This window comes from Triturus cristatus, chromosome 2_1 (genome assembly GCF_964204655.1).
Source record: "Triturus cristatus chromosome 2_1, aTriCri1.1, whole genome shotgun sequence".
Lineage (NCBI taxonomy): Eukaryota > Metazoa > Chordata > Amphibia > Caudata > Salamandridae > Triturus > Triturus cristatus.
In genome coordinates, this window is record NC_140581.1 from 340,090,984 (window position 1) to 340,379,341 (window position 288,358).

A 288,358-nucleotide genomic window follows, 5' to 3' on the forward strand; every position below is an offset into this window, starting at 1 on the left:
CAATGACAATTCACCATCCTCTCCTGCGCCCACAGAGAGGGGTGAGTCCTCAGACCCCACTGCCCCTGCAACAGGGCCCCCCCTGCCAAACGACGAAGGGACCGTCCCAAGAAGACCCTGGGAGTATCTGGAGGCAAAGCACCTGCCAGACACCAGTCACGGAGACAGCCATGATGGCAACCCTCTCCACCACTGCATTGACTCTTTGGACTGTCCTTCCTCACACTGCCTTGTGAATGGCATCTGTCTGTCGGACTGGGTCACCACAGCAATGTGGTGACTACTCGACTATCTCATCTACCACAACTGTCAACTCACTGCTCCACCCCACCTCCAAATGGAAATGTACACCCCCCTCGCATCTCACCATATAAATAAAATATCCTCACACACATGTTGTGTCTGCTTCGTCTTTATTGCAGGATGTACAGTCTTCATCATGATCACAATGTACCAGGAGCATGGACTGTCTGTAGGCAAGGAGAAGTCGAAGGCACCTAGGGAAACACAACAGAACAACTAGCACTGGTCTGGGGGAGGCATCACAGACATCACACAAGCCCTAACATCAGGATAACCAAACATGCACATGTCACAATGTCCACCAAGTGTCAACATACACGTTCTGTTGGTGTTCCCAAATGACATGTCCTAGAAACATTTCCAACCACCACTGAGTCTACAACTGGTGATGCTACAATTCTCACATACCCCTTCACGACAACAGCAATATCATCAGACAATGGGTATGTTGCACATTGACACCCGCCGTCAAGTGAAGTAGCGGGTGATGAGCTGTTCACGCAGGTCAACACCTTCCTCCTCTAAAATGTCCTCATCACTGGACATGGCTTGGTTTGCAGGCTGGGGCCTCACCATCATCCAGGAGCAGGGGAATCTCCTTGCGAATGGCTAGGTTGTGGAGCATGCAGCATGATACAACAATCTGACACACCTTCCCGGGCGAGTATGCCAGTGCACTTCCGGTCTTGTACAGGCACCAGAAACGTGACTTGAGCAGGCAAAAAGTACGCTCCACCACACGAAGTATCCTCCCATGGGCCTCATTGTAGCGGACTTCAGCTGGGGACCTGGGATTCCGCAGTGGGCTCAGTAACCAGGGACGGTTGGGATATACAGAGTCACCTAGGTATGAGAAACACAAATAGACATTGCAATTGCGCAGAGGCTCAGGGCAGCAGGTCACACACACAGCACACCACACGACTAGGCATACTCACCCACAATCCATGCAGGCTCGGGAAGAAGATTAGCCCTCAGCTGGGGCACAATGCTGTTCCACAGGATGTAGGAGTTGTGGGCCGAGCCTGGGAATTTGGCACACACCTGCGAGATGGACATATCTGGCAGGCACACCACCTGCACACTGATGGAGTGGTAATGCTTGCGATTGCGGTATATGTGCTCACTTGCTTGTGGTGGCACAAGACCGACATGGGTGCAATCAATGGCCCCAACAACATCAGGGATGTGTCCAAGGGGATAGAAGTCTCCCCTTCACAGCTGGCAATTCAGCACCCCTGAGGAAATGGATGTATCTGTCCTTGTATAGCATCATGGCGGACAGTACATCACGCAGCACCATGCTGAACATCGGCTGGCCACAGTCTCCTGGAACGATCCAGTGGAAAAAAAATGCCGGGCTGCCATCACCTTACAAGTAGGGGTGAAAGCTGTTGGATATATCCTGCGTGGCTGCAGGTGGGGCTCCAACAGATCACAAAGGGTTTTCAGGGTGGCTTTGTCTAGGCGGCATTTCCGTATGAACGCAACATCCTCCATGTCCTCCAGCACCCTCAAGTGACGAGTCAAATTTGGCCTCCTCCTATTGGAGATGATAGTGGACACATGTCAATGCAATACATCATGAGATGTGCACAGCATATCACGTTCTGGATGACACAAGGACAACAGTGACTGACATCTATAGTGACTAACAGACCAGCTTACATGGAGGGACACCTTCTAATACACAAAGGGCACACTTGTCAACTTACACAAGACAAGTACCTCAAGCACCACCTTGGGCAATGTGAATGCACATAGGGATATGGCCACAGTACACATGTGCACGCCTGGGAGTCCAGCATCCAGCATATGTGTAACTAATGAAAACCACTGTCTCATACCTAGATGCTATACCTGTCACACCTTAATGCGTCATTACAACCTGGCACACATCCACCACACAATGACCACAGTTGGCGCTGGAATGACGAATGTGTTAATGAGCAGACATGAGAGGCAATGCTAAATAGATCATCATTCATCGAGACGAGCATTGCTGTGATTGTCACTGGACCTCAACACATTGACATATGTACACATTGTACAGTCCAGGACTACACTGTCCTTCCTACACCAACATCAAATCCTTAAGTGACATGTGTGTGGGTAGGGGCAAATCTACATTACACACAAACATGGCATGTGTAGCCATCAGTGGAGTAAATTGAACATTGGCATTGTGTGCACAATGATGCACCATTGAACATGTTGGCACTGTGCACTCTTGATGTGTGACAGAATGCCATCGCCATTGTATGACACTCATATTGCGGTATCCACCGCCTGGCCCCGGCGGTGTGTCACCAGCACCCCTATTCACACAAGTGTGGTAGTCATAGGCATGGAGACATGTGGAAATGGCGGTTGTCATGCTCCGCCACTAAAATCGCGGTAGCGCACACTGGGCCCCTGCGGTGTTTCACCACCATGAAGCTTGCCCTAGAGCCAATGCGAAGGTCGATAGCGGTGGCACGATGCAATTTTGAAGATGGCGGTAGGCGTGCTCTGCCACCGTGGAGGCGGACATTGGCTGGATTTGAAAGATGCACCATCGCTGTAGCGCACCCCGGGCCCCCGTGTTGTATCACGGCCAATGAGCATGCCCTTACAGCCAATGGGAGCCATGATTGTGGTGACATGATGCCATTTTTTAAGATGGTGGTAGGCGTGCTCCGTCATCGCGGAGGCAGACATTGGCAGGATTTGAAAGATGCACAATTGCGATAGCGCACCCCGGGCCCCAACGTTGGATCACCGCCATGGAGCATGCCCTTACAGCCAATGGGAGCCATGATTGTGGTGACATGATGCAATTTTGAGGATCGTGTTAGGCATGCTCCGCCACCGTGGAGGCGGTCATTTGATGCATTTAAAAGAGGCTGACCTGGACCACCAATTGCTGCAGCTTGGCACCTTTGAAATGACCCCAGGGGGCTATATATGTGGGAGTGAGCCTCACATTGCCACTGCTTACAGAGCCTGCTGCCTGAGACCCCTCACCTGCTGCTGCCTCCAGGCACTGCTACCTGAGACCCCTCAACTGCTGCTGCCTCCAGGGTCTGCTGCCTGAGACCCCTCACCTGCTGCTGCCTCCAGGGACTGCTGCCTGAGATCTCTCACCTGCTGCTGCCTCCAGGGACTGCTGCCTGAGACTCCTCACCTGCTGCTGCCTCCAGGAACTGCTGCCTGAGACCCTTCACCTGCTGCTGCCTCCAGGGTCTGCTGCTGAAACCCCTCACCACCAAAATCCCCTGATGTTGTCTCACGTCCACAGTGATGGCAAGGACAGAGAAGATCCGTGCCAGTCCCTTCACAAGCGTGGAGTTGGAGGTCCTGGTGGACGTGGTGCTCACACAGTACCCAAGGCTATATGGTGCCCCAAATGTCATGGTAATTTTTCAACAGTGATGGGGTAGGGCAGGGGGGCCACACATGTAGTTGGACTGATGCAGTATGTGCCTGGGAGTGTGGGGTAGTGTCATGCACTGCCTGACATGCTGTCTTCAGTGGGAGGGTGAGTGTACCCAATGCCACAGATTTCCCTCCCTCCACATGTATGTATGATTGACCTGTGTTGTGTTGTCAGCCATACAGTGACACAGAAGGTTGTTCATGCTGTAGTCAGGACAGTGATTTCTTGGCTAGATGGTTGTGTGTGCCCCTGTAGTCCATCTCAGTGTGAGGCCAGCTGGCCTGCATAGTCCCCGCCTACAAAGACAAGGACAACTCACTGAACTTACAGAGTATGACATTAGTCTTTTCACATAGCACTCCAGCTGTGGGCCATCTCAGCACTGTGGTTTGCACACAACTGCCCTTGTGATTGGCATTTTGTATTTGTGATATCATGTCCATCCATGTGACCACCATGACACATTCAAATATTCACAGGACAGGGACATTGATGGCTGCGTAGTCTTGGACACAGTGAGTCCACCCCGAAACACAGATTGACATGTGATGTATGTGTTGCTCTAGCCAACAATGGACTGAAGATGTGGGCAGGCTATATGAGTGTTTCAGTGCTGGCATCCTGCATGTGTTGAGATGTGCAGGCACTGTGTTCCCTTTCACACCTGCATGTTTTAACATCAGCTTTTCCAATGCAGGGGTCCCTTGTGGGCTGTTCTATAGTCTCTGATTGACCTATCGTTGGCTATGTGATGATTTTGTATATTGCTGCTATACTGATTGATGTTGGTACATGAAACTGTGTCCCTGATCATTTATCCCTCTTGTCTCCCATGCCTGCAGCTCAAGGTACACCAGCGTAAGGCCGTGTGGAGGGCCATTGCAGCGAAGGTGCAAGCCCTGGGGGTCTCAAACTGATGGCGCACCCACTGCCACAAGAGATGGGACGACATCAGCCGGCTGGCAAAGAATGTGGCGGAGATGACCCTGGGGCTGCTTCCTCGCACTGGGCATCTGGGACGGTGCAGTATGACACCACTAATGGGGCACATCTTGGTGGTGACACAACCTGAGCTGGATGCACGTTTGAAGGAGCATCAGCAGCAAGCCAGGGGTGAGCATTTGGGGAGTCTGACTTTGGCTGTGAGTGGCTGCATGTGTACAGAACCTGTGCCAGCGCTGGCCTCTGTGGTGTTGGTAGTGTGATGCTGTGGCATGTAAGTGGCTGCTGGGCTGGATGCCTGTGACATGCATTTGCCCTACCTGTACTTACAAAGCTGATTCGGATGCTGTGCCTTCACATTACATTCTGAGTTGTGCTCTTCAAGTTTCTTCTGCATTGGTGTAGTCTTGGGAATCCCATGGGGGGGGAATGACAGTGTGTCCAATCTGACTGTGTGTACATCAATGCGTCCGTTGCATGCACCCATATTGGGTAGGGCTAGACATCTTACAGCAATGTGCAGCATTCTATTGTCCCCAAGGTACGACATGGTGGGTGGCATGGGCTAATGTCCATTGTGGACTGTCATGTTGTAGTCTGGGTCTGTGTTGTCCCCTCCTGTTCCATCCAGTTCTGTCATTGGCAACAAGTAGTGTGCCCCCATCATGTCCATAGGTGTGCTCAGAACTAGTTGTGTGTCTGTTTGAACAGAGCCACAAGCAGGGTGTTGTGCTGTGTGGTCAGCACATGGCTCACTCATGCCTGAGTTTCCAGTTTCCACGCACTGCTTGAGTCTATGTAGTGAGTTGGCATGATGTGATTGCACAGGGTGGTGTGCAACATGTAGATTTGCTCGACTTTTGTCATGCATTGCTTGCATATGTTTGTTCTGTTTTTGCCACTGATCTGACCCTATATCTCTGTCTCCCATGCAGAATCACCTGTGGTTCTGGAGGGACAGGAGACGGACACCAGACGGGGTGAAACTAGCACCACAGCTGCCCAGGAGCCCAGTGACACAGATGTCACCAGCGCCTCAGAGGGGGACAGAAGTCTGGTGGAAGAATCCCAGCCTGAGACGCAAAGCACCACATCATCCAATGCCAGCGACATGTGTGGGCTGCACCTGGACAGTCCAGGCTTTGGCATCAACAGTGACGTCTGCCCTGTAACAGGCACATTCTCACAGTCCAGCTCCAGTTCCTTTGTCCGCCCCTTGGGCAGTGGCCACGTCTGACGATAGTGACCACCGTCCACATACATCAAAGTCATGATACAGCACATGGAGCACACAGAAGCAGCAAACCAAGCAGTCCCGGGCCCAGACATCATCCCCACAGAAGACCAAAGGCCCCCCAGAGCGCAGGGAGAAAAGCCCGTCAGGCGACACCAGTGGACAAATAGCAAATCAGCAGACCTCAGGCACACATGCCTCAGTGGCATCCCCATCCAAGGACTCTCTTGCCCCTAAAGCATTGCGCAAAGATAATCGTACAGTGTCTGTGACCACCAAGGAGGTGGTGCATGCCAAGGGTACACCTAGGAAGGGCTCCAAGGCAGAGTCACCAACCATCTCGACTCCCATTCCAAGCCCAATGAAGCAGAGGCCGGAGGGCACTGTAGGGGTAACACCTAGTAAACAGGGGAAGGGGGGGCAGAGGTGAAGCAAGGCAAAGCGTTCCGCTGGGTCCAGCTCATCACCAGAGGGGCTACCAGTGCCTGCACCTGCTGCAGCAGTGGTGGTGAGGGTGCCTGTTGTGCCCACACCACTTCCCATTGATCCACAGTCAGTCAATCCATTTAGGATTTCCAAGAAGTGGAAGGGCACCCCTCCACAATCTCCCAGCCACACCGTGACTCCCGTCTGCATGACTCCACCTCCACATGCCACTACACCACCTGGTCCAAGCAGCCCTCCAGCTTGCCAAGCCACTGATAGCTCAGCCTCAGCTGTTCCGCTCTCTTCCCTCGTCAAGTGCCCCGACATTCCCCGAGACATAGCCAGCTCCCAGTCCGCCTGACAAGCAAGTCAGAGTGGTAGTCACCCTCACACAACTGTGCCTCACACAGGTGGGCCTGTACTACATATTGTTGCCCCCTGACTGTGTTGCTGACCATGGAAAGGTACAGTCACACACATTCACTGTGCACCTTCTTATGGACTGAGTCTGCACTTTGTCATGCCCACTGGCCTTGTTGTTCGCTGCTGTTTTGCCCTTGCCTGTGAAGCTTCTCGTGGACATGCTCTGCACTCTGCCCTGGCCACTGGCCTTGTTGTTCACTGCTGTTTTGACCTTGCCTGTGCAGCTTCTCATGGACATGCTCTGCATTTTGTGCCTTACTCTTCTCTTATCATTGTGTCTATCTGTGCAATGTGTGAATAAAGACAGTTGCTCCAGTTGTCTATTTTGTCAGTGTCCTTACTGAATAAAGTTATTTTGCTCTATGTAAATGCTTTACTGTGCCACATGGTCTGTGTGGGCACTTCAACATGGTCAATGTTTGGGCTCTTTAGCTCTCTTTTTTTTCAGGGGTGACAGGGTCTTCAGTTCTTCTTGGCCCAGATACTTGTGGTGGCAATGGTGTCAATTTCAAATGGTTAGCAGTAGTCATTTACTTGATTAGTTCATGTTAGCTCTATTGTACACATGTCAGGTTGGGGGCACTGCCAGCACAGAGTGGGTTTCTGCACACAGTATTGCAGGCAGGCTGTCCAGAGTCATCATATGTGTGCCCAGTGGTGTATGTGTGTGGTCATCTTGTGATGGCCAGTCATCCTAGTCCCATGGCTTACTTTCTATTTGTGCTCTTGGATGGCCAGATAGTGTGAAGTGTGAAGGGGGTTAGTTTGTGGGGAGTGTTGATGTGTGCATTCCTATGCAATGTCAACTACACACATGTGTCACCCAGGAGTTGTGTGCCTGTTGTTTTGATTGTTCATCCCTGTGGATGTGGTTGTATGCCCATGTGTGAGTTGTATGTTGTGCACTGTGCAGTGTGTTGGTGTGTCCTTGCAGTTCTGTCTCCTACTTGTTTTTGTCACTTGTGAGTATGCAGAGGGTGTTACTGGCAAGTCAGAGTTGTGTTTTGTTGCACATCCATGTGTCTGGTGGCTGTTTGTGGGGTCTGTGCAGACCTGCTGCTCCCCACTGCCATTGTGGTTGTGTTCCTTGCTGTCCCGTGGTGCCTTCTTGCCTCAAGTGTGGCATGTTGTGTGTGTTGTCATGCCCTCACCTATATGTGCATTCAGCTGCATACCCATTGTGGGTCTGCAATCCCTCTCTTTGTGTATGGTTCACTCCTTCCATGTCCCCTACTCACATGCAGTACACTTCACTTTGGTGTGAGCTGTCCCCTTGGTTTGTATGTGTGTGTGCCTACCCATGACTTCATTTGTGCCACTGTGCTTTGGGGTGCAGTTCTTTGTCCAGGGTCAATGTGTCACTCAGTGCATTTCCCCAATGGGTCATGTGTGATGTTCTGGTGCTGTTTGTCAGTCATGGTTGCTCCTATGCAGTTCAGCTGTGTGTGCTGCCCAGTCCTGTGGTCAAGTTGTTTTCAGCTATGTGTCTCAGACTTGTGCATCTATTGGGTGTTGTGTTGGATGTATAGGTGTTGTATGTGTTATTGCTTCACTTCCTGGGTGTGCTGTTGTCTTTGTGCTGTGCTGTATGGTGTTGTGTGGGTTGTTGTTTTGTCACTGATCTCTGTGTGTGTCTGGTATGCTTGGTGTGCACACACAGCTTGCTGTGCATGCAGTGCTGTGTGTGTATGTTGCCTTGTGATTGCCTGGTGTGCATCCCCTGATGTTGTGCTGTGTTTGCTATGTGATTGTTCTGCCTGTGCATCTGTTGTTTGTTTGCTGTGGCTGTGATGTTCTGTGATGGTGCACTTCTTGTGTGTCTTGTGGTATGTGGTCTGTGTATTGGTCCTGAGTGATGAGTTTGTGCACTCCTGTTGTGTCTGTGCTCCCATTGCCTTTCCCCAGTTTAGCTGCACAGGGTATGTCTGTTGTTGTTGTTGTGGCTCTGTGTGTGTTTCTGTTGGGTTATGTGTTTGTCTGTTGTATTTGTTTCCACATTTGTAGTGGCATCCCTGTGTGTGTGTGTGTGTGTGTGTGTGTGTGTGATGTTTGTGGCTGTGCACAGGGTGTGTGGTTGTTTGTGTGTGTATTGCCTGTCAAGTATTGCCAGCATTCAGTGTATTTGGCACTGGTGTTGTGTGCTGCTGGTGGTAGAGGGGTATGTGTGTAGATTCTTACTGGTGTTTGTCAGTCTTGAGGTGTGTAGATAGTCCCTGTGTGTAGTGCTGCTGGTGTACTCCTGTGAAGTAGTTGTATGGATCTGTGGCTGTTCCCAGTTTGACTTCGGGGCCTACCTTTCATCCTTTCATCCTTGTGCCTATACATGGTTTGCATTGCTGTCTCCCTTTGTTGTTGCACTGAGCTCTCTGTGGTTTGATTTCACTGAATGTGCCAGCCATGTGTGCTTTGATGGTGTGTGGGTGTTATGGTCTGTTCCTTGTGTTGATGTGATATATACATGCTTTTTGTGTGTCTCCATGGCCCTCCATTTGTGTACAGCCAACTTTTGTTTCCCTATTTGTTGTGCTCCATTGCTGTTGGCATGTGGGGTGTGTATGTGTGTGTGTGTGTCAGTCTGTGATATGTATGTGTGACTGTGCAAGCTATGTGGTGTCCATTTGGATGTTGATTCCTTGTGTGTGTTCATTTGTTGCTTGTCCTCATTGCTTTTTCCCTGAGTGGGGTGTTGTGTGTGTTTCCCTGGCCCTGTGCTATTGTGCTGTGTGTTGTGTGTTCCTGTGCAGCCACTCCTGCATTGTGTGTCTCCATGATTGTCTGTTGTGTGGTGCAGGGTATGTATTGCCCTAGCTTGTTGTTGTGCATGGGGTGCACACGGGGGGCACATGGCATGTGCATTCATGGGGTGTGCTAGTGTGTGGTGGGAGAGGGTGTGGCCCTGTTGTCTTTGTGCCCTGTCCATGCCTGGCACTGGCCCTGCCTTCTGGATTGTGCGCATGTATTTGCTTGTGTTCGCCGCTACGGCGACATGACCGGGACATTGCTGCATGGTGGCGGTAGCTGTGTGTCCAGGATGCAGCGGGGTGACTTTGTGGCAGGTGGGTGATGTGTGCGTACCCTTGTGGATGTGTCCCTGTGCCCCCTAGGGTGTCTGATGTGGATTTGGACCCTGTGTAAGGCCGTGGGTTTTGTGTTGTGTGTTGTGTTATTGTGTACCTACCGCGGCGAACGCGGCGGTCCATGAGTTCCTGGTGATGTAACAGGTACAGCACCGAAAAGACGTGTAGAGCTGGGTCCATGGCGGTCGTGACCGAGACTCTGGTTTCACGCTCCGCTGTCAAGCTTCCGCCGTCTCTGGTTGGGTGGTGTCTCCTCTGCGGTGCGTCTGCTTGCTTGTGTCATCCTAATTTGTGGAGTGGGCGGACTCCATTGGCTCCCACCGCCGCGGTGGTGGTCGCACTTTGATGGCAGTGCGCGTTGCACCGTGGCGGTCAGAAATTGGCCTATGTTTGACCATATTAAAATGACGGGTGTGAGGTCCGCTGCTGGCGGGCGGAAAAAGGCATTTTTCCACCCCACAGCGCCGCGATGGTCTCACCGCCCTACATCCTAAAGGACCCCTTAGTTCCTCGTAACTTTGTTCTTTTTGTAGGGCTTGGAGTACTTTATGTAAGGTAGATATCCCTCTTCCTGTTGTTGATTGGAAGGCATTATCCCATCCTTCAAAGGCATTGTTAGTTATGGCTTGTTTGTTTAGTTTGTTCAAGTACACATTTCACCATGGAATGTGGAATTTGGGCAGTCTTCTGTGGCCTGATCTGTGGAGTCTTCCCACCCAGGTACCCTCGAAGTAATCTAATAGTGGACTTCGTTTTTCTTAATTTCTTTTGTAGTAGGGGCTTCGATTAGAAGGTTATAGTGCTCTGCTACCTCAGTTACTGGAACATAGCCCAGTGCAATACATTTTTTAACTTGGTATGCAAAAGTACTGTCTGTTGCATACTCAACACTTAGGGGTCCATTAGGATGTAGGGTGGATCACCACCGCCCGCATGTTGGTGGCGATCCGCCCTACATCCTTCACCGCCCGCCACCCATTTCCCCCGCCATATTAGTATGGCAGGGGGACCGCGGCAGACGGGAAGACCGTCTGCCGCTATTCCACCCGGTCGACTTGCCGTCGACCGGGCGGAAAAGGGTTTAATATGGTGGCGGTGTCTGCTAGACACCGCCATCCATATCAGGATGTAGGCGGGGGCAGCCTTTCGGCATGCGGATCTTGAAGTTGGGGGCCCGTTGCGGGGGGCCCGTTGGGGGGGCACATGGGGGGTACCTATGGTACCCCACTGCATGTGCCTGCACAACATTGCAGGCACCGCACGGTGCCTGCCACGTTGTGCATGCATAGGCACGACATGCATTTTTGGCATTACGGCAGGTGATGCTGACAGCACCGCCCGCCGCAATGTTAAAAATGCAGGATGCGCTGCCAGTGCATCCTAATCACCCCCCCAGGACCGCCGCACTTATGGCGGGCGGTCCTTTTTTACGTCAGGATGGCGGGCGGACAAAGTCTTCCCGCCATCCTAATGATGCCCTTAGGGTTGTCTTTTGCAAATGTCTCCATAGACATTGGTTAAACTGGAAATAACAACCCTAGATTGCTGCATGTGGGTAGCATTTTAGTATAGTATTGATCATGGCATGCTCAAAATCAATAATTATTTTCTGAGGAAAATAATTATTGGTTTTATCTTTTTATTTGGTTTAAAATTTCAAGGTAGGTAGCTTGTTGTTTATTGGGGAGTAGATTATAGATAAATGGAATATTAGTATTTTGGAAAAAGCCATGTATTGTGTACAATTGATAAAATGGTTTGGGACAAATTTTGAAGGTCCCATCCATCATCCAAGTGTTACATTGTTGTAATTTAAGTAAATTGTTTGCAGTAGCAAACATAATAATTAGTTTGTCTTTGCATTTATTGTCAAATAATATAAATGGTTCATTGCTGTGTGCTACACTTAGCTCAGGGGGAATCTCTACTTCTTGAAAGGTTTTAGGGGCAGGTGTACTAGTTGCAGTGGCTTTCTTTTGTCTAGTTATTGTCCTTTTTAAAGAATCAATAAATGGTAATTGACTAAATGCTTGTTGGGGTACTGTTAGTGACTGCTTCTTTAGTATTTGTGTGGTAGGTCTATCTGTGCTAGTGCTAGCTTCCATTATTGTTTCAAGAGCACCTCCTATTTCATTCTCTGTTACATTTGGTGGGTGATTATGTTATTTAACAGATATAACAGTGGTTTCCTGTGTAATAGCTCTTCCGTAGCATTTATTAGAATATTTGCTGCATTTCCAAAACACTTTTAAAATACTTTGTTTTTCTTGTGTGTATACATAACCCATATAACACAACAACTTTTACCCTTTTTGTGACGTAATAAATTGTGCTCCTTCAGTCATGGTGGTCTTTTTAGTTCTAAAGAAAATATTTATAAATATTAATTGATATAATACAGTACAGATTTTAGGGCAAAATATACACATTTTGTTGAGTATACTTACAATGTTGTTGATGATTTTAGCGAAGATGGTGGTGGTTATTTAGCAAATTTCTGTTTTCGTGTTCTTGAATTTGATTCTGTTGGTAAGAAGAAATATAGTGGTCCATTAGGATGTAGGGCGGTGGGACCACCGCAGCGCTGGCGGTGTGGAAAAATGCAATTTTCTGCCCTCCAGCAGCGGACATCACGCCCGCCATATTAGTATGGTCAAACATAGGCCAATTTCCGACCGCTGCGGTGCGACGCGCACCGCCATCAAAGTGCGCCCAACACCGTGGGTGTGGGAGCCAATGTAGACCCTCCGCCACACGGAATAACATCCGCCCAGCTCCACAAATTAGGATGAAACAAACAAGCAGATGCACTGCAGCGGAGACACCGCCCAACCAAAGATGGCGGTAGCTCGACATCGTAGCGCGAAACCAGAGTCCCGGTCATGACCGCCGTGGACCCAGCTCTGCACGTCTTTCCAGTGCTGTACCTGCTACATCACCAGGAACTCATGGACCGTGGCGGACGCCGCCGCAGGTACGCAATAACACAACACACAACCCACGGCCTGACACAGGGTCCAAATCCACATCAGACACCCTAGGGGGAACAGGGACATATCCAAAAGGGCACCCACACATCACCCACCTGCCACAAAGTCACCCCGCTGCATCCTGGACACACAGCTACCGCCACCATGGAGCAATGTCCTGGTCACGTCACCGCAGCGGCGAACACAAGCAAATACATGTGCACAATGCAGAAGGCAGGGCCAATGCCAGTGCCAGGCATGGGCAGGGTACAAAGACCATAGGGCCACACACACTCCCCCCATGCACTAGCACACCCCATGAAGGCACATGCCACGTGCCCCCCCTGTGCACCCCATGCACAACAACAAGCCAGAGCAATTTATACCCTGTACCACACAACAGACAATCATGGAGACACACAATGCAGAAGTGGCTGCACAGGAACACACAACACACAGCACAATAGCACAGGGCCAGGGAAACACACACAGCACCACACTCAGGGAAAAAGCAATGAGGACAAGCAACAAATGAACTCACACAAGGAATCAACATCCAAATGGACACACAGCTTGCACAGTCACACATACATATCACAGACTGACACACACACACATACACACCCCACATGCCAATAGCAATGGAGCACAACAAATAGGGAAACAAAAGTGGGCTGCACACAAATGGAAGGCCATGGAGACACACAACAAACATGTGTACATCACATCAACACAAGGATCAGAGCACAACACCCTCACACCATCAATGCACACATGGCTGGCACAGTCAGTGAAATCAAACCACAGACAGCTCAGTGCAACAACACAGGGAGACAGGAAGGCAAACCATGTATAGGCACAAGAATGAAAGGATGAAAGGAAGGCCCTGAAGTCAAACTGGGAACAACCACACATCCATACAACTACTTCACAGGAGTACACCAGCAGCACTACACACAGGGACCATCTACACACCTCAAGACTGACAAACACCAATAAGAATCTACACACATACCCCCCCTCACACCAGCAGCACACAACACCAGTGCCAAACACACTGAAGGCTGGCAATACTTGACAGGCAATAAACACACAAACAACCACACACCCTGGGCACAGCCACAGCAGACATCACACACACACACACACACACACACACACACAGGGATGCCACCACAAATGTGGAAACAAATACAACAGACAAACAAATAACCCAACGGAAACACACACAGAGCCACAACAACAACAGACATGCCCTGTGCAGCTAAACTGGGGAAAGGCAATGGGAGCACAGACACAACAGGAGTGCACAACCTCATCACTCAGGAACAATGCACAGACAACAAACCACAACACACACAAGAAGTGCACCATCACAGAACAACACAGCCACAGCAAACAAACAACAGATGCACAGGCAGAACAATCACATAGAAAACACAGCACAGCATCAGGGGATGCACACCAGACAATCACAAGGCAACATAGACACACAGCACTGCATGCACAGCAAGCTGTGTGTGCGCACACCAAGCATACCAGACACACACAGAGATCAGTGACAGAACAGCAACCCACACAACACCATACAGCGCAGCACAAACACAACAGCACACCCAGGAAGTGAAGCAATAACACAAACAACACACATACATCCAACACAACACCCAATAGATGCACAAGTCTGGGACACATAGCTGGAAACAACTTGACCACAGGACTGGGCAGTACACACAGCTGAACTGCATAGGAGTAACCATGACTGACAAACAGCACCAGAACATCACACATGACCCATTGGGGAAATGCACTGAGTGACGCATTGACCATGGACTAAGAACTGCATCCCAAAGCACAGTGGCACAAATGAAGGGGACAGCTCACACCAAAGTGAAGTGTACTGCATGTCAGTAGGGGACATGGCAGAAGTGTACCATACACAGAGAGGGAGTGCAGACCCACAATGGGTATGCAGCTGAATGCACATATAGGGGAGGGCATGAAAACACACACAACATGCCACACTGGAGGCAAGAAGGCACCATGGGACAGCAAGGCATGAGAAAACACAACCACAATGGCAGTGGGGAACAGCAGGTCTGCACAGACCCCACAAACAGCCACCAGACACATGGATGTGCAACAAAACACAACACTGACTTGCCAGTAACACCCTCTGCATACTCAAAAGTGACAAAAACAACACGTAGGAGACAGAACTACAAGGACGCACCAACACACTGCACAGTGCACAACATACAACTCACACATGGGCATACAACCACATCCACAGGGATGAACAATCAAAATAACAGGCACACAACTCCTGGGTGACACATGTGTGTAGTTGACATTGCATAGGCATGCACACATCAACACTCCCCACAAACTCATCCCCTTCACACTGCACACTACCTGGCCATCAAAGAGCACAAATGGAAAGTAAGACATGGGACTAGGATGACTGGCCATCACAAGATGACAACACACATACACCACTGGGCACACATATAGCAAGAACACACACATGATGACCCTGGACAGCCTGCCTGCAATACTGTGTGTAGGAAGCCACTCTGTGCTGGCAGTGCCCCCCAACCTGACATGTGTACAATAGAGCTAACATGAACTAATCAAGTAAATGACTACTGCTAACCATTCAAAATTGGCACGATTGCCACCATAAGTATCTGGGCCAAGAAGAACTGAAGACCCTGTCACCCATAAAAATAAGAGAGCAAAAGAGCCCAAACATTGACCATGTTGAAGTGCCCACACAGACCATGTGGCACATTAAACCATTTACACACAGCAAAATAACTTTATTCAGTAAGGACAATGACAAAATTGACAACTGGAGCAACTGTCTTTATTCACACATTGCACAGATAGGCACCATGATAAGAGAAGAGTAAGGCACAAAATGCAGAGCATGTCCATGAGAAGCTGCACAGGCAAGGGCAAAACAGCAGTGACCAACAAGACCAGTGGCAAGTGCAGAGTGCAGAGCATGTCCATGAGAAGCAGCACAGGCAAGGGCAAAAGAGCAGTGAACAACAAGTCCAGTGGCCAGGGCAGAGCATGTCCATGAGAAGCTGCACAGGCAAGGGCAAAACAGCAGTGAACAACAAGTCCAGTGGCCAGGGCAGGGTGCAGAGCATGTCCATGAGAATCTGTACAGGCAAGGGCAAAACAGCAGTGAACAACAAGGCCAGTGGGCATGACAAAGTGCAGACTGAGTCCATGAGAAACTGCAAAGGCAAGGGCAAAACAGCAGTTAACAACAAGGCCAGTGGACAGGGCAGAGTGCAGAGCATGTCCATGAGAAGCTGCATAGGCAAGGGCAAAACAGCAGTGAACAACAAGTCCAGTGCCCAGGGCAGAGTGCAGAGCATGTCCATGAGAAGCTGCACAGGCAAGGGCAAAACAGCAGTGAACAACAAGGCCAGTGGATATGACAAAGTGCAGACTGAGTCCATGAGAAGCTGCAAAGGCAAGGGTAAAACAGCAGTGAACAACAAGGCCAGTGGCCATGGCAGAGTGCAGAGCATGTCCATGAGAAGCTGCACAGGCAAGGGCAAAACAGCAGTGAACAACAAGGCCCGTGGCCAGGGCAGAGTGCAGAGCTAGTCCATGAGAAGCTGCACAGGCAAGGGTAAAACAGCAGTGAACAACAAGGCCAGTGGCCAGGGCAGAGTGCAGAGCATGTCCATGAGAAGTAGAGGTGGGTGGAATTTGCGAAATTCACTTTCGCAAATTATCGCGAAAATGTTAAAAATCTCCGCAAACACGCGGAAATATCGCGAAGATGCGGAAGTTTTTTTCCCGCCCGTTCGCGGTATTTTCTGCGTGGTCGCGGCTCGCCAAATTACCCATGCGGTTGCTCACGGGCACGGCCATCTTGTTTTCACTTGTCTCACGGTGCATGATCACGAGAAGAAAGACGTGATCGCGCGATGAATGAAGTTACTGCGGGCGCGAACTGTCGTGAGACAGCGCAAATGCTACCAACAATCCAACATCTCGTGGAGAACGCGACCGGATCGGGAAAACTTGACGGCGAACGCGGGGATTCAGGTAAGGCGATTGCGCGCATGCGAGAATGTATTATTTTACAGCACGAGCAAGCAAAAAATTTCTGGTAAAATGCGGATTGTGGAAATTTTTACATTTTCGCGCTCTCTGCGGAACGCGAAAATGTCAAATTATCGCAATTTCCGCGAGCGGAACGGAATTTTGCCCAGGCCTAATGAGAAGCTGCACAGGCAAGGGCAAAACAGCAGTGAACAACAAGGCCAGTGGGCATGACAAAGTGCAGACTGAGTCCATGAGAAGCTGCACAGGGAATGTGTGTGACTGTACCTTTCTATGGTCAGCAACACAGTCAGGGGGCAACAATGTGCAGTACAGGCCTGCCTGTGTGAGACACAGATGTGTGAGGGTGACTACCACTCAGACTTGGCTGTGAGGCGGACTGGGACTGGCTGTGTCTCGGGGACTGTCGGTGCACTGGAGGAGGGAGAGAGCGGAACAGCTGAGGTAGAGCTATCAGTGGCTTGGCAACCTGGAAGGTTGCTTGGACCAGGTGGTGAAGAGTGGCACGTGGAGGTGGAGTCATGCAGACGGGAGTCACGGTGTGGCTGGGAGATTGTGGAGGGGTGCCCTCCCACTTCTTGGGGATCCTAAATGGCTTGACTGACTGTGGATCAATGGGAAGTGGTGTGGGCACAACAGACACACTCACTGTAGGAATGTAGGATCTGCTTCACATCAGTACCCCCACTTTTTGCTGGTAATTCACTGTTTTTCGACCTTAGTCTGACTGTGGCCCTGCTAATCAGGAACCCAGCCTAGCTGCTTCCTCTCTAAAATGGTTTCCATGTACATTAGGTACATATCTAATTGGATTCTGGAGTGCCTTATAAGCCCCTAGTATATGGTATACTATGTACCTAGGGCATAGGTACCTCAGAGGCCTACCAGGGGCTGCAGCATATATTATGCCGCCCCTGGGAAGCACTCCAAAATGGCACCACAGGTCTGCTACTGCAGCCTGGGTAAGGGTGTGCTTGCACGCCTTACTGTGGTATAGGCTACCTATATCCACATATATACAGACACATATAAACCTATAAGCCACTCCTATGGCAGGCGTTGACGATCCTGAAGGCAGAGTGCTTCATTTTATGTGAGAGGGTGCCCAAGCATGAGCTGAGCCCCTCTGCAGCTTTCGGAAATACTTCCTTGTAGCTGTTCTGTGATACAGCCATACCATATACTCTTAAGTGTATTATAACCTTGCGGTACTAACTTTGGAATGGCTGCATCCAAACATGTTGTGTTTGGTGTCAAACGCTTTGGAATACTACCCCCCCACCAGTTCAGGCGGTGGGGGTAGCATTCCACCCTTCTAGAGGGAGAGACATGTTCACACTGGCTAAACCCGGTAGGACTTTTCTGAGCCCTGGCATCACAAAATGGATGCCTCTGCCACAGACACGGGTCTGGCCTCCTGCTGCTGACTGAAACTCCGGCAGGGGAGGCCTGGACAATAGGTTTCCTGTCGAAGGGAGGTGTCACCACCTCCCCAGACAGTCAGATGTGTATTGGGGCTGGGCAGGAGCACTCTCTGGTGCCTTGAAGTCCTGCACTGGGGATACATTTGCTCTCCCTGTGCATAGCCCAGTTCGAACCGGTTGCAGGGGCTACCTGCCCCTGCTCTGGCATGAAACTGGACAAAGGAAATGGGTGTAACCACTCCTCTTTCCAGGCCCAGCCATAGGTGGGGCCTTAGAGTTAGTCCTTCCCCTAAACCTACTATAAGTATAGGAATCCAGTCCCTAGGACTTTAGATTACCCTGGACGAAACTCTGCTACATATATCTTGGACCTTTGACGTTCTACTTTAACTACAAGACTGAAGAAAGCTCCCTTGGGGTCAAGGAGTGACTCCCCTGCTTGGCAGGCACCAAAGAAGCAACTGACCAGTCTGCATCGCTGAAGCTCCCGGCGGACGCCGAAGTCTTTGCATCACCATAGGTGGATTTCCAGTCTTCCCCGAGGCTACCCTGAGTCCACAGCAAAGCTGTGAGGCCCGTGGCTATTGTGAGTGATGTGGAACCGTGACCCTGGACACCATGAACTTTTGCAGCAACACTATCTTCCTGGTCCTCCTTGAAGTTGTGCTTTGGGCTCTGAGTAGTTCCAGCCTTGAGCACATCCTGCACCGAAGATTGTTGACCTCCACTCCATGAGTGACCCGTGGGCCAGCTTCAAGTGCGACCACTCAAGGCTCCTTTGCGATCACTAGCCCGTTGGCTAGCAGGTCCCCATGAAGGCAACTCCTTTTCTGCTTGGGCTTTCCTAGTTGCTCCAGACATGCCCTGACTTACCCTTGCTGGGTGACTCCCTCAGACCTTGCTGGTCTGCACCGCAGTCCTTTCTCTAAATTCCAAGCCATGGCTTGTTGGGTCCATTCTGGTCGCCGACACCGCAGCACTTGACAGACTTTGTGGGACAGTTCGAATCCGGCTCGTGGACTTCGTCGACACCTCCTGGACCTCGTGACTGAAGAGTCAAGACACCCATCGACTCACCTGAAGCACCCGGCATCTGTGGGCATTGGTCCATCCTGACCTCGGTCACTGGCAAGTGACCCAGACTCTGTACCCTCTGCTTTCAGGTTCCTTCCATCCTAGATCCAGGCTTGGATCTCTTCAGACACTTCTCCACTCCTCTTCACGGCAGCAGCAGTTCTTTGCAACGACGCGACCCGACACCAAAAGACACCTATGCACCCGGCTTCCCTGGGTGTGGTAACTCGAGTACTCTGGTGCTCTCATGGGTACTAACTCTAGAACTTCTTAAGCCCAAAACGGTTTGGTCCTGACTCGACTAGAAGTGTCCTCTTTAAATTTCCAACCGCGACATTGCCCATAGAAGATAACGGGAACCCGTGGTTGGGTTTACACACTGCATACAGTCCCCCTGGGTCCCCTGTGTCACTATTTTGGGTGGTTCCTTGGGGTCCCAGCGATTCTACAGGCTATAGGCCTAGTGTCTATTCCAGTCGTGGTTCTTATACCACTTTTTTGGTATATGGTTTGGTACGCACCTAGGGCCCAAATGTGTATTTTTGCTATTACTGATGATTGCTATCTTGTAAACTAAGTACTTCGAACTCCAGTTTCATAAAGAGACTAGAGGGGTGTGTTTTATCTTAAATACATATATTTTGAATATATACCTAGTGTGGTTGTCTTTTCATTTGATCATTCAAGAGATTATAGACTGGTAAAACAAGCTGCTTTACATTCCTTCAAGACTTAGCCTGAAGGCTGCTCTCCATAGCTACCACTAGGATAGCTTTCAATAAAGGTTGTCGTTCACCTATCACCTTAAGGGGTTGTTTGGACTGATACAGGATGCCCACTAGAACTAGTGGACAGCATATATCAGGTCACCTTCTCTCATTGGTGTGCAGCATGTGGGATTCTAGCTTGCTATTGTTTTACCAGATAATCTCAATTGAATTGATCAACTGAAAACCACTAGAAGGTACCTGAGGTACATATAATATCAAGTTTGGCTACTGTAAGTTCTACTGAACTTAGAGTCGTGTGTTAAGGGATTGCACACCCTTTCTACAACTCAAGAGAGTTTAGTAGGCCACACTAGTGTAGGTAGTGCAATACACCACACCACATTAGTAATGTCTAACCAGCCAGGAACCAGTGGGTCCCTACCAGGAACCAGTGAGCTCCTTCCCTATAAATGTGAGGATCTCTCCTTTGCTCAGCGTAGGGCCTTATGTTCCATTAGGAAGCTGAAGACAGGCAAAAGTCCATCCACCCAGCATCTCATAAAGATACTGAAAATGGATGATATCACAGGGCTTAGTGATGGAGACAGTGTGGGTGGGACAGCAGGTGAGGGTGGGCCTAGGGGCAATAATTCCCCTGACCTTACCTCTAATGCTGACCAGACTGTTGACAATGACCAGACTCTGGTGAACCCAGACCTCCTGGATGAGTATGAGGAGGATGACAATAATGCCACTTCCTTTATTCCTCCAGGTAGGCCTGACAACAGGGCTAGAAGGGATAGATCTCTGTCAAGGGGATCTATCCAGTCTAACTCCTCTATAGGAACCTCTGTTTCTTCTCACAGAGGGAGGACAACCTCCCAGGAGAGGAGAGAGAGACTGCTGAAGTATGAGCAAGACAAGTTCAACCTCAGAAAGCAGCAGATGGCCTTAGATAGGGAAGCACTGGAGCTCTACAGAGGTAGTAGAGTCCCTTGGTGGCAGCAATTTCCCTAGAGATAGGGAGAGGTCTTATGACCATAGAAACCTAAGTAAGATTGTCCCTCCCTACCAGAGTGGGGATGACACCCACAAATGGATAACCGCCTTGGAGAGGGCCTGTAAAGTACAGAAGGTCCCTCAAGGTCAGTGGGAAGAAATCTTATGGCTCTCCTTTGCAGACAAAGGTAGAGGCAAGCTCCTAACTGTAAGAGAAGAGGATGGTGATGACTACAAGGTCTTGAAAAGTGCTCTGATAGATGGGTTTGGCCTAACCACTGAACAATACAGGTTAAAGTTCAGAGACACCCAAAAAGCACAAACTCAGGACTGGGTTGACTTTGTTGTCTGTGCTGCTAAGGCTCTGGAAGATTGGTTATTGGGCAGTAAAGTGTGTGACTTCAAAGGATTGTACAATCTGATAATGAGGGAGCAGATTCTTAATAACTGTCAATATTAGCTGTTGCACCAGTACCTGGTAGACTCTGATCTGACCTCTCCCCAAGAATTGGGAAAGAAGGCAGACAAATGGGTCAGAACCAGGGTGAGGCAGAAGGTACAGAACCAAGGTGGTGACCCTAAGAAGCAAGATTCCAAAACCTCTGATAAGGGTGGGACAAGGGTAAAGACCAGAAGTCTTCACAAGGGCCCCAAAAATCTTTTTCAGGTGGGGATTCACAGGCTAACAAAGGGAAAGGCCAAAAGAAACCTTGGTGCAAAATCTGTAAACAGAAAACTCACTGGACTAGTGACTGCACCAAGGCCAAAGAATATACTCCAACCAACACCAATGCCCCTAAGGTACCTGCTCCCCCTAGTGCAGTTACTATTGGTGGTGGGAATACACAGAATAAGGGTGTAATAGGGTTGACCCTGGGTTCTGAAATGGACTCTGGCCTAGTAGGAGTACCAACTCAGGCTGTGCTTGTCAGTGATGGGGGCATGGGTATGTCCCCCATTGTGAGTCCCAGTAACTTGGGCAAATACAGACATCAGCCTTTAATTAATGGAGTAGAAGCTTGGGCATTCAGGGACAGAGGAGCAAGTGTCACAATGGTGACAAAAGATCTTGTGGATCCTGGGCATATTATACTTGGTGAAATGTACCAAGTGATCAATGCTAGCAATGTCAGAACAGACCATTCTCTGGCAGTTGTTAACTTCTCCTGGGGAGGGGTAACTGGCCTTAAGAAGGTTGTGGTAAGTGCAGACCTACCAGTATAGTGCTTGCTTGGCAATGATCTAGAGACTTCAGCTTGGGCTGAAGTGGAGCTCAGGACACATGCAGAAGTGTTAGGGATCCCTGCACATGCCTTTGCTGTGACCAGGGCACAGGCTAAAATGTCTAAAACTGGACAGGCCCTGGATTCTGGAATAATGGACCAGGTGCCTCACAAGAGGAGGAGCAGTAGGGTTAAGGCAGAGCCTTCCCACCTGACTCAGAATGCTGATCAGTCTCCTTAGGGAGAGGATCTTGAGCCTGAAGAAGGAACTGTCCCAGAGGAGTTTGAACCTGACCAGGTTGAGTTCTTGGGGACAGGGGGCCCTTCCAGTTCTGATCTGAGCCAGGAACAGAAAACCTGCCCCTCTCTTGAACCCCTCAGAAAGCAAGCTGCTGATGAGGCTGCTGGGAATGCTAATGGCATCCATAAAGTTTATTGGGATGATGGACTCCTATATTCAGAGAGTAGAGACCCCAAGCCGGGTGCATCCAGGAGGTTGGTTATACCTCTGAAGTTTAGGGGTTTCCTATTGACCCTAGCACGTGATATTCTCCTAGCAGGACACCTAGGCCAGAACAAGACTTGGGACAGAATTGTTCCTCACTTTCACTGGCCTCACATGTCTGAAGACACAAAGGATTTTTGTCGCTCCTGTGTAACCTGCCAAGCCAGTGGCAAAGCAGGTGGCACTACAAAGGCCCTCCTGATACCACTACCTGTGGGGGGGGGTGCCCTTTAGTAAGGGTAGGGATTTACATTGTCCGTCCCATGGATCCCCAAACAGCATCTGGGCATAGATTTATACTGGTGGTGGTGGATCATGCCACCAGGTACCCAGAGGCAATTCCCCTAAGGACCACTACAGCACCTTTAGTGGCAAGAGCTCCCTTGAGTGTGTTCTCAAGAGTAGGTAGTCTTCTAAGGAGGTAGTATCTGACAGGGGTGCAAACTTCATGTCTAGTTACTTGACTGCTATGTGGAAGGAGCGTGGAATGAACTACAAGTTCACCACCCCCTATCACCCACAATGCAATGGTTTAGTTGAGAGATTCAACAAAACCTTAAAGGGCATGATCAAAGGACTCCCAGAGAAGCTTAGGCGAACATGGGACCTGCTCTTGCCCTGCCTTTTATTTGCATACATGGAGGTGCCTAGGAAGTGGGTTGGCTACAGCCCATTTGAACTTCTGTTTGGTCACCCTGTCTGTGGTCCTTTGTGTTTGGTGAAGGAAGGATGGGAGTTACCTCTCAAGCCCCCAAAGCAAGACATAGTGGACTATGTACTTGATCTGAGCTCCAGGATGGCTACATACATGAAAAAAGCAAACAAAAGCCTTGAGGCAAGCCAGGAACTGCAAAAAGCCTGGCATGACCAAAAGGCTGTACTGGCTGTTTACCAGCCAGGACAGTAAGTGTGGGAGTTGGAGACTGTTGCCCCAGCAGCTCTCCAGGACAAGTGGAGTGGACCCCACACTATTGTTGAACAGAAGGGAGAGGTTACTTATTTGGTAGACCTAGGAACTCCCAGGAGTCCCCACAGGGTTCTCCATGTCAACAGACTAAAGCCATATGTGGACAGGGCTGACATGGGCTTGCTCATGGCTACTGATGAGGGACAGGAGGAAGAGAGTGACCCACGCCCTGACCTCCTCTCACAGAACCCTGATGATGGGTCAGTTGATGGTGTAGCCTTGGCAGGCAGCCTCACTGCCCAGCACCAAGCTGATTGCAGACAGGTGCTCAATCAGTTCAGACACATGTTCTCACTGACTCCAAGTCAGACTACCTGGTGCACTCATGAAGTGGACACTGGGTATTAAAACTTCCTATTAAAATAAGATTTATAGGCAACCTGACCATGTGAGGTACTGTATCAGGACAGAAGTCCAGAAAATGTTGGACCTGGGTGTAATTGAACCCTCAGATAGCCCTTGGGCTAGTCCAGTGGTCCTTGTGCCAAAACCTCACACCAGTGGTGGAAAAAGAGAGATGAGGTTTTGTGTGGACTACAGGGGTCTCAATGCAGTCACTAGGACTGATGCCCATCCAATACCAAGGGCAGATGAGCTTATAGATACGTTGGCCTCAGTCAAGTACCTTAGCACATTTGACTTGACAGCTGGCTACTGGCACATCAGACTAGCTGATTATGCAAAGCCAAAGACAGCATTTTCAACCCCTAGTGGGCACTATCAATTTGTGGTAATGCCCTTTGGTCTGAAAAATGCACATGCCACTTTCTGAAGGTTGGTGAATACAGTTCTCACAGGTCTGGAAGCCGTTAGTGCAGCATATCTAGATGATATTGCTGTCTTTAGCTCCACCTGGGAGGATCACCTGGTCCACCTAAGGAATGTTTAGGAGGCCCTGCAAAAAGCAGGCCTAACTATCAAGGCTACTAAGTGCCAGATAGGGCAGAGTCAGGTTGTGTACCTGGGCCACCTTGTAGGTGGAGGCCAAGTTCAACCATTGCAGAGCAAAATCCAGACCATAATGGACTGGGTTGCTCCAACTACCCAGACTCAGGTGAGAGCCTTCTTAGGCCTGACTGGGTACTATAGGAGATTTGCCAAAGGGTATGGATCAATAGTGACACCCTTGAATGACTTAACTTCTAAAAAGATGCCCAAAAAGGTTCAGTGGACAGCTAGGTGTCAAAAGGCATTTGATGACCTGAAGCAGGCCATGTGCACTGCTCCCATTCTGCAGAGTCCTGACTACTCCAAGAAGTTCATTGTTCAAACTGATGCATCTGAATTGGGGGTAGGGGCTGTATTGTCACAATTGAATGAAGAAGGTCAGGATCAGCCAGTAGCTTTCATAAGCAGAAGGCTGACCCCTAGAGAGAAACGTTGGTCAGGCATTGAGAGGGAGGCCTTTGCTGTGGTTTGGGCTCTGAAGAAGTTGAAGCCATACTTGTTTGGTACTCACTTCCTTGTTCAGACAGACCATAGCCCCTCTTATGGTTAAAACAAATGAAGGGTGAAAACCCCAAACTGCTTAGGTGGTCCATTTCCCTACAGGGGATGGACTTTACAGTGGAACATAGACCTGGGAGTAACCATGCCAATGCAGATGGACTCTCTAGGTATTTTCACTTAGAACATGAAGACTCAACTGGTCAAGGTTAGTTTAATGTCCCTGCGTTTGGGAGGGGGTTGTGTAGGAGAGTAGGATCTGCTTCACATGGGTACCCCCACTTTTTGCTGGTGTTACACTGTTTTTCGACCTTAGTCTGGCTGTGACCCTGCTAATCAGGACCACAGCCTAGCTGCTTCCTCTCTAAAATAGTTTCCGTGTACATTAGGTACATATCTAATTGTATTCTGGAGTGCCTTATAAGCCCCTAGTGTATGGTATACTATGTACCTAGGGCATAGGTACCTCAGAGGCCTAACAGGGGCTGCAGCATATATTATTCCACCCCTGGGAAGCACTCCAAAATGGCACCACAGGTCTGCTACTGCAGCCTGGGTAAGGGTGTGCTTGCACCCCTTACTGTGGTATAGGCTACCTTTATCCACACATATATACAGACACATATAAACCTAAAAGCCACTCCTATGGCAGGCCTTGATGATCCTGAAGGCAGAGTGCTTGGTTTTATGTAAGAGGGTGCCCAAGCATGAGCTGAGCCCCTCTGCAGCTTTCGGAAATACTTCCTTATGGCTGTTCTGTGATACAGCCATATCATATACTCTTAAGTGCATTATAACCTCGCGGTAAATGCTAACTTTGGAATGGATGCATCTAAACATGTTGTGTTTGGTGTCAAATGCTTTGGAATACTACCCCCCGCCAGTTCTGGTGGCGGGGGTAGCATTCCACCCTTCTATAGGGAGAGACATGTTCACACTGGCTAAACCCGGTAGGACTTTCCTGAGCCCTGGCATCACAAAATGGATGCCTCTGCTACAGACACGGGTCAGGCCTCCTGCTGCTGACCGAAACTCCGGCAGGGGAGGCCTGGACAATAGGTTTCCTGTCGAAGGGAGGTGTGACCACCTCCCCAGACAGGCAGATGTGTATTGGGGCTGGGCGGGAGCACTCTCTGGCGCTTTGAAGTCCTGCACTTGGGGCACGTTTGCTGTCCCTGTGCATAGCCCAGTTCAAACCGGTTGCAGGGGCTACCTGCCCCTGCTCTGCTGTGAAACTGGACAAAGGAAATGGGTGTAACCACCCCTCTTTCCAGGCCCACCCATAGGTGGGGCTATGAGTTAGTCCATCCCCTAAACTTACTATAAGTATAGGAATCCATTCCCTAGGACTTTAGATTACCCTGGACAAAACTCTGCTACATATATCCTGGACCTTCGACGTTCTACTTTAACTAGAAGACTGAATAAATCTCCCTTGGCGTCAAGGAGTGACTCCCCTGCTTGGCAGGCACAAAAGAAGCAACTGACTGGTCTGCATCGCTGAAGCTCCTGCCGGACGCCAAAGTCTTTGCATCACCAGAGGTGGATTTCCAGACTTCCCCGTGGCTACCCTGAGTCCACAGCAAAGCTGAGGCCCGTGGCTGTCGTGGGTGATGTTGAACCATGACCCCTGGATACCGTGAACTTTTGCAGCAACACTATCTTCCTGGTCGTCCTCGAAGTTGTGCTTTGGTCTCCCAGGAGCCCCAGCCTTTAGCACCTCCTGCACTGAAGACTGTTCACCTCCACTCCACGAGTGACCCGTGGGCCAGCTTCAAGTGCGACCGCTCGAGGGTCCTTTGCGATCAATAGCCTGTTGGCTAGCAGGTCCCCACGAAGGCAACTCCTTTTTTGCTTGGTATTTCTTGGTTGTTCCAGACGTGCCCTGACTTACCCTTGCTGGGTGAGTCTCTCAGACCTTGCTGGTCTGCATCGCAGTCCTTTCTCTAAATTCCAGTGACTTGCCGTTACCAAGGCTTGTTGGGTCCATTCTGGTCTCCGACACTGCAGCACTCGGCAGACTTTGTGGGTCAGCTCGAATCCGGCTCATGGACTTCGTCGACGCCTCCTGGACCTCGTGGCTGAAGAGTCAAGACACCCATCAACTCACCTGAAGCACCCAACATCTGTGGGCATTGGTCCATTCTGCCCTCGGTCACTGGCAAGTGACCCAAACTCTGTCCCTTCTGCTTTCAGGTTCCCTTCCATCCTAGATCCAGGCTTGGATCTCTTCAGACACTTCACAGCAGCAGCAGTTCTTTGAAGGCTTCCATTGAAATCGACGAAGCGACCTTACACCAAAAGACACCTATGCACCCGGCTTCCCTGGGTGAGGTAACTCGAGTACTCTGGTGCTCTCGTGGGTGCTATCTCTAGAACTTCTTGAGTCCAAAAGCGTTTGGTCCTGATTCGATTAGAAGTGTCCCTAATCTTTAAATTTCCAACCACGACATTGCCCATGGAATATTACTGGAACCCGCAGTTGTGTTTACACACTGCATACAGTCCCCGTGGGTCCCCTGTGGTGTCATACTGCGCCGTGCCAGACGACCAGTGCGAGGAAGCAACCCCAGGGTCATCTCCGCCCCATTCTTTGCCAGCCAGCAGATGTCATCCCATCTCTTGTGGCAGTGGGTGCGCTGTCGGTTTGAGACCCCCAGGGCTTGCACCTTCGCTGCAATAGCCCTCCACACGGACTTACGCTGGTGTACTTTGAGCTGTAGTCATGGGAGACAAGAGGGAGAGATGATCAGGTACACAGTGTCATGCACCAACATTTATCAGTAAGATACAAAATCATCACATATCCAACCATAGGTCAATCAGAAACTATAGTACAGCCCATATGGGATCCCTGCATTGGAAAAGATGATGTTAAAGCATGCAGGTGTGAGGGGGAACACAGTCCCTGCACATCTCACGTCATGCAGGATGCCAGCACTGAAACACCCATATAGCCTGCCCACATCTCCAGTCCATTGTTGCCTTGAGCAACACATACATCACATGTCAACCTGTGTTTGGGGGTGGACCCACAGTGTCCAAGACTGCGCAGCCATCAATGTCCCTGTCCTGTGAATATTTGAATGTGTCATGGATGTCACATGGATGGATATGATATCACAAATACAAAATGCCAATCACAAGGGCAGTTGTGTGTAAACCACAGTGCTGAGATGGCCCATAGCAGGAGTGCTATGTGAAAAGACTGATGTCATACTCTGTAAGTTCAGTGTGTTGTCCATGTCTTTGTAGGCGGGGACTGTGCTGGCCTACTGGGTTCACATTGAGATGTACTACAGGGGCACATACAGCCACCCAGCCAAGCAATCACTGTCCTGACTACAGCATGAAGAGCCTTCCAGGTCACTGTATGGCTGACAACACAACACAGGTCACTCATACATACATGAGCAGGGAGTGAAGGCTGTGGAATTGGGTACACACATCCTCCCACTGGAGACAGCATGTCAGGCAGTGCATGACACTACCCCACACTCCCAGGCACATACTGCATCAGTCCAACTACATGTGTGGCCCCCCTGCCCTACCCCACCACTGTTGCAGACTTACCACGACATTTGGGGCATCATATAGCCTTGGGTACTGTGTGAGCACCTCGTCCACCAGGACCTCCATTTCCTCGCTCGTGAAGGGACTGGCATGGATCTTCTCTGTCCTTGTCATCCCTGTGGACGTGAGACAACAGCAGGGGATTTTGGTGGTGAGGAGTCTCAGGCAGCAGTCCCTGGAGGCAGCAGCAGGTGTGGGGTCTCAGGCAGCAGTCCTTGGAGGCAGCAGCAGGTGAGGGGTCTCAGGCAGCAGTCCCTGGAGGCAGCAGCAGGTGAGGGGTCTCAGGCAGCAGTCTCTGTGAGCAGTGAGGCTCACTCCCACATATATAGCCCCCTGGGGTTTTTTCAAAGGTGCCAATCTGCAGCAATTAGTGGTCCAGGTCTGCCTCTGTCAAATGCATTAAATGACCGCCTCCGCGGTGGCGGAGCACACCTAACACAATCTTGAAAATTGCATCATGTCACCACAATCATGGCTCCCATTGGCTGTAAGTGTATGCTCCATGGCGGTGATACAATGCTGGGGCCCGGGGTGTGCTAGCGAGATGGTGCATCTTTTAAATCCAGCCAATGTCCTCCTCCGCGGTGGCAGAGCACGCCTACCGCCATCTTCAAAATTGCATCATGCCACCGCTATCGAACTTCTCATTGGTTCTAGGGCGAGCTCCATGGCAGTGAAACAACGCAGGGGCACGGTGTACGCGACCGCGATTTTAGTGGCGGAGCATGCCAACCGTCATTTCCACATGTCTCCATGCCTATGACTACCGCACTTCTGTGAATGGGGGTGCTGGTGACACACCGCCGGGGCAGGCGGTAGCTACCGTGATATGGGTGCCATGCATTTACACTAGGCACCGCCATTCAGGCAGGGGAGCATGCCAACCGCCATTTCCACATGTCTCCATGCCTATGGCTACCGCACTTGGGTGAATGGGGGTGCTGGTGACACACCGCCGGGGCCAGGTGGTAGCTGCCACAATATGGGTGCCATGCATTGACACGAGGCACCGCGATTTGGGTGGTGGAGCATGCCAACTGCCATATGGGCATGTCTCCATGCCTATGACTACCGCACTTGTGTGAATGGGAGTGCTGGTGACACACGACAGGGGCCAGGCAGTAGATACCGCGATATGGGTGCCATAAAATGGCGAAGGCCAGCTGTCACACATCAACAGTGCACAGTGCCAACATGTTCAATGTCACATCATTGTGCACACGATGCCAATGTTCAATTTAATCCACTGATGGCTACACATGCCATGTTTGTGTGTGTGTAACGTAGATTTACTCCTACCCACTCACTTGTCACTTAAGGATTTGATGTTGGTGTAGGCAGGACAGTGTAGTCCTGGACTGTACAATGTGTACACATGTCAATGTGTTGAGGTCCAGTGACAATCACAGCAATGCTCGTCTCGATGAATGATGATCTATTTAGCATTGCCTCTCTTGTCTGCTCATGAACAGATTCGTCATTCCAGCGCCGACTGTGGTCATTGTGTGGTGGATGTGTGCCAGCTTGTAATGACGCATTAAGTTGTGACCGGTACAGCATCTAGGTATGAGACTGTGGTTTTGATTAGTTACACATATGCTGGATGCTAGACTCCCAGGCATGCACATGTGTACTGTGGCCATATCCCTATGTGCATTCACATTGCCCAAGGTGGTGTTTGAGGTACTTGTCTTGTGTAAGTTGACACGTGTGCCCTTTGTCTAGCTGAAGGTGTCCCTCCATGTAAGCTGGTCTGTTAGTCACTATAGATGACAGTCATTGTTGCTGTTGTGTCATTCAGAATGTGATATGCTGTGCACATCTCATGATGTATTGCATTGACATGTGTCCACTATCATCTCTAATAGGAGGAAGACAAATTTTACTCGTCACTTGACGGTGCTGGAGGACATGGAGGATGTTGTGATCATACGGAAATGCCGCCTGGACAGAGCCACCCTGAAAACCCTTTGTGATCTGTTGGAGCCCCACCTGCAGCCACACAGGACATATCCAACAGCTTTCACCCCTACTTATAAGGTGATGGCAACCCTGCATTTGTATGCCACTGGATCGTTCCAGGAGACTGTGGCCAGCGCTGGTGGGATGGCACAACCGATGTTCAGCATGGTGCTGCGTGATGTACTGTCTGCCATGATGCTATACAAGGACAGATACATCCATTTCCCCAGGGTTGCTGAATTGCCAGCTGTGAAGGGAGACTTCTATCCCCTTGGACACATCCCCAATGTTGTTGGGGCCATTGATTACACCCATGTCGGCCTTGTGCCACCACAGGCAAGTGAGCACATATACCGCAATCGCAAGCATTACCACTCCATCAATGTGCAGGTGGTGTGCCTGGCAGATATGACCATCTCGCAGGTGTGTGCCAAATTCCCAGGCTCGGCCCACGACTCCTACATTCTGCAGAACAGCATAGTGGCCCAGCTGATGGCTAATCTTCTTCCCAAGCGTGCATGGATTGTGGGTGAGTATGCCTAGTCGTGTGGGTAACCTGCTGCCCTGAGACTCTGCGATGTTGCAATTTCTATTTGTGTTTGTCATACCTAGGTGACTCTGCATATCCCAACCATCCCTCGTTGCTGAGCCCACTGCGGAATCCCAGGTCCCCGGCTGAAGTCCACTACAATGAGGCCCATGGGAGGTCACGTCGTGTGGTGGAGCGTACTTTTGGCCTGCTCAAGTCACGTTTCCAGTGCCTGGACAAGACCGGAGGTGCACTGGGATACTCGCCCGGGAAGGTGTGTCAGATTATTGTAGCATGCTGCATGCTCCACAAACTAGCCACTCGCAAGGAGATTCCCATGCTCCTGGATGATGGTGAGGACTCAAGTCCCCAGCCTGCAAATCAAGCCGTGTCCAGTGATGAGGACAGTGGAGAGGAGGAAGGTCTTGACCTGCGTGAACAGCTCATCACCCGCTACTTCACTTGATGGTGGGTGTCAATGTGCAACATACCCTTTGTCTGATGATATTGCTGTTGTCGTGAAGGGGCATGTGAGAATTGTAGCATCAGCCAGTTGTAGACTCAGTGGTGGTTGGAAATGTTTCTAGGACATGTCATTTGGGAACATCAACAATACGTGTATGTTGACACTTGGTGGCCATTGTGACATGTGCATGTTTGGCTATCCTGATGTTAGGGCTTGTGTGATGCCTGTGATGCCACACCCAGACCAGTGACAGTTGTTCTGTTGTGTTTCCCTAGGTGCCTTTGACTTCTCCTTGCCTGCAGACAGCCCATGCTCCGGGTACATTACGATCATGTTGAAGACTTTACACCCTGCAATAAAGACGGAGCAGACACAACGACATGTGTGTGAGGACATTTTATTTACTATGGTGTACATTTCCATTGGGGGGTGGGGTGGAGCAGTGAGTAGACAGTTGAGGTAGTCGAGTAGTCACCACATTGCTGTGGTGACCCAGTCCAACAGACAGATGCCATTCACAAGGCAGTGTGCGGAAGAACAGTCCAAAGAGTGAATGCAGTGGTGGAGAGGGTTGCCATCATGTCTGGCTCCGTGACTGGCATCTGGCAGGTGCTTGGTCTCCAGATACTCCCAGGGTCTTCTTGGGATGGCCCCTTCGTCGCTTGGCGGGGGGGCCCTGCTGCAGGGCCAGTGGGGTCTGAGGACTCACCCCTCTCTGTGGGCGCAGGGGAGGATGGTGAACTGTCATTGTGCAGCCCACCAGAGGGAGGTGGAGGTGTTGTCTGTGGTGCATGCCTGTCCCTCAGTACCGCCACTTGCTGGCCCAAGAGGTCCACAATTTGTCCCATGCAGGTGTCGATGGACCTCATCAGCAGGATGAGCTCGTGCAACAGATAGTCCGACCGGCCTGTTCGTCCCTTTATCTGTTCGTATGCACCCAGGACTCTAGTGATGTGTTCCAGGGAGTGGGTCCCAGTCTCCTGGTGTCTGTGGGTGACCCTGCCCCTCCCACCTACCCTGCTGCCACAGACCTGTTGCCTCACCACTGTGGGCTCCCGCATCCTCTCCCTACCCTCCTCCGTCGGTGGTGTGTGATGGGCATCCTCTGGGACAGGGAGGGTGTTGCAGGCAGCACTGGTGGTAGTGGTGGTGGTGGAGGTGGCTGCACAGGCCATGACAGCAGGGGTCTGCTGTGGAGTTGGTGTTGCTGCAGATGTGGTGGGGGGGACAATGGGGTCCTGGGACCTGTTGCTCCCTAGCACACCAGATGGACAGGCCGCAAGCTCATCGCCCATGGAATCCTGGGAGTCAACATCTGAGAGTCCTTGTATCGGGGGTGGAGACTGGCTCTGCAGGTTGCTGGTGTTGTCCTCTGCAGTGAGTTCTTGGTCACCTGTGGGTCAGATGAGAAATGGTCATTGCAGTGCACCCGGCAAGCTTTGTGTTAGCTGTGTGTCATTCACTTTTTGTACACTGCACAATTGACATATCATCACATTGTTGACTATGTGCAGTACTGTGCTTCCTGACATGATGCAGTGGTACAAGAATTACTTGTCCATGGTGTGAGGTGTCAAGGCATACCATGCGGCGAACCGTGCACAATTGAGGTTTACAGGGACCTGTAAACATGTGTTTAATTTAGGACTCATAGTTTATTTGTCTGACCTAGCAGACGTCACATCTGGCCATGGACTGGCCATTGTCATCTCCTGCATCACTTTGTCCTGTCATGTGCATATCTTGACTTGTGCCACCACACATGCTTTCATATTTTTCGAATGGTCCTTGTTGCACTTGTCCCATGGTGATGCACATGTAACTAGTTGCTGTGCATGATTGTGCCCTGACTTTCTTCTACTTGTGCATTGTTGTGTCACACTTTGGTGGTTATGACAGTTTCCTTAGCTTACCTGTGTGCACACAATGCTTGGCAATGGAGTAGGTAGGCCTCTTTGTGCAATGAGAGACCTGGTGTTGTTATATGGTACCATTTAATTTGTGAAAAATGGGTGGGTGCACGTACTGGCTACCTACATGTAAGTTTGTTTGGTGTACTGCAATGGCTTCCAACTGCTTCTGGGTGGGGTGGGGGACGGATCCATCTTGCCAGTCTGTGGGACAGGTGGCATGGTGGGAGTAGAGGTGCAGGACCCCCATCCCCAGACACCCTCCCAGGGGAGATGGCTACCTACCTGTAAGTTTGTTTGGTGTACTGCAATGGCTCACAACTTCTCCTGGGTGGGGTGTGGGAGGGATCCATCTTGCTAGGCTGTGGGACAGGGGGCATGGTGGGAGTAGTGGTGCAGGCCTCCCTGCCACAAACACCCTCCCAGGGAATATAGCTACCTACCTGTAAGTTTGATGAGGGTTGTGTAATGGCTGACACATGCTACTGGGTGGGGTGGTGGGAGTGATCCATCTTGCTAGGCTGTGGGACAGGGGGCATGGTGGGAGTAGTGATGCAGGCCCCCTGTCCCCAAACACCCTCCCAGGGAAGATGGCTACCTACCTGTAAGTTTGTTTGGTGTACTGCAATGGCTTCCAACTTCTTCGGGGTGGGGTGGGGGAGGGATCCATCTTGCTAGGCTGTGGGACAGGGGCATGGTGGAGTAGTGGTGCAAGCCCCCCACCCACAGACACCCTCCCAGGGAAGATGGCTACCTACCCGTAAGTTTGATGAGGGTTGTGTAATGGCTGACACGTGCTTCTGGGTGGGGTTGTGGCAGTGATCCATCTTGCTAGGCTGTGGGACAGGGGGCATGGTGGGAGTATTGGTGCAGGTCCCCCACCCCCAAACACCCTCCCAGGGAAGATGGCTACCTGCCTGTAAGTTTGTTTGTTGTACTGCAATGGCTTCCAATTGCTTCTGGGTGGGTGGGGGAGGGATCCATCTTGCCAGGCTGTGGTTCAGGGGGCATGGTGGGAGTAGTTGGGCAGGACCCCTACCCCCAGACTCCCTCCCAGGGAAGATGGCTACCTACCTGTAAGTTTGTTTGGTGTACTGCAATGGCTTCCAACTGCTTCTGGGTGGGGTGGGGGAGGGGTCCATATTGCTAGGCTGTGGGACAGGGGTCATGGTGTGAGTAGTGGTGCAGGCCCCCCACCCCCAAACACCATCCCAGGTAAGATGGCTACCTACCTGTAAGTTTGATGAGGGTTGTGTAATGGCTGACACATGCTTCTGGGTGGGTTGGTGGGAGTGATCCATCTTTCTAGACTGTGGGATAGGAGGCATGGTGGGGGTAGTGGTACAGGACCCCCACCCCCAAACACCCTCCCAGGGAAGATGGCTACCTACCTGTAAGTTTGTTTGGTGTACTGCAATGGCTTCCAACTGCTCCTGGGTGGGTGGGGGAGGGCTCCATTCTGCTCAGGTGTGTGCCATGGGGCCTGGTGTGAGTTGTAGTGCTGTCTGCCTGTACACATTCCCTCATGGTTATGTTGTTAGATATGTTTGGGTGGATGGGAGTGGGTGAATGTTGGATCTGTGAGCCATGCTTTTGTGAATGTTAGGTGCAGATGGATGGTATGTGTTCTAGGTGGTGTAGCTTTGTAGTTGTGCAAGGCAGTACATTGCAGAGTGGCGGTAGTCATTTGTTTGTACTTACCAGCTTCCACTCCCCCGGCTACTCCTGTGAGACTCTCTGGATGCAGTATTGCAAGCACCTTCTCCTCCCATTGTGTGAATGGGTTTTTGTGGAATGGGAGGGCCACCGCCAGTCCTCTGAGCCAACTCACAGTTCTTGCTCCTCCTCTCCTTGACCACCCTCTTCAGATCATGCCACCGGTTCATGATCTCCTTTTTTGTTCTTGGGGTGGTGCCTACTGCATTGACCCTTTGGACTATCCTAGCCCACATTTGTGTCCTTGTGGCTAATGGTGTCTGTTGGACCCGGCTACCAAAATGACTATCTCATCTACCATGACCTTCAACTCACTCTAAGTGAATTTGGGCATTTTCTGTGTGGCCATGATGTGTGGTGTGCAAAGTGATTGTGGGTGCAGGAGTGTGAGCGGTGGTTGTGGTTGTGCTGTGTATGGTGTGTGTTGTGCAGGGGGGTTAGTTGTGCTCATTTGGAGGTGGTGGTGGTGTTGTGTGTGGTGTGGCTAGTGATGTTGTGTCCTTTGCCTCTCCTGTCAGCTGTGGTACGTGTCCCTTCTCTCCTGGTGTTTTTCAAGGGATTGTGGTCAGGGAAGGGGCTGGTTTTATACTCAGCTATGTGGGTGTGTCCAATTGGGGTGTTGCTGACAGGTGTGTTGTCCTGGGATTTGTATTTTTCTTTTTGCCATGTGGTTGTGTCATTGGGGTGTGTTTTGTGTATTTTGGAGACATGGCTAGTTTTCTGTTTGCACTTTTTGGCCTTCTTGTGGGGTTTTGACTCGTCTGCCATAATTTTGACGGTTCGTCGGCTGCGGTGGCTGTGCTTCAGCTCTTCCGCTGGCTCTCCCATTCATCCCATTGTGTGACTGCGGGGGTCGGAGACAGCGGTACGTACCGCGGGACCGTCGGGGATATACTAATTTCCGTTGCGGTGTTGCTGCTATACTTGCGGCAGGTTGTTGTTTTTCCGCTGCTATTCCAACCACCGCAGAAGGATTTTGACCATCTCCGCCCGCTACGGGCGATTTTTCTTGGCCTCGTACTGCCGCTGTTGGATTTTTTGGGGCGGTTAATCCTAATTTGCCGCCGGTTTTCCCACGGTGCCGGCGGGTGGTTGTTTTCTGCTTCCATGGCGGTCGAGGTGCTTTTCTGCCCGCCATCCTAATGGACCTCATAATGTTAACATTTTTGTTCTATTAATTTGTAAGTGATTAGGAGATTGTGGAAAAGGGGGTTTTTGGGTGGGTTTTTAGGGAATTTTTGAATAAAAATAGGAAGATACTTACTTATTTAGTAACTTTTTTGTTGATGCAGCAGAAGTAGTATTTTTTTGCTTTTTAGAAGGTATCTGTAGAGCAGATATAAGTTTAAGAGACACATATTAGTACGTTATATTTTCATATTTTTTTTGTGAAGACTACAAGTAGTGTTCTATTCCAACTGGCATTTTAGTTAGTGGTGTTGTGAAGATTCTTTCTGAAATGTAAATCTGCGTTCTGGAAGCAATCCGGCAGAGTCTCCTTTTCTTTTTTCTGGCGAGTTGTGGTTTGTATTATATGTAAAATGTTGTTGTTTATATAGTGTTTAGATAATTGATGGGTTTATTTCATTGGTGTATTTGATTAGTGTGAGGTTTTCATTTGTTGTTGTTTATGTTTTTCAAGTTTCTGGCAGTTACTTTCCATATATCGGAAACGCTAATTAAGAACTTGTTAGTGCTAATAATTTTTTTTTACACATATTTATTTGCTTATGTATGTTTGCTATAGTTTATAATGTTTTAATTTGTATGTGTTATGTGTAAAATATTTAGGGGCCGATTCAGATCCGGGTCGGAAGGGCACCAAACGCGACCCGGCCAGGAAAACTACAAGCCGTATGCGTGTTTTCCGTCCGAGTCGTATAGCTGTACGAGCGAGCTAGTACGATGCGAGCAATGTGAAAATCACTGACCGAGTCGTTTCCGGGTCCGAACCGCTCCGTACGTCTCGGCCGTAAGCTAACCATGGCGTGCAATGGATGCGATGTATGACGAGCCAGTACGATGCGCGCGTTGGACAGCCGGTGCGAGCCGAAGTGTCCAGCTCGCAAAATGTCCGTGAAGTTGTCTTTGGGGGTCCGCGTCGGACCCCCGGTAACCCGCAGCCCTATGACTCGGATACAGGGGGAGACACAAGGGTCTCCCCAACACAGGCATGTATGGTGCGGAGGGCACCAACGCGTACCCACTGTAGGGGCCGCCCTTGCGCAAGACGTACCCATTCAGTCAATGGGAGCCCATGTACGCGTCGTACGACCGGCTCCCATTGACTTCTATGGGAGTCTGACCGAACCAAGTCCAGCAGCATATGGCCACATCGTACTCGCTCGGTCGGGCTGCTGGACTCTGGCTCGGTCGGAAAACACTCCGGATCCTGCTCGGTCGGAGAGCTTTGTGACCCAGATCGGAATCGGCCCCTTAATGTCAACTATAATAGTATTTTTTAAATTTAGATGAATATATATATTTAGATGTTATAATAAGGTTATATAATAGTTATAATGTGTGTAGTTATTTTATATATAGTGAAAATACGTTTTGGGCTCAAGATATGTTCATTTTAGTTTTTTTTCAAATGTTGAAATTTATATCAAATCAATAAAATTGCTATCTATATTTCCGTTTTCGATATTTAGGACATTATAATGTTTAATAAAGAAAGTTCTATAATTTATTTAACGATATTTGTATTTTCGATAATGTTGTATACGGTATTTTTTATGCTCGATAATATTGTTTTGATATTTGTTTAATTTGTTAAATAAGTATTGTCAGTCGATATTGATGTAATCGATAATTTGGTGCCAATATTTTTGGCAGTCGATATTGTTCTCGTCGATATTATGTCAGTGATTCGAGTCAATGTAACCATGTTATAGGAGAATGAGCACAAACATTTTAGCTCTGGTTAGAAGTGGTAAAGTGCACAACGTCCTAAGGCTATCAAAAATAAGTGCAGCAAAAATGTAGAAGGTGAGGCAAAACGATTGGGGGAAGACCACTCTAAGGCTGACAGATCTACACATATGCTGCTGCTGAAATGCATATGCTGCTGCATAGGTCAAGAAGGACATACAGGGGCACATTTATCTGGACATCCTGACCCACTTGTTACTCTGACTTCAAGTTGTCCAAAACTCGACAGCTCAACTTGTTCTCAAAATCCCGGCCCACCCATCTATCGCTGAATACCTCAGAAATCTCCTCTGGCTCCCCATAGACAAACGGGCAGGCTCAAAACTTTTATTTCTTTGCCCGCAGCACCCAGCATAAGACTGGACCCACCTCTGCGATCAAGAAGGTAGCTTTCCATGAACCTAATAGTTTTTTGCACCTCACTAACCTCAGGCTGGAATTCTTTTCCCAGACTGCTGGTGCCTGGCATGAAGGCCATTCCTTTTTGTATCTGCCCACTAAGAACTGGAACAAGCTCCCACTATCCGTCCTCCACCTGTTTAGTATTCTGCTCTTTATGAAGGAACTTAAATCTTAGCGGCTCAGGGTTGATTAGACTGCTTTCTGTTCAGTGAGAAGGTTTTAGTGCCTGCAGGTCCCTAGTGGGTTAAAGCTGTCGTATACAAATTGAAAATAACCTAACTGAACATAACATTACATAACACAACACCGTTCCTTTTCATGCTATGTGGTGGTGTTTCTTGACCTCACGTCTGTTTCTACATTTACATCATTGCCGGGACATCATTTTTTGTTGTTACAAGACTCCAACTTCTTTATGTAATCTTGCCCAAGTACATTTATTTTTGTTATTTATTTCTCTTGCCTTAGATTGCTTCTGGCATTCACATTGTCATTATCATATGCTAATATTGGTATCCCGTTTTTAGTCTGTGATTGTTATTCCAATAATATATGTCAGTTTGTAACCACTTAGGCGTCGATTCCGATTTCGGACGTAAAATGTATCGACCGACACGGACCGGGAACGGAGACCGACCGACACGGACTGGCGAATTACAACCCACTCGCACGGGAAACGAGCCACATGACTGAACCGCACGCAAATCAGTGAGTCGCACGTAAAATGACCGGGAAACGTACCGACCGACACCCATCAGAAATTGACGCGACCAAAACGTACCCGCGATGCACGAGCCGCACAGTACGATGCAATACGTGTTAATTGAGACCGACTCGCACGGAGCACAATCAGGAAAACCGAGCCGCACAGCACATAGTGACTAGCAAACAACAGACCCCTCTGCATTCGACGCGTACACCAACGTCAAAGAACAGCAGAATGTCAGTGTGACAGACTCGGGTTAGCCCGCGCGAGCCACTGGCAGCGTCCGACATGGTCAAACAAACGTCTCCATCATGCACAACAAAAGCAAAGGAAATGTGACAAAAAAAGCACACAAAAAACAAATTACAAAGTCAATAAATAAAAAAGAAAGGAACAAAGGCACACCCACAACTCCACCTATGTAAAGGCAAGAAATCCCTACCATGATCCTTTGCAAATTACAGGCATAGGACAGCAGACATCACCACCACACTGCAGAGACACAGCACAACTCACACAACAGCTACACCATTTGCACCACTCAAAAACTAAATCACATATTCACTGACAAACTCACACCCACCACACTCACATATAACCCCCCACACATCAATCCCCACAACCACCCAGTGCCATGCCCCCCAAGAAGAATCCAAAGTTCACAGATAGTGAGTTGGAAGTCATGATTGACAAAATACTCAGGGTAAAGCCACAGTTGTTTGGCACATTGGTCCAACAGACCCCCATGTCGCAGAAAACCAAGATGTGGGAGAGGATTGTCAACAAGGTCAATGCACAAGCAACTTGTTTGCGCACAAAGGACGATATACAGAACAGGTATTATGATGTGCACAGGAGGGTCAAGAAGCTCATGGACAGGGAACACACCCTGAGCAGGCAGACTGGCAGTGGCCCTCCTGCAAAACCAACGCACTTCAGGTCCTGGGAGGAGAAGGTGCGGGACATCCTACCACCGGAGAGCATCCATGGATTAACAGGAATACCAGAGCCTGCTGAGTACACAACTAATTTACCCAAAATTGTCTGGCAACACACATATAGCAGTGGCAAGGGCACTGTGAAACCAATTACCACCAGCAAAGCCATTGCAATGGAAAGGCAAGTATCCTGTGACGTGTATATCAGTTACACAAACACAATACCTGCCATCCCACAGTAATATGGAACTACGTCCTAACATGTACAAACCTAGAGACTAATACTGCAAGGCATGAACATAAATAACCAACAAACACTGTCATCCATTTTGCCACCACTGTCACACCACCTCATAGGAAAGCTGAGTCAAAATGAAGGAAGGTTGGGATGCTGGGAATGTGCATGTAGCAGGAAGTATGATGGGATTTCCATTCACAGCCACCAGTCCCCCACCCTCATGTCGCTGCAAGCTCACACTGAACCATGCTCACCTCACAGGGAGTGCAAAAGTACTGCCAAGATGGCTGACACTAGGCCCTGCTGTGGGGAGCACAAGGTCCAGCTGGGCCTTGGGCTCCAACTGACAACAGGATACTAATGCCAGACAGCCTGAAAGGTGACAACTACTCCCTGCAATGGAAGCATGCTGCATTGTGGGATGTCGGGACTAGGGGAGGAGGTCTGCCAGCTCTGAATACAACTGCCAGCAGGCACTTACACACATACCCCCCCCCTCAACACAAACCACACCCAACCCACCGGGACTAATGCATCCCCTCTGAATCCAAATAAATATCCCACAAAGATTTACCACACTGGCTTCTGCTGTGTGAAGGACATGGGCTTGTCGGGACTTGAGTGCAAGCAAACACCAGGACACCACTGCCTGCCAACCTATCAGCACAGACACACCACCACATAGGGAAAAAGATTCACAGGAAGGATGCTCAGGTATTGTGGGAAGGTGGGTGGAGCCAAAAGCATGATGGGAGTTGCAGTAGCATCCCCCGTCCACCTGTCCCTGCAAGCTCACACTGAACCATGCTCACCTCACAGGGAGGGCAAAAGTACTGCTAAGATGGCTGACACTAGGCCCTGCTGTGGGGAGCATGAGGCCCAGCTGGGCCTTGGGCTCCAACTGACAACAGGACACCAATGCCTGACAGCCGGAACGTAAATTGTGACTACCTGCAATGGAAGCATGGCACATGGGGTATTATCTGGCCTCTGCGGGTGAAGGAGGTCCTGCAATTACTCCAAATGCCATCAATGCAGCCTCAAAGCACACCTTCTCAGCCACAACAAAGTGCACCCTTGGGACCAATCACTCCAAAAGTAAATGCCTTGGCAAGATGGCTGACACATGGCCATGATGTATGAATTGGCTGCAAGTCACACCCATGCACTGGCCAACTCAAACACATCTACACTCACAGCCATTGGAACTGTAGGTATCCTCCCACTCTCTGGAGATGCAGTGTCCCTGTGGTGTCCCCTGACCTGGCTGTGAAGGTGTGTCTCGTAGATGACAATTGGGGAGACGTAAACATAGTACATAGCAAAAAACGCACACAATGTCACCTATACATCATTGACAGTGGACACCTGACAGTGAATAGAATGGACACTCACATATAGCTGACACTGTAGCATGGTGTCATTCACAAAATGTGCAGTTGTGAGCTGCATTTCAATCCCACATCGGTCTTCATTGTATGCATCATTCCCACAACACATCATTCACTGTCATGGGCACCCCAAACACAATGACTAACCTGGACTGCACCTGAGGAGGCATGCATCTCACAGCAGCTGAACTGTAACACACACCTCTGCCCATCACTGTCATGAGCATGGAAAAGCAAGAGAGCTACTATGCCCAATCCCTCTCACTATGGAGGAATTTGACAAGATAGAAGGCGTTACTACCTACAAAACTCAGCAACAACTTCATTAGCTACGCCAACACCATGACTTGTATGAAAAGAGATGTGAACTAGTAACACAGACAACAAAATTGTATCTCACATTGGATCTCAGGCATACCGTACTGCAACCATGCTGCACAGACACACCAATGTGAGGCACAGAGGAAAAAAAGAATCACACAACACATGCCCCAAGCTTGCTACATACCCCAAGTGTAAATTTTACGTGTGGCATTGTGAAAGCACAAATGTAGACAGGGATAAAACAGCTGTGTCAGGCATGTGATGGAACCTGAGTGGCAATGGCCAACTACAGACAATTGTTCAATACGTGAGCTGGTCATGCACACAGTTTGATGTACACATCGCAATGCTCCAGGTTGCCATTACAAAGTGCTTCAACAATATCAGCCCCTGTCTGTCACAACTTAGGACAATGCAATGTACAGATTCTCATAATGATGTCCAGTGGCAAATGTCATGTGTGTGAAACGTTGAGGTTGGTAGAAACATAACATACATTGTGTGTCTCCTCCAACCACAGGAGATGCTGGGTACACAGCAGGACCTGAAGAAGAGTCCCAGTCCCAGACTCTGGCAGACCCTGAGCTCCCCGGCGTGGATCACTCTCCTTCCTCTTTGGACGACGACCTTGACCGACCTGGCACCTCCAGCATGAGTCATCGTGCAGCCTCAGCAGCAGTAATATCAGTACCCCCGGCAACTACTCTTGCCACATCTGACACCAGACAGAGTACCCATGCTGACACGGACAGGCCCAGGCCACAGAACAACAATGGAACAGGCACACTGGCCACCCCGGAAGCAAGAGACAACACCACCAGCGCAAACACTCAAGGGGGCCCAGTGTTGCCTGTGCCGGCCACGGCAGGTTCTGCCCATGTAGGTCGGGTGGTGGGAGGGTGGGCAGGCAGAGGACACAGCCTGCAGAGGGGGCTGGACTGCATGATGAGCCACACCGGGAATGCATTATAGATGCGTACCAGGAAAGCACCGTAGGGTTTGGAAAGGTCGTGGGGATCCTCAAGGAACTCAAAAAACAGCAGGCTGCCCATCATGCCTGCTTGGACTCCCACATGGCCCAGGTGGAGTCCAAGTGGGACAAATTGGATGAACTAACAGCGGTGCATAGGGACATACTGACATGCCTCAGCCAGATCAGCACCAACATGACCACACCTCCCTGTGCGCCCACAACATCTGTTGCCACAACATCCGCAACAGCCGCAGGGAGGGAGGCGGACTCTGGCGGAGAGTCCACGGCACCGCAGCAGCCTGCACATGAGGGTCCCCTGAGAAAGAAGAGGGGTCGTCTGAAGGAGGGCAATTGAGACGCTGATTGCCATACATATCCCCCAGGCACCCAACACCTGGTCCTGATATCGTCCTTTGTGTGCAAACCAGTTAACCTTGTCGACCTACATCCAAATGACCCACTTGACATGGAGGGTCAAAGTTGTGACAATGCACCAAATGACTATGGATTCTACTCTGGACATTTCAACATTCAAGACTACCAACTCACCTGTGAACTTTAGATTACCATCACATTGTACAACACTTCAAATTCCGTTCACCATCCTTACACATGTTTGGAAAAAAAATTACAATCACACAATAGTTGCCTCTGTTGTGATTCCTACTTGGGTTGTGCCATGGCGATGATGAGCTGCTAAGGAACACTGTGCATGAAAACTAATACAGCAATGCGAACACCGTCATGTGAGTCATGTCAATGTGACACATATGAGGGAGACACACCACTAGGGCAACACAACACATACTCACCAGGGCCCTCTAACTCATTGTCAACACTGATGTCAACAGGAAATACAGTGGAATGCACACACGCACAACACCCATCCTGGGTCAGTGGCAAGCAGCCCACAGGTACAGGATGTGAATTACTGTCGGATGTGTGGACACACACGGAGCACATCCCGAAGTGAAGGGCAGGTTTATTAAATATTCACAATGTGAGAATACCACAAATTATACACGTTAACCTCACGTGACAGTGAGCAAACAATTAAACATGTGGTGAACGATGAAAGTCCAGGGGTGTGTGGCACGTCATTTGTTGGGACAACGAGTACTTGCACTCTGGAAAAAGGATCTGGGTCTTGGGGTTCAGACCAAACCATACAGCATCCAAAGTACCCTGTGAAGGACAGACAGAAAACACAATCAAAAACACAGATATACAGCAGACAACAACAATATACATGCCCAAAACAAAACACTAACTACCCAGACACAACCTAACAATTGGGTACACACTGTTTGGGAGTACAGACTACCAGAAAGGACACATCACAGCAAGCATCCTGACAAGTAGCATACTGCCGCACTCAATCAGCACCAGTGCACCACCAACATAGGTCAGGCTGACACAATACTTTGGCAACACATACCTGTATACTGACATTCATGTGAAGAAGTTCTGGGTCAGCTGGCTCCGGACATCACCATCACCCTCATCATCACTGGCATCATGCCCCAGGCCAGGATCCTCCACGGCTGGTGGAGGTTGGTCATTGTCATCCTGGATGAGAGGCAACCTTTTCCGCACTGCCAGGTTGTGTAGCATGCAGCACACTATGATGATCCTGCAGAGCTTCGCAGATGCATTTCGGAGGGCCCCTCCTTTCGTGTCCAGGCAGCGGAATCTGCTTTTCAGGAGGCCAAATGTCCGCTCGATCACCCTCCTGGTCCTGACATGTGCCTCATTGTAGCGCATCTCTGCTGGTGTCACAGGGTTTCTGAGGGGTGTCAGCAACCACGGCATGTTGGGGTATCCAGAGTCACCTACAGAGAGACAATTGCACATTAGTTGAGTGTGAAAATAGGGTTCTAATCATCGTTAGCAAATACACACAATGTTAAACAATCAGTACACACCGACAAGCCAGGAATGCTGGTACTCCATCTGTGCCATCATCGTTGGGATGCGACTACTCCTCATTATGTAGGCGTCATGTGCTGAGCCCGGGAACCATGCACACACATGGGAAATGGTCATGTCCGCCAAACAAACCACCAGAGCATTGATGGAGTGGAAATGCTTCCTGTTCTGGTACGTCTGCTCATGTGCCTGTGGTGGTACCAGAGCCACATGTGTCCCATCAATGGAGCCAATGACATGTAGCATCCTGCCCAGTGCATAGAAGCCCCCCTTGCTGTTAGCGAGTTGTTGTGCTTTGGGGAGATGGATGTACTGGTTGAGGAAATGCAACATTGCCTCCAACACATCCCGAAGCACATGGCTGAACATAGTCTGTGACATCCCACCAGCAGTAGCAACAGTGTCCTGGAAAGTACCGGTGGCAAAAAAGTGTAGGGCTGCCATCACCTTCACCTTGGGGGTCAGCGCTGTGGGGTATGTCCAGCCAGGTTGCAGATGTGGGGCCAACTGCTCTTCCAATTCTTCGATCAGTGGCCGGTTGAAGCCGTTCCATTGCATGCAATCACGTTCAACCATGGTTTCAAAGTCAGGGAACGGTCTGTGGACAGCTGGTCTCCTGCAGTACATAAATGAGCAAAGACAGTTTGTCATTCCCCCATCTATGTGCCAGTGTACATGAGAAATAGCACATGAAACCACATTACAGGACACAAGCACATGATGTGTGTGCTGTTGGGTATGGGCACATGTGGGAGCCGGCCTCGTGGCGTGGTCCTGTTCCCCCTCGCTAAGCCGCACGAGGTCCCATGCACCTCGGGGCTCCTCCATTTTGGATTATACGTCACTCCACGTGACCACCTGCGTGACCCCGCTTCACCCGGCCTCTGTCCCAGCGAGGCCCGACATCAAGGCGCCAACCCCTGGCCCGGGGGATACCACGTGAACCCTTCCCACTCCCGGCGGAGGGCAGTATCGATGGGACCCCGAACCGTCCTTCCACACCTAGGTGCGATCGCCCCACAGCTCTCTGGGGCCTGGCGCCTCTCCTGCTGGGCGTCTGGCCGCTCCCTACCTGGCCTCTCCGCCCCCTCCGGGCGCAAGGGTCCGGACATCAAAGGGCTCCAGTCCTATATCTGGGGCGACCCGACAACAGGACAACAGTTGTATCCTGGAGTCCAGAGCCCTACTGATTGGATCGCGGCTGACCCTACGGAAGAAGACTCATCCTGAACCCACACTCTGAGCCCTGCTGACGACGTCGCGGCTCCACCGTGCTTAAAGACCTTCACGAACCTTTGGGGCCCTGCTGACGCTGTCGCGGCCCGACCTTGTTGAACCTTACCATCAGAGCCCAGCTGACCTCGTCGCGGCTCGACCGAAGCGGACCTACCACCGGAGCCCTGCTGACTGTGTCGCGGCTCGACCCAAGCGGAACTACCACCCGAGCCCTGCAGACGCTGTCGCGGCTCCCCACGTCCGAGCCGCTCTGAGACCAGCACTCAAGGTCTGGCGCAGAGCCCTCCCGTACCTGGTTGGTACTAAGACTGTCCCGCTACCCTATCCCTCTAACAGACATTGAGACTCTTACTGGATCCCTCGATCCCACTATAAATATTGAACGTACTACTGCTGATAAAGAACCACGTCAAGCACCTGATATTGAGTCCTGTGTGGTGGTGTTACTGGGCCTAGTGCGATCATAGGAAAAAGACCTCCCCGAAGGGGGCTTCTCAGCGGCGCTCGGCTATACCTTTGCGGTAGGAAGGTGCCCCGGAATAGTCTCCCCGACTCCCCGGTGGCCCTCCCTCCAACAGCACACATGTCAGATACATGCCCATCATCTGACATCTCAGCTCTACAGGTCCCCACAGCAAGGTCCATGTTGTGCTGTGAGCAATCAATGGGCTCTGTCACAGTACATCAGTAAGTGCCCCATGATTTCTTGCCAGCTCACAGATGGATGTCTTTGACACACAGACGCAACATCACCTCAAAATTGACAATATACATGAATGTTGTAACCGTTTGACATTGAGCACATTAAATCTGAGTCATCTCTGCATGGAAATGCAAACATACTGTGGATGAACATCACATATGTGGCACTGTGACACCCTGTGAGACACAGACCATTCCACTGAAGAGTCAGGGTGTATGTCATATGACATACACAATGTGCACTGGGAACTGTGTTCTTGCCTCATGCACTGAAATGTACTCTTGACAACCACAGTGGTTATGTGTCCAGGCCACTATTGTATCTGTCCCTATGACACCTTGCCCTGCCTGGGAGTGGGTGCCACTAAGTGAAACATCCAAAATCACATGTTCACACACAGGTAATGCAGCCAGACATGCACTTTTAGATACTGTGTCACAGACTGTATTGTTGTTGGTGTGTCCATGGGTCAATGGCAAGCTATGGTGTGTGGCTCACCTTGCACATGGACTTCTATGGGGACTGACTCAGGTGACCGATTCGAAAGACGTGTCGGACACCTAGGGAAGGAGCCGCATGCACACCTTGCACACACACCTTGCACATGGACTTCTATGGGGACTGACGTGGGTGACCGATTCGAAAGACGTGTCGGACACCTAGGGAAGGAGTCGCACACACGCCTTGCACGCACGCCTTGCACGCACGCATTGCACATGGACTTCTATGGGGACTGACACGGGTGACTGATTCGAAAGATGCGTCGGACACCTAGAGAAGGAGTCGCACACACGCCTTGCACGCACGCCTTGCACGCACGCCTTGCACATGGACTTCTATGGGGACTGACATGGGTGACTGATTCGAAAGACGCGTCGGACACCTAGGAAAGGAGCTGCACGCACGCCTTGCACATGGACTTCTATGGGGACTGACGTGGGTGACCGATTCGAAAGACGCGTCGGACACCTAGGGAGGGAGCCGCATGCACGCCTTGCACGCATGCCTTACACATGGACTTCTATGGGGACTGACGCGGGTGACCGATTTGAAAGACACATCTGACACCTAGGGAAGGAGCCGTATGCACGCCTTGCACGCACGCCTTGCACATTGACTTCTATGGGGACTGACGCGGATTCGAGCCTGGTACAAATCGGTTACTAGAAAATCCATTGGTTGCCTGCAACAATGTATCAGACTCGTCAGTGCAATGCCTTTTTAATATTTCAAACGATGCGGAAGGCGTGTATGAGTCATGCAATGTGATGGATTGGCCAGATTCATAGGATGCAAACGTGTCGGACCTATTGCTTTTGACGCAGGGACTGAATCTGCCTCTGCAGCACAGATATAAGGCTGTCTGTTCCCCTGGGATCTCACTTACCTGCACTACATGCTCCAGAGTGACATCTCTGCTACCATTGCTACAGTCTCTGCATCCTCTGGCTCCAAGAATGGCACGTACTGTGGAGAGGGCCCCAGCCTACACAGAGGAGGAGAACAAGGCCCTGCTGGACAGCCTCCTTCCACAGTACAGCAAGCTGTATGGGAAACCAGGGGAGCAGGTGAGTGTGCACTCCACATCCCTTTTTCATTGTGTATGTTGTCTAACTGGCACCAATTACATTGTGTTCACCAGTGTCTAGCATGCTCACTGAGTAGTTGTTACCCCCAAGGTGTGTAGGTACCTGTACTGAACAGGTACTGAGCATGAAAAGGGCATTTTCACATGGTTGTAATACTAAGGCAATGTTTCCATATTGAAAAATGCAGGACAACTGTCAATCACCATATTTGCACTACTGTGTCCATCATATGCCCTTGCAAGAAAGACATATATATCTAACTGTGTGATGCACAAACATGTGTGGTAATGGACTTTTTTATCCTTGTCATCCTCACAGGTGGATGCCCATCAGAAGCAGGAGATCTGGCTGACCATTGCCCGGGCTGTTCATTCTGTGTGGGTCTACAGACGCCGCATCCGCAACTGCCAGAAGAGGTGGCAGGACCTTTGTGGCTTGACCCAGAGGATTGCCAGAGTCCAGCTGAAGCTGTCGCCTCCTCACATGCTCCGGATTCTGGCGGTGGTCTTCCCAGACCTGGATGGGCGGTTAAAGGCCAGACAGCAGCAAGGAGGGGGTAAGTGCATGCATTCTCTGTGTACTATGTCTCACATGATCTTTGCACTCCTTCATCCTGGTTACACTTCCACAGATCTCCTGTCTGCTTGTATAGAAGTCATGTGCCCAAATTAGGTCATTGCCCATCCTCATCTGATACACAGGTGTGCCCCTTTCAGTCTGTGACTTGTGCAACTTGGGTTGTGTGTCCCTGCTGTTGTCCAAACTCAGGGTTGTGAACAGCATCTGCTACCGGTGCATTGTTTTGTCTTCATGAGTGAGGCTAAGGATTCCCATGTGGCTGCACATTGGCAGCAATCAGACATCTACTCTGTGTGGGCAATTAATATGTGTTCCAATTGATGTTTTGGCACACCATATGTGCCAGGGGTATTTGCCACACAGCAATGCAGCAGGCACAACATTTAAGGGGCATCAGAAGAATGTACACATACATGAACACATGCCTGGTGTCTAGGGTAATCCCATGTTGCACATGTTCCTGGTCAGGTATGCCTACTTCAGGCATGAAGTACACTCTGTTCTTCTACTCCTGTGTGTCAGCCTACATTTTGTGCATTGTGAAATGTGCAATATGGTGTCTTCCTCTGTGTCATTGTGGAGTGGCCTACCCTCTTCGACTCTGGTGGTGTTGCTCATTTTGGTCTGTGCAGCTAGCTGAGGTGTGGATAATGGATCATCACAATGGGTCAATGCATAGGTGTGTAATCATTTGACGGTGCATAATGTTGAATTATACATCAAAGTGCAGGCAGCTTCAATTCGTTCTCATCATGCTGTGATGTCATCATGCTTACATATTGGTGCTTACAGTCACTAAACTTGCATTTGTATTACGTGTGATCATCAGATGCCTGAAGATGTGGGTAGCAGTGGGGGTACCTTTGCGCTTGACAGCTGCAGGGCTTACATTCTCATAAATGTTAATGATTGTGACACAGTGCAGACTGTTTAATTTTGGATGCACGGCCCCTGAGACAGAAGCCAGTGATGGCTGCTTAGCCATACTGGGCTGTAGCATGGTATCCCACTTGCTGATGTGTATCCCGCAGAAATGTCAGTTGTACAGCATGCACTCTATTGTGGCATTGGCCATAAAGACATGGGCACCTTATGGTGTCTTGTGAATGAAGCATATCCATTTCACTGACAATGATTTAGGCCATCCCTAACCCTTACACATGTACTGAGTCATCGGCAGGAGATGGGATGTGTGTGTACTGGCAGATTTCAATCACGATTTATGCAGTTCTGAGACATGTCTATGTGGTGCATGTGCCCACATATGAGAAGTGGCATACTACATGCACCAAACAGATGGGAACATGGAGGGGCAGGATATGAGGGGCATGGTTGACTGGTAGACTGACAGGTGTCATTTACAAGAAATGTCTGCCCTTTTTGCAATATCTGCCACTTGATGCAAAGGCGTCCTCTGTGATGTGCTGTACTGACTGTGATGTGTCAGGTGAAACAGGTAACTGATGTGGATCTGTTTATCCCGATTGATTGCAGATACATCTACATCTACGGCTACTGGAGGAGACAGCTCCACGGACCAAGAGGAGCCACAGAGCCAGACTGGGTCCGCTTCAGAGGAGTTGGAGGGACCCAGTGGCACAGAGGGTGAGGGGAGTCACACGGAGGATACCTCAGCTACGACCACTTCCGCTGAGGAACATCAGCATCTCCAGTGAAGACTCCCTTGTGGAGGTGGGTGTCAGCAGACCACAGACAACTCCTAGCGAGTCTGTACCCGCCACCACCAATATCTCCTCCCTCCCATATGCTCCCATCCCAGATGTCCGGTGAGGCCCCCGTGTGAGGGGACATGTCTCCTTTGGTCCAGGCACCTCACCCCGTGCCCCTGTCTCCCATGCTGCCCTGAGTGTGGAGTCTGTGTACTTACTGAAGCAGATCCATGTAGGGCAGACAGCGATGCTGAGTGTCCTCTATTCCCACAGCACTCTGTTGAATCAACTGGTGTCCTTCATGGAGGGCATCTCATCCAGCATGTCTGCCCTACATCGGACTATTCAGTCCATGGCCTCCAAACAGACGGCAGCAGTATCCCTCCTCCAGCAGTCCCTCACCCCTCCTACCTCTGCCACATCCACAGTCCCCACTACTCTACCTGTCCAACGCACACACACACCGGCACCGGCACGCACCTCAACAGACCCAAGCAGCACACAGCCACGCACGTCAAATTCAAAAACCACAGGCACGCACTCTCCGGGGACTGATGGCACACACACAGGGGATGGGTCACAGATGCACAAACAGGCATCCACAAGCACTCCACAGACCTCAGATGCCTCTCCCTCCAAAAGCACTTCCCCTACCTCACCTGCAACCCCCCTTCCAAGCAGCTCTTCCTCTGTGACCTTGGCCTCTTCCCCACCAATCCATCTGCTCCAATGCACAAGCGGAAGAGGACGTCACCACACACAGGGGGGAGTTCCACTGCCACACAGACACCCTCCCCCAGGCGCACGGACACTGAGGCCCCCATCCGCAAGTCCCCCGGAGCAGGAAGAGCAAGACCCCCCAATCCCGCTGCTCAAAGTCACAGTCTCCGTCCTGCAGCCCCAAGCCCACCACTCCACAGGTCCCCCGCCACACCCTGTCCCTGGTTCCCCCACACACCAATACCGCATCCCCAAAATGCTTAGGCCCTCCCCCCACCACATGCACTTCCACCCCCAACTCACACGCTCAGCCTGTTCATGCCACTGATGTGGGGACCGTGCCCTCCCATCTGTCCTGCCCACCTCACCTGAGCCCCATGACAGTCCTTTGGAGTTTGGCACTGCAGTGGAGACCCGGTCCCAAACATCTGACCTGCCCACTGCGATCGTGCCGGTAACAAGTCTGTCTGACTTGAGCCCTGCAGTGGTGACAGCACCCAGACCATTGGAATTGGGCCCTTCCGTGGTGACGGCACCCACTGCATCAGACACCTCCACTGCAGATGCCAGTGACACTCCTGCACCCACCAGCCCTCCCCTACCCCATTCTGCTGTCCCCTGGTCCTGTCCCTGCGGTGCCTGGCCTACCACTGTCTATGCCCCTCCAAGGGAAGATGTCCCCTGCCTATAAATCCTAATTTTAAGACTTTCGGTATTCACAGAAGGCATTTAGGAGTCCTAAAGTTAGGACTCCTAACTTCTGTGAATACCGAAGTGAGTAAGTGTCTTCTGTGAATACCAAAATGAGTAAGTGCCTTCTGTGAATACGAAAATGGTAGTAAGTTTAGGATTTTGTCTTAAGTTAGTTCTGTGAATCGGGCCCTTAGTCATTATGGTGTCATCCCTGGCTGTTTCAGTTGTAAATTCCAGGGATGTTGTCCAACGCACGTGGGACACACTCTGGATTACCATTGGCACTTATGTGTTCCCAACATCATGTTTTTTTCCCTATGTGGTATCTGTCAGTGAGAGACTCACTTGTATGTGTGTGTGACTACTCCCTATCATCAGGGTCATTGCTGTTATGTTGGAAGGTGTCGACATTTGTTCGTTGTGGCTCTCCTTTGGTTCAACTATGAGTGGGGAGGGTAGTGGTGCAGGGCATACAGCCCCCTATGAGGTGGGGGTAGTGGTGCAGGGCATACAGCTCTCAATGAGTGGGAGGGTAGTGGTGCAGGGCATACAACCCCCTATGAGTGGGGAGGGTAGTGGAGGGTAGTGGTGCAGGGCATACAGCCCCCTAGGAGATAGGAGTAGTGGTGCAGGGCATACAGCCACCTATGGAGATGGGGGTAGTGGTGCAGGGCATACAGCCCCCTATGAGTGGGGAGGGCAGTGGTGCAGGGCATACAGCCCCCTTTGAGTGGGGAGGGTAGTGGAGGGTAGTGGTGCAGGGCATAGAGACCCCTATGAGTGGGGAGGGTAGCGGAGGGTAGTGGTGCAGGGCATACAGCCACCTATGAGATGGGGGTAGTGGTGCAGGGCATACAGCCCCCTATGAGATGGGGGTAGTGGTGCAGAGCATACAGCCCCCTATGAGGGAGGAAGGTAGTGTTGCATGGCATACTGCCCCCTATGTGTGGGGAGGGTAGTGGAGGGTAGTGGTGCAGGGCTTACAGCCCTCTATGAGTGGGGAGGGTAGTGTTGCAGGGCATACAGCCCCCTATGAGTGGGGAGGATAGTGGAGGGTAGTGGTGCAGGGCATACAGCCCCCTAGGAGATAGGGGTAGTGGTGCAGGGCATACAGCCACCTATGAGATGGGGGTAGTAGTGCAGGGCATACAGCCCCCTATGAGTGGGGAGGGCAGTGGTGCAGGGCATACAGCTCCCTTTGAGTGGGGAGGGTAGTGGAGGGTAGTGGTGCAGGGCATACAGCCCCCTATGAGATGGGGTTTGTGGGGCAGGGCATACAGTCCCCTACGAGATGGGGTAGTGGTGCAGGGCATACAGCCCCCTATGAGTGGGGAGGGTAGTGGTGCAGGGCATACAGCCCCCTATGAGGTGGGGGTAGTGGTGCAGGGCATACAGCCCTCTATGAGTGGGAGGGAAGTGGTGCAGGGCATACAGCCCCCTATGAGTGGGGAGGGTAGTGGAGGGAAGTGGTGCAGGACATACAGCCCCCTATGAGATGGGGGTAGTGGTGCAGGGCATACAGCCCCCTATGAGATGAGGGTAGTGGTGCAGGGCATAAAGCCCCCTATGGGATGGGGGTAGTGGTGCAGAGCATACAGCCCCCTATGAGTGAGGAGGGTACTGTTGCATTGCATACTGCCCCCTATGAGTGGGGAGGGTCGTGGAGGGTAGTGGTGCAGGGTTTACAGCCCCCTATGAGTGGGGAGGGTAGTGTTGTAGGGCATACAGCCCCATATGAGTGGGGAGGATAGTGGAGGGTAGTGGTGCAGGGCATACAGCCCCCTAGGAGATAGGGGTAGTGGTGCAGGACATACAGCCACCTATGAGATGGGGTAGTGGTGCAGGGCATACAGCCCCCTATGAGTGGGGAGGGCAGTGGTGCAGGGCATACAGCCCCCTTTGAGTGGGGAGGGTAGTGGAGGGTAGTGGTGCATGGCATACAGCCCCCTATGAGATGGGGGTAGTGGTGCAGGGCATACAGTCCCCTATGAGTTTGGGTAGTGGTGCAGGGCATACAGCCCCCTATGAGTGGGGAGGGTAGTGGTGCAGGGCATACAGCCCCCTATGAGGTGGGGGTAGTGGTGCAGGGCATACAGCCCTCTATGAGTGGGAGGATAGTGGTGCAGGGCATACAGCCCCCTATGAGTGGGGAGGGTAGTAGAGGGTAGTGGTGCAGGGCATACAGCCACCGATGAGATGGGGTAGTGGTGCAGGGCATACAGCCCCCTATGAGTGGGGAGGGTAGTGTTGCAGGGCATACAGCCCCCTATGAGATGGCGGTAGTGGTGCAGGGCATACAGTCCCCTATGAGTGGGGAGGGTAGTGTTGCAGGGCTTACAGCCCCCTATGAGTGGTGAGGGTAGTGGTGCAGGGCATACAACGCCCTCTGAGATGGGGTTAGTGGTGCAGGGCATACAGCCCCCTATGAGTGGGGAGGGTAGTAGTGGGTAGTGGTGCAGGGCATACAGCCACCAATGAGATGGGGTAGCTGTGCAGGGCATACAGCCCCCTATGAGTGGGGAGGGTAGTGTTGCAGGGCATACAGCCCCCTATGAGATGGCGGTAGTGGTGCAGGGCATACAGTCCCCTATGAGTGGGGAGGGTAGTGTTGCAGGGCTTACAGCCCCCTATGAGTGGTGAGGGTAGTGGTGCAGGGCATACAACGCCCTATGAGATGGGGTTAGTGGTGCAGGGCATACACCCCCTATGAGTGGGTAGGGTAATGGTGCAGGGCATACAGACCCCTATGAGTGGGGAGGGAAGTGGAGGGTAGTGGTGCAGGGCATACAGCCCCCTATGTGATGGGGGTTGTGGTGCAGGGCATACAGCTCCCTATTAGTGGGGAGGTTAGGGGTGTAGGGCATACAGCCCCCTTTAATTGGGGAGGGTGGTGGAGGGTAGTGGTGCAGGGCATACAGCCCCCTATGAGTGGGGGTTGTGGTGCAGGGCATACAGCTCCCTATTAGTGGGGAGGTTAGGGGTGTAGGGCATACAGCCCTCTTTAATTGGGGAGGGTGGTGGAGGGTAGTGGTGCAGGGCATACAGCCCCCTATGAGTGGGGAGGGTAGTGTTGCATGGCATACTGCCTCCTATGAGTGGGGAGGGTAGTGGAGGGTAGTGGTGCAGGGCATACAGCCCCCTGTGAGATGGGGTAGTGGTGCAGAGCATAAAGCCCCCTATGAGTGAGGAGGGTAGTGTTGCATGGCATACTGCCCCCTATGAGTGGGGAGGGTAGTGGAGGGTAGTGGTGCAGGGCTTACAGCCCCCTATGAGTGGGGAGGGTAGTGTTGCAGGGCATACAGCCTGCTATGAGTGGGGAGGATAGTGGAGGGTAGTGGTGCAGGGCATACAGCCCCCTTTGAGTGGGGAGGGTAGTGGAGGGTAGTGGTGCAGGGCATACAGCCCCCTAAGAGATGGGGGTAGTGGTGCAGGGCATACAGTCCCCTATGAGTGGGGAGGGTAGTGGTGCAGGGCATACAGCCCCCTATGAGTGGGGATGGTAGTAGAGGGTAGTGGTGCAGGGCATACAGCCACCGATGAGATGGGGTAGCGGTGCAGGGCATACAGCCCCCTATGAGATGGGGGTAGCGGTGCCGGGCATACAGCCCTTTATGAGTGGGGAGGGTAGTGGTGCAGGGCATACAGCCCCCTATGAGGTGGGGGTAGTGGTGCCGGGCATACAGCCCCCTATGAGTGGGGAGGGTAGTGGTGCAGGGCATACAGCCCCCTATGAGGTGGGGGTAGTGGTGCAGGGCATACAGCCCTCTATGAGTGGGAAGGTAGTGGTGCAGGGCATACAGCCCCCTATGAGTGGGAAGGGTAGTAGAGGGTAGTGGTGCAGGGCATACAGCCACCAATGAGATGGGGTAGCGGTGCAGGGCATACAGCCCCCTATGAGTGGGGAGGGTAGTGTTGCAGGGCATACAGCCCCCTATGAGATGGCGGTAGTGGTGCAGGGCATACAGCCCCCTATGAGTGGTGAGGGTAGTGGTGCAGGGCATACAACGCCCTATGAGATGGAGTTAGTGGTGCAGGGCATACAGCCCCCTATGAGTGGGTAGGGTAATGGTGCAGGGCATACAGACCCCTATTAGTGGGGAGGTTAGGGGTGTAGGGCATACAGCCCCCTTTAATTTGGGAGGATGGTGGAGGGTAGTGGTGCAGGGCATACAGCCCCCTATGAGTGGGGAGGGTAGTGGAGGGTAGTGGAGCAGGGCATACAGCCCCCTATGAGATGGGGGTAGTGGTGCAGGGCATACAGCCCCCTGTGAGATTGGGGTAGTGGTGCAGAGCATACAGCCCCCTATGAGTGAGGAGGGTAGTGTTGCATGGCATACTGCCCCCTATGAGTGGGGAGGGTAGTGGAGGGTAGTGGTGCAGGGCTTACAGCCCCTATGAGTGGGGAGGGTAGTGTTGCAGGGCATACAGCCCCCTATGAGTGGGGAGGATAGTGGAGGGTAGTGGTGCAGGGCATACAGCCCCCTAGGAGATAGGGGTAGTGGTGCAGGGCATACAGCCACCTATGAGATGGGGGTAGTGGTGCAGGGCACACAGCCCCCTTTGAGTGGGGAGGGTAGTGGAGGGTAGTGGTGCAGGGCATACAGCCCCCTATGAGATGGGGGTAGTGGTGCAGGGCATACAGCCACCTATGAGATGGGGGTAGTGGTGCAGGGCACACAGCCCCTATGAGTGGGGAGGGTAGTGTTGCAGGGCATACAGCCCCCTATGAGTGGGGAGGATAGTGGAGGGTAGTGGTGCAGGGCATACAGCCCCCTAGGAGATAGGGGTAGTGGTGCAGGGCATACAGCCACCTATGAGATGGGGGTAGTGGTGCAGGGCACACAGCCCCCTTTGAGTGGGGAGGGTAGTGGAGGGTAGTGGTGCAGGGCATACAGCCCCCTATGAGATGGGGGTAGTGGTGCAGGGCATACAGTCCCCTATGAGATGGGGGTAGTGGTGCAGGGCATACAGCCCCCTATGAGTGGGGAGGGTAGTGGTGCGGGGCATACAGCCCTCTATAAGTGGGAGGGTAGTGGTGCAGGGCATACAGCCCCCTATGAGTGGGGAGGGAAGTAGAGGGTAGTGGTGCAGGGCATAGAGCCATCAATGAGATGGGGTAGCGGTGCAGGACATACAGCCCCCAATGAGATGGGGTAGTGGTGCAGGGCATACAGCCCCCTATGAGTGTAGAGGGTAGTGTTGCAGGGCATACAGACCCCTATGAGTGGGGAGGGTAGTGGAGGGTAGTGGTGCAGGGCATACATCCCCCTACGTGATGGGGGTTGTGGTGCAGGGCATACAGCCCCCTATGAGCTGGGGATAGTGGTCATGGGCACCCCCCAGGTGTGGGGACTGCTGGTAGTGAGGACCATGCTACCCCTGTGGTATTGCTGTTGGAAGGGATGTCACCCCCCCTATGTGTGTATGTCATTTCGCGTGTGCGTGATGTTGGTTTGTGGGGGTGTTGGACTTACCATCTGCGATGTGCGCATCTGTTCCAGATCTTGTCTTAGATATACAGTGCTGGGATGACCTGCGCAATGTGATTCCTCTTTGGTTTGTCTCGTACTTGCTGGTCGTTGCTCCGTCTCGTACATGTTGAGAGTTGGTCTCGTAGCCGTGGATCGTGTTGTGGCTTGAATCGGATCTGATGTGCAGCTCTACCGGATGCTGTGATGTGCTGCTAGTGGCAACTCGTCCGGCGCGTAGGATTTGCGCATAGTACTTGTCTGGCCGGAAACTGCTGTGGGAACTGCTTCCGGGCGACTCGAATCGACGTTCGGAGGTACGGCTCGTGCGGGAAATGCAGCTGGAATCACAGCCTACGTGTAAGACGGATTTGTGGCAGTTTTGCGCATCACACTTCATCGTCCGGACTGACCGGCTCCCGGTACAAGTCGGTCGTGAGGTAAGGCTAGGGACAGCTCTCGGAGGGCTGCCGACCCGGATCGAAATCAACCCCTCATAATTGTAGCATCTTTATGTCATTGTACCACGAAGATAGCAAAGCATTACAAAACATTATGGATAATTATTAGTCCTTAATCTAAGGATGAAATCACTTTGGGTCATTCTCTGTTCTGCTAAGGAATCGCTGGGTCAAATTCAAGAACATGTTCAAAGTGTGTGCCAAAATTGAAACCTAATCACCTTTTGAATTTGGGCAACTGTATAAAGCTTTTGTTTGTAGGGATTTGCGAGTTTTAGCCAGGTAGTTGATAGCCACAGACTCACGTTGCAAACTTTACTCACAAATGCGTGTACCTCCCTCTGCTCACTGGTCACTCGCCCTCTGTGCCAACAAAAACATGGGCATGATTGCATTATGGAAAGACACTGGACTACACAGTACTTCACTAGAAGCTAGTTCTATTTCTGTGTTCGGTACTGTAGTTGTAACTATGCATATACACATTAGATACCAGCAAACTACTCATCGTAAATGTTTGTGTGCACTTTTATGAATCTGTTCATCCACCATCTGTGCTCACTTGTCTAACACTCATACGTACAGGACGCAGTCAATCTCATACGTACAGGACGCAGTCAATCGATAGTCAGCATGATACACAACCACAAAACAGCAATATGAGACGCTGGTTTAGCGTGCTTTGGGGGTGATAGTTCTTGTTATCGGTGGATGTCTTTGTATTTTGTTTTATTGAACGTGTTTTCACCCGAGGGCACCGAGGCACCAATCCCTCCCGAAACCAAAGCTCTACTTAACTTGCTACTCATACTTGCTTACTTAACTTTCTTGTCCCGCACCCAGGGGCGCTGGTTCCATGTGATGGCAGAGGACACTGTTAATGCCCTGTCACCATACCTGAGATGTTTCACTATGATCTACGGATCTTGATAACTAAGGAGGGTGGTACGAACTATAGTGGGATGAAATATTTTAATGTCTCTTCCTTTTCTTCCTTTTCTTGTTTACCAACCAGTTGACGGCTTTGAATTTTTATTAGTTTTTTCCATAGCTTGCTTTTCCATACTTTTCTTGAGCATGCTACTGAGTGTGTCGGGCATGTTCTTTGTCTTGGTAATCCTTGAGTGTGACAGGAGGGCATTTGTGAAAGAAAAAGAGACATGTTTGATGGAAATGGTTCCTTGCTGTGGAAATATATAAAGCAAGGGCTAACCTAATATGGTCTGGTGAACCAAGAGGAACTGAGAGGTAATGAATGCTCTAGTTTAATACAAATGAAAGGATGAGGCTGAGGGTGAAGTAATGAAGTCTGCTCCGATGAGAACCCACCGAAAGGCATAATCACTGCCTCTCTCTTCCACCACCCATTTTGAATCAGTGTGTGTCGGAATTCCTTTGTGCACTCCATGTGAAATAGACATCTCACATCTTTTAAAAAGTGTGAAGTTTTCTAAAGAGATCCTAATTGCAACCAATATCCTTGTGAGAAGCCACTTGATCATGCATGAGTAAGCATCTGTTGACAACAGCGACACGACTTCTCGGGATTACTTTATGTCCTCAATTTACACTTGAAAGGGTGCAAGCATGTAGGGTCCTTGACTATTACAGTGCAAGGGCACAGCCCCAAGTCCCCCCATCTTCTCAGGTGATTGACTCTTCATGGGTACTGTCATGTTTCATTGACTGTGCATTGCAAGGGCACAGCCTCACAGACCCAAGCCCAACACCATCTGCTAGGGTGATGTACTCTTCTAGCATGGGCACTGTCATCTTTCATTGACTGTGCATAGCCTCACAACCCCAAGCCCCCCCCATCTTCTCAGGTGATGGACTCGTCTAGCATGGGTACTGTCATGTTTCATTGACTGTACATTGCCTCACAAGATGAGGCTAAGGATGTCTGAGATGGCCCAGCATTTTGTGTTGCCTTTTGTTGGGATATAGTAAAGCATGTGAGATTGACCCGAAACGTGTCCATTAACTTCAATAGGCACACACTACACCTGCATACCCCTTGATGCAGACACATGAAACACTGCTCAGTACTCCAATGGATTTTTCATGGTGCATTGAGTATAAATGGTTAGGCTGTTGTAGTTAATCTCCTCTGTTCCCAGAGAGCACGATTTTGGCAGGGGGTCACCACCAATGTCTTGACCTAGAAGCTGAGAAACCGGGTTAGAGTCCTGGATGAGGCGCTCAACATTCTGTGATTCTGGGAAAATCTCTTAATTTCCCCGTGCCTAACAAAATTAATGTGTCCGTCAGTAACACTACTGGTGCTCATGTAAAGTGCACTGATACCTTAGGGTCGAGTTTGTGCTATATAAAACTAAAATGATAATAATAATAATAATGCTATCCGCTGTCACCTGGAGAAAGTGTGGTTTCATAATTATCAGTGAGTGCGAGGAGGCACGTTATATTGTGTCCGAGTAGACAATTGTTGTGTGACTCTCTACTGGAACACAATTCCTGGATATGAGTGTTCACATTCATCTCGTCACTGGACTGATAATCAGAATGGCAGCAATATGGCAACATCTGTGGAAGAGTGAAACCTAGAATGGGTCACATAGTGCCAGTATGCTCTGGATTCCTTTAGTTCACTTCTACCCTAATAAGTATAACAATACCCATCATGAACATCTACTCATCATTGTTTCATGCAAGACAAATGTCACCAATGTGTATAAATCGAGGGGAAATCTGTACATTACCCACTCCGCTGATTTATTTTCTAAATGTTTTGCTATTTAAAATGCTATTTTTTAATTCTATTAACTTGTGCAACCTTATTTAACTGAATCTGATGATTATAAATCTGAACCTGTATCACTGCTCATATTGCCTATAATCACTAAAACAACACAACAATTAAACTATTTTTAGAGAAGACCAGGGGGTTTATTCACAAGAACGTGTGATAACTATCGTAAGAGTAGCTTAACGCAACTCTCAACATCGCAACCTATCGCGGGAAGAATCCGCGGTGCCAACCAAGTATTGACAATGTGGCGGTAGCATGCGATAGTCACCAGATAACACGTCAAATGTGAGCGTGAGAATCAACATCATGCTGCAAAAATGCAAACGCAAAAAATCATGCGATGCGGCCAATCGCGGTACAAAAATTAGCGCAAACCAGCCACAGGCCTGCAAATCCCACGCGTCTGGTGGGAAAATGCACTATAAAAGAAAGGAAAATAATTACACCAAAACCAATTCAAACTGCGTAGCACCATGGATGCACCCGGACCAAGTGCAGAGGACAAGCCGAACTCCACAAGCCCCACGGGAGACCAGCCAAGAACCATGTGTTCGGGGACGGGCAAGGAGAAGAGGAAGAGGAAGACGGGGTTCAGTCCGCAGGAAGACCGGATCATCATCACGGAGGTTATAGAACACCATCAGCAACTGTTCGGCACCTCCGCTGCGGCACTGGCAACCCAAACGGAAATATGGCAGGCCATCGTCACTAACGTCAATGCAGTTGGAGTGTCGAGGAGGTCAATGGAGGAGGTCAAGATGCGCTGGCACGATGTGAAAAGGCAGACCAAACAGAAACTTGCCGCCAACAGGAAGGCAGCAACGGCGACTGGAGGTGGGAGTCCTGCGACACAGGAGGAGCTAGATGAGCTGGAGGAAATGGTGGCCACAGTCAGTAGTGTTGAGATGGTGGCAGGATTTGGGGGCCTGGACACAGCTCAATACAACCTGACCCAACAGCAACAGAGGGGGGATGGGCACAATGGCACACATGCACAATTATGTGTAGCACACTACACACCCATAATGATCATGGAACATGTCCCTGATAGCCTTAGCACATTGCAGCACATATAGAAACACCAAGTAGGCCCCCGCCCACAATGTGCACAAAGGGGCCCCCCTCCCTATCACCAACATACCAACTGACCCATGCACATGTGCTGAATCCAGCAAAGCAGTGGCTCTGTGAGTCACACTGACTATGCAAGTGACACTGCATGCCCGATAGCATGGCAGCAGCCCAAAAACATGACATGGCCTACGAATCGACATAGAGGTGGCCCAGTGCGGATCACATCCGTAAAGGAGCAGGTCACACTCTGACATACCCACATGAACCCACAACCCATGCCGTACAATGCACACAGCAGACGAACAATTCACCAGGCCACAAAATCTGTCCGAGAGCACATATGACCCAAGTCAAAAAACAATTTAGCCCCCGAAAAGCACACAATTCAAAGGCACCCCGCCTCACAGGGAAAAGGGTACATGAAATCAGAGCTGCAGGGGCAACTCTCCCACAATGCAACACACACACATAGCAATCACAGAACATCAGCAATGAGGGCAATGTGGTACAAAGTGCAACACCAACACCACAGGACAGGGCTCACAACAGGTTCTGCTTGTGCGTAGTAACTGCCCACTCACATCTGGCATTACTTGACACTGTGTGATGATAATGTACGGGTAACACCACACATTTGTCATGTAGTCGAAAAACTGACACAGACTGCCATCAAATAGCCAGCTCCACCAAAACAGTCACAATGTACATCGGCATGCAGTCTGAATGTAAACATTTGCAAATCCTCAACATACATGTGTAACTCGGTTAACCTGCGTCTCCCTTTTACATTGCAGAGGGACAAACAACACCTCCTACAGAGCACACCACACTTCCCATCATTGATGATGAAGAGGACAACCTGCACATATGTCAAGACACCCTCCAACGGATAATGGACAGCCTCCACACCCCTTCCCCAGGAGCAGGGCAGGCCAGCTTCCTCAAGGTGACCCCACCATCTGCACAGACCACACAGCAGGAAACACACACCACCATGGCTGTCTCCCAGGACCCCCCGACCAATACATGGAATTCCAACAGCGTGTGCGGGGTTGCCAGGTGGAGTTGGCTGAACAGCTGCGGGTGGGTTTTGAGCTCGTGGCAGCCAAACTTGATGCCATACGTGTGTGTCTGAGTCCCATCAGGGACCACATACAGTCCCTATTGGCCACCCCCTGTATGCACCATGCTCCACCACAGTCCTTGGCTGACCTCGCTGGGGCCATTAATTGGATACAAGAACTGTCTGGTCAGAGAGGCACCAGCAATGACAGCACAGTCGGCACAGATGCGAGGTCAATGGAGAACATGTAACAGATGCAAGCTGTAAGTATGGCTGCCACAGCTGGACACCTACGAGTAGTAGCTGGGAACTTCAATGTCCTGCAGTTCATCATCTTGCCATTGCTGCCACTGAGCCTGTCCCAGATGACTGCAGTGGGAACATCGACACACACAGCTCCGACCGCTGATGTGTCAATGGCACACAGTGATGCAGCTATTACCCCGCCACACACACCGGACACAGAACCCGCATCAGGGGAGTAAGATGGGGATGGTAATTACTTTGTGAGGAAGGAGGCAGTTGCATCCATCACCACCATATGGCCTGTCCCTGCCCTATGCATCATGCCCTGGAACAATTCCTCCCACTGACCCCCGGAACACACTCTGACTTTCACCCGGACCCTGACACGGACTGCCATATCTTCACTGCTGGACAATTACACAGCAATCCTGCTGCGGACTGCACTCCCCCTCTTCCTAATCACTTTTCAATCCCCAAAGGACTCTGGTTGGCCCACCACTGGGCTTCCATGTAATGTGGGCATGGATGGCCATGTACAGCTCCAGCTCTGTCAATCACCTGAATGTGAATAAAACATTCTAAATCACACAGATGTGTCATGACTATGTTCACTCATGTATGGAAGTATGGCTGGATGTAGGCACAATGATTGCACATGAACGTACACCCTGGTAACTGACATCTATGTGCATGTTTATCCCTGAGACACATGGCCAATTGGATGACTGTGAAGGTGAGTACTAGCTGTGTCCCCATTGCATATCAACAATAATCCCACAACCCCCCAACGTAGGCACACATCCATGTATTGAATAGGGCTGTGTGTAGGAATGACCAAATCGGTAGCAGGTCAGGAGTGGTGTCCTACATCACATGTGATTACAGAACTTCACGTTGCATACCTAATCACACACATCTATGTGGACACATTCTGTTATGATATATGACATTGCTTCACATGGTCAGAGGTTGGACACCATACTCACATTGCTGAAGTCATGTAAGTGCACAGGTCTGCCAGCAACTATCCCAAAACAATGTCTGGCTCACAGAGGTGGAGCTTGCAAAAGGGAGCCACCCCCATTGCACATGCGTCAGGTCAGTCAGTTCCTCCCTGTGTAGGGAAGATGCACATTGTGGCACATGAGTGGACAATCTAATCAACACACATCACAGTTAGACACCAGTGGAGTGGCATAGACTTTATTGGCATGTGCGTCTCAGTACGGACGAGGCAACGGCCACAACAGGCAGGGACATGCTTAAGACACTTACACACAGCATGGGAACATGTTGAGGTTCAGAAAATGGTGAGGCAAAAATGGACAACAATCATCACGGATGGCAACGGTCTCAGCCCAACTTGCCTTGCTGGATGAGTTATGTGTTGTTTTTTTGCGTCTGCCCATTGCCCCGTGTGAGGGGTATGACTCACTGCCCATGGGATCTGCATAGTGCTTTGCCACCAGAGTGCGCCAATTGTCTGCTCTGCTGACAGTGATCAGGTGAAAGGGTCTGACAGGTTCACGTCGTGCTACATTGCCATGTGTGTACTCTTCCCTCAGCAGTGTTTCCGAATTGGTAACGTTGCCAAACGATGCTGTGTTGCTCCGACCATGGGCCTGCATCACCTTGCACAGGGGTGTGTACACATTAATGGTGGGCGGAATTTGTGAAATCCAGTTTCGCAAATTATCGCGAAAATGTTAAAAATTATCGCAAACACGCGGAAATATCGCGAAGATGCGTACGTTTTTTTCCCGCATGTTCGCGAGATTTTCTGCATGGTTGCGGCTCGCCAACTTACCCATGTGGTTGCTCGCGGGTGCAGCCATCTTGTTTTCAGTTGTCTCACGGTGCATGATCGCGAGAAGAAAGACGTGATCGCGCAACACATGACGTCACTGCGGGCGCGAACTGTCACGAGACAGTGCAAATGGCTAAAAACAATACAACATCTCATGGAGAACGCGACCGGATCAAGAAAACTTGTCGGCGAACGCAGAGATTCAGGTAAGGCGATCGCGCGCACGAGAGAATGTATTATTTTACAGCGCGAGCAAGAAACAAATTATCGCCAAGCTGCGGAATGCGGAAATTTTGACATTTTCGCGCTTTCCGCGGAACGCGAAAATATCAAATTATCGCAATTTCCGCGAACGGAACGAAATTTTAGCCCAGGCCTAGTACACATGCGTAGTTCCACGCACATGCATCCACAGTCCTGACTAAGGCAGACATGTCCTCTGTTGTGGTGGGATATGTGAGCATTCCCCACGATGCAACAAGTTGTTGTGACCTGTGCTGTGGGTGACAACCCGTTGTGGCTGCAGGAACGTAGTTACTCGTCCATAATGCCCGTGCAGCTTCATGTGCAGGGTGTTCCAATAGTACGTTGTTGTGGTGTTCAAGGAACACCGGGGTGAGCCAATCCATTAACTGCTCCGGGCAGGTGTGCTCAGCCCATGCTGTTTCACTGATCCGCAACACAGCCCAATGGGGGAGCACCTCGATGTGGTCACTGAACACGAGGAATTGTGCAATCTCCCATGCGCAACTGCCAATACATACGCAGTATGTCAAGGTATCCCATGCATGGCTGTCTCTGTTACACTCCTGTTCATGATCCAACAGAAGGCGCAGACACAAGTCATAATCCAATTCATCTATGGTTGTGTTGAATAGGCACACATCCATGGGACACTCAAAATTGCATGCAAGGCAGTGGAACCAGGTCTGGACACAGGTGACGTGGGCTAGGCAGAAGCTCAGCCGGTAACTGATCTGCAGCACTGCCAGTGGCAGTGTGCCCAGTAAATGCAGCATACGTGCACGGTACTGTTCCATGTGACGGGGTTTGTGGATGTGCCCAGGATGGCCTGCCATTGCGTTGGTGCATCTCGTAGAACCGGCACTCTTCTGTACTGCGGCATTTGTGTGGAGGATACGCCACAGCTCTGAGCAATGATTTGAATGTGTGTGCAACGTTAGGGAGAATGAGTTGCTGTTTCGGTGAGTGTCAAGGGCATCCCATGCGGGGGTACCTCAGGCAGGGGCTTCTGTGTGTGGGGTGTGGTAAGTCGGATAGTTCATTGGCGCAATGCGTGGTGTGGGAGTCGTCCCCATCTGCCATGGCATATCTCTCAGGGTGTTCCAGCCGCGTACTGGACCAAGGTCGGAGGTGCAGGTGTCCTCTCGCCTACTGCATTGGTACAATGGAGCTTTCATCCCTGATGTTTGTCTGACTGCTACTTGCATTTTCGGAATGTGATGTGGCTTTGGTGCTGGGATTGGGACAAGGCCTTGGGTTCATGGTGTACGGATGGCGATACACACACACATGTTGGCATGTGAAGCCAGGTGCCCGAGAGGCCTTGCGCTGCTTGTGCAATCTCATTCCGTCTCTCTCCCTCCCTCTCTTCCTCTCTTTCCTTTGTTGGATGCATGGCAAACCTTCTTCTCTTGGATTTTGTCTTCCAGGCTGTGTCCTACAGATTGTCCAGTGAGGACCCGCTAGGACTCATCCGAATATTTGTTTTGGCTTTTGTGTGAATGTTGTTTTGTGTTGGTGATTGCATTGCTGTATGACTGATTCTCCATTTTCTGGCCACGCATGTATGTTGATTTTCCTGCTTGTGAGACATCAGGCAAGATATTTGTTTTGGGATTCGTGGTGTGGGTGTGCAGTTTCTTTGTCTGGGGTTGGGGATGGGCCTGGGGGTGGGGTTGTGGTGTTGTGGTCCTTTTGAGTGTCCGTGCTGCATGTTCAGTTGCTCGGGGCATCTGTTTTTCTTCATGTGTGGCTATGGGCTGCGCTCTCTTGTCAGGTGCAGGTTGTGGTCTGACTTTGCACCAAGTCTGAGCAGGTGTTAATTTCCTGCTGCTAACGCGCCTTATCGCCTGTTTTTTTGTTCTTATCGCAGATCTGGCTGGTCGTTGAGAATGTTGCGGAGTGATGTTGTCGCTGCTTTTTGCTCGGGAACGCCTACTCTGCATCTCATTAGCGATAGTTGCCGGGGTCATCCGTGGCGATGTTTGTTGCGTGTGCAAATGTCTGAAAAGTGGTGCTGTAGGCTGTTTGCACGGGCTTGTGAATGGGGCAGTACATTTATCACGACTTTGGCTGCGCTAAAGTGCCGTTAAATCGGAGATAGCTCCTTGAGAATATGGCCCCAGGTTTTTATTTCTTTTTAAATAGAATGCAAATAGTCTTTCTCAGGTGAGTTAAAATATATCTTCTGCGTCTTGGTGTATCAAATAATTTTAATATATCTTCAAGAACATTTAAGGGATGAAGACTAAAATTTCGTGTTAGTCCCTGGACTTACTTTCCCCAAATGCTTTTCAACGTATAGATTTTCCCACGGTTCAAAATTGGGTCCTAAAGGTTTATCCTGTGAACATGCGAGCATAGATCTCCAATGCAAAGGTAATAGCATAGAACTAAGGAATATGCTGGAGTACTTCTTGTTTTTTGTTGTTGAGGGAGCACGTGTTTTCAAGAACAGATGTTTTTATTTTCGGTGGATGGCCACTTCCTGATAGTTTTCAAGAAATCTATTGCAGATTGTGAGGCTTTTTTTGTATGGAGCGGTCGACCTATTTCGAAGTGCACTGGAATTTGTATCTAAGTGGCTTGAGGCATAGTGAGAGACGCTTCTACAGAATCACGAACGAGCATGTAAGCATAATATGAGTGTGATTCAGGGAAAGCACGATTAAATATGATACCATCTTCGGGGAAGATTTATGTTTCCTGGCGCATCCCTGCAAATCAGCAGGGATGCGCTAGGTAAGATGCGTCATGAAAGTTTACCCTTGCGCCACAATAGATGCGCCGCATTTACAATGCAGCGCATCGTGGCGCAAGGATAAACAGATGCGTGACGCATCTGATGGCGGAAGGTTGTCGCATTGCTGGAGTTGCGTTGCAAGCGCGACGCAGCTCCAGCAAGGCTCGGGGGAGCCTTATCGTTACAATGCTGCGTCAATCCTTACGCCTGCTTCAAGCAGGTGCAGGGTTTTGACGCAGCATGGCCGGAAAAGTGACTGAGTGAAATCTTGTAGATTTCACTCAGCCACTTTTCGGAGGCGTTCCTGCGCCGGAACGCCCCCCCCCCTGTGCAGGCACGCCCACATGTGGCGTAAGCTTTACAACGTGAGGCACCTCCCTAGATGTGTCACGTTGTAAATGGGGCGCAACATGGCGCAGGGTTTACGCCGCCGCTGCGTCACAAAAGTGACGCAACGGCGGCGTAAAAGTGGCGCAAGTCCGATATAAATCTGCCCCTTCATTTCGTGGTGGCAGGATGATCTGATCATCGCATCTTAATTCTGTATTACATGGAACTATATTTCAGAATTGTTGATCAAAAGTTGGAAGCCAGATTCTAAAATAATTACACTTAAATCGCGTCAATATCGGCTCGTGTAATTCTTTCCAATCCATCCCATGATACCCGCAAATAACCTTTTCACAGCTGCGGACCACATCAATGCATTTACAAATAAGCAGACCGTGACATTTTGAGCACAGCGCTTGTGCACAAGGTCCAATGATTGCACATACACTCGAGCAGGGAATGTGCGAGCCCCGAGGAGCAAACATGACAACCCCACGTTCTGGTTCTGCAAACAAAGAAACGCTCCTAAGAGCCAAATACTTGAAGCGTAATACACCTCGGTATTGTATTTCAATACCTGTCCCGATTTCTGCTGACGTGTATGAGCGCCTCTGTGCATCTCTCTGGAACATGATGAATGTTCCTTTCTGGCAGGTTGAAGACAAAACACAAACACATGCATGAGCTGAAAAGTAGCGTTTCAGTTTACAGAGCACACGAAAAGAAAGATCCGCTGCTTAGCCCGCGTGCACAGCTCGTTCTGCCCCATTTGTCACCTTTCTGCACTTCAAGTGGGCATGGAAAAATGTAAAGATTTGTGGCAAAGATGCAGAAACTGACACTGGGCTACTCAACAAAGGGAGGATGTCTGGTTAGATTGGAAATTAAGTTGTATTCTCATTTGTAGACCTCCCAGACATGTCTTTTCAAGAATAGAAATGTACATTTTGTTTTTTAAAGTAGAAATCCGAGACTGCTCTACTCTTTCTGTATAACAATAGTGTGCTGGCTGAGTGCAAACATTTTGCAAAAAAAAAGTTACATATTGTAAATATGGGCGATTTCAAAGATAAGAAATAGCTGAAAACATTTTTAAACTCCTCTTTCCACTTGATTTCTCAACGTTTTATACTTGAACCCAAAGAAAAGATTTACTTTTCAAATGCAACATACACACTACACAATGCATACATATTAAATATAGTATACCTTTCTTATCCACATAGTTTGTTCAATTCTAAAATGAGAACACTTTAATTAGCACATATCGATTTTGGTAAACGAGACCGTGTTAACACGAATAACCTACATTTATTTTCCTTTTATCATGCTAGTGAAAAAAAAATATTTACTGAAGAAATAGTCCTCGTAGATGTTTACAGAAATTCCAAAAAGAATGTTGACAGCTATAACTCTCACACTCGAAGCTCTACTTCCATTATTTAAGATACATTATCCCTTCAATACTGCCCATGATATTTATTGAAAAAATATGAGTTCATAATATAAGAAAAAATAAATAAGTATTTATTCAAAGCTGTAGCTACAAATGCAAAGGAAGAAAAATAAAAGAGAATAGTTAAAGGCTTTGATAATTATTTGAAGGACCTCGATATTTTTTGTTGAAATATTGATACAATCAGATGCGGCATTTATCAAGTGCATTATTATCTCCCTATTTTGAGTTCCCCATCTCAAATTGGACTGCACCGTGTTTTCTATCGTCTTAGTAGCAAAATCCAGAATGTGTTGTATGTTCCCTGCACAAATTATATAACTTTAATATACAGTGAGATACATGGAACCAGGCACAGCCAATGACATTCATACTTTTTATTATCAAAGATATACAATTGAGTCCTATTATATGTGTGAGATAAGACATCACGGGGCATATCATCAAGAAACGGCGTTAAAATTATCGGCAGAAAACTGCCGCTAAAGCGGCGATAATGGGCTTGATAATATGCCCTTGAGAATTGCCATAGAAGCCCATGTTCTGGTGTCAACATGGGCTTCTATTGGAATTCTCAAGGGCATATTATCAAGCCCATTATCGCCGCTTTAGCGGCACTTTTCTGCCGCTAAAGCGGCGATAACTTTAATGCTGTGCTTGATACTATGCCCCCACAATTCTTCATTTAGGTATGATAGAATCTATATATAAACAGACTACAACAAATATACATGTATAATTCATTCAGAAAATCGAACAACAAAGTATTCCAACCATGTGTAGGTATAAAACGTGGCTAATTTTTGGTGGGATCACATTTGTAATCTGTTTAAATATAAATCCTGTCATACCTAAATGAAGACATTTGATGTCTTAGCTTACACATAGAATATGACTCAATTATTGGAGTCATCAGTATTTGGTCTTGATTTTAAAATGTATCTCTTTGATAACAAAAAGTATGAATGTGATTGGCTATGCCTGGTTCCATCTATCTCACTGTATCTTAAAATAAAATAATGAGCTGCCTAAGGTCTTTACACACAATATATTTTCCCTGCCTTGGGAGCTTTAAGCATTAGCAGAGGGTCATTTTCTTTTCAATCATCCTCTCCTGCAAAAATGATGTGATGTTTCAATTGGCAAAGTTGTGGTGTAGAAAAAGTGCAGTATAATTGCTCAAGTTGTAGTTCCGATTCAGGCGCAAACTCTGGTTTGCTTCAAATGAGGATTACTGACTCATTTGTTTTTCAGACCTAATCATTTTGGAGCCAGATATACAATGTCAATTTGTTATCACAAACCCTGCAATTCACTAAATCATAGGGATTGTAATCCGAACATAGCATTAAGCCTTGACGGAGTTCGCGGATTTCCGCTATGCGGAACTCCGTGAAGTGCAAAGTAAAGTTAGATAAATGCCGTTCTCAGTGATTTTCAGTGCCGGGTGCATAGTATATTATATTATACATAAATGTAGACACAAAACAACCTGAATCATAAATACTGTGCATAGTACGGAGTACGTAAGAGGCATTCATGTATATTGCAGTAACTTTGTAAACAATAACATGAATTATATGACGAGCATAGGTACTGGCAGATTAGAGATAATCTTATACATTGTACAACAATCGCAGTGATTATATTAGGGAGCAATCATAGAACATAGGAGCACCTGTAAACACAGGCCTCATTGCTGAGGTCACGTTAGAAAGCTTCTGGTTACACAGTGCTAATGAAAGTAGAGCCCAGGGAAGTGCCCTCACCTGCACGTGGATTAGGGAAGTCGCCAAGGTAGTGCCAGAATCAGGACCCCTATTGGTGATCACCACAGATAGGTTTGGTAAAAGAGGAGGAAGGCACAGAAAACGCCAGGGAGCGTGAGATGGCTCCACTTAGACCTTAGAGGTCCAACTTCTGGTTTACCGTACCGGGCGGGCCGTCCTTGGCTGTCCACAGTGGGTTGAGGGCAGCCATGTTGGTCTGCAGGCAGGCACTAGCCTCTTCTTCCAACACCAGGGATGCTGATACAGTGGTGGTGATCCCTCTCCTGTCTGGCTTTTCCTCAGGATGATCACCTTCCATGGCATGGTGGCGTGAGAGGCCGGCTCTCCACATCTCTCGCGGCAGAGGGGCCTCACAACTGGGATTCCAACTGCCTGCAATAATGTTGTGAGTGGGAAGATGGGGTCTCGGAATGACACCTCTCCCTGAAGGCCTGCATATCGCACTTCCCTCACTGGGGGGACACACTCACCGGACTAACCTTGGTGTTGCAGCAACACATGTTGCTTATGGCTCAAAAGCACTCAACATACACTGGGGAGAAAACAAAGAAGTCCTACAGCATATGCTACAGCATATGCAAACTTTTTCTAGGGCCAAGTGCTTCCCCAAGCACTACTCCACTGACAGAGTTGGATGGCCGGACTCATGAGTCCCATGGCTGCTGTCGAGGAGGTTTAAAAGCTGCCGTCCCCAGCATAGCTTCCACCATCAGGGATCTCATTAACATCTCCTTGCGCCAAGGCACAGTGCCGCCCAATTGGAAAAATGCGGTTGTCAAAGCCCTGCTAAAGAAACCCCATCTGAATCCTGACGATATGTCTAACTATAGACCCATATCACTCCTTCCCTGCATCAGCAAGATGGCGGAGAAACTAGTTAATTCCCAACTCTCCCAATTCCTTGAGGCCAACAAAATCCTGCGCCCATCTCAAACTGGCTTTAGGCCCGGCCAGGGCACGGACACAGCCCTCCTCTCCGTCATTGAGGAATCAAGGCGCATTCTGGATTCAGGAGGATCAGTGGCAGTGATCCTCCTGGACCTCAGTGCCGCCTTTGACACGGTGGATCACCGTGTCCTTCTACATCGCCTGGCCAGGGCAGGAATTGTGGGCTCAGCACACGCCTGGATTAACTCCTTCCTATCAGGCCGTTCATTTCAGGTGTGGGACGGCAACTCTCGCTCAGACCCCCTTCCACTCACATGTGGAGTCCCGCAGGGGTCCTCGCTTAGTCCCACCCTGTTTAATGTCTACATGGCCCCTCTGGAAGACGTCGTGACCCCCTATGGGATCAAAATTGTCAACTACGCTGACGACACCCAACTTGTCGTCTCCCTCTCCCAGCTGGACAAACACCCAGACAGCCTGCGGAACTGCCTCCAAGACATCTACTCCTGGATGTGCGAATCTTCCCTAAAATTGAACGGTTCTAAAACCGAAATTATGCTCCTGGGCAACAAATGGTCATCAATCCCCGCCTCGGTGTGGCCGGACACCTTTGGTGAGATACCCACTCCAAAGTCAGAAGTCAAAACGCTAGGCGTTTGGCTGGAACCAAGCCTCACCATGAAGACCCAGGCAACCAAGACCGCTGGATCATGCTTTGGTCTTCTGCGGTCAACCCGAAAAATTCTCCCTCTCCTTCCTCCTATATCCAGGAAACTGCTGGTTCAAGGGCTCATCCTAGCCAGACTCGACTACAGCAACGCCGTCTACCTCGGTGCACCGGAGTTTACCTTAGCCAAACTCCAACGGGCACAAAACGCTGCGGCACGGGTTATAATGGACCTCCCCCCCAGAGCCTCTGCCAAATCAGCCCTCAAGGCCCTGCACTGGCTCCCTGTCCGCCAACGAGTTGAGTTTAAGGCAATGTGCACCAGTCACAAACTCATTAATGGTGCCGGCCCTGCCGCCCTGAAAGACCTTGTCGCCCCCTACAAAGCCCCTAGGGCACTGCGCTCGGACGACGAGCATTTGGCCATCGTCCCTAAATTTAAGAAGGCTCGGACCGGTGGCCGTCGCTTTTCGGTCAAAGCCTCCTCAGGCTGGAACGCACTGCCTCGCCACTTGCGTCTGGAACCCTGCCACGCTCTCTTCCGGAAAAAACTAAAAACTTTCCTATTCCCCAAATAATCATCCGGTCCCCCCTCCTCTTGGGTTATTATAGCTATTTAGCGCGGGGATGCCTCCGGGTCACCAGGCGCTTTATAAATTTATAAATAAATAAATAAATAAATAAATTAATGAAATCCTTCTGAATCCTTAAAATGTTCCACAAGAGCAGGGAGGGGCAAGCCCACCTGTCCCTAGAGAGCACTAGCAAGGCACCAGAACAGAGGGCAGGCAGCAGGCATGCATAAAGGCAGTTTGAAAAGTGGCAGTCTCTACAGCAACCTAACAGGCAGGCAGGCAGGCCAGCACAACAAAGCAAGTTGTCCCAATGGTGGTTCTTCCTGACAGCACAGCAGTCCTCTGGCAAGGTGCAGTATGTAGAGTCAGCAGCATCTGGTTACCTGTCCATGCAGTGTCTAAAAACATTGTGTTAGAGCCCCTGTACTTATATTAAAAATTGTCTTTGAAGTTGGAGGGTGACTTCACAAGAAACCTTAGAAGTGCACAACAATCCCTTTCAGCCTTGGCCTGGCTCCAGACATCAATAGGGGGTAAATAAGCCCTTTGAACGAAGGCAGGACACAATCTATGCAAATGTAAAGTGTGAACACCCTCTGCCAGCACAGGAAGACAATCAGTATGCAGATGAATGCAGATGTAATCCCTTCCTGTGTTGTGGCTGTCTAGAAACAATGCACCAAGTGTAGCTGGTCAGACGTGGATTGGAGTCGGGCTGCAAACCACAGAGTCATAAGCACATATAAATGCTCACTTTCTAAAAGAAAGCGATACCAAAGGGGATGATGGACGGAGCATTAGAGCAAATCAAACACTCACCCCCAGTCAACTGATCTGGGTTTAATCCATCATCATTCTTTAGCTCACTCCACCACCCCAGTTCAGACATGGCTATATGCAAATCAGTCTGACCAAGTGCCTCATGGGAACAGTCCAGCCCGAACTGCCAAGCCATGTCTTCCCTGGAACGGAAACAAGCATCCGGGGACTTTCTAAAAGAGGCATTTCAAAAATAGTGATGTAAAATCCAACTAGAGTAGTAAGCAGGCTTCATCTCTACCATTCAAAGCATACCAAACATGTCAAAACTACTTGTTTCTGGTCTAAAATTACCACTTAGAAATATATCAGGGAATTCCCAATGCTAGCCTATGAGAGCAGTAGGCCTCACAGCAATGAGGAACAAAATACGCTATTAGTCACTAGCAGGACATGCCACACAATAAAGACATATCCCCTCTATTACTTACACAGCGCCATGCCCATAGGACTATGTAGGGCCTACCTTAGGGGTGACCTGTGTGTAATAAAAGGAGAGTTTAAGGCTTGGCCAGTAGTTTTAAATGCCAGGTTAGAGTGGCAGTACACTGCACATGCAGGCTCTACGGTGATAGGCTTGAGACAGTTTTGAAAGGCCACGTCTGTGAGTGGCACAATCAGTGCTGTAGTAACACTAGTAGCATTTAATTTACAGGCCCTGGGTATATGGGATACCACTTTACAAGGTACATACAAGTAAATCAAGTATGCCAAACAGGTGTAAACTAATCATATCATGTTTTAGGGGAGAAGCACATGGATTTCAGCACTGATTAGCAGTGGCAAAGTGCCCAGATTCCTAAAGCCAACAAAAAGAGGAGGAAGGGTAAAGCTTTGGGACACCCCTGAAAAAGGGCCAGGTCCAACAGTATTAAACCCATATTGCGAACCTTTTCTGACTCACAAAATTGGCTACCCAATCCATACCAAACCTAATTACAATCGGTGTGCTTTGTATCAATGATTTGCAACTGTAACTGCAGTTGCAAAACTATGGTCAGTTACCAACACCTCAAAGGAGGTAGTAACTGATTCAGAAAGAGGATGGGCTTCCCTTGGGATACTTCCTCTTTGTGAGTGGTGTAGGCATCCTCAGGAAAAGTAGACAGTGATCTTGAGAACCACTGACAACTCCACCTGATGTGTTCCAAAATGGCAATCTTTTTTTATCCTACCACAGGACTGGTTCCTTCAAGGTACTTTGGCTGTGTTAATAAGCAAGTTTCTGCTTTTGGGAATGCTAATGCAGGGATTGAAAAGTGCTACTTGAAGGCCACAATCCCTGTGTTTTTAACCAGTCACAGAATGTTGCAAATAGTGAAATGGGTATTTTGCAATATTAACTAATAGTTTATAGGTCTCATTGGAGAATTAAAGGCTGATCACGAAAAGTTAATGCTTAATTTGTGACCAGTTTTTGCGAGCATTCTTTTGTTACATCTGGGCCTTAATGAGTAGAGGCATAGCTCGGGGGAACAATGATCATACATTGGTCAAAAAATATTTTTATCACTGATTGGAGGTGCCATTTACTGCAAGCATTGAATAATAGCCACTTCTTTGGACAGGTCTTAACATAAAGTTTGCATGTGGTACCCATGTATGCTTTTCTGTTAGAAAAGCATGTTTTCCTGGAAAATGGCATAATAAAATTAGATGAATGTACACATATAAACTGAGTTTTTCTACATGAGTCGAGTGAGAGAACACAGGTCAGCCACAACACACAGAAGGCCTGTTAGACCCTCATGTAATTAATAAAGATATGCAGAAATCCAACTTCTGGGCACTTTGACATTAGTGTTAAGTCTGAGGGGCATATGTACAAGCCCCAATCGCAACGGGTACATCACTTTTTGGAACGTTTCTGTGGCGATAGGTGTAGGAAAGTAGGATCTGCTTCTTATGGTTACCCCCACTTTTTGCTGATGTAACACTGTTTTTAGGCTTTAGTCTGGCTGGGGCCTTGCTATTCAGGACCCCAGCCTAGCTGCTTCCTCTCTAAATGGATTCCTAGTACCTTAGGTACACAACAGATTGGATTCTATGGTGACCTTATAAGTCCCTAGTATTTGGTATACTATGTACCCAGGGCATAGGTACCCCAGAGGCCTACTTGGGGCTGCATCATGTATTATGCCACCCCTGGGAAGCCTTCCAAAATGACACCACAGGTCTGCTAGTGCAGCCTAGGTAAGGTGGTGCATGCACCCCTTACTGAGATATAGGCTCACTATATCTCACCTATCACTGCACATCTAAACCTATAAGTCACCCCTATGGCAGGCCTTATCAATCCTGAAGGCAGGGTGCTTGGTTTTGTGTGAGAGGGTGCCCCTGCATGAGCAGAGCCCTTCTGCAGCCTTTGGAATCTATTCTCAGGGGTTGTCTGTGATGCAGCCTGACCATATACTCTTAAGTGCATTATAACCAAACGGTAAATGCTAACTTTGGACTTGCTGCACGGAAACATGTTGTGTTTGGTGTCAAACACCTTGTAATCATACCCCCACACCAGTAACTGGTGTGGGAGTATAATCCCACCCTTCTTGAGGGAAAGACATGACAGCACCTGCATACCCAGTACCAGCTTAAAAGAGCCCTGGCATCACAAAATGGATGCTGCAGCCACAGACACGAGTCTGGCCTCCTGCTGACCGAAACACCTTCCAGACAGGCTTTAGTGTATTGGGGCTGGGTGGATGCACTCTGAGAGCGCTTTGAAGTCCTGCACTGGGGGCACATTTGGTGTCCCTGTGCATAGTCCAACTCAAACCGGTGGCAGGGGCTACCAGCCCCTGCTCTGGCGCGAAACTGGACAAAGGAAATTGGTGTAGCCGCCCTTCTTTCCAAACCCTCCCATGGGTGGGTCCCCTGAGTTAGTCCAGCCCCTTCCTTGGGTATAAAGAAGGAACGTCTGAAGCCAGAACTTTAGATATTCCTAGGCAAAACTCTGAAACTGAATCCTGGACCTTCGACAATCTGTTCAACTCCAGATGACTGAAGAATCTCCCTTGGGGTAAAGGAGTTACTCCCCTGCTTGACAAGCACCAAAAACACATCTGTCCAGTCTGCATCTCCGAAGCTCCCGCCGGACGCCGAAGACTTTGCAACACAGGAGGTGGGTTTCCAGACTTCCCAGAGGCTGACCCGAGTCCCCAGCAAAGCTGAGACCCATGGCCCTCATGGGTACCATGGAACCGGAATCCCTGGACAACGTGCACATTTGCTAGTGCAATACATTCCTGACATCCCTTGAGGCTGTGCATTGGGTTACTTATAGCCCAGACCCCGAGCAGTAAATCCACTGAAGATTGCTGGCCGACACGTGGGTCACCATTTTGTGATTCCTCTTGAGGTCCCTTTGCGATCCCTTGTCTGTCGACTTGTGGATCCCTGAGAAGGGTAACTTTACTTTAATTGGGCTTCCCTGGTTGCTCCAGATGTGCCCTGACTCTCCATTGCTTGGGCAGTCCCCAGGACCTTGCTGGTCTGCACCGAAGCATCTTTCTCCTTTCTGCGTGGGTTGCTGTTGCCAAGGCTTGTTGTGTCCAATCCAGGCACCGACACTGCAGCACTCGACATCCTTTGTGGGATAGTGTGAACCAAGCTCCTGGTTGTCCTTGACGCCTCCTGGTCCTCGTGGCTGAAGAGTCAACATTCACCTCTTTCACCTGAAACACCCGACATCGGTGGGCATTCGTCTATTGTGCCCTTGGTCACTGGCAAGTGACCCAGACTCTGTCCCATCTGCTTTCAGGTTCTTCACAGCTCCGATCCAGGCTTGGATCTCTTCAGATACTTTGCATCTTCCCGGCAGCAGCACTTCTTCGCCAGCTGCCATTGAAAACGACAACGCGCCTGACACCATTTGACACCTATGCACCCTGGCTTCCCTGGGTGAAGTAACTCGGGTACTCTGGTGCTCCCATGAGTGTTGACCCTAGAACTGTCTAAGTCCAAGAGGGTTTGGTCCTAGTCCATTTCTGAGTGTCCTTTAACTTTAAAAATCTAACCGCGACTTTCCCCATAGAAGCTAACGGGAGCTCGCGGCTGTGTTCTCACACTGCACACGGCTCCCGTGGGTCCCCTGTGTCACTACCTTGGGTGGTTCCTTGGGGTCCCAGCGATTCTACAGGCTCTAGGCCTTGTGTCTAGTTAAGTCGTGGTTCTTATACCACTTTCTTAGTATATGATTTGGTCCGCCCCAGCGCCTAACGTGTATTACTAATTTACTGTAATATTTGAAGTGTAACTTATGTGCTTTTGCCTCTAGCCTCATAAAGAGACTAGAGGGGTGTGTTTAGTAATAAATACATATATTTTATATATATACCTGGTGTGGTCTCCTTTCATTTAGCCACTCAAGAGATAATAGACTGGTAAAACTAGCTGCTTTACATTCCTTCAAGACTTAGCCTGAAGGCTGCTCTCCATAGCTACCACTAGGATAGCTTTCAATAAAGGTTGTCTTTAACCTATCATCAATAACGGGTTGTTTGGACTGGTGCAAGGTGCAAACTATAACTAGTGGACATCATATACCAGGCCAACTTCTCACAATAGCGGCCTTGCCTTATGTACAAGGCAGCATTAAGCCACTTAATGTGACTTAACGCTGCCTTGTACCCAAGGCACCCTTTCACTCTGTGTTTAGCGTGAAAGGGGCATGCAGTGGGTGTTGTGGTGGGCGATCCACCGCAACACCCATTGTATTTGACGCTGGCCCCATTGAACAATGGTTGCGTACATAGGAGGCAGCGCCAAAATTATTATTTTTATCAACGTACCTTTAAAAATCATTGCTAAGTATTTTAAAGAAATTGACTTAATGTTTAGAGAATTTGTGTGGACTAAAAAGGCCTCTAGGGTTAAATTGCCCATATTACAACTGGAGATAAACCATGGGGGTTTAGCCTTACCAAATATTTGACTCTATTACGAGGCAGCATTATTAGACCTTACAGCACGTCTTCTGTAACCTAATGTTCGAATAGATACATATTTTTTTGAGAAAATGATTCGTGAGTCCGGCACACAAACTTCAACTTTTTAAAAAACATCTAAACTACCTAAAAAGTCCCGTTATAAGACAATTTGTGACTACTCCGATCGACTACAGTCCTTTTTTAAACAAATGGACTCTTCAGGGTTTATTTTTCTGAAATTAGAGGAATGTTGGGCGCTTGGTCTGCAAATCCATTCCAGCCACCTTAAGAGATGGAAGGATAGTGGCTTTGAGGACCTGGGTAATTTATTAGTTGCTAAGACAGTGATTTCTTGGGATGAGGTTCTAAGCAGATTTGGCAATTGAATTAAGCCTGGGTTCCTGAAATATTTGCAGATCGTAAACTTTATTAAAAAATATAATCTTCTGCCAAGTGGTGTCCCAATTGTCCAGGTCAATGCCCTATATAAAACTAAATTGAAGGGGGTAGGAAATTGGTACTCTCTGCTGACAAAATGTAAAGCACTCCCCCTGGTTGAAGAATTTCTGGGAAAAATAATTCGGGAGACTAACTGTTCTTTCTCCCACCAGGAATGGCAGTCCATAGCCCAGGTAGGAAGTAAGGCTCTGAGAGCAGCTAATTTTAAAAGAATGGCCTTTCTATCACGGTGGTTAGTTTATTATACCCCGAAAACGTTAAATAAGCGCCATCCGGAAGTGGATAATAAATGCTTTCGATGCCAGTCCCCCGGTGAGGGAGACTGGCTTCATACATTTTTTACATGCTCGAAGCTCGAAGCCTTTTGGAATGATATCTTCTCGGCAATAAGCCAGGCTATCAAAAAGAAGATTGACCCCGAAACAGAAGTGTCTCTTTTCGGGTTTTCTAAAGTAAGGTTAGACCTGTCTAAAGCTGAGGAGGTGTCATTCTCAATTTGCTCCATAGTAGCCCGCTCTCTAATTCTTTCAAAATTGGAGGTTCCATCTTATCCTAAATGGATAAATAAAATGCAAGAGATTAAGAGATTTGAAGAAGCATATGCTAAACGGGTTGGGGCTACTAAGAAGTTTACAGCGGTTTGGAAGTTTTTTTGACAATTGGGATATATCGATAGAAGTTTAGCACTTTAGCACAAAGCACTTTACAGTTGAAAGGTTGGATTGTCTTTGTCATTGGGATATATCGACTAAAATTTAGCACTTTAACACTTTGCACTTTACGCCCCTATATATTAGGGGAAGTATTATTGCACTGCAATAATGCCAATTTTTGCACAGTTTGAAGGTTTTTAGACACCTTTTTATTGATTCCGGTTTTTATTGTCCAATAATGGCATTTGTATGATCATGCGAAGAAGTTTTTTTTTTTTTGTTCCTGTAAATGTGAAGATGCATTTTTATTATAATTGATGGTATCTAGGCACTATTCACTTTAGGGTTCTCTTGTAATGGAAAGGTGCAATAGTTTTCTGATGTTATGATTATTTGGCTTAGCCGGACTTTGTCTCCCCTGTTTATTTGATTAATTAGGGTATGTTTATCCATGTTTTATGGGTTGCAGTTGACAAATGTATAGAATGTGTATCTGTGTAAAGTCTGGATTTGCTTTTGTTTTTTCCTTTCCTGATGACCAAGCTTATTGTAATGTTGCTTTGTCCTTTGCTCTGCTCTGCAACAAAAAAAATATTTAAAAAATAAAATAAATTAAGACCAGGAAAACCTTGGTCTTAAGTTGGCGCAACGAGGAGAAATGCATTATTTCTCCTCATTTTTTGCTTTTTCCATATGTGCTGCCTTGTGCAGCACACATGGAAAAGCAAAAAAAAAGCCATGGAAGGTGTCCCTTCCTTTACTTAAACAAACCTTTTTAAAAAATGCCATTTTGTAACTTTCATGTGTGCTTCATGAAGCATTACACATGAAAGTTACAAAATAGCCTTCCTACACATAACCAATTCTCCCCTGCACACAAACACCCTTGCAGTCTGGGGCAACGGGGACCTGCGTTGGCGCTAAGGGGCATATTATCAAGAAACAGAGTTAAAATTATGTGATTGATAATATGCCCTTGAGAATTCCCATAGAAGCCCATGTTTTGGTGACAATATGGGCTTCTATTGGAATTCTCAAGTGCACATTATCAAGTCCATTATCGCCGCTTTAGCGGCAGTTTTCTGCCGCTAAAGCGGCGATAATTTTAACTCCATGCTTGATAATATGCCCCCAAGTTGTTAAACTTAGCGCCATCGCAGGGGGAAATGCAAGGCTGCACCACATTCTTGTAAATATGGTGCAGCCTTGCGTTTCCGAAGTGGCAGAGCGTGTCGTTAAGCCCAGGAGGCTAACGACACGCTCCACCACTTCTATTGTACATATCCCCCTGAGTTTGTTGCTGAAATAACTTGCTTGCTGTTATGTCAGTGCAACACTGATGTAGTAAAATAACATCATAAAAAGAAAAACTACACATTCTAACCAACAAAATTCTGCTGGCAATTGCATGGTAATAAAGCATACAGGGGAGCAGTAACTGTGTTACTAAGCTTTATGTTTCATTTTACCTTCAAAATGATTTATTAGTTGGTGAATCTGAGAATACAGAAAGTCTTGTGGCAGGTCTTTTATCTCTTGATATAGTAATGGACTGAAAGTGATGGAAACTCAACTTCATGGGAACCTATGGGCTCATGACACTGCCCATCCTTCACTACTTGAAGCACACATCCATTGAGGACATGATTGATGACACAATGCCACAACTCTGAAATCAGGGTCTAATGGAGGATCTGTAATAAGGCACACATCTGGAAACAATGTACCATCGAGAGGGGCTTTATTACACTCAAATATAAACTCCTGCATGTGACACCACTAGAAGCACCAGTGAAATTAAAACGATGTTCAAATATCCTAATTGAACCTGCAGATGCAGTCTCCAATGACGACAAAAGGGGCTTTATTCAATACCTAATGTACTTTATACTGACCGCTGTAAAGGTTTTATAAACCTTGCAGCCAAATGTCATATAAAAACTACTGCTTCCACTAGCATTTTGTACGGTGTGTGAACGTTTTGTCTTTCAAATGTTCGAATGGACTTAGCGCTATATATATGCCGAGGATATTTGTTTACAGGTGGTCATTCGGGCCTGGGAGCAAAGATAGGATGCAATTTAAAGGACAAGTCAAACGGAGACTTTGACATGAGCATGGCCTCTGAAGTTGCTGCTGCCATCACTTGCTGTTGCCACTTCCTGAAATACATCATTGATTTGATTGACAATATTTCATGTGAGAGGTGGACATGTGCAAAAAGATGGCTCCTCGGCGCTAGGAACATATCTCCGGAGGAAGAGTGGAGAACTAATGGAGAGAAAACCCAGCACAGGAACTTTATTTCGATGCTCCTTAGTCAGGGACAGATGACTGTCAGTGATTCTGATCATATGCACCTTGCACGGTCTTAGAAGCGTGAACCACCCTCCTCCTGCTTGCTGTTTATTTATGGTAGGTTCTTTCAAATTCAACGATTTAGTGTTAATTAGGGGATCACCAGACCTGTGTGTCAAGATAGTGTATTTATTACTATTCTTTATTTCACAATGAAAACTACAGCAAAGTCATGAAAACAATGACAGATGATGCACCTATGACCATAACTTTTACTTCCCATTCAGCTGTTGTTTTCAGTGATTGAGACTCTTACGTGACTACTTTGGAAAAGGAGTGGCACACGACATTGGAAGATAAACAAGCAGTGGCGGCACCGCCGCTAAGGCAGAGGAGCGTAGCCCATTGCTATTTCAGCAGTGACATTTTTAAAAATAAATGATCATTATCTGGATGCTATTATCATTTTATTTTTCTATGCAGGACTTGGAGCCAGGTCTGGGTGGGGCTCCGTGACGGCAGAGCAGAGTGAAGAGTAGTTTGCACTTCTCTAAGTGCGCATGACGATTTGGCTGGCCCTCTTGGGCCGGCCATACCGTCATGCGCACTAAGCATGTTCTCCACCAGGCTGTGTTACACAGCCCTGCGGTGAACATGCCCAATCTCCCAGGCACTGCCTGAGGGGCCAACGAGACTGCTCAGACCAATTATAATGCTGCTCATGCAGCGCCGTGATTGTCTGGAAGAGTACGGAAGCCTGGGAGCTTCCGGTGCTACCAGCAGATGAAAAGGACAGAGGAGAGGTGTGTGGCGGCACGGTGGCGAACGTAGGATTTTCTTATCCATTCCTCCTTCCCTCCCCCACCGCACCACCCATGTGTCGAGGCAGCCGCCACTGAAAACAAGTGATTTGAAAAGCTTTGTTTATTACGTGTATAACTGATAAATGTGTTATAATATGACGTCGATATTATGGGACTCAAAGGTATAAACAAAATCATGTTGTACATTTCAGGGTGGTTATTTTGACTAGCTAACCTTGCCTAGCTAAAAAGGGAGGAATAACAGAGAACAAATCACATATGTTTGGGGAGTAACTACTGTGCTTACATCATTGGAGGTTGAATTGTATACAATTCAAAGACAGAACCAGAATATCAAACTAAAACAATTTACAACCTGCAGCACAGAAAACGAAACCATTAAGATAAGGGGTCCATGTAGATTAATCTATATTGGCAAAACATGTAAATAGAGCAAAAAGTAGTGCACTATATTGTTTATAAAAGAAGCACAATTTGAATCACATCATATTCTAGATTCTTGAAGAGGTAATGATACTTGAGAGTGGAGGAGGCAGCAGCTGTCTTCACAGCACTGAACGTTTAAAGCACCTACTCCGTAAACTATTTCCTTCAGAGAAAACAAACTCCCATTGCAGGAGTTTGCTTTCTCTGAATAGAAAATAAGTGACCCCAAACGGCAGGGAGATTTCACCCTGTGCAAGAGGGCCATTCTGTATTTTTCTTACCCTGCAAAGCATGGCGTACATCGGTAGGGAAAATGAGTTTGGGTAGTCTCGCCCCCATTAGAGTAGAATTATAGTCAGTGTGGCCTGTTGGCCCCTGGGCCGCTGGCTTCCAGGTCAAATATTTATACGGGCAGGGTCAGCAGAGACTCCACTTGTGTAAAGCTAGCCGTCATCTGGCTCGGAATAGAAAGTGACACCCACAAGTATGACAGGTCTAGAGAACTGCTATTTTATGACAGGCCCCCTTGTAAGATTGTTATTGGTCAATTGGATGCTGATTTCAAATCTATGGTTCTGACACAGTACTTTATTCAGATTTTTCACTTGTTTATAAAATCCTCCTTTCAAGGTATATTGCTTTGTTTTTCTGTTGCTCCCCAAGTCTTTCTCTTGGATATATTGCAAATTGTTGAACCTCCCTCTCAGAGTGTAGCTTGATCAGTCTGTTCCTGGATCAGTTGGACTAAGTTGCTCTCTTCACTCTTCGAACAGGCACGGTCCTGGTAAGTTCAAGGGCTTTGTTGTTGAAGTTGTAAATATTTAAGTAAATTTACCTCCTACTATAGAGATGTGCTTTAACGTTAACATAGAAAATGAATGTCAAAAAATGAAAATGTTGCTTATTTCACAAGAAAGCTCCCATTTCTATTGTTTTTTCACTGCTTGACCTCAATATTTTCTTCATTCTTTCCTATCCCTTTAATAAAATAAACGCCTTTTTGTAAATGCTGATTTAACTTTATAACTGAACGTTAGAACTTGACATCTTCGTCAAATGTGTTGTTCGCTGAAAAACGGATTTCTTTCCTTTTTACCACCATATGATTTCATTGTGCTTTAGATAATTTTCTCTGCCACATGCTTAAAATATATAAGTATATCAATGAAAGAAAATGCTTTCTGTAGGTTTAAATTCTATGATCTAACCAGGACATGCTAGATATTAATATTTCATTTCATAGAGAAGCCAATTGATACACAATGGGACACTGAATAGCTAAGAGAACGCCCAGCTGTGCCCATTGCACCGGCAGGCCCCAATGCGCTACAGCCAACCGATAATACCCTGCTGCACACGTTGCGCCGGCAGGCCCCAACGCACTACAGCAACAGATAAACGTCCAGCTGGTCGTCACATTGCGCCGGCAGGCCCCAACGTGCCCCAGCAAACAGATACATAACTTGAAAATCAACTTGAAATCCAGGGCACCGCATAGCGCCGGCCCTCCAGGGTACCTGAACACAGGCAATCTCCCCAAGAATCACCTCAGTCCATAGATGGAAGATTATATTATGGCAGTGGAGCCGAGGGCCACCGGCGGGCCAGTCCGTCCACCCCGCTAAAGCTATTGCCCGCAATCCTACCCCCTCCTGGGGTCCCTCTAGTCACTGAAGCTCCATTGCTGTGCCATCTCTTTTACTGTTAACGGTCAGTTCTCCGCCACAGGGTGAGAAGCTCACCGGCGCACTCGCCCTCCCCCCCGACGCTGACTGAGATCTTGAATGACCCCTAGTATAGCGTGCAGAAAAATCTCTATTCCTTCCGCCGACAGCTGTACCCCATCATGATGAAACAACTCTGGCCTCCCTAAACGCAGCAACTTGTGTTGAATTGTAACCATTGTGGAGTCCCGCAATATCCTATGAATTGAGCCATTCAGCTTCCGTACGGATTCATTCATGCCCTTCACTGAAGCCCCTCCCATCCATACTGACCGTGGTAACAACTCGGACCATAAAATAGATGTAGACGGTAGGTATTTCCGAATTTTAGACATGACCTCAAACAATGCCTCTTTCACACCTCTCCTGCCTAACTGTGGCATGTCGTTGCCCCCTGCGTGAATAACTAACATGACTGGGCGAGGCACTGATTCGGAATCTATTGCTTGCTGAAGCCTACCAAACAGCTCCGGCAATGTTAGCCCTTGCACTCCAATCCAATGGTGCACAAAACCAGCTGCCCCTTGCGCTGCCTCCAAACTTGACCCACGGAATTGCTGCTCCACGGCGCAAATCAAGGAATGCCCACACCAACATACATGCACAGGTTCGCCGTGGATTGCTGAAATAGAGAAAGAATGGCTATTAACACCAGGGCTGAGCCCCTCACCCTCCGGCCAAACAACTGCCCCCTAAACGAGGTATGGCCGCACATACCGTTCAAAACATGCCGACTGCCAACGCCCCACCCGTTTTATAGCTTCTGCTGGCAGCCCCATTGCCGACGCTGTGGTGGCTGCCCCTATACGAAAAGAATGGGAGCTAAACTGCATACAATCCTCCCTCAGGTAGGCCAGTGCCCTCCTACACACCTGCGTGAACTGATATTTTGTCATTGGTATCCCATCCTCATGTACTAGAAGCCTAGATGAGGCCACCGTAGGGTGTCCAGAAAGGAACACTCTCGCTAGTTCTACCGGACAACATGCGGCATCTTGCGCCGCATGCAATTTCACCCATGTGCCCTTCCCCAGCGGGTCTGTTTTTGACCGCCGGATTTTAAGATGAATTGACCTCCCTTCCAATAGGACATCCGCCAGGCCTAACCCCCCTTCACCTTTTTTTGATGAGGGCACCAGCTCTGAAATACGCAAAGCCCCAAAGAACGCAAGCACGTATGCAAAGCTAAATAGCGTTACCTCATAATGAGACCGGCACACCTGATGTAGGGCCCCTAGAAGACTATGCAACCTCTGCACATTAATGGGTCACCTACAGTCTTGCACCCCCGGTACTAAGCGTTCCCAAACTCTGATGGCCTTACGCACCCTAAAGTCTTTAGTGGGGTCACTCACTCCGCGTAACCCAGCGAAGAAGGCAATGGCCGACAATTGCCTGCGCACCAAAGACAGTGACTTTCCCTGGGCTCTCTGTTCCACCACGAAACCCAATACACCCTCCGGTGTGAATCTGTGTTGTTCCGTGCCAGAGCTGAACGTTGCGCTGTACACCTCCCAAGCCCTCTCGTACATACGTTTTGTGTGTGGTGACAGCGCTGCTGCAATTAGGTCTGCGGCAATGGGGCACCAAGCCTCCACAGCTCCTCTGGGAATTCCGCCTTCATTTCGTCTGCTTGCGGCCACCGCGCCCTGAACTCTGTCAACTTAGATCGAGACAAAGCGTCAGCCACTGCATTATCCACCCCGGGTACATGTTTGGCAGAAAAATGCACGTTATGCAAGATACACAAATGGACAAGGGTCTTGAGTAATCTTAGCACCATACCACATTTTGCCCTTTGATTATTGATGGCCATAACTCTGGAATTTGCTAGTGCCGCCCCCCAAATGTGCATGGCGACTATGATGGGAAACAATTCCAGAAATGTAACATTGCGTGTCAGCCCAGACGCCACCCACTCCCCAGGCCAACACTTCATGCACCACCTAGAACCCAACACTGCTCCAAAACCAATACTGCCTGCTGCGTCAGTATAAAGGGCTAGCTCTCTGTTGCTACGCGCTGGTTGTTGCCATAAAAGAGTCCCATTGAAATTGTTTAAGAACCATCTCCATGTATCCAAGTCCTCCCTGACCTCTGCTGACAACCTCGTGTGGTGGTGTTTGGCCCGGAGGCCAGACATTGATCTCGCTATGTTTCGTGAAAAAACTCTTCCCATGGGAATTACTCTCAATGCGAAGTTCTATTGCCCCACCAAGACCTGCCGTTGATGGAGAGTAACCTTTTTGGCCGCTAAGCAGGCGTTAACCGCCCCCCTAAATGCCCTCACCTTCTCCTGTGGCAGCCTACACTCTCCAGCCACCGGATCAATCTCAATCCCCAAGAAACACAAACAGGTCGTAGGTCCTTCAGTTTTTTCCTCCGCTAACGGGACACCCAACGCCTGCGCAAGCTGTCGGAACCCTTGCAGTGCTCGGCCGCACGCCTGGTCGCCTAGGGGACCCATGAAAAGAAAGTCATCAAGGTAATGCGCCACATCATCTGATGACACTAAATCCTTCACTGCCCATTCCAGGATTCTGCTGAATGTCTCAAAAACTGAGCAGGCGATGGAACATCCCATGGGCATACACAAGTCAAGGAAATATTGACCCTCAAAAGTGAAACCCAACAAGCGCGTATCCTCCGGGTGAACGGGAAGAAGGCGGAAAGCGGACTCTATGTCCGACTTGGCCATTAGGGCCCCCCTACCCAAACTCTGCAATTTCTTAACCGCTTCGTCAAAGGTGGTGTACCGCACTGTGCACAACGCTTGGTCCAACCCTTCATTTACTGAAGATCCCGCGGGGTAAGATAGCTTGTGAATCAAACAAAATTTACACGGTTCTTTCTTTGGTACCAACCCTAATGGGGAACACACCAAGGACTCGCATGGTGGAAAACTAAAAGGACCTGCCACCCTCCCCGCGTGTACTTCTCGGAAGATTTTTTCCCTAACCAGCTCCCGTTGTTGCAAAACTGACTGTTGATTCTGTGGTGGTACCGCTGAAGGTGTTGTGTGAGAAGGAATGCGGAACCCCTCCTTGAAACCGTGATACAGCATGTAAGCCTCCTTGTCATTATTGTATTTACTGAGCAGGTGCGTGAGGACATGCATGCGAATTGGGGACGGGCGCTTGCCATTATTGCTTGGGCCATACGCTCTTAACGGGTGCCTGCTCCCGCTGCTTGCCTTGTTTTTTGAAACACTTGAACTCTGGGTGTCCCGGAACTCCGCAAAACGCGCAATTGTGTCTAAACCTACAGGCTGCTCCTTTGGTACACTCCTTCTTGTTGTACTGCCAGCAGGCCAGTTTTCTGTCTCCCAACGTTTTACTGAATCGAAAGGACTGAACCGCCCTCCCCGGTGCAGAGGACATGTTGAACTCCGCATGCCAAATATTGATCTCCCTCTGGTCCCATGCTATCTCCGGTCTGACTGCTTTCATTTGCCTAAATTTGGTGTCATACTGCATCCATGCCGACCCTTGAAACTCGGATGCCGCTCCGTGAATAAGAGACATGTACCCAAACAACTGTGGTGCCAACGATGGTGTGTTCTCCGTGAGAATAGCCGCATAAATTGCAAACCCTGTTACCCAATTCTTCAATGACCATTCAACCCACACTGTTTTGGATTTGGCCTCCCCCTCTTTAGTTGTTCTAGGCCTACTTGGGACCACCCCCGCATTTATCAAATCAAAAACATTCACAAATTCCCCCCTGTGAATTTTTTCCCTAGTCTCTAATGGAACGTGCCATGAAATAGCGGACGAGGGAGCTAGTACCAGGGATGTAGACCCAAAAATCAGTGGGGTCACCGCTGGAGGCGATTGGACCACCTTCGCCCCCCCCCGCTGCTAGTGCCATAGGAGGCTGTGCTCCTCCCAACCCTACTGTCGCCTGTGACCCGCTAGACTGTGCCCACACTTGAGCTGCGACCGGGGCCTGTAATGCCCCCGAAGTCCCAGTCGTTTGCAATCCCCCTAGGGTTCCTGCCGGGGCTCCCATTCCCTGTATCGGCTGAAGTATCCCCCCTGTCATGCTCCCTGGGGGCTGCAGCACAACGGCGCCACCTGCTGCTTGCGTCACTACTGGCGCTCCCCCCAACTGTGGTACCCCAACAGATGCAGTAGTTGTGGCAATCGTCATTACGCTCTGCCCCACTGCTCCCACCGTTACGTTAAGCACCGGCCCCTGCACCGACTGGTCCGCGCAGTGAGCGGCCTTGCCTTGATCCATTGACTCACCCCCCACAGTGGCCGCTGTTCCAGGCTGAGTACTCCGCTTGTCACTCTGCCCCTCCCTAAAGCGGACTGGGACTGTCCTCTGTCGTTTTGGCGTCCTGCCGTCTGGCTGTCGTTCTGGCTCTCCAGCCAGCTTCTGCAACACTGCCTCCAGGCCATGCCGGCTTGCCGCCTTCCAAAGCTCGTTGAGGGCATGGAAATCCTCTGGGGTCGCGGACTTCCCGGAATTTGGGCGTGCACGCTTAGGCGCCATGCTCCACCTGCTACCAGAAAACAAAAGCAAACAAGTTATACACCAGCCTCCCCAAACAATGACCGCCCCACCCCCCCCCCGCCCACTAGCTGGATATCATCCTCAGTACCCCCACCTCTACAACGCCGGTACTCCAGGGCTACCTAGTCCACATGCCATAATAACACCGCTCCCGGATCATTGTTCAATATGCCATCATCATTATTGACCTATATATATGTATAACACACCCATATATATTCCCATACATTTTTTTGGGGGGGGGGGGAAGGGGGGGAGTCAATAATGCCCCATGTGCTATGAATCTAAAATGGCCAAATAGTCCATCCCCTAGCAGGCCTAGTTACCAAGATAACTCGAAACCGTGATTAGTAAACATATCCGTACCTGCCTCTGTGCCTACATATGCTACAAGAACAATTAGGCTTGCTACTGGTCATTGCACTGCCATTAACTTTTCTTGCACGCATCAACACTGACAGACGTGCCCAAGGCTTCCACTGATAAAGGCAATTAGTTGGCCGTCCATCCGCTGTTTGCGACGGAGACTGTCTGCCTTATGAGCCGTGCAGCCTCGTGCACAGAGCGCTGTAGTCACGTGAAAAGCTGAGGCTCGCGCGAGACACCTCACACTTTTCGCAGAGATGACTGCCCTAGCAAATTATTTAACAGAATTATTTGAGTCAGGTTTGTCATACAAGATGGAGAATGTAAATAAATACTCCATTGTAGCAGATGATGAGTTGTTGATGGAGTTTCAGTTGGTCAAAATGTAATGATTAGAAGAATTATGCATAGAACAAGAGGCTTAAAACCTCCAGTAGCGAAATAGTCTTCAGTGCGGGATGTTGTTGAGCAGGTGTTGAGCATCTTCAAGAGCTGGGGTGACAATGAGAATTTGAGGCTGGAATACATTTCGTGGAAGTTAGTTATCCTTCTTTCTTTAGTGCCATCTAATTGAACGTCAGAAGTAAGGGCTATGGAGGTGACAAACAGAGACTTTTAACCAGAGGATGTATACGTTTCTGTTAAAAGAAGAACCAAAAACCTTAGCTAGAACAATTTCTTACCCACACTATCAGAGCAATGAAAGGTTGTGTGTGGTGAGATGTCTAAAGGGGTATGAAAATAGGACTGTGTTCCTTTGAGATCAAGACGTTGATCTTTTTTTAAACTGCACATAAACTTTGTGTTCATGAATTTTATAACCTGCTAGAATTTTAAGAAATTCGAAATTCCTTCTATTGTTACTGTTGCGAATCGGCCAATAAATGGATGTTGCATGATCTTAGCCCCTGTGTCTTTAACCCCTTCAGCGCTGCGCAGATTCCCCCGCGGTGCTGAAGGGTTCGAGCGCGGGCGGGGCCATGATGGAACGGTTCCGTCATGAGCACAGCTCAACCGATGCTCATGACGGAACCGTTCCGTCATGAGCATGGAAGGGGTTAATAAAATCCAGATTTTCTGCTCAGCGGTCTGTGATAAATCTACATTTTCCACTTAAAATATCCAAATGTCTCATTTCACCATTAAATTAGGTTAACAAAATTAAGTTGGTGCCTGCCACGCAGTACAGGGAAATGCTGGGGTGTACCATAGTGCAGCAACGATCCCCCAAGGGGGGCCCGCAATGGGCCCCCAAACCCAATCCCCGGCAGCCTTTCCATGGCGGCGATAAAAGGCCTTTTCCCACCCACATCCTAATTTGGTGGACGGTGCCTGCTAGGCTCCGCCACCATTTTAGTGGCCCTGCACCATTTGCCAAGCAATCGGTACGATTGCCTTTGGTGGTGAAGCGGCGGACAGACTTTGAATCCGCTGCTGTACCCACCACCATCTTAATTGGGCGGTGGGTAACACCCTTAGTGATGGCGGAAGGACTGCCACTGCCAGCCCGGTGGTGGTGGTCCTTCCGCTATCCTAATGACCCCCTAAGTTTCTCCTACAAAGAAATGGCATGTTTACTTAACAATGCAGTACATTTATACTGCAGTCCAGTCATGGCACGGCAGTGTTCCTGGCAGCCATATAGTTTTGTCATATTTGTGTGTGGTGTAAATGGATACTCTAGACCACATATAACATTTTAAACATCCATGCCATGGGTACTATTTAGGCACTAATTAAAAAGGACTTGTAGATAACTTTAATATGCCAAACATGCTCAAACAATTGAACCACTACTATTTTAGGGCCAGATCACTTGCACTGTGACACTGATTAGAAGGGTCGTAGTGTACTCCTACTAACAGTAATGCAAGCTCCCAGAAGGTGGTAAATCTGGTTTGACCATGGGTAAAAAGAAAAATATGCTGCAACCTTTAATCCACCTCTCTCATTATCTGTGTTTGTGTTTTAGGTCTTAGTTTGGAAACTATGGAATTAACCTTAAATCCTTTGATATCTTTATTTTCCTTTGAAGTATTCACAGAACCTGATTGGGAATTAATCCTTTCTATCTGGCAGGCTGTCTCTTAATGCTATCAAATTTTAAGCAGGCCCTATCTGTTCTTTTTTACCCTTGGGGGACACCTGATTTGTAAGCTGAGTTAAACGTTTTTTCCATCTTTTTAACTTTTAAAAGCAAGATTAACCCTCTCAACATGACTGCTATAAGCCCTGGTGAGCCTCAGGGTCAAATGTTCTGTTAATTTAATTTAGCTTGTCTCTCTCAGCTTGTAAAAGAGATGCCTAAGTAAGTTACTGATTGCTTAATAAAGTAGTCTGATAAGGCTCAACATCAACATTGTTGTTGTTTATTATCTAGGTCACCAATATTAGATTATTATCTAGGTCATTACTCAACCATGCACCCTACAATCTATCATTTTTACTATTAGTTTGAATCAAAAGGCCATTCTCAAGCCCTTTTCTCAATGCAATAAGCTTTTTCCAAAGGATTGCCCTGAATAGACACTTATGGAAATGGAGGGTGTGATGATAGAATTGGAGAAGAAGATATGCAACCTATTTGCAGAAGGACTACATTAGGATCGATTTCCAGATTAGTTTTCTTAACTTGGTTATTTAAAACATTTATCCCTTCAAATGATTTACATGATTACAAAATATAAGACATTTGGTTATTAGTTGAATAGGGTAAGTACCCACTTCAAGTAATAATCACAATTGGTGTTAGGATGAATCACCAAAGTCACTATATTAACCTGAGCTCTACACCAGAGTAGCAGTGGCAGAGAGCAGACAAACTTAACTTTCAAGCAATGTGAAGCATGTTTATATAGTATAAAACAGTAGCAAAGTCGCATACAAAACAATAAAAAATCTCAAAAGGAGTTAGAAACATGGAGCACAAATCCATAAAAAATATTACACCAAGTGACAAAAATTCAATAAGCGGACCTGGAGATGTGATATTTTTACATTTTAAGTAGAAATAGCAGCAAGAATCACAATGTGGCAATGATTGTCAATGGTCGTGGTAGAACAGGACCTAGGAGCATTTTGACATTGACTGCAAAAGCGCTGGGTCGGATACACTAACCAAGTTCATCCTGGTCAAGGATTTTACCTTGTGACTTTAGTGCTTTAAGTCCCAATTCAACACAATTTATTTTTAAAACACCCGGACATCAGGCGAAGCACTTAGAGGCTCATAAGGTGCCAGGTAGAGGTCAACAGGACGGTCAGGCTCATATCCAGTTGCTGCTGGGCAGTTGCAGGAAAAGGTCTCTTGTTGCTTGTTGTGCCCTCGTAGCTTTAATAGGAGGTCACCTTATGATTCTTAGAGTTCACTTCTTTCTCCTGGGTGCAAGAGGGAGAGCAAATCTAGCCTTCTGAGCTCTTCTCTGGTCTCAGACAGCAGATTCAATCCTCTTTGATCTTCCGCACATCCAGGAACCTTTCCTGAAGTAGCTGCCTCAAGATGCCAAATGTATGCCTTTTATGTGATAGTGGTGGGAATGACCCTGGGGACACCCTAACCAATGGGGTACAGGTTCTCAGGGCTAACCCTATATACTTTAAGCATGTGCCAGATATTGAAAGTCTTCTGCCACTCTAACCTAGGCTCTGCGGTCTGTGTGTGTGTTTGCAGGGGTGTACAAAGGTAATCCTAGTCTCCTCCCACTTCTAACATTAAAGTTCACTTTTAGACAGGTCCTGTTCCCACAACAACCTCACATACAGATGTCTGATAGAAAATAACCTGAATTTTCAGCAACCAGTCACTCGATACACAACTAGATAAACACAAATGTTGTTGGTATCTTGCTATCACCCTTTAAAGTGTGCCCCAAGTGTGAGATGTAAAACCCTAGCAATCTTGTCAGGCAGGTTTTGGCACTCCAGCAAGAGGTTCACTATGAATGAGACCAGTCTGCTTGTCACTAGGGTGGGCGGAACTCTCAGAATTTTACTCCGGGCAATTCCATAGAGCTACATAAAAACTCTGCAAGATTCGCGGAGTTCCACCAGTCGACATAGATCCCTTTCACTGCACCTATCTGCACGTCTACAAGCGACAAATAAGAGCTGCAATTAAAGATCCTGGCACCAAAGTGAGTGAGGCAGGGGCGAACAGGGCTTGAATTATTGAATTTGTCTTCTCCTTTTATCTCCTTCCTCATAAGTGGCAAGGTTAGAGTCAGGGCACAAAATAGAAAATAAGTTTTAGTTTCAGGACACGTTTCTGATAGCCACAGCAGCCCAAAGAAGAAAACATTAATGCTTGTAATATGTTAGAAAGGCGGAAGTTTTACTGACCCAGGGTATCATGTCTGCACATACATCATATCTTAGTTTTAGCAAAAGTCACAGACAAGCAAAATTAAAACACATTTCTGAAAATCCCAGCCAGAAGGAACGCTTCCGATTTCCTTGAATCTGACATCAACCATTACCCGCAAACATTTGAGAGATATGCTAACAGCTAATATTCAAGCATCTGACTTTCCTTGCTAGTGTCACCTCACTCTACTCTACTCACATCCCACTGTTTATTGTGAGCAAACTATAACAAAAGTAATGTGCGAACAACTCTAGTACCCTTTGTGATCTGCCATAAAGCGGTGCTTCACCTAAGGAGCCCAGTCTCTGTGCCATATCATAAAATATCATAAAAATAAAATGATAACCCATATTAATAGAATTACTCAAGTGGAGAGATTAAATCTTGATAGTTCGATTTTCCTCAACCACGCTCCACAAAGTAGCGATAGCATGCTACCACGTAAGATAATATGCTTTGGAGCCTACTCACACCCAAGGCCTTTTGTCCCTGTCCTGGGAGCACGTTCACACCTTATTCACTCCTTTTTAGATGCTAATTAATAGCTCGTAGATGTGGCAGAGCAAAATGCAGATTAGCTTCCAAGTACTTATGCAGGGAAAAGGTAACTTTCTAAAAGTACCTTTTCCTTAATAGTTATATATTTTTTTTAATCACTAAATTGGATTTTGAAAGAGTCCTTAAATTATTTTTCTAACTGCTTCCGAACTAGAAGTAGCATTATTAGATATAATAATGTAACCTGGTGTTTTCCTATGAAGCAGCGAGTCTTGTTAAAGTGAAAATAACTGTTGGGACTTTTTCACTATAAGGAAATGTGGATCAGTAAACCTTGAAATGTGCTATATGTAACTAGTATGCACCCTGCCTTTTGGGTAATACGATCTGCTTAGAAGTGTTTTTAAAGTGTAAAAGGAAGGCATTGACCTGTTGAAAAGGGTTTTTGGATGGGTCAGAATATCAGTTTAATCTGCATAGCCAGGCTACAATGGTAAGCTTTCAGATAGGTTTGCTGGCTCACTGCATTGGGTGGCAGAATGGGTGTTGCAGCCCACTAGTGACAGTTAACTTTCAGGTCCTGGCTATGTACTGTACAATAAACTAGAGACATTTAGGTGACTTAAATATGCCAATCAGGTATATATCAATTTCACCATGCTAAAAGGCGGGAGCCCAAGCAATTTACTCCTGCATGGCAGGAGTAAAGTGCATAGGGTTTTATGGCCAACGAAGATAAGGTTCAACAAAAAGGCATAAAATCCAGGGTGACTCGTCCGAAAATGCAAATTTCCAACAATACATTAATGTGATTGATTTGTAACTTAAAAAAAGGTTAATCTACAAGATTTTACATTGATGTTGTTAGGGATATTAGGCACAAATGACATGGCAAATTTTCTCTGGTAAGCTTCACCAACCTGAGCTGTTTGACTTTAATATTGTTGACCTGATGTTCAAAAGTATAATTAGCTTAGATAAAAAGGGGATATTTCCTGGCTCTTTGCGTTTGCCCTTTACTTTGTTTGCCTGTTAGAATCATTGACTTTTTTGTATTTTTGTATTTTTTATTTCCTCATATCACCAAAGAGCGTTTGCAATAAACCATAAACCGCACCGCCAAACTATCCACCCAGAGGTCACTGCATTCGCCCAGGTCCTAATACTGTGCTGGACCGTCACCTTACCAGTGACTCGGTGTAATCATTGGAACGGGTAACCAAAACCCAGGGAGCTACACAAGATTGAGAAATCAGTCCATATACCAAGGGCAATACTCTTCACCATACCCTGATCCAACGACAAACCCTGACAGCCGCTTTAACCCAATCTTCCACTCTCTGTGGCAGAGGGTCCCTCCATTTCATACAGATTTCTCTTCTGGCGATTAGGATCAGTAGAAAAGCAACCTTCTATGAGACCACCTCAACGACGTGCTTATTTGTCTATCCCCTCCAAGGAGGACAAGCATTACGTTCAATTTGATCTCCTGACCAAAGATACCTTTAAAAGCAAGTTCCATCCCACCCTAAAAGTAACTAAAACTCGGGCATTCAACAAAGATATAAACATCGTTAGCTCCTATGTAGCCACACCTTAAACACTTTGGGGGGTTGAGGGATAAACCTGGATATTTTATATGGAGTCGAATAGAGAAGATTGATGGTAAAAAAAGTGATTCCTCTTCAGGTTTGCTGGTTTTACTGTTGAGTACAAAGCTTTCAATGAGTTATCCCACACTGTTTTAATATCTCGCTCAAGAAAAGTTCCACTCCATACTGATTAATGGTTGTGCTAACATCTTTTCCTCTGCTGTCAAGAACCTCACATACCACATTGCAACCTCCTTATTCTTAGATCTAATGTCCTGAAGAGAAAACTCAAACTCACAATCGCTCCCAATTTCCTTTTTTGATGCCAGAAACCAGGAGGATCATGGGATAAACTTGAATCTGGACAGGTCATTACCAGTCTTAGCTTTTAAAACTGTCCATGGATATACTCCCGCTGATGACAGCAGGTCTGACCATGTTGTAACCACCACCTTCCTAAGTGGAAGACTTAAGCCATCTTTCAAGCATTGTGGGGTTCCGGGAGAGTCCCTACCTCCTCCTGACATTATACCATAAATTTAGAGCAGATCTTAATACTTTTAATCAGACTTTCTTGAAAAACCTGGGGGCACCAAACTTATAAAGAGAGCCCTCCATGCTCCATTGACTCATCATCTCCCCCAGACATTATCCCCAATTAGAATCATCCACCTTTGCCAAAAGCATCCGAATATTTTTAAACTGGAAGGCTACACAGTACCAGTAAAATTCAGGTAGGGCCAATCCCCTTTGTTGAGCCTACGTCTACATTTTTTCAAGACAATCTAGCACCTTTCTATGCGGACATTCCAATGTTACACCTGAGCAGTCTGCTCAGTCTCTGTCTTGAAGCAACGTCCTGGCAGTCTTTCCTTGCAATGCAAAGCGAAGATCCCTGGTTTTTTGGTATCGAAGCTGGCAAAAGGATTTGGCAGTGTATAACCCAAACACCACCAAGTATCCAACCCAGTAGAGACTAGTAGACAAGGTGTTGGCACGGTTCTCTATCAGAAGGTGATCTATTCATTTGCTACTACCACTATTGGGAGAAGTACCTATTTGTATAGTAACCCTCACACACTGTAATAGTGTCAAGCTTCATCATCGGGTTCACCCTGGCTCCTAAAGGCCAGGCTTGGCTCAACCGTATTTCAGGGAGCGCTTATGAGAAAAGGCCAGGGGGGTTAAAGGTTAAAAAACCACCACAAACTCCAGGTATCCCTTTAATATGGAGTAATGGTAGCTACTAAAAAACATCAGAATTGTGTTCCAAGGAAACAAAGGTCCTATGGCCCTAAAGTGCTTGCTAACATGTTGCAGCCAATGGACAGCCTAATGGGTCCACAGCTTTCTTCAGGGCAAACCAAAAGCTCAAATTCCCTGCCTGGAAATGGAAGCACAATGGAAACAATTCAATAAAATCCAATAATCCAAAATTACGCCATATGGATATACTTATCCTTAGTCTGGCGTTCACTCAAGCCTATGTCCAACCTGTAAGGAGACAAAACATAGTATAATCGTATATTCAATCACCAAAATGAAGGCGTCACTGTGCCTTGCACTTCTAGCACATTACCCTTATTTGACTTTTTAAGGGCTTAGTGCAGCACTATTATGGTGAGGTGTGTGAAATTCAACACTCCCCGTCTTTACTGACAATCCTCTGTTGAGGACACCGGGCCCCGCATCCCTTCCTGTGCATATCATTTGATTTAGTGACCAACATGCAAAAGTGGCCGCCATAACACAGGGGTATTGTTTAGCATACTATATGAAATAAAAGTTAAGTATGTCATCCACCCAAGTTCAAAAGAAGGATCTTACTATCGCATCACACCAGGTGGCGTGTTTATGGATAGATAGTAAAAGATCTGTAATGGTAATTCCACACGAACTTGAAATTCTTACCAAATTATGGCATTATGACGTTCCCCCGCTGAGTCACTGCGGACATGACGCACGTAGTATGCGCTGCACACTCCACGTTGGATCCACCTGTGGACACGGCTTCCTTCTTTTGAAATAGACTGCGATCTCACAAGACCTGCACTCACACCGGGAATCTCAGGATCAAGTAGGTAATACCTCGGGGCCAGGATCCTTGATAATGTAAGTCCTGGGCTCTATACAGGTTGTGGGAGGAGGGTCCAAACTGTGTGGGTTTCAGTATGTTCCACGGGCATACGGCCCTAGACATGATGATTATTTATGGTCACATGATATTTTCGGACTTTACCTCCTCTAGTGTTTGACTACAGGACTGCCCCTTTCCTGCACTTGTGGGAAGCGCGTGGTCCACCATAATTTGGTAGGAATTTCAAGTCCGTGTGGCATTACCAGTACAGATCTTTGACTATCTATCCATAGACTCGCCACCTGGGGCTATGCAATATTAAGATCCTTGTTTTAAACTCGGGTGGATGACATAATCAACTTTTATTTCACATGGTATGCTCAACAATACCCCCGTGTTTCAGGGGCCACTTTTGCAAGTTGGGCACTACATAAAATGATATGCATGGGACGGGATGCGGGGCCCAGTGTCCCCAATAGAGGATTTTCAGGAAAGACGGGGAGTGTTGACTTTCACACACCTCACCAGAATAGCATTGCGCCAAGCCCTTATAAAGTCAAATAAGAGTAATGTGTTGGAAGTGGGAGGCAAGGTGACGCTGTCATTTTGGTGATCAAATACACGATTATACTGTGTTTTCTCTCCTTACAGGTTGGACATATGCTTGAGTGAACGCCAGACTAAGGATAATTTTTGGTTTATTGGATTTTATTGTTTTATTGTGTTAACATTTCCAGGGAGGGAATTTGCACTTTTGGTTTGCCCTGAAGAAAGCCGTGGACCCATAGAGATGTTCATTGGCTGAAACATGTTGGCAAGTACTTTAGGGTCATAGGACCATTGTAACCTGGGAACACCCTTCTGTTGTTTTTAATAGCCACCATTACGCCATATCAAAGGGAGTTTCTGGTGTTTTTTAACCTTCAACCCCCCCCTGGCATTTTCTCAAAAGCGCTCCCTGAAATACAATTGAGCCCCCCCTGGCCTTTAGGAGCCACGGTGAACCCGATGATGAAGCATGACACTGTTAAAGTGTGTGAGCATTACTATACAAAGAGGTACTGCTCCCAATAGTGGTAGTAGCAAATGATTAGATCACGTTCTGATAGAGAACTGTGCCTACACCTTGTCTACTAGTCTCTACTGGGTTGGATACGTTTTGGTTATTGTATATTGTTTGGGAGGACGTATCCTTCCCCGGAGGTTCCCCACAAAATCCTCGCTTCTTGTGCGGAAATACCTCTCCACCCTTCAGGCCTCCTGGCCGTGTCTGTATACAGTGTATAACCCAACCCTGGAGCACAGAGTTTCTCTTCACCACTGATTTGAAGATTCTGGAATCTGGGAGATAAATCTTGACATACTGGTTGTAACTTTCTGACCCATATTTATACTAAAGGTGCAGACATAGTCTCTGAGACTGGCTCTGAGCATTTCTGTCCCATGTGCAATTCCACTCACACTGGCCAAACTAAGGTCTTTGTGATATGGTGAGAGTAGGAAGGGTGGATGACATGGGGATCATCAGCTAGAAGAACCCAAAATAAGGGCACAAAAGCAAGTAAAGCTCCCTCACTTAACTGCCTATTATTCTGTTGGTGTGTTGCCACTGGCACTTTCTGGTTAGCTGAGGTAGTGCCCTTGTCAGGCAGAACATACCACTCCCATCAGGGGTGGATGATTACACTTCCTGTATAACCTGCACCCACGGGCACCAAACGCAACCTCTCCCTTCAATTACCAATCACTTTTACTATTAAAAAAGGCAGACCTATTGGCTTTGCCAATGCATGATATTGGTGGAATTTTAAGAAATGCTGAGAATCCTGTCTGTATTATAGTATTACAACTGTAAAATACATTTTAAAAATTCAAAAGAAGTACTCTATGCAGTGTTACCACAAACAGTGTTAAATATTGCTATTTTAATAAATCAGACATGTGCCACCTGAGGTGACTGTTTTTAGGAATACGTGCCTCCAGATCAGAAAGGCCTTTGTGCCTGAGCAGGGCATCTTTAGGCGAGGGAAACGTTCCATTCCGTAACACATATTTTCTTTTGTTGGTTCACGTTTTTTCTCTTCATCCACCTTTTTTGAGCGGTTCAAGCAATAGAATGCAAATCCTGGTCTACTGTGAGCTATGGGACTCTTCTCTCAAGGAGCTACTTTTTTATGCCACCCAAGGACAATGCAGTTTTGCACTTGAGTCATGCACTTTGACCCACCCTCTCTTTTCATCAATTTTTTTTGTACATTGAAAATATTAGCACAATTGCATGAAACACTGTCTTCCATTGTTTATGATTGTTACAACTTTTTAAAATTCTGTTCACTTTATTTACTGTTTTTGTGAGGCACTTAAAAGATGCAGAACCTTTACTGGGCCTTAGTTTTGACGCTCATAAATGTATTTTCGCACGTAAAACCAGACAACTGATTCTTGCCAAATTAGACTATTGTAATGCTTTCTATCTTGGTGTGCCTGAGAAACAACTCAATAAGTATCAAATGACAGAATGCGGCCGCCAGGCTGTTGCTGGGCATTCCTAAGTATCTTTCAGTCCAGAAACATTTGCAAAAGCTGCACTGGCTCCCAGTCAAGAGCCGTATTATCTTTAAGGTCCCTTGCAATACCTACAAGGCACTTCCACGATTCTGGTCCTAAGTTCCTGAGACGCCTATTATACTGGTATGCCGCTAGAAGACATCTGCGCTCAGAAGGAGCTAAATTGTTAGCAATTCCGAGATTTTTTAAAGCCAGCTGGGGTGGCAGAAGCTTTAGGGTGGCAGCCCCCAAACTCTGGCATGAACTTCCCCTGTCCATTAGAACACTTCCAGCCTTGTTTGCTTTCAGGAAGGCCCTGAAAACTTGGCTGTTTAATAAATAGAGACCAGTGCCTTTCATGAACTTGTTCACTAGGCCTCAGCGCCAAGACACCTCTGGGTATTTGTGCGCTTAATTAATATATTAACATAACAACATAACATAACATATTCTATGCAATTATTTCATTAATTCATCTGCACTACACAGCTGTGTGCTCGTGCCATATATGTACAAAGAACGACCTTTAATAAAGGTAGCATCACATATGCACTGAATGTGATTGAGCAATCTGAACTCTTATGTTATATATGACTTAAAACTGTCTTTGTAAATAGGCCCAGTTTTGTAAGTTTTAGTGCTGGAGATTCCTTAGTATGTTGTACTCCCAGAGCTGATGTTGACAATTTTGAAGGTATTTAGAGCATTTGTTATGTGAGAGGCAACTGTGAAAAACTGGAAAAAAAATACATTGGACACTTTTTTCATGCCACTGTTGCTTTACAACTGTTTTTCGATAAATATTTTCTTCCATGACTGACAGCTATTTAACTCACAATTCCAAAGTTCTGTAAACAAAAAAACCACACACACAATATTGGAAAGTAGGCACCATTTCTTACAAGTTCGAAAGCATCACACGTTTACCTCAGACAGGCCTCGCGCATCCCCAGGTGGAAGCACTTCCGTTTTCAGCGAGATAAAGTAGCTTTCTGCCATGTGGCTCATGTCATCATCTTAGCTTGAGAACCTCCATGTGCCGTGTTTCGAAAGAGGAATGAGGGTTCTGTCAGCAAGGTATAAACACCGCGCAACAAAGATTCAGAGCTTGAGGAAGTCTTGTCTGGCACTCAAGAGTTAAGGTGGAAAAATAAGTATAATCATTCAGGATTAGCAGAAGAGGAGTCGTTGATTTTCTGGTAAACGAAGCAATTCTTCAGGTGTGATTAGTAGAAAATGACTTTATATCAAGCAATAAGACCCTGTTGCTGGCTTGAATAGCTCACGGCGGAAAGGCTTTCACTTCCCATTCTTAGCCTACTGAATTGTACGCTTATTTTGCAAGTAATAATTGGAGGTGCGCATTTCTGTCTCCCTGGATGGATGTAGTAATAAATGCTTATAATAATAGGCGCATGCAGTACACGCAGTTCGACTTCATAACGTGGTCCACCAGTCACAAACAGAGAATAATTCGCATGACTACCTTTGCTTGCAGAATCTACAGGAGCTCCATACTTTATTTGGTAGCATTCCCAAGGAGATCAGGCCACTTACTGGTACTCTGAAACATAGACTTACCCACTTTGCTAGGGTCCGAAAACCGCCCCAGTTCTCACATCATTCCAAATAATATGTTCTATCTCCGAAATAGGGTAATCTACAGGCTTGACCATCTCTGCTGGAGCTCTGGTCTACTTTTGGGATTGTCCTCTCTCCACTGGTCACGGAGGATGATCTGGAAAAGTAATGTGGAATAGGATCTCAGACAATCCCCGCAAACCTATGCTAAGGCACAGGTAATCATAATAAAAATAATAATAATAATAATATCCACATTTGTAAAGCGCGAACACTCACGCGTAAGGGTCTCTAGGCGCTGGGGGCTGTCGGGAAGTTTAAGCAAGCTATTGCCACATGGTGCTGGGCTAATCTGCCACCGGAGATCGAACCGTGATCCCCATATTCCGGAGTCAGTCGCCCTGGCCGTGGCGCCACACCTCTTCTAGGTTTTTCTCGGATATGAATTTACCTTAAATGAAAGAAAAGACAAGAGGTGTTTGGTAAAACGGCAACAAGTTAGTTTAATTAAATGCTGCTGCCAGGAGAGCCTGGACAGAATGTGTTTGCTCAATGTACAAAGATTTGGCCGGCAATTTATACAGTTCATGAGGTACAATAAAATGTTATCTACATTCCAAAAGAACATCTTATTCATAAAAAAATCACATGTGCGTGTCTGATAAGGACACCTGGGAGAGCTAATGTGGGCTTGTGTGTATGCGTCCAGATGTTCGGTGTGAGGAGCATGTGATCACTCCGTGTGAGGTGCATGTTGTGTCCTGATTGGATGAGTGTACTTATCTACGCGTGAAATTTAGCTTTGTGGTATTTCTGGGGAACACGAGCCTCTGGCCAAATGGGTTTTATTCAGGCCAATTACCTCAGACTTGTTTGTGGTCCCACTATCTCTCGGTGGAATTGTTGGACTTGCCTTTTTTTGCAGGCTTATCCCCAAACGTTTTGCTTCTTCCTCCCATGTTTCCTGACCATTTTATGTTGGCTATAGGATAATGCATCTTTTAGTAAAGATGTTTTTTAAATTGTGTGTTTGAAAATGCCACTTTTAGAAAGTAGACATTTTTTGTCCAACCATTCTGTGTGCCTCTGCCTGTTTGTGGATTGACTGTTTGGTTTTGTAGTGACAGGGTCTGGGGAAGTGTATTCACTGTAGACTGACATAGACCTTGGCTGCATTTAGAGTAGTGGGAGGAGTTTTCCTTCCACCTGAATAGGGCCTGTCTCCCTTGCACAATACTGCCACCACCCACAGTGGTCATACTGCACCATTGAGGACAGAACTGCTTTGGACTGGGCTCAGAGACCCTTGCACAAAGAAGAACAAAGACAAAATGGGGTATATGCAGTGGACCTTAAACCCCAGAACTTTAGATCACTGCTGGAATCAAGAGGAACCTTTCCCAAGGAGAAGTGCTGGAGAGCTGTGAGGAGTAGTACAACCCCTTTGCTGTGTGCTGTGTGCTGTGTGGGGTTGGCCATGCAGTTGCTGCTTCTGCCAAGGAATGGATAAAGGCTGAAACTTTGTTGTGAACCTGCTTGAAGAAGAAATTTTTAGAACCTGGGTGTACTGGCTTCCTGTTCTGAAGTCTCAGGGACACAAGACATCACCCCCAGCTGCCCTGACCTCTATTTCTGAGAGTTCTGACCGTCCTGGTGGTGCCTATTCAAGTTTTGGGCCTCTGGAGGTTGTTCCTGCTGTTGGGAGCTGGAAGAAACCTAAGAGAAGCAAGAAATCCAATCTCCGATGCCATCAGTGACACCTCTGTGATGCCGCGACCTGCACCTAGGCCTAGGGCACTGATCGTGAGGTTCACAACGCACAGCCTGTCTGGCACCACAGCTCTGATGCCCTTCAACACCTGCTGATGCCTGCAGTTATAGACCATCCCAACTGCAGCACTCACAACTACTCTGTCACCACCAGCGCCTGCATCCTGTTATCGCAGTGCTGATAACAACTGAAGGTGACTCCACATTTTGCTGACTACCCGCCACCTCACTGGAACCAACACCTCACCACTGATGCAACCGACTTCCCCTGTCCTGAACTCAACACTTCGCCGCCTACCGGACACAATGCCCTGCCTCCCCTGTGGCAGCCAGGGAGCCAGCCTTGACCTCGTCACTGATGCCTCACCTCCACTATGCCAGGCATCATCATAGACTTTGTTTCCAAGGTACTGTTTGTTTGGAGGTCCATGTGACTCCGTGCCTGACGCCACGCTCCTCGTGGTCAGCGCCATACTTTGGATTTATTATTGTAACAACATCGTAAAAGACCCAAGTGGAGCTACTTGTTTTCTACCAGCTTCATTTTTGCAATAACTATTCTAAAGTCATGTCTTATTACCTGCATGTTGGATTTTTGTCATTTTGGTCTTGTTGTGTTTAGATAAAGACACTTTAATTTTCTAAACTGGTGAGGTGTCCATTTGTGGTGTTATCACTGTATTACTGTGTGTTTTGAGTACAAATACTTTGCACATTGCCTTTGGAATAAGCCTATCTGCATGTGGCAAGCTACCAAGGGTGTGATCAGGGTTTATCTAGAGGGTGTAACCCCCTTACCCTGACTAGAAGCCAGGGTCCCTTCTTGGACAAAGGTACCTATCTCTACCAATTAAACCCCCCATTTCTAACAGGAATCCATCAGGTTTTCCCTATGTGTGTGTTTGCCTGTAATTTATGGGGAATCCCACCTGTGACGTGTTACTCAATAAGCATGGGCATGGGTAGCAGGACCTGCGTGACCATGTACTGTGACTCGGTGTTGATGGGGAGGTCACCTTGGGTGAATCCAACAGCAATGACGTGAGTTCATTGGTGCTCTTAAGAATAATATGGCAGCCAGTGGTTTCATTTTTATCTACATTATCAACATGGCGCATACAGTTGCCATCTCAAACATTGACATTGTTCTTACTGGTACTGTCAAAGATATGCCTGCATTGATCTGAATGTACATTGATGTTGTTCTTATTGACAACAACAATATTATCATTCGAGCATGAATCGTGACACATATTGGTATCATTAATGCTGATGTCGGTGCTGCTGTGTGGGCACAAGTTGCGGTATACATAGAAAACGCATTGATGGTTATTGTCAAGGTTATGTAGGCACAGGATGTGACATACATTCACATTGCATTTAATGATATTGCTGTTGTTGGGCCTTCACATATCATGACATTCATTGACATCCTATTCACCCAGATCAACATAGGCATCACAGAGGACAGGAAGGCTGATCATCCAGCACTTGGGATATATCGGGGATTCACCCCAAAAGGAATGCTGGTGGGTTTGGGAAACCCTAGGCTTAGGGGATTTTGGTGTGTCAGGATGACCAATGCTCCAAAATGAGCGAGCTAAGGGGCCTGCATTTGTTTTGATTGTGTGATAGTTGTTTGGCACGTTGCAAGTTGCAGCAATTATGGAGTGCTAAACATTCAGATTGATGCACAGGGGCGACATTAGCAGAGTAAATTCATAGTGCACTTCTATACGAGGGTTCTCTGACCTTTTTGTGATAGGGGCTACTTTCGTTACAAAATCATACCATATCAGACATGATTACATTGCTCACCAAAATATGCAACATCCAAATAGTTATAACCTCAGTTCATCAGGTATGGTTGGCAACAGTAAAGTAAACAAGCATTTGCAATGCAATAGGTCTCGTATTCACGCGAGTTTGAGCTATTGGCATTGAAATGACAATGCCTTTAATTTATGTTTTGTGTTTTAAAACATAAATTAAAGGCTTTGTCATTTACAATACTAATAGCTTAAACTCTCTCAAACGCGAGACCTATTGCATTGCAATAAAGGACCTTCTCGACCACTTGTTAGATTGTAAATATCAGAGGAAGAAACCGGCCTGCGACGTCTTCAAAGTAGTGATAAATAGTGCAGTGAAGAAGCAGTGTTGTAAAGAGTTGCATATGATCTGAGCTATAAACACTAACATAGCGCTCCAACACCTTTTGCTCTGTGATTACACTGTCGCTGCATAGGCGGAAGAGCAGGGGGAGCTAGTTCCTGCCCTCTCTGTGATTTGAGTGTGCAGTGCGGCATTACTTAATGGCATTGCTATTTTTGGCCTAATAAAAAACACTCCAGCTGTAGTAGGGACCTGGCTTAACCTCCTAGTGCAAGGCGGGCTGTGCTTTATGTCAGGCGTTGAGGGAGGGATGGTCTCGGCTGCAGTGCCAGCCTTGTACAGTGCCCCTGCTATTACTAGTGGGCTAGAGGCACGGTGGTGGTGATATTGGTTGTGGTGGTGGTGGTATTGGTGGTGATGGTATTGGTGGTGCTGGTATTGGTGGTGGTGGTGGTGGTATTGGCAAGGTGGTGGTATTGGTGGTGGCGGTATTGGTGTTAGTGGTGGTGGTATTGGTGGTGGTGGTATTGGTGGTGGTGGTATCGTTATTGGTGGTGATATTGGTGGTGGTGGTACTGGTATTAGCGGAGGTGATACTGGTATTGGTGGTGGTGGTATTGGTATTGGTGGTGGTGGTACTGGTATTGGTGGTGGTGGTGGTATTGGTGGTGGGGTATTGGTTGAGGTGTTGGTGGTGGGGTGTTTGTTGAGGTATTGGTGGTGGTATTGGTATTGGTGGTGGTATTGGTATTGGTACTGGTAGTGGTGGTATTGGTGGTGGTGGTGGTATTGGTAGTGGTATTGGTGGTGGTGGTGGTATTGGTGGAGGTGGTATTGGTGGTGGTGGTGTTGATGGTGGTAGTGGTGGTATTGGTTGAGGTGGTGGTGATGGCATTAGTGGTGGTGGTGGTATTGGTGTTGGTATTAGTGGTGGTGATATGGAGGTGGTGATATTGGTTGTATTGGTGGTGGTGGTATTGGTGGTGTTGTTGGTATTGTTGGTGGTGGTATTGGTGATGCTATTGGTGGTGGTGGTATTGGTGGTGGTGGTATTGGAGGTGGAGGTATTAGTGGTGGTAATAATGGTGGTGGTGGTATTGGTGGTGGTGGTATTAATGTTGGTGGTGGTATTGGGATTGGTGGTGGTGGTATTTGGATTGGTGGTATTGGTGGTAGTGGTGATATTGATGACATTGGTGCTGGTGGTATTGGTGGTGGTATTGGTATTGCTGGTGGTGGTATTGGTATTGGTGGTATTAGAGGTGTTGGTGGTAATGGTATTGGTCATGGTGGTATTGGTGGTGTTATTGCTAGTGGTGGTATTAGTATTGGTGATGGTGGTATTGGTGGTGGTGTTGGTGGTGGTATTGGTGGTAGTATTGGTAGTGGTGGTATTAGTATTGGTGGTGGTGTTGGTGGTGGTATTAGTGGTGGTATTGATGGTGGTTGTATTGGTGGTGGTGGTATTTGTGGTATTGGTGGTGGTATTGGTATTGGTGGTGGTGGTATTGGTGGTGGTATTGGTGGTGGAGGTGGCGGTATTGGTATTAGTAGTGGTACTTGTGGTGGTATTGGTGGTAGTACTGGTGGTGGTGGTATTGGTGGTGGTGTTGGTTTTGGTATTGGTGGTGGTGGAGGTGGTGGTATTGGTGGTGGTGGTATTGGTGGTATTATTTTGTGGTGGTGGTATCGGTGGCGGTGGCATTGGTGGTGGTGGTGTTATTGGTGGTGGTGGTATTGGTGCTGGTGATGGTGGTATAGGTGGTATTGACTGTGGTGATAGTGGTATTGGTGGTGGTATTGGCATTGTTGGTATTGGTGGTGGTATTGGTGTTGGTATTGGTGGTGGTGGTATCGTGGTTGTGGTGGTATTGGTGGTGGTATTGGTGGTGCCATTGGTGGTGGTGGTATCATAATGGTAGTGGGGTGGTGTTGGTGGTGGTGTTGGTGTGAGTGTTGATGTTGGTTTTGGTATTGGTGGTGGAGGAGGTGGTGGTATTGGTGGTGATGGTATTGGTGGTGGTGGTAGTGGAATTGGTGGTGGTAGTGGAATTGGTGGTGGTATTGGTATTGGTGATGGTATTGGTGGTGGTGGTATTGGTGGTGCTATTGGTGGTGGTGGTGGTATCATAATGGTAGTGGATTGGTATTGGTGGTGATGTTGGTGTGGGTGTTGGTGTTGGTTTTGGCATTGGTGGTGGTGGAGGTGGTGGTATTGGTGGTGGTGGTATTGGTGGTATTATTGGTGGTGGTGGTATTGGTGGTGGTGGTGGTATTGGTGGTGGTGGTGGTAGTGGAATTGGTGGTGGTATTGGTAGTGTTGACTGTGGGGTTGTGGTATTGGAGGTGGTAGTGGTAATGGTATTGGTGGTGGTGTTGTGTAGTTCCTATATTACCTATACAGGTTCTGTGTGTTTGGATAACATAAACTGTGGGACTGGTGGCAGTCTGATTCTGTGCATCCTCACCGGATACGTAAGCCTGTCTGTATCAGCTAGCTCACAGTGCCACTAGAATCTCCTCTTATCGGGGAGAGAATAGTTCTTGGCAACCTCAGAACATGACAACCCTGATCCCTCAGAATCAGGGACACAATGCAGTCACTTTTCACTCAGTCACATGTGCTCACTTCATTTATCTCAGAGCGATACACAGAATAAACAGGCTGGGTGTTTTCAATAAGGATTTATTGAACAGTTGTTATTCTAGTGTATAATAAATGAGCTGCAACAACCATTAGACAGTAGCAGAGATATATGATTAGAAGCACTAAGAAAGTAAATGTATGGTATAGCTCTACCATCTTGCAATAATCATGAATACATACAAGTATCTAAAACACATGATAAAAGGTGCGTACTCCTACGGTGCCTCCCTTAGTATATGTACATAAATGTACCTAGTATCTGTTTAGGCGTTATGCCAAGAATCCCTCTAGGATCTAGTCAACCCCATTTACCTGAAATAAGAGAATGTGGGACCCCTTCCTGGTCTCAAGTTGGACACCCCGCAAGGGATGTTAGACCACTGCTAGCTGGAGTGTCTGCATGCAGGAACCTCAGCGTCTCTGGTCAGTGTGTCAGCCAGGAAGTCTCAGTCTCCCCTGTCTTTCTAAGCAAGACATGAAGTATATATACCCATAGGTATCCCCAGGGGTCCTACCTTGCTGTGTTACTATGTTGGCTTAAAGGATGACATCAGGCCTGAACTTTATACAGCGATATTATACAGGAGATGTTAGTTCTCCTGTGCTTCAAAGAAGCCTCATGCATAATGTATGAGATTCGAACTAAGGAAAAACCTGCGTTCTGACTGCAGTGTCGTATCTAGGTAAAAGGTCAGTCCCTATGAACCGTTAGGTATGTAATGTTGGGAAGAATATAGATGAAAGGTTGCAATGTTACCTGTGCCTATTTTGGGTACCTATATTGGCAGTCGTGGTGGTATTGGTGGTATTGGCAGTGGTGGTATTGGTGGTGGTGGTATTAGTGGTGGTGATATTGGTGTTATTGGTGGTGGTATTGGTGGATGTGGTTGTATTGGTGGTATTGGTGGTGGTGGTATTGGTGGTAGTAGTATTAGTGTTGGTGGTGGTATTGTATTGGTGGTGGTTGTATTGGTATTGGTGGTGGTGGTGGTATTAGTAGTGGTATTGGTGGTGGTGGTGATATTGGTATTGGTGGTGGTATTCATAGTATTGATATTGGTGGTGGTATTAGTAGTGGTGGTAGTGGTATTGGTGGTTGTTGTGGTATTGGTGGTGCTGTTGGTAGTGGTATTGGACGGTTGTATTGCTTGTGGTGGTATTGGTAGTATTATTAGTGAGGGTGGTAGTGGGGCTGGTATTGGTGGTGGTGGTGGTATTAGTGGTGGTGTTCTTGGTGGAGGTGGTGGTGGTGGTGGTATTGGTAGTGGTGGTGGTAGTGGTATTGGTGCTGTTGATGGTGGTGGTGATATTGGTGTTATTGGTGGTGGTATTGGTGGATGTGGTTGTATTGGTGGTATTGGTGGTGGTGGTATTGGTGGTAGTAGTATTAGTGTTGGTGGTGGTATTGTATTGGTGGTGGTTGTATTGGTATTGGTGGTGGTGGTGGTATTAGTGGTGGTATTGGTGGTGGTGGTGATATTGGTATTGGTGGTGGTATTCATAGTATTGATATTGGTGGTGGTATTAGTAGTGGTGGTAGTGGTATTGGTGGTGCTGTTGGTAGTGGTATTGGACGGTTGTATTGCTTGTGGTGGTATTGGTAGTATTATTAGTGAGGGTGGTAGTGGGGCTAGTATTGATGGTGGTGGTGGTATTGGTGGTGGTGGTCTTGGTGGAGGTGGTAGTGGTGGTGGTAGTGGTATTGGTGCTGTTGATGGTGGTGGTGGTATTGGTGGTGGTATTCGTGTTGGTGGTGATATTGGTGGTGATATTAGCAGTGTTGGTCTTTGTGGTGGTGGTATTGGTGGGGGTATTTGTATACGTGGTGGTGGTATTAGTGGTGGTGGATGTGGTGGTATTGGTGGTGGTATTGGTGGTGGTAATGGTGGTAGTGGGATGTGTGGTGGTGGTGTCGGTAATTTTGGTATTGGTGGTGGTGGTATTGGTGGTGGTATTGGTGGTGGTGGTGGTATGGTGGTAGTATTGGTTGTATTGGCGGTGATATTGGTAGTGGTGGTATTGGTGGTGGTGGTGTTGGTGGTATTGTTGGTGGTATTGGTGATGGTGGTGGTTTTGGTTGTGGTGGTGGTAGTGGTATTGGTGGTTTTGATGGTGATGGTAGTGGTGGTGGTGGTATTGGCGGTGGTGGTGGTATTGGTGTTGCTGGTATTGATGGTGGTGGCGGTAGTGGTATAGGTAGTGGTGTTGGTGGTTTTTTTGTTGCATATTTATATAGCGCGAACTCGACCCGAAGGTATTGGAGCACTTTACGTAGCACCGTATTTACATTACACATTCAGGCACGGGGAGATTTAGTGATTTGCTCAGAATCACCGGATGTGGACGCGACCTCGAGGCTCGAACTCTGGTTTCCAGCACCAAAGTCGGCAGCGTAGCCGATGGACCACATCCATGGTGTTGTTATTGGTGATGGTGTTGGTGGTGATAGTGGTGGTGATGGTATTGGTGGCAGTGGTATTGGTGGCAGTGGTGGTGGTATTGGCAGCGGTATTGGCGGTGGTATTGGCAGTGGTGGTGGTATTGGTGGTGGTGTTGATGGTGGTAGTGGTGGTGGTGGTGGTATTGGTGGTAGTGGTGGTAGTGGCATTGGTGGTGGTGGTAGTAATGGTGATGGTATTGGTATTGGTATTGGTGATGGTGGTGGTGGTGGTATGGGTGGTGGTATTGGTGGTGGTATTGGTATTGGTATTGGCAGTGGTATTGGTGGTGATGGTGTTGGTGGTGCTGGTGGAGGTGGTATTGGTGGAGGTTGTGGTATTGGTGTTATATTGGTGGTGGTGGTATTGGTGGTGGTGTTGATGTTAATAATACAGGCTTTTGAAATTAACCAGTCAGGTGGCTTTAGTACGGGTATTTTTAACACAGATGTGCAGTTGTCAGCTTCAGCCCATTAGCACAGGATTATTTCCGCCCCGGTATTCACATGACTTTTGCTAATCATTTCTAAATCCATTCAACTTATGGGGGGCGCTGAAACAGACATGAGATAATGCTGGGTTAAAGTGATTGAAAGTGGGTGCCCGTGTTATGGGGCGGTCGTGCTGCTTAAAAAAACAAAAGCTGTTTCCACTGAAGCAGCGCATGTCCGGCCTGCAGTAAGTTAAACTCATTAAAGTAAATAGTGCTTACAAACTAAATAACAGGTCCCGTAAACAACCAAAGTAAAAGGGAAAACCGCCATAGGAGGGTATAAATTAACACAAGGCTGTACTAAGGGGGAACTAACAAGCCTATTAACGAATCCCAAGTCAGCATTTACGAAAGACAATGACACAAGCCAATGAAAATTATGGGAGGAGAGTGATGGGGGGCTTCTCTCCCATACTCTACTACAGCAGTCTCGCAGAGCGAGCAGCGCATGAGTACTGCCACTAGGCTCGAACTAAACAGGCTTTTTTAATGTGGAGTATCTCTACATGGATAATACATAAAATTCATAGCTGTGATGCCCGTGGCTACAAGGTCAGATTATTAATAATAAATATCACCAACGCCACATGCTTTTTTACCCAAATATCAGCTTTAAACATATTTTAGAAGTTCAAACATTTTCTCTAAACATCAGCTTATAAGTTCTTAGAATGCATGTATTTTCATCTTGAGCATAGACTTTGGAGTTTTGAGATACATGCATAAATTGAACCAAACAAGAGCTTCTGCACCTCCATACAGGAGAGCCACTGATTAGTAGCTGGAGAGCTGCCAGTAGTTCATGAGCTACTCATTAGAGAAGCCTCTTCTATACGCTGCCACAATAAAACAGTGTGTAGATGTGCAGTATCTTTGCAGCCAAGTTTGATGAATGTATGGGCCAGATTTACACATTTTTCACATCAAATTCACTGTGCTGCATTGTGCAAGTTGTAAAACAAGCAGAATCATATCTACTAAGATTGGACTGCTGCTCCTGTTGACCCTTGCACTAGCGCACAAATAAGTTGCATTGAATTCCTCAGAGCCTTTCAGAATTGTGTGTCTGCTGTCTAGCATAGGATGTGTACTAGGAGCATACCATTACAGTACACATTCCTATGCCTAGACAAACTCTAAAGCAATCCACATTTGATGTGTGCTGTGTGTTGCAGTGCACATTTAATCTATTGATTTTTATAGAAATGAAAATATTTGCCCCTGTTTATGCCTTCGTTTTTCGTTTTTGATGCCAGTCTCTCTATCTTAGCAAATCGACTTTTGTGCCAATACATATGGATTTTGGTATTGATCCAACCTAAGTAACCCCCCAGTAGTGCTCCCATGTTGCAAAGATACATAAGAGGATTCAAAGTTCTCATCGCACTGAAAAAAGGGTACCTTTCCAGTCCAAAGTGCCATTTGCACTGGAAAGAAAACATCAAGACTATACTTTAGTGGCTATAAGTGGTTTTGCTTGGCTTTACATGGCCTTGCCTGGTTTTGAACCAAAGCAAAGCCTTAGTAAATGTATCGCTTTATGTTTTGTCTTTGCTGCTAGAGCTTCCAAATGTAAGCAGAGGGAGAACCTGGAATGTGTTTTGAAGGCACAACAGCTGCGGTCCATGCAGGTAACAGTGGTGGGGCCGTGGGGCTGTGTAAGGGGGGATATCGAGGGAAGATGCTGAGGGAAAATGAATTGTTTATTTAATTTTCCTTTGGCATCGTCCCTCGGAATCCCCCTACACAGCTCCACCGCCCCACCGCTTTGACGTGCACGGACCCTGGCTGAGGCACAAGGATTGCCTCACCAATTGACTGGCATCAAGCAGAAAGGGAGTCAATTTTGTAAGAAGGGAAGGAGATGTACTAAGTTGTCACAACAATAAAGAGTCACTGAGTGCAGAGCGAGAGGGGAGTTTTGAAGGCCTAGGTGGCAGTAACTGAGATTGAATGATGGACGTGGCCCATGATCCCATGACTGATGGGAAAATAAGATGATCTCAACTTCATTTAGCATATGCAAGTCCTCATCCTGTTTGGGTGCCAGCAAGTAGACTCCAGTTTGGGTGCCAACAATCAGACTGAGTGGTGACATCTGAGAGAGTCAGTTGTAGGTGGGGGTTAAATCATTTGTCCTGGCCAGAAAATCATTTTAGGACCTTGTAGCTGGCGAACAAGTGCTTATAAATGGAAATGGGCAGAACTCTCATGTTATATTTAGCTAATGATTGGATTTTCCCAATTTACAACATTGCTGAACAGGGTCAGACTGGCCTCAGACTCACCGGAAGAGCAATATGGCAGTGGCAGAAGGTCTGGTCCGACAGATCAGTGTGTGGGCTTTTTTTTTGCTGTGTATGGGCCTATGTTATGGTCAGGTGGGCCAGTTTTTACTGTCGATTCCCCTGATATTGCGGCAAGCACTTTCTGCAGAAAGCACAAATGCATACAATCTCCCATACATTGCACCTATCCATCTTGGGCCTCATTTGTGAGGCCCCTGTTGCACTTTTGCGCCACCAAAAAGGCTTTTTTTAACTTTCCTATGGCGCAATATGCCACAGCATATTTACAATGCCACGTTCAGCCACTTTACATGGCTTTTCATGGCCTTGTAAATATATGCCCCTTTCACGCAGAACACTGCGTTCCATGGGTGTTGCTGTGGGTGTTCACATACAACAACCATGTAATCTGAAGTATTCCCAGATTTACGAAAAATCGTAACCCTGGGACTGCGTCAGAATCTAATGCAAATCAAGGGTGGGGTTAGGGAGGCGCAACGAGGTGAAATGCCATCATTTCTCCTCGTTTTTATTCCTTTTTCTCTGTGTGCTAGAGAAAATTGCCTGATTGTATTGATTTTGTTCTGGAAGGTGGCTTGTGATGCGCAGTCCTGCATCAAAGATGTGCCACACACCGGTAGGTTTCAAAGAAGCTGAGGGGCTTGCGATGTGGATTCCTGCGTTGATGTTGAGTCAATGAGAAGCTTGTGATGTGAGGACCTGTTTTGGGGATGTGTTGCACAGCGGGAGTTCCAATGGGGCTGTGGGCTGGGAAAACCCACATAGCAGAGGCGATGCATCGGTGCTCCTCGGGGTTGCACTGCGCAGCAGATTTGTTGGTTCTGCTGGATCCACAGAGGGGCTGGCAGAGCACGCTTCCAAGGGTATGGGACTGGGGTGGCACACCTGGCAGGGTAAGACTCACAGGTGGCAGAGTCCAGGTGCTGGGTTCAAGGTTATTGGAGACTTGTGTCCATGAGGCTGTAGTGAGGCTGTAGTTAGGAGGCCAGCCAAGTAGTCCTTGGAGTCACTTTGGAGTCCTGGGTTCAACAAATGTGTGTCCAATCCTCATCCAGGCAGTAGGGCAGCAGGTCAGCAAAGCACAGCAACAGTCCTTCAGAGAAGCAGTCCAGCAGAGTGGCAGTGCTTTCAGCAACACCGCAGTCCTTCTTCCTGGCACAGTCCAGAGGTCCAGAAGTGTCCCGAAGAGTTGGGGTCTGCTCAACATTCATAACTGGTGCCCACTTTGAAGCGGACGAAGCTTCTAGATGTTTCCACCCCACTGATGTATAGGTCATTCCCTTCTTCCCTGTCCTGGCTCCAGCTTGTCTGAGATAACACTAGACTAGTGACAAACCCTTTGACAGAGTGCTCAGGGAGAGCCTTTGTAACATGCAAGTGTGGTAGGTGACAGCTCCTCCCTCTCACTAACTCAGAGTGGCCCATCCTGCCAACATCTATCTTTCCTTTGTCTCACTGTCTGGGAGCAATACACAAGGACCAACTGCCAGATACTCGTACTCATGGGGCCCAAGATCAGGCTGCAGACACCAAATGGTTAGGACACTACAATAAAAGCTTTCTAATAGTGGCATTTTCAGAATTGTAATTAAAAATCCAAATTTACCATTAAAGAGGACCTCTAATTTCAATTCCTCTAACGTCAATCTGTTTACCTGCCAATTGAAAAATACAGTTTAATAAATGTAATAAGGTTACTTCAATGTTATCCTATAGGAGAAGTAGGCCTTCTAGTAGTGAAAAAACGACTTTTTATCTACCAGGACATATAAAACTTAAAAGTACATGTCCTACTTTTTAAATATACTGCATCCTGCCCTCTTGGCTGTTCAGGATTTACCCTAGTGGTGACATATGTTTTGAAAGGGAAGGTTTAGGCCTGACAAAAGGTCTATTTTGCCAGGCCAAAATGACAGCTCAAAACTGCACACACAGGCTGCAAAGGCAAGTTTGAGACATGTTTAAAGGAATACTGAAATGGGTGGCACAATTAGTGCTGCAGGCCCACTTGTAGCATTTAATTTACACGGTCTGGGTAAAGGCAATACCACTTTACAAGAGGCTCACAGGTAAATTAAAAGTGCCAAATGGGTGTAAGTCAGTTCTACCATGTTTTAAGGAGCGTATAAGCACTTTAGCACTGATTATCAGGGTTAAAGTGTGCAGAGTCCTAAAGCAAGCAAAAACAGGTTAATGGGGTTGACCCTGCAGAAAAGGCGCCATGCTCAACAGTCCTACCATATAGGAACAGTCCATCCCTCACTTTCAGTCCAGGTTCCCTCTAGACTGGAAGACAAGCAACCTGAGAATGGTTTCAGCCTTGGGCTTGCCCATACTTAGCCTCATAGGGGCAGATTTATGACGACTGGCGCATCCCTGCATATCAGCAGGGATGCGCCAGTTATTATGCGCCACAGCTGCGCCACCATGGATGCGCCGCATTTATAATGCGGCGCACCATGGGGCAAAAACAGCACAGATGCGTGACGCATCTGTGCCGAAAAGTGGCGCATTGCTGGAGTTGCGTCGCAAGCGCGACGCAGCTCCAGCAATGATCTGGGGGGCCCTATCTGTACAATGCTGCGTCAATCCTTACGCCTGCTTCAAGCAGGCGCAGGGTTTTGACGCAGCATGGGCCTAAAAGTGACTGAGTGAAATCTTGTAGATTTCACTCAGCCACTTTTAGGAGGCGTTCCTGCGCCGGAACGCCCCCACCTGCCCTGGAACGCCTACATGTGGCGCAGGGCTTTACAACGTGACGCATCTGGGAGATGCGTCACGTTTGTAAATGCCCCGCACCATGGCGCAGGATTTGCGCCGCTGCTGCGTCACAAAAGTGACGCAACGGCGGCGCAAAAGTGCCGCAAGTGCAACATAAATCTGCCCCATAGTTTCTATAGAAAACTTAAAGGGGAAGTCTTCCACTAGTCCACCCAGAGTGTCGTCAGAAGCTAGTACCTCCTCTCCCCTTTTGCCACGTCCTGGCTTGCAGAAGCATCTCATATTCCTGGGGTGCATTAGCTCCACCCAGAGGAAATGTTTATAGGTCCATCCAAGTAAATTGAGACAATAAACCTTAGGTACATGCGTCCTTTCATGTGTATTTTTGAATGAATAGGAATGTCTTAAAACATTTTCTAGCTTACATTTCAGTGATGGTTGTAAAAATTGCCACACGCATATAAAAGCATGAACACTAAATATGCAGTTGCTACCCACATAGAAACAAAAGGTACAGTGTATCCCCCAATTCTTCTTCCCCCTCAGCTTCTTTGCCATTAGGATCTGTCTGGATGCATTTCTCTAGTTTTCCTACCAGAACATACCACTACATTATATATGTTTTTCTCCTTACCCAAGCACTAGACCCATATTTATATTACCCAACTACCAAGGCTTGGACACATACGGTGGAGCTTCACATTATCAAGTGTACGATCGTCATGAATTTAGAAATATCAGGATCCTGCTGCTGTGTTTTCTTAATGCTGAGCTGTGTACAGCTCATTTCCCAAAGTATATGGCTAACTCTGGTACCCTGCTAAAGACTTTTTTTTGCTGTTGCTGACCCTGCCCACATGAAATCCATTAACCATTGCAAGAGACCCTTTTTAGGTTTCATAGAGACCAGAAAAAGGCTATGCAAAAACTATCTATCTAGAAGTGAAAGTGCGCTCAGAGTGAATCTATTCTGCTTGCTTTTTTTCCACCTTCTCTAGCAACTATGAACTATGAACTATGCAATATGAACACTGACTGATCACAAAGCTTCCAAAACTCACCTGAGCCACGCCACGCCATTTCTGCCGCCGCCGCCACCGCCAAGAGTCCAGGGCAGTCCGCACCAGTGAGCACTATCTCCCGCGTCGCCGCCCCGGGACCGCAACTCCCGGCAGCACCAGCGGTGGCGCGCGGCTCTGACGCGGCGCAAGCGCCAGGAGGCGCCTACAAAGCTTCCAGAGGCCGGCGGAGCGGGGGGGAAGCAGCCAAAACTCACCTGAGCCACGCCACGCCATTTCTGCCGCCGCCGCCACCGCCAAGAGTCCAGGGCAGTCCGCACCAGTGAGCACTATCTCCCGCGTCGCCGCCCCGGGACCGCAACTCCCGGCAGCACCAGCGGCGGCGCGCGGCTCTGACGCGGCGCAAGCGCCAGGAGGCGCCTACAAAGCTCCCAGAGGCCGGCGGAGCGGGGGGGAAGCAGCCAAAACTCACCTGAGCCACGCCACGCCACGCCATTTCTGCCGCCGCCGCCACCGCCAAGAGTCCAGGGCAGTCCGCACCAGTGAGCACTATCTCCCGCGTTGCCGCCCCGGGACCGCAACTCCCGGCAGCACCAGCGGCGGCGCGCGGCTCTGACGCGGCGCAAGCGCCAGGAGGCGCCTACAAAGCTCCCAGAGGTCGGCGGAGCGGGGGGGAAGCAGCCAAAACTCACCTGAGCCACGCCACGCCACGCCATTTCTGCCGCCGCCGCCACAGCCAACAGTCCAGGGCAGTCCGCACCAGTGAGCACTATCTCCCGCGTCGCCGCCCCGGGACCGCAACTCCCGGCAGCACCAGCGGCGGCGCGCGGCTGTGACGCGGCGCAAGCGCCAGGAGGCACCTACAAAGCTCCCAGAGGCCGGCGGAGCGGGGGGGAAGCAGCCAAAACTCACCTGAGCCACGCCACGCCACGCCATTTCTGCCGCCGCCGCCACTGCCAAGAGTCCAGGGCAGTCCGCACCAGTGAGCACTATCTCCCGCGTCGCCGCCCCTGGACCGCAACTCCCGGCAGCACCAGCGGCGGCGCGCGGCTCTGACGCGGCGCAAGCGCCAGGAGGCGCCTACAAAGCTCCCAGAGGCCGGCGGAGCGGGGGGAAGCAGCCAAAACTCACCTGAGCCACGCCACGCCACGCCATTTCTGCCGCCGCCGCCACCGCCAAGAGTCCAGGGCAGTCCGCACCAGTGAGCACTATCTCCCGCGTCGCCGCCCCGGGACCGCAACTCCCGGCAGCACCAGCGGCGGCGCGCTGCTCTGACGCGGCGCAAGCGCCAAGAGGCGCCTACAAAGCTCCCAGAGGCCGGCGGAGCGGAGGGGAAGCAGCCAAAACTCACCTGAGCCACGCCACGCCACGCCATTTCTGCCGCCGCCGTCACCGCCAAGAGTCCAGGGCAGTCCGCACCAGTGAGCACTATCTCCTGCGTCGCCGCCCCGGGACCGCAACTCCCGGCAGCACTAGCGGCGGCGCGCAGCTCTGACGCGGCGCAAGCGCCAGGAGGCGCCTACAAAGCTTCCAGAGGCCCGCTTCGCGGGACGCGTGCGGGACGCGCCGGGTTAAGCCCGGGACAAGGGCGGGACCGTCTGTGGCCGTCCGGGGCCGGACGAGGCTGGGGCTGGGCCAAAGATCTTAGTTCGTCGTCTCAGAGCTCCATTCAAGTGAGTGATCGCATGTTGAGGATTTCGTCAGATTCGGGGACATATTATATTATAATATTTTCTACATCCCCGTGTGGTCCCGCTGAGTTCCAGTTCTCTTAAAGGTGAATTGCTGCTCCCTTATTGGTTATTGCCGGTGTACTGACATCAAACATCTCTTGTACCATGCCTAGTGCTAAACAGGACAAAGTTGTAGCTGGACCTGGCCTTATGGACAACTACTTAGTTAAAGTGGTCAACAAAATTAATAACGACCGCAGAGCTTCCCTTGGCAAGGGGGGCCTTCCTGCCCCTCCTGATACCACCTCCAATCCAGTGACTGACGATATAATTGAGGCCTTTAACAAAACGAGCCCATGTCCAGGCCCATCAACTAAAGTACAGCTCAACACGGAAGGACTGGTGGCCCCGCAGGATGTGACTACTATAGCCTTGGAGGAAGAGCCTCCTAGCCCTAGGCCTGTGAGAGCTTGTAGGAAACAACTCAACAAAAGCTGGGGGAGGCATGTTAAAAAACGGGTGGAAGTCCTACATTTAGCTCATAATAGTATTGTTACTGAAGCACCCCAAGAAGGTAATTGCTCAGCCTGTATTACCTTAGCACCTGACCAATTTGCATTACTAGTAACTACACTTGAGGCTAAATTTGAATCTAAGTTAGCAGAGCATACTCAATCTTCAATGCTCCAATTAAATAGTGCCAACCTAGAAGTGAAGAGGCTTGGTGATCTTGTAGCAAGTCTTTTGGCTGGTAGTGGGAATTCTAAACCCACTGATGTCTGCACCGACAGTGCATCCGATGGTACCATAGGTAACCCCTTGTTGCGACTTCCCCAGTCCCCTGTTTTACCGCAAATTGTCCCCTCTAACCTGTTTCCACCGAGTGAACCAGCCAAACCATCCTCTGCAGGACAAGGTGGCTTATCTTCCTTTAGTTATGGAACAAACACCAGATATACTAATCTTCCTCCAGACTGTGCTCCATATGTGGTCGTTTTGACAAATGTGCCCACCCTTCAAAGCCAGCAAGCACAGTTCGGAGAGGAATCACATGAGTCACTAAAAAACAAAACTTTGTCCTGGCTCAATAGAAAATGTGGCTTTCCTATAGCTTATGCAGATCACATTTTATCTACAAGAAGGACGCAATGGGTCGGCCCATCCCGGAAGGGCTGTAGTGGGGATTGTATTATAATTAATTTTAGATATCCCCAACATGTCAACACAGTCCTATCACGAGCAGCTTCGCTGGTTTGTGATATTAATAGTGTGACGGTACGCCCGTTGGGTTACTTCTATACACACCAAGGTAGATCCCTGAACCATGTGAGACCCCGAACATTTATATCCTGGGAATCTCGGACATCTGTGGCCCCTCATGGTCATAATGCGGATAATTTTGGGGGGTATGCATCTAATGTTACAACCCACAATAGATTCGGGGCACTCTCGGGTCTGGAGGCCTGCGATTGACGTAAGGTCTCAGAAACTCAAGGGAGTGCTACTCCAGTTACTTTGGCTCCCGAAGTTATTACTGAAGCCACAACGAATCCTGGTAGTGTAAAATTGATTTGTGATAACGTTAAAACTGATAGCGGGGAAATAGTAAAAATGTTGAGCTGGAACATTGCGGGTTTACGGTCCAAAAAGTGTGATAGTGGTTGGCTTAATATTCTAAAACAATATGATATTATAGCCTTACAAGAAACCTGGGATAAGAACTGTGATTTTTGGATGGATGGTTTTACTTCTTATTTTGTCCCAGCTCAGAGCTCTTCAGCTGGAAGAGATAGGGGAGGTCTTATGTACCTCATCTCAGTAAATATCTTGGGTAACGTTAAGAAGGTTATATGCTCCTCCCATAATTGCCTTATATTGGAGCTTAGCTTGCCAAATAATATTAAGTTTGTACTGATTAATTGCTATAATTCTCAGCAAGAGGAGTCCCCTAATGAACATATTAACTGGCTGACAAAGTTTTTACTATCTTATAAGGACAATCAAACCACTTTTTCCCATTATATTTTGATGGGTGATTTTAATGTTCATCTATGTAATCTTAATTGCCAATATAGTGATCATGATGGTCCTCAATTCACAACCCCCCAACATTTTGAACACAGCTCCAAAGGGGAAGCCTTGGAGTCCCTACTGTCAAACATTGATTTGTATGAAGTAGAGTTCCAGGACGAGAATAATCGTGTCCCCACCTATGCTGCAAGGGATTGTGAATCTATAATTGATTACATATTTTTATCTGCAGGGCTTTTAAAATATGTGTTTTTCTATAATGCCCTACGGTCTAGTTTTAGCGATCATAACCCGGTGGTCTTGTTTTTAGCTAATGTCTTCCCTTTAATGAACAAACGTGCCCTGGCATCTGGGGTGCTCTCTGTGAAAGCCAAAGATCAAGGGAGGAGACTAAAATGGAGTAAGGTCATCCCCGAAGACTTTTTTAACCTAATCTCCACAACGGTCGGCCCTCACTTAAATAAATGTACCGACTCGTCCTCCAATGATAGGGATATAATATTGGCCTTTGAAGCCATCTGCTCTCAAGTGGCTAAAGAACTCACCATGAAAGGCAAAACTGTTAAAAATAAGTCTGCTTGTGGTTGGTTCAATCGTAGTTGTACCTCAGCTTTAAATCAACTCAGAAAAGCCCTTAATGCTAAACCGAGAGACAAAGGTCTAGTGACACAATTAAGGAGAGAGTATTCACAAGTAATACTAGCACGGAAGAGAGAAATTAAACAAGATGCGTGGGTAGCTTTATCGGATAATGCTAGCCTGAAAGATAGTTCCAAATTTTGGGAGATTATTAATTCTCCGTTGCTATCCGGTTCCCAGAACTCAGTACTGGAAGTGAATATCTCTGAGGAAGATTGGTTAGGTCATTTTGAAAAAATATATGGAAGTAATCTCGAGATAGAAGTCTTTGTGACTCCAAATATTAGTTCTCCTTTCCCCCTTATTATTTTTACTATCGAAGAGGTTGAGAAAGCTATCAAGGGGACGGCTGGGCGTAAGGCTCCTGGCCCTGATGGGGTGCCCTCGGATATGTACAAGGCTAATCCCAAATACTGGGCTAAAGTCTTGTTAAATGTTTTTAATTCAGCGGTCACCGCAGCCCCACTGAAGACTTGGTCTCAATCAATCATAATCCCTGTGTTTAAGACGGGCCAAAGGGGTGACCCTAGTTGTTATAGGCCTATATCCCTGCTAGACTCCTCGTTTAAAATCTTAGATAAGGTCATTCTGGCTAGGATAAGCAACTGGACTTCCCAGAAAGGCATAATTTCTAATGCACAGTATGGTTTTAGATCGGGGAGGGGTACAGAGGACCAATGCCTTAATTTACATTTAATTATTGCTACGTATACCAAAGCCTCAGGGGGTTCGATTTTTTTAGGTTTTATGGACCTGTCTACGGCTTTTGACCTGGTAAACAGGTCTAAGCTTTGGTCAAAACTCCTGGAACTTGGCATGGATAGGCCTCTTGTGTATTTTTTGGCTGAACTACATAAAGACCTGAAAGCCTCAATAAGGATGTCGCAGGAGGGGAAATGTACTGCCAGTTTTAAATCAGGCAGAGGGGTACGTCAGGGCTGTATTCTTGCCCCTATGTTATTTACGTTGTATATAAATTCCCTAGAAGATAGCCTGCTAGTTGCATCTCCAGACATTCCCCGGATAGATGGTATTCCCATACCCGTACTTCTTTATGCGGATGATACCGTTTTGTTGGCCCGGACGTCATTGGGGCTCCAAAGATTATTGAATGCCTTTGGGATTTTTATGAAATCCTTGGACCTTGTGGTCAACAACAGTAAATCGCATGTTATGGCATAGGGGAAGGGAAAAAACCATTTAAAATCTTGTTATTGCAACGGAGCTGTTATCTCCAGAGTGAATGTTTTTACCTATTAGGGAGTCGTTTTTGACGATAAGGGCACCTGGGTACCCCAGGTATCCTCTAAGGCAAAAGCGGTACGTAGCTCCTCGGCTGCCATATTGGGTTTTGCAAAAAGATTGGGAGGGAAACCCTGTGAGGCTATTTTAAAAATATTTCAAGCCAAAACTGTATCAATAGCTAGGTATGGGGCTGCTATATGGGGGTATATTAACTCAGATCCCATTCAAATAGAAGAGAATACATTTTTTCGTGCCCTTCTTGGCCTTCCTCAATCTACAGCGACATATTCGGTCCACCTTGAACTGGGATCTGGATTTATTACAGATATTATAAGAATAGCACCACTTTTATTATGGATTAGAACCTGGTTAAACCCGGATCTTACATTGAACCATAATATCTTGAAAGATTGTTGTAAGCTAGATAACTGGAAGGGTATCCAGTGGCTGTCATACATTAAATTAATCTCTAAGGAGTTAGGACGCCCTGAGTTTTTCACAAACCCTGAAGGATTATGTAAAGCAGATATAATATGGGTCAAGACAAATTTCATTAAGCACTGCGAGGTTGAGCGTGAATCATATGAGTATGGTAAATCTACTGTAAGGGCTCACCTCTTGCTTAATTTATCTGTGGCTATGCATCCATATTTATCAACTGTTTCAAACTTTTATCATAAATGGCTTCTGACAAAATTTCATTTTAATCAGATCCACCATATATTAAGCGTCCCAGAGGGCTGGTGTAGGCCGGAAGATGGGGTCCCCTGCAGATGCGATGATTTTTCTGTCCAAGATACGATGCACTTTATGTTTTTTTGTCCATTGTATCTTGATGCTAGGAAAAGTTTATCGTGCTATTATGAAAAAGAATGCTTTCGTCCAAGTTAAACCTGCTTTAATGTTTTTACAACTAATGGAACTACCTTTAACCATGTTTTGTGTAGCTAGCTTTTTAGTAGCCTCGATTAGGCTAAGGAGGGATAGATTGGCTGATTTGGAGTGATTTGATTGGTTTTATAAACTGTACCACCGGGATAATTTAATTATTTTACATCTTTTACTATGTATAAAATGAAATGTTTTTAAATTGTTGTGGAATGTATTGTACACTTTTATGATTTTAATTAATCGAATAAAGTGGTTTTTGATTGATTGATTGACAAAGCTTGGATGCTAAAAGAAGTTAAACCTTTCCACACTTGGGCATTCCCGATCCTGCCTTTCTCTGAACAGGTCCATCACCTGGCTGGCTTGCACAATAGCCAGAATCAGATGTTTGATGATGTCCTGTGAGGCCCATGTGTCCTTGTGACATCCTGTTTTCCTCTGCACAATTTATATGCCCCAGGACATGGAGCTCATGATCAAGATTCCTAGGACATTTGCGTCATGAGATATCATCATTTCAAGGGATAAACAAACCCTAAACATTAAAACAAGACACAGCAAGGTTCTAGGGCCCCATAATTTTTAACTGAAGCATCCAGTTTTAGATACAAGAACCATACACTATTCCCCCACAAGCTGTAATATTTATTCTAAGCGTTTGTTGTAATTGTATTCGTGAACATGTAAAGCTTGCAATTGCCAATATAGTTTGGAACAAAGTCGCCAGTGGTATTCTCATTTTAATTGTTAACAACACATTGGCTGTGATCAGTTAGCGATTGAGAATAATATACATGGATTCCAAAAGTTATGACTAGCTATATTGTGCTAATTTGCATGCTTTAAATAGTTGTGACTTACATTGATTTGCTTCTTATATTAATGTTACGTTGTAACAAAATAAACTGTCCCATTATCTTTTTCAAATATACTATATCTAGTCTCTGCAATCCTACCAGTTCATTTGATTTAGGCATAGGCTGCTCAAGTAAGCTACCACTGAGAGTACAGATTGCTAGGGAGGTCAGATTTCTGTTACAGACAGAGCATGCTGTGCTCTTAAATTTGTAAGATTTTAGTGTGAGAATAAAGATTGAGGAAACTGTCAGACTCATATTTTCCTTAGTTTACTAACTTAGGGGCATATTATCAAGCCAAGCAATAAAATTATCGCCGCTTTAGCGGCAGAAAACTGCCGCTAAAATGGCGATAATGGGCTTGATAATATGCTCTATGGAATTCCAATTGAAGCCCATGTTAAATGTGAAAGATGTCTAACATGGGATTCAATTGGAATTCCATAGAGCATATTATCAAGCCCATTATCGCTGTTTTAGCGGCAGTTTTCTGCCGCTAAAACGGCGATAATTTTATCGCCTGGCTTGATAATATGCCCCATGGTTTTCTAAACTAGCTTGTGAAATTGGCATTAGGGAGCTGGCAAGTAATATTTGGGCATATTTAGCAAAGCCATTTTCACATCTGGGTGTCATGGAGATAGTGGAACAGATAGAGAAGAGAAAGAGATGACCTGCTGTTCATTACTAGTAAAATGTATTATAACAGATTTGACAGGATTCTGTTTGGAAATTGAGTAGGAACACTTCTGCCATAATTCATGTACATGACTGGCATATAGTTGAAGTTTCAATGGAATGGCTAAAACCTTTGTCTGTGATAGACTACTTATGTTTCTGACCAAGATGAGTACGCAATAAGCGGTAAAGTAAACTTTATAGGAATATATGGAATTTTATCTGAACCATATTTCGAAATTGTTTTTGGTCCTCAACAAGCATCCATAACTGATTGGAGTTTGCTAGATTGAGAGTATATGTTTGTGCTTCACTTCTTTGATATTTTCTCCAAGCAAGAGATTCATATTGGCATGCACATCATAAGTATTCTTGTTAAATGGTAGCGGCAGTTTCAGTCGATAACCTTTCAAGTATTTGCCCGGCGGTAATCGCCTCTTATACCACTCGATAATTTACCAATGAAAGAGGCAGGCGCCGGAGACTGGAAGGCAGGAAACAAAGTTTTATTCCGTCGGAGCAGAACACATCAGATCAGACAGCAAGGTATCGTCACGAGGTGCTCTAACTGCATCTCTGAGACCTGGTCTCTTATACACTGGTTTATTGCTTTATTACACATAGTACATTCTTGAGATTCCCTTGATGCATGGGGGAATATCCCCTGAAGCCCCGGTTCAGATCCGATTCCCACACATAGATACAGTAGAAGTTCCCACCCTACCCGCAGTGGGAGATGGCTATCGCGCAGCAGGGAATTCCGCTAATTCCCGGGGGTGTGTGCAACCGGCCGGGTCTCAGGGGGTAGGGGCTTTGATCTACTGTAATCCCTTTGATGCGGGGTGTTTCCCTTACAGTAGGGGCAATAAACTGCATCCGCAGGGCTAGGTGATGGCCTGGGACCAGTTCGGACAATGGGGCGCAGAGGAAGGGGGTTATCAAAGGAGAGGCATGACCATGTATGGGATGTCGGTCGGATGTGGTTCCGTAGCAGGGTCGCGCAGAAGGAGAGGGTTTATGGCCTGTATGAGAGAGCGGGGGTGGCCGGCGCGCGGGGGATGCTCGCAGCGCCAGGGGAAAGCGCTGGTGATCGAAAATGAGCGGGGAGAGAGTGGGGTGCCTAAAATGGCGGCCGTGCATTCGCGGTGCGTGGTGCTGGGGAGAGGCAAGATGGCGCAGATAATGTTCAGTTTGCACACTAAATTTCCACAGTCCTCCCTTTTAACATATCTCGCCGGCTTGCCTGGCCGTCATTTATTCTTCGTTAACCTTCAGCTATAAAATCGTTAATGTCTTTCGTACATTCCTTAAAGATACAGAGTTTTTAGGGCATGCAGGAGTAATCTGACACATTTGCTTATAGTTACTTACAGGTGATAAAGTAGGCGAGGAGGTAGTACATACAGAGTTACAGTGTAGTCGTGTACATGGCTGGTGTTGTATGGATGTTACTATACAAAGTTACATTTCCTTAACTTCTCAGTGCACAGTCAGAAGTGAGTGATGCAACACCATAAAAACTTGATAAGAAGATAGTTAGTATAAAAAGGTGGTTGGGAGAGGGTTTTCGACTTTGACATGGGTTCTTCTTTCCAGTGTCCTTTTTATAAAGAGCTATCACTGGTAAGCTCTCATTGTTGTTCTTCTTTCGTTGGCACTGTTGAGCACCGGCGGTGGAGCTAAGGTCCAGCTCAAATCCAATTTCTCACGTTGCAGGGTGTGATCATTCATTGTTCTCCGATCACAGCCCTGTTCCTTAACACAGTTCACCATAGGTACTTTGAGACAGGGTACCTGCCTTTTGTTCTTCTGTGGGTAGGTCAGATTCATAATCCATATAAAAGATGGTGAGAGAGAGAAGGGTGTGACGTGCTTCGGGACGCCGAGGGAAGAGGGGTTGGAGTGGGATCAGATCAAAAATGTGGACCAAGGGGAGCAGAATCTTCCAGCACTGGGCCCATCAATCGGGCCCGACGGGTTGGGACTTCAGGCACGCTGGTCGGTGAGCAGGGGGTCTCGATGTTGCCCCTCGCGCTTATCATCCTGAAAAATGGTGTCTCGTCCCACGCCCTTTTTGCTTCGTAGCCTCCCCCTTGGTCGATGTCATAGATGTTCCAAGGTCTGCAGCCAGGCTGTGCGTCACGTCCGACCCCTCCCTTCCGATGGCAGCACGTTATCTTTAAATGGGTACAAGAAACAAAAGTCTTAGAGAGTTGGCAGGGAAGACATTTACATACTTCATCCTCTCTCCCAACCACCGAGTAGTTGCGGACATGTTTTTATCGGTTGCTGCATGATTGGTGTCTTTTAACTCTGATGTTAGTGTGTGCGTTACTAATCTATTAATCATTGCTGTGGTGCAAGTTTCTGTGGGTGTCCCTGTCCATCGTCTGGCCCCCTAGGTGCCAATTCCTGCGCCCGATACTGGTTGCAGGAAGCCTGACATCTGTCAACCTTCTAGTCTATTAAAAATTCGAACCGGCTTCTCCGGCAGAGGCTCGTTCGTCTCAACACAAGTTTTGTTAATATATATTTCCTTCCGAGGACTGCTAAGTTTATGAAAAGAAAGTGCGAGGTGCTACTGTCACGGGTTCACGAGTATCCATTTCGGGGAGGAACATAAGCTAAGCATTATTTTTACTGGCGACAATAGGTAACCCTTTAACAGTTTAGGTGATGTATTATTAGTGAGGCGGCTAGTATAGGGCTGGGGTTATCTTGGGAGGACGGGGTGCCTTTAGACGTTCTATTTCGGGGTAATTGGGCGGGGGTAATTCTGGGCGGTGGAGATGGGGTTGTTAAAGCTCTGAAAAACGGAAACCACTGACATATAGTCCCCGGTGATGAGGGCCAAATTGGGAGACATCAGTCGTCTTACCTGTCCTTTCTTTTCTCAGCCAATTAAGCTCAATATTTGTAGAAAGGAGAGGTAGTAACGTGGCAGAGTACGGTCGTTTTGTTTCAGTCAATTTGTTCGAACACCACCGTGCTCCAGGCCAATTATACACTTACCGAGGAGGTATGTGTCGTTAAATTTATTCAAACAGAAAAGAGGGTAAGAAGGCTTTTTAGTGAGGGAGGGAGTGGGAGAGAGAGAGAGAGAGAGAGAGAGAGAGAGAGAGAGAGAGAGGGAGAGAGGGAGAGAGAGAGAGAGAGAGAGAGAGAGAGAGAGAGAGGTGTGCATCAAGTAGGCTATTTGGCATACATACGACACAAAACGAGAGAGAGACATGGGTAAGAAAATAGGCCACTTGGTGCACACACAACATGGAGTAGCATGGGTCTGTTCCATGTAAGAAAACACAAGCGGGGAAAAGACATAAATTCGGTGATCACGTACACACAAATGCCGGATAGGGTGTGACAGTACATGCATCAAGTGCAGAAACTTAAGATGGAGACTCAGGGCTAAGTTGAGCATCGGGACCTCTCCTTTCCTGTCCCCTTTTTCTATGCTGCGTACTTTCAGTATTTTGTAGTTTATCCTAGGGGGTGTCTGACCCTTTATTCTCCTCCCTTTGATCGGTGGACAAGCGCTTCAATCATACAGGGACGCTCTCTTCAAGTGACCCAAATATAAAACGCATACACATTCATGCCGTATAATCGTAGTACACACGCACAATCATATCATACACTTTTTCATGTTCCTAATGGTGGTCTGTAATTTTACGCACTATCTCACAACGTTTGTCTCTGTTTTTCCCTGATATTGAACTCGGTGCGGTCCATGTCCATTCCACTCTTCAGTCGGAACTTCGTTGTGACCTATAGAGGGGAAAAAAGAGGGGAAGGGATGTGCAGTATTCAAAGTACCCCAGCGCGCGCAGACATGAAAAAGTTCTACTTACCACGTACCAAGCTAGTCGCAGGAATGGGTGATACCACAGACCTATTATTCTCTTTGTCTGAGACAAAGATGCTCTAATTTATTTCATTTCCTAAATTCGGGTTCCCTTGTCATATATGCATTTCTCAATCGGTCGTGTATTAGGGTGCAAGATACCATACCTTGCGTTCGGCATATACCCTGAGCTATGGTTGACCATGGTTTAACAACTCTTGGAAAAGATAGGTGTGATGGGTACAAATTCCGTTAATCAAAAAGATTCAGGCAAATGGGGACTGCATTATCTGTTTTCTATTGCTTGGGGGTAACAATCATTTATTCAAACGAAGTAATCTCTATCAACCTATGTGATTAGTCATGGCACTGATTCCGTAATTCTTTCAAGAGACCCTTTATTTAAAACAATGTCAGCATACAAGATACGGGCCTACAACCGTTCAGGCCGGCCACGTGGTGGGGAGGCGTCGAGTGTCATGAGCAACGCTACTACGGCATAAAATCGGTTCCCTTGCCGCCCCTCCCCGACCATCATGTGTGGAAGCATTGCATATATATATATATATATATCTGTTTAATACAAATGTCACGTGACTGGGACGCCACAAGGGTGTGTAGGCCTCTCCTACATCGGCGCCATCTTGGGGCGAAGTCGGGCCAGAGTACAGTCTAAGTCTTTCCATGAATTTGCTGTTGGACCAGAATCCCTTTCAGTAGTTTGAGAACTTTCGTTAGCGTCAAATTTGCGTCAGCATGGCGTCACTGCGACCCCGTAGAAATGCCATGGTTCGTTCTTGGGGCGGGGCAGGAGGCGGGTTCTTCCGCCAATGCTTCGAACCAGTCTTTCTCACTGCACTAAGCGGAGGCAAGGTGGCTGCCGTCCGGGGCAAAGAGCAATGGCGGCGGTTTGTCCTTACCGGAAGTCCGCGGGAGTCGAGTGTCAAATGACTCCAGCCGATTCTGCAAGGCTGAGGGGAGCATCTTGTCAAGGGTGGGGCCCATGCCCAAGCAGACAAGCTTTCGAGTCCAGAATTGTCTCACGGTGGGCTTTAGGCCTGGATCCGGAGGAGTCGACCGCCGGAGTTCAAGGGCAGCAGCAGCGGCAGCTCTTCGGTACAGTCACCGGAGAGGAGTCAGCAGCAGTAACAGCGGCAGTTCGGATGGTACTGCCACCGGGGTGATTCCAGTAGCAGTGACGACAGCAGTTTGGATGGTATCACCACCGGGGTGGGTCCCCGATTACCTTGCTGCGGGGGCCCACTCCTCACGTCGGGTGCTAGCGGCAGTCCTGGTGAACCCGGTGCTTGGGTGGTTGCCTGGCGGCCGCGTGCAGGGGCGCCGGCTCAGCCGAACGGCGAATGAAGTGGCAGGGCGCAACTCAGCTGGCTGACGTGTGAAAGATGCGGTTGGGGTGCCCTCGTCTGCTGGCGAGCCTCCACCTGGGGAGGCGGGGGAAGCCCGTCCGCGTCGCTTCCCCCGGCCAGGGCACCCCTCCGTTATTGAAGGAAGAAGAAAAGAATGGGAGGATCCACTCGACGTGGCAGGGTGCGATCCAGCAGACCGATGAAAAAGATGGTTGGGTGCAGCTTAGCTGGCCGGTGAGTCAAAGACGGTTGGGTGCAGCTTAGCTGGTCGGTGAGTCAAAGACGGTTGGGTGCAGCTTAGCTGGCCGGTGAGTCAAAGACGGTTGGGTGCAGCTTAGCTGGCCGGTGAGTCAAAGACGGTTGGGGTGCCCTTATCTGCTGGCGAGCCTCCACCTGGGGAGGTGGGGGAGGTCCGTCCGCGTCGCTTCCCCCCGCCAGGGCACCCCTCCGTTATTGGAGGAAGAAGAGAATGGGAAGATCCGCACAGCGTGCCAGGGTGAAATTCAGCAGGCCGATGAAAAAGATGGTTGGGGTGCCTGGCGAGCCTCCACCTGGGGAGGTGGGGGAGGCCCGTCTGCGTCGCCTCCCCCCGCCAGGGTATCAGCCCTCATTGAAGAAAGAAGAGAAAGCGGAAAGGCCCGCACAGCGTGGCGGGTTCCGCCTTGGGGTTGCCAGAACTTCGGCGCTTCGTATAGCCTCCGGCCTATTCGCACAGTCGTCCGCCACTGAGGTCAATGGATTTTTGCATGGCTTTTATAGCCCAAAGCCGACTAAAAGAACCGCCCAAAACAGGCCAATGTTGCAATTTCGAGGAAGGAGAGGCGAGGACGGTGTCACGTGGACGTTAAGGCTTTGGGATGGAGGTTGCAGCAGACTGTCATGTAAATAGTTGTTTTAAAACGTGTTTTAACCTGTTTACCCTGTTGGTGTGTTTGTTATATCCTATAAGTTATTAAAATGTTATAACTATACTACTTCGTTGGAGTGTTTGTACATATTTGCAGTCTGATGACGAGCACAAGGAGGTTACTGTGCAATCGGAAAAATAACATAGCCCAATTGTGCGCGATCTAGCCCTAGTTTGGTGACGTCGATGGTGGGTGTCAGCAGGCTTCCGTTTGTGCGGGATTTTGTCATGCTTATTGGGCGGGGTGGGCAGTAGGGCAGACATGTTTAGGTAGCGAGAGTAATGGAGTCGGGCTACCTCGTGGTCGTCTCGACCGTGAGCTTGACTCCTTTCCTTGGTTTCATATGTCCCACAAAGGGCTAACTCCTAGCGTTATTTTAGTTTTTGTAAGGTCAAAAAGGATCCTACCAGTGCCTTTACTATCTTGTCGATTCCTGTTCGTTCATCCTTCGCTAGCCGATTCATTCTGGTGGACTCTTTCTTTCTCATCTCTGGGTCGTCTAACGTTATAGCCGACGTTGTGTCCAGCACAGGAGGCTCGGCCGGCGCGGAGGCCGTGAGGACCGAGGCCTCTGTACTGCTTTCACTCATGTTCGGGGGTTGTAGATGTTGCACTACTGACTGGGAGGGTGCATATGGAGGGGCATGTAAATGATCGGGGGACCTAACAGTAATTCATCATTCGTTCGCTGCTTGGAGGACAACTCAGGGTAGAGCAAAGAAGGGGTCCTAACAGCGTACTGGCCTGAGGTTTCGGGCTCCTGTCTTAGTTTAGTTTCCCTTCTCTCCTTTATGTGTTCTTCTAAATTTCTAGCGGCAAGGTGAGCTGCCTTTCGTAATTCCTTTTCTGCTTTTACTTCTTCCCTCTTTTTCCGTTGCGTTGCTTCTTTGCGCCACATGCCGATACTGTCAAGCATAGTAGGCGTCGTCTTATTGCTACGCAGAGCTATTTCTAGCGCTTCTATCTTATGGTCGTCGAAGGATCCCATCAGTGGCCACTGACTCTCGGGGTCCTTCTTTGTATATTTATGCCATAGCTTGGTATAAGCTACGGCGACTAGTCCATATTTAGTGAACATGTCCTTATTAGGGGTACAGATCATCAATGGGGGGGAGGGAAAAGAAGCGGTGATCTATTCAGCTTCCAATGGTTAGTACAAAAATCAACAATGAGGGGGGGAATAGACCACTTGTCCTGTGTACCAGGGTCTCATTTAACGTGGATGGCTGTCGTTAAAAAACCCTCATATACGTACACAAGTCTCGGGCGGTATATGTTGGTTCTCCGCCTTCGTGTGTCGTAATAGCATTATCATTGGGCTTTTTTTTGTCCAAATGCTTGCCTCCCCATGGAGGAAGACCAACTGGTTCTACAGTAGTGGTCAGAGAGATAAAAAGAGGGTGTGCTCGTGCTCAGTGAAAAAGTGATTCTGAAGATAAAACCAGGCTGTCAAAACTCTTTTCCTTTATTCTTGAGATATTTGACTTGGGAAATTAAAATCGTGAACGTGCATGTGGAGACCTAGTTATTGGTCTGATGCACTGGTTATTGTCTTTAGGAGGTCTGGTCTACATGTTTCAGCCTCGTGCAGAGTCTAGAGGCTTTCGTCAGGACCAAGGTGGGTTACGGGGAGCTACACTGGGCTCACCTTGTGAATTCTGGGGGCGGTTATCGTGTACTCACCACCCTTGAAGTAAGGAGTCAGATCTTTAAGTACCTGTTCCTGTGAAAAAGAAATAATGTGTATTATCACATCCTAACAAAATATTAATTGCTAGTATTCTCTCTTGTGGGTAATGCTAAAACGGATATTTTTAACAAACAGTCTTAGTGTACTGTGTTCATTGCGCTTCACTGGCGTTTTATCACATACAGATTTGGTGAAAGAAAGATTTGCGGTCGAGTTAAAAACAGAGGTTAAGTAAACATCACATCGCTTTTCCTTGCTTATTTTAGTTGTATTGACTGTTAGCAGTATGTGTTTTCTGTGTTCATTACTAATCTAAAGCTAGTGAGAAAGTAAAGAAATCGGCTATTGCTGTCTGAACAAGCGCGAAGTCTCTATCTAGACTAATGGGAGTAGTTCTCGGTAAAAGGAGATTACCTTGTTTTGGATTCGAACATCTTGCTTCAGGATGTCAGTCAGGTAGTAGAAACCTGTTGCTGTTGGAGATGGAGAAAGAATTAGTTGTCTTACTCACTGTTTGGCGCTACTTTTGGGAGACGGCTTCCGCGTCGCTTACCGGTTCCTCCGGCAGACCCACTTGTTCTGACTCTGACGTTATCCTGGGATAACGTGCATTCCGGTGGACTCGCGTTAAAAAGGCCGTCGTTACAAAAATCAAAGAAAGACTTCTCGGTTTGGTTGGCATTAGGTTGTTTGAAACTGGTTGGCAATTTAGTATATGGTTATCACCAATAACATGCACCACGTTTAGGAATGGTTTTTAAAGAAAGGGAGAAGTCAAATTTGATTCCAAATGTGTGGTATTGTATTTAAATTGGTACTTCTGGTTGGCGATGTTACGTACAGCAAAACGAGGGTTGTGCCCATATTATGTTGATGTTTATCACTTTTAGAATCATAATGATTGTAGGAATGGTCTTCCTTATGTTACGTGTTTCCCTTCTATGAATCTAACGGGTCTTCATGTAAAAAGAGGAGACATTTGTCATCATTTGCAGAGAGTGGACCAGGGTATGGAATCGTTAAGTCCCTCTTTATCTGTCTTAAGGCGATGGACCCAGCGTTGTTCTTTTTCGAAAAGTGTTTGTTCAACATTATGGTTTTTAAACGCTAGGGTCTCCAAGATTACCCAATTCAGATCTTCAGGGGTGTGGTTAGTGTCAATAAAGTGCTTGCTCATTTTTGTTGTTGCCCTTTTGCATGCGATGTTGCTGCGATGTTCAATTATCCGTTGTTTGGCTTTTCGGCAAGTCATTCCTATGTATCTCAGGTTACAAGGACAGACTATCATGTACACCACATGTGTGGTGTTGCAGTTTGTGTGATTACGTAATTCCCATTTGAGGTTGGGAAGAAGTTGCAGGGATTTTGTCATTTTAGTCAACTTGCAAACTGAGCAGGAGCCACATGGGTAGTGACCTACTACCGGACTTAAGTTCCAGGCTGTTGCTAAAGTTATTCTTGTGGTCGTAGTCCTTGGTCTCGTGTGGACCAGGATGTCTTTAATGTTTTTGGTTCTCTTGTTGGCAAATCTTGGTTTTGGCCATTTCAGTGTGTTAGAGGTTAGAATTCTCCAATTCTTGTTAATGATTTTTTTGACTGTGTTAGATTCAGTGTTATATGTTGTTACACATGTCATTAAATCTTCAGGTTCTTCTCGTTGTATAGTAGATAATAGATTTTCTCTGGGTTGATTGCGTGCTCTCTTTTGACATTTCCTTATCGTTTTAATGGGGTAATCTCTTTTGGTGAGTCGATGTTCTAGATCTTTAGCTTGCTGTCTGTAATCCTACAAATTACTGCAGTTTCGTTTCAAGCGGAGGAACTGACTGTAGGGGAGATTGTCTCTTAAAGGTCGAGGATGGAAACTCTTATAAGAGAGAATGCTGTTTCTGGCCGTCGGTTTGTAGAATGTTCTGGTATGTAGTGACTCGTTCATGGAGAAGATAGTTACATCAAGGAAGTCCAATTGATGTTTGTCTGCTGTTAATGTGAATTTGAGGCAGTCATCCCTCATATTGATCCAAGTCAGGAAGTTTTTTAAAGCTTCTTGGCTGTCTTCCCATATCATAAACACGTCGTCTATGTACCGTCGCCAAAACCTGATTTTTCCGTAGAAGGGGTTGTTGGGGGTTTGTACGTGTTCATGTTCAAAGTTGCTCACATACAGTCCTGCTACACTTGGAGCAAATGTACTGCCCATTGAAGTTCCGTTATTAGGGGTGCCCTCCAGTGGAGCCGGATGGTTCACCTCTAATAAGCGGTCCGGGCAGAACCAACTACCAATCAGTGGGGAGAAGATAGGCATGACGGGTTTCAACGGGGACAAAAGTCAGCACTACCTATCTTTTCACTACTTGCAAAGACTAGACAGAATATCTCTATTCTTCGTTATTTGTAAGCAGAGAATACCTCCAAAGAACCAATATCGAACAACTAGTGTTCGGACAATCAATCAATCAATCAATCAATGGGAGATAAAGATAGGCATGACGGGTTTCAACGGGGACAAAAGTCAGCATTACCTACCCTTCACTATTTGCAAAGACTAGACAGAATATTCCTATTCTACGTTATTTGCAAACAGAGAATATCTCAAAAAGCACTATTCTCCAAAACAATCAATGTTCGGACAATCAATCAATGGGGAGATAAAGATAGGCACGACGGGTTTCAACGGGGACAAAAGTCTGCGTTACCTACCCTTCACTATCTGCAAAGGGAGAGAGAGAGAGAGTATTTCTACTCCTCCCCGTTTGTAGACAGCGAATATCTCAAAAAGAACAATCAATGAGCACAATCAATGAGCAATACTAGTATTTCCAAAGCTTTAAACAATCAATCAATTATTTCGCATTTTGTCGTGTATCACGACCTTACCCGGACCGCGTGGACAGTTTCTCGTCTTCCGCCTCCAGCGCCCGATCGTCCTCTACTCTCCGTATTTGCCGCGGCACTCCTGATGGTTCCCAGTCAGGACCGTAGATCACTCGAGAGAGGTCTGCTCGGAACCAGTGAAGTTCGGATGATCGGCTGCCAGACGAGGGTCTATTGGGCAGGAGCTCTCCCGATCGTTGCAGTTGTTCACTCTGTCGTCGGGACCTCTCCCACTGGATCCACGTGTCGCTGATGGGCCCCACGTTTGGGACGCCAATTGTTAAATGGTAGCGGCAGTTTCAGTCGATAACCTTTCAAGTATTTGCCCGGCGGTAATCGCCTCTTATACCACTCGATAATTTACCAATGAAAGAGGCAGGCGCCGGAGACTGGAAGGCAGGAAACAAAGTTTTATTCCGTCGGAGCAGAACACATCAGATCAGACAGCAAGGTATCGTCACGAGGTGCTCTAACTGCATCTCTGAGACCTGGTCTCTTATACACTGGTTTATTGCTTTATTACACATAGTACATTCTTGAGATTCCCTTGATGCATGGGGGAATATCCCCTGAAGCCCCGGTTCAGATCCGATTCCCACACATAGATACAGTAGAAGTTCCCACCCTACCCGCAGTGGGAGATGGCTATCGCGCAGCAGGGAATTCCGCTAATTCCCGGGGGTGTGTGCAACCGGCCGGGTCTCAGGGGGTAGGGGCTTTGATCTACTGTAATCCCTTTGATGCGGGGTGTTTCCCTTACAGTAGGGGCAATAAACTGCATCCGCAGGGCTAGGTGATGGCCTGGGACCAGTTCGGACAATGGGGCGCAGAGGAAGGGGGTTATCAAAGGAGAGGCATGACCATGTATGGGATGTCGGTCGGATGTGGTTCCGTAGCAGGGTCGCGCAGAAGGAGAGGGTTTATGGCCTGTATGAGAGAGCGGGGGTGGCCGGCGCGCGGGGGATGCTCGCAGCGCCAGGGGAAAGCGCTGGTGATCGAAAATGAGCGGGGAGAGAGTGGGGTGCCTAAAATGGCGGCCGTGCATTCGCGGTGCGTGGTGCTGGGGAGAGGCAAGATGGCGCAGATAATGTTCAGTTTGCACGCTAAATTTCCACACCGAAGAATGCACAGGACCCTGTGGGTATTAATGTGCAGAGAAATATGTCAATTATATTGAAGGGTGACTGACATCTCCACTTGTTTTCAAATCTAGCAGAATCTTAGAAATTGGGTTTGCATGCCAATCAGGACCTACTGGAGTAGCATGTTGGGATAGAAATATAATGTTGATAAGCTACACTCCAGTGTGGGGTATTACTTTAATATGATTGATAGGATATTGAGATGTAGCACATTTCAGATCAATGATGTACTATCAATAGCAACTATATAGATTCAGAAAAATATTGAATAATAAATATTGTTAACAAAAATATCGGCTTCCTATTCTTAACTAATAGACACACAAATATCCATAATCAAACTATCGCTGTCAAAAATATCAATATTTACTTATATTACTAGCAAAGATATTGGAAATAGAATATTACTATCTTTAAATAATCATATCAGTTGGCAAAAATATTACAATATCGACTACATGTTGTTCACCAATAATAAAGATGTTTCGTTACTAAACATTGAAATTACAGCATTTTACATTAACTAAAAAATAAACATCTAGTCTAAAAAATATCCAAATATTCTAACATCATAACAATTTTAATATCACAAAAATGAAACACCATAAAAAATATACATTTCAATACATCAAAATATTATTACAAAATAAACAACAAATACTAAATTCTAAATATTAAACAACATTCACAAAAAATATATACATTAATAATATATTCAAATTAACACAAATAAAATGTAGCATTATAAAATAAACACAAATTAGCAGTCACCATAAATGAGTTCATAAACAAATGAAAAAGAATTAATAACTAACAAAACACTCTATTTCTTTTTTTCTTAAAATGTAGAGACTACAGAGGAATTGCTGTACCACCGACAAACTGCTAATCTACCCAAAAACTACAGAAATCACATACATGCAAAAAGGCAAACAAAAAGCAAGCGCATAACATTTTTTCTAAATCACAAATCATCCTAAAACAGTAAAACTAAAACCAAACTACTTCATTCCCTAAGCCCCTACTACCTACCAAGCAACAAATGTTTAAAATAAAACTAAAGCAACCTTTTTTCCCAAAAGAAAGGAGCCGCCTCAATCATATTACAACACCCCCAATCAAAAAACAGAAAATAAAGACTGCAGTTACCGGCAAGAACACATATGTAAGTATAAAATAAAAAATGAGTACCATAAGTTTGCATGTACTTTATAAAGGTATCTTTTTAACATTCAATCATTTGTAATATTATATAATTTTCAGACATAATGACATAATGAGCACATCACAGAAAGGGAAACAATTACTTTCTCACATGGGCTATACTTACAACCAAGAAAGTACAAGCAGAAAAACCATCAATTGAAAATGTATTAAATATTATTATTTTAATACTTGCTTTGTGATGGTGACTACAAAAGATACTGTTGTTATTAATGTAAGAGAAAATAACCCCACCTATAATGTCATGGGAATTGAAGTAAGGGATGCACTACCAGATTTAAGAGAGGCAAACACTACTTCCCAAGAGCCCACAATTAAAATGCTAAAATATAGCATCGCTAAAGTCCCAGAACACAGTACAGACCAGATACCTGCTATGCTGACCTTAAAATGCTGAATACCTCAAACTACAAAAGCCACTGGTGATACCCGTCCAGTCCGTAGAAGATTCAAAGATATATAAATTATCAAACACTTAACCGCCATGCATAATGAAGAACCCTTCCTCTTTCATGATGATAACCTTAGCAATGAAAAATGCATAATAATATTTATTGCTAGGAACATTAAAACTAAGCCAGTCAAATATGTATGATTGATGGGCATTCAGAATATGCCCGAACCATTCACTCGGATATGCACCATACACAGTGAATGCCAAAACACTAATACACCATTCATGTATGACTTGCTATCTAATTGACAAAGTAGCTTTTACTGTGAACCACTTACCCACAAACTGCTCCTCACATAAAATAATAATTGATTGTGAACAAGACATGATCCAAACTATCCTTAAACTATACCCACACACAACCATACAAGGCTTTTCCTACCATGTTATCCAAAGCATTTGGAGACACCTTAAAAAATCTGCATCAAGGGCCCTATTACGATGTGACTCAGAAAGCCTCTGACCACATGTTTGGTTTTACTTATGACTGCCGCATTACAGTGCAGGCGGTCGAAAGTAAACCCAGCCGTCCATTCCAGCGGGATTCCAATGGGTTCAAGGAGCCCATCAGCCAGTCGAAGGCCTCACCGTAATCCCTTAGGTCAGCATTTCTGCAGTCGAGAGTGCGATGTCGGTGTCCGACAGGCTTTCCATGTCGGGCTTTCTGACATGAAAAACCTGTCGGGAAGTGACTTTGGGAGCCCTTAGCAAGGCCCCCTTCTCCCTGCGACAACTAGTTTGTGGCATATGTGCCCCCTGTTAATCTCTGCACTGTTTGGCAGGCAGAGTGAGATGGCTGCCGACACGTTGCAGGGATTAACAGAAACTCCCATTTTTCTATGGGAGCTTTTGCTAAAGACAGATTATGGCCGCAGCACAAGCTCCCATAGAGAAATGGGAGTATGCGACTGCATCATGTGCGGTTGCATTGTAATAGCGGTTTCGAGACTGCCGACCGGAGGTCCCAAGACTGCAAGGCTGTCTGGCGGACTTATGTCCTAATAAGGCCCTTAGTGTAGAATATGCAACAAACATCCAATTTGCCTTTGAAATAAAAAAAAATGATTGCACTAGCCTATGATCCTATAACAGAGGTTGCTAACCACTACAACTTACTTATAGAAAGTCCATTCTACCAACAAAACAAACACAAACTAAGGGCCTGATTTAACTCCTTGTGGACGGCCTGTTGTTATACCAGGGAGATGGAGTAAATTGCTCCATCGCCCTGGGGGAGGCACCGCCTGGGAAAATTTATAAATGACTGCCAAGCTGGCACTCATTTATATAGCATTGGCAGGAACTGCCATCTAGGCGGTTCCTGTCAAAGCATTTTCCTGCTGGTTCTGGGCTCATCAGTGGGACGGATCCCTGCACTATGCAGTTTACTTGTTGAATATAATAAATAAAATGCTCCTCTCACCATAGGAGTCCTCTCCCATGGCAAGTGGAGCATTTACCAGTTTCACTATCTCTTACCACCAGAGTTTTCTTGGCAGTGATGGGCAGTGAAATCTGACCTGTAATTCCTCCCATCAAAGTGAGCGGAATGACAGGTTAGCCTCCGATGGACCTTACTCCTCAGGGCCATCCGTGGGGATTAATCACAGCATGGGGATTAATCACGGTGGAGATGGTGTAGTCTCCACCATGATTAATTCCAAGGTCCACCAGCATATGAATTGGGAGGACAGACTGCCTTCTTGGCGGTAATGATACTCCTTTGCCATGAAGTATCCTTACCTCCAAAAATAAATCAGGCCCTAAATCCCCTAAGGACTACTTTGAAGAGACTTGGATTGGCAGACGGCACCGCTCTGGACACAGAAGCCAAATCAAATTCCAAATCTCTTGGTGGAATGTCTGCGACACCACCATGGCTAAAGAAACCAAAAACAACAATGCAGTAGAAGAATGGCACAATGCCTTCCAATCTATACTAGGCAGGACTCTACAAATTCACATAAGCCGTACAAAAAGAACAAAGCTAATAACAGCTACCAACAACTATGAATGGAGCAATCAGTAACCCAAACGAAACTTAAAGCTCACAAGCAAATTAATAGAATGTACGACATGCCATATTGCACAGTAAAATTCTTTATTAACAACAAGGGAGTACACTACTTAGAATCAATAGCCAAACCCCTATTATAAAAACCAAATTATCTACACAGTAACCAGTAAACCTAAACCAAAATTCAAAACAGCATAGCTAAAATATATTTACTAAATATTATACAAATTATTTTGATCCATCAGTCAAAAAAACATAGAACTAAAATAGCAAAAAAGACTGATGCATAAAATCAAAATGTATATTGATTAGTTAAGAAATGAAAAGGTCACCAGCCAAAAATCTCAAAATGACAAATAAAATCAATTGTGTCAATTGAAAACAACACATAAAATCTAACATAACAACTACCAATCACATCAACTACACATATATAATAAAATATAACATTTCCCACCCCAAAAATTACTTTACCATTGTGTAGCTGTAGATCTTTGTCTATGTCCATGAGGTAAAAAATATAATCCACCAAAAAGTGGGAAAACTATGCAAAACTCACAACATAACAAAATACCACAAACTACAAATAAACTTCCCAAATAACTAGAAAGAGATAGTATAATGATAATTTACTAGTATTCCCTACATCCCACTCTCCCCAAAACCTTATAGAAAAACTTTAAAAAAGGTCTTACCTGATCCAACAAGCAGCAGCACCTTCCCGCAACTCACTTCCAGGAAAATGAACAAAGAAATATGTAAATAGACTACAGAAGTTAAGTTAGCTGTAACAGCGAATGGCCGCTAATTGAAACAAAAAAAAACTATCTCCCTTTAGAAAACAGTGGGGATTTTATTAGAAAATGTCTTAAAGGGTTATAAAAAATGTAAACAAATTAAAAAAATTCAAAAAAGTTAGATCAAAATATGAAAGACGTATGTAAAGTATAAACTAAATAATACTGTAAAAAATTAACGATATAGTATTATTTAAAATATACTTGAAAAGGATTTAAACAATGTTAACACAAATGTATGTAAAACAAGTGTATACATGTTTTAAAAAATGAATGTATCATACTTGAAAAAATAAAAGAACATTTAAAAATATACACAACTGTTCAAAAATTATCTACATTTGGGGGTCGATTCCGATCCTGTAAAAAGGCCCTACGAATAGTCGTGCGGAGCGTTTTCCCCGTACGACTCGTACCAGGTAAACTCATTTCACAAACTAGGAAGTACGCTTCGTAAAGAAAGCCTTGTTCTGTACGAATCGTACAAAAGACCGTACAGCAAAAAAATACCCATGATTCCGATCCGGAAATGCTTGTACGCGACGTCCGTACGTATTTCACCAGCGTTTTCCGGCCCAGCTAGTACGATTCGTGCCGACGTCACTCCGTACGGCTCTTTGTTTACGGGAGCCAAACACAGCCGGAAAGGCAGAGTCCGACGCGAACGGCAACGCCACGGAGCCCCGGTACGCGACGTACAGCCATGAACCCCATCATACGTGTCATCCCGGTCCTCTTGGCCTACGACCTGGTGCACCGCACCCAACGCACACGCCGCAGAAGGTGAGAACAACATGTGTGGGTACGGTGCATACCACACGTACCCCTACGGCGCCATGACAACGTGGTACGGACCGTACCCACGCATGAATGCGTGGGTACGGTGCGTACCATATGTACCCCTACGGCACCATGCCAACAGTGGTACGGACCGCACCCACGCATGAATACGTGGGTTCGGTGCGTACCCCTACGGCCCGATGAGTCATCAGGTACGGACCGTACCCACGCATGAATGCGTGGGTACGGTGCGTACCCCTACGGCCCCATGAGTACTCATGTACGGACCGTACCCACGCATGAATGCGTGGGTATGGTGCATACCCCTAAGGCCCCATAAATAATCAGGTACGGACCGTACCCACGCATTAATACGTGGGTACGGTGCGTACCCCTACAGCTCCATGAGTCCTCAGGTACGGACCGTACCCACGCATGAATGCATGGGTACGGTGCGTACCCCTAAGGCCCCATGAGTACTCAGGTACGGACCGTACCCACGCATGAATGCGTGGGTACGGTGCGTACCCCTACGGCCCCATGAGTACTCAGGTACGGACCGTACCCACGCATGAATGCGTGGGTACTGTGCGTACCCCTATGGCCCCATAATTAATCAGGTACGGACCGTACCCACACATACATGCGCGGGTACGGTCCATACCACACGTACCCCGTTATGGCAGCAGGAAAAATTGGATACGAGGCATACACACGCCAGGAATGTGGGCATAGAGGACTAGCCCAGCATGTTACCTACAAATTGATGTGTGTGTAGGTCCTGGCCAGCAGTGTACAGCTCCCAGGGGGTGCGTGGGTGGGTGCAGAGGCCTCCCAGCAGTGCCCAGACATATGATGGGTGGGTGCATATCACTCCCAGCAGTGCCCAGACATATGAGGGGTGGGTGCAGAGGACTCCCAGCAGCTCCAAGACATATGAGGGGTGGCTGCAAAGGACTACCAGCAGTGCCCAGACATATGAGGGGTGGGTGCATATCACTCCCAGCCGTGCCCAGACATATGAGGGGTGGGTGCAGAGGACCCCCAGCAGTGCCCAGACATATGAGGGGTGGGTGTATATCACTACCAGCAGTGCCCAGACATATGAGGGGTGAGTGCATATCACTCCCAGCAGTGCCCAGACATGTGAGGGGTGGGTGTATATCACTACCAGCAGTGCCCAGACATATGAGGGGTGGTTGCAGACGACTCCCAGCCGGCCCAGACATATGAGGGGTGGGTGCAGAAGACTCCCAGCAGTGCCCAGACATATGAGGGGTGGGTGCAGAGGACTCCCAGCAGTGCCCAGCCATATGAGGGGTGGGTGCAGAGGACTCCCAGCAGTGCCCAGACATATGAGGGGTGGGTGTATATCACTACCAGCAATGCCCAGACATATGAGGGGTGGGTGTATATCACTACCAGCAGTGCCCAGACATGTGAGGGGTGGGTGCAGAGGACTCCCAGCAGTGCCCAGACATATGAGGGGTGGGTGTATATCACTACCAGCAGTTCCCAGACATATGAAGGGTGGGTGCATATCACCCCCAGCAGTGCCCAGACATATGAGGGGTGGGTGTATATCACTACCAGCAGTGCCCAGACATATGAGGGGTGGGTGCATATCACTTCCAGCAGTGCCCAGACATATGAGGGGTGGGTGTATATCACTACCAGCAGTGCCCAGACATATGAGGGGTGGGTGCATATCACTCCCAGCATTGCCCAGACATATGAGGGGTGGGTGTATATCACTCCCAGCAGTGCCCAGACATATGAGGGGTGGGTGCAGAGGACTCCCAGCAGTGTCCAGACATATGAGGGGTGGGTGCATATCACTCCCAGCAGTGCCCAGACATATAAAGGGTGGATGCAGAGGACTCCCAGCAGTGCCCAGACATATGAGGGGTGGGTGCATATCACTCCCAGCAGTGCCCAGACATATAAAGGGTGGGTGCAGAGGACTCCCAGCAGTGCCCAGACATATGAGGGGTGGGAGCATATCACTCCCAGCAGTGCCCAGACATGTGAGGGGTGGGTGCAGAGGACTCCCAGCAGTGCCCAGACATATGAGGGGTGGGTGTATATCACTACCAGCAGTTCCCAGACATATGAGGGGTGGGTGCATATCACCCCCCAGCAGTGCCCAGACATATGAGGGGTGGGTGTATATCACTACCAGCAGTGCCCAGACATATGAGGGCTGGGTGCATATCACTTCCAGCAGTGCCCGCACGCGCCAACACGTTCACTCCATTAATTGGAAAACTGTCCAGAAAAATCTTATTCTTCATCCCTTTTCCCCAACCAATGCCCCCTCTCCCTCTGGTAACATCGATAGAGATGCAGTTTGTTTCAATAACTGGCTCTCTCAAGAAATTACAAAACGATGCCCACCCAATCAACAGGACAGTACTTTGAAGAAAACTAAAATCAAAGCCCCCTGGTACACGCCTGACCATACAGCCGCACACCTCCTCTGCAGGAAAGCGGAACGTAAATGGCGCAGAACCTACAATAATGGCGATCGTAGTAATTACATTCTACAGAGGAAAAACTATCTTTCAACTATCAAATCAGCTAAAAGAACTTACTATGTAAACGCCATTAAGGATGCCAGCCAAAAGCAAAAAACCCTCTTTACAATAGTAAAATCCTTCACCAAACCCAAATCTCTCCAACCGGAAATCCCCCCATCTCAAGAACTATGTGACAAGATTTCCGACTACTTTGATGATAAAATCACCTCCATCCATAAAAACTTCCCCCCTCCCCCTCCTGTTCAATCAATCCCGGATCTGGATCAACCGCGCCTGATTGCTAACAGTCTCAAAAACTTTACCCCGGTGACTCTGACTCAGACCAGAGAAGCAATCCTTTCCTGCAAATCTGGCTCCCCCTCAGACCCTTGTCCCCCAAAGGTCCTTCACCTCATCATTGATGAAGTTAACCCCATCATCAATGAAATAATCAACCTATCCCTCAATTCCGGTTCTGTTCCCCACTCTTGGAAAAAAGGTGTGGTTAAGCCACTCATGAAAAAGGCGAACAAACCCCCTTCGGATTTGACCAACCTCCGCCCCATCACCCTGCTACCCGCGTTGGGTAAAATAACTGAACAGTTAGTCCACAAGGAGCTCAAGACCTTTCTGGATTCCCATAACATACTTCACCCCCAGCAATCCGGGTTCCGGTCTAAACATTCTACCGAAACTGCCTTGATCGAACTGACCGATACCATCAAAATCCTTCAGGATCAAAGGAAGAAGGCCATTTTGATCCTTCTTGACCTCACGGCAGCTTTCGACACCATTTCCCACTCCATTCTTATTAATAGACTCATGGACATCGGCGTTACCAACTCTGCTCTATCTTGGATTAGTTCTTTCCTCAGCGACAGGTACCAAACTGTCACCCTTGGCCCCTTCCAATCTAATGAGAAAAAGGTGTCCTGTGGAGTTCCCCAGGGTTCCATCCTAAGTCCCCTCCTCTTCAATATCTATCTTATCCCTCTTCTTACCCTTATAGAATCGTTCGGCATAACTGTCACCTCCTATGCCGACGATACACAGCTTATCATCCCCCTAGACGACAATTCCAATATGGCAGAGCTCAATCTGAAACACTGCCTAACAGAAGTATTTCAATGGATGGACGCTAACCACCTCCGCTGCAACTCGAATAAAACCGAGATCCTTCCCATTGGAAAGAATGTCTCTTTCTGCCCTGCCCTGTGGTGGCCTGACAATTCTGCTGCTCCACCTCAGACAGTTTCATCGGCCAGAAACCTTGGGGTCCTTTTCGACTCTGAGCTCTCTTTCGATCTCCACGTCTCGACCGTAGCAGGAAAATGCTTCGGCATAATTAAGTCCCTGAGAAAGTTTTTTGATTTCCTCCCGCTCGACTCCAGAAAGACTGTGGCGGTAGCCCTTATACTCTCTCGAGTGGACTACTGTAATGGTCTTCTGGCAGGGACCAAAAAGTCCACTCTTTCGAAACTTCAAAGTGTTCTGCACACTGCCGCCCGTCTTGTCTTAAAACTTCCACGCAAATCCTCTATTTCTACAGCCCTTAAAACCTTACATTGGCTCCCCTTGCACAAGAGAATACTCATTGTAGCCTTCCGAGCCTGCAACAAATCCGGTCCGTCCTACTTGTCTAGACGCTTCCCTCACTATACTGCATGCCGCTCCCTCAGATCCTCACAAGAAAACCTCATGACCCCCACCAAATTCAATCTGAAGTCTAAAGGCGGAAAAACTCTCAGCACCCTGGCTATTAAAGCCTGGAACAGCATGCCAAGGCATCTCAGACTTCAGACACTCGAGAAGCCTTTTAGGAAGCTCCTCAAAACGTGGATTTTTAATCTTTCCGACGACTGGACTAAAGCTGCCATCTAGCCCCCCCCTCCTTTCACTCTGTGGACTGGTTACAGGATTTACAGCGCCATGATGCTCCTTCCGGAGCGAACGTCTGCACTTTAGAAATACCCCTCCACATTCCAAATTCCCAGACATATGTGGGGTGGGTGTATATCACTACCAGCAGTGCCCAGACATATGAGGGGTGGGTGCATATCACTCCCAGCAGTGCCCAGACATATGAGGGGTGGGTACAGAGGACTCCCAGCAGTGCCCAGACATATGAGGGTGGGTGCATATCACTCCCAGCAGTGCGCTGACATATGAGGGGTGGGTGCAGAGGACTCCCAGCAGTTCCCAGACATATGAGGGGTGGGTGCATATCACTCCCAGCAGTGCCCAGACATATGAGGGGTGGGTGCAGAGGACTCCCAGCAGTGCCCAGATATATGAGGGGTGGGTGCATATCACTACCAGCAGTGCCCAGACATATGAGGGGTGGGTGCATATCACTCCCAGCAGTGCCCAGACATATGAGGGGTGGGTGCAGAGGACTCCCAGCAGTGCCCAGACATATGAGGGGTGGGTGCAGAGGACTACCAGCAGTGCCCAGACATTTGAGGGGTGGGTGCATATCACTCCCAGCAGTGCTCAGACATATGAGGTGTGGGTGCAGAGGACTCCCAGCAGTGCCCAGACATATGAGGGGTGGGTGCATATCACTCCCAGCAGTGCCCCACTCCCAGGAGGATGGATGTCATTCACACACTGCATGACACACCACATGTGGATGTGAGGACATACAACACATGTATACCCACCCATGGCGGATGCCCCACAATACACACCCGGATTTAATGCCAACAGACTGTATAGTCATGGAAATGCATACTAAAATAAGTTAGCCAAGGGGACCACACACTGTCACGCACATCACAGGAGTCATAGGAATGTCCAGGTGCTGGTCCAGCCACCCAGATGATGTCTCTCATGTAAGGAATAGGTTTCACTGCCACTAGATACAATGCCCACAATTGTGAGTCAGGTGCCCAAATACCCTGCATTACACATGCCATTTGTGTGTTAGGCCATGATTACACACATGCATAGTGCTGAATAGGGCCAATTGCTCCCTGATGCCATTCCTACATACACAAAACACAAGTACAGTCACTGGCAAGGATGGCACAGACGACTTAGCAGGAGACATTGGTGAGTGTGCATGGCCATTGGTGAAGGGATCCGTCACCAACAAAGGATATGTTGACATAGGTCAGCACAACAATTGTGCAACTGTTTGCAGGGAACATGTCAGGTGCCACAGAGGAAGGAACACTTCCTGGGACAATATCTCACAATCCAAAGGAACACACACTACCAATTAATATTTTCACAGACATTGAGATGGCACACGGACACCATGGTCCACCTCATGACCATCATACTAAAACATTTCTCAGAACCCTAACACATTACCAGAACACCAACTTCATGGGCCTCATCACTAACATCAAGTACCTGAAATGCAATAGTGTGGAAACTAAAAGAAAAGGCTTTATCCAACACACACAAAAAAGAACTTGTAATAAAACACTATTTGCAAAGGCCAATGGCCAGTCCATAGTTTGAGTCCAAGGGTGGACGTATGCGAGTGTGTCCACCCCTACCTTGCCTGCACAAAGTCACCTCAAGGGTTGTCGACCGGGGGGGGGCATCATCAGTGGGAGTACCAGGCACCGCAGGGACAGGAGGGGGTTGGGTAGGTGTGATGGGTGCAGGGCTGGACGTATCCACTACAGGGGGTGGTGCAGCGCCAAAGGTGGTGGTGAGCAGCTCGCTGCACACTGCAGCCAGGGCGTCCAGAGGTACCCCTGCACCGGAATGAACACCAGGGCCAACGGAGGGGGGGTGTCCGAGGGATGGGGTGCAGCGCTCTCGGGGGAGATCGTGGACATGGGGGGGGGGGGGACTCAACTCCCCTGGCCGGAGACTTCCTCAACTGCTTGCGGGGTGGTGTCACAGTGGGGCTGAGGGACTGACTAGCCCTGTCGGTCACTTTGGGTGATGTCTTGACAGGGGAGCTAAGGGGAGTGGATTTGGAGGAAGTGGGTCGTGAGGACTGCGGACTCTGACTGTGGCTGTGTGTCTGCCGTTTGCCCCCAGACCCTGTGGGTGTGACTACATCCCCCTGAGTGTGCGTGCCAGGAGGTGTGCGCTGTGCCTTAGTTGGGTGTGTGCTGGATGTGTCTGTTGGGGTGTGTGCCTGTGACTGTCTGTGTTTGCTTTGGACAGGCATGGGAGAGGGCAGTATGGATGGGTCCTGGGTAGGGGGGGCGATGGAGCGCCGCAGGAGACACACTGCTTCCTTCAGTGAAGAGTCCATGGACCGCAGAAACCTGCGTTGCTCAGTCATCGTTGATGACATGCCCTCCACGAAAGACACCAACTGTGTGAGCAGTCTAGTGTGTTCATGGAGGACATGCAGCATCGATGCTGCCTGACCAACCTGCAACTGGTGCAGTGTGTCCACAAACTCTTCACTGTGGGCAGCAGGGGTGACAGGGGCAGGGGCTGCGGTGCCTGGTCTGAAGGAGACACGGTGGGACCGTGCACGGACAAAAGGGACGGGAGCAACTGGGAGGGCGGAGATGGCAATGGAGGAGGCGGATACAGATGGTGGGATGCTGCCAGATGTTGTTGCATCCTCCGCCTCCTCAAGGATGTCAGCCAGGGACCCGTTGGTGTCGTACATGCTCTCGCCTCCGGACAGGTCCTCTGACTGACTCCCCTCGCCCTCCGTGCCACTGTCTCCTGCTGACTCCACAGCACTGGTGGCACTGTCGCTGGGTACCTCCTCAAGGTCCATGCCGGTGTCTCCCTTGTGTGTGGATGATGATGCTGTGGGCAAGGAGAAGAAACCAGAAAGCATCAGTCACCTGTATACATCTGACACATGAGCACAAGAACAATAGGTCACAGTGCATATCAGGCAATGCATCATGAGTAACAGCTGGATTACTCCGCACATATGTAAGCCCTGTACTGCCCAGTTGGTAGACCCACCATGCCACTATGACACCAGGAAACTCAGTACACCAAAGGCCACTACTTGAAATAGCAATACACTGAGAAGCTAGTGTCTGTGAACCAGTCAGCACAGCAATACAATGAAGTCATGACACCTCTTGTTTACCCAGAAATAAATAGCAGTGGTGCACTCAAGGTAAACTAACACACCTCAATACTCAAGGTGTCACAACACTGAGAGACCTGTAAGTCCCTTGGAACACAAAACAAACAAATGTTCGTACCTTGGGACTCACACAACTTCTACCAATCTACATGGTTGGGATGTGCCAATTTGCCATTTTGCTAAAAGAACACTGAATGCCTGCATGCAAGATGTTGCACAAGGCAGGGCACACAAAAGTACATTGACACTGTCATTGAAGAAGCTGCCACCTTTTCGGAGGAGCCACTGTCAGAAATAGATTGTGTTGCAGAAAGTACATATACATGGGCCCACGGAGGTCTGGACGTCTTGACACTTGTTAGTTTGTATCACCGACAACTAATGAGTCTCACAAAATCAAGACCATCGTGGGCACATGTATATGGAGAATCTGTGACAACATTTATTTAAAACAGTGGCTTCATAGAAAATGTGCCAGCTCATTCCATGACAGTGTCAATGTACTTTTGTGTGCACTGCCTTGTGCGACATGTTGCATGCAGGCACATTAGTGTTCTCAACACAAATCAACGAATTTCCACATGTACAACATGAACAACTGTTGACAAGTGCTGTGAGTGCCAAGGTACAAATCATGAAGAGTAACAACTAGAATCATGTCAGTTGTCACCAGGCCATCCATCACCTGATTACACAGTTGGCTACACATATGACCTACTGTCTGTCATCTGGAAAGGCACCCATGTCCACACCCAGGACAATGCATTAGCCAATGGGACTGCAATTGGGTGTTAAAAAGGCCAGCTGTACTGTGGGGACACCCTCATGGCAAACCTGAATGTACACACAGATGTCAGCACACACAGTCCAAACTGCGTTGCATCCGAACCACACACGTGCCAAAAAATGTATGAGCAGGATACTTGTTGGTAAAAAAAAAAAACACAGGCTGCAAAGCACGTACATTGAGCACTGGCCAGCATCACAGGGGCACTGCCCAGTGTATTTTAGTCCAGGCAATTCTCCCACACAAGTCAGACCTGTCACTTAAAAATCTGAGTTGCACATGTATGCCTCTCCCGCACCCCCCTCCCCCAATACCTGAGTCTATGTGATGTATACAGATCAAGAAGTGACACCTCTTATTCAGGGTTACAACAACTGTGCTTGCAAAACTGCTTCTTTGACACCACATCACCTCGGGGGGCTAACAACACATATTTGTGACTAACAACCATCAACAGATTGTTGTGAATAGCCACACAGGCACTGCCCAGTGTGAGTATGCACAAGCAAAATGTTGTATCCCTGTCCAGTGGACACATGTAGCACACATTAACCAAATCAAAGTAGGGCAGGGAACAATGCCACAGAGGCAGACCTATGCAGCACACACAGAGAATGTGCACAGTGTTGGATGACACACATGATTAGGAGGCCAGGGTGTCTCAGGGGACTGTAGTGGGCACACTGCTCCATGGTCCTGGACTGAGCTGATTCTACCATGTACAACCGTCATGGCACTATGCATACATCACACTCATGCACATCATGCCTGAGGCCACAACATTGCACATGCATGCTGCAAGGGTGTCCAGTTGAAGGCTCACACTCCTATGTTGAGAATCAGCATCAGTGACAACAACTATGGACCCCCTACATAGTGAACAGGTCATGGCACAGGCAAGGTACCGACACAAGTCACAGACCCTCCCACATGATGCAGAAAGCGATGTGCACTTAGATGTACTGGCACCATAGATGACCATGTGCAAATGTGATTACACACACACCAGGGGACACATGTAAAGGAGAGGAAGGGATGAAAAAGATGCCCAGGTGAAATTTAGAAAGAGAAAATGCACTGCACATATGAACTCTTAGAGTGTCTTCATACAAAATAGCACTTCCGAAAGCTGGCGACACATAACACAACAAAACCCATGTACCTACCCCCTCCTTGCTGCACTCCCTCCTCTAAATGCCTATCGAGGTCAGGGAAGACCACCGCCAGGACACGTTTCATGTGGAGGGTCAGGTGTCGGTGCCCGCCATGGCGGCGAGGTGGAGAGAGCTTCAGCTGGACCCGGGCGATCCGCCGGGTCCAGCACCGGATGTCCTGCCACCTCTTGCGGACCTGGGCCAGCTGCCGATCACGCCCCCCGCAGTCCTCACGGCCCTGACGACGTTGGTCCAGATGAGCCCCTTCTCATAGGCAGTTACCTGTCAGGATGACAAAGTGACACAACATCAATACACCTGCTCCATGTCCCAGAGACACACATCAGAACATCTTTGAAATGTTGAACAGGGCATACGATGCTGACAGGAATAGCCTTATTCACAACATGCAAGTGGCCTGTGTGCAAGCGCCAATGAAGTACATGGCATTGAAAGTCTACAGGTGGCATGAGGAGTGCAAAACACTCAATGAACATGCCACACACTGTGCAGCACATGCAACAGCAGGCTGATGGGCAGCACGTGCCATGCAGTCACATGTCCCACTCCACTGACGCACCCTCAGCAGACTAGACAGACACACCCAGCCACTGAGCACTGGCCTGTCATTGACTACAGCGGATACAACCCTCACTCTGCACATGTGCCATTTGCCAGGGGGGAGTCACAGGGGTCGTGGTAGCTCTGCAAGTCAGACACAAAGCACGGCTCACTTGTCACATAAGATGGTTAGATCAGTAGCCTTCAACATGCAGCTGTGGGGCAACACTTCACATAGACACTCACCCACATGACAAGGAACATTCACACACGTCAATGTCCATGAGGTCGTACACGTCATTTGGACACTCTCACCACAGGTCCACCCAACTCATACACATCAGTGGGTACAGTCACCTGTCACACCGGGGGGAACACTGAATCACCTCAGGACAACATGAAGAAAAGCCCCCAAGGATTAGCCAGGCTGAATGTCTCATGCACTATGCAGTGAAAGTCACTGTAAGCACCATGCAAGTGAGGAGTGCACACAGGAACTACATGATGCACTGCATGAGTGACATAAGCATGCCCCCCCGGGACACACTCTGAACAGCATTGCATATCAGTCCCACCTGGACACAATATTGACTGTCACACAACAGGTGCATAGGCAAAGGTAATGGACTCAGAACTCACCTGCTCCCCTGGTCTCCCATACAGGCTGGTGTACTGTGGGAGGAGGACGTCCAGCAGGGCCTGATTCTCCTCCAGGTTGAATGGCTGTGCCCTCTCCGCAGCACGAGACATGGTCCAGGGAAGCAGAGAAAGCAGCAATGTTGTCGACAGGAAAGTTGTGCAGGCAAGTGCCCTCTCATGGCTTCTGGCTGCCTTATATCTGTCTTGCTGAGGGGCATTCATTTTGAGGAGTACATAGTGATTGGTCTGAATCATTCGCATCTTACGTTTACTCCAATCCCTTTAAACATACACCAGTGACAGCATTTGCATTGTTCAAATTTAGAGCATCATGTCAAGTCAACAACCACTTTGCAACATTGTATATTGTGGCCAACTGACTTTAACAGGACACCTGCTGGAAAATTTTGAAGACAAAACTCGGTATCCATGGCAACCTGCATGCATTTAGGGCCTAATACCTGTAGCTTATGTGTCCCCTATGTAAATTTGAAAGCCACACACAGGTACGGTGCGTTTGACACGTACCCCTACGGCACCAGTTGCACAGTGCGTTTGACACGTACGTGTAGGCACTGTTAGTACACGTACGTGTAGGCACTGTTAGTACATGTACGTGTACAACTGGTGCGTACATGTACGTGTACAACTGGTGCGTACACATACGTGTACTACCAGTGCCTACACGTACCTGTACACATCTGTGTACGTACTTGTACACGTACGTGTACGCACCAGTTGTACACATACGTGTACTACCAGTGCCTACACGTACTTGTACACACCCGTGCACGCACCAGTTGTACACGTATGTGTACAACTGATGCGTACACGTACGTGTACAAGTACGTGTAGGCACTGGTAGTACACGTACGTCTACAACTGGTGCGTACACATACGTGTACAACTGGTGCGTACACATACGTGTACAACTGCGTGAAGGCACTGGTAGTACACGTACGTGTACGCACCAGTTGAACACATCCGTGTACGCACCAGTTGTACATGTACGTGTACTACCATGCAGCAGTTGTACACGTACGTGTACTACCAGTGCCTACACGTACCTGTACACGTACGTGTACGCACCAGTTGTACACGTATGTGTACGCACCAGTTGTACACGTACAACTGGTGCGTACACGTACGTGTACAAGTATGTGTAGGCACTGGTAGTACACGTACGTGTACGCACCAGTTGTACATGTCCGTGTACGCACCAGATGTACACGTACGTGTACTACCAGTGCCTACATGTACCTGTATACGTACGTGTACGCACCAGTGGTACACGTACGTGTACTACCAGTGCCTACACGTACTTGTACACGTACTTGTACGCACCAGTTGTACACGTCCGTGTACGCACCAGTTGTACACATATGTGTACTAACAGTGCCTACACGCACGTGTAAGCATTTCACACGCTTACAATGGTGATACAGCCATACACATTCCAGGAATGGATGGCTACGAGTCGCACATGGATGTCCATCAAGTACTTATCATTGCATACTTTCAGGTGCAGGCCCTAGGTGTGTTAGCCTGTGATCTTGCACAGGTCCTTCCATCTCGTTGCACAATTGATGTGTTCTGACCTGTGGACACATGTGTGATGGGGCATGATGTGGCACACATCACCTTGACACGTGCCACATGTGTGTCTGTAGTCCAACTGTGTCATGCATAGCAGCAGTGGGTGGCACAGTCATCAACACCCGCACCTGTCTCCTGATGCCAGGGACATGGAAACTTATGAACTGACCTGTCATGATCAGCGTGCCCCTTTGGGATTATGTCGGCTGTGTGTCATGTGTTCCCATGAGCTTCATGTCAGTGTCCCGTCAACGGCATCTGCTGTTGGTGCATCCAACAGTTGTCTGTGTGGAGATGGGCATGTAACACATCTACGCACACCATGCCACATGTGGATTCCCAAGGCTGTAGGGTCTGTGTGCATGGGACATCATATATTTACAGTCATACATGTGTTTGTCATCTCAATGGCAGTGTCTTTGTGTTGTCACATGTACCCCTTCATCGCACTGTGTTTGACATGTACATTTGACATTACATGTGACCTGTGCGTGTGCCTCACAGTCAGCTGTCTGGATGAGATGACATCCTTCAAATGCAGCTATGTGGTTGTGTGTCACTCCGGTCATATCTGTGGCTCTTCACTCAGACTGGCCCCAAATCTTTTCAGGGCATGTCATGTTGACGTGACAATCAACAGGTGTATCATGCATTTTGTAGGATTGCCAGCAAGCTGCCATCTGTGTCCTGGATGTATTGCACACACCAGACTCCATAGTTACCTGATGTGTATTAGCAGTGTAGCATGTGCTATGTTCATTGACATTGATGTTTGCCGACTCTCAATCTTCATTCCTCTAAACTATGTTTTGCAGGGCACCACCTGTCCCAAGACTAATGCCAGACTTGGGTGCCATGATGCAACGTTCCTGCATCCGCCGTTACAGATTCAGTCAACAGTTGATTGAGGACCTGACAAACAGGCTGGCACCACACCGCCAACCGCAACACAGGTATCCTACTGCGCTGACCCCCAAGATGAAGGTGATGGCAGCCTTACATTTTTTTGCAACAGGTACGTTTCAATTCACCATAGCTGATGTGGGTGGGATGTCCCAGGCTATGGTAAGCCGTGTCCTGCGTGATGTTTTAGCAGCCATGTTCGAGCACCTTGATGAATTCATCAAATTTCCAAGTCCAGAGGGGTTGAGGGATGTCAAGGGGGATTTCTATGCCCTGGGTGGGATGCCCCATGTAATTGGGTCCATTGATGGTACACATGTGGCTTTTGTATCACCACAGGCACAGGAACAAGCCTATCGCAACCGCAAACATTACAACTCGATAAATGCCCTTGTGGTGTGTCTTGCTAAGATGCTGATTTCCCATGTCTGCACGTTTTCCAGGATCAGCACACAATGCCTACATCATGAGGTGTAGCAGGGTGCCACTAATGATGCTGCAGCTGCACAACGAACGAGCATGTCTTGTTGGTGGGTATAGTCTTTTTGTCCTATGTGTTGCGGTATCTTTGTCTCTTACAGCATCTCGTGACCAACTTATTTACATGGTGTTTCCATGTAGGGGACTCTGGCTATCCCAACATGCCATGGCTGCTGACACCTCTCCGTAACCCAAGAACAGCTGCAAATCACCGGTACAACGATGCACACGGCCAGACCAGGCGAGTGATTGAGAGGACGTTTGGACTCCTGAAGAGCCGATTCCAGTGCCTGGACAAGACAGGCGGGTCCCTCCTTTATGCCCCGGAGAAGGTCTGCAAAATCTTCATTGTGTGCTGCATGCTGCACAACATGGCAGTTGAGAAGGCAGTGCCACTCATCCTAGATCCAGATGAGCAGGAGCATCCACCCGTGGAGGATCAAGGGCTTGGTCACGAGGCTAGTGATGATGAGGAGGAGTGGGATGATATCCGGAGTCAGCTCATACACAACTTCTTCTCATAATGGTGTGTCACTGGCTATGAGTGTGCAAGCTTGTAGCGTTGAGTGGCATGTGTTGCAATGTGTGTGTCCAGTTGACTGAATGCACAGTGACTTGGATGTGTATTCTGATGTGTCACTCGAGTGATGATTTCATGCAACACAGTTTTGCAGAGAGACTTGATTGGCAATTTACATGTGTCCAACATTGTTGCTGTTTGGTACACTTCCATGTGTGCATTGAGAATCTTTTTTTGGTGACTTCTCGTGTGTCTGTCATTCCCAGGAATTTGGCACCTGTTGTCTGGTTGTGTCATCATTGACCCCCTGCTATTCCTCGTGTGGATTGCAACGTGTGCTGAATCAGCGTTCCATGCACGGACATGTGGAAATTTTCAGTTTGGGTAAGTATTGCAGCAAGGCTTTTTTGTGGTGATACATGTTGTGAATGTGTGGTGACTGCTTCTGTGCATGTTGTGGTACCATGCATACATGTCTTCTCACCATGGAGCATATGACATGTAGCATCACTCCCATGACATGATAGTCAGCCTTCTTGACAGACATCTGTAGTGGAATATGGCATCTGGTTAAGGCTTCAATGTGTGTGTACCTTGGCTCTGAAACATTGCAGAGGCTACGGGTGGACATAGTGGGGGACATCACAACAACATGCTCTATGGGGAATTGCAGCCTCTCAGTGTGCAGCAGGATGTGTTCTGCTCATCCCCTTACCTTGTGTGCCAGTTCATTGGGATTGACATCATCCGTGTTGTGAAGGGGGTGTCCAGCGTATGTCCCACATGTTCTGTCAACTGACCTGTGAGTCTGTTAATATGGAGGCATATCCCTTTGTATGTGTATGTGGAATAAAGGTGTTCAGCACAATCCAAAGTGCCTCATCTCGGTCACTGCAGATCTCTTACCAGTTTGCATGCGTCATCTATGGCAGACTTGACAAAGATTGAGCATATGAGTGTATGTGTACTTTGGCAACATGCATGCAGTGCTTCATGGCTAATGATCTCTATTGTGCATGACGTGCCTGGTTGTGTATGTATTTGTGCAGGTTGCTGCCCACAACGGGACGTGAATGCCTGCTGATGGTGTGTCTCCTTTGCGCATCTCCGCATTTTGTTTCCTGACACAGTGGCTGTCATTTATGGTGATTGATCATACACTTTCTGGGAGTGACCCATGAGTGAGCTGACACTCCTTGCTTGACATACACCTGTTGCACTGTGCCTTGCAGACCTCCTTGTCTTTGTGTGTTGATTTTTTCATGATTTCTAACCCCTTCCGCCTGCTGCTGCCTCACCTGCGGCCCCGCCACTCCGAGTGCCCTGATTCTGCAACTCCCAACCATTTGTAATGCAGCCAGCAGCTTTTCTGTGCCACTGTAGCCCCAGCGCCGTGCAAAAGGACGGACCGTCTGCATCTGCAACATGCACAGTGCACGACCCTCTAGTCTTTGCATTACCCACATCACACAACAGGCTCATGCTGCAGCCACTCTTCAAGCAATGTCCTCGTGACAATCATCCTCCTGCCATCAGGCAACCCCTAAGCACACACACGACGCCTTCGCATGCTGAGTGTGCTACTCCAACTGCCTACACAGCGCTGCCCAGCCTACCAGACCCTGTCATTCCAACCAGGTTAGGTGCCTCCTACTCTACACCCGCTCCATCCACCAGCACGCCATTGGACTCTGTTACCTCCTCAACACTGCAGCCCCACACATCACCTTCATGAGAGTAACCTGGACAAAAGCATCCTCAGCAAATGACGTCTTCATTGCCATCTCAGACGGATACAAGATCACCCGCAGGGACGCCAACACCACTCCCGTGGGCTCAATAGGTAATTATTGACAAGTACACCCTCAGAGTCACAAGTCCGGGTTTGCAGCAACTCCCTAGCAACCCTCAGAGTAACACTCATCTACAGATCTGCAGGCCTACACCCACAATTCCGCTAAGCCATCAACACGTACATCTGCACGCAGGCCCTCACCTCCACAGGCTACATGTGGCTGGGGGCCAGTAACTTCTTGCTGGAGGGGACACACACCACCATCCATCATTAGTCCATCAACATTTGAATCCACGTCTCACACAAGCAACACAGTGCCACTCACCCCGCTACCGATCCATCACAGATGCCTGATGTAAGTCGCCACAGACAAGCTGTGTGGGACACTCAAAACAACACCACCGCCACACCCTGCAAACTCACACACTGGATCAGCAACTGATCCATCAATCTAGCCACATTGACGGACTTTCCTGTGAAGCAAAACAACAGTTAAGGCACCTGTGACAAGGCAGACCTACTGGACTCCTACAGACCTAGCCGGACTCTTGTGCGAACCTTGCAACACAAAGAGCCATAATTTTCCTTACAGCCCTGGAAAACACCACACACAGCCATCACCATATCTTCAGCAAGGACAAGTGGAGATCCTTCAGATAGTGCCGAGACACCCAAACAAACGACATCAAGGAGCTCTTCAGCATTGTGAGTGAACTGACAGAAGATCTCCATCCAAGACACCCCACCCTTGCAAGGCAGATCCCATCCCTTGCTACTTTGTACCACTGCAAGCTCATGGCCATGGACAACAGCCTTGGCACACAGAGGCAGACAGCACTATTTTCCACAGGTCATGGACTCCCATCAGCAGCAAGTACACAACCTGGATCATGTGCACCATCCACTCTGGCTCTCCATCAGGCCCCTTCCCACACAACTTCTCAACCACATCATTCGCCATCCTTGAAGCCCACGTCCTGCGCGTCATGAATGTCTCCTTTGAGTTAGTCACATTCCATGGCTGCAGGAGGCATGCAGAGCCCCAGGCCCTTCTTAAACAACGGACGGTAGTACCGCAGGAACTCCTGGTACATCAGCCTACTTCCCTACCCAGCAAATGTCACCAGGAAGACACTCAACTAGCAACTGTCCAATTTCCTACATGCAACCATCTCCAGCCAACTGGCACCCAACCGTTTTACACAGTAATCACACCACTGCAACCGTCATCATTGCCAACACCAACGACTACTTTGCCCTGCTCACCAATGGTGAGCCCACCACCCTTGTCCTCTCGACGCCATTCTACACCATCACACATTTCCAACAGTGGTATCCAGAGGAGGGCCCAGGATTCACTCAGGAAGTAGCTCACCAGCAACGGCCAGGGAGTCTGCCTCCACCCTGCAACATGTAGTACACTGGGGGCATCTGGCCCATGCCACAGGGCTCTTCTCTCAGCGTGACGATCTTCAATGTCTCCATGACCCCCTCTCCACTATCACATGCACACACAACCTCATCATCATCTGGTATGCCATTGACACCCAGCTGCTCCTCAAACTGACCAAAGAGCCAGCCATTGACAGATCAAAACTTCACGAAGGCATGAGATCCGTTGATGAATGGCTGAACATCAGCCATCTGAGGCTGGACTTGGATGTGACAGAGGTCATCATCTGAGGTTTATCCCCTTACGGCTGGGTCAACTCCTTGCGTCCCACTGGTCTGTGCACCGCTCCAGCACCCAGTGGCCACGCAGGCAAGCTGGTGTTCGTCATGGACCCATCGCTCACAATTAACATGCAACTCACCAACAACTGTACCTCATGCTGCAACACCTTCCACATGCTGCTGATGGCCCCCAGATAGATCCACTCCAAGGCAAGACAGACCGTTCCCCTGGTCCAGGACGCCAGCTGGCTCAAATACAGCACCGGCCTCTACAGAGGACAACAGCAAACATGCAGGAGAACTTATCCACATCCAGGGTGCATCCGCACACCTTATCTTCAACATCCCCCACCCCAGCCACATCACGGTCCACCTGAGATAGGTACAATGGCTCATTGTGTGCTGCAGGATCACCTTCAGACTCCTCAACCACACTCAGGAGGCAGTCCACAACCCCTGACCCAAACCGACCTTGGACGTGTGTCATCCAACACCCCGTTGGCCCTACTCCATGCAGCCCACCTTGCACTGGCCACCATTCATCACATCCACATAACCTCTGCATGCAGGAGATAGTTCTCCCACCTCGCAAAACAGACCTGGTACTCCCTCCCCAGGCACATCAACATGACCCATGACCTCTACACCTTCATGTAACTCTACCAAATTTGTCTGTCAGAGCAATATAGCAAGCCTCCCCTCAGCAGCTTGAGGCCATCACGGGTGAGTGTTAAGCTCCATGTCTGCATTTTGTGATACATTGTGACCCATGTGTGTCCTCGACCGGACTCAGATCCAAGTTTCTGGATGGCTGGAGTTAGTTCCACACACAGGCATACTTTAACATATCCCCACACGTAGGTTGTGGACTCATGCTAAATGACTGCAACATGAGATTTCAATTATTACATTTTTAATTTCGAGCTCTGGGGCATGATTTGTGCACAGAATAAGGGGAAATGCAGGGACCATAGAACCCAAAGTTCACAGGGGGAGATGGGATCCTTGGCATTTGAAGTCATCAGAGTCCAGCCCACAGTGTTTGACATCATTGGTCGGACTGTGACCAGCAAGTCCATGTGGCAGATGATGTCAATCAATGGGTTGATGCGGTCGCACATGAAGACCAGGTGCCTGGCCAGGTGACCAGGGAGATGTGGATGGCCCGCTGCCTCTCACGGTCTTTTCTGTGGATGACCAACCTTCCTCCGGGGACCCTCAGATGCAGTCCTTGATGATGTTTAGGATGCTCCGTCGGACAAATCCTCCTCCTCCTCCCTCCCTGTGGCTGGTGCTGGTCTGCGCCTGGTGTCACAGGGAGGGTTGCCCATGTTGTCGGCAATCTTACGGAGTGAATGGCTTATGTCCCTTTGCACCGCCAGGAGCTCAGCCAGTCTTGCCTCCATCCGTCCTTGGTGTTGTTGTTGACTGGCGTGTTGCTCAGCCTGCTGGTTTTTGATTTCTGTGAGGGTCCCCACTACCTGGCTGATCTCTTTGGTGTCACGCCGGTATGCCTCCATGATGTTGCGGATGTGTGACATACCGGTCCCTTCAGCTGGCTGTTCAGTTTCTCGCCTCCGCCTGCCTCCACTCCCGCCACCCCTGCCCACATGAGCCGGGCCTGCCGTTGTGGGAACATGTGGTCGACGGGACCCCTGAGGGATGGCAGTGGCGATGTTATCTGCCTCCTCCTGGGTGCCCGTCGCACCTTGTCCCTCCTGGTCAGACTGGCTCTATTCAGTGCGGGCAGGGCTCCTGGGTGTCTCCTGTGATGTGGCAGGAATGGGGGTGGTGGTGGGCACAAATGTTCCTGAACCAGGTGCTGCAGGGGCTTGGACACCAGAGGGTCCAGGTCGGTCGGGGTCATCCGCAGAGTGTTGAGAGGCGTCGCTGCTGGTGGGATCCGGTTCCTCTCGAGCATGTGACTGTGATTCTCACCCCCCTTGTTGGGGGGATGTTCATCACGTTGCCCTGTTTGTGAGAGAGAGACAATGTTAAAGCTGTTTAATGCAACATGCATGTTTCATACACATTCAAGTTGACACAGTTCCTCCAGGTAGTTATATGTGCCTAGCATTCTCCTCAATGTTCACTTGTGTATGGGTATGTTTCGGGGGACAGATTGATATGTTCGCCTGAGTCTTTGACATGCCCAGTTGTTGCTTGGATGCTTCTTCGGCTAGGTATTGGTGTTGTTGTGCTACATGTCCATTGTGGCAGTGAGTAAATCCATTGCCTCTCCTGGTGGTGTGTGCTTGTGTAAGGGGTGTGTGTGACAGGGCCTGCTGGTGGGTGTGGTGTGATTTGGCCCTGGGGCTCCCAGGTGATGTAGCTGTCCCCCCATGGAGCATGCTGCCATGACAGTGAGCGTGAGTTCCTATCCAAGATATCTGACCTTGTTTTGTTGGTGTTTGTGTTTGCACTGGTTACAGGAGGGCCTTGTGCTGCCTACACCAGGGCCAAGTGTGAGCTATCTTGTCAGTACTTTTCCAATCCCTGTGCATTGCGCATGGTGCATGGGTATGTAGCTGGGCCATATGGGATGAGGGCAATTGTGTCTGATTTGGAATTCAAACATGCGTTTTGGTGCACCCACCCTCCCAGCATACGGGACATCCATTCTTGAGTTGGTGCTTCGTGTAGCATGGAACATGGCATGGACTTGCTTTCTCAATGGGGCATACACATGTTATTGGCATTCGCGTTTGTGACTGTGGTTCTGGCGGGTGAGGGCTTGGGGGTAGTTGCGTGCATTAGGTGTAGTTGGGGTGTGGATGCCATTACCCCCATGTTACGTGAGTGGTTTGTATACTCACCAGGCTCTGGAGGTCCTTGGAGTCCATGTACTCCCACCGGCGGAAGCATGGCCATCACCTTCTACTCCCAGCGATGGTAATGTACTGGTCTGCGGGGTGCGCCACCTCCAGTGATGTTGGTCTGGGCGTGCTCTTCATTCATTTTTCTCTTGACCGCCCTCCGCAGATCGTACCACCTGGCTTGGCATTCATTCCTGGTCCTTCTGATGGGTGAGACAGCTTTCACCCTCTCGACGATCCTCTGCCACAGGCGTGATTTTTCACCTATGCTGGTCTGTCTGACCAATGTTCCAAAGAGCTGTGGCTCGACTCTGATGACTTCATTGACAAGGATGTCCGACTCCTCCCTTGTGAACCTTGGATTCTTGTCGGTGGGCATGGTGTGGGGTGAGGGTGTGGATGGTTGTGGGTGTGTGGGTCTGAATGTGACGGTGTGTGTGTGAATGTGTAGAGGGGGTATGTGTGAAGGGGTGTGTGTGTAGGTGTATATGTTTAGGTGGATGGGTGCAGTGGTTTGTGTGTGCTCTGTAGCAGTGGTGAGTCTGTTGCAATGGCTCATGGTTTGTGTGTGTGGTCCCTTTTTATTGATCCATTTGTGGGTGGGGCTCAGTTTGAATTTTTGGTGGGTGTGTTCTAAGGGGTGGTTGTGAGGTTGCCCCTCTGTTTGCCTGTTTGGATGTGTCCAGGTCAGTCCTTTTAATTTTTTGTGCAGTGTAGACGTGTTTTGTGGTGTTGTGCGAGTCGAATAGGCCCTCCTTGTGCTGTTTTACACTGTCCGCAGTTCAGGCAAAGTCATACCCCATGTACGGGACGTTTTCCGTACGAATCGTAAATTGTAACGCCGGTCCGGATCGTACTAGTACGGTCGGACTTCATTTTTACGATTTGTACGGAGAAGTATCCGGGTCCGTCTCGTACTAATTTTCCCGCTACGGATCAGGCCGATCCGTATGTACTTTTTTCCGTACGGATCGTACTTCACGGGTCGGACGTGACTTGTACGATTCGTACGGAAAAAAATACAGGATCGGAATCGGCCCCTTGATATAAAAAATTTACTAAAATATTGAACTATAACAATGAAAGTGCTTTTCTTATGTATGCAAATATATCTGCATTTAAAAACGTATTCATATGCCATAAGCACATGGTAAAAATATCAATATAAATTACAAGCTGTATTTTGTACATTTGTTATTTTAAAAATTTAAATAATAATAATATATGTGAAAAATGCAATACCAACTCCAATCAAAATCATTTAGGTGAAGATGTTGCACACTAAAGGGATTCCATTGACTATTCTTAATCCAATCCATACAATTATCAAGAAGGTGTTGTACACTAAAGGGGTTACATATATTATTCCTACACTAATGTAAACCACTTTGGGGAAGGTGTTAAACACTAAAAAGGTTACATTTGCTAATCCTCTCCAATCTCAACCAGTTTGGGAAGGTGTTGGACACCAAAGGGTTTCATTTACTATTCTCACTCCAATCTAAAGCATTTTGGGGGAAAGTGTTTGACATTAAAGGGCTACATTTGCTATTACCATCCCCATCAAAACCATTTTGGGGAATGTGTTGGGCAATAAAGGGATTAAATTTACTACTGCCACTCCACTCAACACCATTTTTATGTAATGTTAGGTTATATTGATTTGTATAGCGTACTTATCACCCGTTAGGGTATCAAGGCACTTGGGCAGGAGTGTAGGTTTTTGGCCCCTAAGGTGCTTATACGAAGAGCCAAATCTTCAGCTTCTTGTGCAACTCAAGATGTTAGGAGGAGGTTCTGATGTATTGAGGGAGGTCATGCAATGTCTTAGGTGTGATGTAGGAGAATGAGAAACCTCCAGCTTTGCTTCTGCAGATGTGGGGAATGTGTGCGAGTGAGGCAGAGCATAGGTCTGGTGGGTTGGTGAAAGTGTATGCAGCTGTTCAGGTATTCAGGACCTGTGTTGTGTACGGCTTTGTATGTGTGCGGGAGAAGTTTGAATTGGCAGTGTGTTGGACTTGGCCCTTTTTGCCTAAAGTTCCCTAAACATTTTGCTTTCCCCCTAGACCTTTTTTCTGACATGGGGTTGCCAACTTAGAGGCTTTGGGCACTTTGCCACTGCTGATCAGTGTCAAAGTGCAAGTGCTCCCTGTATAAAGTGTAATGGTAATTGGTTGTCCATGATTGGTATGTTTGCCTTAATAGTAAAGTCCCTAGTAAAGTGCACTATGTGCCAGGGCTAGTAATGCAAATGCTGCTAGAAGGCCTGCAGCACTAATTGTGCCACCCACACAAGTAGCCCTAAAGAAAGAACTCAGGCCTGCCACTGCAGTTCCTGCGCGCAGTTTGGTAAACTGCCATGTTGTCCTGACAAGTGCACCCACTTGCCAGGCCTTACCATTCCCTTTTTATGCACATCAGACACCCCTATGGTAGGTCCAAGGTACCCCCTGGGCAGGGTGCAGTGTATGTGAAAGGTAGGACATGTACTGAGGAGTGTACCATGTCCTAACAGTGAAATACTCTCCATTTCATTTTTCACTGTTGAAAGGCCATCTTGCCTATAGGACAGAATGGGGAGGCTGTGTAATATGTTTCCAGCCTATCTGCCCATATGCATAAGATGGATAGGTGAAGTTTAGGGTGACTGAACTCACAATTTAATAACACATCTTTTTGTGAAGGTGGTTTTTGCATTGTGTGTTTAGAAACCACTCTTTTAGAAGTGGCTGGGTTTTTTGTGCTCTATCATTTCTGTGTGTCTCTGGCTGGTTGTGGATTGACTGTCTGAGTTTGAATGTGATAGGCTCTGGGGAAGATCTTGTCCCAGGGGAGGAGGTGAGACAGCAACAGGCTGACCTGCATCTGGAGTGTAGGGGGGAGGAGTAGCCCCTAGAAGTAAAGAGGCCTGGGTTGCTGCCATAAAACAATGGCTCCATCCCTGCTGAGTGATTAAGGATCCAGACCCCACTATCAAGGAAGAAGGTGTCACTGGCAGGGAGACACCCACAACTGGTTTGGACAGGGGTCAGTGCCCCCTGAACACAAAGACTTTAAAGACATGCAGGGGTATAATTATGAAAGCTGAAGCCTATGAACATTGGAATGGAATGAAACTGTTTAAGACTGTAAAGGATTGAAACTACTTCGTGGTCAAGAGGAACCTCTGTCAAGGAAGAAACAGCTGAAGAGACTGAAGGAAAGGACTAGCTCTTGCTGTGTGTTCTGTGGCTGGCATGCATTTTTCTGATTTAATCAAGGAGAGGCTAAAGGGACTTTGCTGAGTGCTATGTCCCCCGCTTGAAAGGACTTTGCTGTGCTGTGTCCTGAAGTAACTTATCCCCAAGGGCTCGAGGAGAGCTAGCTCCCTGTTGTGGAAACTCAGGAACATAAAAGTTTCCAGGAGAGTCTCAGCGACACTGTGTGTGTGTGCTTTTTGCAGCCTGAGACCATCGTAAGAATTGCCCTGTGATTGTGGGTGAATGGAATCCAAGTGGGACTCAGTGACGCTGTGTGGGTGTGCTTCATGCAGCCCGAGACCTTCGCGAGGATTGACCGGTGATCATGTGCACCCAGAATCCAAGTGAGTCTCAGCAACACTGTGTGCATGTGCTTCGTGCAGCCTGAGACCTTCGTGAGGTTGCCCTGTGATCGTGCACACCCGGAATCCAAGTGAGTCTGAGCGACGCTGTGTGCATGTGCTTCGTGCAGCCTGAGACCTTCTTGAGGATTTCACTGTGATCGTGTGCATCCGGTACTCAAGTGAGTCGCAGCGACGCTGGGTGCGTGTGCTTCGTGCAGCCTGAGATCTTCGTCATCGGCCCGGAATCAACGCAGTCACATTGGAGGCCGAAGTCGAGAGTAGAGGAGAGGGAGGTCACGCCCCCCAGTTAACGTGTGTCGCTGTAATCAGCATACCCCAGCACACGTGAATTCAATAAATGACAGTTTCAGATGTTATTCACATATAGCACAACAAATCAATCAGTTGATTCTTTCTTCTTTTAATTTTTCTTCAAGCTTCAAATGAGTGAACTGTTCCCAAGCCAACACGTGTTTCGTCGCCTCAGTAACTTTGTACATGCGACTTGTTCACGGCTGAACCTATTCACTAAATTGCAGTTTCCAATGTAGCGATAATTCCAGGCCTCACTAATCCTGTGGCGTGAGGTGAGAATTCAATAAAATCTGCTGGGCATATTTATAGATTTCTTCAGTTGCTCCGTTTCCTATGCTCCCGAATCTTAAAGCCAAGTCGCCGATCCGCGTACTCGTTCCTCATGCCGGTCTCCTCGAATGTGTCGCTGCCTGGGGACGGGTGCGGGCTCAGGGAGAGGCACTCTCGGCCTCTCCCATTTGTGCAGCGCGAGCCTTCCCTCAAGCTCATATCGCGGCCTGTACTTGAAAGGATTGGATGTACCGGGGACGGAGTGTGGAGCTGTACTTTGGTTTACACCATACTCGTGTTGGGGGCAGATGTTGGCAGATGCTGACTTCGAGTCAGTACAAGTGGCATAGAGACCGTCCAAAGCACCGTGATTGTGCCGGAGTGCATTACGCATTGCATTATATTTGCATAACGAACTGCCTGATTGTTGCATTACGTATTGCATAATTTTGGATAACAAACTGCCAGATTGTTGCCTTATTTTTGCATTACGAACTGCCTGATTGTTGCATTACGCATTGCATTATTTTTGCATAACGAACTACCTGATTGTTGCATTATGCATTTCATTATTTTGGCATTACGAACTGCCTGATTGTTGCATAACGAACTGCATTATTTTGACATTACAAAGTGTCTGATTCTTGCATTACGAACGGCATAGCATTGCATTAGGACTGCAGGGGATCATAGAGAAGTGCTCATTAATGCTGCAAGAACCTACAAGTGCTTGCTGGCCTAATAGCCAGCAAGGTGAAATACTACAAATACACATATTTTGGATTCTTATTGTGCTGTCTCATCGTATATTATTTAATATAAAAACATAATTGTTTTTTTTATCAAACTTGTGTGGAGTCCATTTGTGGTGTCAACATTGGGTTGCTGAGACCGTGGTTGCAAATACTTTACACACTTGCCTTGAAGATAAGCCTGACTGCTCATGCCAAGCTACCGAGGGGGTGAGCAGGGGCTATCTGGGAAGGTGTCCTTCCTTTCCCTGATTTAGAAGCAAGGGTCCCTATTTGGCCTAAGGTATCTACCTCAGCCAACTAGAGAATCCCGGTTCTAACACAGTGCTTTTGAATGGGTAGCCAGTGAGGCTTCCTGAGTTGTGGTGTGATGCTTGTGCTGCTTGGGGAGTCTTGCACTTGTGTTCTGGATGGTCTGGAGTATGTGTAGGAGTTGTTTGGAGAATCCTGTCAGGAGAGTATTGCTGTAGTCCAGCCTGCGGGTGAGGAGTGTTTACGTAACTGTCCTTCTGGTGTTCGAAGGCAACCATTTGAAGATTTTGTCTTAGCATGCATAGGATGTGAAAGCAGGAGTTGCACACTGCGTTGACTTAAACCTTCATGTTGAGCTTATCATTTAGGTGGATTCCTAGTTTTCTTACGTGGCCTGTGGGCGTTGGTCCTAGGTCTGACTCCCACCAGGTGAAGTCCCATGCGGAGGTCTTGCTGTCGAAGACCAGTACTTCTGTCTTTTCGGAGTTCAGCTGCAGGCAGTTGGTTCGCTAACAGTCTGCTACCATGGTCATGCAGGTGGTGAAGTTGTTTCCGGAGGTGGTTGTTTTTTCTGTCAAGGAGAGGATGAGTCGGGTGTCATCGGCATAGGAGATGATAATGATGTCTTGAGATTGGATAATGTTGGCGAGCAGTGACATAGATATGTTGAAAAGTGTGTGGCTGAGGGACATGATGGTGTTAGACAGCAAGGGGGTTACATATACTATTTTCACTTCAATCTAAACCATTTTAGGGAACGTTTTGGACACTGAAGGGGTTACATTTACTATTTTCACACCAATATAAACACTGTGGGGAAAGATGTCAGACACTAAAAGAGTTTCTTTTGCTAGTCCCACTACAACCGAAACCGTTTCAGGGAAGGTGTTGGACACTAAAGGGATTACATTTACTATTCCCAATCCAATCTAAACCATGTAGGGTAAGGTGCCGGACTCTATGGGGTAATATTTACTATTCCTTCTCCTATCTCAATCATTTTAAGGAAGGTGTTAGTAAGACAATTTACATATTTATTTACAGTAAAGGCATAAAATAACTTAGAACCTACTCTTACCTAATCTATTTTATATAAATAACAGCATACATTACGTAAATAATTAATAATTTTAAGTTGATACCATTAAATGAATCATACATTATATTCAATATTATAAATAATGTATTTAAAAATATTATAGGTACCACACTACATCACACATTAACAGTAAGGAAACAACATTAAAATTACAGATATTTCTGAATTATATATTTAAAATACCATGTATTTATTATAATGTACATTCTACATATAACCATTTTTGATTACACACATGAATATTTAAATTATCTTTACAATTACCTTACTTATAATAATTTAAAATATTGTTTTTTTCTAAATACAATATCAAAAAATATATGTTTAACAAATATTACAAAGCAATTGGAAAACTCAACATTATTCTTGCTTTTTAAGCATATTTTGTTTAATACAAAGTAATTACATGTACAGCCCATAAAATAATCATTAAAAATCATATAAAAAAACAGTTTGAAAATTATTTTATATTTTAATATTTTCCTGTTTTCTACCCAAAATATTTTGGAAAAATTAAATTATTACGTATTCCTAAACATAAACCATCACATGAATTATTGTGATTAAATACAAAAATAGATATAAATATGAAATATACATTTTAGCATCATCAATTAATTACATTAAAATTACAAATTACTTTTCAACATAACAAACATAACAAGGCAATCTTTAATTTTAAAATTATTATTTTATAAAACATGTACAAATATTGATATGCCAAAAATCTACCTATATAATGAATTGCATACATTCAAATGTCGATTTATTATAAACAATTTAAAATTTACAAGAATACTAGCATGTTAAATTAATTGAAACAATTAAAGAAAAATGTATTATGAAAAATAAAATTTAAAACAGATGTATTCATCCATTTTAAAAATAATGTTTTAATATATTGAATAAAATGTAATACAAAAGCCAATTATTATTTAAATATTTTATTAATCCTCACACCCTTTTCCCCAAAAAGCCCAACATTCTGCCCTTATAACATAATTATATATACATTAATTTAAAACATTAATCACATTTATAATAAAACATGTATTTCAAATATTTTCAATTACTAAAAAAGTGTTTTTTTCCATGTCCATTAGTTGTGTTAGGATTGTGCTCATCATTTCTTGTGTGCTTAGTAGAGCTTGGGTAGGGATATAATGATGGGAATGGATTTAAAAAGGCAAAGTAGTCAGTTGTTTTTGTTAGTAGTAGTTGAGAGAGATGTTTTTGAGTTCATAGTAGTCTGAAATGTTTGGGATAAATCAGAGAGTGGAGGGATGGAATAAAGGTTGAAGAGGATGGTTTATTTATAACAAAAACTGAAATGTACGCATACATACATATATACATGTAACACTAGGAAAGGTTTTAGTGGCAGGAGTAAACACCTCTAGATATATATACATCTACATGTACATAGAGGTAGTTATATTTACATTGTCTGATATGGACATTTATGTTGTGGTGAAGTATACACATTTTTTACAAATAACTATAATCGACATTTACATACAAATATACACATGCCATGTAGAAAAGTTGTAGTAGCAGTTATAAACCCCTCCATATATGCACCTATATGTACATAGAAGTAGCAATTATGACACGGCTTAATACACACATGTATTTTGTGCTGTGATATATTTTTTGCTCTTATATAAATGTGTCTGCTTTACACAGGAAGCATAGTTCAATATATAACGTCAAACTCATCTCCATACCATGGGAAGCAAAGTTTATCTTGTCTGCATATACTGTTATGTTACACTGTTGTGTTGTGAGCATAGTCGTCATGTGAGGAAGAGTCAGGTCTTGACTAGTCTCCTGAAGCCAAGATAACTAGTGGATATTTTGCTTGTGGGTAGCACATTTCATAGTTTGGTTGCTTGAACAGAGAAAGATGTTCTACCTATGTTTATTTTCTTGTACGTAGGAATTCTGAGGCGGGAAGCCATTCTGAAGCATAGGTTCCTTTGTTGTATGTTTTTGGTGATTTTCTTCCAGATGATGAGTGTTTCTTTGCCATGTCATGCTTTGTGTGTGATATAATGGACCATCAAGGTAGATCTTCTGGCAACTGGTAACCAGTATACGGCCCTCAAGACAAGGGAGATGCGTGCTTGTGGCTTTACTGGTGGGAGGGATCTAGCGGCAGTGTTCTGCATTCTCTAATATTCTCATAGTTGACAAAGGTGAGCTGTGATACAGACCATTAACATAAACCAGTTTTGATAGGACAAGAGAGATGGTAGCTTGAACCCTGTGGGAGACTTCTAGGTGGGAATATGCATTACAGTGTTTAAATTGTGAGAAAACTTGATTTGGCAAACTTATCCATTTGTGCATTTATTGACAGCCTGGTGTCTATGGTAATTCTGAACATTCCTACCTCCTTTGGTTTTTTTGGTCCTAGTTCATTACGCTAGGCGCAGAGAAGATCATAGGTTGGCCAGTCACTTTAGGTGAATATTCCAGTTTTTTAGACCTTCAGTTTGAAATGGTTCCATGTCCTTCATTTGTCAACCGCCTGAGGCAATTGAATATTTTGATGCTCCAATATCGTGTGTGTTTTGAGTTTCAGAAGTATCTATGCTTCCTGTGCATAATTACAGCAAGTGATGTCAAAGCCATTGATCAGATCTAGCAATGATTATCTATGGATGTTGAAAATCCTTGGTGAGATGATTGAGCCTTGAGGGATGCCTGCTTTAATGCTTTATGGCTTAAAAGAGAAGGGAGGACAACGTGTAATATTTGTTCTATTGAATGAAAGTGAAGAGCCTGTAACTGAGGTGTAAGTACCAGCCATACTTAAAGATATGATGACAATTGTGAATATAAATGTAAAGTTGAGGAAGTGCTTCATTTTATGGCTTTCCTTCTCATTCTTTTCATTTTAGCCAATTCTTGATTCAACTTATTTCTAGCGATTTATTAAGTGCTTCAAATATTTGAGCTAGATCACATAAAATACACCAGTGGCAGGCAACTTTATACCAGTCCTCACTGACATTTGCACTGACCAGTTTGTACAAAATGTTGCTTTATCTTTGTTCAGTATGTGAAAATTTTGTTTTTGCAATTCTCATCAACACTATTACTGCCTCAGAGCTGTTGGGGCCGATTCAATAGCCATTCATCCATTAAAGACATGGCTGACGACATGGGGGACAATTCACTAAAAGCATTTAGGACTACTGGAAGCATTACTACAGGAATTCTTTTTTACGTGTTCTTACATGCCTTTGTGAATCTGCACCGAACTGTCCAACTCCCTCTATTTGTACTAACTATGTATAAACATTCTCTGAATATTCCCATTTTACATGTTTTGGGCCCGATTCGTAGAAGCATTTAAGAGTACGTAAACTACTTTGAATATTCCAAAATGTCTTTGTAAATAAGCCTCATGAGATTTTTAAAAGTATCATTTTATATTTAGTCGACAATTCACTTTTAAGCACTGTAAGAATTATGTGTTATTATTACCAAATATAAGGGCAATCTACTTACTGACTTTGGAATTATGGGTGATGCGAATTCATGCTGCCCAGAATTCTAATTAGTAATCTGCAGCTTGCTGCATATTTCAGCAGTTATCGTCTGGCTCACTGAGCTGTCATGCGAACCTTTTTTGGCAATCCTGCCTACAAGTAGTGTGTAATATGTAATTTTTGTAATTCTAGGAAATAAATGACCACATTTTGCTTTACGTGTGTTAAAACCAGAGAAGCTAATGAGACCCTAATCCCTCAGTGGCATATAGAAATGTGAAGAGACAGTCCATGGCTTGTCCTAAAAATGTTATCCGAGACATCGACACAGCTATACCCTTGATTGCTTGTTAGATAAGCACTTCACGCCTGTTTGTAATCACTTAGCAAGCTATTTCCTCCTGGTGTTTAGTCCTTGGTTGACCTTAGCATCTGAACTAGTGGTAACAGCTATCCATAACCACTACATTGTTATTCTGTACCTTTCATGAGCTTATCTTGATTGATAAGGTATTTCGAATCACTTCTTAGTTCCATACAATGTTTGCAAGATGTGAAATGAAAAATGTTTTCTTTCCCAGCATTTTTCAGTCTTTGCTGGGATAATCTTTACATTGCACACAAGCAAAGGGAAGGTCATTTTTATTTAAACAATTTTTGAATACAAGCGATAGGGACAGACTGTTCAACAAGATTTGTTTGCTTCCGTCCCCCCACCCCCTCCCGCTAGTACCTCAAATCCAATACAGCAGGGGTGGCTGATTAGTATTTTGCCCTTATTCCCTTCGACCGCCAAATTGACATTTTCTTATACTAGATTGATGGTCTAGGGAACTACTCAGAACAATGTGGTATCAACGTGAGGCTCCTCTGCACCACGCCACCACGCAACTGTGGCTTTTTAGCACTGTGTTTCAGGTGAAAAATGTCCACACGCAGGCGCTGGTGACAGATATACTTTCCTGCATCCAGTGTCCCTTTGTCACAAGTACACTAATGTCACGGAGGTAATAGACCTGAATAAGTAATCCAGTGAGAAGATGATGGCACATCAGTCCTTCAAAGTTTTATGGGAAGCTTCACTCAGAAACGGAAGTCTGGTTTCACAGGAATACCTCCCCAGACTCATCTTAGTGATGGTAAAATCCGTCAAAACAAATAACTTCAAAAGTTTACCGAAAGATACGGGTTGGGCCCCGTTGGACAGGCCACATGAAGGGCTTGCTCCCTCCCCGCATGACAGGGCCCAAGCCCCGGCCCTCCAGGTGTTACCCACAGAAACAACCCGCACCCCGTCTCCCGACGGAACTCCTGCCCCCGGACATCCATGTATCATGGGGCCGAACCACTACCGGCTCCCCCGGCCGGACCAGCCGCCATCTTGGACACTGCACCACGAGGCCGCGTGGCCTCAGCTCGACCCTAACCCTGGGCCTGGCCAGGCCCCGACATCCCGGCACCACCATCCACCCAGGAGGTGAACGGACCACTTGGCAGGTCAATGGGAGAAAGAAGTGTCGATGGCTCTCCCCCGCCAGGTGCCGATCGCCCTCCAGCTCCCCCGGGCGCTGGCTCCACCCCCCTGCTGGGTGTCTGGACTCCCTCATCCCGGACCTTCCGACCTCCAAGTGCGAGGGTCCGGACATCAAAGGGCGCCAGACCTATAACTAGGGCAGCTCCAGAGCAGGAAGGCAGTTGTATCCTGGAGTCGAGAGACACCGAGAAGAACTCAGCCTTGACGGACTACTGGCGCTGCCGTAGCCCTGCCTTGTGAACTATCGTCCTGCCTGCTGGCGCTGCCGCGGCCTTCTGCATCCTCCATCCTCGTCGGGACCTGCTGGCGCTGCCGCGGACCGTTGTAACGACCACCTTCATCGGGACCTGCTGGCGCTGCCGCGGACCGTGTAACGACCACCTTCATCGGGACCTGCTGGCGCTGCCGCGGACCGTGTAACGACCACCTTCACCGGGACCTGCTGGCGCTGCCGCGGCCCGTCCAAAGCTAGAACACCGAGCTCGAGGATTGTGAGCTATCCATCATACCATCTCAGCTACCAGATTGGTAACCAGACTGTCCCGCTACCCCCTTCCCCAAACCAAGAGACTAGAATCGAGGGGACCCCTGGGTCCAGACCTCCTTGTACCATTCCATCGTACCTTAAGAAATCGCTTATAAAGAACGTTAAATCCTATCCTTGTGTGGTGTATATCTGTGGGGGGGAAGTTACTCATCTGTACGATCGCTGGAGACGGCTCTCCCCGGAGACCTCTCCCCTTGTCCTCGGCCGACCCTCCCGGTCCGTCTAACATTGGTGGCAGCGGCGGGATCCGAATCAACGCGTAATCGTACAGAGAGTAGCTCACCCCACGACAAAACCACAATGTCAACCAAAGAGAGCGGATCCACCGAGAAATTCCAGATGGATAAATTGGAAGAGTACAGCCATCGTGAATTGAAACAATTCTGCATGGAACTAGGCATTGCTACCACCGGCCTGAGTACCAAAGACGATTTTAAGCACGCCATTGAGTCGTGGGCAGAAACCGGGGTCGCCAGATCCCCAGACCGAAACGGTGCAGCATCAGAAAGGAACGCCACGGCTCCCGAGGAGCGAGGAACGGGCCTCTCGCAGGAAGAGATCCAAGAAAGAGAAAAAAACAGACTACATGAGTTAGAAATGGCACGGCTCAAAATGGACGGTGAACTAAAATTAGCCGAGCAAAAACTGAACCTAGAACATCTGCGGCTCCGAGAAGAACGGGAAGAAAAACAGAGGCAGAGAGAGCTCGAAGAAAAAAGATTAGCATACGAACACCAGCGCAAACTGGCAGAAATAGAACTACGGAAGCAGAACAAAGAACCAGAGGTGCCCGAGCGACCGCGCACCCCGGGATCGACAGAAAAGAAAGTCCACATCCCCAAGGATGTCGTCCGAGAGTATGTCCGAGAGGACGACATACAACAGTGGTTCAAGGCCTACGAGATCGCCATGACCTCCCACCGGATCGATCGAAGTGACTGGGGAGCCGGCCTATGGGGGAGGTTCGTCAACGAAGGCCGCGATGCCCTGCTACAGCTCCCAGACCATCAGATGTCATCCTATGACCACATGAAGGCTGCCCTCCTCACCAGATATAGGCTCACACCCGAAATGTACCGCCAGAGGTTTCGGGACTGCACCCGGATCCCGGGTACAACTTGGGTGGAATATGTCAACTATTTCAGCCGAGCCTTCGAGGGTTGGATCAAGGGAAGCCACGTAACGACCTACGAGCAACTTTTTAATCTCATGGTGTGGGAGCACCTCTCTAACAACTGCTTCGTCGCGCTCAGGCAGCACCTCCTCGACAGTAAATTGACTGACCCACGGCAACTCGCCGCCGAAGCTGACCGGTGGGAAAGCACCCGAGTGGGCCGGAGAGGGCCACACGAGCAGAACCGGAACAACCAAGGTCAGCACCGTCCCCGAGGAGGAGGAGGAGGCCAGGGGCGAGGGAGAGACACCGTCCCGGCCGCTCCCGCTGCCAGCACCCCGCCCCCGGCCAGCCGGGGGAACCCCCCGATGCGCCCGGGGTTCTGAGCCAACGTCACGTGTCACCGATGCCAGCGAGTCGGCCACTACGCCAATGACCCGAACTGTCCACAGAACCAAACTCCAAAACCCCGCCAGGTAGCTGCCGCCGCCCTGGGGGGAGAACAAATCTCCGAAGAACAAGAAGAATACGAGCAGGCACAACAAGAGTGGGAACCGGCCGCCATGGTTCTAGCGTGCCTAGGGGGAAAAGACATGGTCCCGCGGGCCCCCCTACCCGCCAACACCAGAAAATATAGCCAGTGGGTGAACATTAATGGGCGCCGGGCCGAAGCCCTACGTGACACAGGGGCCAGTGTGATGGCCGTCCGCTGTCACCTGGTAAAACCAGAGCAGATCCTGCCGAACATTCTCTGCCCCGTCCGCTCAGCCGACAATTCAGAGTTCCCCGTGGGCCGCCGTCGAAAGAAGAGAGCACCTGGGGATGCTGGGCCTCCCGGACTGGGCGTGCGTAACCACCCGGTCCATGGCCGCCCGTGCCATCCCCCGACCAGAAGAACCAGAATGGCCTGCACCTCCTCCCCCGATCGCTCCAGTAGAGGACACCGACTAACCGACCCCCCAGAGCAAACCCCCGAAGGGGTCGCCCAGCCCCAGGACCTTCCCGACCTGGCTCAGTGGTGTCAAGAAGGGGGGCCCACCCAGGAACAGTTCCGTCAAGAGCAGAAGACCTGTCCCTCCCTCGAGGGACTCCGCCAGCAAGCCATCGCCCAGAGCGCAGGGGACACCACCGGAGCCCATTGGATCTATTGGGATAACGACCTGTTATACAGTGAACAGAGAATCGCGGAGTTAGGGGCCAGTCGAGTGCTGGTGGTGCCCCTCTGTTTCAGAGACTTCCTGTTAAATTTGGCCCACGATGTCCCTCTGGCTGGACACCTGGGCCAGGACAAAACCTACAGTCGCCTGGTGACCCACTTTTTCTGGCCGAAGATGAGAAACGACGTCCTCAACCACTGCCGGTCCTGCCCCACGTGCCAGGTCAGCGGGAAGAGCAGCCGCAAACTCAAAGCACCTCTGCAACCCTTCCCAGTTGTCACCACCCCGTTCGAGAGGGTGGGAATAGACATTGTGGGGCCCCTGGACCCCCGCACAGCACAAGGACATCGGTTCATCCTGGTACTGGTGGACCACGCCACCCGCTACCCCGAGGCCGTGCTCCTGCGAACTGTAACAGCTCCGGTGGTCGGCCGGGCCTTAATGGGGATCTTCTCCCGGGTGGGCTTCCCCCGAGAAGTCGTCAGCGACCGAGGCACAAACTTTATTTCGAAATATATGAAGTCCCTCTGGCAACAGTGCGGGGTCACCTACCGATTCACGACCCCCTATCATCCTCAAGGAAACGGACTAGTTGAGCGATTCAACCGCACGCTCAAGGGAATGATTGGGGGATTGGAAGAGCCCCTCCGTCGCCAGTGGGATGTACTACTTCCGTGCCTCCTCTTCGCCTATCGAGAAGTTCCCCAGAAGTCCCTCGGTTTTAGCCCTTTCGAACTCTTGTACGGGGACCCTGTGCGAGGGCCCCTCAGCCTAGTCAAAGAAGGTTGGGAGATGGCCCCCCTAAAGACCCCTCCAGACGTCTTCAAGTACCTCCTGACACTACGCAATCAGACCCGGCGATTCAGGGAAATGGCAAAAGCGAATCTTGAGGCCAGTCAGGAGAACATGAAAAAATGGTACGATCAAAATGCCTCCTCCGTCGAATTCGAACCTGGTCAACAAGTGTGGGTGATGTCCCCCACCGAACCATGTGCCTTGCAGGACAAGTGGACGGGGCCCTTCAAAGTGGTCGAACGCAAGAGCCCAGTCACCTATCTCATCGATATGGAGTCTCCCCGGAACCCCCTCCGGGTCCTCCACACCAACAGACTCAAACCCCACTTTGTGCGCTCGGAACTCAGCCTCCTGATGGCTACTGACAGTGGGGCGGAAGAAGACTCCGAGCCTCTCCCTGATCTCCTGAAGACTCAGGAGAAAGATGGTTCTGTGGACGGGGTCCGGCTCTCCGATGCCCTCACCCCAGAGCAGCGCCAAGGCTGCCGGGTCCTCCTGCTGCAGTTTGCTACTTTGTTTTCCCTCACCCCAGGGGTCACCCCCTGGTGCTTGCACGACGTGGACACTGGGGACAGTCCCCCTATCAGACACCGGGCATAACGCGTACCAGATCGGGTGCGGGCCTGCATCCAAGAGGAAGTATCCAAGATGCTCACGCTCGGGGTCATCGAGCCCTCGGACAGCCCCTGGGCCAGCCCGGTCGTGCTGGTCCCCAAAGCTGCTGCCCCCGGCACCACTCCTGAACTCCGATTCTGCGTCGACTATCGGGGCTTGAATGCTGTCACCAGGACCGACGCTCATCCCATCCCCCGAGCGGATGAATTGATCGACCGCATGGGGGCTGCCCGCTACCTCAGCATCTTCGACCTGACAGCGGGCTACTGGCAGATCGGTCTCACACCCCGGGCCCAAGAACGGTCCGCCTTTTCTACCCCCGATGGCCACTACCACTTCAAGGTCATGCCCTTCGGCATGAAGAATGCCCCAGCTACTTTTCAGCGACTAGTGAACCAGGTCTTGGCGGGGCTCGAGGAGTTCAGCGCCGCCTACCTGGACGATATCGCTGTGTACAGCCGCCACTGGTCCGACCACCTCCACCACCTCCGAGAGGTCCTGCAGGCCCTCCAGCGGGCCGGCCTCACAATCAAGGCCGGCAAGTGCCAAATTGGTCAGGGATCCGTGACCTACCTCGGACACCAGGTGGGAAGCGGTCTGGTGGCCCCTCTGCAACTCAAAATCGCTGCCATCCAGTCCTGGCAGCCCCCAGTCACGCAGACCGAGGTCCGAGCCTTCTTGGGGCTCACCGGCTACTACCGGCGGTTCGTGAGGGACTATGGCAGCATTGTGGGGCCCCTCACGGGTCTCACGTCCAAAAACCACCCGAAGAAGATTAACTGGACCCCCGACTGTCAAGCGGCCTTCGAGAAGCTGAAAGCCGCCCTGTGCACTGCCCCTGTGCTCCAGGCCCCCGATTACAGTCGGGAATTCATCGTGCAAACGGATGCCTCCGACCACGGCATCGGGGCGGTCCTCTCACAGCTGAACCCCGAGGGTCTTGACCAGCCGGTGGCCTTCATCAGCAGACGCCTCCTGGCCCGAGAACAGCGCTGGAGCACAATCGAGAGGGAGGCCTTCGCAGTGGTGTGGGCCCTCAAAAAGCTCCGGCCCTATCTCTTCGGTACCCACTTCCGGGTGCAAACAGATCATCGACCCCTGCAGTGGCTAATGCAGATGCGGGGGGAAAACCCCAAACTATTGCGCTGGTCCATCTCCCTGCAGGGGATGGACTTCACTGTGGAACATCGACCGGGCCAAGACCACGCCAACGCAGATGGCCTGTCACGCTTTTTCCGCCTCGACGAGGAGAGTCCCCAAGAGGATGGGTGACTCTCCCCGCCTTCAGCTGGGGGGGACGCATGTTGGACAGGCCACATGAAGGGCTTGCTCCCTCCCCGCATGACAGGGCCCAAGCCCCGGCCCTCCAGGTGTTACCCACAGAAACAACCCGCACCCCGTCTCCCGACGGAACTCCTGCCCCCGGACATCCATGTATCATGGGGCCGAACCACTACCGGCTCCCCCGGCCGGACCAGCCGCCATCTTGGACACTGCACCACAAGGCCGCGTGGCCTCAGCTCGACCCTAACCCTGGGCCTGGCCAGGCCCCGACATCCCGGCACCACCATCCACCCAGGAGGTGAACGGACCACTTGGCAGGTCAATGGGAGAAAGAAGTGTCGATGGCTCTCCCCCGCCAGGTGCCGATCGCCCTCCAGCTCCCCCGGGCGCTGGCTCCACCCCCCTGCTGGGTGTCTGGACTCCCTCATCCCGGACCTTCCGACCTCCAAGTGCGAGGGTCCGGACATCAAAGGGCGCCAGACCTATAACTAGGGCAGCTCCAGAGCAGGAAGGCAGTTGTATCCTGGAGTCGAGAGACACCGAGAAGAACTCAGCCTTGACGGACTACTGGCGCTGCCGTAGCCCTGCCTTGTGAACTATCATCCTGCCTGCTGGCGCTGCCGCGGCCTTCTGCATCCTCCATCCTCGTCGGGACCTGCTGGCGCTGCCGCGGACCGTTGTAACGACCACCTTCATCGGGACCTGCTGGCGCTGCCGCGGACCGTGTAACGACCACCTTCATCGGGACCTGCTGGCGCTGCCGCGGACCGTGTAACGACCACCTTCACCGGGACCTGCTGGCGCTGCCGCGGCCCGTCCAAAGCTAGAACACCGAGCTCGAGGATTGTGAGCTATCCATCATACCATCTCAGCTACCAGATTGGTAACCAGACTGTCCCGCTACCCCCTTCCCCAAACCAAGAGACTAGAATCGAGGGGACCCCTGAGTCCAGACCTCCTTGTACCATTCCATCGTACCTTAAGAAATCGCTTATAAAGAACGTTAAATCCTATCCTTGTGTGGTGTATATCTGTGGGGGGGAAGTTACTCATCTGTACGATCGCTGGAGACGGCTCTCCCCGGAGACCTCTCCCCTTGTCCTCGGCCGACCCTCCGGGTCCGTCTAACATTGGTGGCAGCGGCGGGATCCGAATCAACGCGTAACCGTACAGAGAGTAGCTCACCCCACGACAAAACCACAATGTCAACCAAAGAGAGCGGATCCACCGAGAAATTCCAGATGGATAAATTGGAAGAGTACAGCCATCGTGAATTGAAACAATTCTGCATGGAACTAGGCATTGCTACCACCGGCCTGAGTACCAAAGACGATTTTAAGCATGCCATTGAGTCGTGGGCAGAAACCGGGGTCGCCAGATCCCCAGACCGAAACGGTGCAGCATCAGAAAGGAACGCCACGGCTCCCGAGGAGCGAGGAACGGGCCTCTCGCAGGAAGAGATCCAAGAAAGAGAAAAAAACAGACTACATGAGTTAGAAATGGCACGGCTCAAAATGGACGGTGAACTAAAATTAGCCGAGCAAAAACTGAACCTAGAACATCTGCGGCTCCGAGAAGAACGGGAAGAAAAACAGAGGCAGAGAGAGCTCGAAGAAAAAAGATTAGCATACGAACACCAGCGCAAACTGGCAGAAATAGAACTACGGAAGCAGAACAAAGAACCGGAGGTGCCCGAGCGACCGCGCACCCCGGGAGCGACAGAAAAGAAAGTCCACATCCCCAAGGATGTCGTCCGAGAGTATGTCCGAGAGGACGACATACAACAGTGGTTCAAGGCCTACGAGATCGCCATGACCTCCCACCGGATCGATCGAAGTGACTGGGGAGCCGGCCTATGGGGGAGGTTCGTCAACGAAGGCCGCGATGCCCTGCTACAGCTCCCAGACCATCAGATGTCATCCTATGACCACATGAAGGCTGCCCTCCTCACCAGATATGGTCTCACACCCGAAATGTACCGCCAGAGGTTTCGGGACTGCACCCGGATCCCGGGTACAACTTGGGTGGAATATGTCAACTATTTCAGCCGAGCCTTCGAGGGTTGGATCAAGGGAAGCCACGTAACGACCTACGAGCAACTTTTTAATCTCATGGTGTGGGAGCACCTCTCTAACAACTGCTTCGTCGCGCTCAGGCAGCACCTCCTCGACAGTAAATTGACTGACCCACGGCAACTCGCCGTCGAAGCTGACCGGTGGGAAAGCACCCGAGTGGGCCGGAGAGGGCCACACGAGCAGAACCGGAACAACCAAGGTCAGCACCGTCCCCGAGGAGGAGGAGGAGGCCAGGGGCGAGGGAGAGACACCGTCCCGGCCGCTCCCGCTGCCAGCACCCCGCCCCCGGCCAGCCGGGGGAACCCCCCGATGCGCCCGGGGTTCCGAGCCAACGTCACGTGTCACCGATGCCAGCGAGTCGGCCACTACGCCAATGACCCGAACTGTCCACAGAACCAAACTCCAAAACCCCGCCAGGTAGCTGCCGCCGCCCTGGGGGGAGAACAAATCTCCGAAGAACAAGAAGAATACGAGCAGGCACAACAAGAGTGGGAACCAGCCGCCATGGTTCTAGCGTGCCTAGGGGGAAAAGACATGGTCCCGCGGGCCCCCCTACCCGCCAACACCAGAAAATATAGCCAGTGGGTGAACATTAATGGGCGCCGGGCCGAAGCCCTACGTGACACAGGGGCCAGTGTGATGGCCGTCCGCTGTCACCTGGTAAAACCAGAGCAGATCCTGCCGAACATTCTCTGCCCCGTCCGCTCAGCCGACAATTCAGAGTTCCCCGTGGGCCGCCGTCGAAAGAAGAGAGCACCTGGGGATGCTGGGCCTCCCGGACTGGGCGTGCGTAACCACCTGGTCCATGGCCGCCCGTGCCATCCCCCGACCAGAAGAACCAGAATAGCCTGCACCTCCTCCCCCGATCGCTCCAGTAGAGGACACCGACTAACCGACCCCCCAGAGCAAACCCCCGAAGGGGTCGCCCAGCCCCAGGACCTTCCCGACCTGGCTCAGTGGCGTCAAGAAGGGGGGCCCACCCAGGAACAGTTCCGTCAAGAGAAGAAGACCTGTCCCTCCCTCGAGGGACTCCGCCAGCAAGCCATCGCCCAGAGCGCAGGGGACACCACCGGAGCCCATTGGATCTATTGGGATAACGACCTGTTATACAGTGAACAGAGAATCGCGGAGTTAGGGGCCAGTCGAGTGCTGGTGGTGCCCCTCCGTTTCAGAGACTTCCTGTTAAATTTGGCCCACGATGTCCCTCTGGCTGGACACCTGGGCCAGGACAAAACCTACAGTCGCCTGGTGACCCACTTTTTCTGGCCGAAGATGAGAAACGACGTCCTCAACCACTGCCGGTCCTGCTCCACGTGCCAGGCCAGCGGGAAGAGCAGCCGCAAACTCAAAGCACCTCTGCAACCCTTCCCAGTTGTCACCACCCCGTTCGAGAGGGTGGGAATAGACATTGTGGGGCCCCTGGACCCCCGCACAGCACAAGGACATCGGTTCATCCTGGTACTGGTGGACCACGCCACCCGCTACCCCGAGGCCGTGCTCCTGCGAACTGTAACAGCTCCGGTGGTCGGCCGGGCCTTAATGGGGATCTTCTCCCGGGTGGGCTTCCCCCGAGAAGTCGTCAGCGACCGAGGCACAAACTTTATTTCGAAATATATGAAGTCCCTCTGGCAACAGTGCGGGGTCACCTACCGATTCACGACCCCCTATCATCCTCAAGGAAACGGACTAGTTGAGCGATTCAACCGCACGCTCAAGGGAATGATTGGGGGATTGGAAGAGCCCCTCCGTCGCCAGTGGGATGTACTACTTCCGTGCCTCCTCTTCGCCTATCGAGAAGTTCCCCAGAAGTCCCTCGGTTTTAGCCCTTTCGAACTCTTGTACGGGCACCCTGTGCGAGGGCCCCTCAGCCTAGTCAAAGAAGGTTGGGAGATGGCCCCCCTAAAGACCCCTCCAGACGTCTTCAAGTACCTCCTGACACTACGCAATCAGACCCGGCGATTCAGGGAAATGGCAAAAGCGAATCTTGAGGCCAGTCAGGAGGACATGAAAAAATGGTACGATCAAAATGCCTCCTCCGTCGAATTCGAACCTGGTCAACAAGTGTGGGTGATGTCCCCCACCGAACCATGTGCCTTGCAGGACAAGTGGATGGGGCCCTTCAAAGTGGTCGAACGCAAAAGCCCAGTCACCTATCTCATCGATATGGAGTCTCCCCAGAAACCCCTCCGGGTCCTCCACACCAACAGACTCAAACCCCACTTTGTGCGCTCGGAACTCAGCCTCCTGATGGCTACTGACAGTGGGGCGGAAGAAGACTCCGAGCCTCTCCCTGATCTCCTGAAGACTCAGGAGAAAGATGGTTCTGTGGACGGGGTCCGGCTCTCTGATGCCCTCACCCCAGAGCAGCGCCAAGGCTGCCGGGTCCTCCTGCTGCAGTTTGCTACTTTGTTTTCCCTCACCCCAGGGGTCACCCCCTGGTGCTTGCACGACGTGGACACTGGGGACAGTCCCCCTATCAGACACCGGGCATACCGCGTACCAGATCGGGTGCGGGCCTGCATCCAAGAGGAAGTATCCAAGATGCTCACGCTCGGGGTCATCGAGCCCTCGGACAGCCCCTGGGCCAGCCCGGTCGTGCTGGTCCCCAAAGCTGCTGCCCCCGGCACCACTCCTGAACTCCGATTCTGCGTCGACTATCGGGGCTTGAATGCTGTCACCAGGACCGACGCTCATCCCATCCCCCGAGCGGATGAATTGATCGACCGCATGGGGGCTGCCCGCTACCTCAGCATCTTCGACCTGACAGCGGGCTACTGGCAGATCGGTCTCAAACCCCGGGCCCAAGAACGGTCCGCCTTTTCTACCCCCGATGGCCACTACCACTTCAAGGTCATGCCCTTCGGCATGAAGAATGCCCCAGCTACTTTTCAGCGACTAGTGAACCAGGTCTTGGCGAGGCTCGAGGAGTTCAGCGCCGCCTACCTGGACGATATCGCTGTGTACAGCTGCCACTGGTCCGACCACCTCCACCACCTCCGAGAGGTCTTGCAGGCCCTCCAGCGGGCCGGCCTCACAATCAAGGCCGGCAAGTGCCAAATTGGTCAGGGATCCGTGACCTACCTTGGACACCAGGTGGGAAGTGGTCTGGTGGCCCCTCTGCAACTCAAAATCGCTGCCATCCAGTCCTGGCAGCCCCCAGTCACGCAGACCGAGGTCCGAGCCTTCTTGGGGCTCACCGGCTACTACCGGCGGTTCGTGAGGGACTATGGCAGCATTGTGGGGCCCCTCACGGGTCTCACGTCCAAAAACCACCCGAAGAAGATTAACTGGACCCCCGACTGTCAAGCGGCCTTCGAGAAGCTGAAAGCCGCCCTGTGCACTGCCCCTGTGCTCCAGGCCCCCGATTACAGTCGGGAATTCATTGTGCAAACGGATGCCTCCGACCACGGCATCGGGGCGGTCCTCTCCCAGCTGAACCCCGAGGGTCTTGACCAGCCGGTGGCCTTCATCAGCAGACGCCTCCTGGCCCGAGAACAGCGCTGGAGCACAATCGAGAGGGAGGCCTTCGCAGTGGTGTGGGCCCTCAAAAAGCTCCGGCCCTATCTCTTCGGTACCCACTTCCGGGTGCAAACAGAGCATCGACCCCTGCAGTGGCTAATGCAGATGCGGGGGGAAAACCCCAAACTATTGCGCTGGTCCATCTCCCTGCAGGGGATGGACTTCACTGTGGAACATCGACCGGGCCAAGACCACGCCAACGCAGATGGCCTCTCACGCTTTTTCCGCCTCGACGAGGAGAGTCCCCAAGAGGATGGGTGACTCTCCCCGCCTTCAGCTGGGGGGGACGCATGTTGGACAGGCCACATGAAGGGCTTGCTCCCTCCCCGCATGACAGGGCCCAAGCCCCGGCCCTCCAGGTGTTACCCACAGAAACAACCCGCACCCCATCTCCCGACGGAACTCCTGCCCCCGGACATCCATGTATCATGGGGCCGAACCACTACCGGCTCCCCCGGCCGGACCAGCTGCCATCTTGGACACTGCACCACGAGGCCGCGTAGCCTCAGCTCGACCCTAACCCTGGGCCTGGCCAGGCCCCGACATCCCGGCACCACCATCCACCCAGGAGGTGAACGGACCACTTGGCAGGTCAATGGGAGAAAGAAGTGTCGATGGCTCTCCCCCACCAGGTGCCGATCGCCCTCCAGCTCCCCCGGGCGCTGGCTCCACCCCCCTGCTGGGTGTCTGGACTCCCTCATCCCGGACCTTCCGACCTCCAAGTGCGAGGGTCCGGACATCAAAGGGCGCCAGACCTATAACTAGGGCAGCTCCAGAGCAGGAAGGCAGTTGTATCCTGGAGTCGAGAGACACCGAGAAGAACTCAGCCTTGACGGACTACTGGCGCTGCCGTAGCCCTGCCTTGTGAACTATCGTCCTGCCTGCTGGCGCTGCCGCGGCCTTCTGCATCCTCCATCCTCGTCGGGACCTGCTGGCGCTGCCGCGGACCGTTGTAACGACCACCTTCATCGGGACCTGCTGGCGCTGCCGCGGACCGTGTAACGACCACCTTCATCGGGACCTGCTGGCGCTGCCGCGGACCGTGTAACGACCACCTTCACCGGGACCTGCTGGCGCTGCCGCGGCCCGTCCAAAGCTAGAACACCGAGCTCGAGGATTGTGAGCTATCCATCATACCATCTCAGCTACCAGATTGGTAACCAGACTGTCCCGCTACCCCCTTCCCCAAACCAAGAGACTAGAATCGAGGGGACCCCTGAGTCCAGACCTCCTTGTACCATTCCATCGTACCTTAAGAAATCGCTTATAAAGAACGTTAAATCCTATCCTTGTGTGGTGTATATCTGTGGGGGGGAAGTTACTCATCTGTACGATCGCTGGAGACGGCTCTCCCCGGAGACCTCTCCCCTTGTCCTCGGCTGACCCTCCCGGTCCGTCTAACAGGCCCTGAATCAATATCGGCTGCCCGCATGCACCTACCAAGAATAATTGTGAAAGTTCCGGGTTAACATAGGGACGTTACTCCATGGGACCTGGATTATTCCTCCGCTAGACAATTTTTGAGATATTTATTTTATGTTTGTAATAGAAAGGCCTGAGGATCACCTCCCTCGTCCACAACAACCGCAATGAAAGACACATATCTCGTCCATTGTGTTAGTCATGAAAGTCGAGCTCCTTTGTGTCATTGTGTAGCATTCCTTCCTATTTGAAAAGGTGCATACTTTTCACACTGCAAAGATTATGCAGGTCAATCTGTTAGCTCTTAGAAAGCAATCTCATGCATTTCTGAAAATTGTAGATCCACTCAAAGACTTCTTCAACAATGTCCTGTCACACTGAATTGACTGTATATGTTTTGTAACTGTGTAATAGTGATACCCACTGACATGGTTATTAGTCAATGTTGTGCACATTTTCTCAATATTGTCTTGCATTAGGGACCATTGACTTGATGCTTGCCTTCCATTCCACATAGCAGTCTGTCTTCTATTAAGTGCAACAAAATATTTTCTATATGTTCCTTGACTTCAATGTAGCATAATATGTATCACCGCCAGGAGTTCGAGCACTCTTATTATGTCTTGATACATTTGACACAGTAGCTCCACTTAAGAAGCACCACCTCCTCCCTAAAATGAACCTCTCCAAATGGTTCTCAACCACTTTTGCCTAGTATAAGCCATACTAAGCCTGGATGTTATGTAGCACTTCACGCACCCACATAGCATGGTTTTCAGCAAAAACCTAGAACAATAGATACAAGTAATGCTAACTCCACTGACAAAAGTGTCAACCAAAACGCATTCTTACAGTCAATGATCAACGAGACCTGCAACCCAAAAGCACTGACAAATTATCCCTGTCCCAGGAACTCTACAGCAAATGAGTTTAACACCTAACAACAGAAATCCAAAGCATCTATAAGCACATTCCACTTCCTCTACACTATCACCCAGCCAAATTGACTGAGATTGGATGAACGCACCTTCCCAACTAAGCCCTGACAATCCCTGAATTTCTTCGATCCCATGTCCTATCCAAGTAAGTGCTCAAGCTAGTACAAATCTGGCCTTAACACAACTGGAATCTAGGCGTTTTCAAGGGCATTTCAGGTGCTCCCTTGCATCAATGAGCCTTTCATGGCACTATTCTACTTCTCCTTGGAGCCAGTGAATGTCCTGGAACATGTTACGTAAACACAAGTCGCATTAGTCCTCTAGGCTAAGCAGACACCTCAAACTACAGGCCAACCAAAAGCCAAACCCCTTGAACTTGATGCTTTCAATATAACAATTCTATACCTACCTGACCAAGCCAAAGTAGGAGTCAGACAAATAAAAGGAAAACAATATCATCATGATAATCATAAGTGTCGCCCAGAATGAACTCAATCAATCAATCAATCAATCAGGGTTTTGCAGAGCGTGCTACTCACCTGTGAGGGTCTCAAGGCGCTGAAGGGGGGCAGTTCCGTTTGGGGTCATTTGAAGCGCCTGGTCTTGAGGTTCCTCCTGAATTGGTGCAGTATCCGACTTCATCAGAGGTGAAGGGGGTGGTGAACTGCTCATGACCTCACAATATTTCCATCAGTCATCAACAAGTTTCACCAATAACCACTAGGAATAAGCACAGGTAGCCAAGCATGGAATTATTATAAGCAGAGTGTTGACATCAATAATATCAATGATGTCAATAGTGAGGAAATATGTAATATTATGAGTGATATCATAGATATCATACATGATGGCATCAGTGACATCACGTTTGAGGACATGAGTAAGCCTGGGCAAAGCACTACGCTACGCTCGCGTAGTTTGCGAAGTTCGTGCTACTTCGCACTACGCGAACTGCACATAGCACAGTGCGAACACGCGTAGCGTAGTGTTGCGTAGTGCTGCGGTCATTTTTTGCTTGCTCGCGGTCCTCAACGTAAAGTTGGCGACCGCGAGCAAGCAAAATGACATCCCGGCGAGACTTTTTCCTTGTTCGCGATCAGCAACCTCAAGTTGGCGATCGCGAGCATGGAAAATAAACCTCCCGGCGAGATTCCCAACGCGAGGAGGTCAGGTTTCTCATTGCGAGTGGTCGCGTATGCTCGCGACCGCTCGCGATGAGAAACTACCAGTTCGCGTTGAGAAAAAATCTACTCGAGCAACAGAAAACTACAGCTTGCACTGTGCAAGATGCCATTTTCAATGATTGCACAGTGCCGGTTGCTTGTCCGCACTGTTCAATCATTGAAAACAACATCTGGCACAGTGCGAACAAGGTACTACGCAGTTCGCGAAGTGCTACGCGTAGCTCGAGTAGTGCGAACTGCACTTTGCGTAGCTTCGCGAAGTGCTACTTCGCGAACTACGCCCAGGGTTAGACATGAGCAGCCCATTTAAGGGGCAGGTTTTGGTTTCAGAGAGGAGCATGACTTATGTTTTGTGCATCTAAGCACAGTTTGCCAATGTAATAGATTTTTTGTTTTATTTTAGAGCCATAACTTCAATTTAACTATATTTTTAAGGGAATGTCTAAATGTTTATACATATTTGCAGGAAATTAATTTATTGGTTGAGGGGGGTGAAACCCCTTCTCAAGCAACAACCACAATCCTTGTCAGGGTAAACCACAAAAGTCACCAAATTAACTTGTGCTTATCCTTCTAGTAGCTTGACACAAAAGTAGTCAGGCTTAACTTAGAGGCAGTGTGTAAAGTATTTATGCACCACACAGACAGCAATTAAGTGAAAACACAACACAAGAACATTTTTGAAAAGTACAGTAAATTTTAGTAAATAACATGATGCCAGAATAAAAAAAATCCAAACAGTAGGACTGGAGACATGCAATTTCCAAGATTTAGGTAGGTATCGGACCTGAAAGCAAAAAACATCACGCGTGGTCATCTAGTTGTGCTAGACCAGGAGAAAGTCACAAGTTCAGGTGGACCATGATGGAGTGTGGGCTAGATACAGGGACCAGGTTAGTCCTGCTGAAAAAGTTACCTTCTCAAAGTCTGGTGTGAAGAGTCCAGTTTGCAGTGGAGGAGGCCGTGAGGAGCAGGGAGAGCGTACCATATACAGTAGCTGAGAAACGTGATGGGCGAGATAATAATATCCCATATGAGGCAGTAGCCAGATGTTCTATTGCGTGTGTGCATTCAGTTTGTCTATTTTCAGTCTCGGCCTCAACCAGCTCGACCCCCATCAGAATACATAGGGCCCTAATATGAGTTTTGGTGGCATACGGACCGTACCCACGCCCCCAGAGTGTGGGTACGGCCCATACCACCATTGAAGTGGTGATGTAGGGGTACGCGCCGTACCCACGCCCTCAGAGCGTGGGTACGGCCCATACCACCATTGGAGTGTTGATGTAGGGGTATGCGTCGTACCCACACCCCCAGAGTGTGGGTACAGCCCTTACCACCATTGGAGTGGTGATGTAGGGGTACGTGCCGTACCCACGCCCTCAGAGCGTGGGTACGGCCCGTACCACCATTGGAGTGGTGACGTAGGAGTACGCGCAACGGAAGTGGACATGGACGCATACCCCTCACCACGATAATGGTGGTACGGGCCGTACCCATACTCTGGGGGCGTGGTTACGGCGCATACCCCTACATCCCCACTCCAATGGTGGTACGGGCCGTACCCACACTCTGAGGGCGTGGGTACGGCGCGTACCCCTACATCCCCACTCCAATGGTGGTTCGGGCCGTACCCACGCTCTGAGGGCGTGGATACGGCGCGTACCCCTACATCCCCTCCCCAATGGTGGTACGGGCCGTACCCACACTCTGGGGGCGTGGGTATGACGCGTACCCCTACATCAACACTCCAATGGTGGTACGGGCCGTACCCATGCTCTGGGGGCGTGGGTATGGCGCGTACCCCTACATCCCCACTCCAATGGTGGTACGGGCCGTACCCACGCTCTGAGGGCATGGGTATGGCGCGTACCCCTACATCCCCACTTCAATGGTGGTACAGGGAGTACCCACGCTCTGAGGGCGTGGTAACGGCGCGTACCCCTACATCCCCACTCCAATGGTGGTACGGGCCGTACACACGCTCTGGGGGCATGTGTACGGTCCGTACACATGCCCCCAGAGCGTGGGTACGGCTCGTACACCCCATGAATGTGGGGTTACGGTCCGTCCCACCCGTACCCCTACGGCACTAGTACAGAATGGATACAAGGCGTACACACGCCACGAATGTTGGCTTAGGGCCTGGTGCAGCATATATGCTGTATATTGCTGTGTGTGTATGCACAGGACAGCAGTGTACTGCACCAAGGGGGCGGGTGGGTGGGTGGGTGGGTGGCTGGGTGGCTGCAGAGGACTTCCAGCAGTGGACAGAGACATGGGGGTGGGTGCAGAGGACTCCCAGCAGTGGACAGAGACATGTGAGGGGTGGGTGCCTATCACTCCCAGCAGTGCCCAGACATATGAGGGGTGGGTGCAGAGGAACACCAGTAGTGGACAGAGACATGGGGGTGGGTGCAGAGGAATACCAGCAGTGGACAGAGACATGGGGGTGGGTGCAGAGGACTCCCAGCAGTGGACAGAGACATGGGGTGGGGCAGAGGACTCCCAGCAGTGGACAGAGACATGTGAGGGGTGGGTGCCTATCACTCCCAGCAGTGGACAGAGACATGGGGGTGGGTGCCCAGGACTCCCAGCAGTGGACAGAGACATGTGAGGGGTGGGTGCCTATCACTCCCAGCAGTGCCCAGACATATGAGGGGTGGGTGCAGAGGAACACCAGTAGTGGACAGATACATGGGGGTGGGTGCAGAGGAATACCTGCAGTGGACAGAGACATGGGGGTGGGTGCAGAGGACTCCCAGCAGTGGACAGAGACATGTGATGGGTGGGTGCCTATCACTCCCAGCAGTGCCCAGACATATGAGGGGTGGGTGCAGAGGAATACCAGCAGTGGACAGAGACATGGGGGTGGGTGCAGAGGACTCCCAGCAGTGGACAGAGACATGTGATGGGTGGGTGCCTATCACTCCCAGCAGTGCCCAGACATATGAGGGGTGGGTGCAGAGGAACACCAGTAGTGGACAGAGACATGGGGGTGGGTGCAGAGGAATACCAGCAGTGGACAGAGACATGGGGGTGGGTGCAGAGGATTCCCAGCATAGTCCTGACATATGAGTGGTGGGTGCATCATCCTCAGATGACCACAACTCCATGGGTTCATGAACACATCCCCAATGTGTGAAAATGTTGAGAGTGCCATATCAACACATCACTGACAGCAGTGTCCCACTCCCATGAGGATGGACGTCTTTCCCCCACGGCATGACACACCACATGTGGGTGTGAGGACAAATGACACATGCATACCCACCCCTGGCGGATGCAGCACAATACACACACTGAGAACATGTCACAAGACTGCATAGTTATGTGAAAGCCTACTAAACTAAGAGCCAAATGGAATACACACTGTCACGCACATTCCAGGACTGATAGGAATGTACAGGTGCTGGCACAGCCACCAAGTAGTTGTCTCCCATGGAAGGAATAGGGTGGACTTCCCACAGATACAATGACCACAATTGTGACCAAATACCCTGCTCAACAAGTACCAATTGTGTGCTAGGCTGGGAGTACACACATGCATATTGCGGAAAAGTGACAATTTCCACATAGAGGCATGGCAACATACTCTATACACAAGTACAGTGACAACCAAGGATGGCACAGACGATGCAGCCGGAGACATTGCTGAGCAGGCTTGGGCCTAGTTGAAGTGATCCGTCAGCCACCAAGGAAATGTAGATACAGGTCAGCACAACAATTGTGCAACTCCCTGCAGGGAAGATGTCAGGTGCCACAGAGGAAGGAACACTCCTTGAGACAATGTCTCCAAACACAAAGAGCATACACGAGCAAAGAATCTTTGCAGAAACCTTGTGATGGCACGCAGATACCAGGGTCCACCCCATGAGCACCATACTACAACATTTCCCAGACACCTAACAAATGATCACCACCTCAACTCATGGAGCATCAGCACCAACATCAATACCTGAAAAGCAATCGTGTTCAAAGGGAAAACAAAATGCTTTATTCAGCAGTAAAATAAAATGTATAAAAGGACACTATGCACAAAGGCCATAGGCCAGTCCAGATGCGATGTCCTGGGGGGGACACATGTCCACGCATCTCCCCTAGCTTGCCTGCACATTCGAAACCTCTGGTTCATCGACTGGGGTGGGGGCATCATGTGGGGAAGGACCAGGCACCACAGGGACAGGAGGGGGAAGGGTAGGTGTTGTGGGTGCAGGGACGGATGACTACACCACAGGGGGTGGGGCAGCGGCAAAGGTGGAGGTTAGTATGGCGCTGCACATGTCCACAAGCTCTGCCAGCGTCCCCCCTGCACCCGAATGAACCACAGGCCCCAAGGAGTGGGGAGGGGCGGAGGGATGGGTTGCAGCGCTACTGGGGGAGGTGGTGGACAGAGGGGGACTCAACTCCCCTACCCGTGGAGTGCCTGGCCCGTTTGCACGATGGTGAAGCTGTGGGGCTGAGGCCCAGCACAGCCAAGTAGGCCTCCTTCTCAGACTGTGGGGCAGGGGAGCCGAGGGGAGTGACATTGGAGGGACTGGGGAGTGAGGCATGCGGACTCCGACTGTGGCTGCGTGTCTGCCTGTGTGCCCTAAACCCAGTGGGTGTGCCTTCTACCCCCTGAGTGTGCGTGACTGGAGGTGTGCGCTTGCCCTTCCCTGTTAGTGTGCTGGCTGTGTCTGGTGTGGTGCCTGCCTGGGAATGTGTGTGTGTGCTTGGGACAGGCATGGGAGTGGGAAGTGTGGATGGTGCAGGGGTAGGTGGGGGACCAAGGGCTGCAGGAGACCCACTGCTGCTGTCAGTGACGAGTCCATGGACCTCAGCAACATCCGTTGGTCAGACCTCGCTGATGACATGCCCTCCATGTACGACACCATCTGTGTCAGCAGTGTGGTGTGGCCATGGAGGACCGTCAGGATCGATGTCTGCCTAACCTGCAACTGCCGCTGAATGTCCACAGACTCGGCAGTGAGGGCAGCAGGGGAGACAGGGGCAGGGGGTGCGGTGCCTGGCACGAAGGAGACACGTTGTTGCCCTACATGGACAGAAGGGACCGGAGCAACTGGGAGGGCGGTGATGGGAATGGAGGGGGCGGTGACAGTTGTAGTGCTGCTTCCAGCTGTTGGAGCAGCCTCCGCCCACTCAGGGAGTTCAGCCTCGGACCCGTCAGCGTCGTAGTCTGTGTTGGTACTACCCAGGTCCTCCACCGCACTCCCCTCGCCCTCCGTGCCACTTGATGCTTCCGACTCGCCAGGAGTGGTGGCACTGGTGCTGGATCCCTCCTCCACGTCCGTGCAGGTGTCTCCCTCGGTGTCCCCCGATGATGCTGTGGGCAAGGTGAAGAGACAGGAAATAATCAGTCACCTGTGTACATCTGACATATGAGTCCAAACATAATAGGTCACAGTGCATATCATGAAATGTATCATGAGTAACATCTAGATGACTCCGCACATATGTAAGCCCTGCACTCCCCAGTTGGTTCACCCACCATGCCACCTTAAATAATGAAAATCAGGACACAACAGCAAATAACTGGATATCCAATTATACAGAGAAGCTAGTGTCTGTGAACAGTGGAGCACAGCCAGACTATGAAGGCATGCCACCCCTTGCTCACTGTGAACGAAACAGTATTGGTGCACCCAATGCCAAATAACAGACACCAATGCTGAAGGTGTCCCCACACTCATAGACCTGTGAGTACTTTAGAAAATCCAAATAAATACTTTCTGATCCATTGGGAATCACAAAACTGTACACAATTGACAAGTTTGAAATGTGTGAATGTTCCACTTGTGGAACAGAACACACATATGCATGAATATCAGAAGTCACACAAGGAGGTGCACACAAAACTACATTTACACAGTCATTATATGAGCTTCCAGCCTAATGCCAAGAAGCCATTGTACACATGCTGCAAAGCACAAACATGACACCCTGCACAACATGTCTGGGTCACTGCACGTTGAGTGTCAGTCCAGACAATTAGCACACACAGGTAAGACCTGGCAAGGAGACATAAGGTTTTGACATGTATGCCTTTCCTGCACAAACCCCCCATACATGAGACAATGTGATTGAGACAGAGCAAGTAGTTACACCTCTCAATCTGTGTTTACTAAAAGGGGAATCAAGAACTCCTAAATGTACTCAACATCACCTCGTGAGGCTGACCACACATATATCTGTGACAAACAACCCTCAACTGATAGTTGTACATAGACACACAGGCACTGCCCAGTGTGAGTATGCACAAGCCTAATGGGGTCACCCTGTACAGTGGACACATACGGCACACTTTACGATAATACAAATTAGGGCAGGGAACAATGCCACAGAGGCCAAACTATGCTGAACACACAGAGACTGCCCACAGTGTGTGATGCCACACATGATTCCTAGGATAAGGTGTCTCATGGGACAGTAGTGGGCACACTGCTCCATGGTCCTGGAATGATCTGACTGTAACTGGAGCAACTGTCCCGGCCCTAGGCATATCTCCCACTCATGCACATCATGTCTGAGGCCACTACATTGGTCATGCATGCTGCAAGGGTGTGTATTTAAAAACTCACACACCTATGTGGAGCCTCAGGACAGTGCCAACAATTATGGACCCCCAAATGAGTGGACAGGACAGGGCACAGGCAAGGTACCAACACATGTCACAGACCACCCCCACACATGATGCAGAAAGCATTGTGCACCGTGATGACCTTGCAGCCTAGATGACCATGTGCAATAGTGATTACACACAGACCAGGGAACACATGTCAAGGAGGGGAAGGGAGGAAGAACAGCAGTGGTTGACTAGGGGCAAAAGGATATGTACTGCACATATAAACTCTGGCAGTGTATCCATGCGACTGAGCACTTCCAAAAGCTTGTGACACACAACAGACACACATGTACCTACCCCCTTGCTGCTGCTACTTCTCCTGTAACCTCCTATCCATGTCAGGAAAGACCACCACCAGGACACGCTTCATTTGGTGGGTCAGGCGCCGGCGCCCGCCGTGTTTTCGTGCTGGTGAGTCCCCCAGCAGGACCCGGGCGATCCTCCTGGTCCAGCACCGGATGTCCTGCCAGCGTTTCCTCACCTGGGCCAGGCGCTACTGCGACCCTCCACGGAGATCACGGCCCTGACGGCCCACTTCCATATCTTCCCCTTCTCGTAGGCGGTTACCTGTGAGGATGTCAAAGTGAGAATAGATCACTACACCTGCTCCATGTCACAGAGACACACATTAGAACATCTTTGATTTGTTGAACAGGGCATAGCATGCTGCAAACTAATAGCACCTTAGTCATAGGGAAGTTCGCCTCTGTGTAAGCTCCAATGCACTACATGGCATTGAAAGTACACAGGTGGCATGAGGGGTGCAACCCACTCCCTGATCATGGCACACACTGTACATCACAAGCAACACAAGGCTGATGGACAGCACCTCCAAGCAGTCACATGCCCCAGGCCACTGACCCAGCCTCAGCAGAGTACACGGACACACACAGGCACAGATAAATCACATGCCATTGGCAACAGCGGGTACAAACATCACTCTGCACATGTGCCACTTGCCTGGGGGCTGTCACAGGTGTGGGGCTAGCCCAGCTAGTCAGACACACAGCACAGCTTACTTCTTACATCAGATGGGTTGAGCAGTTGCCTCCTCCATGCAGCTGTGGTGCAACACTCCACATAGACACTCACCCACATGACAAGGAACATTCACACACATCAATGTCCAGGGGGCATACACATCATTTGGTCACTCTCACCACAGCTCCACTAAACTCACACACATCTGTGGGTACAGTCACCTGTCACACCGGGGGGAACACTGAATCACGTCAGGACTATAGAACAAGAATGGCCAAGAGTATTAGCCATGCTGAATGTGCCATGCACCATGCAGTGAATGTCACAGTAAGCACAATGCAAGTGAGGAGTGCACACATGAACCACATCATGCTCTGCATGACAGAACTAAGCCATCCCCCCCCCCCTGGGACCCACTCTAAACAACATTGCATGTCTGTCACACCTGGACACAATGCCAGAAGTGCCAGTCACAAAAAGAAGGGGCACAGTCAAAGGTAGCGGAGTCAGCACTCACCTGCTCCCCTGGTCTACCATACAGGCTGGTGAACTGTGGGAAGATGACGTCCAGCAACGCCTCATTCTCCTCCTGGGTGAAAGGCTGGGCCCTCTCCACAGTCCTTGATATGGTGCCAGAGGAAGCCAAACAGCAACAGTGGTGTTGATGAAAGGTTGTGCAGGCAAGTGCCCTCTCATGGGTCCTGGCTGACTTATATTTGCCTTGCTGGGCTATTTCCTTTACAGGAGTACCGAGTGATTGGTCAGACTCATTTACATCCTACGTTTCCTCCAATCCCTTTGAACATACACCAGTGACAGCATTAGCATACACATTTGCAGCATCATGTCAAGTCAACAACCACTTAGCAACAATGTATAAGCTCCCCAACTGCTTTTTCCAGGCCACATGATGGAAAATTTGATCTTGAAACTGGGTATCCATGACAACCAGCATGCATTTAGGCCCTAATACTTGTCCCTTATGTCTCCCCATTGTAATTTTCAAATACCCACACCGGTACGGTGCGTTTCACACGTACCCCTAGGGCACCACTACTCTAGTGATACGGCCCGTACACGCGTGTGTAGGGGTCGTATCCCTATGGGAGTGTTGTCGTAGGCGTACGCCATAGTGATACGGCCCGTACATGCATGTGTAGGGGTTAGGGGTCCTATCCCTATGGGAGTGTTGCAGTAGGCGTACGCCATAGTGATACGGCCCGTACACGCGTGTGTAGGGGTCCTATCCCTATGGGAGTGTTGCTGTAGGCATACGCCATAGTGATACGGCCCGTACACGCGTGTGTAGGGGTCCTATCCCTATGGGAGTGTTGCCGTAGGTGTACGCCATAGGGATACAGCCCGTACACGTGTGTGTAGGGGTCCTATCCCTATGGGAGTGTTGCCGTAGGCGTACACCATAGTGATACGACCCCTACACACGTGTGTACGGGCCGTATCACTATGGCGTACGCCTACGGCAACAGTCCCATAGGGATAGGACCCCTACACACGCGTGTACGGGCCATATCACTATGGCGTACGCCTACGGCAACACTCCCATAGGGATACGACCCCTACACACGCATGTACGGGCCATATCACTATGGCGTATGCCTACAGCAACACTACCATAGGGATAGGACCTCTGTGTACACGTACGTGTGTACGGTCCGTACACAGACGTGTACTCCTACCCAACCCCTATATAGTGATACGACCGTACACACGCCCTCAGAGCGTGTGTACGGTGCGTTTCACAGCTTACACTGGTGATAGGAGGCGCACAGGAAAGGAATGGAGGTGTCAGACTTGCACAAGGATGGACATCAAGTCATTTTCAGTGCAGTCCTTCATGTGTAGGGCCTAGGTGTGTCAGGCAGTGATGTGGCACGTCTCCTCATGTTTTAACCCAATAGTTGTGTGATGACCTGTGTACACATGTCATGTGTGATGGGGCACTATGTGGCACACTTACCCTTCACACCTTTTACATGTGTGCATGTAGTACAAACTTGTCAAGCACTGCATCACATGGACGGCACATTCACCAACACCCGCAACTGTCCCCCGATGCCAGGTACACGGATGATGACACCTGACATCTAACTTCCAGCGTGCCACGATGTGAATATGTCATGTGTGTGTCATGTGTTCCCATGAGCTTGCTGTTGGTGTTCCGTCAACTGCATCTGCTGTAGCTGCATCCAACATGTGTCTGTGTGTAGATGGCCATGGCACACTATTACGCACACCAGGCCACATGTGGAATCACAAGTAACGTGTGTCTGTATGCATCGAACAGGGACTTGCGAGCTGAGGACATATCTGCGTAGTCTCAATGTCTGTGTGATAAGTTTTGACATGTACCTCTTCATGGCAAGGTGTGTGGTCTGTCCTTTTTCCATGACATGTGACCTGTGTGACTAGCTTGCCGGCAGCTGTCTGTATGAGATAACATCCTTCAAATGCACATATGTGGATGTATGTCACTCCTGTAATGTGTCTGGCTGTTCACTCACACTGGCCCACAGCTACTTTCATGGCATGTAATGTAGACCTTGACAATCCACGTTTGTAGCTGGCTCTTGGTAGGAGTATCACCTTGCTGGCATACGTGTGCAGGATGTATTGCACAGGCCAGACTCTGTATGTAGCATATGTGTATCAGCTGTTGAACATGTGCTCAGTTCATTGACATTGGTGTAGTAATGTACTCAATCTTTGTTCTTCCTTCCAAATTTCTGCAGGGCACCGCCTCTCCCCCGACCAATGCCAGACTTGGGTGCCATGAGGGAACGTGACTGCATACGCCGTTACAGATTCCCCCAACAGTTAATTGAGGACCTGACAAACAGGCTGGCACCACACCTCCAACCGCGACACAGTTATCTGACTGCACTGACCCCCAAGATGAAGGTGATGTCAGCCCTACATTTCTTTGCCACCGGTACGTTTCAATTCACCATAGGCCATGTTCAGCCGTGTCCTGCATGATGTGTTAGAAGCCATGTTGGAGCACCTGGATGAATTCATCCATTTTCCAACTCGTGAGCAGTTGACAGGTATCCAGGGTGAGTTCCATGCACTGGGAGGGATGCCCCATGTAATTGGGTCCATTGATGGGACACATGTGGCTTTGGTACCACCACAGGCACAGGAGGTAGCCTATCAAAACCGTAAACATTATCACTCCATTAATGACCTTGTGGTGTGTCTTGCTAACATGCTGATTTCCCATGTCTGTGCACGTTTTCCAGGGTCAGCACACGATGCCTACATCATGAGGCGTAGCAGGGTGCCAGAAATGATGCTGTGGCTGTACACCGAACGAGCATGTCTTGTTGGTGGGTAGACTCTGTTTGTCCAGTATTTAGCGGTATCTTTGTATGTTACCGCATCTGCTGACCCACTTCTTTACATGATGTTTCCATGTAGGGGACTCTGGCTATCCCAACATGCCATGGCTGGTGACGCCTCTCCGCAACCCCAGAACAGCTGCAGATCACGGTTACAACAACGCCCATGGGCAGATGAGGCGAGTGATTGAGAGGACGTTTGGCCTCCTGAAGAGCCGATTCCGTTGCCTCCAGAAGACAGGCGGGTCCCTCCCATATGCACCGGTGAAGGTCTTCAAAATCTTCCTCGTGTGCTGCATGCTGCACAACATGGCAGTGGAGAAAGCTGTGCCACTCATCCTGGATCCCGATGAGCAGGAACATCCACCCGTGGAGGATGACGGCCTTGGTCACGAGGCAAGTGAGGAGGAGGAGGAGGACATCCGGAGTCAGCTCATACATAACTTCTTCTCATAATGGTGAGTCCCTGGGTCTGAGTGTGCACGCTTGGAGCCTTGAGTGGCATGTGTTGCAATGTGTGTGTCCAGCTGACTGTATGCTAAGTGAAATAGAGCTGTGTTCTGATGTGTCACTCGAGTGCTGATGTCATTCCACACATTGTAGCTGACACACTCAATTGACAACTAGCATGGTGTCAACCTTAGTCATGTGGAGTACATGACCATGCATGCGGATGACTATCTTTTTCCTGACTTCTTGTGTGTCTGTCATCCCCAGGTAGTTGCGCATGCTGTCTGCTCGTGGCATCGTCGTGCTCCTGCTATTCCTCATGAGTATTGCAACGTGTGCTGAATCAGCGTTACATGCACGGACATGGTGAAAAGTCTTGTTTGGGTAAGGATTGCAGCAAGGCATTTTGGGTGTGGTAGTTGTTTGGAATGTGTGGGTACTGCTCCTGTGCAGGTTTTGTTACTATGCATACATGTCGATTCACCATGGGGCACATGACATGTAGCATGACTCACATGAATTGATAGTCACACTTCGTGACAATCATCTGTTATGGGATTGTGGATTGTGATGAAGGCATCAATGTGTGTACAACTTCCCTCGGAAACATACGGGAGGCTACGGGAGGACATAGTGTGGGACTTCCCCATAAGAGGCTCAATGGGGAATTGCAGCCTCTCCGTGTGCAGCAGGGGATGTTTCGCCCACCTCCTTCACTTGTGTGCCAGTTCAATGGATTCACAGCATCTGTGGTGCGAAGGGGGTGTCCAGTGTAGGTCCCACATGTTCATCCAAAAGACCTGTGAGTCTGTTCATATTGATGCATTTCCATAGGTGTGAGCCTGAGTAATAAAGGTGTTCCTCACCCTCCAAGGTGCCTCATCTCTGTCAATGCAGGTCTCTTGCCACTGTGCATGCGGCATCTCTGGCATGGTTGTCAAGGATTGTGCATATGAGTCTATGTGTAGATTAGCAACCTGCATGCTGTTCTTCATGTATTTGATTCTCTATTGTGCATGAAGTCCATGGCTGTGTATGTGTGTTGGCATGTTGGTCCCCACAACGGGCCGTCAACACCTTCTGGGGTGTGTTTCCTGTGGATGTATGACGTTACAACGCACACTTTTACAACGCATGCACTTACAACGCATTTTTTACAACGCATAATCCATTACAACGCATGACTTTACAACGCAGGACACTACAACGCATTTTTAAAAAATACCTTTACAACGCATTACCATTACAACGCATACTACCTTTACAACGCATACCATTACAACGCATAATATTAAATTACATTTAAGGTAAGTATTAGATAGTATAGGGGTAAAAATTACTATTCTAACTCCAGGGGGTGCAACAGTAGGGTAAGTGTTGGATAGTGTAGGGGTAAAAATTACTATTCTAACTCCAGGGGGTGCAACAGTAGGGTAAGTGTTGGATAGTGTAGGGGTAAAAATTACTATTCTAACTCCAGGGGGTGCAACAGTAGGGTAAGTGTTGGATAGTGTAGGGGTAAAAATTACTATTCTAACTCCAGGGGGTGCATCAGTAGGGTAAGTGTTGGATAGTATAGGGGTAAAAATTACTATTCTAACTCCAGGGGGTGCATCAGTAGGGTAAGTGTTGGATAGTATAGGGGTAAAAATTACTATTCTAACTCCAGGGGGTGCAACAGTAGGGTAAGTGTTGGATAGTATAGGGGTAAAAATTACTATTCTAACTCCAGGGGGTGCATCAGTAGGGTAAGTGTTGGATAGTATAGGGGTAAAAATTACTATTCTAACTCCAGGGGGTGCATCAGTAGGGTAAGTGTTGGATAGTATAGGGGTAAAAATTACTATTCTAACTCCAGGGGGTGCATCAGTAGGGTAAGTGTTGGATAGTATAGGGGTAAAAATTACTATTCTAACTCCAGGGGGTGCATCAGTAGGGTAAGTGTTGGATAGTATAGGGGTAAAAATTACTATTCTAACTCCAGGGGGTGCATCAGTAGGGTAAGTGTTGGATAGTGTAGGGGTAAAAATTACTATTCTAACTCCAGGGGGTGCAACAGTAGGGTAAGTGTTGGATAGTGTAGGGGTAAAAATTACTATCCTAACTCCAGGGGGTGCAACAGTAGGGTAAGTGTTGGATAGTGTAGGGGTAAAAATTACTATTCTAACTCCAGGGGGTGCATCAGTAGGGTAAGTGTTGGATAGTATAGTGTAATGGTAGTATGCGTTGTAATGGAATGCGTTGTAAAGGTAGTTTTTAAAAATGCGTTGTAGTGTCATGCATTGTAATGTCATGCGTTGTAATGGATTATGCGTTGTAAAAAATGCGTTGTAATGGTAGTGCGTTGTAAAAGTTGCGTTGTTAAGGTTGTTCCCCGTTTCCTGTGTGCAGCTCGGCCTTCAGTTTCATGATCCGGTGTCAGTCATCTTTGGTGATTGTGCATCCTTTGTCTCTGGGTGTGCCATTGAAAACCGGTCACTCCTTCCTTTACATACACCTGTTGCAGTAGTCCTTTCTGACATCCTAGTCTTTGTGTGGAAATTGTGGCATAGTTCCCAGGACATGCCGCCTGTTGTTGCAGCCACTGTAGCAAGGGCACACGAAGTTTCCTGATTTGGCAACACACACACATCAAAGATGCTCCTCCCTTACTCCCTCAACCCATTCATTTGGCTGTCATCAGCTTGTCTGTGCCACAGTTGCGGCCACGCGGTGCCAAAGGCTGGACCGTCTGCACATGCAACGTGCACATTGTACGACCCTCAGGTCCTTGCATGACCCACATCACACTACAGTCTGATGTTGCAGACACCCTCCAAGCAATGTCCATCCACACATCTCCCGCCTGCTCTCAGGCATACACTTAGCGCACACACAACACCTTTGCATGATGAGTGTGCAACTCCGACTGCCTACACAGCGCTGCCGCGCCTTCCAGGCTATGTCACACCCACCAGGTCATGTCCCTTCTACTCCCCACCGGCTCTGTACCCCGTAAAGGCCATGGGAGCGGGACTCAAGGCTTCTGCATGTAGTATGGTGTTGTTGTCAGGCACATGGCACAGGTATCATCTCTCAGCGTGTCAATCTACAGTGTGTCCAGGACCCCCCTCTCCAACATCACATGCGCACACAACCTCATCATCAACTCGTATGCCATTGACAGTCAGGTGCTCCTCACCCTCACCAAGGACGCAGACATTGCCAGTTCCAATATTCAAGATTGCATGAGATCCATTGATGAATGGCAGAAGAGCAGCCACCTCAGGCTGGACTTGTACAGGACTGAGGTCAACATCTGAGGATTGTCCCCTTACAGCTGGGTCAACTGCTTGGGTCCCACCCGCAAAAGCCCTGCACAAGCACCCAGTGTCAACGCACACAAGATGGTGTGCATCATGGATTGCTTGCTCACATTTGCCATGCTAATCACCAGCATCTGTGCCTCAGACTGCAACACCCTCTGAATTATCCACATGATCCCCAGATAGATCCACTCCAAGGAAAGACGGACCATCCCCCAGGTCCACAAAAACATCCGTGTCAAATACTGCCCTGCCCTCTACGGAGCAGCCACAACCAAACTCCCGGGAAACTTGTCCACATCCAGGCTGCATCTGCACACCTCAACTGCAACATCCCGCGCCCCAGCCACATCACCGTCCAGCAGAGATAGCTGCGATGGATCACTGTGTGCTTCAGGATGAACTTCAGACTCTCCACCCACACTCAGGAGGCAGGCCACAACCCCGACCCAAAACCAACCTTGTACCACTGTCATCCGAGACCCCGTAGTGCCATCTCTGTGCATCCAACCTTGACCTGGCCACCATTCTTCAGATCCACCGTACTCCAGCATGCAGGACATAGTTCTCCCACCTGGGAACACATACCTGGGACTCCCTCCCCGGGAACCTCCGAATGAGGCATGACCTCTACGCCTTAATGATACTCTTCCAAATAGGTCTGTCCGCACAGTATTGCATGCACCCGCTCAGCAGCTTGAGGCCTTCACAGGGGAGTATTGTGCTCCATGTCTTCATTGAATGATACATTGTGACCCATGTGTGTCCTGTACCAGACTCAGATCCCAGGGTATGGATGGGTGGAGTTAGTTCAACACTCAGGCATAGTTTGACATTTACACACACATATGTTGTGGACTAATGCCAAATGACAGCAACATCTCATGACAAAATAAAGTTTTTATTTTTGGTGGGGTAAGTCTTTTGGTAGATGAACTAAGGTGCTCTACCGGGTGCATAGAATCCAAAGTTCACAGGGGGAGATGGCATCCTTGTCAGTTGGGGTCATCAGAGTCCAGACCACAGTGTTGGTCATCATTGGTCAGACTGTGACCAGCAAGTCCATGTGGCAGAGAATGTCATTGGGTGAGGTGCTGCTGTTGCGCCAGAGGGCCAGGTGCCAGGCCAGGTGACCTGGGAAATGTGGACGGTCCGCTGACACTCACGGTCTTTTCCGTGGACAACCCACCTTCCTGGGGGGACCCTCAGATGCAGGCCTTGACGATGTCTGTGATGCTCCGTCGGACGAATCTTCCTCCTCCTCCCTCCCTGTGGCTGGTGGTGGTCTTCGCCTGGTGGCACAGGCAGGGTTGCCCATGTTGTCTATGATCCAACGGAGTGAACGGCTCATGTCCGTTTGCACCGCCAGGAGCTCAGCCAGTCTTGCCTCCATCCGTCCTTGGTGTTGTTGTTGACTGGCATGTTGCTCGGCCTGCATGTTCTTCATCTCGTCCAGGGTCCCCTTCATCTCTGTGAGGCTCGACACTACCTGGCTGATGCCCCTGGTGTCACGCCGGTATGTGTCCAGGATGTAGCGTATGTGTGACATACCAGTTCCCTCAGCTGGTTCTCGCCTCCGCCTGCCTCCACTCCCACCACCCCTGCCCACATGAGCCTGGCCTGCCGTTGTGGGCACATCGGGTCTACGGGACCCCTGAGAGATGGCATCAGCGGGGTTGTCTGCCTCCTCCTGGGTGCCCGGAGAACCTTGTCCCTCCTGGTCAGACTGGCTCTGTTGTTCAGTGCGAGCAGGGCTCCTGGGTGTCTCCTGGGATGTGGCAGGAATGGGGGTGGGGGTTGGCACAAATGTACCTGACGCAGGTGCTGCAGGGGCTTGGGCACCAGAGGGGCCAGGTTGGTCGGGGTCATCCACGGAGTGGTGAAAGTCGTCGCTGCCGGTGGGATCATCTTCACGCTGAGCCTGGGACTGTAATTGTTCCCCCCCATTGTTGGGGGGAGGTTGATGACGTTGCCCTGTGTGTGAGAGAGAGACAATATTAATGCTGTTTCATGCCACATCCATGTTTCATACATATTCAAGTTGTCACAGTTCCTCCAGGTAGTTGGATGTGCCTAGCATTCCTCTCAATGTACACTTGGGGATGGGTATATTGCGGGGGACAGATTGATATGTATTTTTTGGCTATGGATTGGTCTTGTTGTGTCACATGTCCATTGTGGGAGTAGGTAAATCCGTTGCCTGCCCGGGGGTGTGTGCTTGTGTGAGGGGGGTGTGTGACCAGGCCTGCTGTTGGGTGTAGTGTGATTTGTCATTGGGTCTCCCAGGTGATGTGTCTGTCCCTTCATGGTGCATGCTGGCATGACAGTGAGTGTGTGTTCCTGTGCTAGATATCTTAGCTTGTGGAGTTGGGGTTTGAGTGTACAGTGGTCACAGGAGGGCCTTGTGCTGCCTACAGCAGGGCCAAGTGTCAGCCACCTTGTCAGTACTTTGCCAGTCCCTGTGCATTGGGCATGGTGCATGGGTATGCACCTAGGCCATATGGGCTGAGGGCATTGGTGTCTGCTTCTGAGTTGCACAATGTGTTGTGTGAGCCCCACCCTCCCAGCATCACGGACATTCAGTCTTGGGTTTGTGGTTGGTGTGGCCTGGGACATGGCATTGCCTTTATTTGTGAATGGGGCATGGAGACGTTAGTGGCATGAGCGTGGATTTTGAGTGTGGTTGTGTGCGGTGAGGGCTTGGGGAAGTTGCGTGCATTTGGTGTATTTGTGGTGTGGATGCCATTCCCCCCATGTTACGTGAGTTGTTTGTGTGCTCACCAGGCTCTGCGACTCCTTCGCCCTCCGTGTACTCCCACCGGCGGAAGCATGGCCATCACCTTCTCCTCCCAGGGATGGTAATGTACGGGTCTGCGGGGCAGCCCACCTCCAGTGATGTTACTCTGGGCGTATTCCTCTTTCATTTTCCTCTTGACTGCCCTGCGCAGATCGTACCACCTGGCTTGGCATTCATGCCTGGTCCTTCGGATGGGCGCAACAGCATTCACCTTATCGACGATCCTCTGCCACAGGCTTGTTTTTTGGGCTATGCTGGTCTATCTGACCAATGTTCCAAACAGCTGTGGCTCGACTCTGATGACTTCGTTGACAAGGAGGTCCAGTTCCCCCCTTGTGAACTTTGGATTCTTGTCTGTGGGCATGGTGTGGGGTGTGGGTGTGGATGTTTGTGGGTGTGTGGGTGTGAATGTGACGGTGTGTGTGTGAATGTGAAGAGGGGGTGTTTGTGAAGGAGGTTGTGTGAAGGTGTGTAAGTTAAGGTGTAGTTAAGGTGTAAGTAAGGTGCAGTTGTTTGTCTGTGGGGTCAGGCAGCAGTGGGTCTGTTGCAAAGACTCATGGGTTGTGTGTGTGGGCCCTTTTTATTGGTCAATTTGTGGGTGTGGCTGGGTTTGAATTTGTGGTGGGTGTGTTATAAGAGGTGGTTGTGATTTAGGGCCTCTGTTTGCCTGTTTGGATGTGCCAGGTCAGTCATTGAGATGTATTTTGTCATGTAGACGTGTTTTGTGGTGTTGTGCGAGTCAAATTGACCTTCCTTGTGCTGTTTTACAGTGTCCTGGTTCTGTACGAGTCTTTTTCACGTAGGTAAGGTCCGTACATAAGCGATGCTGGGTGAGGGTGCTGGGGTACGGTGTTGGGGTACGGTGTGTACAGGTACGGGGCTGGGGTACGAGCCTGGGGTGCGGCGCGTACAGGTGGGGGGCTGGGGTACGGTGTTGGGGTACGGTGCGTATAGGTACGGGGCTGTGCTACGGTGTTGGGGTATGGTGCGTACAGGTACGGGGCTGGGGTAAAGGCCTGGGGTGCGGCGCGTACATGTGGGGGGCTGGAGTACGGTGTTGGGGTACGGTGCGTACAGGTACGGGGCTGGGGTACGGTGTTGGGGTACGGTGCGTACAGGGGCGGGGCTGGGGTACGGTGTTGGTGTATGGTTCGTACAGGTACGGGGCTGGGGTACGGGCCTGCGGTGCTGCGCGTACAGGTGGGGGGCTGGGAGACAGGCCTGGGGTACGGTGCGTACAGGTGCGGGGCTGGGCTACGGTGTTGGGGTATGGTGCGTACAGGTATGGGGCTGGGAGAAGGGCCTGGGGTACGGCGGGAACAGGTGCGGGGCTGGGGTACGGGCCTGGGGTACGGTGCGTACAGGTACGGGTCTGGGGTACGCGCCTGGGGTGCGGCACGTACAGGTGGGGGGCTGGGGTACGGGCCTGTGGTATGGTGCAGAGGGGGGGCTACGGTGCTGACATACGGGGGTACGGTGCTGACAGATGCGGGGGGAGGGGGGGCTGTACGACTTGCATCCAGGCACAAGTTTACCCGTGTACATGTGTGCTACAGCGTTCGCTCCGTACGGGGCCTTTTACATGCGGTTGTGTATTCGGACGGGTGGTACGGATTGTACTTGGACTCGGACTTATGTTTTACGATTTGCACATAAAAATGTCCGGCTCCCTCTTGTACACTTTTCCCGACGCTATTCAGACGTAAAAATTTCCGGCTCCCTCTCGTACTTTTTCCCGACGCAATTCGTATGTATTTTTCACGTACGAATCGTACTTCGCAGTTTGCACGGTACTTGTACGATTCGTATGTGAAAATATACGGATACGAGTGGTACGCAATTTTTTTTTGCCGGATCGGAATCAGCACCTCAATGTACTGATTCATTTTTATTTATTAATATTTGTTTAATTGAGATGTTATAGTGGTAAATGTGTAAAGTAATTTGTTATTAATTGATTAATAATTGGTTGTTAATTTTAATTAATGAATTGGTAATTAATGATGGTAATTATGTAATTAATTTTAGGTGTGTGTTTTGGTGTTTATAGGTGTAAATGGTGGGAAGTAATTTATTTTTAATTTAGGAATTTGTAAGTGGTTATTAATTAATTTTAAATAATTAATTGGTTATTAATTTTGGTAACTGTGTAATAAATTGTAGGTGTGTTTTGTGGTGTTTATAGGTGTAAGGGTTGGTAGTAATTTATTTTTAATTTATGAATTAATAATTGGTTGTTAATTAATTTTAATTCATTAATTTGTAATTAATTATGAGAACTGTGTTATTCATTCTAGGTGTTTGTTGTGGTTTTTATAGGTGTAAAGGGTGGGACGTAATTTATTTTTAATTGTTGTATTAATAATTGGTTGTTAATTAATTTTAATTAATTAATTAGTAATTAATTATGGTAAATGTGTAATTAATTTTAGGTGGGTGTTTTGGTGTTTATAGGAGTAAATGGTGGGAAGTAATTTGTGTTGAATTAATTTATATATAGGTGTTAATGAATATTAAGTGTTTGAAATTTATTTGGGGTAATTGTTTATTTTGTTGTGTATTGTTTTTACTTTTAAAGGGGTAAAGGGTGTTTATTAAATACATTTGAATTATTTAATTATTAGTTGTTAATAGTAATAGTTTTTAATTTTAAAATAAGTTTTAATTGTGATTTATTATTTTATAGTTTAATTTGGGTGTGTTGTGAATATTATAGTGTTAATGTGTATGTAATATTTTTTAATTGATTATTAATTATGTTAATTATGTAAATATAGGTGATACAAAATATTGAAGTGTTTTGTTATTGGTGTAGTGTTATAGGGTAGGAAATAACATAAATACATTGATGTTTTAATTATTTTTTTGTAAATATTTTCTTGTTTAAAATAATTATTTTGTTGTAAATGTATTTAAGTTTTTATTTTTTTATAATATTTGTAGTTTTTTTCTAAGTGTTTGACTGTGAATAATAAAATAAAATCTCCGTTATCCAACACTTTTCCGACTGTTGCCGACCTCTATCCAGCACTTTCCCTACTGTTGCACTCACTAGAGTTGGCATAGTCATTTTTATCCCTCCGCTATCCAGCACTTTCCCTACTGTTGCATTCAGTGCTGTGGGAATACTAATTTTTACCCCTCCTCTAGCCAGCATTTTCCCTACTGTTGCACTCTTTGGAGTTAAAATAGTAATTTTTGCTCCTCCCTATCCAACACTTTCCCTACTGTTGCACTCACTGGAGTGGAAATAAAGTTCTTTACCCCGCTGCTATCCAACACTTATCCTACTGTTGCATTCAGTGGAGTGGGTATACACATTTTTATCCCCCGCTATCCAATATTTTCCCTACTGTTGCACGCTTTGGAGTGGGAATAGTAACTTTTGCCCCTCCGCTATCCAACAATTTCCCTACTGTTGCACTCACTGGAGTTGAAATAGTAATTTTTACCCCTCCACTATCCAGCACTTTCCCTACTGTTGCACTCACTGGAGTGGGAATAGCAATTTCTACCACTACGTTATACAATACTTATCCTACTGTTGCACTCAGTGGAGTGGGAATAGTAATTTGTACCCCTCCACTATCCAGCAATTTCCCTACTGGTGCTCTTACTGGAGTGGGAATAGTAATTTATACCCCTCCTCTATCCAACATTTTCCCTATTGTTGCACTCACTTGAGTTGGAATAGTAATTTTTCCCCTCCGCTATCCAACACTTTCCCTACTGTTGCTCTCACTGGAACGGGAATAGTAATTTTTACCACTCCGCTATCCAACACTTCTCCTACTGTTGCACTGTTTGGAGTGGGAATAGTAATTTTTACCCTTCCACTATCTAACACTTTCTCTACTGTTGCATTTACTGGAGTTGGAATAGTAAATTTTATTATTTTGCTATCCAAAACTTTTCCTACCATTGCACTGATTGTATTGGCCAATTTAAGTGTAAATATTTTGTCATGGTCTAATATTTTAAATTATTTATCTCTATATATATATTATTTTTATATAATAAAAAGTTTTAAAATAAAATATAGATGTATTAATTATTTTAAAGTAAATATATATGTATACATTATTATGTTTGTGTGTTTATTTTTATTAAAGTTTATTTGTAATATTTTGTAAAAATGTATATTTAATTAATTTTGTTAAAATTAATATTAATATTTAATATATTTAATATATAGTATTTTATTACATATATATTTAAATCGATATTTTTACATGAATATTTTTGATTCAGTATTTTTGTACTTACCTGTGTAGGTATGGGAGTTGATATTTTTGTAGTCTATATTTTTATTCTCAATATTTTGAACATTGATATTCTATCAGTGAACCCCCCCTACTGGATCAAAGAGTGATTCAACAAGCCACCCATTTGAATATTACTACTGAGGGGCTGATTCCAATCCGGGTCGGAATGCCCTCTGACCGAGCCGGATCCGGAGTGTTTTCCGACCGAGCCGGAGTCCTGCAGTCAGACCGAGCGAGTACGATGCGGTCATATGCTGTCGGACTCGGTTCGGTCGGACTCCCATAGAAGTCAGTGGGAGCCGGTCGTACGACGTGTACATGGACTCCCATTGACTGAATGGGTACATCGCGGACAAGTGCGCACCCTACAGTGAGTACGTGTCAGTGCCATCCGCACTGTACATGCCTGTGTTGGGGAGACCCACGGGTCGCCCCCTGTGTCCGAGTCATAGGGCTGCGGGTGATAGGGGGTCCGATGCGGAACCCCAAAGGCAACCACCCGGATGATTTGCGAGCCGGACACTACGGCTCACACAGGCTGTCCGACGCGTACATCGTACTGACTCGGTCGTGAATCACATCCATTGCCCGCCATGGTTAGCTTCCGACTGAGATGTACGGAGCGGTTCAGACCCGGAAACGAGTCGGTCGTGTGTTTCATGTAGCTCGCATCGTACTTGCTAGCTCGTACAGCTGTATGAGTCGGGCCGAAAACACACATACGGCACGTAGCTTTTCCGGCCGGATCGCGTTCGGTGCCCTTCCGACCCGGATCGGAATCGGCCCCTGAGTGCCAGGTGGAAAAGCGAGCTGCATAGAAGGAAATAATCTATTTGTGAAGAGGTATATGGTTTGCCAGATAGAAGTGTAATGCACCACGCATCCACAAGATGAAAGTCGCACATGTCATCTTGTGAGTGGAAACTATAACCCACATTGTACTTATACAAAGCCTCCGTCCTGTCAACTATCATGTTAACAGCCAGGTTCCACTTACTCCAACTACAGGTTGCTTCCTATCAAAATCAACAAGTCTGGATATCTGCATGAAGAAGTTGCCCTTACTAGAATTCGACACATAGACAGGGCTGAGCTCTAGCATCTGTCCTGCAGTTTTCACAAAGGACTTACAACCCAATAAAGATTTTAGTGTAGAGTCAAGACATTTCTACTCATTCACCATTTTGGTTTTATTTTCCTCCAGCATTCCCCAACATCAGGCCCATCTCGCTCGTACCATTCGCTGTCAATATCTTAGAAAAAAAACAACACCTCAATGAATACCTCAGTGACCACCAACTCCTTGACAACACTCAGCCTGGTTTCAGACCCAAACACGGCATGGAAACATCCCTCATCTCTGCTATGGATGACATCAGCATGACACTGGACAGAGGAGACATGGCATCCCTCATCCTCCTGGACCTCTCCTACCCCATTCTCATCAAGTTTCTGCATGACATCAGAATCCCAGGACACACACTCCAATGGATCTGCTCCTTCCTGACTGGAAGTACCCATTCAGTCATTCTGGCACCATACAGCTTGGATGCCCGCAACCTCATCTGTGGAGTTGAGCAAGGATCCTCCCTGAGCCTGATTCTCTTCAACACATACAAAATTCCTATAGCCAGCCTCATCTGCTCTCACAATATTGCCGTCCTCCTACACTGATGACATGCAACCTCATTCTCTCCCTCATAAACAAGATGCCCAATATTTGGAACAAGTTCAGTGTCTCCACAACTGAATTTGTCCACTGGATGAAGACCAAGGGGGTGATTAGGATGGCGGCAGAAACGGGACCACCCGCCAGCCATGCGGCTGTCCCATCACCCAAATCATGATGCGACCGCCACTGCGGAGGTCACATCAGGCATTCTCAACATAGCGGCGGGTGCTGCTGGCTGCAATGGTGTGAATGCCATGTTGTGCATTCCTCTGCACAACGTGGCAGGCACCGCGTGGTGTCTGCTACCATGTGCAGGGCAATGTAGGGGGTACCATAGGTAGCCCCCAAGTGCAGCCCCCCCCAACCTGTCCCCTGGGGGCCCGCAACGTGCCCCCAAAGTGAATCCCCGCCAGCCTTTCCATGGCGGTGATGGGCCTTGATTTTCCCACATCCTAATATGGATGGCGGTGCATATTGTGACCCAAATCCGCCCAGCTGCCAATCGGAACGATTGCCGACTGGCGGAAAAGTGGCGGATGCACTTTGCATGGCAGGGGGTAAATCGGGTTGTGATGGGGGGTGGATCGGCCGCGCCGGGCTGGAGGTGGCGATATGCTCGCCGTCCTAATCAACCCCCAAATGTCTAAAGCTGAACACCATCAAAGTGAAATTTGTGATCTTTGAGAAAAGCACTTTACCGTGGGACCCCACCTGGGGGTTAACAGAGCTAGGACTGATACCACCCCCACCACTCAAACAAGATCCTCGGGATCATCATCAACAGCAAACTCTACATGACCACCCAAGTCAATGTCATCACCATCTCATGCTTCCATACCCTGAAGATGCTGAGGTAGATTTTAAATTACTCCCAATCAGCACCCAGTAAACAGTCATGCATGCTCTGATCACAAGCAAGCTGGACTACGAAAATACCCTCTATTCTAGGATCAACAAAAAACTCACCAGACGGCTGCAGACCATCCAGAAATTGGTGGCCAGATTCATTCCCAAGCTTCCACACTGCACTCACATCACACCACGAGCTCCACGGGCTCCCCATACACAAACAAGCATAATTCAAACTCCTCACCCAAACTTTCAAGGCCCTACATAACATTTGCCCAGCATACCTCAACAATTGCATCCAGACAACTCTGCTTGTCCGGACTCCTACTTGCACAAATCCCATTCATACGGAAAAACAGGTCCTGGAGTCAAGCCTTCTCTTACATCACTCCTAAAAACTCATACAGGGTGGAATAACCTGCCCCTATACATAAGAGCCTCCCCTTTACTTCTTGAATTCCATAAGAAGCTGAAGGCCATGCTTTGTGAGTAGTCCCAGAAGGCCCTAGCTTTGCCTAGACTCACACTTGCACAGCACCAGGATACCTCTCCAGGTGATAGTGTGTTCTACAAATCTACATAACATAACATAGCATAATAGGGCATGCTCACAAACACCACGGCCCAGATTCACTAATGCTTTACATGGAGTAAAGCACATAAAATGACACAAAGATATGCAGTCTTGTAAAACAGTGTTAGTGCTGGAAAGGTTACTTTTCTCTGTACAAAACCTCCTTTGCACTGCTTTGTGTTGTTCCGCATCAAATGGGAGTTACTGGGGCTGTTCAGCACAAACACCCATGGTTTTACACAAAGCACAATCTAATAATATATCTAGACTGGACACAGCCGGTTCCTGGGATCTTTCTGAGTTTGCCTAGGCATAAGAATTTGTAATGGAAAACTAGGCTTTCAGCACAAATCCTATGTTAGACAGCGCACTCTCACCTCTGCACCATTGTGTGAGGCTGTGATCCATGCATGGCAACCTGTTGTGAGCCAGTGCAAGGATGTCAGCAGCAAACTGCCAATCTTTGTAGATACAGTGCTGTGCTGTGTTTTCTTCCTTACACAATGTGGTGCATAAATGTGGATGCTGTGTTGTATCCAGTGAAAAATGAGTACATCTGGGCCAGTGAATCATCCTGTTTTCCATACCCGAAGATAAGAGAAAGGGTTGTAGGACATACAAATGAAAATGACCAAAATTAGGAATTCAGAATCAGAAGAAACAATATTTGGCTGCAAAGCAACCATAAAAGTGCAAAATTAGCAATAAATACATAGACACCCAAATGCAACAGAGATAAATCACCAATAAGCAATAAAAACATTACGTACAACCAGCCTACTTGAAGTACAATGTGCTTCTGGAGCGTACCACATAAAAAGAGCTGACACAAAAACAAGTTTCTTCATCATGAAGCTGTTATAAAAAATAAAAACTTGGGAATAATGCGTCAAATTTATAGCTTCATTAAAAGGGATTAAAAACAATGTTGTGAATTTTTGATAAAAAGAGCAGAAAAAGGAAAACGGTAGCATGACCTGCCTTGAGGTGTCATTACAGGGACATGCACATGGTTTTAGGTTACACAGGATGCCTAGTGGGCAGCATATTAGATATTCATTGTTTCGGCCTGGAAGCGAAACATTGGGGAACATCCCAGCGTCCTCTTTCACTACATAAAAAGTTACTAACTGTATTTTCAGGTATTACTAACAATTACAAGGAAATATACAATGTTAATGCTTCTGCACTAAGCTTTTTTTCTTGGACATGAGATAACAATGAATACAAACATTAAACATTGGTGAATGCCTGCGATAAACCAACGTCACCAAAAGATATTTTCACAAATGACAACCAAGGGATGTCAAGGCCTTTGTCACACACTAGACAGTCTTCAGCTGTGTTTGTTGTTAGTGATGACTTTATTTTCCAGATGGACTTCCATATCAGCAGAGGGCAGGTTCGAATTTGATCACCTAGGTAGCTTAGCCCCAGCTCATTCTGCCAAATAAATTGCACAAAAGAAAATGGGACAGATAAAAGCTTTCAACAAAAATGATTTTCCTTCACCTGGATGACTGATGGGTCCCTGATTCTCCAGACCTCCGCCCGCACAGTCACCGGCGCACATTGTAAAAAATTGATTTGCAACATAGTTACCGCAGAGCAGTCATTGGCTGGAGACAGAAAGCTAAGGAGCGACCCAACAGCCCTAGATAACTTAGCACTACACTCAAGTATATTAGGTGTCCGTGAGCCAGTAGAACTAAAAATCACCCACACATAGTAAAAAGTGCTTGTGCTTAGTAGGCGGTTTGTCCCACCTGCAGTGTCTGAAAGAACTCTTCGGGCCAGCAGGCCATAACAAATTATTTGAAAACATTAGTTAGCTGTTCGAGAGAGCCCATGAATTCCACAAATGAGTGAATTAATAAATGCAGAGATTCAGACGTACGAGCGAATAGAACATTGTCATTCACATATAACAATACTAGGGGCATCATTAGGATGGCGGGCGGACTTTGTCCGCCGCCATCCCGGCGTGAAGAGGGACCGCGTGAAGAGGGACCGCCCGCCATAAGGGCGGGGGTCCCGCGGGGCCAATTAGGATGCGCACGCCACAGTGGTGGGCGCATCCCGCTTATTTAACATTGCGGCAGGCAGTGCTGAAAGCACCGCCCGCCACAATGCTAAAAATGCATGTCGCACATTTCAATGCACAACGTGACAGGTACCGCACGGTGCCTGCCACGTTGTCTATTGAAATGCATTGGGGTACCATAGGTACCCCCCATGGGCACCTCCCACCCCCAAGAGTCCCTGGGGGCCTGCAACGTGCCCCCACAAGCAATTCCCGCATGCCTTTCCATGGCGGCATGTTTCCGCGCCCATAGTAATATGGCTGGCGGTGTCTCACAGACACCGCCACCATATTAAACTCTTTTCTGCCAGGTCGACTTGTTGACCGGGCGGAAATGCGGCTGACAGTCTTTCTATCTGCTGCGGTCCCCCCCGCCATAGTAATATGCGGGGGGAAATGGGTGGCGGGCGGGGACGGATCTCGGGCGGATCGCCACTGCCATGTGGGAGATGGCGATCCGCCCGAGATCATAATGGGCCCCTTGGTGAGGAGTGCAATGAACCATGGAAACATTTGTGGGAAATTGTGTTAGATGTGAACCAAGACGTGCTCTCCATGCTACTGGAGTCAAGCTATCCTGGCTAATGAAGGGTGAAACCCCGAAACCGGTTTTAGGATGCTTGTTTCCTGTCCAGGGAGGACCTGGCCTGGCAGTTCGGGCTGGACTGTTCCCATTGGGCACAGGGTCAAGACTGATTTGCATATGGCTGGGTTCAAACTGGAATGGCATGGGGAGCCAAAAACGATTAATTTAGGCCCAGATCTTTGTACTGGGTTGAATGTATGACATTGCTCTGCATTCTGTCCATTAATTGGTCTTTTCATATCGCATTTTGGGCCTGTTTGCAGCAAAACTATGAGGAACTACTGCGAAGGTAGGTAGGCCATGGCCTGGGAACCTTTAATTCATTACTCAGAGAGGTATCAGCATCGTCTTAGTGTGCCCTCCACCCACAGGCTAGTGAACCCCTAAAAAAACTAGGCCCTCACCCACCCTTCCTCAGAGCCCTGCTGGACTTTCGAAAAGATGCCAGGCATAATTAGCCTGCTGCACTTGGCATCTGTGAATTCTGAGGAGGACACAAAGAGGTTGAACCCCCTTCCACTAAAAATTCAAGGACAGGAAGATCTCCACGGATCTTAAATCTGATCCTCTGGTTGGCTAAAGGATCATACAAAAACTGAAAAGGATATTACTGTAAAGTATCCCTGCTGACCAGTGGCAACTAGACCTGTACTGTGCTGTTTGCCTGCATCATGGGTGTCTCTAAGTGCTCCCCTTGGGATACTATGGCCTTCAAAGTATACTTCTGTGGTTGTGTGGGCACTAAAAGAAGTTTGGGGACTTTAAAAAATATTTTGCACCAGAGCTTCAAGGAGACTGGCTGCAAAAAGCATATGACTGTTCCACGGTGTCCGACTGAATTTCAGGTTTGTCCTGCACAAAGAAGAGTTTTTCTTCAGAAAAACAACAATGTCTTGTTTAAGATTGAGACTGAGAAACTTTTTCAAATGTCTTTACTTTCAGGCTCTAGCGGGGCTAATCTACTAGGTGCATCAGACACATACTCCATGGTGGTCTATCTCAAATCAAGTGCAGGTCCCAGTGTGCAGTGACCATTAACTACCATTGACACTTTTGCTGTTTTTGGTGTTATTTTGTCTTAAATATTTAAACATTCTTATCTTCACTTCCCCGTGATGGATTTTTGTTGATTTGATGTCATTCTCTTTATTAATTTATTTTTATTTTTATAAATTAGAGTAGGAGTGTAACATTGTTGTTTTTTGACTTTTTTTTTAACTGCTGGGGGACTTCGAGATGCATCAGAATTTACTCTAATTTAAGACTGTCTGGTCTGTGCACCAACTACCAGAGGTTGAGCTGATGTTTAAATTACTGTAACCTTTGCATTGACCTAGCAAGATAGTGACTTTATGACTTGTGGTGGACACCAAACCACCCCAAATAATAATCCACTTTATTTCACCTGTTTGCGCAACCAATCGTAAGCTGAAATATGCCTTAAAAACCTAGACTAGTCTGCAGACATCTGTCGATATCACAGGAAGGATAGCCCTCATTGCTGTGTGCATTAGACCTGCAGTCTCACGAGAGAAGTCCTTTTCAAATTCTAACTAAATCCAGGGCACACCTTAGGAGACTTTTAATGCTGGAAAATGTAGGAGTTTCAATTTTAAAAATGGAAGATTTAAAGTTGAAGAAACAAGTAAAGAGTAAAGCATAAGAATTTAATTCATTTGATTCAAATGATGACATGGCAGTGCAGCTCTGTGGAATCTCAGGAGTTTCCCAATGTCGCTTTGTAATTTTAAATATCTCCCGTATGTGTCAGAAGTCTCCGCCTATTTTTCAAGTCTGCTGCAAAAACAGAGGCTCATACGTGGCACATTAAGATGGCACTCCCAGTCCATGGTTTAGTTGTGAAGGCTGCAGACTACAAGTGCCATCTTAGGTGTGTTGGGTCTGCAGTTTGCATGTTGCTGAGATGGAGTAATAGCGCCATGCAGGCCACGGTCCCAAGAAATACTTTCAGGGCCGGACTGGCCATAGCAGGCACCAGGCGTTTCAACAGTGGGTCGTCAGGATGGGGGGCGGTTTTAGACTCGTGGTGGGCTGTTTTTGTTACCGGGGGGCGGTTTTGCAGCATAGTCGCCCTGTAACAAAAGCAGCTGCAGTGTTTTCCACATGCACCCCCCCACACACACACACATGTGGCCAGTCCAACTCAATTGCCAGGACAGTTTGTGTTCCCAGTCTGTCGCCTGAATACTTTGTAGACTTTCGGGTGCAGATGGTTTTCTTTTTAGTATTCTACTATTTTTTCAGGCCCAATGAGAGGCCTGGGGATCAGGCTGTGCTTACCCTGTACCCCTTTGTGGTCTTTTGATTTTTTTCTTTTAGGACAGGGCACTGTGCCTGACATCTTGTAAACATATTGTGTTTAGTAGATAATGCTGTCTCTCAATGCATTCAGTGAACAGGTGGAGACCATGTTAACTCAGATCAAGGACCATGTTGTATGTAATGTTATCTCAAACCAAAGAAAACCTATGCCACATAATTCGGTAGGTAAAATGCTGAGTTTTGTTTGCCCAGATACGAAACAATCTCTTATCCACTTTTTTGTATGTCTCTGTTTCCTAACGAGGTTTGTGTCCCATAAAAAACAATACAATGCAATATTTCAATTTTTAATTTTCAATTTATTTCAAAAGGTGCATACTTAATAAAAAGCATCACACTTTCCTGCAATTAATCAAACACTGAAACTAGGCACTAATTTTTAGCAATAGCAAAAAACTGAACATATCTCTATAGCATGGATACTCGCACACAATTGCCCAGGGGCCACAAAGTAAGGTCTGTGGTGTGGCTAAGGGTCACAGTGATGCCAGCAGGTGGCGGTAGGGAGTCTGGGTGGGTCAGGGATTGTTTAAGGAGGTCTAAAGAAGTTAAGTAAAAGGACATGCTTTTATTTATAGGTATAAATGCTTGCCCGTTTAGTTAACATTTTTTTTCTGAATATTAGTGATCAACTGCTAAACAGCAGCTGGTGTTGCTGCTCTCAGGGGGGCCTCACGTAAAGGTCAAGAGGCCGCAAGCAGCCCCCGGGCCGTACTTTGAGTATCACTGCTCTATAGTCACGTTGATGGGCAGCTAATTAATACTAAAGTGATGATGTGTATCCATATAGACTGTTTTCCAGCAGACTTTTAAGACACAAACTAATTAAACGAAAATGGCTACTCATATCAAGGGGATCTCTTTGATAGCCAGGTAGTGGGGACTAAAGTGCTAGGGGCTTATTTATGAGCCCCTTGCACCAGTTTTGCGCCACCGTTGCGTCCCTTTTAGTGATGCAGTGGTGGCATAAACAATGCGCCATGTTGCGCCATATTTATGAAGTGACGCATCTAGGAAGATGCATCACTTCGTAAGCCCCTGCGCTACATTATACCTGTGTCAGGTATAATGTATGCAGGGTGGGCGTTCCCCCTCAAGAAAGGGTCGTAGGAGTGGCGCAGCGAAATCTATTAGATTTTGCTGCGCCAGTTCTTGGACACCAATGCGTCAAAACCGTACGCCTGCCTCATGGCAGGCGTAAGAGTGATGCAGGCCCTTTCACATGGGGTTTGCCCCATGTGAAAGGAACATTGCTGAAGCTGCGTCAGGCTTCCGACAAAACTCCAGCAATGCGCCACTTTTTGTGCTGACAGATACGTCAATTATACTGACATATCTGTCCTTCCTTACGACATGATGCGTCATGTTGTAAATATGATGCATCATTGGTGTCACAAGGAGGGCGCACTGAGAAGTGGCGCATTGCTACTGTCACGCAGCGCTGCGCCACTTCTCGTATATGAGGCCCCTAGTGAATGCTAAAGTGATGCTGCTGACTATAAAGACACTTATCCAGCGGACGTTCAAGACACAACTAATGAAACTAAGGGAGCAAACAAATTTATTCAGTCTTTTTGCTGTCCGACTAAAGTGACAGTGCTTGTCTATATAATCTCTTTTCCAGCGAGCGTTCTTCAGTGAAATTATGTGCTTTTCCCAATGGTTTTTACCTTTGCATTGAAAGTCGCGGGGCATTTGACATGTCACACGTTTGGTTGCGGGTGGTCAGGATTGTGCTATAACAGAGATTTTATACATGATTGTATTATTTTTGATTAAAGTTCCCTCTTAACTGCTATCTATGTTCAGATAACAAGGTGGAACAAATACAAGGAATGTGAATCGGGTTCTTTATCATAGTCTCACAATCTGCGAAATTCTCTCTCTTACCAAGGGGTTATTGCACCTAAGGTTGGATGAACACCTAGCCTGGGTCACATAAATTGGATCTTTGAATGATAAGAGTACCCTTGGTCAAAATAGGGCTGTGACTTAAGATGATAAGATGTAATGACCTTCCACGCGTGGGTTGTCTTTGCTTAAGTTGCTTTGCCCTCTTGCAGAAGGTGAAGTTTTGTGGCGTTAAATTGTTTCTTAAATACAGAGGTTGACACCCCAGTGTCCCACGGGTTGGAAATTTGTAGTAATGGGACTGCTTCATGTAGCGCCTGGCGATATGTGGATCTTGGATTCAAAATATTTATTTTCTACTACACACCTGATGCTAACAAATTTTTACCTGGAAAGTCTGGATTTATGGCAACTCTTGAGATAAGGAGCATCTGATCCCGCAGGATAGCTAGATCAGTCCAAATTCCAAACAAAAGCACTATGATTTACTAGCTGATACACAGTTCTGAATGCTTTAGCCAGTAATAGGTCTAACTGCCTGGAAGCTTTATTCAAAGTAATTTCACAACCCTAAGTGCTCGCTGGAAGGAGTGTGGCAAACATCATCTTCTGCAATAGCCCCAGAGTCGAGCCTTTGAGTGACCTTAAAAGGGTCAATAATCCTAGCTGATTTTGTTTCATCGCTTCTGGGTGTGGCTTAAAGGAGCCCTTGTATCAATGTTTTCCCCTAGATATATGTTGTGTGTTTCACAGGCGACTCAGGTGCTATTAATAAACCAGGATACGTTTGTTCTTGTTTTCTTTGAGAAATTAGCGATTCTAGTTTTCTTGAGCTTGATTTCTAAATTATTCTGTAACGTAAAGGCAGAAAGTTCATCTAAGCCCACAAGGATATGTCTCATTAGTAGCAGGTCATCGGCATATAAGATGTGGCTGAGGGCATGACTCCCAGGTTTCAGTGGATGAGCGTTTATTGAATCAAGATCTCTGGAAAGACACAGAATGTAGATGTTGAGCAGCAGGGGTGCAAGATCACACCCCTGCTTCATATAGATCTTGCGGAAGTGTTTCATGCTGGCCCCAATCTTCACATGCAGCCAGGCATTAGTATGTAAATGTTGAATGGCCTTAAGTTGTGCCAAAGGAATCTCAGCTTTTATTAATTTATTCCAGAGAAGGTCACGTGAGACCCTGTCAAATACTACCTTAATCTCGATAAAGCAGGCATGTAAGCAGGATGACTGCTAATCGCTTTACTCATACAGATCTCAATAGCAGCTGTGTTGGATAGGGTGTCCTGCCATGCGGGGAAGCCCGTTTGATTCCACGGGATGTGCTTCTGGTTTTCAGTCCAACCAAGTAGGTCTTGTAGTACTAGGCTGGCAAAATAATTTGATTCCACATCGATCAGTGTCATTTATCGATAGTCTGAGGTGTCACACCTGTTCCCTCTTTTAAAGCTTTGATGTATTATGCATCCACACAAGGAGTCAGGTAATTGATTGCTTGGAACCAATCAACAGTAGCAAACATTGTCTTTAAACTAATATTGAACATGGATTAATGCCGGAATATAGGGTAGCCCTTTTTTTGCACATTTGCCAAATAAGCACTTAAAAGTTTTTATTTTGTATTAGATTGTTTACCTTCAACACTGTTTAGTCATTTTCTGTCATAAACATATTACACATGTTTCCTAGCTCTACCATTTCAGCACTTACTATCAGAATGTATATATCACAGTCATAGTCTACAAACATAGAGAAAAAAATTAACATACAATTGCTCTTACAGGAAATACCCGATGGTAAATATTGTCCCAATACAAAGGTATTGGGGTGAAAACCAGGATTCATTCTCTTCCAATATCAGAAGAGCCCAAACGCCTTGAACTTAGCACTGCCCAAAAAAAGTACTCTACTTTTTCTGTGAAGTCGTATCTTACATCCAAAAGACATCTCAAATTGCTTTAACATCTAAAATGAAAGTGAAGTGAAAAGGAGAATCTAGCCACTTATATGACTCATGTCATGGTAACTTCTGCTGGAGCACGAGGTTCCGCCGGACACTCACTCCTCTAGATAGAACCCCAGACACAAAGTCAATTCAATGGATCTTTGTTGTTAGCTGGGACATCAAATTGAAATCAGTTTTCATTACTTTAATTCAGTCAATAAAGAGAGTTTGATTGAGTTAAAGGGTTTATTTTATTTCTTCGGGCAATAATTTATTAAAGTATTATTCGCCAATAATCATCAATAAACATTACCAATGAATTATATATTTAATAATAATGAATCACTTTAGTAATCAGAACAACTATTAGCAAAGTAAACACCACAAGCACGTCCCATTAAGAAAAGTCCCTATTTTAAACTAAGGTTGATATAGAAGCGATTTTAGGTGCCCGTCCTGAACCCAACAGAGCTCTGATGAGAGAAACAGAGCAATAGCAGAAAGCTTTAGCAGAAGAAGCTGCAACATATTATCAGCTCAAATAACAGCACATCAAGAAATAAACTAAGACTTCTCATAAAGAGGTGTCCAAAACTCAGCACAGAATCTCCTATCGAAGAGTTGGGAAAAGTAACACATCATTTGTGCTCTGCATAAAGAGAGTCGGGAAAGTCTGCTTGTATCAGCCTGAATCCACCTCATAGGAAAATTGGCTCACATCTACCTAACTAGTCTAGGAAGAAGCATTAATATAAAACATGTTTTCTAAGTTTGTTACATAAATGTTCTTTTTTTGCATTGTTGACCAGTAAGATTTCATCACACTCCTGGGAACAGCACACCCCATCTTCTCACGAGAATCCAATCATCTTTCAACGATGTCTCCTTGCTTGTCGATGTCTCCTTGCTTGTCGGTGTCACTGTTTAAATGTGCCCCTGATAACTGGGCAAGGATGTTGACTCCATTCTTCAACAGTGCATTCCAAACCGCAACAGTCCCTGGTACTTTGCCCCATTCACATATACAAGAAGGGGAACCGTTCAGTGGCTTCAAACTACTGTCAGATTGCACTCATTGACATGGAGGCCAAAATATACCCACGGACCTTGCTGACGCAGCTGGAGTCTAATGTTGAGCACTCTATTTGAAGTGGAGTGCCTCGGGCTTCTAAAAACTGGTAGAAACCCGGAGCATTGACATTCCAATGTTTGTTCACAGGAACAGATGAAATGCAGAATCCTAGATTCTTTCTCGTTAGCCCATGCCAGGTTCATTAAAAACAGTCCAAAACTCTGAGGATCTGCCAACTATGACAGTAGGATAGTGAACAGTTAACATTTAGGAAACAGCCAAGTTTTGACCCGTTTCCTAAAAGGGAGAAGTTCACTTGTTTGACGGACATCCAAAGGCAAGCTGTTCCAAAGTTTAGCTGCTGCAACCTTGAAAGATCTTCCTCCTGTCCTGACCTTTTTTAAATCTTGGTACTTTGACAAGACAGGCCGTAGTAGATCGGAGGGCTCTGGTTGGAATGTACCAGTCAAACACAGATTGCAGGGGGCCGGGCCCGACTCCATGTAAAGCTTTAAAAACAAGACAGAGAGATTTAAAAGCAATTCGCTGTTTCATAGGGAGCCAGTGAAGCTCGGCCATTGCCGCAGTGGCCGAAGATCTCCTAGGCCAACCCAGGGCCAGTTTGGCAGCGGCTGTTTGAACTCTTTGGAGTCTGTCTAGCAGCACGCACGGGGCCTCGAGCAACAGCGCATTGCAATAGTCAAGGCGACTAAGAATGGTACACCTGACTATTAAGGCCCGGGCCTGTGAGGGAAGGAGTGGCAAGACCTTGCGAAGAGAACAAATAAGGGCCGAGCAGGTGGACACTCTTTTCGCAACCGGGCTTCCATGCTGAGTTTGTTGTCCATCATAACACCCAGATTGCGAACCGTGGTGACCGGCTGTGGCTTTTCTGAGGTTTCAGGGGGCCAAAACTCCACCGGGAACAGGCGGGCAATCCGACTTCCGGCGCAGAACAAAACCTCGGTTTTGGAGGCGTTGAACTGTAAGGAATTATTGTGTAGCCAGCCAGCCGTGTCTCGCAGACAGACATGAAACGATTCCAAAGGAATCGATTCCTCACCCTCCCAAGAGAGGATGAGCTGAGTGTCGTCGGCGTAATTAATTACTTTTAGCCTCTGGGATTTTATTAACGTGATCAGTGGTTTTAGGTAGACGTTAAATAAAATTGGGCTGATGGACGAGCCTTGAGGCACCCCATGGATCACCGGGGAGAAGGCCGATTGAAACGGGGGGAGGGACACAGCCTGCTTCCTATCCCGCAGGAAGGAGTGAAACCAATGCAGGGCAGTGCCACCCACCCCGGCCTCTCTTAGTCTCTCCAATAGAATCACGTGATTGACCGTATCGAATGAGGCAGACAGGTCCAGCAGGATCAAGGCTACTGCCTGGCCCCTGTCTGCACGCATACGAAGGTCCTCCATGGCAGTAAGTAGAGCTGTTTCGGTGCCATGGGCTGGACGAAAGCCGAATTGTATTTCGTCCAGGAAATGATTCTGCTCCAGATGTTTGGAGAGACACAAGCTCACCCAGCGCTCGGCAATTTTTGCCGGGAATGGTAACAGGGAGATGGGTCGATAATACTGTAGACACTCAGGGTTCAGAGAGGGTTTCTTCAACAGTGGCCTAATGAGAGCCTGCTTCCAGGGAGCAGGAACTAAGCCACTACGCAGGGATTGATTGCAGATCCTGCAGAGAGTGGGAAAGAGTTCCTCTCCGGATGTCTTCCAGTTTTTAGGGGGAATGGGGTCGAGAGGAGAGCCCGAGGAAATCCCTTGAGCCAGTTTATCGAATTCCTCCTCAGTAATGGAGGGAAACTCCCAGAAGCAGTCCATAGGCTGGCACCCTGGGCTCACCACTCCATAATCAATGATGACGACCTCAGGGCTGGTTGGGCCGACCAGTGTGGGGGAAGTGCTCAGGTTTCGAATGATAGTCTCAATTTTTTCTTTGAAAAACAGCGCAAGATTGTCGCAAAGGGATTGTGTGGGAGGGATTGACTTTTTAGCGCAGTCAGGGTGAGTGAGGCTGTTCAGAATCTGGAAAATACTTTTGGAACTGTTGCCGGCTGTACAAATTGTAGAACAAAAGTAAGCAGATTTAGATTTCATAATCTCAATTTTATATTCCAAGAGTTTGGTTTTCCAGAGTTGCTTATTAGCATCGAGGTAACCCTGTCTCCATTTTCTTTCAGCCTGCTTACAGGCCAATTTAAGGGCCTTTAACGAATCATCAAACCAAGGAGCTATACTCTACCCTTGTACTTGCATTTCTTTAATGGAACTAAGGAGTCAATAGTTGTCGATATCCTAAGACAAAAAGCCTCATACTTATCCTCAACTGGACAATTTGGAGAGAAACTGTCCTCCACTTGGAACACGGCACCAGTAGTTCTCCGCCTTTCCAGAGCTTTCCAGTCTCTGTACATGCATTCAGAGGAGGTACTACATGCCGGCATTTTAGCCCCCTTACAGTTGATGTAGAATTTAAGGCGGGAGTGGTCAGTCCAGCCCATGGGCAGGATATCATTCCAGTGTACTAGCTGAGGGGTGGAAAAAATAAGATCAAGTCGATGCACTGCTTTATGAGTGGGTTCCCTGACTAGTTGTTGCAGCCCCACGCTCTCACTAGAGAGCAAAAGATTATGCAGTCCAGTATCTAAAGGACCATTCGGCCATAAGTTAAAGTCCCCTAGAATAATTAGCTTATTGTGAGAAGTCGCCATATTGGAGAGAGAAGTAAGTAGCAATTGTTGATGCTGGGCACTGAAGGCCCCCGGTGGGCGATAACAGATAATTACCGTGAAAGTAGCTCCTAAGTGACTGTTAATTGAGAGGCCGAGAAGCTCGGTCCCGACAACCGGGTCCATATCTAGGATGTTAACGTGCCAGGAGGCTCTATAGATAATTCCCACCCCACCCCCCCGACCTTTGGGTCTGGGTAAATGCAGGATTTTATAATCCTGCGGGCACGCCCATTCAAGTTTGATTTTACAATCAGAGTGGGTCCACGTCTCGGTACAAAAAAGAGCATCTAACTGATAAGTTTCTACCAATAGTTGAATTTCAGTGGCATGCTTCGGCAATGATCTTACGTTAAGAAGTCCGCCCACTAGCAGACCCCTGATCGCAAAGTCATTCAATGGGAGAGCAGTGTCAGCGAAAGAAAGAAGACCTTCATACGCATACTCACTCAGACTGAGCAGAGTCTCCCGAGAGTAAAGTGAGGGGGAAGCTCCATGCCTTATGGTAAGTTGGGCAGAGTAGGCCGCGCTCGCCGCGGTCTGGTCGCGGACGGGCGCAGACGGGCTTGCCTTAGGCGCGCATTCGGCACGCTGCCGGCGCGCTCGCTGCGCTCGTCCCCTGCGCTTCCAAGTTGTAGGCATTCTTATTGGTAGAGAAATAGGGGCGTGGCTTATTGTGGGGGGCGTGGCCTATCGTCTCGAGGGTGATGGCGGCGCTGTAGTGACCCTCCCTGCAACAGCGCTGGGACCGCTGTGCAAGGTAGCCCCAAGACCCAAGGAGCAGCAATGAGCAACAGCAAGCAAGCACACAAGTGTTACAATCACAATAGTGCAAATAGGCAAATTTTAAAATATATCCAAATGTGGCTCCCGGCTTCCGCCTCAGGAGAGCAGCGTGATTGCTTGGAGGAGTGCGTGTTAGCCATCATCTCAGAGGAGTCGGTGGCAGGAGTTGCCAGGATCAGTGTCAGTCCACTCTATTGCCTGCCACTTTATGGAGGCATCCCATCCAACAGGTCAGTACCTGGGCAATGATGTGCAGTTGCAATTCAGATTTCAAACCATTAATACATGGAATTGAAAATCAGAAGGGGGAAAAGATACTTATGTCATGCCCCGTCCACACTCCAAATTGCAGTGAGGCACAAAATGTACTAGGCGAGTTGGAAAAACCTTTTCAACTCATGCACATTGTGAGTTTAGATTCTGCATTCCTGAAGCCAGCGCTTTTGTGAATTGCAGGCCCTGTGACCATAAAATCCTTCATATATTTCTTAAATATTACCCTCTCACTAGAGAAAATACAAAATGTTACATCCCCATCTCAAAATATTTAAGAACTTCAATCACAATTTAGCAGCACCTAAGCTGTCTATCAGCTTTCAGCTAAGGGGATCACTGTACATCAGTTTTCGTTACAGTGTGTGCTGAGAATTTGATAATCAATACTGAATGATATTCTTTCAAACCTTGTTTTAGGAACCAGCAGCTCTGCTCCTCGGGCTATCGGAGCACTCAAGCAATCTCAGGCCCAGCATCTTAGCCCTTTCAGCCTTAATTAAATCCTAGACCAAACCTCTCATTCCACAAGTTTTGATTTTCACTGAAACACTACCCCTTGTGTCTATGACATGGACATAGATGGATGTTAGCCCATAGAGTCAGAGAGATAAAGTGGGAAAACTGTCCCAAATCCTTTCTGCACTCTCCTTTCGTTCAAGTGTCAGATCATGGCAAACTTCATACTTTCAAAAGAGACATGCTTCTCATCATTCTGCAATAGTCTGGGTAACGCTTTTACTAAGTATCTTTTGCTACGGTCAGCACCACTTTCTGTTTGTACTATTCCTGCATCAGCTCTTGGAAGTCTTAAAAGTTCTTTTAACTTTACTCTTGAACTCTGCCTTCAGCTTTTTGAGGCCCGGAGCACAATCAGAACAGAAACTCAAAGGAGTTTAACCCTACCCTCTTCTATGGAATCTCCAATTAGGCAGACAAAAGACATGTTAGGATCCCTCTTCTTCCTGAGGCTCCTGGGTAGAGTTTCCATCATGCTTTAAATTGTCTTTTTGAAATTCTCCACCATCCCATTGGTTTCTGGGTGGCATGCAGTGGAGAAGTAGTAAAGCACACCAGCCATCTACTTCATCTCTCTCATGTAAGAGGAGATGACATTTGTTCACCTATCGGAAATGTTGGTCTGAGGAAACTGACCCTCAAAAATAGTTCCAGAAGTGTCTTTGATGATTACCTCATTGACTGTGCTGTTCAATGGTACCACCTCAGGATACCTGGTGGCACGGTACAATACAGCTAATATTTACTTGTTACCTGAGGCAGACAGTTGTAGAGATACAAACAGTGCAATTACCCTGCCTCCTGTCTTATCGCTCATTTTTTAATTGTAGCAAATTTTGCAGAGCCACTATTTTTCCTGGCACATACTCAAACAGTAAAACAACAGAACTTCCAGACCATTATGCATCATTTTCCACCTGGGACCACATTAATAACCAAAGACAATTGCTTTCCACTTCTCCGGGGTTCGTAAAGGTCTGTGCCTTGCAAAAATGAAGTTCACATCAAACCTACTCAGCGAGACTGAATTAGAAACTTGAAGATTATGGCAACCTATGGAAAACGTGTTTAGAAACATAATGACTACATGAGTATCTTTGAGGATGACACAGGTTCTTTTCCATTAACACAACCATGATATTAAAAAAGTGGTTTAATGTCTGAGATCTGACTAATAACTGTGTAATTCTAAATCTTCTCATTTTGAATATTGCTTGCATTCCATATTGTCTTTATCACCAACAGCATCTTATTACTTATGGTATTCAGCTCTTTGCTCATTTGGATATCTAGCGGTAACCACTCTAGAGATAAGTGTACTTGATTTGAAGATGTATGTCTCCTTGTGCATCTGATTTACTGTGTACCAAAGTGGTCTTTAGCAACATGACTTGAATTATAGTCTGAAGAATCCCTGCCTTTTTATAACGCTGCTATCTAAATTTAACACAATTTGGGAAAAATTGATTTACTTCAAGACATGGAGAATGAGAATATGGCATGTAATATATCTTTAGTATGCTTTATTTCCAGCAGCGACATCAATGAAAACATGCCCTTATGAATCACATGGAAAAGGGCTTTGTGTCTCTATAAAGGTAGTTACCATCAAAGGTTCACTTTATGTTTTTGGTTGCTCAGACTGCAGATACAAATCTTGCAACATCCTTGCTGAGTTTTGTTTATTTTCCTCTTTCACTGATTGTGTTTCCTACCAAGGCATTGCTAAAGATCTTCCTGTGACACTTATTTCCTCCTAACTTAGATAAAATATTTTCTGTAGAAGTTGTTTTTTGTGGCCTATCTTTGGAGGCATCACATTTGGTTAACATACTTCTTGGTGCTGGACATTGGACATTGGACATCCCACTGTTTCTCGGTACCGAGTCTGGCCAACTAAAGAAGCCCACAAGTCAGTTCTTCTGGTCCATCTGGAGTTACAAATATCAAGGGTACACAGGACTTGCAGCTACTGCTGTAGAGATCATTCATGATGCCCGATCTCTTGGCACTATGAAATGTTAATGATCAGCTAGGCTCCATGTGATATACCAGTGTGTGACGAGGGATTTGACTTCCCTTTTCAGCTTCTCTAGTGTTAGCAGTCACTTTGTGGCCTTGCTCTTCATGGAAAGCAAATACTAATGCACTATTGACCTTCCCACGTCTGCCATTTCTGCCAGTCAACGTCTGACTAAAGATACCCTTTTGTTAAGGGCAGGCTTCATTTTGAGTATTTATTGTCAACATCCAACTACTCTGAAGTTGACTTGTTTGCCTTATCTCCTATCACAGACATTTGCATGTCACCACCCTAGAATTTACAGCTTTTCTCCAGAGGGCATCAACTTTTTCCTGACCAATCGAACCAAAATGATGTCTTTCTTTATCCATCCTTTTAGACAGCCCTATTGTTGCATATCCTTACCTCTTCTCCTCAACTTATGACTTCCCTCTTGCCCCATGCAGCAAGTGGGCAGTGTTGGTGTGAAATGTGACCTGTTGGGTGTGCAAACTCTTTCAACTAGCCAGGGTGGTCATAGGTAAGAAAAGTGTGAAGAGCTCTATACTCGCACACTAGATGAAATTTCATAGCTGAGCACAGACCCCCACCAACCACTGTCATTGCCCATTAGGATTGATGATTGGCAACTCTGAAAAAAACAAGACAGCTCTCAAAACAATACATACAAAATCACCAGGGATATGAAGAGAGCACACCACATCGATTCAGTTGTTTATTTTATAGATGGAGAGGGCCAACCTCTGGCTCCAATATCCCCTGAATTGCAGGTGCTAATATTAAATTTGGTGGGGTCTTGTGGCACCCCTGCACCAGGTAATACCTTCAATGCTAACAATTTAAAGTTAATCTGTATAGTACAGGTTAATTGGTGTTGTTCAGAATCATTAGTGACATCAACATAAAATTATGAACAAAAACCAAAGGTTATATTTCCATCGTAATTGTGTATTGGTCTAGGTTGCGTCATAACTTTTGCAGAGTACTTTTGTACATATTTCAAAACAGAAATACAAGCCAGCCACATGTTTTTGCAAATTACATGCCGTGAGGTGATCTCTAATTAGAGTGAATTTAACATCTCATGTTTTGACCCTCCCATTTGCTTCATGAACATTTGTTTGGAAACTCAGCCAACAGGTGTTTCGCCCCCTTAAGGCTCGCAGCCCTGCGGCTTTTTCAAGGCTGGAAAAACCCCGTACTATGACATTCCTTTTGAATACAATTTTGTTTTCTATTACAGTTACAGTTATGTGAGTGATCACTCTCATAACACAGCAAACATGTTATGTGTAAGATAGATGTTAAGTGGCACATGTGATTTGGTTCAATAGCTTGCTATTAGCAATATCACATTATTATTCTATACAAGCAGAAAAAGGTGTTTGAAGGTGCCAAACCTGTCAGTCATAAGGTTGTCTTCCCCCAAACATTTTGCCTTACTGCTCCATTTTGCTGCTCATCTAATTTTTGTTGGCCTTAGGACTCTCTGCACTTTACAATTGCTAACTATAGATAAAGTGTGTGTGCTTACTTCCTAAAACAAGGTAATATTGGCTTAGACCCAATTGGCACATTTAATTTATTTGCAAGGCCCTAGTAGAGTGGTTATACATGTAAATAGGGCCTGTAAATTAAATGCTACTAATGGGATTGAAGCATCTTTTGTGCCCCCCATTTAAGTAGCCTTTTTGAGACATGTCTCAGGACTGCCATTGCATCTTTTGTGTACAGTTTTAAACAGCTATTTCGACCTGAAAAATTAGCCTTTTGCCAGGCCCAAAACTTCCTTGTAAATACATATGTCACTCCTGGGGGCTACGGTAGGCCCTAAATAGCCCATATGACAGGATGCAGTGTATTTAAAAGTTGATCATGTGCTTTTAAGTTTTATTTTTCAATACTGCAAGGCCTGCTTCTCCCATAGGATAACATTGGGCTTCCTTATTACATCAAAAATGTGATAACTTTCAATTACGAACAAGTTTGGTGTCTATATAGTCGCAATTTAAAACCCTCTGATAGCTGACCTTTTATGGAAGATGAAGGATTTACAGAACAGACACTGCAGGTATAATCTGAGATTCCTGGGTAATGCAGAGGGAGTTAAAGGTTATCAGGCCCTTTATGTTAACTCTTCTTAAAAGGACCTTTCCCGGATTAACCACCTGCACAGAGATTTGGAGGCGTAATGTGTACATCACTTCCCATTGATACTAAAAAAACAGCGCAATCAGCAAGCCGACAAACTGTCTTAGTATACTTTTGGAGCTTCTTACTCCAGCAGGCAATTTTCCGAGAAGCCCCAGCCAGATGCCTTTTTTTGACTGGCCTGATTTTTTTCATGCCACCGTGGAGAAGAGATGGTGGCCCAGGCAGCTCATTAATTCATTTCAGGGTCTTGGGGGCAAAGCTTTCTCATTGAACCCAGCCCAGCTGATGATTGTCTTTTAGGGAAAGACCCAGACTTTCATGTCTGTGATCAAGGCTGCAGAGTTTACGAATGGCATTTCATCTGAGACCGGACAGGTCTCTTAGCTGGGAGGGTCAGTTTCTCTGTCAGGGTTGGCCGTAAAGCTAATGTGGCTTCCTACGTTGGACGTTGGACTATGTCTAGAATGGGATCTTTTAATTTATCCCCTTTGGTTCTCTTTGCTTATCTATGGGGTTTAGTAGGCAAAGGAGGGTCAACTCAAGAGGAGAGACAAAAGCAGTGCAAGTTTTGCATCAGTAAGTGGTGGGGAGACTTATCTACGAAAATCAGTAAGGTACTCATTGCAGGTATTCTTCTGGGATATTGGTCACAAGTAAGTTGCGCATTGCAAATGTTAATATTTGTGGGCTGAATGATAGCTCTTAGAGGTAAAAAGTAGCTCAGGAGTGAAAAGTATGGAAAGCTAATATATTATGCCTTCAGGAGGCAAGTAAGCACCTGCTTGAATCTTTGGGCTTTCAACTAATAGGCTTTACGATCCAAGGGAAAAGGACTCGGGTGTCTAATATGTTGTGAAGTAGGGTATGAAGATTCAGCAGCTCTCTGCCTAACAGACTCGGAAGATGGGTAAATGCTGATGGCCATCACGCCAGCTGGGTCTTTACCTTATGCTCCATCTATGGGTCGATTGTTGATGATCCTGCAGTCTTTGTCTGGCTTGCCATCAAATTGGCACTCTGGCTGACCCCGATCATAATCTGTAGGGATTTTTTTTAACATCAATATAGTAGGAGGTCTGTCAGCCTTCTATTCTGGTCGGAAACCTAAAGTGTTCAGCTCTCTGATCCACTTGGGTAAGGATCATGGAGTCACTCGCGCTTGGTCTAAGATCATAGTTTATTTCTCTGCCCCACATGGATCTCATGCCCACCTCGATTTTTTGTTTGACTTCATATAGCTTGTTTAAATAGTTCTATAATCAAAATGTTCCCATGGGTGATGCCTGACCTTAACCTGCTGGTGTTAGAGATAGATGAGGTGGGTCTGAAAAGATAGAATTGGTCCTTCAAGCGTTCATTACTTACTGGCAAAGAAGAAATTTGATACATGAAAAATTGGATATTGGAATTCATGGAGTTCAACAGTGGGACTGCCCTGGCTGAGGTATTGTGGGACACTTTCAAAGAAGGTGTGGGGGGTGAGACACTTAGTTAAAGCCTGAACCAACAAAAAAATAGAGGTTGCATGTGAGGAGGCTTTATAGGGCCCTAGAAGATGTTGAAGCTCAACTAATTCTAGCAGTGTCTGATGGACTAAACACCAAGGAGGCTCAATACAAAGTTGCATTGGCTAAAGCCATGATTAGCGACATCTCACCAAGAAAAGTGGTGGATAAATATGAGGTCTGAGAATGCTATTAGTATAGTGAACTGGTGGGGCATCTTCTAGCTGTGTGCACAAGACAGAAAGTGACCCAGGGAGAGATTACTGAAGTAAGGGATGCACGAGGTGTCCTGGTTACTGACCCGGAGGGCATAAGAGAGGTTTTTGGGGGGTCTTATATGAGGCTTTATAGAGAGGAAAAGGGAGAGGGACATGACAATGAATATGTAAGGCACTCTAGAGTCAATCCCACTTGGAAGGTTGGGTACCGAAGACAGGGATTTTTTGGATGCTCCTCTATAGTTGGAGGAAATCCTTGCTGCCATATAACGCCTGCCCTCAGGAAAAGTGGTGGGTTCGAACAAGATCGCTCTAGAGTTTTATAAGGCATTCTCTACCCAGCTAGGTGCGTTCTGCAGTGTATGTTCTCGGAGATACAAAGGGACAGCTGGCCTCAAACTCTTGGTCCTCACCAAAAATAATAGTGTTTCATTAAAAAGGCAATTCTCTGCAACAATCAGGATCATACAGGCTGATTACCCTGATTAATAGTGACATGAAGGTATACTTTAAGCCACACTATAAGCAAGGTCGTCTCTTCAAGACAGCATGTTTTTTACACCCGAGAGGGGAACCACGGATCAAATGGGCCGGGTTATTACTTTATTTGATGCCTCTGCTGACCATTTTATTTATTTATTAGAGACAGAAGTGTGATAGGGTTCCTGGAATTATGTTTGGCCAGTCACGGCCCACTTTGAAATAGGGTTGAGATATATAACAATGCAGTGAGAGCAGTCTCTCATAGGCCCACAGCCAGACTTCAGCTGATGGTGGGGGTCAGTTAGGGGAAATCCAAATTCAAAGGGGTACTAGTCAGGAGTGTCCCTGTTTTTCCCTGATTCTTGCATTATACATCCATCCCTTTATTTGGAATCTGGATTCTAACCCCACAATTGGCCCTATGTGTTATCACGGCTAGGACACTAAAGTCCTTGCCTATGCTGATGATGTTGCTATCGTCACACCCAGCCCCTGGGTTGTTCTAATGGAAATTGAGAGGGAAGCTCAGCTTTCAAGAGGTTTCTGAGTACCTCCTGAACCAGAATAAAACCCTTTTTATTTAATTGTTAAAATTTTTTATTGAAGTTCTTAAAAACAATATAAAATTGTAAATAATATACAGTTCATCGAAATTACTTCATCGCATTTAGCATAAAAACTTTACATAAGTCTGAAAGAAAGTATCATACACCACGCATTATAGCAAAAGTTATTAAAATCACAGTGTCTGCATATAATATGCTATAGAGCATATAAAAACTACTATTTCCCGTAATATCAATAACTGCTCTCGAATTTTAATCAAAAAAAGTCCCCCAGATTCTGTCAAATCTTCTAATACCCCCCACTCGTTGCGCGAAAGTCCTCTCACTAGTTTTAACCCGTTTCATCTTAGGTAGCCATTCATAAAAGAATGGCATCTGCTCTGTACACCATTGTTGTAATAAAAGAGATCTAGCCACTGCCATAGCAATATATAGTAATTTAGTCACCTGGTCGGGAAAAGTGAGATCAGGATCAAAACCAAAATTAATTTCTCGTTCACTACAATTTCAATACCACATTTGATCTGGAAATGGCTGAAAATCTCTTCCCAGAATTTTGCAATCTTATCACAATAAACCATAACATGTGACCAATTAGCTGGAGAATGATGGATACATCTAAAAAAATGTGGAGAGTGATTAGGATACATTTTAGCAATAGAAGGTGTGCGATAAAGTAACCACTCCCTAAAAAATAACATTCTACGCCAATTCGCCCCCTGTAATGTAGTAAAATTAAATCTATTAATGACAGACCAAAAATTCAACGGCATTGCCTGATTTTCCTGCTCCAACCATTTTTTGATCGCCTATTGACTAAGGTCCAGCTTCCTATTTTGAGCAAGATGGCGCTTTCATTCCCCTGGTTTTCTATCGGGCATGTCAACTAATAATTCCTTTATTAACTGACTTTGCTGATCTAACTGAGTAATATCCAATTGAACCAGGAATTTATAAACAGATTTATATGACCCTAATAAGATGAAATTTCGGGTAACTAATTGAGACATTTCCGTCAGGGTGATCCATTTCCCATTTCTCAGAAAGTCTGAGACTTTCGAGAACCCGGCCGCAGCCCAATTCTGAACCTTGTGTAACACCTGTCAGTGGAAGAATACTGAATAGTAAGGATGTTAAGTTGATAATGGGAATAGAATATCTTTTAAACAGAGCCTGACGTTTTTTAAAAAACCACTGAATGGACTTATAACAAACAAATTTGGGAGATTTAAACACGTGAAGAGGAGCATGTATCTGATTTTCTTTGCAGATTAGATCGATAAATGTATTTATAAATAATTTTTTGTGTGAAGTTGAGTTTTGAATCTGGATAGGTACTGGGCAAAATAGGCATTATAGTAATCTCTAAGATTTGGCAGAGCAAGCCCTCCCTGATCCAGATCTTCATATAGAGTGCTGAGTGCAATGCGAGGTGTTTTCTTTGCCCAAATAAAAGCTGTAAACATTGATCCTACTCGAGTAAAGAAAGAACCTGACAAAAAACATGAAATAGTTGAGAACAAGAAATTAAAAAGAGGAAGAACCGACATTTTGATCAAAGCTATCCGACCTAAAATGGAAAATGGTAGAGAGTTCCAACGCGAGAACAACGTTTGGACTCTTCGAAGAAGGGGATTAAAATTCAGATCATATAAATCCCTTACTGATGCTGAAAAAAAAGACACCCAGATATCTCTTTGGTCTAGTGTTGGTACAAGAAAGAATGTCAGGATGTAGCTCCAGAGCTTCACCCCTACATTGTAGAATTTCCGTTTTCTTTTTGTTTATACAATATCCCCCTAGAATTTCAAAATCCTCAAAAAGCTGAAATACTTTGGCTTGAATTCAAGTTTTATAATAAGCATGATGTCATCTGCATATAATTTTAGGTTTGCCATTGATGGAATTGGGGGGGGAATTTCTGCACAGTTCCTCAATGCTATTGCCAGGGGCTCGATGAAAAAGGCAAAAAGGACTGGCGATAAGGGACATCCCTGTCTTGTACCTCGTTTTACTAAGACTGACCCTGCCACTGTGGTGTTAATAATTACATTAGCTTTAGCATTGGAATATAAATTGCGAATCAAAGATATAATTTTAGGCAAAACCCCAAAGTGTCCTAAAATAATAAACAGTGTCTCCCAAACCACCAGGTCGAATGCCTTTTCAGTATCTAATAACAAAACCAAAGCAGAAATCCTTCGTGTCTCAAAATAATCTAAAGCCTCAATTAAATAATGTGTGTTAGTTGCTAACTGTCTGCCCGCAATAAAACCATTCTGATCCGGATGAATCAATTTTGCTGTGATATTATTAAAGCGCACTGAAAGAAGTTTCGTTACTATTTTGTAATCAGAATTTAGTAATGTTATCGGGCGATAAGAATTTGGATCTTTACTGTCCTTCCCCTTTTTCAAGAAACTCACTACGTTGCCTTGTCTGAAGGAATCTGGTATTGTACCTCCCTCTAACATGAAATTTATTAATATGAGAAAAAAATCGCCAAATGCAGAAAAAAAGACCTTAAAAAATTCCGATGGAAACCCATCTGGGCCACAAGCTTTACCATTAGGGAGATCTTTTATAACTCTCTCAAAGTCCACCTTAGAAAATAATCTAGCCATAGACTGTTGATCTACTTCTGAAAGCCTAGGTAATTCATTATTGTGTAAAAAGGCTTCTAGCAAAAAGGAGTTTACCCTCTGATGTTGACCATATATATATTCATAGTGTTTAAGCACTATATCCCCTATTTTAACTGGATCATCTGTCTCTAAATCAGTAAGAGGACATTTTAGAGTTTTAATTAGGTTGGCGGAAGCATGTTCCTTAGCCTGCCAAGCCAAAAATCTACCCGTGAAGTTTCTTTCTTCGAATACCTTTTGATACTGTTGCCGGAAGACAGCTTCGCTCTGAGTATAGTAATTAGCACTAAGATCACGTTTTGCCTGATCAAGCTTATATTGGTTAGCTCTAGATGGATTGTGAAGCCTTATAGTGCTGAGTACTTGTACTTTCTGCTCTAGGTTGTTCTTCTTAACTCTAAATTCCTTTAAGTTGGCCGCATCCTTTCCGATGATTATTCCACGGATAAAAGCCTTAAGCGAGTCCCAGGCGATATTTAATGGGGCAGATTCATAGTTTCAAATAATAAATTCTATAATCTCTACCTTTATAGAATTAACCCAGGGATCATCATTTAAATATTGTCTATTAAAGACCCATCACTTAGGAATTTTTACCGAGATTTCTAAATAAATCTGTAAAACGACCATAGCATAATCTGAAAATCCATTATAAAGAAATCTCTGCTGACTGAAACAAAGCTTTCTAGAGACCAAAAAAAAATCTATACGTGATGAAGACTTGAATCTGCCTGACCAGCACGTAAATTCTGCTTTGGATGGAAAATTCAAACGCCATGGATCGTGCACATCAAGTGTAACCCCATAATTCTGCAAAATTTTCAGTGATTTAGGTTTTAGTTGTTTCCTTGTCTTAGTAGAGGAGTCTATTATCAGATTAATAAGTATATTAAAATCTCCCCCAATTACCACATCCCCTATAACAGTCAGCAAAGATTGAAACAGCTCTTCATAGATCTTAAAGTTGTCCTCAATCGGTGCGTAAAAACTAACAAAAGTTAAAGGTCTCTGTCTATGTTTAACTGTACATGTAGCCCAGCACCAACGCCCCAGCTGATCCCTTTCTGAGTTTATTATCTCTGCTTGACTATTTTTATTTAAAAAGATAGCTGTCCCTCTATGGGACGCAGAGGGACTGGAGAAACCTCGATACGAGGCCCAGGCCCTAAACATAGAAAAATCTAATAACTTTATAGAAGAAATATGGGTTTCTTGCAACAGAATTACCGAAGGATTTTCTGTTTTAATCCACATCTCTATGGCCCGCATTTTCTTCTGATTGTTTAAACCATTTACATTAAATGATACCACTTTCAGTTGCGCCTCGCTAGTCATTAAAGCAATTTAACAAAATTTGTAATCAATTCAATCCTCATAGGAAGATATAAAAAACCGTGATTAAAAAAACAAAACAATAAAAAAAACCAAAGGACTTCATTTTTTCCTTACTTTTACACCTATCCACCGTGACCCTCCCCCCTTTCCATAATGCTCCTAACCCTACCCCTGTGCCTCTCCCCCCTGAATGTGGTCCTTCCTCCCTCCCCCACGCCAACCACACTTCCCTCCCCCCAACAACCTGGGTGTCTTGTTGTCACACCCCCATGAACCCTCCACCCCCCCCACAGCAATGAAGGTGACTTGACATGCTTGAACTCTAGTGAAATCTAGTGAAAGGTACAATAATCCACAATCTAATCTTATTTAACATATAACATTAAGGCCAGCTATCATAGCCAGGGTAAAGTAAAGTAAAGCATGTTTTTTATACTGAACACAGCCATTTGATTAAGACAGAGGATTCTCGCTCAGTTCTACTTCCTTTCATTCACCCCTTATAAACCTGCGAAATTTCCTTCAATAACTCTTGAGCTTTGTCTAAGTCAGAGAACATGAAAAATGTGCCTTTCACCAGAACTTTCAATTTGGACTGTTGGGCAATAGAGGCCTGAGCTACATTAGCTTGAAATAGATGAAGAATTTTCACAAATTCCTTCCTTCAACGTGCCGCCGCTGTGGACATGTCCGAAAAAATACGGCACTTTGATGTTTCATTTACTGAAAACTGTCTTTGCTGTATAGCTTTAGACAGTATTGTTTCTTTAATACGAAAGTCGGAGAAGTTTAATTGTATATTCCATGGCAGCATAGAGTTAGGAAAGGGGTGAGCAGGTACCCAATGTGCCCTAGTAATAGTCAGGTCCCCTTCAAATTCTGGAACGACTTTTTGCCTAATGAATGAGATGACCAATTGTACTGTATTGGCCCCCTCTAGCCCCTCCGGGACTCCAACTATTCGAAGATTGGATCTCCATGTGTAATTTTCCAGCTCATCCAATTTATTTTCGAATGCCTGCTTACTTTTAGCTGCCACCTTAACCTCTTCTTTTACCACTGTCATCTGATCCTCAAGGATAGAAATCCGAGCCTCAGCTTCTTGAAGTCTTAGAGGGAAACCTGAAATTACATCCTCAATTTTCTCCAGTCGTTGATGTATAGAGGAGAGTTCAGCTCTCTGAGTTTTTTTCAACTCCCGAACCTACTCTAAAATTAGATTTAGCATGTCTTTAACCATCATCTGGACCTCACTTGCTGACTCAGTATTCAGACTAAAGACGGTACTAAAAGGGTCTGTGGTATAAGGTAGCGGAGTGGCCATATGCTCAGCCATCGACAGTGTATCTTCTGATGAGGCTGTCTTCTGTGCATCCAATTGAGACTGTGTCTTTAATTTTGCCGGCGGATATACAGAGGAACCAGGGGGAATAGAAATGCCTTCCATCTGGACTAAGACTTGTGCTGGTATGATGTTTCCTGAACAAAACTCCTTTTGAACAGTAAGCAGCGATGAATCACCATCTTGATGAGATATCGGCCCCAGCAAAGGTACAGTATTTGAACGCGTATTCGCTTGTGTAACAGCTTCAGGAACTCCATGATTGACTATGGCAGACTTTGCACATAGTGGAGCTGCTGAGGATTGACAAGTCCCCGGGATCTCCACATCGGGCTGCAGATTTAAGGCAGGACTCGCAGTGGGTTGTGAGGTTTATTATTATTATTTTTTTTAAAAGGGAAAACTGTCTTGCTTCTTTAGTAGCTGATTTTGCTTTCGTGGGGCTATCAGATCCAATGTTATCTGGTTGGGACAAAACCGGGCTGGCAGTGATTAAGTTCATATCGGCCGTCGTCGTGTTTACTGGAATACTAGTTTGACTTAATGGCTCGGCAGAGGGTGATTCCTGTTCATCTGTACTCTCAAATGTAGAGTTGAGTTCAGAGAATTTTTCAGAAGATTCCTTGTCTGCCGTCGGAGCCACTTCTTTTGCTTCCTTAATCTGGAGGCGGCGAGCCTTAGCTTTAATACGAGCATTCAACAATTTTCCCATTTTACCCTGCTATTTCTCCGATACCAGGTAACAGCTCCTTTCCTTAACCCAGCGGTAGAGCGAATCTCAATACTAAATGGAGTATTAACTTTCAAAGAATGTTCTCCCTATTTTCTTAGGTGCTTAGGTACTTCAAGTGAGCAAGCACCCCCCTTTACCTGCCTGTACTGCCTGCACTGCCTTTACCCGCAGGCAGTGCAGGCAGTACAGGCAGTGCAAGGTGGTACAGCCAGGGCAGAAGCGATGACAAATAGTCGATTCGAAAGTCTTCCATAAACCACCTAGCGTGCAATCGCAGTGAATCAATAGTTTACTTTTGACACAAGCCTCTCACAGTTCCGAACCTTGGCCTCCTTTTCCTTTTCCCTTTTTTTTATGAGGTCCAGCACCTCTCTCACCGCCTTTCCCCCTGGTTTTTTTTTCAAAAATTTCCGCCTGGGAGGGGTGTTTTATATATCAAATGGGCACCTCGGCTGCCATATGCTCAGCCATCGACAGTGGCAGCAACAAAGTCCCCAGTTAACCTTGGCAGGACCACCGCCGGAATTGGAAAATTACCAGTTTTTTTCCCCTGGCCAATACCGGCTTTTCCATAACGGGGTAATAGAGGCAGTGTCAGCACATTACCACCATAGCCGCTGGCCTCTTACCCCTCCACCTCACCTCCATCTCCAGCTCCAGCTCCAGCGTGTTTGTAATTAAAAAAAAAAACTAGGTGCGGCCGAATCTTCACCCTGAGAGAACGCTTTGGGGTAGGGGCACTTGAGGTCGCATACCGCTCGGGCCCGTAGAAAAAGCCGTCCGTCAGTTCCGCAGGAGCCTCTGCCTCAGCCTTCCACCCGGATGCAAACAGAATCCACCATTACTGGGGGGCGGGGCTTGGTTCACCTACGGCGACGCGTCGTGGCGCATAGCTGCCATGCACACTCAATCTTGACACTGGCACTGAAATTTGGAGGCGTAATGTGTACATCACTTCCCATTGATACTAAAAAAACAGCGCAATCAGCAAGGCCCAAAACTGTCTTAGTATACTTTTGGAGCTTCTTACTCCAGCAGGCAATTTTACGAGACGCCCCAGCCAGATGCTAAGCAGAATTACAATGGACATACCTTCTTTACCGGGCCTGATTTTTTTCATGCCACCGTAGAGAAGAGATGGTGGCCCAGGCAGCTCATTAATTCATTTCAGGGTCTTGGGGGCAAAGCTTTCTCATTGAACCCAGCCCAGCTGATGATTGTCTTTTAGGGAAAGACCCAGACTTTCAAGTCTGTGATCAAGGCTGCAGAGATTACGAATGGCATTTCATCTGGGACCAGACAGGTCTCTTAGCTGGGAGGGTCAGTTTCTCTGTCAGGGTTGGCCGTAAAGCTAATGTGGTTTCCTATGTTGGACTATGTCTAGAATGGGATCTTTTAATTTATCCCCTTTGGTTCTCTTTGCTTATCTATGGGGTTTAGTAGGCAAAGGAGGGTCAACTCAAGAGGAGAAACAAAAGCAGTGCAAGTTTTGCATCAGTAAGTGGTGGGGAGGCTTATCTACGAAAATCAGTAAGGTTTTCATTGCAGTTATTCTTCTGGGATATTGGTCATAAGTAAGTTGCGCATTGCAAATGTTAATATTTGTGGGCTGAATGATAGCTTTTAGAGGTAAAAAGTAGCTCAGGAGTGAAAAGTATGGAAAGCTAATATATTATGCCTTCCGGAGCCAAGTAAGCACCTGCTTGAATCTTTGGGCTTTCATATAATAGGCTTTACGATCCAACGGAAAAGGACTCGGGTGTCTAATATGTTGTGAAGTAGGGTATGAAGATTCAGCAGCTCTCTGCCTAACAGACTCGGAAGATGGGTAAATGCTGATGGCCATCACGCCAGCTGGGTCTTTACCTTATGCTCCATCTATGGGTCGATTGTTGATGATCCTGCAGTCTTTGTCTGGCTTGCCATCAAATTGGCACTCTGGCTGACCCCGATCATAATCTGTAGGGATTTTAACATCAATATAGTGGGAGGTCTGTCAGCCTCCTATTCTGGTACGAAACCTAAAGTGTTCAGCTCTCTGATCCACTTGGGTAAGGATCATGGAGTCACTCACGCTTGGTCTAAGATCATAGTTTATTTCTCTGCCCCACATGGATCTCATGCCAACCTCGATTTTTTGTTTTACTTCATATAGCTTGTTTAAATAGTTCTAAAATCGAAATGTCCCCATGGGGGATGCCTGACCATAACCTGCTGCTGTTAGAGATAGATGAGGTAAGTCTGGGTCTGAAAAGACAGAATTGGTCCTTCAAGCGGACTTTGCTTACTGGCAAAGAAGAAATTCGATACATGAAAAATTCAATATTGGAATTCATGGAGTTCAACAGTGGGACTGCCCTGGCTGAGGTAGTGTGGGACACTTTCAAAGAAGGTGTGGGGGGTGAGACACTTAGTTAAAGCCTGAACCAACAAAATAATAGAGGTTGCATGTGAGGAGGCTTTATAGGGCCCTAGAAGATGTTGCTCAACTAATTCTGGCAGCGTATGATGGACTAAACACCAAGGAGGCTCAATACAAGGTTGCATTGGCTAAAGCCATGATTAGCGACATCTCACCAAGAAAAGTGGTGGATAAATATGAGGTCTGGAAATGCTATTAGTATAGTGAACTGGTGGGACATCTTCTAGCTGTGTTCACAAGACAGAAAGTGACCCAGGGAGAGATTACTGAAGTAAGGGATGCACGAGGTGTCCTGGTTACTGACCCTGAGGGCATAAGAGAGGTTTTTGGGGGGTCTTACATGAGGCTTTATAGAGAGGAAAAGGGAGAGGGACATGACAATGAAGATGTAAGTCACTATGTAGAGTCAATCCCATTTGGAAGGTTGGGTACCGAAGACAGGGATTTTTTGGATGCTCCTCTATAGTTGGAGGAAATCCTTGCCGCCATATAACGCCTGCCCTCAGGAAAAGTGGTGGGTTCGGACAAGATCGCTCTAGAGTTTTATAAGGCATTCTCTACCCAGCTAGGTGCATTCTGCAAGTATAAATTCTTTGAGATACAAAGGGTCAGCTGGCCTCAAACTCTTGGTCCACACCAAAAATAATAGTGTTTCTTAAAAAGGCAATTCTCTGCAACAATCAGGATCATACAGGCTGATTACCCTGATTAATAGTGACATGAAGGTATACTTTAAGCCACACTATAAGCAAGGTCGTCTCTTCAGGACAGCATGTTTTTTACCCCCGAGAGGGGAACCACGGATCACAAGGGCCGGATTATTACTTTATTTGATGCCTCTGCTGTCTCCTGAACCCTTTTATTTATTTATTAGAGACAGAAGTTTGATAGGGTTTCCTGGAATTATGTTTGGCCAGTCACGGCCCACTTTGAAATGGGGTCGAGATATATAACAATGCAGTGAGAGCAGTCTCTCATTGGCCCACAGCCAGACTTCAGCTGATGGTGGGGGTCAGTCAGCGAAAACCAAATTCAAAGGGGTACTAGTCAGGAGTGTCCCTGTTTTCCCCTGCTTTTTGCATTATGCATCAATCCCTTAATTTGGAAGCTGGATTCTAACCCCACAATTGGCCCTATGTGTTATCACGGCTAGGACACTAAAGTCCTTGCCTATACCGATGATGTTGCTATGGTCACACCCAGCCAGGATTGTTCTAATGGAAATTGAGAGGGAAGCTCAGCTTTCGGGAGGTTTCTGAGTACCTCCTGAACCAGAATAAAACCCGAATTGTCCATAACAGGCACGCACAGTTTCGGAATAACGGTAGTTGAGAAGACAGTATATCTGACAGTCAATATGATGGTGGAGGTGGACTGGATCATGGAAACTAACGTTGCCCCTGTCATAGGAAAAGCAAGTAGAGACTTTCACAGAGTGAATAACTTACACCTCTCCATGGTAGTGCATAGTAATTACATCAAGATTCTATTTCTACCCAAGGCTTTATACTTCTTCCGCGCAATCCCACTAGAGTTTAAAAATCATAGGTTTAAAGCTATGAACGATATGATAATGTGATTTATCTGGGCGTATTAAAACCAGAAGGGCTCTGAAATATATATGTCTCCCCAGAGAAAGATGAGGCTGGGCCATCCCAGATTTCAAACTATACTATTGGGCGGCAGCTCTCCAGTATATGAGCTTTCTGTTTGTGGATCAGGGACCAGATATAAACCTGCCTATATATGGTATATTGTCAGCAAAATAATGTGAAAGTTGCTTCCTGTGGCAGTTAGAGCCCAGCTACTTTAAGAAGGTCCGGATAAAGACCCTGCCTGGGGCTTTTGAGATTTGGTCTGCCATTAGGATAAAGTTTAGGTTAGGGCGGCTTAGCAATTATACACCACTGCAAAGGACTCCTTTACTTCCCGGCATTTTCTGGGACTCCACGGTGTTGGGCTATAAGGACCGTGGGCTTATAAAATTAGGTGACATTTTCTCTCTTGAGGGAATAATCTCCTTTGAGGAGTGACAGGCCAATACTGACGTTGTTTAAAAGGAATTTTTTAAAGACCTTCAAATCAGAGATTTCCTATTCAGGAAGGGGGGGCAGGAAAATAGATCTGATGGACCTGTTGGTGGGGGCTCTCAATGTACTATTAGCCAGTTTTATAGAGCTCTAAATTCCCATAATTGCCAAGTTAGGGGGGTAGTTGGTGGACATCTGTTGCCCACACTGTCAACATTTAGAAGCAGACCGGATACACATGTTTTGTAGTTCTCCTTCTCTAGGAACCCTTAGGAGTAAGATTACTAGTTTTTTTTTAATCAGGTTAAAAATTTGAATCACCTTAACTCCCCAACGTGTCTTACTAGGTGTGCATAGTAAAATGGTCTCGGGCCTCCTCAGCTGTTTACTTTCATCGCCATGGCTGTGGTCAGTCTTTATATTGCATCTACCATGCTGTACAGCACTTCCCCGGCTTTCCATCAATGGCTGGCATGCATGCTGGTTATGTTTAACCTAAAAATGTCTCCGTGCACAGAGCTAGTTAAAAAGGCCAGTTTAAGAGGGAAATGGGTTTGGGTATTTTTTCTAGAATGGTGCCAGGGCCAAATGTCAGGGCCACTGTCGGCTGATGGGCATTACCAACTAGCCAAGGACTTTCCCTGGACAAGAGCAATTGGATTGTGATGGGGGTTTAGGCTGAGCTGGCCCAATGGCATGATAAATTCTGGGATGTAATTCGTAGTAACATCAGTTGGTAGAGAGTTCCACACTTTTCTATTTTACTTTAGGGGAGGGGTGTCCCAGTCCTATTGATTCATGGGGAGGGGTTGTACCCACAGAGGAGAACAGAAATGGGCATAGTTGTATCCCTCTTCTTTTCGTTTTCTCATTTATGCTCTGTATGCACATTAAGTGATTGCCGGGTTGTATTATATTATATAACAATTTACTTAATGGAGTGAGGCTCTTCTGTATTACGAATGTCAAGGAGGCCTCCCTTCCTGTGTATTTAATTACACTGTTTTCCTTCTTAATATGACTTTTGGTATCTCTCAGGGATATTCTCCTTTTGTGTTGCCTTTCTCTTACTAAAAAGTACAATAAAATATTTTTTTTAAAGAGAGATTTATTTGATATATTCCAGGATGTAAAATTAATTTGTCTTGATGTGTATATTCTATTCATACTAGATATTTCAATTGTATGTGGTGCCCAGTAGGATATATCTATTTGTAGGCATTCAAACACTGAATGAAAAATTGTTGAAATATATCCAATAACAATTGAGGTGTAATTGTTGATTGAAAGTTGAGATAGATTGGTCCCTCTAGAGCCATATCATCTTGATTGCTCAGGCTCTAGTTGGTTATATGGGTTCTCCCTTGCTTTTCTTATACCCTTAATCACATGGAGAGTGAAGAGGAGATCTTCCAGTTCTCTACAGCACTCTGCTGCCTTCTGGCTAAGTTTGCGATATTAATATACCACATACATGCAAATATACCAACATTGGCAGGGCACATTTCCTTGGATAGTTTATATGGGCCCTTCTAAAGAAATAGCATTAGTTTCTCTTCTACCCATAATTAATAGATAAAATAAAATCATTTAAAGAAATAGACTTTTGATCTAAGAAGTGTAAGTAGGGGCATGTCCAAGATGGCACCTGTGTAGGAGCTGACTTGCGGAGCTTTGCCGCATCCATTCAGGGAAAGGTAGTCCGGGGGGGGGTTGTCCCAACACAGAAGGACAGAAAGTAGGCTCCCGTGCAGCACTATACTAACGGGGTGCCACAGCAGGGCAGAGCTGCAAGTTTTGCCCCTCACTGGAGAGCGGGCATTAGAGATGCAAAGCTGGGCATTGTTGTAAGGGGCGCTAAATCAGCAAAACACACGATAGCATGTCTTTGCTGATAAGGTGATTAAATAATTGCTGCTTTTCGTACGAAAACGGCCGAAAAAGCGGCGATAATTTTTTAACGCTGCCTTGTAGATATGCCCCGTGAAGAGGGAGTGACCTGCAAACCGAGACCCCTAGACTCTGGGATCGGGGGGTAATAGCAGCCGAGCCTTATTTCGGGCAAACTACTGCAGAAACTGCAGCGTCCAAGCACCACACCACTGCCACAAATGGAGTACTAGCAGACGTGCTGAGGCAGTTGGGCGGCATTAGATTTGGACTGGGAAGCCCAGGCATGAGTAGAGCGTCAGCCTGGACTACGCCAGCGGGGGAGTCCAGGAGGGCTGGTGCAAGCTGCATCGGGAAACAAGGCAGAGACGGGACCTGCAAGGAGGCTAGAGATGGTGAGCTGCCTGCATGCAATTGACGGCCGCTGCTGTGTGACCGGGGCACCCAGCTGATTGAGCCCTCTAGGTCCAGAGAAGGGGGCAACTACAGCCAAGCCTGTTGCGAGGTCACCCTCTCTGAATCAGCGGCACTGCTTCATCACCTCAAGCTGAGGGCTAGCAGGCGAGCTGTGGCAGACAGCCGATGCCAGTCTAGAAATGGCCTAGTCTTAGGCGCAGTGTTGGACTGGGCTGCAGCAGCGGAGATGCCTCGGTGGCAGACCACAGACAGAGCTGAGATGGGGCTCTAGAGAGAGAGACTGAAGCACAGAGAGTGAGGCAGACGCAATCTTTGATAGGTGAGCCTTGGTGATCTGGTACTTCAATGAGGCCGCGACTGGTCAAGCTTGAGTGCTAACTGGAAACCAGACAAAGAGACCAGCGGCAGGGTCTACCAACAACCAATCCTGCTTTGAATGGGAGACAGGGTCTGAGCCGACGGATAGCGTCCAGACCCCTGGTGAGGGGTGAGTGTGGAGAAGGGAAACATACTGGGTGTTAGGTAGAGAGGGAGCCGCAAGGGAACATTAAAGCAAAGTCCGTGGTGTGCCCTAGACAGACACACTGAGTAAGAAAGCTCCTCCCAGATGGTGTGTTCAAATGGGCCCAGCACTGGCTGGTGGCGGATGTAGGATCCACTACCTCTACCCAAGTTACATCCACTGAACTGGTGATAGAACTCACAGGGCAAGGCCCCTACCACAGGGAGACAGCGAATAGAACCCAACCAGGGGACAGCAGATCAATTGGTGCCCACAGGGGATGTAGAGGTGTGTAATCTCCTTCCCTCTTCTTTTGACACGGGCTGACCGGGGTCTCTGGAGTTGGTGGTGAAAGACATAACCTAGCTGGCCCCTAATGCCTGATAAGTCTCGGTGCAGAGGGGAGCGGTGTGGTGGAGACACAGAGCCCACAAAGAGTGTAACATACCCCAGCCAACTGAGAACACTCACATTTGTAGATACAAACCTCTCTAGATGCCACAGAGCGCTCCAAATGACCTCCACAAGAACGAAGAAAGACACCATGGTCAAGGACTTTTTTTACTAAGAGCTCATCCAAGAAGCCTGATCAGGCTAAGGATCCTGGCTTGCCACCCAGCATACCTCTAAAGTCAAGTAGGGATCAGGATGCAGATGGCAAGGCACCTGTCACACGCGGCTTTATGGATACTCTCTTTGGTACCTTGAGAGAAGACATGGCTACCCTCAAAATGGAAATGACCAAAGAAGTGAAAGAACTCTGGCGTGACATGGTTGAAATGGAGTAAAGAGTAGACACGGTGGAAAAGAATGGAGATGCCAGGGAAGAGGAATTTTAAGCGTGTTGCAGCGAAATCCTGGAACTCAAATACCAAAACACTGACCTTAATTACTAACTGCAAAATTTTGAAAATAGGTCCTGCAGGTCCAATATTAGAATTAAAGGTGTTCCATCAAACGCCGATGCAGGCAAGCTGGAGGAATATGTGCTGCGGCTATTCCGACACGTCATCCTGGAGCTGGCTAGAAAAGAACTTCATCTGGACCGCACACATCAAGCAGGACTCCGCTCTGGGGAGCCTGGTACCCCACTGGACATACTTACGTGCCTTCACAGCTACAAACAAAAGGAGCTCATCAGGTGCGCAATCTATCCCATGTCCTAGTCAAAGGGGTCAAAATATGTTTCTACCAAGATCTTTACATCATCACGCTACAACGCCGCCTTTCTATGAAACCAGCGACGTCTTACCTGAGAGACAAGTGGATACGATACAGGTGGTGTCATCCATTCTGCCTGATTTTTGCTAACCCCAGGCATAGTGCCACTACACAAAGTTTCATGGGGTTAGGAAAAAACTCTGTGGAACACCGTTCCCCGCCTCTATCCTCCTAATAAAAAGTAGAAATTAAAAAAGAAAAGATTCTTACTTCTGCTGTGGCATCTCCGGCTGCCCTCCTCCTCCTCGCCGTGGTCTCTTTCACGTTCTCCTCATCCACATACGTCTTGCGAGAAGTGCACATGCACGCATGCCCGTGCATGCACAGTCCTACCAAGACGTAAGTCCGATGTAGGGTTTTGCATGGGTGGACAAGGAGACAGTAAGAGAGATCACACCAAGGAGGAGGAGGGCAGCCCAGTGATGCTACAGCAGAGATAAGTTTTTTTTTCCCCTTTTTTGTGCACGGGGGCTGACTAACCCCTCTCTGCTGTGCAGCCAGAGTTTTCCTTGAATTCCACGTTCTCAAAGGAGTACGGAGTAGGCAAAACTCTGCAAACTCCGCTGGTGGAGTGGAGTTCTCTGCCCGGGCTTAATTTTTGCCTCGGAGGGAGAAACACACATAGTTTGCACACTGTCAGAAGCAGCAACAATCTTAGGGCTGGACTTGGAGCGAGAAGATACCCGATCTTCCCAGAGACCTCCCAAAGCTCTGTAATGGCAGGAACCCAAGAGAACATTCACGGGAATGCATGCACAAACCAACCACAACAGAGAGCCTTAAAGAAAGGACAACCATTATACAGCACCTCACTGGTCGGGTTACATCTCCAGAGCAGGTTATCGAGTGACTAAGCTGTGGTGCAGTGTCCCTCCGTTCGCACATGCAAATGGACCAAAGGAGTGGAGCCGGCGACAAGAAGCTGGGACACCTGTGGAATCCCTGCTTACACTGATCATACAGCATGAGGCCTGGCTCATCACGTTAAATAGAGTGCAACAGAGGGAATGCGGCAGAAGCGATCTACATCTTTTTCTAACCCTTTGCTGCCCAGTTTGGTCGACCAGTGACATGGACCCCTTCATCAAGTTGGTCAGGTTAACACCAGTTTGTGTACTTAGTTATGTTTGTTGTTTTGAATTATGCCTTAACTATTTTCTAATACACTCCCTTGACATGCGATACCACTTCACCTCAACATATACGTGGAATTTGCATATGTCCCTCCCACTCACTAGCGAGAGTACCTGGCAGACACCTTCTCTTTATTTATGGTCAAGATAGTGAGTCTCAATATTAGAGGTTTGAATGTCCCAGCAAAGAGGATAGCGTTACTTTCTCAACTGAGAGCGGCACAATGTTACATATGTCTTTTACAAGAAACGTTTCTGCTTATAACGGATGGGGTCTGTTGCAGTCAAGATGGTTTGACCGCCAATGCTGGTCCTCTTGCAGTGGGAAAAAGGTAGAGATGGTGATCTTACTTTTGACTCACTTCCAGAGGCGAGTGCTTTTGGTATAGTCCGAAATAGCAGGTCACATGCTGGCTTTGAGGGATACACTTTATCATCATACATTTACTGTTGCATGCATCTATGCACCCAATGACCACTAAGAGCCCTTTATTCGCGGTGCAGAGGGAATTGTTCTCAGTCCCTCAGACGTTAAAGTCCTCACAGGTGGATATTCTAACTTAGTACCGGACACACAGCTAGATGGATCCCCCCATAGAGCAAGCCTGTCAAGTATGACTTCCCCACAGGGGCTGCAGTGGATGGTTGAGGCCGGGCTCTCCCACATATGAAGATCGCTGAACCCCAATACAAGAGCATACACTTTTTTCTCTGGGGCACACCAGTCCTATGCAAGAATTGATAACTTTCTGGTGTCTGACCACCTCCAGCCAGATGTAGTCCATGCAGATATCAAGGTGGCCTCTATATCAGATCTTTCCTCCATTAGAATTACATTACTCGTGCCCCATTTATGCCCTAACATTAGGACGTGGCGCCTCAACCCTAAATTGCTATCCTACACCCCAATAGCACGGGAGATAGAACAATCAATAATAGACTACTTGGAGATTAACGAATAACCAGACACTGAGATAGCTAACGGCGGGCAGAGAACTCCGCCCTGCCAGCAGACTGTGCGGAGTTTTGCCTGCTCCGCTAAGAATGTGGAGTTTAGGCAAAAATCCGACTCCACAGCAGAGCGGAGTTAGCCAGCCCCCCTGCTAAAATAGGTTCCCAGCCTCCAACACCCCTGATAAAAAATATTTAAAAATGAATTAAAAAAGAAATTAAACACTTACCTGTACTGTACTGTGGCGTCTCTGGTCTCCCCTCCTTCTGCGCATTTCTTGCAAGACGTACATCCAACGTAGGGGGTTTGCAGGAGAGAGACGGCAAGGAGGTGGAGGGCAGTCTGGAGATGCCACAGTGCAGGTAAGTGTGTTTCTTTTTAAATTAATTTTAAAATATTTTTATTAGGGGTGGTGGAGGCGGGGAGCTGAGCGGAGTTTCACAGAGTTTTTTTCCCAACTCCGTGGAAGTCTGCGTAGTGGCGCTATGCCAGCTCCGCCCTGGGTTAAAGATAGCAATGCTTTGGGATGCCCTCAAGGAAGTGGTGAGGGGTACTTGCATAGTAATAGCTTCACAACTAAACAGGGATAGGAAAGCTAAGCACGTAGAGTCAGAGCTACAAGTGAGGGAATTGAAAGAGACACACAGACGAGTAAGTTCACACAAGATACGTCCCCAACTCACAATGCTTAGGAAACAGCTTATAGCACTAGATATGGACCTGGCGGAATACGCCCTACTCCTCACAAAACAAAGATATTATGCACGGGGAAATAAAGCAAGGAGAATGTTGGCACATAAGCTACAAGAAAATACACATAAACAGTATATCTCCCAGGTACTAGATCATGCTTCTTGTCCCCTCATAAGAGACTCAGAAATAGCATCGAAATTCAGCCTGTTTTACACACAGCTCTATAATGCAGACCCACTCTCTTACTCTGACTGTGCCACATATCCAGAGCAGGCCCCCCTTACAAAGCTCCCAGATCTTATAACGGCTACACTGGAGTCAGACATCACATCCCAAGAAGTGGTTGACACCACAGGGAAGCTTAAGCTAGATAAAGCCCCAGGCAACTACGGGTTTTCAGAGGCATTTTATAAAATGTTTGCCACTCGGCTGTTCCCCATGGTAGCCTGACTATACAACTCTTTTAGTATAGAGGGAGCCCCCACCAATTCCTTGAAATCAGGCACTATAGTAGTTTTACCAAAGCCCGGGAAAGACCCCCAACTCTGCACCTCTTACCACTCCATATCTTTGTTGGACATTGATGCAAAATTATTTAGTGGGATACTGGCAACTACACTGGGATGTATCATACCAGGTTTGATAGATCCAGTTCAATCAGGAGTTATTCCTGGATGCAAGTGTGGTGACAACACCAAGTGCATATTTAATTTAACAGGTAAAACAGGGAGATCTAAGGTCACCGAGATGCTGCTATCCATTGACCCTGAAAAAGCATTTGACCACATGCACTGGCCCTTCCTATGGCTGGTTCGCGAGGCTACGGGCCTAGAACCCTGGTTTCTGAAATGGGTATGGGCCTTTTACTTTAATCCAGTGGTGGTGGTCCGTGTTAATGGCACGATATCTCTTTCCTTTCCCATCTCGAAGGTGACACGGCAAGGGTGCCCACACTCACCGCTTTTGTTTGCGCTCCATATGGAGCAGCTAGCGGCGCACATACGGGGCCACCCCTTAAAGAGGGGGGTTTTAATGGCGGGTCAATCCCACAAGATAACTCTATATGCCGATGATGTGCTCCTGGGCATCAATCCATGCCAGTCTTTTCCTCCGCTGCTGGAAGATCTTGAGTGATTTGGGGGGCATCGGGGTTCAAAGTGAATAGGAATAAATCTCAGGCTCTCAATCTCACTTTCTCACAGGACAACCAAGCGCTTCTAGCTAGGACACTCCCGTTCACCAGGGCCACACAAGGAATTCCCCATCTAGGAATTCAACTATTCCCAACCATTGAAAAGGCAGTGTCATATATGCCACCCTACTTGACACGACACGTTCCCTGATACAATCGTGGCATAGAGAACCACTTTCTTGGGTGGGACGAATTTCAGCCGTTAAAATGTCCCTACTTCCCAAGATCTTATTCTACGTACAGGTAATACTGCTACAACCCCCTTAATCCGTACTGCATAAAATTCAACAATCCCTAGAAACTTTTATCTAGGGTCGCAAATGTGTGAGAATGGCATGAGAACGGGATTACCTCCCACGTAGTAAAGGGTGGGCTTGGCATACTCAACCTCCTGCGCTACTATCAAGCAGCCCAATTGCACTTCCTGGTGGAATGGCAGGAACCGTATACTGAAAAACACTGGTGCTTCCTTGATCAGGCGGTTGTAGAGATTCACATCTGGAAGATCCCTTGGCTCTCACAAAGGCATCGACCGGAGTGTATATCTCCCCAGTAGTCCGGGCCACAATGGGGATATGGTATAGACTCTGCATTCCTAAACAACTTTCTACTCCCATTTCTCCACTTACTCCAATTATAGGGAACCCAGATTTTCCCCCAGCGCAGGATGGTAAGGCGTTCCACCCCTAGCAAGAAGTAAACTGCAAACGTATCAGGGACCTGTTAATGAGCGAGGACTTTTGGACTTCTCACAAGTACTGCAGGACTTTGGGTTGCCAGATTCAAAGCATTGGCATTACTCAATGGTACGGCACTCGATAACTGTTAGATCTGGAGGTCTCTAGCTGGCAGGGTAGGTACCACTGTCCAAGTAGGGACCCTTGCTTCTAGTCAGGGAAAGGGGGATACACTGTTAAGATAACCCCTGCTCACCATCTAGGTAGCTTGGCCTGAGCAGTCTAGGCTATCAAAGGCAATGTGTAAAGTATTTGTACCAACACTCACAGTAACACAGTGAAAACACCACAGATTTACTCCACACCAGTTTTAGAAAAATAAGGTATCTTTACTAAAAACTTCAAAAGACCAAATAACTTCACAAGACCAAATACTACAGACAAACCAACATATAATTCAAAAAGGTTATTTTAAAGATAGTTCAAGAGTTTGCAGAAAGTACTCCAGGATGTAAAAGTCAGTGTCCTGCACAATGCGACTCTCAATGCACAAAATGCGACACTTTCGTGCCCAACAGTACCTGTAGTTGCGATAAGGTTCCCAAAAGCTATAACAAGGAAGCTTGCAAAGGCGATGCGATACTCCTGAGATCCTGGGGAGGCTTTGCAGCAGCCCTGCTTCACGCAGCAGAGGTGGATGCGCCGGCTCCGATCTGTAAGGGGAGGATGCGATGACTTTGGCCTTCGTTGCGTAGGTTTCTTAGGGGGAAGCTTCACGCACAGGTTCGATGCGACACGCTTCGATGTGGCACGATGCGCGGCGCAGCGTTGACTTCCGGCGCCGCAACTCTCGATGCGCCACGGAACGGAACTCTGCGTCGACGCACACGATGACTGGAGACTTCCACGCACCGGCAGTGGTGCGGCTCGCAAACTGGTTCTGCGACGACCCTCGCAATGTCAGGAATCTTCACGCTTCGGGACGATGCTCGACGCACTCGGCGATGCGGGGACCCTGCGTGTTGCGATGGTGCCGCGATGAAATTTTCCTTGCACTCTCGTTCTTGCGACACGCAATCGGATGATGCGTTGGGTACCAGTTACTCTTTTCACGCTTCGGCTTCCCAGCTCCCAAAACACAGCAAAACGACCTCCTGAGGCCCCAAGACTGGGCAAGCACTCCAAGGCAGGTCAGAACTCCCTCAGCAGAGTTCCAGGGGAGCTGGTGGTGAAGTCCTTTTGTTCCTGGGACTTCTTAACAGGGAGCCAGCTCTTCTCAGGCCCTTGGAGATCAGAATCAAAAGAAGGGGACACAGCAAAGTCCTTCCCCTCTCCTTGGCAGCAAAGCAAAACAGCAAGCAGGCAGTCTTCTCCTCTTCAGTCCTTTTCAGCTTTCTCCTTGGCAGAGGTTTCTTCTTAGTTCCAAAGTGATCTAAAGTTTTAGGTGTCTGGGGTCCTCTTCTTATACCCCTCCAAGTCTTTGTCTCTCTTTGTTCCAGTGGGGGGATTCCCCTGCTCAACCCGGTTCCTGGGTGTGCTCTGCTCTGGAGCACCTGGTTCCTTTCAGAGTGAGGGGCAGGGTCGTTAGACGCTCAGCAGGAGGTGGAGCCTTCTTTGTGCCAGCAGAGGCAGAGTCCTCAGCCTGGCCAGCAGGGGGTGGAGCCAGCATTGTTTTTGTCAGGGGCAGCCCTATTCAAACCCAGGGACTACTCCTCCCACCCATCTAAAGCAGATCTCCCTATTCACCCTGCTGCTGACTCATCCAGGCTCCTGGAGCCACCTAGCCCATCACATGACACCAGTCAGCCAACCAGCACACAGGCACACAGGAAGGTTAAACAGGAGAATAGCTACTTTCTAAAAAGTGCTATTCTCACACAGTGAATTTAAAAACCATCTTGCTAAAAAGATGTATAATTAAATTCTGAACACAGAGATACCAAACTTGGATTTTCTATCTTGCCCTTATGGGAAGATAGGCATGTAAACAGCCTTCCCCATTCTATCCTATGGGCAAGATAGCCTCTCAGCAGTGAAAAACGAAAATGGCTGTAATTCACTACCAGGGCATGTTACACACCTCAGTACATGCCCTACCTTTCAGATACACTGCACCCAGCCCAGGGGGGTACCTAGGGCCACCATAGGGATGCCTGACATGTACAGAAAGGGAAGGATAAGGCCTGGTCAGTGGGTGCACTGGCCAGGTCGACATGGCAGTCCTGGACTGCACATAGACACTGCAAGCAGGCCTAAGACATCATTTTAGCGCTACTCCTGTGGGTGGCACAATCAGTGCTGCAGCCCACTAGTAGCATTTGAATCACCAGCCCTGGCACACGCAGTGCACTTTACTAGGGGCTAACAGGTGAAACAAATATACCAATCATGGATAACCAATCAATACAACAATTTACCAAGTGAGCACTTGCACTTTGACACTGATCAGCAGTGGCAAAGTGCCAATAGCATCTAAACCAACAAAAACGAAATCCAGCATAGCATCAAAAATACAGGAGGTAGAGGCAAAAAGGCAGGGGTAACCACGCCAAAGATGCCAGGTCTAACACGTGTCCCCTCCAGCTGAAAGTGGGGAGAACTACCCACCCTCTTGGGAGTTCTCATCACTACGGCGGAAAAACCTGGACAGACCATCGGCGTTGGCGTGTTCTGTACCGGGGCAGTGTTCCACCGTAAAGTACATCCCCTGTAGGGAAATGGACCACCTCAACAGCTTAGGATTCTCACCCCTCATCTGCATCAACCATCTGAGGGGCCTGTGGTCCGTCTGAACCCAGAAGTGAGTCCCAAACAAGTAGGGTCTCAGCTTCTTCAGCGCCCAGACCAAAGCAAAAGCTTCCCTTTCAATCGCACTCCACCTCTGTTCCCTGGGAAGTAGCCTCCTACTAATGAAAGCTACAGGTTGATCCAAGTCCTCATCATTTAGTTGTGAGAGCACCGCTCCCACTCCATGCTCAGAAGCGTCTGTCTGCACTATGAATTCCTTGGAGAAGTCAGGCGCCTTGAGTACAGGTGCTGTACACATGGCCTCCTTCAGGGCATCAAAAGCTTCTTGGCAGGCACTGGTCCAAATCACTTTCTTTGGTTACTTCTTGGAAGTTAGTTCTGTCAAGGGAGCCACAATGGTGCCATACCCCTTGACAAAACGGCGATAGTACCCGGTGAGTCCTAAGAAGGCTCTCACCGCTGTCTGGGTCTTGGGGGGTTCCCAGGCCAGGATGGTATCTATCTTGGCTTGTAGGGGCGCCACCTGGCCGCTTCCTACTTGGTGTCCCAAATACACCACCGAACCCTGCCCTATCTGGCACTTACAGGCCTTGATAGTGAGGCCTGCACTATGCAGAGCCTTCAACACTGCGCAGAGGTGTTGCAAGTGTTCTTCCCAAGTGGAGCTGAACACAGCAATGTCGTCCAGATATGCGGCGCTGAATTGCTCCAGCCCGGACAATACCTGGTTGACCAGTCTCTGGAATGTGGCAGGGGCGTTCTTCAACCCAAAGGGCATGACACGGAACAGGAAGTGCCCCTCTGGCGTTGAAAACGCAGACCTCTCCTTGGCCCCATCAGTTAAGGCAATCTGCCAGTACCCAGAAGTTAAATCAAATCTACTGAGGTAGTTGGCAGCTCCCAACCGATCCACGAGCTCATCAGCTCTGGGGATGGGGTGTGCGTCAGTCTTCGTGATAGCATTGAGCCCACGGTAGTCCACAAAAAAACTAAGTTCTGGAGTGGCACCTGGCGCAGCAGCTTTCGGTACGAGTACCACTGGGCTAGCCCAGGGGCTGCTGGAGGGCTCAATCACCCCTAGCTCCAACATCTTAGAAACCTCCTTCTTGATGCTGGCCCTGACATTGTCAGCCACCATGTAAAACTTCTGTTTCACAGGCATGCTATCTCCCGTGTCCACATCATGGACACACCAGTTGGTGATACCGAGGGTCAGGGAGAACAGAGATGCAAACTGACCCAACACATGGCGACAGTCCCTCTGCTGTTCTGGGGTCAGGGTGGGCGAGAGGACCACTCCATCCACTGACCCATCTTGCTCCTTAGCTTCCAGGAGGTCAGGAAGAGGATCGCTATCCTCCTCCATCCCTGCATCTGTAGCAAGTAGCATTGTGATTTCAGACCTCTCAAAATGGGGTTTGAGGCGGTTCACGTGTAGGACCCTCATGGGGTTCCTGGGAGACCGCAAGTTGACCAGGTAGATCACGTCACTCTTGCGCTCCACCACCTCATATGGCCCAGTCCACTTGTCTTGGAGCGCGCAAGGCTCCACTGGCGCCATCACCCACAACATCTGCCCAGGTTGAAATTCCACCAGAGTGGTATGCTGGTCATACCACCTCTTCATCTCATCCTGGCTGGCTTCCAGGTTCGCCTGAGCGAGGGCCCGGAAGCGCTGTGTCTGGTTGCGGATGGCCAGCACATAGCTGAACACATCCTGGGGGGTTTTCCCAGGGGATTTCTCCCAACCCTCCTTCACCAGACTGAGAGGTCCTCTAACAGGGTGCCCGTACAAAAGCTCAAAGGGACTGAACCCTAGAGACTTTTGTGGTACCTCCCTGTAGGCAAATAATAGGCATGGCAAAAAGACATCCCACTTCCGTCTCATGGGCTCTGTCAGCCCCATTATCATGCCTTTCAGGGTCCGGTTGAACCTTTCAACCAACCCATTTCCTTGAGGGTGGTAAGGAGTGGTGAACTTATAAGTTACCCCACACTCCTCCCACAGTGACTTCATATACCTGGAGATGAAGTTGGTACCCCGGTCAGATACCACCTCTTTGGGGAAACCCACACGGGAAAAGATCCCCATCAACGCACGGCCCACCACCGGGGCTGTGGTTGTCCTGAGAGGGATAGCCTCCGGGTAACGGGTGGCATAATCCACCAGGACCAGGTTGAACCTGTTGCCTAAGGCTGTCCTGGGGTCCAGTGGCCCCACAATATCTATTCCCACCCGCTCGAAAGGGGTGCTCACTACAGGAAAAGGCTGGAGAGGGCCTTTGCATTTTCCTCCAGCTTTGCCACTTGCCTGGCAAGTCTGGCATGATTTACAAAAGGAAGCGACGTCCGTCTTCATCCCGGGCCAGTAAAAGTGGGTGGCAAGCCTTTGTCGGGTCTTGTCCTGCCCGAGATGTCCTGCAAGCGGCACGTCGTGAGCCAGACCCAGTAGGAAGTCTCTGAACCCTGCGGGTACCACCAGGGTACGTGATCCACTGGGCTCAGCAAACCTAGGCTCACTGTACAACAAGTCATTCTCCCAGTAGAGAAAGAAGTTCTTCGGATCAGCACCTGCTGCCTGGTCTGCAGCCTGGTGCCGCAGACCTTCAAGAGTAGGGCATGCTTTCTGTGCGCGGCAGAACTCCTCTCTGTAGGGACCACCCTCTCGCTGCCAATGGGTCAGCTCAGGTATGTCTCCCAGCTCAGCGACCTGTTTTCCTGTAGGCTCCAGGGCATCCCCTGCAGGTTCTGCTCCTTCCTGGACTGTGGGAACAGTGGGGGTGGACGCACCACACCCCTTGCCCTTCCTCTTTCTGGCAGGGACCTGGGCCACTGTTTCAGGCTCCAGGTCTGCTTCACAACCCTGTCTGGCTGCCATGGACCGGGTGGTCACACAGACCCACTCAGGCAAACCCAACATCTCCAAATGAGCCTGGCGTTCCACCTCCCTCCATGGGGAACTCTCCAGGTCATTACCTAGCAGACAGTCTACTGGCATGGATGGACTCACAACAACTCTGAGAGGACCTGAGACCCCCCCCCCCACTCAAAGGGAACATGTGCTACCTTGCAAAGGCGCACAGAGTTGTCAGCTGACACTACTGGGTGAAGTACGTCTGGAATGATCAGCTCCTCAGGGACCCACTGACACCTGACCGTAGTCACACTGGCTCCAGTGTCCCTGAGAGCCTCCACCCTCCTCCCATTGATGGTCACCCACTGCCTGTACTTCTTAGTGTTATCAGGGACAGGGGTTTCCTGGACCATCTCTGTGTCTCCTAAAGAGACAAGGGACATAACTGCTAATCCCTCCAAATCGCTAGAATTTAAATCCCCACCAAAAGCTACACTAGCTATACCCGGGGTTGGAACACCAGAGGGTGCCTGGGATTACTTGGGACACACAGGAGACTTGTGACCCAATTCCTGACAGTGATAACACCTAATGGGACCCTTGTTATCCGACCTGCCCTTAGGGGGCCAGGTTGGTTTGGGTTTTGACTTGGGGGGCTGGGACTGGTTACCCTGGGAACTGTTTTGGGGCCCTTGTGAGAACTCCTTTTGGTTAACCTTGTCCCCCCCACTCTTCTGCTGGGGACCCTGCCCACCTTTGGCAATGGTACCCACAATTCCTCTGTGGACCCTGGTACTGGTCCAGCGGTCCGCCTCCTTAGCAAGCTCAATGGGGTCCGTCAGCTTGCTGTCTAAAAGGTGCTGGCGCAGCTCTGGAACACATAGACTACTCAAGTGCTCCCAACTAATTAAATGCAACAACCCCTTATAATCAGTTACCTTGCTGCCCTTCATCCAACCTTCCAGTGCCCGCGAGTACAGATTCACACACTCCATCCAAGTCTCAGACTCTTTCTTCTGGGAGTTCCTAAACTGCAGTCTATATTGTTCTGGAGTAAGTCCATACCTGAGACATAAGGCCTCCTTCATATTGGGATAGGTCCTGGCACCTGCTAATTCTAAGGGCTCTAGAGCACTCCTCCCAGAAGCCTCAAAATGTTTCCACAGGCCGCCCCCCAATACTGTTCAGGCACACCATTCATTCTTAATGCTATCTCATACGATGTAAACCAGGCATAGATATCTTCACTCCTATTGTAGTTCTGTACTAAATCTTTGGGGATATATACTTTACCCCCCAGCACTGGCTGTGCGCTGCCACCATTTGAACCGGACTCCACCTGCTTGGCCTTGATGTCCAGTTCTCTCATGCTCACTTCATGAGCCAGAAGCAATTTCTTCTCTTCCAAGGCACGGGCATTCTTGCTCTCCTCCGCCGCCTTGTCCTTCTCTACTTCCAATTGCTTCTTTTTCATTTTCATCATTTCCATTTCATGGTCTCTCACCCTTTGATTCTCCTCCAGCTCCTCTGGAGTGAGCCCCCTACTGGAATGGGAGCTGCCAGCCCTTGAGACTGTTCTGCCCACGGGCAGATCTTGGAGAACAAAACCATCCTCTTCATCTGCATCATCCTCCTCTTGGGCCTCCCACCAGGCCTTCAAGACTTTTTGGAGCTCATCCTTTCTAGCTCCGCTTTTAAAGGGGCAACCACGGTCTTTGCAGAATTGCTTGAGTGCTACAACTCCGCACGAATACAAATCCGCAATGGAAAACTCCACTTCTGCCTTCTCACTTGTTGCCACCTGAGACATGATGCTCTTGAAGAGTTACTCAAAAATAGAGATCAAAAATAACACAGTATGTGGTTGTCTATTGGTCTGCACTTAAACTAGTGATGTACACCAATTACTGTGGGTCAAGTACAAATACAAGTTCAATCCTCACCGCTGACCACCAATGTTAGATCTGGGGGTCTCTAGTTGGCAGGGTAGGTACCACTGTCCAAGTAGGGACCCTTGCTTCTAGTCAGGGAAAGGGGGATACACTGTTAAGATAACCCCTGCTCACCCTCTAGGTAGCTTGGCCTGAGAAGTCTAGGCTATCAAAGGCAATGTGTAAAGTATTTGTACCAACACTCACAGTAACACAGTGAAAACACCACAGATTTACTCCACACCAGTTTTAGAAAAATAAGGTATCTTTACTAAAAACTTCACAAGACCAAATACTACAGACAAACCAACATATAATTCAAAAAGGTTACTTTAAAGATAGTTCAAGAGTTTGCAGAAAGTACTCCAGGATGTAAAAGTCAGTGTCCTGCACAATGCGACTCTCAATGCACAAAATGCGACACTTTCGTGCCCAACAGTACCTGTAGTTGCGATAAGGTTCCCAAAAGCTATAACAAGGAAGCTTGCAAAGGCGATGCGATACTCCTGAGATCCTGGAGAGGCTTTGCAGCAGCCCTGCTTCACGCAGCAGAGGTGGATGCGCCGGCTCCGATCTGTAAGGGGAGGATGCGATGACTTTGGTCTTCGTTGCGTAGGTTTCTTAGGGGGAAGCTTCACGCACAGGTTCGATGCGACACGCTTCGATGTGGCACGATGTGCGGCGCAGCGTTGACTTCCAGCGCCGCAACTCTCGATGCGCCACGGAACGGAACTCTGCGTCGACGCACACGATGACTGGAGACTTCCACGCACCGGCAGTGGTGCAGCTCGCAAACTGGTTCTGCGACGACCCTCGCAATGTCAGGAATCTTCACGCTTCGGGACGATGCTCGACGCACTCGGCGATGCGGGGACCCTGCGTGTTGCGATGGTGCCGCGATGAAATTTTCCTCGCACTCTCGTTCTTGCGACACGCAATCGGATGATGCGTTGGGTACCAGTTACTCTTTTCCCGCTTCGGCTTCCCAGCTCCCAAAACACAGCAAAACGACCTCCTGAGGCCCCAAGACTGGGCAAGCACTCCAAGGCAGGTCAGAAATCCCTCAGCAGAGTTCCAGGGGAGCTGGTGGTGAAGTCCTTTTGTTCCTGGGACTTCTTAACAGGGAGCCAGCTCTTCTCAGGCCCTTGGAGATCAGAATCAAAAGAAGGGGACACAGCAAAGTCCTTCCCCTCTCCTTGGCAGCAAAGCAAAACAGCAAGCAGGCAGTCTTCTCCTCTTCAGTCCTTTTCAGCTTTCTCCTTGGCAGAGGTTTCTTCTTAGTTCCAAAGTGATCTAAAGATTTAGGTGTCTGGGGTCCTCTTCTTATACCCCTCCAAGTCTTTGTCTCTCTTTGTTCCAGTGGGGGGATTCCCCTGCTCAAACCGGTTCCTGGGTGTGCTCTGCTCTGGAGCACCTGGTTCCTTTCAGAGTGAGGGGCAGGGTCGTTAGACGCTCAGCAGGAGGTGGAGCCTTCTTTGTGCCAGCAGAGGCAGAGTCCTCAGCCTGGCCAGCAGGGGGTGGAGCCAGCATTGTTTTTGTCAGGGGCAGCCCTATTCAAACCCAGGGACTACTCCTCCCACCCATCTAAAGCAGATCTCCCTATTCACCCTGCTGCTGACTCATCCAGGCTCCTGGAGCCACCTGGCCCATCACATGACACCAGTCAGCCAACCAGCACACAGGCACACAGGAAGGTTAAACAGGAGAATAGCTACTTTCTAAAAAGTGCTATTCTCACACAGTGAATTTAAAAACCATCTTGCTAAAAAGATGTATAATTAAATTCTGAACACAGAGATACCAAACTTGGATTTTCTATCTTGCCCTTATGGGAAGATAGGCATGTAAACAGCCTTCCCCATTCTATCCTATGGGCAAGATAGCCTCTCAGCAGTGAAAAACGAAAATGGCTGTAATTCACTACCAGGGCATGTTACACACCTCAGTACATGCCCTACCTTTCAGATACACTGCCCCCAGCCCAGGGGGGTACCTAGGGCCACCATAGGGATGCCTGACATGTACAGAAAGGGAAGGATAAGGCCTGGTCAGTGGGTGCACTGGCCAGGTCGACATGGCAGTCCTGGACTGCACATAGGCACTGCAAGCAGGCCTAAGACATCATTTTAGCGCTACTCCTGTGGGTGGCACAATCAGTGCTGCAGCCCACTAGTAGCATTTGAATCACCAGCCCTGGCACACGCAGTGCACTTTACTAGGGGCTAACAGGTGAAACAAATATACCAATCATGGATAACCAATCAATACAACAATTTAACAAGGGAGCACTTGCACTTTGACACTGATCAGCATCTAAACCAGCAAAAACGAAATCCAGCATAGCATCAAAAATACAGGAGGTAGAGGCAAAAAGTCAGGGGTAACCACGCCAAAGATGCCAGGTCTAACAATAACACACCCGCTAACACACCCTCACTCGAGTAGGCAGCTTACCCGATTTGAACAGTAGCAGTTGTAATGCCGGATGACGGACGGTTATTATCAGATATCTATACATTTCTAAACACCACTTTGGGAGAACTACATTCCCCTAGTAGGTCAAGGTGGGAGCAAGAATGCGAGCGCCAATTCTCAGACATGAAATGGGCAAATATTTTACAGAGGATGCGTAGTTCAGTAGGCAGTGCCCCGAGTAGGGAAACCTTGTTAAAAATCGTTCACTACTGGTACTATACAGCCAAGTGGAAAATGGGAAGTGATGATAGATGCTGGAGACACTTCAACCACTTGGGCACGCTATCCCACTTTCTATGGCACTGCCCTAAACTACACCAATACTGGTCCGAGATATAGATAAAATGTTCAATGTTGAGACACCTAACGCGCTGATGTATCCTTTACGATCAAATATGGGGAAGGAAATCAGATTGGCTCTGTGGGCCGCCAAACAGGTATTGCTCTCGCATTGGGGCATTATTCCATACCCACGGATGGGGACTGGGTACATAAACTATGGGACGTTCTAGCTATGGAGAAATTGACAGGGGTAATGTTCCACACATTGCCCAAATTCAAGAAAATGTAGGGACCGAGTTTGAAATTCTTGTCTGATCATTTTAGGGAACTCACTTGCCCGATATATTGCAGACACTGCAGCTCACAGCTGCCACAACAACCGACTTATAAGTAATGACTTAAATGGAGGGATACAGGACATATTGGAGGTTTTACATGTCGAAACATGGAGTAACTATTAGACTTCTATGTGCAAATTTTTGAAATGTGATTGTTCCTCCCCCTCCCCATCCTCTTCCCTAGTTCCTCCCCTCTGTTCCCCGACAACTACTATCATACAATGTCAAATGTGTGTCTAGTGTTTGCAACCACTATACCTTGTCTTAAATGGAGAAAAAAACCAGATATAACCCTGAAAAGTGTAGGTACAATAGTAAATACTTAATCATAACAGGGCCTCAAACATCTATTGTAGTAAGTATGCTAACTCCTACTATGATACAATGTCAAATGTGTGTCTAGTGTTTGCAACCACTATACCTTGTCTTAAATGGAGAATGAAAACATATACAACCCTGAGAAGTGTAGGTACAGTAGTAAATATTCAATCATAACTGGGCCTCAAACATCTATTGTAGTAAGTATGCTAACTCCAATATGTGAAAAAATACCAAAAAAGTGAATTCAAAAACTCATGATGAAATGAAATTAATAAAATATTAAAGTCCTGCCATCTTACACAAACCCTGATGTGTCACCCCATCTCCATGAATTTTCTCAATGTGATAGAATCACAAACAGGTTATGACAATTAGCAAGAATAGGCAGAACTGGCAAGACTGGGAGGTGTATGTCATTCACAAAATAGCAAAAACAATTAATGGAATGAGTTAGGAAGATCATACAATATTCAGCAAATTCAAATCATACACATCAGTGGTTATGACCTGCATAAGTGTACTGTTGATGGTACCATGAGACATATTTGTATTTGTCTGCTGTGCATAACCCTTTTCCCTGCTAGTATAGAGTCTTAACTGAAGCGGGGAGAAGAGTAGGTATAAACAAATATTTCACATTATGGGTAGGATTTGCACCTTCCCCTATGCCTCACACACTATAGGTCAGGACCACAATTAAACATGTTGCAATTTGCCTGCTTTTATGATTGGATACATGTTTGGATATATTAGCTCAAAGAGGAATTAGCTTTTTCACCCTGCAGGTTCATTTGTCACAAACAGATTAACTATTATATTTGACAAACTGTCTCTTAAGAGTTGCCCCTTATTTTTTGAGAAGAGAATTAAACTTTATATTTTTTACAACGCTTAAAAAATGTAATGGGTGCTGACACCAGGTAAAAGAGAACACACAAATAAAAAATATAACATATAAGTATCAAGATGACTTATACCATTGTCCATTAAATTAAATTATTTACTTCTCATTTGCTCTCCACTACTAGGAAATAACAGATGAAATAAGCGGCAAAAGGGCAATAAACAATAACGGTTTTATTATGGGGAGTAGCTTTATTCTCTTTATACTTGTGTTTTACTTGCTTTAAAGGGAAAGGTATCTTAAAAAAATAAAACAAACTGTTAAAAATATTGAAGTACTATTGCATACTTTAAAATAAATAAGACAACTTTGGTATTAGTATGGTTTGATAGAAAATATGCAATGTTATTTAAACATATTTAAAAAACCTGGGCTGTTTATCCTGATGGTGAGAGCAGAAATTGATCCAGTTACTTTTGGTAAACTGGTTATTAACAACTCAGACTGCTATCTGACAGCCCTCACTGATTCTTGCGGTAAAATAAATGCATTGTATTAGCTTTCTCATCTATTTCATGTCCATTAGTATTATTTATTACTCTAGTCTAAAATGGGGCTTAATTACTGGGTTCTGTCTCTCGGCAAAATTGAAGGCCCTATCTTTGATTGCCTAGAATGCAGTGGGCAAGAACACAGAATGTTTATTATGCTTTTATGGACTTCATTATCTCCAATGGTGTTGATAGAGCAACACTGTAAAAGAACTTATAAGCCTGGTGCATACCTGAGAGTCAGTTAGCATTGACGTATGGACTGGGGGCCAGATGTACAGCGATACCCTTTTGCGCATGCTGAAAACCGGTGGCCAATGTACAAACACTATTTTGCGAGTCGCAAATAAATTGCGACTCCCAAAAAAGTGTTTAGCGGCTCACTATTAGGAAGGGGTGTTCCCTTCCTAATAGCAAGCGCAAAGCCATGTACCAATGTTTTGTGACCGCACCTATATCCCCTTTGAGCTTCTGTATGAGAACCGTGTTAGAGGTCCTCTGAGTCTGGTGAAGGAAGGGTAGGAGCAAGCTCACAGCAAGATTCCCCAGGATGTAGTGAGCTACATGCTGGTATTCAGAATCCAGATGGCTAAGCTGTGGAAGCAAGCTTCTTACAGCTAAGAAGCCAACCAGGCTGTGATGAAAGAGTGACATGACCAAACGTCTACCACTGTGGAATTACAGTCTGGGCAGAAAGTATGGATGATGGAACCAGTGGAGCCCAGGGCCCTTCTGGACCGTTGGACTGGGTCCTATGAGGAGACTGAGAAGAAGGATAAGGCTACCTACCTGGAGGACCTTAAAACATCTGGGCAAACCACACTTTGAGAGGTCTGAGCTCACCATGCTGTTGGTGACAGATGGAGAGAATGCAGAGGAGAGTGAACCTCTCCCTGACCTCTTGGACACCAAGGAGAAGGAGAAGGGAAGAAGCAATGCCACTCTGAATCCTGAACAACAAAGAGTATGCCACCTAGTGTTGGGCCAATACTCTTCTTTTTTCTCCCTTATCCCTGGAACTACCCACCTGTTTACCCCTGATGTGGACATAGGGGACAACCACCCTATTAAGGATACATTTTACAGGTTTTCGGATATGATGAGGGCCAGCATCAAGAATGAAGTCTCTTAAATTTTGGAGTTATTGGTGATAGAACCCTTCAGTAGCCTCCGGCCCAGTCCTGTGCTTCTGGCACAAAAAGCTGCTGCCCCAGCAGACACCACACTTGAACTGAGGTTCTGTGTGGATTATAGAAGGCGCAGCCCCTCCAGGCCAAGATAGAGACTGTCATGGCCTGGAAATCTCCAAACCCAGACTGAGGTCAGAGCATTCTTTGGCCTCACTGGGTACTACAGGAGGTTTGTAGCTGCCATGAGTAATAGGGAGGCAGCTTTACTGGCATTCAATAGAGAAAGTGACAGTGTGACACAGACTCTGATCACACATCTGTCTCGTCTCAGTATTCTGCAAAGTATGAACTTCATGTTCGGCTGGATATGTTTTTAAGCTCTCCTACTGTCCATGGTGCGATACACAGTATTAAATATCTATGCCAAACTATTTCTGATTGCAACCCAGTGTTAGTCTTTTTGAATTGGGGGCATGATGGCCCTTGCATTCCGATTTTGCGTTTTTAAGGTAGAGGTCCTAGATGATTCAGTTTTTACAAATAATGCTGGCGAGGCTATAACCGCTAACTTTAATGAAAATGCTGGAACAGCTACATCCTCTTCGATTGAATTGGATGCATTTAAGACAGTGATCAGGAGTCAATGTATCATAGAGGTGGCTGGGATGCGTAGAACTTTAGGGGAAAACTCAGGAAAGGGTACTTAGAAGCCTTGAGCAAAGTAGGCCAGGTAATCCTGCTCTTAAATACACCCAACCTGAGGCAAAGGATTTACTTGCAGCCCATGTTGAAATGTTCTGTTGTTTTCATCATAAAGAATATTTGACTTGTGTTCATGCTGAGCGAGATAAAGTAGGATTCCTTTTGATATGGCTTATTTATTAATAAAAAAAACTGGAATCTTGTATTCTAGAGCTTGACTCTGCTGCAGGTGAAGCATTATATAATCAAGCTGCTATTAATGCTCACTTCTGTGAATATTACATTTACCTATATGCTACAGCAGATAAGAACATCCACCTCGGGATATTGAGGCTTTTTTATCAATAAGCCAACTGCATGTCCTCTCGCTGAGGTTGCAGTTAATTTTGGGGGGTATATAACTGTACAAGCAATTAGAGCTGCCATAAAATTTGGCGTGGGGTAAGGTTCTTTCCTACATACAAGAATAAATTGCCTCCTAGATTGGTGGAAATTTATTTTACATCTTGGAAGACAGGACATCTGCCGGTGCTTATATGTGAACCACTGGTCATTCCTCTTTGAAGCCTGGATGCCCTTCAATGGGTGTTGGATACTATAGGCCATTGTCTATGCTCAATGTAGATTATACAATTCTGGCGAGCAGACTCTTACCACATATGCTCATTTTAACTCATACTGATCACGCCGGCTTTACTCCTGGGCCTAATACAGCGTATATTATCAGAGAGTCATCTCTCTCTCAAATGATAATTTTGTGGATAAGAAGAGGGCAGCTGTCATACAATAGACATTGAGAAGGCCTTTGACAGTTTAAATTGGGAGTTCTTATATTCTGTAATAGCTCAAATGGGTTTTGGTGCAAGATTAATATACTGGATCAAACTTCTCCATAGAGGACCTAAGGCATGGGTGCGTAATGGCCGAGTGGCATCTGAGCCCTATGACATGGGGCGCAGGACAAGACAGGAGTGTGCAATATCTCCCTTACCATTTGCTATCACAATGAAGCCTCTGGCCAGTTGTGCCCGCACCGGGATATTTTAGCATGGGATAGAGGTCTGTGGGCAAACCCATTGTGCATCATTATATGCTGATGATATGCTGCTGTTTCTCTGAGATGTTGGGATGGAGTTTCCTGGTTGTATAGACTTATTAAACCGTGTTGGTATAGTATCTGGGCTACAGATTAATTGGCAAACATCTCATTTGTTTTCACTTTTCCGAGATGCCGCGCTGCCCCTGAATTTTCATGGTCTCAATTGGAGCCCTACCTGCATTAAAAATTTAGGTGTAAAAATATATCATAGTAAGCAAGATGTATTAGATAGGAACAAAGGTGCAGCTGTTTGAAGACTTTGATCTTATATTAATTTTTGGATCAGCTTTAGGCCTGGGCCAAAATTCCGTTCCGTTCGCGGAAATTGCGATAATTTGGCATTTTCGCATTCCGCGGAAAGCGCGAAAGTGTCAAAATTTCTGCATTCCGCAGCTTAGCGATAATTTGTTTCTTGCTCGCACTGTAAAAAAATACATTCTTGCGCTCGCGCGATCGCCTTACCTGAATCCCCGCGTTCGCTGACAAGTTTTCCCGATGACGTCATTTGTTGCGCGAGCACGTCATTCTTCTCGCGATCATGCACCGCGCGAGTATGAGAAGATTGAGATCTCGAACACGTCATTCTACATCGCGAGCGAGAGGGTGAGGACGCGGGCACGTCTAATCGAACGCGAACAGGAGAAAGAGACCCCGAAAATGTCATATCCAACGCGACAGGGACGAAGACTACGCGATCATGTCATTTTCGACATGCTGGCGGAAGTAATGTGAAGCTCGAGAACTCGAACATGTAAAATTTACAATTTGGAGAGGAATATCAGCTCTAGCAGCATGAAACCTTCTGCAAATGCTGATTTTGGATGAAAACAACTCCTACATTGACATTTGGCTGTCCTTTTTTGTGCAAGGAGTCCTTTTTTAAAAAGGTGGAGAGAGGGAGGAAGTGACACAGAATCTCCAACTTCCTGTTCCTGTCCAGCAGGCTCCTCCCAGTGCTTTGTCCATCTCCTGCTCATTCTGACTTTGGATTTGGAGCTGGAAAGATCACTCTTTTTGTCTGCTGCATCATTGCAATTGGATTTGAGGATTTTGGGAATAGGATATTTTACAAGTAAGTGGTTGTTGTGTCTGTTTGATTGTGGGCATTGCACTTGTAACTACAATTTATTTTTGATAATTATCATCATTCCTTTTTTTTAAAAAATGTTGTGGGTAGTAGTAGTAGGCCCGAGCTAGCCATGGGCATGGCCTCATGGGTGTGTGCATGATGAAGCAACTGTTCCTTTTGGTGTTTTTTGAATGTATTTCATTTTCAAGCACATTTAGGGCATGGATGGCATTGGTTTGAGTTGTGGAAGTGTGCTTTTGGGGGTGGCTTTTCTGATGGTGTTGTGCCTGGCCATGTGGCTGGTGGCCATTTTGAAGCCTAGGCCTGCAAGTTTGCCTGGCCTTGTCTGCCAACAGGCCTGCTTTCATCCACTAGGATCAGAGCAGGTAGCCACAGCTTTATTAATCTAGTGTTTTCTGTGTGGTCTGTTGAATTTAGACTTCATTTAGCGCATGGATGGAGTTGGATTGAGTTGGGGAAGTGTGCTTTTTGGGGGTGGCCTTTCTGATGTTGTTGGGCCTGGCCATGTGGCTGGTGGCCATTTTGAAGCCTAGGCCTGCAAGCTTGCCTGGCCTTGTCTGCCAACAGGCCTGCTTTTTCATCCACTAGGATCAGAGCAGGTAGCCACAGCTTTATTAATCTAGTGTTTTCTGTGTGGTCTGTTGAATTTAGACATCATTTAGGGCATGGATGGCATTGGATTGAGTTGGGGAAGTGTGCTTTTTGGGGGTGGCCTTTCTGATGTTGTTGGGCCTGGCCATGTGGCTGGTGGCCATTTTGAAGCCTAGGCCTGCAAGCTTGCCTGGCCTTGTCCGCCAACAGGCCTGCTTTCATCCACTAGGATCAGAGCAGAGAGCCACAGCTTTATTAATTTAGTGTTTTCTATGTGGTCTGTTGAATTTAGACTTCATTTAGGGCATGGATGGCATTGGATTGAGTTGGGGAAGTGTGCTTTTTGGGGGTGGCCTTTCTGATGTTGTTGGGCCTGGCCATGTGGCTGGTGGCCATTTTGAAGCCTAGGCCTGCAAGCTTGCCTGGCGTTGTCCGCCAACAGGCCTGCTTTCATCCACTAGGATCAGAGCAGGTAGCCACAGCTTTATTAATCTAGTGTTTTCTGTGTGGTCTGTTGAATTTAGACTTCATTTAGGGCATGGATGGCATTGGATTGAGTTGGGGAAGTGTGCTTTTTGGGGGTGGCCTTTCTGATGTTGTTGGGCCTGGCCATGTGGCTGGTGGCCATTTTGAAGCCTAGGCCTGCAAGCTTGCCTGGCCTTGTCTGCCAACAGGCCTGCTTTTTCATCCACTAGGATCAGAGCAGGTAGCCACAGTTTTATTAATCAAGTGTTTTCTGTGTGGTCTGTTGAATTTAGACATCATTTAGGGCATGGATGGCATTGGATTGAGTTGGGGAAGTGTGTTTTTTGGGGTGGCCTTTCTGATGTTGTTGGGCCTGGCCATGTGGCTGGTGGCCATTTTGAAGCCTAGGCCTGCGAGCTTGCCTGGTCTTGTCTGCCAACAGGCCTGCTTTTTCATCCACTAGGATCAGAGCATGTAGCCACAGCTTTATTAATCTAGTGTTTTCTGTGTGGTCTGTTGAATTTAGACTTCATTTAGGGCATGGATGGCATTGGATTGAGTTGGGGAAGTGTGCTTTTTGGGGGTGGCCTTTCTGATGTTGTTGGGCCTGGCCATGTGGCTGGTGGCCATTTTGAAGCCTAGGCCTGCAAGCTTGCCTGGCCTTGTCCGCCAACAGGCCTGCTTTCATCCACTAGGATCAGAGCATGTACCCACATCTTTATTACTCTAGTGTTTTCTGTGTGGTCTGTTGAATTTAGACTTCATTTAGGGCATGGATAGTATTGGATTGAGTTGGGGAAGTGTGCTTTTTGGGGGTGGCCTTTCTGATGTTGGTTGTCTTAAAGACATGCTTTTGTTGTATGTGTCTGGTCACTGGTGTGTTGTTGGTGTGCAATGCATGCACCCTGCAGACCTTTTTGGGGCCTGTGAATGTTCGTGTTTACATTTTGTTGCATTAAAAAGGCAGAGCAGTGTGCTTTAGCATGCATCCTTTACCTGGCTTTTATAGGCCTTTTGTCAGCTCCTGGTGTTCTGTTCTCCAGGCCCCCGGCTTGTTTGTGATTTGTGAGTGTCCATGTGGGTGGCGGCCTTTTTTGGTGTTTGCACTGGGAGTTATTAGTGTCCTGCTTTTGCCATAGGCCTGCATGGTTTTCCTATTGGCTATTTGGCTTACTGCTTCCATCCATCCACCCCCTTTGTCAGCAGCAGCTCCATGGATGCTGAGATGCTCAAATAATTTAATGGCAAATAGGGTCCACCCCACTTCAATGACATTTGTATTTTGGTGGTTATTATTAACTTTCCTATCCTTACTGAGAGTGTAGTGTGTGGCTGTACACAGTAGTATAACATAGCCCTAGTTAAAAAAAAAGTCATAAATGGCTAGACTAACTTTTGTTTGCACTAGTACAGTACTAAGTAACTGAACCACAACAACAAATGCAACATTTCACTGATGTTCTTCTCCTGGCTTATTTGCTTTTAGGTGCACAAAAGACAGAGTAGGAGGTGTCATCAGCATCACCCGGCTACCCGTTGTACTGCCAGCCAGACAGAAGTCCTGCTGCGCATCATGTCCACATGTGACCAGAACTTGTTGTGCATCTGCATCCTGCCTGACATCTGAAGAAGATGGCCCCAAAGAAAGGTACCAGGTTCAGTACCAAGAAAGTTGCCGGTAAGAAGAAGGAACAGAAAAAGGAAGTGCCATTAACCACGACTGGTGGTGTGCCGGCCAATGTTTTTTTTGGCACCCAAAAAGTTACGCCTGCTGCAGCGTTGTCCGGGAACCAAGCTGGGAGCAGCACAGCGGTCCAACCACACCAACCTAGGCACAAGGGCTTTAGTGTCGCAGAGGTAGCCAGTCTACTAACGAGCAGCGATGTTGAAGAAATGTCATTACCGCAAAGTAGTACACAATCAAGTTCAACGCAGGCGCAAACTCAGCAGATCAGTGTGCAGCCGCAACAAGAACAGAAGCAGCCGCCGCAACAAGAACAGCAGCAGCCGCCGCAACAAGAACAGCAGAAGCCGCCGCAACAAGAACAGCAGCAGCTACCGCAACAAGAACAGCAGCAGCCGCCGCAACAAGAACAGCAGCAGCCGCCACAACAAGAACAGCAGCAGCCGCCGCAACAAGAACAGCAGCGGACTCCGCAACAAGAACAGCAGCGGCCGCCGCAGCCCACCATAGTAGTTGTTGCTCCTGACGTAGGGGCATTTCAGGAAATCGAGCTTCCTGCAGACAAAGTGGAGCAAAGTGAAACCACTGTTTCAGAAGATCTATTGTCTTCCAGACCACCAGCAAGTAAAAGGAGGCTTAGTCCATCATCTTCTTCTTCAAGCCCCGCTTCTGATGATCGTGATGCGACTTTGCTCCAACCAGCTCAGTCTGAGAGTGATATACGCCACAAGACAATGCTTCTGAAAAGGAAGGTCCCAGAAAAACTTAGAGTTATGGAGGTAGATGTAGAAGAGGGGGGTGATGATGTTGATGAAGACGAGCCAGTCATCACGCACATTACTCCCGCCCCAAAGGGATTGGAGACCAACATTCTCACCCTATCCAGAAAGGCTGCTACTGACCGGGATGTAGCACGGATATCACCAACACAGGTTACACCACCACTACCTACAGCTGCCATATTTTCCAAGGCCCGGCAGGGACCTACATCCAGCTCAACCATCTCAGTAGGTAGTGGTAGTAAAAATCACAGTCTAGGTGCACAGGGTCACATTTCAAGCACCCCCTCCAGTTCATCTGGTGTTGGAAGTGGCACATCCAGCAGTGCCAGAAAGTTCTCCTCCCCAGTTTGGGACTTCTTTTCTGTTAGCGCCAAGGAGGAGAACATTGCTAAATGCTCAATTTGTCGGCAAGGTGTTTGGCGTGGTAAGCTTGGTACAAACTATGGTACCGGAGGACAAGCAAGTCATCTAAGAATACACCACACTATCGTGTGGGATGATCACCTACTTAAGTTGAAAGAAAGTAGAAAAACTCAACCCATTGAAGTTGGTCAGGATGAATCAGAGAGCGATATTATTGCGGTGGCAGGTGAAGAAGAGGGAGGCATTTCTAGCCCTGTCCCCAGTAGTGCAGTGGTAACGCCCACATCTTCCTCAGTACCATCAGAGTGGCACCGCAGTAAGAGCCATACTCAGAGTCTGGGTGAGACACCAAGGCGACCGGCGAGTACCTCAATGAGACAATCTGTGTCGTTGAGCCTTAGTGGGTTAATGAAAACAGCACCACTAAGGAAAGTAAGCCAGCCTACCATTGAGAGCATGTTTAGGTTGGAGGGGCAGTTCCAACGCAACCACCCAACGGCACGATTATACAATTGGAAGCTGGCTAAAATGTTAGCGCTGGACCTTCTTCCTTTTTCATTTGTGGAAGGGGTGGGTTTCCTTGAATTTGTGTCTGCCATCTGCCCGAAATGGAAAGTTCCCAGCCGGTCCTATTTCGCAAGAATTGCTGTTCCGGCACTACATCATGATGTGCTGGAATTGGTTGGACAAGCTTTGCAGCAGAGTGCTGTGCACAATATCCACCTGAGAACAGACATGTGGAGCAGTTGCCAAGCCACAGATTACATGTGCATCACTGCACACTGCATCTCTTTTGTGGGGGTTAGAGATAAACTATCTGCACGAGGTGTTGTTGACACAGCTGCGATTTTTGAAGGTACTCGGAAACATGCAACTGTAGCCATGTTCGCCATGGAGAAATCTCATACGGCTGAAAACATTTTACACAAGTTTCGCAGCAAGGTTTTGGAATGGCTGCGGCCCAGAGGGCTTGCTATTGGTTTTGTTGCCACAGACAATGGCAGTAATGTACTTAAGGCCATGGAACTTGGTTCCTATTTCAGGGTTCCGTGTTTGGCGCACTGCATAAACATTATAGTTCAAGACTTTCTGAAAAAAGAACCCATAGTCAGCAATTTACTGGCCATCTGCCGAAGAATATGCACTCATTTCAGCCATTCTTTTAAAGCTCGGAAGCAGCTGAGGATCATCCAACGTGAACATAGGATGCCAGTCAAGGCACTCATCCAGGAGGTGGCAACACGTTGGAACTCAACGTATTACATGCTTGATCGTCTGTATGAGCAGTACAGGTCACTCCATGAATATGTCTGGAACAGAAGAGGGGATGCTACTGTTAAAGGCATGAACCTTGACATGGAGCAATGGAGCCTAATTAAAGGCCTGACTGAGATGCTGTCTCCTTTTGAGGTCTTCACACGTGAAGTCAGCAAGGAGGACTATACAATGGGCCAAGCTATCCCATTATTGCAAATGCTAGAGCATGAGCTGAATAATGTGTCTGAATCATACAAAGGTGTAGAGGACAGAAGGCCAGCCCATGACTTGGTGGAGAGCTTATCCCGGCGCTTAGCTGAAAATGTAAGGATACAAAATAAAATTTTGTCACAAGAACATTACATTTGTGCCACAATTCTGGATCCACGTGCAAAATTAGGACTACTGAAGACATTCCTTGCTTTTTCCGACATTGATGTTGCCCGCTACAAAAGTTGTATAGCTGAAGCAGCCAGTAAGTTGGAAAACGACTGGCTGCTAATTAAAAGCCCGCAAGATCAACCCACAACAAGTACTGAAGCAGGCCATGCAGAATCAAGTGCAACTTCGTCGGCTGAGGGCAGTGCGTTTGGCTCACAATCACAACACTCACCATCAATGTTCCCTCTAATTTTTTTCCTCTGTGTGCGGCAGAGGAGGGTCTCTGTGCGCTGCAACCATGGTTATGTGCGCCAGGAACCAGACCACGCGCGCGTGCAGCGCCAAATGTCACTCCAAACGTTTACTTAAAAAAAGTGAAAAGATGGTGCACTTTCACACATACAGCTCCACGTTAAGGGTCTTAGGGCCGGTTTGCAAATTGGATAAAGACGCCATGACATGAATTGGTTACACAGGCAAGTACACTTAAGGTTTAGAAAAGCACAAGACTCCAAAAGGTGGTACCATCATAAGATTTTACTAAATATTCTTAACTGGAGAACTGTTCATTGGGTGGGGAAATGTTGAGAGCCTATACAATAACACATATACACAATAAGTTACAAAATTACATAACATTTACAATTTGATGTGAAAGATAATGAGTTAAGTTGGGATATCCTGCCAGAGATAGTTTGTAAAACTGACATCCAGGCAAACATGGACTGTGGGAGAGGGACGTTCAGACAAGTCAAGTGGCATCACTAGATGGGTGACACGGTTGCTTCTCACGGCGATCCTTGCCATTTTTCCAGTGCTGATAAACTTTATCAAGGTCAACTTTCCCATTCTGGAGGTAAGCCTTTGTCCTCATCAGCATATCCAAATGCTTCTGCTCTAGTCTATTCCTCAATTTACTCTTGATAGTATTCATGAGGCTGAATCCTCGTTCACAATCTGCACTAGATGCTTGAAATGTTGCGCAGACATCAACAAGCTGAGACACCACACTATACTGAGCAGCATTGCGTACTGTGAAATTCAACATGTCTTGAAATGTTGTAAATAAACCACCCTTTACATGTTCTGCCACCACATATTTATAGTCTCTGTATTGTCGAACAACGTCTTCGGGTGTTTCACAATCACCCAGGACCAAGACATTTTTATACTTTTCAACAAGTCTTTGTATATTCTCAGTCCCAAAATCAAAATGTGATTGTGTTGATATTGCCTGGATTTCAAAACTTGCCCATTCTTTCAGTTCATCCTCAGGGAACCTTTTTTGCATGTGCTCACAAAGAAGGGAAACAAAAGACAAAATAGGCCCACTGTCAAACTCTTGCCTTTCCTTGAACAACGCCATCATATCTCTTACATTGCTGCTCCAAAAGACAGTGTCCCCCAAATACTGCTCCTTAATTTGGCCAATCTTTGCTCTTGCATACTGTACAGCTTCAACAGTAGTCAAAGACCTTTTTTGGAACAGTTTGCACAGAGATGCAAATTCACTCAGAATGTCATTAAGTACTGCAAGGGAAATATGGTAGTTTGAGTCAGATAGCTTTTTGTAACAATATTTAGCAACTGGATCATTCTCTTCAACTTTCTCATGCTCAAAGTACTTAAGAACAGCCTCGTAATTCCGAATTAGTGCACCAACTGCAAAATGCCTTGAAAGCCACCGGACTTCATTCAATGGTCGAAAAGAGACCACTTCACAATCAGTAACCAATGCCATTTCATCCAGCTTGGACTTCCTTGCAGGAGATCTGGAGAACACAGTGTAGACAGTCCTCAATAATGTCTCCATCTCTTTAATCATTGGAACCCTCTTCCAGGCATCATCAACTCCCAAATCTTCTCGATGAGCGACACAATGCTGCTCAACTAGATGGGGAATAGATTGTTTAAGGCGAGTAGCAACACCATTATTTTTACCCAACATCACAGACGCACCATCGGATGTGAACATGACCATTTTCATGAGGTCCAGTTCGTTGGCAGTGTAGAATTCCTTCACAGCAGTAGTGATAGCCTCAGCATTACAACTGGTCAGCTTCACTATGCCCCCAAACAGTGTTTTTTGCTCTGTTGAGGTTACAGGTCGGAACTTGAAGTAGAGAATGAGCATTTTTGTAACAGAAATATCTGTGCTCTCATCAATTATCAATGTGTGATACAAAGCGTTACGAAGTTCTGCCATACCTTCACAGTGTATCACGCTATTGATGGCCTCAAGGAACTCAAAGGCATAGTTCTTGCTCCTCCAGCTGTCTGGTATCTTCACATACAAAGCTAAGTGGTCATGGATGTCTTGTACAGATAACATTGAAGTATTCATCTTGACTGCCAGCAGCACATTGTTAATGAGAATCTTTATCTCCTCAGGCAGGGATCTTTGTCGTTCAACTACTTCCATTCTTGTTGCTTTGTCAGTGGCAGTTTCCGTCAGCATTGCCCGCACTCCAAAACCAAACCTGGCAGCAGCACTTCTGTTTCTCAATATCACCATGGCAGACTCGTGAACTTTGCTAATTAGATGGCGTTTCAGGTAATCCAGTTTCCAGCCATCACTCCATTTCTTCCCTGTAGAAAAGTCCCCAACAATCTTGGCTTCAGCACATGCTTTGCAAATAAAGCCCACGTCTGGACTGTATTGAAATAGTTCCCCAAGTTGCACGCGAACCTTGCTTCGTGATTTCTGTGTCTCAGCCTCCACAATTTCTTTCATCCACTCTTCCTTGAATACAAGACAACATTTCTTCCTTTGTGGTGAAGCATCAGACTCTGAAGAAGGTACAGCTTTGCGCTTGAACATATTTGTGATAACTGGGTTTAGCCTGCTATGCCACAAAGCCTGCAAAATAAAGGAACATGGCTAAAGTTGATGTCTATGCTCATGATTGCAATCTGTCACATAATACGGAGGCATTGCTGGCAAAACGTAGAGTATAATTACCTGGATTTTTCTGTCCACTGCCCTGCCCTTTCAAACTTAAATGTAGCACTGTCCGTAGAGCCTGCAATAGAAGTAAAGATTGTTACAGCACATTGTGAATTTGTGATACAGCAATTTACTATGTGCACCATAAGGGATCTCTACCAAACAATTACCTGCTCTGCCTGTATTCACGTATGCCCGTTCAAATGTGTGGGGTACTGTCTGCGAAACCTACAACAGAAGAAAACATGGGTAAGGGATGTTGTTATACCACAATACACAAGATGCACCACAGTTTAACTCTACCAAACAATTACCTGCTCTGCTTGTACTCACGTATGCCCGTTCAAATGTGTGGGGTACTGTCTGCGAAACCTACAACAGAAGAAAACATGGGTAAGGGATGTTGTTATACTACAATGCACGAGATGCACCACAGTTTAACTCTACCAAACAATTACCTGCTCTGCTTGTACTCACATATGCCCGTTCAAATGTGTGGGGTACTGTCTGCGAAACCTACAACAGAAGAAAACATGGGTAAGGGATGTTGTTATACTACAATGCACGAGATGCACCACAGTTTAACTCTACCAAACAATTACCTGCTCTGCCTGTATTCACGTATGCCCGTTCAAATGTGTGGGGTACTGTCTGCGAAACCTACAACAGAAGAAAACATGGGTAAGGGATGTTGTTATACCACAATACACAAGATGCACCACAGTTTAACTCTACCAAACAATTACCTGCTCTGCTTGTACTCACGTATGCCCGTTCAAATGTGTGGGGTACTGTCTGCGAAACCTACAACAGAAGAAAATATGGGTAAGGGATGTTGTTATACTACAATGCACGAGATGCACCACAGTTTAACTCTACCAAACAATTACCTGCTCTGCTTGTACTCACGTATGCCCGTTCAAATGTGTGGGGTACTGTCTGCGAAACCTACAACAGAAGAAAACATGGGTAAGGGATGTCGTTATACCACAATACACAAGATGCACCACAGTTTAACTCTACCAAACAATTACCTGTTTGTTCTGCCTGTACTCACGTCTGCCTGTACAACTGTATTTGTAGCGCAGTCGGACAAACCTGCAACAGAAAAGGGGTGCAGATTGTGAATCTATTTACCCAGCAACCCCCAAATCCAATGTGGAACATAAACAGAATTACCTTGTCTTTGTGGGTACTCACGCCTGACCATTCAAACTCAAATACCTCACAGACTGCAAACCTGCAATTGAAGATGAGATGGTTAGCAAAGGCTCTAAGAGTTACAAACAATGAATGGGACTGGCCCAGAGACTCCAATAGGAAAAACGACCAAATGGTTACCTGGGATTCCAGTTTAGGCAAATAGGCATGTGCCCCTGTGCTTCATTATTAGCATCCATTAGGAAAAACTTATCTGCACCTCCCCACACAATCCAGCCACAGAGGGCCGCACAGATTCATGCAGGGTAGTGGTCAGGGACTTGGGAGGGGTTACGGTGGACTTGGAGTAGTATGTACATTTAGTGGCTGAACAATGTGGTACCAGAAAACTTGGGATCAATACTGGCTACTCCGCTTCACTTTGGCCGGATAACTCTGGAGATTGATAGACCAGCTGCAGAGAGATCGGTTTTATGTCTAGTGGAAGGTTTGACTCATTATAAAGTAGCGGAGGAGGTCAAAATACTTGATGCAAAGCAGGTGAACCATGCAGATCACAAAGTGCAAAACAAATCCTACACCCTCTCCTCTTACATGGATGCTCAGCAGGATTGCCGCATACATTCTCTCACTTTGAAGTTAGAGAAAGAAAAGTAAACACCAAACCCCCTCTGAAGCGAGAGCTTGACATTGGAATGCACTGCAAATGTGACAAGATAAGACCAAGATGTAAAGACCAGTTTGGACACAACCATATGCAAATCTATTTTGACTCTGCTCCTCATGGGAACAGTCCATCCCATCTAAAACGCCATGAATTCTATATAAATCCACTGCCGCGCTGTATTATGGACGCAGTCGCAAAGCTAACCTTGTCAGGAGGCAGACTAAACTGTGTAACACAAACAAGTGGTGAACTATCAGTATCCCCCCCGATGGAAGCTGTCTGGAGGGGGTAAGAAGGTCCCATGGACTCCCCAGACATCCGCTTGCAGGGGCGTGCAGTCAGTCACTGCACCCTCCTGCAAAGTTATCTCTAATCCTTCTTTATAAGTGCTGGTGGGCGCCGCCGCCACAGTGAAACAGTAACTTTGAAACAGCCCTAGTCCATGATTGCCCTGAGAGCAGTGCATTTACTGTAATAGGGAGGTCAAAATTCAGGACAACATTTCAGGACAATAGGTAAGTTTTACAGACATGTGGCCCAGCCATATCCAAACATATTCAACCATTTGCAAACCTATCATGTATCCTTCCATCTATCATTTCACTCATCCATCCAGTCACTCATCCTTCCACCCATCCACCCTTTGTCATCCATCCATCCCCCCTTTCTCTCCCCAGCAACCCTTTCACTTAGCCATCCTTCCGTCCATCCACCCATCCATCTACTCACCTACTCATGAATCCATCCATTGAACCCATCACTCAGCCATCCTTTCACTCATCCATCCACCCTTTTACCCACCCAGCTACCCTTCCACCCATACATTCGCAAACGAACGCAATTGTGGAAGAGCCAGGATGAGATGCCCCCAGTGGCCACTGAAACTCGGAGGCAGTCTTTCCTCTCTGGTCATTGATTTACTCAACAAAGGTAAAGCACTTAAGCCATCTTTAACATTAGTCCACACGGACATCAGATTCAGACCAAATACAATTTTCAAATTACCAGTCTCCTCAAATTAGGATTGCCGCAGTACACCCAAACAGGTTGGTATTATCAATGAAAGAAAATCCAGCCATACAACTTATCAATTATCTGCTTCATTTCTAACTTTCTGGACCGCACCTTTAACATTGTTTGTGTGTATGTGTCCGTTCGAGATCTATTTATCTCTGTGTGAGTGCGTGTATCTATATCACAGACGAGGTTTCTCTGCAGTTATGGTTAAGACCTATAGGACTTAGGAAAGGCCATTTTTGCTTTCCTATAAATATTTGACCTGAATCAGCTCAAAATTTGGCAGCAACTTTTTCGCATCCACATTTGTTTATTATCAACACACTTGGATGCAGATTAGCAGTGGGACAAAGACCTTGAGAGTAATTAATTTTTGAGGGTTGTATAAGAAATCCCCTTCATGTTTGCTCCTAGATCTTGCTGCATGCTTAGTTGTTATTAACTTTTAAAAAGCTATACTATACTAATTAGATATTTCTTTAACTGTGATAGGGGCCAGTTAACCCAGATAAATTTGATTGGCTGAGCGTAATGTTTGAGATTTTCTGATTTTCTGATTAAGCTGCCATGACAAGGTTTTTGGTCCTCTGTAAAGTGTGTGCTATAAAAACCAAATTTGGATGGTGTACTGTGGAGCCAGCCTTCAAAGTCTGTGAGCTCATGGAGGATTAGGTCACTTCACGGAGGACTGGAACATGACCTCATTTGCACCAACCCACGTTTTTTAATGCTTCAATATTTAAAGACGTCTGTTAAAGGACATTGACAATAAAACCATTAAAATTGCGCAGTTGTGAAATCTGCAAAAAATATAATGCTAAGGGGCAGAAAAGCCCATGCAGGAAACTTCATGGACTATATAGATAGTGCACGTGAAATGTATGCATGTGGGTGGACCGCATCCACCCACTTATTTTACCGGGAGCTCGATAACTGGAGCAAATGGAGCCACACATTCACTCCTTGGCCTCTCTGGGGCGAGATCGGTGCTCATTCAGAACGATGCTCACGCGCTGGCTTCTCTGATGCAATGGCATCTAAGGGGTGAGCGAGGGGAGCAATGAGTCTGATGGTGCAAGCCACTTTTCGTGACTTCACTTCCTGTTGTGACGTCAGCATCCCCACACTTCTTATTTTAGGACTTGTGCCCTGGGTGACAGTGAGGGAATCCGAGGAAGAGGTCATGGGGTGGAGGGGGAGCTAGGGAGAGATGAGGGGCACTGGTGGAGGGTGGTAGTGAGGGAGTCTGAGGATTAGGTCATGAGGGGGGAGGGGCTACAGAGAGATGAGGGGCACTGGTGGATGGTGGCAGTGAGGGAATGGGAGGAGGAGGTCATGAGGGGGGCTATGGAGGGATGAGGGGCACTGTTGGAAGGTGGTAGTAAAGGTATTTATGGAGAAAGAGGTTGTTGGTGTGGCGCCAAAAAAGACTTTCGCATCAGCGCTAAAGCCGGCCCTGTCATGGCCTTTCTGTTTTTGTTTATTTAATTAGCAGTCGGGTCATAAGGGCTACTGTGGAACATACTTTAAAGTGCATGCTATTTATATTTACTACTATATTCAATGTTTTAAGTTTGAAGGTGATTTTACTAATGTTTTTCCTGGGTAAAATTAAAGTGGAGCCCGATGGTGCCTGATATGGGGCTGGGGCCCAAGGTCAGCTGTTAGATAAGGTGCACTGGAGAGGAGCAGTGGATAATCAAGCCTGCAAGGGAGTGCGCTGCAGAGTGAGGGGTCAGGGGGAGGTAGTAATGAAGAGGGATTCTCCCTGAAGGCGCGCACAGAGGGAGCCCGAGAAGTGTCACTTGCCTGACACTCCCACCTTAGAAACCTCCTCTTCCCATCAAAGGAACATTACATAAAAAAACACTTTTTGAAAGTGATAATATTTAGAAAGAGATTTGGAAAAGAGTGCGTTTTACTGGGCCTTGTAAGATTAAGAAGAGATAAAGGAGGGCCCTGAAGCAGGCCTGGCTAGACATATATGCGACAAATCGAGCCCGCAGTGGCCCACCCGAATGCACCCGTGGCCTACCCAAATAAAAATTCCTGGAGCCGGGCCTGTGTCCAATACATCCACACCATTGGTGCCTTGTTTTGTGGTTCACTAACTCTTTGGGCACACATACAGCGCATCGACTGACGTCACTTAGAGTTCACTGGGATGCTGCCTTACAGCACCCCAGCACCGGCAAGGACTGGGAGAACATCTTGCTGGGACCGGTCCATGTACCCAGAAATGCAAGGTTTCGCCTCACACAGCTCTACATACCACAAAGGGCAGAGTGCCCGCTGCCAGTTGGTGGATGCCGACCTAATCCATTTGTTATGGGCTGCACAGCTCTAGCCACCTACTGGCGAGCGATCACCGCTCGGCTCTCAGACAGCACCGAGCGCATACTGGTAATCACCTGGGAGGTTTGCATCCGAGGCCTATAGCGCACATCCAGACAGCGCAAGGCGTCATGGCGCTTCATAGACTTGGGGTAGATTACCTCTGGTGACCAGGCGGTGGAAAACCCCTAAACCCCCATCATGGGAAGCATGGCTTCGCTCTTCACAAACGGGACGCAGGCAGAAGGCGTGGCGCTGAGGCGAGAGGACACCCTGGAAGTGCGCAGAATTCCCCAGGCATCCACTTGGCCAGGCCACGCTTATGGCTCTTCAGACACCCCGGCAGATCCCCACCCCCTTGCGCAGAAGATCACCGCACGCCCGAGTGGAGCTTGCAGTCGCACGTGGGTAGGTCACACAGTGACCCATGTGTGGCATGTCCTGGTGGTGCGAACGATGACCACAGGGGTGTTCCGATCCTAACATTGTTAGCTGCACGTCGACAGGTGGGGAGTAGCGTTCCCGGGGGACATGTTCTGGTGGGTGTGCAGGAGGGGTTCCTGGCAGGTGCTGGTGCACGCCGGGAGGTGGTAGCTTCGCTTTTCGTGAGGGCTAAAGTTCACGCGGTTTATAAAAAGCTTTTCAATGATCCCCTTTGCTTGTGAGGGTGTGAGAGGGGCAGCACTTGAAGGCTGGTTGCTGGTATGCATTTTACTGCTTAAAACCCAGATTTGAGACTGGTCTTCATTCACATTAAACTAAAATACTGCGCTGAGTACAGGAGAGGCTCTTCTGGCGTCCGGCATCTTTGACAGAGTCCCTGAGGGCAAGCTGCACCCCGACGAGCTGCAAAGGTAGCTCAGTGGGCTCTTTCTGGAGCTGCCATGGTCCATTCACCTCCTGCCGGGTCAGCTTCGACCAGCTGGCATTCTGATGTGAGCAGAAAGAGATCCGTTACGACGGGAAACGGTGAACTTCTGTTACTATGGCGACGGGATACCTTAAGATGTTAGAAATAAGTTATTAATTTAAATGAGCGAGGCAAAAGTGAGGACGGCTGGAGGCATCTGTGGCCCAGCGGGGCCGAGGCTTGTTTCTTTTATTATGCAGGAACTCGCAGAGCCACGGGGGCTCGCTGCATAAGAGCCCAGCGCGAGGCAGTGCCCTGGGGGTCTCTCTGCGGCTGTCTGTCCGCCCTACATCAGCCTGTGACGCTCACAGAGTGCAGCTGACGCGCTATTCTATTTAAGTTTTCATGTCAATCGCAGCTCATGAAGGGGCTGCAATTAACATGAATACTTAAATAAGGGCACAGAATCTTCCCCGCAGCCTCGGGCTACCGCTCAAAGAATACAGCAATCAGGGCAATTAAGTAGTCACATCACACTTACCTCCGCTCCCAGTGTTCCACTGCAAAGTGGTCACTTCCGCTGCCGCCGTCCTCCTCAATATGGAAATGCTCGTTTTCGCGCGCCTTTTAAAAGCGGCGGCGGCGGGAATTCTCTTGCGGGAAGTGCCGTCTGTGCGCGCTGCACACATGGCACTGCGCGCTCGGGGATAGAGAAGTGTGCGCGCGCGCGGGCGCGCGCATTAGCGGGAACAGTGCTCACCATCACTATCGACTACAGAAACAATAACTGGATCATTAGGCCGAGTACAATCATTATCATTACAGGATTGGTATGTAAAGATGGGCCTTTGAAAGCACAGTGCTGATGCACAGAAAAACAGCACAAAAGCTTACCAGCAGCAACCCTGAACATTGAGCGGATGGTCCAGGCCTATCTGGACGACCCAACAGAGGTGTACGTTGATCAAAACCCATTGCAGTATTGGTATAGGAAAAGGTCTGAATGGCCACAGCTCAGCAGGCTGGCTATCTGGCTTGCCCTGTCGCAAGTGTCTCTTCCGAACGTGTTTTCAGTGCTGCTGGTTCCATTGCAACATTGAGAAGGACCAGTCTATCTCCAAAAAACGTGGAGAGGTTAACAAGGATCAAAATGAATCAGCACTTCATACCACCGAATTACACAATACATGAATCAATGGCGGCTCAGGTGACGGAAGTATTGTGTCAGATGATTACCTAATACTGGCTGAACCCCCAGTGTTTAAGGACGAGCTATACTTCCCTGACAATTAGGCTCGCACTTACTGTCTTCCTCCCTTTTTTCCCCTTTGTTTATGTGTCTGTCGTTCCAGTTATAAACTTGTGAATCACAACAAATCCATTACCACCATCTTCTACTCTTCTAATTTAATATACAAGTTTCAGGTGTCTGCTATTTGACAGTACAGTCCTCCGAATCCAGCTCCTCTGCTCCATCATACTGAATCTCCTGCTCAATTCCATTTCCCTCATGAATGATGATTGGATGATGGTAACAAC